At 41.4% G+C, this 288,358-nt stretch overlaps 1 protein-coding gene across 4 annotated transcripts; it reads left to right on the forward strand.

Annotated features, from left to right (window-relative positions):
• Nucleotides 1-1,662: 1,662 nt before the first annotated feature.
• Nucleotides 1,663-226,237, forward strand: LOC134340262 (CYFIP-related Rac1 interactor A). Of its 4 annotated transcripts, XM_063037297.1 has the most exons (13): nucleotides 1,663-1,823; nucleotides 63,467-63,549; nucleotides 136,177-136,231; nucleotides 203,211-203,289; nucleotides 207,376-207,497; nucleotides 207,975-208,080; nucleotides 209,103-209,239; nucleotides 209,333-209,410; nucleotides 209,503-209,619; nucleotides 212,842-212,921; nucleotides 215,687-215,813; nucleotides 219,523-219,593; nucleotides 224,481-226,237. In XM_063037297.1, exons 4-13 carry the CDS (start codon nucleotides 203,220-203,222, stop codon nucleotides 224,548-224,550), a joined length of 978 nt encoding a protein of 325 aa, XP_062893367.1. In that variant the 5' UTR covers nucleotides 1,663-1,823; nucleotides 63,467-63,549; nucleotides 136,177-136,231; nucleotides 203,211-203,219; the 3' UTR covers nucleotides 224,551-226,237. The 4 variants fall into 4 exon arrangements, with proteins under 4 accessions (XP_062893367.1, XP_062893356.1, XP_062893379.1 ...); XM_063037286.1 differs by lacking the exon at nucleotides 63,467-63,549; XM_063037309.1 differs by lacking the exons at nucleotides 1,663-1,823; nucleotides 63,467-63,549 and adding an exon at nucleotides 68,181-68,408.
• Nucleotides 226,238-288,358: the final 62,121 nt, after the last annotated feature.

The following is a 288,358-nucleotide window of genomic DNA, read 5'->3' on the forward strand; positions in this document are numbered from 1 at the left end:
TGGCTGATCACATCAATTTATATGATAAATTGATTATTGAAATTTGTAAAGATGATAGAAATAATGTTTGAATTTAAGATATAGAGAAAATTGTAGTTTTATGCTGCGGTCCAAATATCTCTGACTTGACAACCGTACTTTTTATGAATCTGTGGGTAGTAGCATTGACATTTGATTTTTTTCGTATGTGATAAATAAGGTAAGGGATCACAGCTCTCGAAAACAGATGAAAACTTAGTCTTATAGCATTCCAAACCTCCTAAGTTTATTCAATAAAAATAAACGTAGAGGTGATACGTAGAGATGGAAATGGGAGATCTACACAAAGTATTCTGCATTTTCACAAGCGATTTAAGCACATGTAAGAATTCCGAACATTCCGTGAAACAGCATTACAGATTCTTAGGCAGCAACTGAACTCCAGCATGCAAGGATTAATATTGGACTTGCAAGAAGGGACTGACAGAAATCTGCCACAATTTCCATATTTCTTTTACTCATCACAGTGACTAACTGTAAGAATAGTCATGAAAGCAAAACTAAAACGCAGGATATCAAACAGAACCAAGCCAAAATAGGATCAGTGCTCCAGTCTAGTCCAGGACATATATAGCAAAGCTGACCCAGATGTTATGCTCTAATCAGTTTCAGCATCAAGGTTGAAACCCGCAGAGGTGGGCTGAGCTGTTTACTAGAGAGATGATTAATGTTGCTACAGTACATTCCACATATGGGACATTTAGTAATTAAAGCTCTTCGCTGAGGAGTGGATGCGTGGAGTTAAGGTACAATTCAGACCTCTGGGTACTAGAATTACTCTGCAAAGAGATTGTTCAAAGTGTTTTGCTATAATTCGGAGTTTTTTTTTAACTTGAGGTTAGCATTCCACTTAACCATACTGATCTGAATTTCATGCACGTGGATCGTGTTTACTGTTGTAACCCTACTGCGATAATAAAGTTTACAAAGCAATTTCATTGTGAATAAAATTGTGTTTCTGCACTTTACACTTCGGTGGAAAATGTTTAATCTGTTGAAAACAAAACACGAGAAGCATAAAATAAAAATTTTAAATTTGCTGTAAATATTTCAGCAGGGCCTTCAGAAGCTACAGGGAGTGCAATTTAAATCTGTCATTTTATCAGAAATACTTAATTCGTTCGTCCTTTTATGATAGTTTCATAACAGCCAATTAAAGGTAGATTGAGAGCGACAAATACCGCAAACATAAATCACTCTTACGAAGTGTCAGTATCAATAAAACTTCGTGCATGCTGTTGCCACAAGATGGTGCTATCAAGGAGACAGCCTGCAGAACCAGCTACACTAAACAGGATCTTTGCTCTTTGCAAAATGAAAAACACTTCCACAAAATGTCAGTACTGTCTATTAACACGTTTACTTCTGACCTACATGATTGCAGTAGAACAGCCGATAACTAGGAAAGATGGGGGGGGGGTACTATTGATGCATCTATAATGACGTCTCATCCACCACCTCCCGGAGCAACGAAAGGCGAGGGGGTGTCGATCTTTAGCTGGCTCATGTGCTGCCAGCTGCCCGACAGCTCCCGCGACCGCGCGGACTGTCAATCACACGGCGCCTTGTCCAATGAGGATGCGCGCGAGGCGGATTCCCGGTGACGGGCTCGCGCACAGTTTCTGGTGTAGCGACTTGGGAGGGGTGCCGAGCTAGAGCGCTGCACCGTTAGCTACTAGCCCGAGGGAAACTAATGGATGGGGCCCGCGAATATCTAGCAAACTAGATGCACAAGGCTCCGCTGAATTCAACGGGAGACATCAGGGAGAAATAAACAGACGCGGGTAAGGATTTTTTCTCCTTGTCCACCCTTCTCCTCTGCTCCATCCCTGGATTGGGAACGAAAGTATAAGGCGTTGTGTGAGAAGAACGGGAGCAAGCCACTTTTTGAGCTGTGCTAGCTAGAAATTATTGCAGAAATTACTCCGGGGAAAGTACATTAAGCAGGCTTTTGTCATGCATACGAAGAGATGGCTTCGTGCCAGTTATCCAGTGTAGCTGCGTGGTATTATGTACCCCTTTCCCCACTCCTTTCCCAATCACTCCAGCCCTCAATTAAGTTTACATAAACACGCACAATATTAACTTCTACACATTTCTACCGGGTGTTAATCCAAGCAGTATGATTTAATTCTGGCACATCTATAGTCTGTAGGACATTGGCGATTCTGCAGATCTTGGCATAGGCAGAGAGGGATGGCAATGTATCCATCCCGTTTTGCCACAGTGGCATTTCTTGTTGATTGGAGATGAGCGGAACAGATCAAAGTTGGTCTCCAGCGTCGCTGTATTGTTACATGGATCCCGTAGTGACATTGCAATACAAAATGATTTGTAAATGGGCTAATGATGGCTCAAAGACTTGGGAAGACGCTGTCACTGATTTGCAGATGTGATGATTTAGAAGTTTGCACTGCCTCCAAATATTTGGCAGTGCTCTTCTCTCGTTGGAATCCCAATGATTACCAAATAATCTGGGGTGTAATTGAATGTGTGGGGCATGAACATTTATGATTTTTGGTTCTTTGGAGCAGTTGTTGTTGGGTTTTGGTCTGCCTTAGCCGTTGCACACAGAAATGTAATTGCAGTTACTAGGGGAGGGAAGGAGCTGGAGATGGGGGATTTCATAAAATGGTATTTGCATGTGGTTAATGGACTATTGCAGGTTTCAGTTTTATATTTCTACAGATAATATTACTGTAGTGTGTTATAAGTCATCCATTCTTATTGGAAGTTTAATTCGAGATTTAGTGTTTAGTGCATTAACAGATTTGCACTGACATTTATGTAGGTTTAATGGTAATCTGACATTGTGAAAGAATATTGCCTTTTTAAAAAAAATGTCAGTACTTTTTCAATAATTTAATTACTGCACGCGGAAGTTGTCTGTAATTTCTCATTGTAACTCTTGGATATCTGAACTATTTTGTGAACACTCAAATGCATCTTGGCCTATTGTTATTTGTCTTTATTCATTTAACCAGGTATACTCTATCTGGCTTTCACATGCATACTGCCAGTGCAAAGGACATTTGTAATCCAGCTACTACTCTTGAGTGTAACAAACCTGTCGCTTATTATCATTAACACAAGATTTTGTAGATGCTGGAAATCTAAAGTAACACACACAAAGTGCTGGAGGAACTCAGCAGGTTAGGCAGCATCTGTGGACAATAGTTTGGGCCGAGACCTTGCATCATTTGTGCCTCTAATCTATTTTTACTTTTTCCATTTTTTTATTGAGTGTCGGCCTTTAACACTTATGGAAATTCTGTCAAGTACCGTCTTTTCACAATTTTTTTTGACCTTGACGCACTCTCTAACTTCTCAGGGTGTGTGTCTAAGCTTCAGTCTCAGATGAGCAGAGACTTACAGTCATTGACATGAATGGTGCTGACCAAGATGCAGATAACATGATTATCACCAAGTCATGAAATGTGATTCAACTCTCCTTCTCCTTGTCAATTGTCAAATCTATAATTAGACTTGATTTTTGCAATGCACTTTTGACTGGCCTCCCATCTTACGCTCTGCTGTCTGCATCCTAATTAACATCAATTTCCTTTGACTCCTTAAACCTTTCACTACCTAATGTGTTTGCTCCTGGTTGAGCAATGGCATTTTTAAAAAAAGATTCCTTCTTTGTAATCTATTCCAGCAATGTAACCTGACTTGCTTACTTCCCCACTTTAAGATGTTTAACTCATTGACCAAGCTTTCAATTTTGTGTGCAGGTGTCAGATTTTCTTTGATACCCCTGTGATATGCTGTAGATTGTTTAACCACGATAATGAAACTTGTTATTGTGGTTTCTAGGTAAATCTTGGAAGCTGTGTTGGTTTAGCTGAAAATGTTTTTTCAATAGTAATAATGATTCATGGAGCTAAGTCATCACCTTTAGTCACTGGTGGGTTCATACAGTAACATCACTACTTGGGAAATTAGGTCCTATTAAATACATGAATATGGATTTTCATGTTTGAATTATCCTAGTGAAAATGTACATTATAATGCATCTTTTTGTCCTATTTTGCTTGTTAAAGTATTCAAGCAATTGAGTTGTTAGCATAATTCTTTGAAGTATAGTGTTCTAATATTTAAAGTTTAATTGAAATAATTTTATATTATTTTTACAAAACAATCAGTAATCTTTCAAGGTGTATTAGCTTTGCACTTGCTGCTTGATTGTGTTCACTGATGGTATGAAACTAAATTTTGTTTCCTTACTCTGAGAAGTAGGTACTATGCAAGCAATGGATATGAGTTTAATCTAGGTTAGATTGTTGAAATTTACAGTGTGAGCTAATTGTATGGTTCAAAGTTTATGTTAGTAGTTTTGGATTACATATTTGATTTCAGGAAATGTATTGAGGTGAATGGATTGAGCAATTTATGAAATTGTATGTTCTGAGGTAGGTGTGAATGTGTTAATGTTTTCTTTTCAGAAAAAAGTTGACCAGATTTTCTCAGTTCACATTTGGCACATTTCCCACTGATATTTGCCTTATTGTGGCTATTTATCTCAGCTGCATCATCGGTCAGTGAGCCAGAAGCTAATTTAAATATTCTGCTGTAACATTGGTTTCCAAGCTACGCTGCAGCAATACATTGCCATTATGTTCACGTGGTTAGTAGAAGCAATAACGTAGGTTAAGGAAATTACCAGCTGCACTTGGTACTTTTTAAAATTTTTCTGGAATTTATAGGTTTTAATGATGAAACAAAGCTGCATACTGTTCAACTCCTTTTACAGTACTGCATAATACTTTCTCCCAGTGAATGGCCATTCCTTCAAACCCCAACCTATGAATTTACTGTTTCTATCTTCCCAGATCAAACAAGGAAGTGAATAAAAGTAATTTATTTAAAACAAAAGTTGTGGAAAATCCTGGCGGCCTGGTTAGATGTGTAAGAAGAACAGTATTGGATATTTTTAACCCTTTAAACTAACTCCTTTAACATTGCTAGTTCACTGTCAAGGATATGTAGTTTACTGAGACTAAGATGGGATAAAGGATTTCAATCTGCACATTGCCCTGACCACTAAGTGTAAGCCTTGATGTTTATTCTTTGATATGCTGTTTATAAAACCTTAATATCTTGGGAAACATCATGTTTCACATAGTCTTTTATTAAATGAATCTACTAATCTGTTTTTTTTTAAGTTAAAGCTGTTGGCAGAGCATGCAATACTCTATCCAATATTTGTTCTAGACAATAAAGTAATGAACATGAAATATCCTGACCTCGAGAAATTGCTATTAGAAACCTGAAATGAAAATATTAAACACTATTAATGCAAAAAGTAGAAATAAAAATCAACATTTTCATGGCATTTTTCTAGTTTTCCCACTTGCAATGTAAGATAAACAATTAGCATTAATTTTTTTGTTTCTGGTCATTCTCCAGTCTTGGTCATTACTTTCTGTTTACTATATGGAAGTCAAATAACCAACATTTTATTTAAGCGTAGCAGTGTTCCTGCTGTCATTCCCTTATTGTTTGATATTGTGTTTAAGCATCTTCAGCATCTCGCTCAGGTTGCCTTTATTCCTAGGCAAGGGCAGTGACTTGACTGCGAAGGACATCACAGACAAACATAAACCTTTCTACATTTAAATTCCAGTCATGCGTCCTGCAGCGAATGTTGCTGAATAGGATCTTTCCCTCCATTTCTAAGGTGGTGGATTGCCAAGATTACTACTCTGGCTGGGTTCAATTAACTTGGCACAATCAGAGATTGCCTTTAGGATCGTCCAGGGATTTTTATGGTTTGGCTGAGCATTGCCTTAATCCTTTGAGTTGTCTGAAACAAACTATATGTTTTAGCCCTGTTGCTCATGCTAAATCCTTTCAGTGTTATCAACATAGCAGTTGCAACTTGTTCAAATATCACTGCATCTTCCACAATTGGGTAGTACTTGATGTGTGGCGCATTCTATTTTCAAAATTCATATTTTGGGATTTGAGCTTTGGAAATTTCAGTAGTTATTAACCATCCTTAATTACCATTGAAATGACAATGCAGCAGTCTTGTGGTCGTTATTATTAGGCCTGGTTATATTAAAATGCAACTTAATCTCTGAGCGTGATTGCTAACCTTGTCACGAGTGCCTGTTTAGAGAGCACATGGATCATCAGTGAACATTGGGTTCTAGGGGTGAGCCTGTTCAACCTGCACTGTCTTTGCAGCCGCCTCCATTCTGCTCTGACTGTTCAACATACCAGTCTGTGGGCTAGTCGGCGGTCCCTGAGAGACGCCCAATTCATTTAAAGGCGGTAGCTTGTGACATGGGTAGGGGAAGTGCTGGAGATGAGAAGCTACACTGTGGAGGCGGAAGATGCAAACATGGATGATCACCCATCCCATACTCTACATTTGACTCGTTCCTGGTTTCTGCTTTGGACACTTTTAACTTGCACTGGACACTTATAAATTGATTTTAACTGACATGAGGCTGTTGTACTTTACTATTTATTGTTATGCTTATTATTAAGTGTTGCGTTTGTTATGTTATGATTGCACTGTTCCTGGGAAACGCTGTCTCATTCTGCCCTGCAGAGCTGTTGTACGGTTAGAATGACAATAAAGTTTTTTGAATCTTTGAATCTTGAATCTAATCCTCCCAGTTGAACTGACAGGGTTTGGAATCAGAAATTGTGTTGACTTTGTTCCAAACTTCATGTTCTGCTTAAAGACTCAGGTCTCTATCAGCTCCAGTCCCAGGTGGAGGAAGTTGTATGCACAGTACCTGTCAGTTTATAGAGTAATTACAGTAATGTGTGTCTATCATAGAGAAGTACTGAGATACAGAACTGGCGGGCATGGGTCTGACGCTGTTTAATACTAGGGACAGTATGGGGGGGGGCATGGGTCTGTTGTTGTACAGTCAGGGACGTAATGCCGGTGAGGTCACATCTGCCAGGCCATGGTAGGGTACTGGTGGGCATGGTCTGTCATTGTATTATGCCAGCATGCAGTACTGGTAGTAGAGAGGAGAACTGGAAATGTCCTGAATACAGCAGCAAGTGGTAGCAATTGGTATGACCCCCAACGGTTGTCTCTTTTAATGACACTAGAAGTACCCATACGTATAGTTAAAACAAAGTGAGTGGCCCTCATTAGTAGCTGGGTTTGTTTAAAAAAAAAAGCTGTTCTCCATCGAACAAGAAGATCTCTTGTTGCAAGTAAAGAGTCCAAAGGAAGTTGTAATTGTGGTGGTGTACTTTATGATATAACCTTCTGCACATTTTGCTTTGGTTTTTCTTTGAAGTTAATGTTAGAAATCCCTGCGCTTGTGGTAATCATGCAAATTGCAGAAGAATTACACGGTAAGCCATTGCAGCCCTTCTTCAGGGACATTGTGGGTGTTGTGAAAAACTTCACTAAAATCACTTCTGGTCTACGGTTTCCATTATATCTGTGGGCCAAGAATTCAAATGAAGACTATATTGGCAGGATATATGTGCATTTATTACTATTGTAATGTACTTATACTTCCTGCTTAAATGCATTATTTTGACAAGTCGGTCAAGCAGAAACATTAACTCAATTTTTCTCTCCACAGGTACTGCCTGACCTGCTGTGTATTTCCAGAATTATTGATTTATACCTTTTGTTTCCAACACCTACTTTATTGTGCTTTGACACTCTGTTTTATGACACTTTTGTGCTATTATGCATTTTTCATTGTGTCTGTTTTTGTTTTGAGCATTGATGCCATTATCAGGTAATTGTGGGAAGCATAAGGATTAATTTAAAAGTAGATGCAGTGATAGCCCATTCCAAAAGAGCGATGAAGTAGATGCAGACAGTATCAGACATGTTCATTTTTCTTCAATATTCAAGTATTAAAACTGATTCTGTGCCAATGAACCTCACATATGCAGCAATCTATTGAAAACGTTTGGTGTGATTGCAGAAGGGAAGGGTTGTCTGTCCAGTTTCCCAGATTTAGAAAAAGTGATATCCTAAGTGAACTTTGCAGAACCTTTATCCCCACCTTCTTAATTACTGACTGTACCTGCATGTTAATTTTGCAGTGTGTTTGGGTCTTTCTGCACTGAGATGTGCTCTGGGTTCTCCATTTAAGTAATAGTCTGCTTTTCTGTTCTTCCTACAGTAGTCGAGGACTTCAAACTTCCTTATATTTGATTCCAGCTGCCAATGTTTATTCAACTGGCCTGTGTCCTTTTGTGGGCTCTTTGCCTGTCCCTCACAGCTTGTCAGGAAATTGGACTACAATGCGTGCATGACATTAAGGTAGTCTGTAGATGATGGAGGTCCCTGTGGTATCCCACTAGTTACAACTTGCCAAATTGAAAACGACCGTCTTATCCTGTTCCTCTGTCAGTTAGTTTGCCCTGTATCTGTGTTAATATGTTAACCTAAGACCATGAACTCAGCTTTTGTGTGGCACATCTTTAAATGCTTTCTGGAAATATCAAACACAGTGTGTCTACTGATTCCACTTTGCTTGTATTATGTAAAAGCTCTATTGTGTTTGTCCAAGATTGTTTCTCTTCTGTCAATCCATGCTGACTTTGTTTTATTTTGTTGTGACTGTCTAAATTCCCTGCTACTACTTTCTTTAATAATGAACTCCAGCAATTTCCCTCCTAGGATCAATAACCTATCATTTCCTGCTTTCTTTCTTCCTCCATAAAATCACAAATCAAATGTGAGTCTAATGTTAACAGTCTTTCTCAATTTATGATCGATGTGAAAAATTGTACTTCGAGACAAAATAGGAAAGCAATAATGTTGGAATCTTTAAGGAACCATTGGGCCAAATCACATTGACTAATGGTCAACAGTTCTGAAGGGAGCTGCAGTAATCAGATGTTCGTGATGCAGTACATTCTGGAATTCCACCTGTGGTTGCTCTGGTGATGGAGCAGTGACTTGCCAATGAGTGGACAGAATTCACTTTGCACCCGGCCCTCATCATGCCAGGCACAGCTGGCATATGAACAGCAACCTTGTCTGAACAAGAATTGCCAATGAATTGGACAGAGGGATTTTGCTCTGTTAACTCTGTCTTTAATTATTTTGGTACTGCTGTAATAGGGTAGAGGGTTGGAGATACCAAAGGAGGTATAAGGTGGTCCTTCCCACCTGCGCTAGTCTGCAGGTCACCCTTGGGCAAGGTGTAGCACCTGCTTAGTCCCCTGATCAGGATCATGTGAAGCCATGGGAACAAGTGGTGGATGTTCAGATGAGCAGCTTGTGTATATCACAAGTCCTGGTTATGTGACCACTGACACCAGATAGACAATCTCTGAGATCCATGGCCTCCTCTTGTGCCAAGATGAGGCCACCCTCAGAGTGGAGGAGCAATATTTTATTTTCTGTCTGGGCAGTCTCCAACCTGATGTCATGAATATCGATTCCTCCTTCTGGTAACAACATTTTTCTGTCCCCCTCCCCTCCTTCTATTCCACATTCTGGCCTTTTACATCTTCTCACCTGCCAATTTCTTCCCCCGGGTCCCCTCTTCCTTCCCTTTTCTCCTATGGTCCACTCTCCTCTCATATCAGATTCTTCCTTCTCCAGCCATTTACCTTTCCCACTGACCTCGCTTCACCTATCACCTTCTAGTTATCATCCTTCCCCTCCCCCACCCTTTTATTCTGTCATCTTCCCCCTTCCTTTTCAGTCCTGAAGAATGGTCTTGGCCCAAAATGTCATCTTTCTTTATTTCTGTAGATGCTGCCTGACATGCTGAGTTCTTCTAGCATTTTGTGTGTGTTGCTTTGGATTTCCTGCATCTGCAGAATTTGTCATGTTTGAGTATTGATAATGGCTGGAGTCACCCATCTTGTCAAGAACCTGCCCAGAAGAAGACAATGGCAAACCACTTCTGTAGAAAAATTAGCCAAGAATGATTATGGTCATGGAAAAACCATGAATGCTGACATCATACGACATGGCGCATAATGAATAAACAAACTGCTTTAATGCCTTACTTAATTTTTATTATTTTTAGAATGTGTATGTACCAAACTGAGTGGTTTTCAAGTATCTCTGATCAAAGAGCCTTAGACAGCCACAGATCTGTCAAAGGACATCAGTGTATTCCAGAGTGCCAGTTCTACCCTACCGGATGTTAGTTGGGTGTGAATGTCAGTTCTCTGGGCGATGGTACTGGAAACATTAAATGGGTGTGAGCAGTAACCACAGGCATCAATGCAGAATGTGGATTAGGTCCAAGGTGATGTAGCCCATAGATGAGAGCTGTGCATCAAAGATGGATGGATGAGCTGTGTTGAGAGTGAAGGCTGCCATATTATTTTATGCTAGGTATTACTTCTGTGGCATGACTATTACATTAGATCCAATTTTTATGTGGGTAGAGGAACATGTTATACAAACTGCAATGCAAGCATCTGTCTGGTTAATGTATTTCAGCATTCTTGGAATGAATAGTAGAATCACTTGGAAATCAAAAGGTGGTCAAAATTCAAGATATGTTTATTAACGAAGTACATATATGTCACCATATACAACCTAAAAATTCAATTTCTTGCAGGCATACTCAGTAAATCCGTAATAGAATAATAACAATAATCGAATCAATAAAAGACTGCACTTATGTGGGCATTCAGCCATGGTCCAGAGACAACAAACTGTGCAAATACAAAAAAAAACAATAAGTAAGCAATAAATATTGAGAACATGAGATGAGGAGTACTTTAAAGTGAGTCCATAGGTTATGGGAATGTTTCAGTGATGGGGCAAGTGAAATTATCCCCTTTAGTTCAAGAGCCTGAAAGTTGAGGGGTAGCAGCTGTTCCTTAACCTGGTGGTGCGTGTCCTGAGGCCCCTGTACCTTCCTGATGGTAGCACCAAAAAGAGAACACAACCTGGGTGGTGAGGGTCCTTGATTATGATTGCTTTTTTCCTGCGATAATGCTTTCTGTAGATGTGCTCAATGGTGGGGAGGGCTTTACCCTGTAATGGACTAGGCTGTATGCACTACTTTGTGTAGAATTTTCTGTTCCAAAGCATTGGTGTTTCCATACCAGGCTGTGATGCAGCTAGTCAGTACACTCTTCACTACACACCTGTAGGAGTTTGTCAAAGTTTTAGATGTCATACCAGATCTTCACAGACTCCTAAGCAGAGGCGCTGCCGTGTTTTGTTCATAATTACACATATGCTGGGCCCAGAACAGGTCCTCTGAAATGACACCTAGAAATTTAAAGTTGCTGACCCTCTCCACCTCTGATCCTCCAGTGAGGACTGGCTCAAGGACCTCTGGTTTCCTCCTCCTGTCAATAATCGGCTCCTTGGCCTCACTGACATTGAGTAAGAGGTTGTTCCAGTGGCACCACTCAGCCAGACTTCTAGACACAAGGCTGCAGATGCTAGAAACTGGAAGGACAACCAATCTGATGGAGGAAGTCAGCAGTTCAGCAGCATTAGGGGATGGGGTGGGGGAAGAATGCGGTGTGGAGTTGTCAATGTTACAAGACAAAAACCTGCATCAGGACTGGCCATGTTAGCCTTATTTGATTCACAGGTTTGTTAATGTGTTGGAGATGTTGTGGAGCCAGTATATTTTAGGAGTGGGCAGTGCAAGATGTTGTGTTTTTTGAATGAATTTTACTTCCCTGAAATGTTCACCTGACAGAATGTTAAATTGCATGAAAAGTTTAAAATCCATTTTTTATAACTGACTTGGATTTTTTTTTTACTTGTTTTGACTCTGATCGTAAGGTAGGAGTGCTTGGGAAAGTGGAATGAATGTCTTGAATTAACATTGGGTTATTAATAAGCTAAGGATGGAAGATAAGCATGGTTGGTTTTCAGGGGATGTGATGTATTTAGGTGAACAGCAATGAGTGACAAAAAATTATTTGAAGCAAATGAGTGGTTGTGGATGGCAGAGTACCTGATATTATAACATGATTTAAAAGCAAAATGCTGCAATGTGAAATAAAAGCACACACAACATCCAAGAGAGAAATAATTTTAAAAAATTTTGGTTCACGTAGAAATGATTCATAGAAACATGGCCATTAGAGACTTGGTTGCCACAAAGGCAGAAATGGTTGCTGGGATGAGGAGGGAGTTGCATTTCTCATCAGGGAATAGTATCACAGGTGCAGAAAGGGAGGTCATCACCGAGAAATTGTCTATTGATTAGGTGTGGGTGGAATTCAGAAACAGGAAGGGAGCAATCATTCTATTGACTCCCCAAAAGCAATAGGGACATTGACGCGCAGAAAAGTAGGCATTTTTTGGGAAGGTATAAAAATAACAGGGTTGTTATCATGGGTAACTTGAATTTCCCTAATATTGACATCCCCTTAGTGCAAGAGGATGGGATGGGGCATAATTTGTTAGGTATGTTCAGGAAGGGTTCCTGACCCAATATGTGGACAAGCCAACTAGAACAGAGGCCATACTGGATCAAGTACTCCAGCAATAAACGCTGGTCAGGTGGGCAAGCATTTCAGAGAGAGTGACCTTAGACGGGTATAGGGCAGATGGTGTGGGAAAGTATTTAATTTGGGGAGGGCTAATTATGATGCTGTTAAGCAGGAACTTGGGAGTGTAAATTGGGAAGAGATGTTCTCAGGGAAATGTACAGTGGAAATCTGGAGGTTGTTTAAGAAGGACTTCCATGGAGCTCTGGATGGGTTTGTCTCATTGAGGCAGGGGAAGGATCCACAATTTGTGTGAGAGAGAGAGAGAATTTATTTAAGAGGGAAAGGAAGAATATTTAATGGTCTAGGATCAGGCAGTGCTTTTAAGAATTATAAAGTAGCCAGGAAGGAGCTTTAAAAGGGTCTTAGCTAGAAGGGGACATGAGAAGGTCTTGTCGAGTGGAATTAGGGAAAGCCCCAAGGCATTCTGCTAGTATATGAAGAACAGGAGGATGACTGAGAGTTGAGGGTAGGACTGATCAGGGATAAAGGAGAATACATGAGCCTGGAGTCAGATGAGTTTGGGGAGGTCTTTAATGAATACTTTACATGATGTTATGTTAGTGAGGACAACGTAAAACAGACAGATATGCTAGAACATGTGAAGATTAAGAAAGAGGATGTGCTGGAACTTTTGAAAAAAAGCATTATGGTGGGTAAGTCCCTGAGGTCGGATGGGATATATCCCAGGTTACTACAAGAAGTGAGAGAAGAGATTGCTGTACCATTGGTTATGATCCTTGCATCCGTACTGACCGCAGGAGTAGTACCAGAAGATTGGGGATTTCAAGTGTTATTTCTTTGCTCAAGAATGGTAATTGGGATGATCTTGGGAATTATAGATCAGTAAGTCTTCCATCAGGGGTGGGAAAACTATTGGAGAGGATTCGTAGAGACAGGATTTATGAGCATTTGAAGAAATATTGACTGATATTAATTGTCATCATGGCTTTGCGAGGGGCTGCTTGTGCCTCATAAGCCTGATTGAATTCTTCAAGGAAATGATAAAATAAATTGAAGGCAGAGCAGTGGATGTGGTGTATATGGATTTCAGCAAGGGGTTTGATAAGGTTCCTCATGGTAGGCTCATTCAGAAAATCCAGGGAAACTTGGTTTTGTGGATTCGAAATTGGCTTGCAGAGGGTGGCATGATGGAGTATATTCTGCTTGTTGATCCATGACTAGTGGTGCTGAAATGTGCTTCTGCCCTTTGACCAGCCATTTGATGTAATTGTGTGAAAGTGTTCTACTTAGCTCAGAGATGTGGGCTGCATTTGCCAGAAAAAGATAATGGCTTATCCACTTCATTCTCTGTATACTTTTAGTGGCACAATAGGTTTTAATTGATGCTAAATAATATCTCAGAAAATTAATCTCTATAAATATCTCTTTTTTTTCATTATTGGAGATTTTAAGCAAAAATCCACTTTCGTAATTAATTTTGCTTTTTTTATCTGATTCTTTTAAAAAAAAAATCAGTCCCTTAATCCAGTTTATTTTCCCTTTTTAAACCTGCTTTCTGTACCTAACATGATGTTGAATTAAATATTCTGGTTAGCGCTTCCAAGTTCAAACTCTTATTAGTCATTGAAGTTTTGTTTGAAGTTGAATGGATTAAGACACTCCACAGTTCCTTCACACTGTTCTCACCTGTACTTCGTCATTAGATTGTCTGAAACTGACTGTGTTAATGTTGGAATGCCATGAAAAATCTCCAGGCAAACATATTAAATAGGAGGAGTGCAGTGGAAGGCTGGTAGATATCAAAGTACTAAGTGGGCAAAGAAGGCATCATTGAATGCTGGCCCTGAAGGATGATGAGGGAAGTTGGGATAGTCGGGGTATGGTGACATTGTGATTAATTGATTTTCAGTCAGGGGTTTGGACCAATGATTTTGAAGCATTAATTTGAATTGTATAATGGTAGCTGGTACATTTAAATTTGAGCAATTCAAATTAAATCTGCAATTAACAGTAAGTCTATTCTTTGTAATGCTGGTCCTGAAAATAGCGGGTTGTTATTCACTAATGACCTTCTGGGAAGGAAATCATCTTTACTCAGACTGAACTGTGTGTTACTCCAGACCTTTTATTCATTCTTAGTTATTTCCGTTGGTCTCCTCAATTCAGGGATGATTCAGAATGGAAGTTGATAGGCTTTTGCATGTGAAGGGACATGGTAGATGTGGTGATTGGTACTGGAAAATGACACTGAGTTAGAAGATCTCGATGAATGATGAAGCAGCTTTGAAGAGCCAGCTGATCAAGAGCATCTGAAATGCCTGTACAAATTGAGGAAGAAGGATCAAAGTTGAAATGTCAAGTTTACTGTTATGTGGACAAGTACTTATGCACACAGGTACAATGAAAAACTTACTTGTGGAAGCATCACGGGCACATAGCATCATATAAGCAGCATTCACAAGAAAAACATAAAGATAAACATAAACACAATTTTTACAAGAAATGACAATTAGAGCAAAGTCCATTTTAGTACATTGTGATCAAAGTGGTGACAGTTTTGCTGAACTACAGTGATTAGGGTTTTGTTGCTGTTTCACAAACTGAGTGGTTGAAGGGAGGTAGTTTTTCTTGAATCTAATGATGAGGGACTTCAGGCTTCCTCTCTGGTAGCTGCATTTCTATGAAGAATTTAGGGCTGGGTAGAGAAATAACAGATAGAGTTTAACCCAGGCAAATGTAAAGTAGTGCTTTTTCGGAGGTCAATTGCAATAGTAAAGTATACAGTAAATGGCAGAACTCTTAGCATTGATGCACAAAGGAATCACAGGATAGAAGTCCATAACTCACTGAAATTGGCAGCACAATTGGAGAGGGTGGGAAAGAAGACAATATGACATGTTTTCCTTCATGTCATATGGCAAATATGGCATATTTGGCAAATTATGTTGCAACTGTTTAAAACTTTGAAGCCACAGTTCAAATATTGTGTGCAGTTCTGGTCACAAGATCATGACAGGTCATCAGCAGATGCGTTTTCAATGTCTTTTCACTCAACCTTGGAACGTCTGGACAGTGAAGACGTATACATAAAGATGCTCTTCATTGACTACAGCTCTGAATTCAATACTATTATACATTCAAAACTTATAAGGTTCCAAGACCTTGAGTTCTATACCTCCTTCTGCAATTTTATCCTTAACTTTGACACTGGGAGACCATAATTAGAATGAGCCAACAACCTCATCTCCTCACTACACTTGCACCTCAGGGCTGTGTGCTTAGCCCTCTGCTCTACCTCTCTTTATTGATGACTGTGTGGCTAAACTTGGCTCCAAAGACATCTACAAAAATACCATTGCACCACTGTTAGCAGAATCACAGATGGTTTTGAGGAGGCACACAGAAGCAAGAAAGGTCAACTTTTTGAGTGGTGTCAGGACAACGACCTTGCACTCAAAGACTGCAAAACCAAGGAATGAATTGAGGACCTTAGGAAGGTGAACTAGCATCAGTCGTCATTGAAGGATGTGCAGTGGAGGGGAGAAGCAGCAGGAAGTTCCTGGGTATTGGCATCTCAGAGGATCTATCCTGGGCCCAGCAGACAGATGCAGCTGTGGCACATACAAAATGCAGGAGGAACTCAGCAGGCCAGGCAGCATCTTGGAAAAGAGTACAGTCGATGTTTCAGGCCGAAACCCTTTGGCAGGACTAGAGAAAAAAAAGCTAAGGATTAGATTTAAAAGGTGGAAAGAGGGGAGAGAAAAACGCAAGGTGATAGGCCACAAACACGAGGAATTCTGCAGATGCTGGAAATTCAAGCAACACACATCAAAGTTGCTGGTGAACACAGCAGGTCAGGCAGCATCTTTAGGAAGAGGTACAGTTGACATTTCAGGCTGAGACCCTTCGTCCTGACATGTCGACTGTACCTCTTCCTAGAGATGCTGCCTGGCCTGCTGCGTTCACCAGCAACTTTGATGTGATAGGCCACACTTAGGTTTGAGGAACAACACTTTATATTCCGTTTGGATAGCCTCCAACCTGATGGCATGAACATCGATTTCTCAAACTTCTGATAATGCCCCCCACTCCCCCCTTCACCATTTCCCATCCCCTGTTCCCCCTCTCACCTTGTCTGCTTGCCCGCCCGTCACGTCCCTCTGGTGCTCCTCCTTCCTTTTCTTTCTTCCATAGCCTTTTGTCTCTTTCACCAATCAACTTCCCGGTTCTTTACTTCATCCTTCTCCCTCCAGGTTTCACCTATCACCTTGTATTTCTCTCTCTCCTCTCCCCACCTTTTAAATATACTACTCATCTTTTTTTCCAGTCCTGATGAAGAGTCTAGGCCCGAAACGTCTACTGTTTACTCTTTTCCATAGATGCTGCCTTGGCCTGCTGAGGTTCTCCAGCAGTTTTGTATGTGTTGCTCAGATTTCCAGCATCTGCTGATTTTTCTTGTGTTTGAGATGCAGCTGTGAAGAAGACACACCAGTGTCACTACTTAGAAGCTTAAAGAGATTTGGCATGCCACTGAGGGATCTGACAAATTTCCACAGATGTACAGCAGGAAGGATTCTGACTGCTTGCCCATTTCCCAAGAACACAAGAGCCTACAGAGAGTGGTGCACTCAGCCAGTTCCATTAATGGTGCAGCTCTCTTCATGATGGAGGACATCTACAAGAGGCAATGTCTCAGGAAGGCATAAGACATTATTGAAGGCCCCCATCTTTCTGCCATCAGGTTCTTGGAACTGACCTGAAAATCCCTAACACAACTTCAGACTATACCTCCATTCCTCTCAGCTTGCACTAACGCTGATACATTTAGTTTAGTTTTTTTTTGTCATGTGCGTTATGTATATTTATGTTGATTTAAACTTGAATTTGCAATGTTTGTAATGTATTATGTTGCTGCAAAAATATAATTATCACAACATTTATACCCTGTATATGACAATGAACTTGAATTTGAAACTGGAAATACTAGACAAAAAAAGAACATTTTTATGAAAGGAAAACTTGTTGAAATGAATGTCAGACCTAGCCCAAACAGAGATTAATCTTAAAATGTCATACTGCAAGACTGCTTTGTAAGTTCCAGAAATTACGATGAACTTTTGGAATTACATTCCACTTCCTTCATGGAACATAGAACCATACAGCTCAGGAATAGCCCTTTCGGTCAATGATGTGCTAAACTAAAATGTTGTACATGTCCTCCAAGTTGCACAGCTATCTGACTTATAGTTTAGTTTGACTATTGTCCTTAATACAAAAAAGCTGATGATGTTGTCTCTTTATAACAAGAGAAGAGCATTATAATAAGCAGCAGTTACCTTGCACCTGAGTTGTAACAGGTATGAAAGACACTGGATCATAAAAAATTGAAAGCTGTATAGTCTACATTTAAACATTTCAACTGAATGAGCAATTTTAAGTTTGTACTGTGAAGGTAAAAATGGCCAATAAAAATGCTCTGATGAAGTGAATATGCTTTGGAAGTACAAGGCTGCATTCCAGTGTTGCCTGCTAAAGTTTAAATACTGGAAAAAGTGGACGTTTTCACCCCCTGTGTTTCTAGGCACAGTGTGCATCAAAGTGAGTAGTTTCAAGCATTTGAACCCTCTGTTACAGAACTCAGATTTGATGTGAGCTTTCTAGTAAACACTGGGATACGTTTTCCCCCCATGTTTTGGGCTAGGTTTAGTATGAAGGCATATTTAAAGAACTAGTTTGAAGCATGAATCTCTTTTATCAACAAGCTTGTATGCAATCCAACTGTTACTGACTGTCAGTTTCCTTTCTGATTTGGATTCATTGGTGATGATTCAGCAGTTGTCAACACATTTGTACTGTGCCTTTTTGGGGGAAAAGGATATGTTAAGTTTGAACCTGGGTCAGTTCCTTGACTGATTTCCTCTGTAATGTAGGTATTTGACTATATTCTGTGCTTTGGTGTTTCTTGTTTCACAGTATTTGGCCTGAACTGCCCCAGCCTGTTATGGGTATATTTGCTACTTCAATGTCTGATAACTGAAATAAGACTGTATGTACTCTTGATAGGTTTTTTAAAAAAAAAACTAAAGAGACATAGTGACTAGAATACAGATTTTGATCCCTGCTTCTGAGGACAAAGTATCATACACATTAGTTGTATGTATTAAGAATATTTGTTTTAAAATGAAAAACATTTCGACTTTGAAGGAAAGAACTGAAGATATATACCTTTTTAGTAGCTCCTTGCATTATCTCAAAAATAATGGGACAGAGCAGTTCAATTATGTGAAGTGGCTGTGTCTTTTCTCCCTGGAATGGAGGAGGTCAAGTGGTAATAAGATTGAGGTTTATAAAGTTTTGAGGACTTGAGATAGGGTAGACAGGAGGAAACTTTTCCCCATATCAGAGGTAGATAAAACCAGAGAACATAGGTTTAGGTCAATGTTCCCTCTAAGGTGTGTGAGTGCGCACGCATCTTTTGCTTCCAGTGCTCAAAGGAGTTTAAACTGCACACAAAAGGTTGTCGCCCTCTATCTTGTTGGCATATGTACAGTATGTTTCACGATCATACACAATCACATAACACACAAAAAAAAATGCTGGTGAACGCAGCAGGCCAGGCAGCATCTATAGGAAGAGGTACAGTCGACGTTACGGGCCGAGACCCTTCGTTAGAACTAACTGAAAGAAGAGATCTACTACCAAGTGCTGGTTGAAGAGGTTAGTACAGAAGAGTGCCCTCTGGTTGTTATGGACTAGTTGGGCTGAATGGCCTTTTTCTTTGCTGTGATTCTACAAATGATTGGTCTGAATATCAGGAATGGTGTTTCTAGATGGGATGAGATATGAAAGCACAACCTTCTGGTTTGAAGTGGGGAACAGTTATGAGCCAATTAGACTACAGCTGACTTCCAAAGGAAGTTGTTTGTTTCATTGTGTGGTGAGACATTACCTGTACTAAACAGAAGTATAATGCACTTTGTTTGTTGAAATCTGTAGTTAGTCTAAGTTATTTTTACAGGAAAAAAACATAATGACAAAAATTTAACTCCAGCTAGAATGTGATCAGCAACTCTCAGAGTTGAGAAAAAAAAATGTACTGTGATTTCAATTGTAAGTTCTCCATTCCTTGTAGTACCAAGGGGCAGATTTATTTTGAAAATTGCCCAAAATAGATGCCAATAGTGGAGCTGTGGTGTGTAATTGGTCAATTGCTCCTGTGGAATCTGAGAGCAGCATGCTCTGAAATTAAAATAGAAAATGCTTGAAATGAGCAGTAGGTTACAGCATCTGAAAGATGGGTGGAGTCCTTCATTGTGGTGCCTGTGCTATTAACAATTTGGTGTACTGTGGTGCTCAACAAGCAGATCTCGGTCAGAAAGGGCCTTGGCTTGTGCAGCTTTCTCTCTTTAAATACGTTGCTGTCTGCTAATTTTTTTTAAACAATACATTAGTCAGAGTTATTTACTTGGGTTTGTTCAAATGGAATAATCATTCATGATATTCAGAGTATTAATTCAATAATAATCATCTGATACATATTTGTGAATGTTTCTAATTGGGCAGCTTTCTCACTTCTGTGGGTTCTGAGGTGGCTGATGAGGTGACTGTAACCCACAGCCTATAGGGCAGGAGGTGCTCAACTGGTCCAGTGGGTGGGTAATCATGCACTCGTTTAGCTATATGTGGTCTCTGTTTGGTCATGTCACTGATTCTGAAGGTGCTTTCTACTTTCTCAGTTGCTCCTTCTGGGTGATCATGAGTCCCCCTCACCCCCCCCATAGAGTATTTGAGTGTACTTGAAAAGTTTTCTCCATGAGAGAGCAGTGTCCCTTTTTCAGAAGTCTCATGTGAAGCAAAAAGATGCCTTGGCCCACCCAACATAGCAGATTAAGCAACAAAAATGCAGGAGGAACTCAGCAGGTCAGGCAGCATCTTGGGAGGAAAATGGACAATTGACTTTCAGATTGATGCTCTTCATCAGGACTGGAGCAGGAGCTGCTGAGGGGAGCAATAAGAGAGAATCTGTCAAAACTGCAAAAGAAAAGAGGAAGAGGGCATACCTTGAAGAGGCTTTGCAGTAGAGTGGCATAGTTGCAACGTGAGAGACTGCAGATGCTGGAGTCTGGAGCAACGTTCAAGATGCTAAAGGAATTCAATGGTTCGGGCAGCATCTGTGGAGAGAAATGAACAATTGACATTTCAGGTTGAGACCTTTTGTTGCTCCAGAGTCAAGTATCAGCAGTCCCTATTGCTGGCTAAGTGTTGCTCAGGGTTTTAGGTTGAGAGAGAATATTGACAGTAGGAGATCGCCTTACCAGTTAGTTTGGAGGACTTTGTAGGAAGAATAATTGGTGGTACAATACTCGCCCAGACCTTTGACCTATCTGCTGTAAGTTTGGTCTCCTAAACATACAGCATCTCTGGGATCACTGCTGCTCTATAGACTGAATTTGGTGCTGAGTTTAACTAAGGAGTTAAACTCTGAGTTTAATCAAGGCTAACTAAGGAAAAACACGTGTTTTTCCTTAGTTAGCCTTGGCTTTGTAGGTACGTTGGAGATGATGGTGAACTGTTATCATGTGTGCTTGCAGAGAGATGCCTGTGGAGACGGAAATAAACACATCGTCCATTGATTTCCATGGTTGGGTAGTGGAGTCAGACTATACCTGGTGGCAGGAAGCTATCTTGGCTTCTGTGTTAAGGAGATTGCAGACACTAGGAACCTGAGCAAAAGTTTCTCGTGGGGTGGTGGAGAGGAATTGTGATGCTGACTGCTGCCCATATTCCATATCTCCAGTGAAGAGACCTACTGGCAGTGAGGGGTACTGAAGCATGGGATTGGATGAGAGGATGCAGGCTAGGCTGTGGATAAAAGTATGTATGAATATTCCTTGTCCGTGTGTTCTTGAGAATTGAGTGTGTGCTGTTGGATGGTGCATTTGTGCTCATTGTGTGTGTGTGTGTGTGTGTGTGTGTGTGTGTGTATATGCACGCGCACGCTATTAACACTGGACAACAAAGATTTTGCTTCCTGAATACCTTTAGGGGTATCTTATGAATTTCTGGCTACTGATCATGAAAACACCATGAAATTTCCCTATCATGCACCATTTTTAATAAACTTATGTTTATTATCTCAATTCATAATTCAAGTCAATTAAAATGTTGCCTACAATGTAATCTGGAAAGTTTCCTATCTTGTCCAGGCGTGCTTGGGCGGCGTGGCTGCTGCACGGCGGGGCAGGTTTTAGTAATAATTATTGGGTTCGGGACTGGAAGGATGGAATTTGCTATCACCAGGCAAAAAAATTTCTATGAAGGATCTTGATCTGAGACAGATGCTTCCCAAAATAACTGATGCCAAGATTAAGGAAAGCATTTTTGTTGGTCCAGAAATCAAACAGGTCATCAACGAGAGGCAACTTGAAGAATTTCTAGTGGGACCAGAGAAAACCACATGGAAGGCATTCAAGGAAACTGTTGAAATTTTGCTCGGCATCTACAGAGCACCAAACTATATGCAGCTGGTTGAAAACATGCTTCAAGCATATAAAACCATGAAATGCAACATGTCACTAAAGATTCATTTTCTGCATTCCCATTTAGACGTCTTCCCTGCAAATCTTGGTGCTGTTAATGACAAGCATGGTGAAAGGTTTCACCAGGACATTGCGGTCATGGAGAAAAGATACCAGGGCAACTGGAATCCATCACTGCTGGGAAATTATTGTGGGACACTTATGCAAGAAGCCTCAGACACTGAGTACAAATGAAAATCATTAACAAAATATTTTTAACTTAGTTAAACTACTGCAAAGCAGCAGCACCATTATGCAATTAAACACATTATATTCAATAAAAGTTAATTTGTTGTTTCTCCAAATTCCTCCGTGACACAAGTAGTCTGAAATTATATTTGCATTCATCTTCAAGCAGTCTATCATAAACAGAAAAAAAATTCTGAGGAAGTAACACTTTTGAAAAAAATTGTCCAGTGTAACATGGTCTCCAGGAGCCCCGAGCCCTCTTTCCATTTGAGCTAAAACATCACTTTATTAAATCCATGTGGCAGCTTTTTTTTTGCAGAGGCCCTCCTATGTTTAAAGAAGTCACACTCTGGTATCTTCCACATCAATCTGGGTATAATAAAGTAAGAAATCTGATGGTTTATGTATTTAAAATGAAATTAAAGGACACAGTGGAGAGTCCGCTTTTTTTAAATTTGTAAAGTGCAAACCTTTAAGTCTTCAGAATTTTCCAAAGTAGCACAAATTTTCTCATAATTAAGCAGTCTAAAGGTATGCGTCATCCTGGTCATACTTGACGCCTTCACCAGCATTTCAGTTTCTCTTCTGCGAGCAGACACAAATTGAGGACATGATGATCACAAGGGAAGGTTTTCCAAAGGCTTGCATAATTCCCCAATTGATCATAAATCATATCTTTCTAATAGCTGACAACCAGTGCAAAACTCGCGCTGCTGTCAAACTGAAACCTGGTTCCTTTTCCATAAATAAGCTGGCCAAATTCATCTAGCTCAGATTCACATGTTCAAACCTGGCTGTCAGTGAATTATTCAATGTGACGTATTTGAGCCACTGACTCATTTAAGGTGTACTCTACTTCTTTTAGGAATCTAGAACAATATGCTTTAAATATACAGGCTCTCTGGGTTACAGATGCCTGACTTATGGAGCCCCTAGATATGAACATTATTAAATTCAAAAGTCTGAAGTATGTACGTGCATTTTGCCCATTTTAGTAGGTAGAGGAGTGTACATAGTGTGCTTTATGTTGTTTTCTGCTCCTGTAGCCCAGCTGCTTCAATGTTCAACGTGTTGTGCATTCAGAGATGCTCTTCTGCACACCACTGTTACAATGTGTGGTTATTTGAGTTACTGTGGCTTTTCTCTCAGCTTGGACCAGTCTGGCCATTCTCCTCTGACCTCTCTCATTAATAAGGCATTTTTATCCACAAAACTGCTGCTCGCTGAATTTTTTTTTGTTTCTTGCACTATTCTGTCTAGACTCTAGAGATTGCATGTGTGAAAATCCCAGAAGATCAGTTTCTGAGATACTCAAAACACCATGTCTGGCACCAGCAATCATTCCACAGTCCAGGTCACTTAGATCTCATTTCATCCCGATTCTTGTGTCTGGTCCGAATAACAACACTGAATCTCTTGAATATTCATTAATGTGCAGGTGTACCTAATAAAGTGGCCACTGAGTGTACATTCACTCCTACAAACAGCAGAATTAGTTCTTCTTTCTCTCTTTCTACCTTTAGGAATTGTTCTTTCTTGTTCATCTTTTCTGATTTTGATGGCATTCATTGCAATACCGTGGAAGTATGATTACCACATTTTTGAGCGATTCGTGCATAGTTTCATTGTTTTCCGGTTTGCAGGGAAAGTGGATTTGCATAAGCAGTTAAGATGGAACCCATTTGTTATCTGTGGTTGGCCTGCGTTGATTTAAACCATCGTCGACGTGCTTTTACTTGCACAAAAATCAGCCAAATCAGTTGAATTTTTTTTTCAAATAAGGTAATCCACATTGTGGAAATAGCTTGTGAAACAGTGGTTTTAGTTGAACTTATCAATTAAAAGAATCATCAGAAATAGTTGTAGTGTATAACCTTCATAATATATATTACTAGTGACTGTTGCTCATTAATTTTCTTTATCCTTGGGTTGATCTCTAGCAAAAGTTGCAGGTACTCACCATCCCCGGTGTGGAACAAATTGCCCCTCAAGTTCTTTTTAAGTCTTTCCCCCTCACCCTCAGTCGATTTCCCCCCCCCCCGCCCCCAGTTTTGAACTCCCGTCTGCTTGGGAAAGACTGATACCATCCGATCTTATAAGCCTCTGTAAGAATGTCCTTAATTCTCCTCTGTTCCAAGGAATAAAGACCTAGCCTGGCTTTCCTCTGTCTAACTCACGCTCTCTAGTCTTGGCAATATCATCATAAATCTTTCCTACACTCTCTCCAATCTAGCTGTCTTTCCTATAACAGTGACCGAAACTGTATACAGTACTCCATGTGGCCCTGCTAACAACTGCAACATAATGCCCCAGCTACTACACTCAGTACGCTGACTGATAAAGGCCAGTGTGCTAAGCTTATTTTTCACCATTCTTTCTTTCTGTGGCCATCACTTTCAACAATCCCTTCGGGCCTTTGTTTCGTTACACAACGAAGTACCCTACCATTCATTGTATAAGACCTATGCTGGTTTGCCTTCCAGAATGCATCACCTAACACTTCCCTGTATTGAACAACATTTGTCACCAGTTCAAAGTTCAAAGTAAATTCACTCTGGAGAGAGTCGTCATACTCCAGAACACAAAATAATCTGCAGATGCTGGGGTCAAAGCAACACTCACAACACGCTGGAGGAACTCAGCAGGTCGGGCAGCATCCGTGGAAAAGATCGGTCGACGTTTCGGGCTGGGTCCTGACCAAGGGTTCTGGCCCGAAATGTCGACCGATCTTTTCCACGGATGCTGCCCGACCTGCTGAGTTCCTCCAGCGTGTTGTGAGTGTTGCTTGTCATACTCCAGGTCAGACAAGAGTTAACCCAGGTCAGGTTTCAGACCACAGTACCCAGGTAGATCCTTCGCATGATGGCGGTGGTGTGGAGGTAGAGAAGAAGAGGAAGGTCAAGTGGCCAGCAATGGCAGATGAGAAGGCTCGGCGTGTATTTGATGAGGATATCAGTATGATGTTGGAGGACACTCTCAGGGGAACATCAAAGAGGAAGTTGGAAGTGATGGGCGATATGATTTGCGATGTTGGAAAGTACAGGTTTGGTTTGGTTGAGTTGAAGAAAGCAAAGCCTACACAGCAACCAAGCAGGCGCCAGAAGGAGATTAGTAGGTTGAGGAGAGAGCTTAGATCGTTGAGACAGAGGTGGAAGGTAGCAAGTGAGGGTGACAAGCCAGGGCTTGCTGATCTCCGAGAGCATTTTCGAATAAAGTTAGCATCACTCCATCGTGCAGAGTCACAAAGTAAAAAGAGAAAGAAGAGAGAGAATGCAAGAAAGTCATTCTTTGAGAACCCTCACGAGTTCACAAAGAAACTGTTTGAACAAAGTAAGAGCGGGCAGCTTAACATCTCTCAACAAGAACTTGAGGATCACCTGGCAAGCACTTACTCTAACGAACAGCGGGAAGCTCCTTTGCTTGACATTTCAGGGCTTGTGAAGCCTACCAAGCCAGGAGTGAAGTTCGATCTGTCAGAACCCAAACTGGCAGAAGTCGAACGGTTCATCAGAAAGGCAAGGTCAGGCTCAGTGTCAGGACCTAATGGAGTGCCGTATAAGGTGTTCAAGAAGTGTGAAGAGCTGAGGAAATACTTGTGGAGATTGTTAAAGGTTGTGTGGAGACAAGGTGTTGATCCTTTGTCATGGAGTGAGGCTGAAGGAGTATACATCCCGAAGGAAGAGAATTCTACTACATTGAATCAGTTCTGACCAATTTCACTCCTGAATGTAGAGGGGAAGATTATGTTTGGCATTCTGGCAGAAAGAATATCTTCGTTTGTGATGGAGAATGGATTAGTAAATACATCTGTGCAGAAAGCAGGAACACCAGGCTTCCCAGGCTTCCATGAACATTCTAGTGTGATATGGCATACCATCCAGGAGTCAAAAAGGTTGAGAAGAAATCTGGCTGTAGTTTGGCTTGATCTGGCAAATGCGTATGGTTCTGTTCCCCATGTCCTGATTGAGTTTGCAATGGAATTCCTATGGATTCCTGCTAAGGTGAGGAACTTTGCTATACAGTACTACAGCGATTTCCAGATGAGGTTTTCCACTCAGCAGTTTACAACTAGGTGGCAGAGCTTGGATGTTGGAATCCCAATGGGATGTACGATTTCACCCATCCTTTTTGTGTTAGCCATGGAGGTCATTGTGAGGGCTGCAGAATCAGTGGGACCAGTTGTTGCACTTGATGGCGGAGGGGAGTTACCACCAATACGAGCGTTCATGGACGATATCACCCTTTTGGGTCCCAGCACGGAGACCGTCGAAAATGTACTATCTAGACTCGAGGAGCTAATGGATTGGGGAAGAATGAAGTTCAAGACCAAGAAGTCAAGGAGCCTTGTTCTTAGGAGAGGAAAGCTGGTTGACTTTCATTTCACCCTTTGTGGAGAGGAGATTCCATTCATTCAGGACCAACCAGTTAAGAGACTCGGGCGATGGTACACAGAGGAGCTGAGAGACACCAAGAGGGTTCAAGAGACAGGAGAACAGATCAATAGAGGTCTGATGTCTGTTGACAAGTGTGGCTTGCCTGGCAAGTTGAAGTTGTGGTGCTTGCAGTACGGACTGATGCCACGGATAATGTGGCCACGAACTGTCTATGAAGTGGCAATGGAACGGAAGATCAACAAGTATGTGAAGAAGTGGCTTGGAGTACCGAGCAGCTTCACCAATGTTGCAATCCACCGTAGCCAGACAAAGCTTACCATCCCAGTGTAATGCCTTGTTGAAGAGGTCAAGGTAGCCAAGGTAAGATCATTCTTGATGCTTCGAGACTCACAAGACCCTGTCTTCAAGAATACCCAGCCAGATGTGAGATCAGGCAGGAAGTGGTCAGCCCATGTAGCAGTTGATGAGGCAGAGTCTAGATTGAAGCACAAGGAGATGGTTGGGGCTATCCAGCTAGGCTACCAGGGACTTGGGTGGACAATTCACAAGTGATGGTCATCATCTACAGGTAAGGAGCGCCGTGAGCTTGTAACACAAGAAGTACGAGAGGTAGAAGAGGAGAAGAAGTTAGCTAAAACAGCTGGCCTGGCCAAACAAGGGACTTGGACCTGGTGGGAAAGTGTTGAACAACGACATCTATCTTGGAATGTTCTGTGGCAGATGGAACCGCTCCGCATTTCTTTTCCATGCAGAGCAGCGTACGATCTGCTCCCAACACCTGCCAACCTCAGCACCTGGTATGAAGGTAAGACAGACAGGTGTGGTGAGAAGGGAACACTTCAACATATTTTGAGTGCATGCAGAGTCAATCTTTCCAGCAGCATGTACACTTGGAGACATAACAACGTTCTCAATGTTGTGACAGAAGCGGTTGAGCAGAGAGTATTGCAACACAACTTATCTCATTCTCCATGCTGCACAGAACATTGCGTATCATTTGTGAAAGAAGGCTCCAAGTCAAGGGTGTACAGCACAGGCTCACGATCAAGCATACTTTCTTCAGCCAATGATTGGTGTGTCAAGGTCGACCTGGACGAGAAAGGCAGTTTCCGGAGCAAACAGGTTTCACCACATTGAGCGCAGATATAATTGTATGGTTTGACACCAGTAGAGAAGCGGTTATTGGTGAACTCGCAGTCCCCTAGGAAGACAACATCGATGAAGCCCATGAGCGCAAGTTAACCAAGTATGCAGAGTTGAGATGAGAGTGCAGAGACAGAGGGTGGAAGGTCTCATGCTATCCATTTGAAGTAGACTGCCGTGGGTTTATTGCATTCACTTTCCAGAAGTAGCTGCATGACCTTGGCTTCACTAGAAGAGAGATCAAGTCAACCAGCAGGGCTGTAGCTGAGGCAGCAGAGAAAGGATCAGCATGGGTGTGGACCAAGTATGTCCAGAGGGGCAGATAGTCGGACAGTGTATACATATCTTGCAAACCCTTCAGTAGTTGCATAGACACCTGAAGAGCAGACTATCTATTGGATGGAAGTGACTGATAGTGGCAGATGCCAAGTTTTTAAGGTCACCAGTGGGAGGTGGTGCTTTAGCACTGCTGGCCCACCACCTCGAGGGAGTCTTGATCATAAGCGGGCTGAAACTCCTGAAGACAGGTGGCAGATCAACTGATGATCCCACTGGTGATAGCACAAGACAGTTAACATCTTAGTCTAAGTGTATTTTTAACTCTGAAAGTACAAAGTCACCATGTAACTCTGATGCATTCTCTTGCAGGTACACGCAATAAATCCAATAATCATAATAGGATTACTGAAAGACCACCAGCAGGGTGGACAACCATTGTGCAAAAGACAACAAACTGTGCAAATACAAAAGAAAGAAAACTCTAATAATAGTAATAAATAAATAAGCAATAAATATTGAGAGCATAAGATGAAGAGTCCTTGAAAGAGAGTCCATGGGTTGTGGAAACCGTTCAGTGATGGGACGAGTGTAGTTATCCCCTTTGGTTCAAGATCCTGATGGTTGAGGGGTAATTACTGCTCTTGAAGCTGGTGGTGTGGCTCCTGTACCATCTTCCTGATGGCAGCAGTGAGAAGAGAACATGAGTGGTGAAGGTCCCTGATGATGGATGTTGCTTTCCTGTGATAGTGCTTAACTATCCATTTAACTGGCTGTCCCTGGAAGCCATGGGATCTAGCCTTCCAGATCAGCCAAACATCTAGTACCTGTCAAAGGTTTTGCTAAAGCTCAAATAGATACTGTCCTACCCTCATCTATAATCTTTTTAGTTACCTCTTCAAAAACACTTTAAAGGGTTCATCAAGCATGACTTCCCATGCACAAAGCCATGCTGACTCCTAATCAAACTCTATTTATTGAAATAACGGTGGATCTGCCCCTCATTAACTACCCCACTACTGATGTCAGGTTGTTCAGTCTCCAATTCCTTGGCTTGTCCTTTTTAAGCAACGGTACAACATTAACCATCTTCCATTCTTCAGGAAACTCACCAGTAATTAATGATGAAGCAAATGTTCCCACTAGGGCCTCTGCAGTTTCTCCTCTAGCTGCCCACAACGTCCAAAGATGAAATAGTCAAGCCCTGAGGATTTATCCATTTGAATGTGCGGTAAGGCTGCAAATACCTCCTCCCTGGTAATAATGAATGTTCTCCAAAACATCACTTGTTTTTCTTACCTCTTGAGAAACCATGATTTTCTCCACAGTCAATACTGAAAACAAATATTAAAAATCCCACCTGTCTACTGTGGCTCAAGAGATGGCTAGCCCTGGCCATCTCTAAGGGAACCTGATCTCTCCTAGCCACCCTTTTAATATAGCTATTTAATATAGCTCAGTATTTTCCTTAACCTTACATGCCAGATCTTTCTCACTCCCTCTTTGCCCTCTTGATTTCAAAGGCTTCAGAGGTTTCAAAGGTACACTTAATGTCAGAGAGATGTATAAAAACAGATGAGTGCCCCAAAGATTGAATGACAGTTAAATGTTAGAATGCCGAAGTCCCGCCCAGCTCCCTCCTCTCAAGCGCAAGCAGCAGCAAAGCAACGATTCCCCTTCCCCCACCAGCAAAAAAACATCGGCGCCCCACACCGGGCACTCAAGCGTGCAGCACAGCATCGATAAAGACACAGACTTGCAGTACCCTGAAGCCTACTCGTTCACCCGGTAATTCAACATACCACAGGCTCTCTTCCTAATAAGGGAAAAAGACGTTTCACAGTGAGATTGGAGACATAACAAACAACTCTTTGAATTACGATGTTAGAAGTCTGTTGTGTCGCTTTTTCTGAGCTCTGGGCCCAAAGCACCGACCTTGAGTCCGCCTGCCTCCAGAGCCACGAAATCCTGGAACCCTGAAGGCGTGCTAGTCTTCTTGGCTGCATCCTTGGTATATCGAATAGTGGCTAGTCGTGAGACCCTGAGAGTGGGTCCCATTCCCGCAAAGATCCAAAGTCAGCATGTAACTCCTGGTTAGGGTCTTCAGAAGAACCCTGAAAGGGAAAAATATAGAAATAGAGCTGTTTCTGAAGATGCCAGCAAAGGAGTCGCTGTTAGGTGCCATTGTCTCCTAAACTCCACCCCATATTCCCTCCTAAGAGTATTCTTAATCTTATAATCATCAAGGGACTCCCTCATCTCTGACTTCCTACACCCAATGCATGCTTCCTTTTCCTTGACCAGACCCTTAATGTCTCTCAAAAGGTCAATAGGTTCAGTAGGTACATTTAATGTCAGAGAAATGTATACAATATACATCCTGAAATTCTCTTCTCAGCTAAAGCTCTCTAAACCTGCCAGCTTTACCCTTCACCCTAATCAAAACATGTTCCTCCTAGACACTAGCTATCATACTGTTTCAAAACCTCCCACTTGCTTTCGTTCCTTTGGCTTCAAGCAGTCTCACTCAATTGACCTCTTCTAGATCCTGCTTAGTTCCACCAAAATTGACACTGATCCAGTTTCACGCTCTGACATCTGGACCTTCCTGCTCTTTTCCATCACCATCTTAAAACTAATAAAATTATGGTCACTAGAGCCAAAGACTGTTACCTTGGTTACCTGCCTTGCCTCAGTGAAGGTCCAGTATTGCACCTTTCCTAATAAGGCCCTCTGGATATTAAGTTGGGAAACTTTGCTAGACACATTTCACAAGTTTCACCCTGTCCAGGCCCTTAACACTCTGGGTAGCTTAGTCAATACTGGGGAAGTTGAAATCTATCACTTTTTCAATCCTATTATTCTTACAATTGAGCAATTTCTCTGCATTCCTGCTCCTCAATTTCCTACTCATTAATGGATATCTTTTAGGGTGACCCTCCCTCTCTTGTTTCTCTGTTCTACCCATATGGCCTCAATGGACAATTTCCTAATGATGTCATCTGTACTGCTGTTTTGTCCTCCTTTATTAAAATGGCATCTCCCTCTCCCCCATTGCTTACCAATACTAATACCATGCCTCTCACATCTGTATCCTGTAATATTGAAGTGCCAGTCCTGCCCTTCTCTCAGCCATGTTTCTGTTAGAGATATAACATCCCAGTTCTCAGAGGCAATCCAGGCTCTTGAGTTTGTCTGCTTTGCCTAGTAAACCAAATGCATTGAAATAAATGTAGTTTAACTAGATATCCCTTTCTGTGTCTGTGCTGTGCCTTTGTCTGTGCGGATTTCACTGGCACTGCTTTATCCCATTTACACCAGCTTCTCAGCTACAAATTCACCTTGGCCTATCTTTCTATTTCACTAGCATGTGGCACCGGGAGTAATCCCAATGACACTACCCCCAAGGTTCTACTTCATCTAACCTATCTGCCTAAATGCATTTTGCAGAACCTCGTCCCTCATTCTACTATGTCATCTGTAACAACAAGTGCGATGACCTTTATAGTTTATTTAAAGCACAAAGGTGATAGAATGGTGCACAGAATAGTAGTGCAAAAGGAAGCAGTGCAGAAAGAAATGCCAAAGTGACAACGATAGACAGAAATTACGGTTCAGGAAGGTGGCAGCACCACCAGGAATGAGACGTAAAAGAGATGATAGGTTCAGAAGTGTGTTAGCATTTGAGAAGTTGTTCGTAAGTCTGGTTGTCTGGACTTTCAATCTCCTGTAACTCTTCTGAGAAGGCAGAAGAGGGAAAGGAAATGTGTGGGCATCACAGTATGAAGGTATCGGAATGGATGGGGGTATAGATGCGAGTCGTCGCCAAAATATTCTTTTTTAGATGCTCTGCATTGAGGGAAAAGACCTTAAATCCTGTTTGTTTCTAAACACAGGAGCATAAGTAGTCCAATTTTTCCGTTTGGAGATCATGTTTCCAGATTCTGTCGGTTAAAGTGTTCGTGGGCTGTGAATGGCACATTTATTATGAATCCTCAATTGACTTGAACCGAGGAGGCAGCTGGAGACAACCGTGTGGGCGGTTCTGGAGCTACATGCAGGCCAGATGGGTAAGTACGGCAGATTCGCTTCCCTGAGTGACATTAGATGGTCCCAAAAACTTACTCATCTATTGGACTCATTACTGGGACAAGATGTCAAGCCCAAAATTAACCCACAGGGAACACCACCTTTTAATGTTAGATCATAGTTATAAGTTGCTCTTGGTTAAATAAGCACAACAGTTCTATCATCCAGAATTGTGGTTTACAAAACTTTAGAAGTTTCTACAGGGCTATCATTATGTGAACTTCCCAGAGAGCTCCATTTATTTAAGACTGCTGCAGCTTGCTTCTTTAAGTTGCAGTGATGGGTGCTGTGATGTGGTTATTTTTAAAGTTTATTTTGATCAAGATATTTATCACCGACCCAGCTGAATGGGTTCAAGAAATGAATAGTACAAGTATGTCTAGTATTATTGAATGTCTCTTGAAAAGACATTAGCAAAGCTTTTCAACTATTTTACAGAGAAGGAAGCACATCGAATTGCAAATAATAGCAGAAAATTCTTGAAAATCTCAGCAGATCAGGCAACATGTGTGGAGAGAGAAACTGTTAATGTTTCAGGTGAAAATCCCATCATCGTTCTGACCCACTGACATCTGAACCTCAGCGCTCCGCGCAGTAAGAACCAATCCTGACATTGTTATCAAACCTGTCAACAAGGGTGGTGCTGTTGCAGCCTGCCAAACTAAACCATGACTTTGCAGAAGCCAAAAACCTGCTCTGAGGCACTTTGTAATATCTCCATCACATCACTGAGTGTCAGCCATTTGCCTCCCACACAGACGCTGACCTCATTTCCTCAGGGGTTCTTCCATGGTGATGACCTACCTCTGCACAGCCCACTTCTACCTCCTGATGATCTACAAGCAGAATCGTCTGGGCAGACCCATTTTTTGACCTGCACTTGCCCATCTGAACTTGTCTTCCTATGGTTCAGATAAAGTGTTTTTTGACTGTTTCTGTTTCCCCAAATGTGGTCTGGTCTGCTGACATTTTCCAGCACTTTCTATGTTTAAAATTGGCTTTCAACTTTCTTATAGGTTTGTTTTGGATTTACACATGAAATTAGAGGCAGCTTTTTGTCTTTGACAGGGAATTCATTATGAGAAGGTTGTAGAACATGGATATATTGAAAATGTCATATTGCTGCAAGACATTTTGCTAAGGATTTATAACCTTTCACATTATTTATAGTTGATTTGGTTGAAAGAAGAAACCTATACATCCCTGTCTGATCACACTCAGGCTAGAAAGGAACAGAAAGTAAATAGGTATTGATCAGTTAAGTGAATGCACAAAGCCATATGCCAAGCATGTGAAGGAAAGATTTACCAAAGTATTTCCTAAATGGTGAGACACTGAGCCATGAAACTACAGAAAGATTGAGGAGACTGGTGATAGGTCACTAAAAATTGATCAACAGGTACAAAAGATGATTTAAAAAAGGCCATTCAAACAAATCTTTACCTGCAAAGTAGCTGGGATTAGGAATGGAAAAGCCACAGCTGTGCACAGCTCGAGTTAAGACTACTTAGAGTCTTGCCAAAACTTGTAAAGGAAGCCATGCAACTTTATCGGAGTCATATTCGGGCAGTTGGACAGATGGTGAGGACAACCAAAGATTTTTTTAAAACTCTGTTGATTGAAGGATTTGAGAAGCTACATGGAGGGAATCTTGGCATAAAACTGCAGAGGAAGGATGGGAACTGGGAGGGAGGTGTTTGGTAGATAACCTTAAAAACCAGACCTCGAGAGCTGGTATCAGAAAACACTTCTGCAGAAAATGGAAATGTGGAGTTAACTTCTGCAAACTGACTCACTGCCTCATTCCTCCCCCCACTCCCACCTTGACTGGTGAAATCTGCTATGACTTTGACCTAGTTGAGAACTGTCAGCCTGACATAGATTTTAATTGGCAAGGTTAGAGAGGGATAAAGAAACAAACCAGGTAGATGGTCTTAAAAATAGATTAGTCATGGTCTAATTTAGTTCTGTGATAGACACAGAGAACTGAAGCAAAGAAAAAAGTAAGCAAGTTGACTTATTAATTTAATTTCGTATGTATTTATACAATAACATTGAAGCTGCCTTGTGACCTAGTATGCCAGTCCAGCTCCTTCCTCCTACTCTCAGTCCTGTATGACCTAGACCGCTACCTAATCGTGGTAGTGTAGTGATTAAAGTAAAACCATTACATCTCCAGTGACCTAGGTTCAATTCTTTTGGCATCTGGAAGAAGTTTGTATGTTCTTGCCATGACTGCATGCATTTCCTTTGGGTGCTTTGATTTCTTCTCATTTTCAAGGATGAAAAGGTTAGTAGGTTAAATGGTCACATGGGCAGAGTGGGGTCGTAGGGCCTGTTACCGTTCTCTATCTCTGTATAATATAAATAAATTAATTAATATTCAGTGGTGTTCCCAGAGGAAGGTTCCTGCATTCCGATAGTCTCTCTCTCCGTCCGTGCTATCAGAGGATGGTGCCGGAGTCCTGGGCCTTGGGGAAGGTTTGATCAACACAGGTTGGGGATAGACTCTGCAGTTCACATCATGATGTGTTTCTGCTCGCGGCTTTCTTTGTTGTTATTTTGATCAGGGCAGCTTGCACATAATGAACGACACAGTGCTAGTTTGAACTATAACTGAGATAAACTGAATATGCCTGAACTCACGCAGTTTTGTGTCTTATATTCTGTATGCACCTGGACCATAGCCCTCCATAACACCCCCAATCCACGTATGTTTCCAAATTTCTCTCATATGTTGAAATGGAACCTGCATCCACCTCATCTGCTCGTTCCACATTCTCACCACCCTCTGAGTGGACATTTCACCTTTCGCCCTTAATCTATGACCTCTAATTCTGGTCCCAACCTCTGTGTGGGAAAAAGTCTACTTGCATTTACTTTATCTGTATTCCTCATAACATTGCATAGCTCTGTCAAATCTCCCCTCGTTCTTCTATGCTCTAGTTCACAAGTTCAACTCTTCTCTATAACTAAGGTCTTCCAGTCTTGGAAACATCCTGGTAAATTTTCTCTGCACTCTTTCAATTTTATTGATATCTCTCCTATAGGTAGGTGACCAAAAATGCTCATAATTCTGCAAATTCGGCCTCATCAATATCTTGTACAACTTCAACATAACATCCCAATTCCTGTACCTGTGATGTCACTTTGAAAGAATTATGGACCTGTATTCCCTGATCCCTCTGTTCTACCACACTCCTCAGTGCCCCTCTGTTCTACCACGCTCCTCGGTTGCCCCTCTGTTCTACCACGCTCCTCGGTTGCCCCTCTGTTCTACCACGCTCCTCGGTTGCCCCTCTGTTCTGCCGCACTCCTCGGTGCCCCTCTGTTCTGCCGCGCTCCTCGGTGCCCCTGTTCTGCCGCGCTCTTCGGTGCCCTGTTGTTCTACTGCGCTCCTCGGTGCCCTGTTGTTCTACCACGCTCCTCGGTGCCCCTCTGTTCTACCGCGATCCTCGGTGCCCCGTTGTTCTACCACGCTCCTCGGTGCCCCTCTGTTCTACCGCGATCCTCGGTGCCCTGTTGTTCTACCGCGCTCCTCGGTGCCCTGTTGTTCTACCGCGCTCCTCAGTGCCCCTCTGTTCTGCCGCGCTCCTCGGTGCCCCGTTGTTCTGCCGCGCTCCTCGGTGCCCCGTTGTTCTACCACGCTCCTCGGTGCCCTGTTGTTCTACCGCGCTCCTCGGTGCCCTGTTGTTCTACCGCGCTCCTCGGTGCCCCGTTGTTCTACCGCGCTCCTCGGTGCCCTGTTGTTCTGCCGCGCTCCTCGGTGCCCCGTTGTTCTGCCGCGCTCCTCGGTGCCCCTCTGTTCTGCCGCGCTCCTCGGTGCCCCTCTGTTCTGCCGCGCTCCTCGGTGCCCCTCTGTTCTGCCCCGCTGTTCTGCCGCGCTGCTCGGTGCCCTGCTGTTCTGCCGCGTTCCTCGGTGCCCCTCTGCTCTACCACATTCTTCAGTGCCCCTCTGTTCTACCACACTCCTCAGTGCCCCACTGCTCATCATGCAAGTCTCACCCTGCTTCGTCCTCCCAAAGTGCGACAGCTCTCACATGTCTGCATTAAATTTTATCTGCTATTTTTCCAGCTGGTTCAGATTCCACTGCAAGCTTTGATAGTCTTCCTCGACACAAAATAATCTGCAGATGCTGGGGTTAAAGCAACACTCACGACAAGCTGGAGGAACTCAGCAGGTTGGGCAGCATCCGTGGAAAAGATCAGTTGACATTTCGGGCTGGAACCCTTCGTCAGGGTTCCGGCCCGAAACGTCGACCGATCTTTTCCACGGATGCTGCCCTACCTGCTGAGTTCCTCCAGCTTGTTGTGAGTGATAGTCTTCCTCGCTGTCCACTGCACACCCAATTTTGGTGTCATCTGCAAATTTGGTGATCTAGTTTATCAGATTATCATCTAGAACATTGATGTAGATGACAAACAACATCAACGGACCCAGCACCAATCCCTGTGGCACTCCACCAGTCACAGGCCTCCAATCAGCGAGGAAACCATCTACTACCACTCTCTGGCTTCTACAAAGAGAATGTCTAATCCAATTTACTACCTCATCTTGAATGCCGAGCAATTGAACCTTCTTGACCAACCTCTCATGCTGGACCTTGACAAAGCCCTTGCTAAAATTAAAGTAGAGAACATCTTCTGCACTATTTTAATCTACTTTCCTGGTAACGTCCTCAAAACTATATAAGATTGGTTAGGCACAATTTACCACACACACAGCCATGTGGGCTAATCCTAATCAGTCCCTATCTATCCAAATAATTTTATATACAGTCCCTTAGAATATCTTCCAATAACTTTCCCACTACTAAGGTCAGGCTCACTGCCCTATAATTTCCCGGTTTATTCTTAGAGCCTTTCTTAAACAACGGAATAACATTAGCTATCCTCCAATCCTCTGACTCCTCACCCATAGCTAAAGATGTTTTAAATATCTGCTAGGGTCCCTGCAATTTCTGCACTGGTCTCCCATAGCATCTGAGGGAACAACTTGTCAGGCCCTAGGGATTTATGCACCCTGATTTGCCTCAAGCCAGTAAACACCTCCTCCTTTGTAATCTGTATAGGGTCCATGACTCACTGTTTCTTTGCCTCGCTTCCATAGACTCTGTTTCTGAATTCTGAATAAATTTGGTTACAAAAATCCATTTAAGATCTCCCCATCTCTTTCGGTTCCACCCACAGATTACCACTCTGATCCTCCAGAGGAACAGTTTTGTCCCTTGCTATCCTTTTGTTCTTAATGTAGAAGATCCTTCACCCATCTGCTCGAGCAGCCTCATGCCCTCTTTAGCCCTCCTGATTTCCTTCTCAAGTGCTGTCTTGCATTTACTATAATCAGGTACCTCAATTGTTCTTGCCTGCCTGTACCTGCTGTGCACCCGCTTCTTTTTCTTAACCAGGGCCTCAATAGCTCTTGAAAATCGAGGTTCCCTAAACCTAAACACGAGGAATTCTGCAGATGCTGGAAATTCAAGCAACACACATCAAAGTTGTTGGTGAACGCAGCAGGCCAGGCAGCATCTCTAGGAAGAGGTCTTGGCCCGAAACGTCGACTGTACCTCTTCCTAGAGATGCTGCCTGGCCTGCTGTGTTCGCCAACAACTTTGATGTGTGTTGTTCCCTAAACCTGTTGTCTTTTATTCTGACAGGAATATGCAAACTGTTTACTCTCAAGATTTCACTTTTGAAGCGTCCCACCCTCACTTAGCAATAACTCCTTTGTCTGAAAGCAACAGCCCAAGGACCATTTCAAGCTTTCTCCATAATTATCTTGAACTTAATGCGCGAGATGCATAGTGTTCCTGACACAAACTTCTGTCACCTGTCCTGTCTCATTACCTGGTAGGAGATATAGTATCACACACTCTCTCGATCTGGGACTTCTGTGTATGGATCAAAGAAACTTTTCTGAACACATTTGACAAATTCTTTCCCATACAGCCCTTTTACACACAGTATGGGATTCCCAGTCAATATGTGGAAAGTTAAAATCAACTGCTATCACAACCTTATGTTTTTTGCAACATCCTGCAAACTCTCTACAAATTTGCTCCTTTATATCCCGCAAGACTGTTGGATGGTCCATAATATAAACTCATTACTGTAATGCCATGCCTTCCTTATTCCTCAGTTCTATACATAAAGCCTCACTGGTTCTCCAGTCTGTCCTGACTAAGCAATGCCCTGACATTTTCCTTGACTAGTAATGCCACCAGTCCCACTCTGTCACGTCTAAAACAACAGGACCCTGTGATCTGCCAGGCCTGCTCCTCCTGCAACCAAGTCTCACTCATGGCTACAATATCATAATTCCATGTGCTGATCCATGCCCTAAGCTCATCAGTCTTTCCTACAATACTCCGTGTTTTGAAATATGCACAACTATTGGCTGTCTTTATGTGCTCATCTAATTCTGTATCCTGCTTGATCATCTGAGAGAATTTAGGCATCCAAGCTGCAACAAAAAAATACTGTTGTAACTTTGAATGTAAAAGTAATACATTCCCTTTGTCACTTAAAGTTTTGTTTGGGTTACAGTTTTCTGCAGCAAAGTACAATTTGTATTTCTGCTATGTTTGATTGCTATTTTTATTATAGCATTGATTGTAGGAGTGTATTATAGACCACCCAATGGGGAGCGAGAATTGGAGGAGCAAATTTGTAAGGAGATAGCAGATATTTGTAGTAAGCACAAGGTTGTGATTGTGGGAGATTTTAATTTTCCACACATTGACTGGGAAACCCATACTGTAAAAGGGCTGGATGGTTTGGAGTTTGTAAAATGTGTGCAAGATAGTTTTTTGCAGGAATACATAGAGGTACCGACTAGAGAAGGGGCAGTGTTGGATCTCCTGTTAGGGAATGAGATCGGTCAGGTGACGGAGGTAGGTGTTGGGGAGCACTTCGGGTCCAGTGATCACAATACCATTAGTTTCAGTACAATTATGGAGAAGGATAGGACTGGACCCAGGGTTGAGATTTTTGATTGGAGAAAGGCTAACTGTCAGGAGATGTGAAAGGATTTAGAAGGCCAATTTGTTTTATGGGAAGGATGTAATAGAGAAATGGAGGTCATTTAAAGGTGAAATTTTGAGGGTACAGGATTTTTATGTTCCAGTTAGGTTGAAAGGAAAGGTTAAAAGTTCGAGAGAGCCATGGTTTTCAAGGGATATTGGAAACTTGGTTCAGAAAAAGAGAGGGATCTACAATAAATATAGGCAGCTTGGAGTAAATGGGGTGCTTGAGGAATATAAAGAATGTAAAAAGAATCTTAAGAAAGAAATTGGAAAAGCTAAAAGAAGATATGAGGCTGCTTTGGCAAGTAACGTGAAAATAAATCCAAAGGGCTTCTACAGTTATATTAATAGCAAAAGGATAGTGAGGGATAAAATCGGTCCCTTGGAGAATCAGAGTGGATGGCTATGTGCGGAGCCAAAAGAGATGGGGGAGATTTTGAACAAATTCTTTTCTTCGGTATTCACTAAGGAGAAGGATATTGAATTGTGTAAGGTAAAGGAAACAAGAAAGGTAGTTATGGAAAGTATGATGATTAAAGAAGAGGAAGTACTGGTGCTTTTAAGGAATATAAAAGTGGATAAGTCTCCGGGTCCAGACAGGATATTCCCTAGGACCTTAAGGAAAGTTAGTGTGTAAATAACAGGGGCTCTGACCGAAATATTTCAAGTGTCATTAGAAACGGGGATGGTGCCGGAGGATTGGCGTATTGCTCATGTTGTTCCATTGTTTAAAAAGGGTTCTAAGAGTAAACCTAGCAATTATTGGCCTGTAAGTTTGACGTCAATGGTGGGTAAATTGATGGAAAGTATTCTTAGAGATGGTATATACAATTATCTGGATAGACAGAGTCTGATTAGGAACAGTCAGCATGGATTTGTGCAAGGAAGGTCATGTTTGACAAGTTTTATTGAATTTTTTGATGAGGTTACTAGGAAAGTTGACAAGGGTAAAGTGGTGGATGTTGTCTATATGGACTTCAGAAAGGCGTTTGACAAGGTCCCACACGGAAGGTTAGTTAGGAAGGTTCAATCGTTAGGCATTAATATCGAAGTACACCCTATCCTCGTTATATGCGAGGGATACGTTCCTCGAAGTTGACGCATGACGTGAAATCACATAATATGAATAATTATTTAAATGGAGAAAATTGGGATGCATTCCAGAGGGCTTCCTAAATATGTTTTATCTGTAATTTATTCACATTTTTATACCAATACAACACAAAAGCAGTACTACAAGACAACATTTATATTATATTTAATCAATTTAAGGTAATATTCAGTGTAATAAATCATAGAAAGTTAACATCCTCTGGTGTACAGTACTCACCCACAGTGGCAGGTGTGTTTGCTCCGGGAGATGAGTGGTTGTTGTGTCGGGCAGCTTTACACGGATAAGGTGGATGGTTGTGGTCGTCAGGATAATATCAAGCACAGCAAGGGGTGAAGGAAGCCTCACAGAACTCTTAGAACTGCTGGCAAAAGGTGTTGCTGATTTGCATAAAATGATGAGGGTTATTTGCTTGGCAGCATTTTGTTTTAAATTTTCTTGTAGGAAGAAGGGTTGACGGCAGGGAACGACTGAAATGCTGACTCCGTTTTAAACTTGGGTCCATGTCCATCGCCATTTGTGCCAAGTGTTCTGACTTCCACCATTCCCTCATCGTTGGTAAACTCCCAGGATTTGCAAAATCGTCTGTTGCTTGCAGCATCTGAGAGATAGTTTGCTGTAAAAAAAATACGTACGCCTTGAATGTGGATCTCACTGGTCGAGTGGTTGAATCAGCGATGTTGTGTTAGGCGGCAGGAAACGCACTGTTTGGATGAATGCTGTCCAAATGTTTAGGATGGGCTGGTGCATTGTCAAGCACCAAAAGAACTTTAAAGGCAAGATTCTGTTCCTGTCAGTAGCGTCCCAGAGCTGTGTTACCTTCAGCTGATGCCGCGCTGTTTATAATTTCCAACTTTTTTTCAAGTGTTAAAGCGGTTCTCTGCCGCTCGGCTGACGGCCCAAGATATGGCATCGGACGCTTAGGAGGCATAGTTAAATATTTCAAGCGCAAAATCACTGCACCGTAGGTAATACCAACAGAAGTTTAAGATCGCGCATCCACACCTTGCCAAAACCAATGCGAGAGTGGCGGGAGATTGTGAGGCGCACGCACCTGACTTGTAGTGGCGGAAAAGCGGTGCTTCTCATCCCAACAGTGAGACTGTGATGTACGCACATGTGACTTGTATTGGCGGGAAGGCAGTGCTCCTCACATAACTGTGAATTTTGGACGCATGTAATGAGACATTGGTAGAAATAGGTTCCTCGCATAACTGTGAATCCGCATAGTCGGAAGACGCATATAACGAGGATAGGGTGTAGTAAAATGGATTCAGCAGTGGCTATATGGGAAACGCCAGAGAGTAGTGGTGGATAACTGTGTGGCAGATTGGAGGATGGTGTGTAGCGGTGTGCCTCAGGGATCTGTACTGGGTCCAGTGTTGTTTGTCATATATATTAATGATCTGGATGATGGGGTGGTAAATTAGATGAGGAAGTATGCAGATGGTACTAAGATAGGTGGAGTTGTGGATAATGAAGTAGGTTTTCAAAGCTTGCAGAGAGATTTAGACCACTTAGAAGAATGGGCTGAAAAATGGCAGGTGGAGTTTAGTGCTGATGAATCTGAGGTGCTACATTTTGGTAGGACTAATCAAAATAGGGCATACATGGTAAATGATAGGGCATTGAAGAATGCAGTAGAACAGAGGGATCTAGGAATAATGGTGCATAGTTCCCTGAAGGTGGAATCTCATGTGGATAGGGTGGTGAAGAAAGCTTTTGGTATGCTGGCCTTTATAAATCAGAGCATTGAGTACAGGAGTTGGAATGTAATGTTGAAATTGTATTAGGCATTGGTGAGGTCAAATTTGGAGTATTGTGTACCATTCTGGTTACCGAATTGTAGGAAAGGTATCAATAAAATTGAGAGGGTACAGAGGAGATTTACTAAAATGTTGTCTGGGTTTCATCTCCTAAATTACAGAGAAAGATTGAACAAGTTAGGTGTTTATTCTTTGGAGCGTAGAAGGTTGAGGGGGGACTTGATAGAGGTATTTAAAATTATGAGGGGAATAGATAGAGTTGACATGGATAGACTTTTTCCATTGAGAGTGGGGGAGATTCAAACAAGAGGACATGAGAGTTAAAGGGCAAAAGTTTAGGGGTAACATGAGGGGGAACTTCTTTACTCAGAGAGTGGTAGCCGTGTGGAACAAGCTTCCAGCAGAAGTGGTTGAAGCAGGTTCGATGTTGTCATTTGAAGTTAAATTGGATAGATATATGGACAGGAAAGGAACGGAGGGTTATGGGCTGAGTGCAGGTCGGTGGGACTAGGTGAGAGTAAGAGTTCGGCACGGACTAGAAGGGCCGAGATGGCCTTTTTCCGCGCTGTAATTGTTATATGGTTATATTGATTGATGGATTGAATAATATGAGAGGGACTGATGGGTAATGGATGAATTTGGTAAGAATCTTTTTTATATTTTCTATCAGTTAAAGAAGTGCTAGCATTTAATATTTAACGATTGCTGAGGTGCAGAAAAAAAGCAAGCAGTTTTCTGAATGTTTAGTGTGTAGTACGTTTTTGAGACATTCAGTTGCAATTGTGATAAGGTATTCTAATGGAATTCTGTGAATCCAGTGATAAATATGTTATGTAATTACAGCCATTTTAATAAAAATGTGATGCAAGAATAAGTTGTATCTGCTGATTATTGGCAGATGGCTAGCTCTCCACTCAGCTTTGGAGCACCTAGATGACGGCAATGCATATGTCAGACTGCTGTTTATTCATTACAGCCAGCGGTGAATGCCATCAGCCTTTCAGTACTATTCAACAACCTTCAAAACCTGGATCTCTGTACCTGCCTTTGCAACTAGACCTTGGATTTCCTCATTGGGAGGTCATGGCCAGTGTGGATTGGAAATAAGATCTCCTTGCTGACAAACAATGCAGGCACACCTCATTGTTGTGTGCTTAGCCCACTGCTCTAATCTCCACATTTGTAACAGAGTGGCTAGGGACTGCTTACAGTTGAAACACCATCAATAAATTCACCATTGACACAACTGTTGTTGGTAAAATCTCAGATGGTGAAGAGGAGTCATACAGGAGTGACATAGATTGGCTCTTTGAGTGATGCCACAACAACCTTGCACTCATTGTCAGCAAGACCAAGGAATTGATTATGGACATCAGGAAGAGAAAGTCAGAGAACACACGCCGGTCCTCTTTGAGGGGGTCACTGGAGGAAAAGGGTGAACAGCTTCAAGTTCCTGAGTGTCAACATCTCAAAGGATCTTTCCTGAACATAATACATTGATGCAGTCATGATGAATGCACACTAGTAGCTATATTTTGTTAGGAGTTTGAGGAGATTTGGTATATCACCAAAGATATCAGCAAATTTCTACAGATGTATTATGGGAACATTGTGACTGGCTATATCCTGTGCATGACTGTAAGAGACTGCAGAGGGTTGTCATCTCAGCCAGCTCTTTCATGAGCTCAACTGCTCTCACCATCGAGGATATCTTCAAGAGGCAATGCCTCAAGAAGGTGGCTTCCATCATTAAGACCTGTCAACATCCAGGCATAGCCTGTACTCATTATGACCATCAGTGAGGAGGTACAGGAGCCTGAAGACCTACGACCATCAAAGTTTCAGGAACAACCTCTTCCCCCTGCTGTCGGGTTTCTGAATGTTCCATAAACACAACCTTGCTATTCCTCTTTTGCACATTTATTTGTGTATGTACTGATTTATTGTAACTTACAGTATTCTGTCTTTCACTGTACTGTTGACACAAAGCAACAAATTCCATGGCACATGTCAGTGATGATGCACCTGATTCAGTTCTGTTTGACTCTGAGTTCATCACTCCTGTCTTTGATGACTCTGCAGCATTCATGACAGTTAATTCGTCAGTGTTTCTTTTACCAGGTTCTTTGAGACTGCCTTTGCCTGATTCAAGTCTGCCTCCTTTAATTCCAGTCAGTCTTTCCATCACTTTTCTTAATCTGGACTGTTGGTCCTGGATTCCAAAGACTCCTAGTCCTGATGAAGGGTCTCAACCCAAATATTTGACTGTCTGTTTTCTTCCATAGGTGCTGCCTGACCCACTGAGCTCCTCCAGTATTTTGCTCCACGCTTTCAGTATCTGCATTCGGGTGCTTCCCAGAAAAGGGCCTCGGTTTCCTGGTCTACCTCTATGCATGCTGCCCTTCGGCATAACTACACACTAACTGGATCTCAGCTTCTCTTGCACTCTGGCTTGTTATTCAACCCTTTCAGTCTGCTGTGCTAATGAATTGCCCAATGTGTTAGAAATTATTCTATCTAAACATGAGATGGCTGAAGGCATCACCATCAGCCCTCCTGCTGTTCATTTTTCCTCTTTGCCATCTCAGGCTACAACAAAATATGACAGAACTATGTTCTGACCCATATTCTCATCATCGCAATGATGGCATTCTTCATTTCTGCACACTACCAATCTCTGATCTGTATCAGGTCATCTACTTTATCATCATCAATGACAATCATGACTGAACATCTGTGTGTTATTTTTAACTCCCATTCCCAAATTGTCCATTTTGACCAGATTTTTAATCTTCACACCCATTTTAGTAACATCTTTGATGCTGGTATCTCTTCAGGCCCTTTCGCCTCATAATTCTTTAATTGTGCATTTTATACCATCATTGTTATTATAGTCATGGTAGGAAGTTTGATTTCCTTGACTGAAATCTACAGTTTGTTTCATGTTGTGCTTTCATGAATTGTCTCAGTTTTCCTGCATTTGAGGGATGGATTAAATGTAGCAGAAGCAAAAGGCAGGTATATCTTTTAAGAGAATTCTAGATGAATTTATGAATGTGTAAGAAATTTGAATGATGTGGTTATGTGAATTTACATCAGGCTGTCTAGGCCTTTTTTTGTGGAGAATGGGTTAAACCTTCTCGTTGTAATTACTTTATACAGATTGTCATCTCTGTAGCCAATTAAATTGGAACAAACTGTCAAGAGAAGTAGAATTTGTCATGTTCCCCATTTTGATGCATTAAATGGGTACTTGCAATGCTCAATTTGGAAACCATCAACAAAATCACTACATTGATGAAGTTTATTTTAAAATGACTATGATTTGCACTTTTTTATTCTTTAAAATGCTGTCTATTCACCTTCCATAAGACAGCTGTATGTAGTTTGTAGCAGCAGATTCATTCCTGCTCTGAACACTAGGAAGTAAGTCAGAAGTTAGCAGAAAGGTAAGAGTGGAGATGGAGGGAAAGCTGTACCCTGTGCTGGGATTGGTGACCACCTCCTACCCGCTTTGCGATGGGCAGGAGATACCTGTGACTTTATGCTCCCCTGCTATTGAGGAACAGGATTGTGACTGGGCCAGTGATTGTAGCACCTTGCACAAAGTGCAATGCAGAAATGCTTCAATCTTTATCAGTGAGGCCTGAAGCAAAGATTGTAGCACAGAAAGACGACTGTGGCTGAAATACCAATGTCACCAAGCTGGGACTCTTGAGTTAACATGTAAGTGCTGATTTGCTGGGCTTGTTTCTCCTTGTTGAAATGTAGTGGGAGGTCTTGAGTTGGGAATTTTCTATCTAATTTTGGAATGGCATTAATATGCAAGATACATAAAGGCTAGATGTGCTCGGTTGTGCAATTGCTAGAACCATGTACTAGAATGACACTAGAAGAAGGTGTTCCATAGCTGAGGTGTCCAATTTCCTAATGGGCCGAACTTAGAGGTGGCATCAAGGGAATCATTAGATTGGGAGAAGTTGCACTTGGGCAGAATGGCCTTTAGTGGTGTGTAATTTTCACACAAGAATGGCGTCGTACTGTTGATCTTGTTTGAGATTTAATTTGATGCATCGTTTTCTTTGTTTGAATTCAAGAGTAAACTTACTTTCTGCAGTATTTGTTGGACCAGGGGTTCCCAACCTTGGTCCATGGACTCCTTGGTTAATGGTATGGCTCCATGGTATAAAAAAGATCGGGAACCCCTGTGTTAGGCCATTGGTTTAGGAATAGGACCAATTCTTTACTATATAGTACTGAAAATGCCAGCACTCCCAATGAACTCTGCAGTGATATCCAGTAGATGTACAAAATTAGTGGCCAGTATGCATTATTTTATATGATGGTTGGTTAATTGTTAAAGAATTTATCTTCAGCTTTTCAGTGATCCATCATTCAGGCTGATCTTCTAGTTTTTTCTATGGGAAGACACTAGAGTGATTTACACTATTGAATAAAGCAGAAGAAATGTTCGTTTTCTTTCTTTTTAAAAAGCAATTTCTACACAAATGGGCTCTTTACTACACAACAATAAAGTTCTAATGTAAAGTCATTCATTTGAAAGTTTTAACTTGGTTCCTCATTCCAAGGCTCTGCTTGACTTGCTGAGCGTCTCCAGTATTTTCTGTTTTTACATATTGTAATGTTTGCCTCACATTTGTCAGCTTTCAAATCAGTTGCTGCTTGGCTTTATGCTTTATAATATTTTGTTAAAGACAGAACCATTTTGTGTCCTCCTTTTGTCTCACCACATTTGACAGTACTCTTGTTAAATAAAAGTTTAAATCCCTGAGTTTTCCAAGCTCTTTCAGTGATTTGACCATAATAGTCTCTACTGACACTTGTTTCTAATACCTAAGCAGTGCTTCCATGTTAAGTCTGAAGTCTTTTGGCTAGTGATTCTGTCATGTCGACCTTCCAAAGAAGAACAGATAAATGTTGTACACAAATGGGCTGGAGGAACTCAGTAGGTTATACAGCATCTGTGGATGGAAATGAGTAGTTGATGTTTCAAGTTCAGATCCTTCATCAGAACTGGAAATAGGGGAGATAGTCACTCTAAATAGGTGAGAGGAGGAGATTGAGTAAGGGCTGATGGATGATAGATAGTTGCCTTGATCAGTATTTATCCTTATAATTGTTAACATTGCTGTTTGTGGGTGTTCACTGCACAAAACTGTCTGTCATGATTCTGATACTTGCACTTCAAACGTACTTCATTGGTAGTAAAGCACCTTAAGATGTTTGCAAGGGTATGAAATGCACCATATAAGATGCTGTTGAATTGAAAGGTACTGAAGTTAGAAGTCAGTAAAGATTAGGTCCTGATAGTAGCTTGTGCCCGGTTTTGACCTTTCCAACATCAGAAAGAGGAGGGTTCTGCATTAGGTAATACCACTAGTTACTCGAACACCAGGTATTGTAATATCACAGCATACTGCAGAATGAACTTGCATATAACGTGAACATTCTTGTTAAACTGAAAAGCCTATTAACTGCTTTACTGCTATACTTTGTAATTTTCCAGGGTGACAGCAGTACATTTTTATGGTGCCTTTACTGAGAGCGGAAACTTGTTGATTGGAATTCCAGCCTTTGTTTATTGAAGTTTAAAATACAATTAATACATTTTACTCTCTACCTTCACAAGCCTTCCACGACCTGCTGCAGTGAAGCATTCCCACTGCATGATGCAGCCACTACCATGCTTTACAGTAGGGATGGTGTGTTTTTGATGATGTGCAGTGTTTGGCTTACACCAAACATAACATTTAGTCTGATGGCCAAAACGTTCAATTTTGGTTTCATTAGACCGTAGAACCTTCTAGCTGACTTCAGAGTCTTCCACATGCCCTTTGGCAAACTCTAGCCAAAATTTCATGTGAGTTTTTTTTCAACATTGGCTTTTTCTTTGCCACTCTCCCATAAAGCTACGATTGGTGAAGCACCTGGACAACAGTTGTATGCGCAGACTCTCCCATCTCAGTTTCTGAAGCTTGTAATTCCTCCAGAGTTGTCATAGATCTCTTGGTGGCCTCCCTCACTTGTCCCCTTCTCGCATGGTCACTCAGTTTTTGAGGACAGCCTGCTCTAGGCAGAGATACAGCTGTGCTGTATTCTTTCCATTTCTTGATGATTGACTTAACTGTACTCCAAAGGATAATCAGTGACTTGGAAATTTTCTTGTATTCACCTCCTGACTTGTGCTTTTAAGTAACCTTTTCACAGAGATGCTTGGAGTGTTCTTTTATCTTCATGGTGTAGTTTTTTGCCAGGATTCTGACTCACCAGTTGGACCTTCCAGATACGGGGGAATTTTTACTACAATCAAATGAAACGCCTTGACTGCACAAGATGATAGCCATTTAATTATGTGACTTCTAAAACCACTTGGCTGCACCAGTGATGATTTGGTGTGTCATATTAAAGGGGTTGAATGCTTGTGCAATCAATTATTTTGTGCTTTGTATTTATAATCAATTTAGATCACTTTGTAGAGTTGTAGAGATCTGTATTCACCTTTGACACGAGTTTTTCTGTTGATCAGTATCAAAAAAAAACAATTATTGTAAAACAATAAAACATGAAAACTTCCAAGGTGGGTGAATACCTTTTATAAGCATTGTGGATAGGGAAAGGTTGTGAGCGAAATGGGTAGGTGATACTAGCTCAGATGGACACCTTAGTCATTGTAGATGAGTTGGGCTGAAGGACCTGTATGACTGCTATATAACGCTTTGACTCCATGATCTACTTTGTGGGGCAGTAGTCTGAAGCAGAACAGCACATCGCATAGTGAAAATGCATTTTGCTTTATATTTTCGAGGTTGGGTGTGTTTGGAAATTTAACCTGCTTCAGTGTATATAATAATTCCATGTTCTTTTAAGCTGTCATAAGGTAATGATGGGTTGTTTTATACCACTGACTGTAACTATCAATATTTTTGTGTAGTTCAGAGATGTGATCTGATTGTTGAATATGTGAGCTGTATAGCCCTGATAAACCTGATAAAATTGCAGAAACTTTGAAAAGAGAAGATAATTTCATTGAATTAAAAATGAATACACTTGACTCATTTTGCACACTAAGTGTAAGTAGCTGTTTTCAGCATTCATTATTTAAATACAGTGCATTGAGAAGCATGTTAAAATGGATGGTAGGAAAAAAGGTGATTTTATTTACTGTTTTTCTTTCTTGAGCAAGAGCCACAAATAAATTGTTTTGAAAGGACTTGATAAATTCTATCTCGTTTAAAATTGTGTATCTAAACAATTGCTGAGCTGATCTATCTGTACTGCCTGAGCCGCACAGCCGCCTGTGTACCTCAGTGAGAAAACTAGTTCTTTGCGTTAACCAAAGGCAGTGCTTAGCAACCACATCTTTTGTTGCAACTGTAAAGTGACAAAAGCTTTCTGAGGCTGATAATCATTGCCTTTAGACAAGTCTTTGTATTGTGAAATACTAATAAAGATAGTAAGCAGTAATATACAAAGTGTGAAACAAATGCTGCTGGGTTGCAGATTATGTAATGGCTGAGAAATTCAGGACCATTTTCAAGCCTGCACTTGTTTTCCGGTCATGATTAGTGGCTGTAACTGCCAAACCCTGGCGATTTAGTTTTTCTTGCGTTATTTTGGATCTTTTATAATACTCTTTCCAGGATGTTCTCAGTCCAGCTCTCTAGATTGCTCTACCATCTTTTAAACCCCACAATCATTAGTAGCTAACTCCAAACCTGTGTTCTGTTATGCTTGTGCACACCCCCCCCCCCCAACGTTTAACTTCGCTGCTGCTATTCCATGAAGTGTGTTGGGATGTTCATTTTGTTAAGAAAGCTATCATTGTCATTGTTCCTCTGTTACTTGGGAATTGGTCTGTAATTAAAACCCCTAAGCGTTGACTCGAATGCAGCAGCCTTGCATATGAAATATGTTGTGTCAAAATAAAATAACAGCACCTAATGCCCATTCCCTTCTGCACTTGAATACGTACACTATATGTTACTGAGTTTGCAACTTTTGATGCCTATTTGCATTAAACTGGAACACCTAATCTAAAATTTTAATTCCACTTCCCATTCCCATTCTGATATGTCTATCCATGACCTCCTCCACTGTTGTGATGAGGCCACATTTAGGTTGGAGGAACAACACCTTGTATTCCAACCTGATGGCATGAACAGCGATTTCTTGAACTTTTGGTAATGCCCCCCCCCCCCCCACCATACCTTCTCCTTCTGGATTTCCCATCCCCTTTTCCCCTCTCACCTTGTCTCCTTGCCTGCTCATCACCTCCCTCTGGTGCTCTTCTCCCCCTCCCTTTTCCTTTCTTCTATGGCCTTCTGCCTCTTTCACCAATTTACTACCCAGCTCTTTATTTCATCCCTCCCCCTCCAAGTTTCAGCTTGTATTTCTCTCTCCCCTCCCCCCCCAACCTTTTAAATCTACTCCTCTGCTTTTTCTCTCCAGTCCTGTTGAAGGGTTTCAGTCCGAAACGTCGACTGTACTCCTTTCTTAGATGCTGCCTGGCCTGCTGAGTTCCTCCAACATTTTGTGAGTGTTGCTTGAATTTCTAGCATCTGCAGATTTTCCCTTGTTCATGCTAAAATTGTTCCATTCAGTCTTTTATAAAGCCTTACAGTATATAAACAAACCCTTCCACTCAGCTGGCCCATGCCGACAGTGGTAGACCCATCTGCTCATGTTTAGCTGTAGCAGTCTATGTAATTATCTCGATGTCTTTTATATAGTGTGTAAATGTATAAATAAAATTAAATAAGTAGTGCAAAAAAATAGAAATAAAAAGGTAGTAGTAATGTCCCTTTGGAACAGAGATGAGGAGGAATTTATTTAACCAGAGGGTAGTGGATCTGTGGAATTCATTGCCGCAGATGGCTGTAGAGGTCTAGCCATTGGGTATATTTAAAGCAGAGGTTGATGGGTCCTTGATGAGTAAGGGCGTCGGAGGTATCAGGGCGAAGGCAGGAGAATGGGGTTTAGAGGGATAATAAGTGAGCTGTGTTGGAATGGTGGAGAAGACTAGATGGGCTGAATGGCCTAATTCTGCTCCTATGTCTTGTGGTTTCTCCCTTTACTTATGTTTCTGTCTATCCTGATGACAAAATTTAAATCTCATTGGCTACGCTATTATCCCCTGATTTCTCCTTGGGCTCTTCTGGATTAGTATCTGTTTTGATTTGGTATTTGCAAATATTTGTTGGTGTTTTGCAAGCTATGGCAAGGGTTCTGAGATTCTGATGTATTCCTCAGTTCTTGAATCACAAGCTCTCACTTGGAAAAGTAGCCAGAGTTAATAACTGCATCAATTGGCATTTGATTTCATAAGCTTCATGAGAAGGCGGCGATGGTAAATACATTTTTAGCGTTATGGAAGCAACTCAACAGGCACTCGAATCACCTTGGCATAGGAAGCTATGGATCTAATGCTGTAACTGGAGCTGGTACGGATGAGTATAATGGTTGGCATGAGAGTATTGAGCCTGTTTCTGTGCTGTACAACTCTGACTATTGCAAACACCTCTAAGTTTTGTATTACATGGGGTGGGGGGAGTATTCCTCTGCTTTGAGGATGCTGAGGATATTCCAGTTTTATTTGAAGATCTAGCCAAAACACATACTCCCCATCTCGTTTTGTTGTTTAGAATGTCAAGTCATGATTCCTAGGAGCATTTAGCCTTAAATGACCAACACTGTTATGTCTAAAACAAATTTGTTATTTGTTTAAACTAATATTTAGTATTTTGAGTAAATGATCAAGTCTGGCCATACTTGGGAACTTGTATAACAGGTTTGAAATGAGGAAGATCAGGGTTACACTTACTTTAGAGGAAAAGGATGGAAAATACTGAAAGTGCTCTGTTTAATAATGTTGGTTTATGGTGAGACTAAAGGAAGTTGTAAATAACTGCATCATAGGTGCACAGACTACTACAGCAAGCACCAATTGGCCCGACATGTCTGGACTGACTCTTCTTAATTCCACTCAATCCTTCATGCTTTTTCCCCGCCCGCATCCCCAGCATACTCTCTTTAAAAACAAATCAGAAAGGAATTTTATAAATACTTGCATTACAATTAAATTTGCTTCTTACACTTTTTTAGGCATAATATTTCTTTGGTAGGGAAATCTCCCCTAGCTGAATAACTAATGCTCCTTGCCCCAGATTATAAAACCTTTAGATACAGGAGCAGAATTAGGCGATTTAACCTGTCAAGTCTGCTCTATCATTGGCTCGTGGATTTTTCTTTTAAACCGTTTCTCCCGCCTTCTCCCCATAAACTCTTAAACCCTCTTCCAAGCAAGAACATATCAGTCTCTGCCTCCAGAGCCCTCTATACGACAAATTCTACTGATTCGCCACCCTCTCAGCGAAAAAGTTCCTTCTCATCTCAGCTTTATTTGGATGTCTGTTTCTTAGGCTGTTCCCTTGGATCCTAGATCCAAGATCTCCTAATAATAGAAAAATCTTTTCTACATCCACTCAATCCAGTATCACTAAGTTACAATAGCTTTCAGTGTTCACTAGGTTCCAGTGAGATTTTCACACCCCTACCCCACCATTCCTTTTTGACCTCCAGGCCCAGAGATATTAAATGCCTTTCATGTGTTAAGCCTTTCATTAATGGGATTATTCTTTTGAACCTCCTCTGGACCCTCTCCAGGGCCTTTCCCTCTCCAGGATCTTTCCTTGGACATGGGGCCAGAATTGCTCACAAATATTATCAATGTGGTTTGACCAACACCGTATAAAGCCTCAGCAATTTATCCTTACTTTTATCTTCTAGTCCTCTCAGGATTAATGCCAACATTGCATAAAAGTTGCTGGTGAACACAGAAGGCCAGGCAGCATCTATAGGAAGAGGTACAGTCGACGTTTCGGGCCGAGACCCTGAAACATTGACTGTACCTCTTCCTATAGATGCTGCTTGGCCTGCTGCGTTCACCGGCAATTTTTATGTGTGTTGCTTGAAATTCCAGCATCTGCAGATTTCCTCGTGTTTGCCAACATTGCATTTTGCCTTCTTTACTACTGACTCAATCTGCAAGTTAAACTTACTAGTAAGTCTCATAATGCATCATCTCTAAGAGTTCAACATCCTTTCTAAAATGTAGCATCCATAATCTCTCTCTGCCTGCCCCTTTTACCATTGTTCTATTTAGTACATGTTGCCTGTCCTCCATGATCTTAACAAAATATGTCGCGTTACACTTCTGCATATATGCTGTGTGCTTGTTCCATTTCATCACGGTGTCAATTTCCGAACACACCCTCATTTACTGCGTGTTTGAGATTGCACTTTCAAACCATGCCCACTCTATTAATATAGAAGAAAAATGAAGTTATCCCACTGCTGATTCCTGGGGGTTAACATGCTTCTTGTCTGGAACTAGTCACCACGACACTAGTTTGTTCAGTTTGTTTTTACTCTGTTACCCCTTTAATTGAATTGTCTCTAATCTTGTTATCAAACATGGGTGTTTTGTATTATTTTGTTCTGACAGAAATTGAGGAGGAAGTGGATGTGTTTGCATTGGGAGGTAACTAAGGGCAGAGGGAACAAATAACGGAATGCAGAAATACCTGTAGTTAACGCAAGTGATGCAGGTGGGATCACTGCATGTGTGTAAAGCAGTTCCCGATTTGTATTGTTTTATCTTCCCCCCAGCTATTTTCCCCTGTATTCATTCATCCCTGCCAAATGAATGTTCAGTCTGTTTGACTGTGAGGCTGTTGTCCATCACCTTTCCTCTCAAAACTTGGTGATATTGCTGCCAACTAATACTCTGTCACTGCTCCCTTAGCTGAGATTGGCTAAGTACTAATAGAGTGAAAAGTTGATCTTTTGCAGTTAACTCTGACTGCTTGATAAAAGCGGTTTGCCACGAATTGGATAGGCACTCATTTCCTCTCCGATAGCAAAAATCAATCTTGGTGATGTTAGACCTGGAATTTATCCGGTGTAGATTATCAATGAATGATGATAAATAATGTTCACAGTGTCACTTCTTGTCTGTGGTCTTGTCTTTAACTGCATGTTGATTTTCCATTTGGATTTATTTACTTTGGTGAGATGCGAGTTCTTTTGCTCTTGGACTCTTATACAATTGATTCAACTCAACTGGGAATCAGATTGAAGCTCTCCAAGTGTTCTGTCATGACATTTATGAAATTATATCTTAAAAAGCAGCTCGAACAATTTCCATTTATTACATTAGGCAACATTTGATGAAAGAACAGAGTATTGGCTCAGATGTGCAACTTTTAGCAGAATTGGAGGATGTTCCAGTTGAAAACACTTTAAAGGGAGCCAAACTAATGAACTTGTGGAAGTAAACACAAACTAAACCGAGTGTCCTGTCAAATGGTTCACTGATATGAAATACTCGCATCTTGAGTTTAATTTAAGCAGGGACCAATTCCAGGGATAGCTATGTGTTTAGGTTGTGCAAGGCAAGTTGCTTGCACTTTTGGTCAGCATTAATAAAGGAAAGGTAAATTGAAATGGAGAAAATAACCAATGTGTTGATTTAGTTTCCGGTCGATTTCCCCTCCTAACCCCTTCCCCGCCCCCACTTCACGCGCACAAAATTCTTCTCCGTCATTATGCAGTGCTTGAAGCTCTATCAAGCTGCACTGTTGGTCAGCATTAATAAAGAGGGGAAACTAAGATAAAATGAAAAATAGCTCAGGTATTTTGAGTTTAGTCTTGTTATTTTTCCTCTCCTTCCCTTCCCTCTTCCCCAAAATAAAGTTTCCCCCTTCACCTGTATTTGCCTCTCTGTCATTATGCACTACATAAATCTCTATGATAACCAGAAACCCTGATGAGGACAGGGAGTGTGCCATGGTAATGCTTGGCGCTGTTTTAGCCTGGACCATCAGTAGAGTTACTAGGACTTAATGTTTCAATCCCTGTGGTAAGTCAGCACTCTCGATGTTGGCAGTGGGCTTGGAGTGGTGTCAAGGAAGGTAGGTGCGTCATCAGGTGGGCACCCTCCTTCTTTGACGTTTTGTTGATAAGCCCACAATGTTTCCAGAGGGCTCAACAGTGCTACCTGGCGTCCCAGATACACCCCCCCCTCAGTTTCATACCCTCCTGTCTCCATCTTGCAGCCCAGTTGTTGTCTGTCCTTTCAATCCAAATCCAATTGCTGCTTTCTTCTGCTGCGTTTGACAAGGACTTGATTGCTTGTTGGAGGGAGTGACCCCTCACCCCCATCTTCTTCAGTAGACTGGTCGTAGATGTAGCAACAAATCCCCTGCATCCCACTTCTACAGGGAAAATCTTGGTCTTCCAGCTGTTCTGGGCAGCTTCAGTTGCCAGTTCAGAGTACTTGGTCTTTTTCCTCTTCTTCGACACCATCTTCCCATGGTACTGTCAATTCCACAACATATGCCAGCTTGGCTGTTGTGGACCACGGGACCATGTCTGGCCCGAGTGTTGTAGCCGCAATGTCTGGGGGAAACGCAAGCTTTTTTTCCAAGTCCACGTCCATTTTCCAATTCCAAGCAACCTGTAGAATGCTTACATCTTTTGATGTTGCATGGTGCTCTGGAGGTTGGCCTGCTGGTACAAGTCGTGTGATGTGGACATCTCCTGTCAATGTTTGTGGGAGAGCATTTGTGGTGATTCACCTCTGTTCCAAGATTGATGCCAGCTGTCTGAGAACTTGGTTATGCCACCAAGTGTACCGCCCCTGGGTGAGGCTCGTGATGCATCCTGTTAAAATGTGCCTTAGTGATGCAGGTGCTGAGTTCAGTTCCGACGCTGTCTGTGAGAAGTTTATACGTCCTTACAGTGAATGCATGGGTTTCCTCCGGTTGCTCCGCTTTCCTCCCACAGTCCAAGGACGTACCGGTTAGTAGGATAATCGGTCAGTGTAAATTGTCCTGGAATTCAGTTGACCATGGATGTTGTGTCCAAGCTGTTAAAGTCAATATGCAAGCCAGGCAATAGAATATGGAGAGCAAACCGTTGCCATGCAGCAGGCTGCCACTCTTCACGCAGCTGATGAATGCAAAGGAGCAGCAGAGATTGATACAGTTTGGCTCCAGCAGGAGTTGCCAGTCTGTGTGACCGTAACGTAGGACTGCCTTGGGGACTCCAGCTCTGTATCCTTCCGCGGGGTTTACTCCCGAAGCCTTCCCCGTGAGTGGCTATAGCCGCAAGACTGCAGAGGTTTGAAATCAGTTTTCCTTCTCCCAGGTGGGCTGCCCCATCTGCCCCAAGAACTGGTTTCAGGGTGCCAGTAACCTGCCTTTGCTTCTTTTCCTGTCAGTAGAAAAGGTTTTACCGGGTTTAGTAGTTAAGCCGCACATGAAGGCCTGGAGCTAGACTTGGTTGTCAGAGGCTGCTGGAGATGCACACCATTGGGAGTATTTAATGGCCTGCGATCAGGATCCGGTTTATATCACCGGCATATGTTGTGAAATTTGTTAACTTAGCGGCAGCTGTACAATGCAATACATGATAATACAGGAAAAGTAAATAAATAAATCATGCTGTAAGAATATACATATATATATGTATTTTAAATAAATTAAAAATAGTGCAAAAACAAATAATATTTTTAAAAATTAAGGTTGTGTTCAATGTCCATTTAGGAATTGGGAAAAGCTGTTCCTGAGTGGCTGAGGGTGTGCCTCCTTGCTGATGGTAACAGTGAGAAGAGAGTGTGTCCTGTATAATGGACGCCGCCTTTCTAAGGCACTGCTTCTTGAAGATGTCTTGGATACTATGGAGGCTAGAGGCTAGTACCCTAGAGGGAGCTGATTAATTTTACAGCTTTCTGTAGCTTCTTTCGACCTTGTGCAGTAGCCCCCCCCCCATACCAGACAGTGATGCAGCCTGTGAGAATGCTCCCCACGGTACATCTGTGTAAGTTTTTGAGTGTTTCATCTAGTGTCAAATAGGTGGGCTGCTTGGGTGGTGAGGCTTGGTGGATCGGACGGGCCTGTTTCACACTGTACCTCCAAATAAATAAATGTGATCAGGAGATTTTGGGCAGGGTCCTTATAAAACTGAGTAGTCCTGATGAAGGGTCTCGGCCTGAAACGTCGACTGTACGGTGCTGTGTTCCACCAGCATTTTGTGTGTGTTGATTGGTTGAAAATATCAGTCTAGTTCAAACGGCAGCCTGGTGTAAGTACTATATATGGTAGATTAATCAAAGCGGCATCAGTACCAATTGGTTGACGATCGTTCTAGGAAGTCGATCATTACCAACACCAGTGCAATTCCTATTGGCAAGAAAGGATTAGGGAAAACCAATTTCAATAGAGCTTGAAGGGAGGTAGACCTGGAAGGGAGTACACCTGGAGCATAAGCTTGCTGCCACTAGTGCACCTTTTTATTAGATAAGTACATACAGAGCCACATATCAATGCTGTTGATTTAAGCATTAGGACCTGCTAGATTATGTGAAGATTGAAGTAGAGTTACAGCAGGGCTGTCTATGTCACTCACACACTGATGGCTGCTGATGACTGCTGGGCTGACTGCCCCACCTCCGGTTGATGATAATCCTTTAGACAGACTGTTTGTTCAGCCCTGGTACACAGCAAACACTGTGGCTAATTTATTAGGTGCCTGCTGTATGTAGTCGTGGCCACAGTGTATGCTCATGGACTTCTGCTGTAGCCCATCCACTTCAAGGTTCGACAAGTTGTGTGTTCAGATGCTCTTCTGTACACCACTGTTGTAACACATGGTTATTTGAGTTACGTAAACACGGAATTCTGCAGATGCTGAAAGTTCAAGCAACACACAGGTTGGAGGAACAACACCTCATATTCCGTCTGGGTAGCCTCCAACCTGATGGCATGAACATTGACTTCTCAAACTTCTGCTAATGCCCCACCTCCCCCTCGTACCCCATCCATTATTTATTTTTATACACACATTCTTTCTCTCTCTCTCTCCTTTTTCTCCCTCTGTCCCTCTGACTATACCCCTTGCCCATCCTCTGGGTTCCCCCCCCCTTGTCTTTCTTCACGGACCTCCTGTCCCATGATCCTCTCGTATCCCCTTTTGCCTATCACCTGCCCAGCTCTTGGCTCCATCCCTCCCCCTCCTGTCTTCTCCTGTCATTTTGGATCTCCCCCTCCCCCTCCCACTTTCAAATCTCTTACTAACTCTTCCTTCAGTTAGTCCTGACGAAGGGTCTCGGCCCGAAATGCCGACTGTACCTCTTCCTAGAGATGCTGCCTGGCCTGCTGCGTTCACCAGCAACTTTGATGTGTGTTATTTGAGTTACTGTCACTTTTCTGTCAGCTTGAGCCAGTCTGCCCATTCTCTGGCCATTTTTGCTCACAGAACTGTTGCTCACTGGATGTTTTTTTTTGTTTTTTTTATACTATTTTCTGTAAATTCTAGAGACTGTTGTACATGAAAATTCCAGAGATCAGTAGTTTCTGAGATACTCAATCCATCCTGTCTGTCACCAACAATCATTCCATGGTTAAAGTCACTTAGATTACATTTTTTCCCCGAATGTGATGTTTGGTCTGAACAACAACTGAACCTCTTGACCAAGTCTGCATGCTTTTATGCATTGAGATGCTGCCATATAAATGGCTAATTGGATATTTGCATGAACAAGCTGATGTGCCTAATAAAATAAATGAGTGTAAACTTATTGGTCTTTTACTAACTAGGCCCAATGCTATGATATTATGGAAAAGAGTAAACGGTTGACGTTTCGAACCGAGACCCTTCATCAGGACTGGAACAAAGAGATTAGAAGTCAGAGAAAGAAAGTTGGGGAAGGAGAGGAAGAAGTACAAGGTGGTAGATGATAAGTGAAAACGGGAGAGGGGGAGGGGTGAAATAAAGAGCGAGGAAGTCAATTGGTGAGATCCAATGAGATCCCACCACTAAGCACATCTTTCCCTCACTTCCCCCTCCACTTTCTGCTTTCCTCAGGGATTGCTCCCTAGGTGACTCCCTCGTCCATTCATCCCATCCCACTGATCTCCACCCCCCCCACCCCAGGCACTTGTTCTTGCAAGCGGAACAAGTGCCATACCTGCCTCTACACCTCCTTCCTCGCTACCATTCCAGGCCCCAGACAGTCCTTCCAGGTGAGGTGATAGTTCACCTGTGTGTCTGTTAGGGTCATATACTGTATCTGGTGCTTCAAGTGTGACCTCCTATATATTGGTGAGACCTGACAGAGATTGGGAGACCGCTTCACTGAGTGCCTACGCTCCTTCTGTCAGGAAAAGCGGGATCTTCCAGTGGCCACCCATTTTAATTCCACTTCCCGTTCTTATTCCAACACGTCAGTCCATGGCCTCCTCTACTGTCGCGATGAGGCTACACTCAGGTTGGAGGAGCAACACCTTATATTCCGTCTGGGTAGCCTCCACCCTGATGGCATGAACATCAATTTCTCAAACTTCAGGTAATAGCCCCCCTCCACCCTTCCCCTTCACCATTCCTCATTCCCATTTCCCTCTTTCACCTTATCTCCTTACCTGCCCAACACCATGGCTTTCTGTCCTCTCCTATCCTTCTCCAGCTGTTTATCTCTTTCACCAATTGACTTCCCAGCTCTTTACTTGCCTTTCCCCCCTCTTGGTTTCACCATTCACCGACTACCTCGTACATCTTCCTCTCCTCCCCACCTTCTTATTCTGACTTCTCTTCCTTTCCAGTCTGGATGAAGGGTCTCGTCCCGAAACGCCGACTGTTTACTGTTTCCCGTAGATGCTGCCTGGCCTGTTGAGTTCCTCCAGCATTTTGTGTGTATTACTTTGATTTCCAGCATCTGCAGATTTTCGCTTGGCTGTGATAATAGATTACATTTATTTATTTAGTGATGCAGTGTGGAGTAGTCCTTTCTGGCCTTTTGAGTCATGCCGCTTAAGCAACGACTGATAACCCCAAATTAATGCTAACTTACATCACTGGACAATTTACAGTGACCAATTAACCTACCCGATATGTCTTTGGATGGTGGGGGGGAACCACGGAACACCCACGTGTCCCATGGGGAGGACATACAGAGACTCCTTACAGTTGGTGCTGGAATTGAACTCCAAGCTCTGGTGCTCCAACCTGAAGTAGTGTCACACTAACTGCTGCACCACTATGGCACCCCAATTGATCCTTCATGTTAGAGACACAAAGGACTGTTGGAAGCCTGGACAATGCACAAAATGGGAAAAGAATTCAGTGGCTCAGGTTGTGTCTATGGAAGGAAATAGACAGGCGATGTTGCAGGTCGAAACTCTTCATCTGGATGAATGAATGTGTCATGAAAGGATCCAGCTGAAGGGCCTCATTCATAGTTTTGATAGTCATAGTCATACTTTATTGATCCCGGGGGAAATTGGTTTTCGTTACAGTTGCACCATAAATAATTAAATAGTAATAAAACCATAAATAGTTAAATAGTAATATGTTAATTACGCCAGGAAATAAGTCCAGGACCAGCCTATTGATTGGCTCAGGGTGTCTGACCCTCCAAGGGAGGAGTTGTAAAGTTTGATGGCCACAGGTAGGAATGACCTCCTATGACGCTCTGTGTTGCATCTCAGTGGAATGAGTCTCTGGTTGAATGTACTCCTGTGCCCAACCAGTACATTATGCAGTGGATGGAAGACATTGTCCAAGATGGCATGCAACTTAGACAGCATCCTCTTTTCAGACACCACCATCAGAGAGTCCAGTTCCATCCCCACAACATCACTGGCCTTACGAATGAGTTTGTTGATTCTGTTGATGTCTGCCACCCTCAGCCTGCTGCCTCAGCACACAACAGCAAACATGATCGCACTGGCCACCACAGACTCGTAGAACATCCTCACCGTCGTCCGGCAGATGTTAAAGGACCTCAGTCTCAGGAAATAGAGATGGATCTGACCCTTCTTGTAGACAGCCTCAGTGTTCTTTGACCAGTCCAGTTTATTATCAATTCGTATCCCCAGGTATTTGTAATCCTTCACCATGTCCACACTGACCCCCTGGATGGAAACAGGGGTCGCCGGTACCTTTGCTCTCCTCAGGTCTACCACCAACTCCTTAGTCTTTTTCACATTAAACTGCAGATAATTCTGCTCACACCATGTGACAGTGTTTCCTACCATAGCCCTGTACTCAGCCTCATCTCCCTTGCTGATGCATCCAATTATGGCAGAGTCATCTGAAAACTTCTGAAGATGACAAGACTCTGTGCAGTAGTTGAAGTCCGAGGTGCAAATGATCGGTTGAGTTCCTCCAGCTTTTTATGCGTGAATATCTTGTGTTGTCTATTTTGATGTTCCATTGATGCTATGGGTTATGTGAAAGGATGGTATGCCATTTTGTTGAGATATAGCTGTAGATGGAAGGTGGGTCAAGAACCAAGAGACATAAATTAAGATGATTGATGGATCCAAAGTGATGAGAAATCAGCTTATTTTTACAAGTAGATAAGTCTTAAATATACCTCAGAGTTAGTATTGGTAATAGTTCAGTGGAAGAACTTAAAGAACTTAAATCTGAAAGGAAAGTTATTTGCAGAATTTTGTAGAGAGGCCGAGAGTATAGGAATGGGTAGATTTCTTTTGCGTAAAGACGGTATGGACTTTGACAGGCTGAACGCCCTCCTTTTGTTATCTAACCACCCAGAGAATTGCTGTGATGGTAGAGGCAGTAATAAGTGAAGCTGTAGATTTCTATTTTAAGATGGGCCAATTTCCACTGTGGTTAAAGTTAGTTTTTCTGTTGAATGTTAAATGTTCTCAGTAACCATTCTATCTAATGGCAAACATGTTATTTCCATTTAACGCAGGGGTTCCCAACCTTTCTAATGCCATGGACCCTTACCAGTAACCATGGGATCTGTGGACCTCAGTCTGAGAACCCCTGTTAGAGAGTTATTGGAGTTACTATGTACTCCCAAATAGCAGGGTGGCTATTTTATTAAACTGACTAAAATATTTGACACATTGGAAGAACAAAAAGATTACTTTGATTATAGAAGTAAGCTGAACTGAAGGCAAGTAAAAGGTGATCTGTGTAGCAGTGTGGTTCAATGCTCTCTTTATCATACCGGGTTTATCCTCATTTCTTTTGAGTGAACTCGCGAAAGTGTTCTGTACCTTCCTGACGTATTCTATTCAGTACTACCCGGGTTTGATGGCAGGATTTGCATTTGGCTCTTCACAATATTTGTGATTAATAACAAACACAAATGAAACATTTATAACATAGAAGTTTTGGCTTTGAGCTTCCGTTTCAATTATTTGCTGCAAGAGCAGAGACCATAGAAGCCCAAATGGCAAATGAAAGAACAGTAAATTGAAAGTAAAATGTACCACTTTCCTTCATGTTGTCTTTTTTGAAATGTGCGCAATGCACAGGGGAATTGAGATAATGAATTGAGATAAAATGTTCTGAATTAACTGGCAACTGGTGAGACATAAAAGGCCACACAAATGCTGTGGTTTGTTTAAAAAGTATTAACAATCTGTGACGATGTTAGCTTTGGTTATGCAAAGCTCAAGTATTTTGGCACACTTTATTCAAACACTGATCTATTATTTATTAACATCTGTGACTACACTACTAGAGTATTTCTGAAGATTGACTAATTTGATGTTAGTAAAGAATAGCGAGGCTGCTTTCTTCAATGGTGTGTGGGCTTCAGCAAGCTGACAGGACAAGACCTCTAAGAAGCTTGGGAGGTCCTTGGTTCAAGACTGACACGAGAGGGAGAGAGAGAGATGCAGAATGAACAGGCAGGGCACTGAGCCTATTAAAAGCAGGTGGTGGCCCTGATGAGAGTTGATGCCAAGAACCTGCACCCTCAACTGGTCACTTTTTGAATTTATGAATGGACAACTCGCGGATCAGCATTCCAGGATCCCTATAGACAAACAGTTTGTGGCTTGCGTGTGGAGAATCAGAAGGTTAAAAAAAATTACTAGAGGGATAAGAGGAACATTGGAAGAGTATGGAGAATAAACAGGAGGTATTAGACCACGTGGTTATTTAAAAAGAGGTGCCAGTCCATCATCCTCCCACTGCTTGTACTCAGCCCAGCTTTTGCATCAAACTGGATTGATTAAATCCTTGCAGCTTCACGTTTTGGGAAGGAGGTCTTGTGTTTCTGAAGTATTCGCGACAGCTTGGTAATTAGCAGATGGTTCCTTCATTTTGTTATTGAATGACATCTAAACTATTGAAGGTGCTTGTAATTTTTTTTAAATGTTTGAGGTGATGTTGCTAGTCACCTGTTATGTTTTGTAACTTTAAAACATTAAACTAATTCAAAGGAAGACAGGAGTTTGAAGGTCTAACTTTGAGTTTAATTGAGGCGCGCACAATGACATGGTAGCGTAATTATGTATGCAGTTTATGTATTTATGTTGTGGACAGACCCAGACTCTCACTCTCACACTCACGCTCACACTCACACTCACACTCACACTCTTATTTGTCTCAGCTGTTTGTCCTGCATCCTCCTGAGATTGGGTTTGAGGAGATCCAAGCATGAACACGAGGGATGACCCAGGAACAGCATAGCTGGTGAGTTGTTGATTGTGGAGTGTGTTATATTACGATATGCAAGGAGGAAATTGGAAAGCTCCTGGTTCAGTATTAGTGTAACGTGTTCTGCTGCCATTGCTTGCAGTACATTTTTTAGTCTCTGGACGAACTTTTCCACCAAGCCATTTGTATCTGGGTAGTATGATGAAAATATAATATGTATTATTCCATTCATTTTTAGGAATGTTTGAAACTGTCTCCCCCACCCACCCTCCAACAAACTGTGGTCCATTGTCATTCACTATGTGTTCTGGAACACTAGTCCTTGTAAATAGGCTTCTCAGCTCATCAGCAGTGTGCGAGGCTGTAGTGGAGTCAATTGGGAACACTTCTGGCCACTTTGTAGCTGCATCAGCTACTACCAAAAAATTTGTGCCCACGAATGGTCTGACAAGATCCGTGTGAATCCTCTGCCAGGGCAATGCAGGCCATTCCCAGGGATGGAGAGGCGCTGCTCTTGCCTCCCCAAACAGTGCATAACTAGCTGCTCGATCTGCTGATCTACCCAGGCCACCAGACAAAGCTTCAAGCTAATGCTTTCATTTTAACCAAGCCTAGATCACTAGCATGTGTTCCTCTAACACTTTTGCTTGAATGGTGCAAGAACTCTCAACCCCCACATAAGGCAATCTCTATTAAGGTCAAGTTCATCTCAGCGCAGGTAAAAATGGGGAAACTGGAGTTTCTTTTCACATTTCAGCCATTTTGGGTGGCCATGTAGACCTGAGACTGTTTTTTTTTTGGTTTCCCTTTAGATTATCTGTGCCGTAATTGGGAGACTTTAGATTTGTGTTATGAAGAATGTGTCAAGAGGAATGTCTTTTTTAGTAAATTTTTCCAGTACTTCCTTTTCCAATGGTAAAGTATATGACCTACTTTGTTGCATTTTCAGCAAGTTTCATCCCTAAACCTGCATTGGTCTGGTGTATGAGTCCCTGCCTCAACAGTAACACAGTTTGTTCAGCCAGGCCAGTTTCTGTTCAGATGTTGCTATTTTATGAACTCTCACTTTCATTCCTGACTGCAACTCAATTGCATTTGTCTATAATTTCCACTGAAGCAACAATTTCAACTGTTCTTTCAAATATAAGTTGTGCTTCAGTTAGGAGCAGTTTCTTGTAAGAGTCCACAAACGAAACAATTTCTTAGTGTATCATTAAGCCCATCACCAAAATGACAATGCTCAGATAATCTTTTCCATTTAGCCATGTATGCGAAATAGACTCTCCTTTTTGTTTCCGCTTATGAAACCTAGAACATACTGCAATCAGCATAGGCTTCGGTTCCAAATGTTCCTGCAGTACTTTGCCAATATCATACTTTGCAAAGCTCATTTCTGCTGGTTTGGTTGGAGCAGTCAAACTTCAAAGCAAACTGTGCCTTTAAACCTAATGCACTCAGCAAAATTGGTATTTGGTTTTCATTGCCCATCCTCGTTTTGTATTTCAACACATTAAACTAATTCAAAGGAAGACATGGGAGTCCGAAATGAGTGTCTAACTTCAAGTTTACTTTAACGAGGTTTGCACATATCATTTGGTAGTATGATGACATATGCAATTCACATTTATACATATAACCCGTAATGAATTATTTAAATGAACAAGGATATGTACACACACAAGATTACTCAAATATTACTTGCATTTTAAATACACAATATCACAAAGTACCATACTTGTATATTGGCAAGACAAGTGAGTGTATGAGAAATTTTGAAGGAGATTGTCCACCCTCCCTACTCAAGACGGATCTGTTGAAGTAGCCTTTGTGATCTCATAACAAGGAATGTGCATGACATCAGCTTAACTAATAGGGCTCACTATTGACTGGCACGAGCTCAGTTTGTTAACTCTGGGGGAATTCACAAACATTCAATACTTGAGTTGTTTTGGAAATCTGTCAGACAATGATGTTAGTGTCAGATACTGCATGACCTCTCCTTTTCATTACCATTTTAATTTATTTTGAAATTAAATTGTCATTTTGGTGTAAAAACTGAAAACTCTCCATTCTGCAAAGTTTGCCAACAGTGATAATTGCTGGCAGTTTTACTAAATGTTTGTTTAATTGAATATTCTACATCATGACAAACTAAAGATGACAAATGTGTTTACAAATCCATTGAGCTTGATGGAGCAGATGCATATGATTTTTAAGTTTATTTAGTTTGGTGTTAACAAAAGAGTGGTTGGAATCAAATATCACTTTTTTGCTTCAGCTAAATTAAATAGCCTAACTTTTTTTTTATTGTCATGTGGTTGCTTCTGATAAGATGCCGGGATTTAGTAGAGGGAATAGCTATTTTCTTCAGCTGTCCCTTTAACTGATTATTTGGAACATCTCAGCATTCTTCGTTACATCCATGATTGGTGTGTTTCATATTTATTTCCCACCTTAATAAATGCAGTAACATGGGAACCTTATAAATACTGAAAGCAGATGTGAGCAATGCAGTGTCAGCTGTTCCATTGCTACTGAGAAATACTTAGGAGTTTTCTGCTTTGGATGCTGAAGGGAAAATCTAAATGACACAAGCTTCTGTTTTGTTTTCTAGTTCCTCTTTATTCTAAGAACTTTTAGTTTTATTGCTGTTTATAGAAATAAGGAAGTAGAAGAAATAATAAACTGGTAAGATTTGAGATTATTCTCAAAACTGTAATTGTAGAATTTTTGCCTGTCAGCTAGATTTTTTAATGGCAACACGACAGCGAATTCCAGAAACAAGTTTTATATCATCGGCATATGTCATGAAATGTATTGTTTTGCAGCAGCAGAACATTGCAATCCATAATAAAAACTATCAATTACAGTAAGTATTTTGTATTAAAAATGAAAATTAAATGAAATAAGTAGCGAGAAAAGAGAAGAAACAGAATACAGAGGTGGTGCTTATGGGTTCATTGTCCATTCAGAAATCTGACGGCAGAGGGGAAGAAGATGTTCCTGAAACGTTGTGTGCCAACAGGCTTCTGTACCTCCTCCATGACAGTAGCACTGAAAAGAGGGCATGTCCTGGGTGATGTGAGTCCTTAATGATGGATGCCATTTTTGAAAGGCATCGCCTTTTGAAGGTGTCCTGGTTGCTGGGAAGGCTGGTGCTGATGATGGAGCTGGCAGAGTTTACAACTTTATGCAGCTTTTTCCTGACCTGCGCAGTGGCAATTCCATACCAGCCAGTGGTGTAACTGGTTAGAATGCTGTCCATGGTACGTCTGTAGAAATTTCAAAGATGGTGCCCCGTGTGGCGGCTGTGTTGCAAGCTGTATTCCAACTGTACAGTGTACTGTTAATTTCTGCGATTTCTTTCGCATTTCTTGTTCAAGTAGCTGATAGTCACATCGGATACGATAGACTGACTCTTCTGAACAACGGGAAGACGGCATCTACCCACTACGTGCCGCCTTTTCTACACTGGGATCCCCTGCTTGCGCGATCAATGGGGGGGCTCACCTACCACACCGCTGCTACCTCGGAAGTGGCGTTGGAGGTGAGGGAGAAGGGCCGGTGTCCTAGTGAGGTTGAGATGGCGTGCTAATCAGCCACTGCTCCCTAGCATACTCCTGGCTAACGTTCGGTCCCTGGACAGTAAGCTGGGCGAACTGAGAGCCAAAATCTCCTACCAGCAGGAAACAAAGGAATGTGCTTCGTGGAGACCTGGCTGATGGATGAGATGCTGGATCATGCCATTGAGCCCTCCGGGTTCTCCCTGTTCCAGGCAGACATGTCAGAAACCTCTCTGGGAAGAGTAAAGGAGGTGGGGTATGCTTCAGGGTCAAAGGTGCCTGGAGTGGCCCCTGGAACATGTATGCCCTCAATTCCTTTTGTTCCCCAGATCTGGAGCTCCTGGTGCTGCTGTGTAGACCTTTCTGGTTGCCTAGGAAGTTTGTGGCTGTTATTATCACAGCTGTATATTCTGCCGCAGGCTGATACTGACCTGGCTCTCAAGGAACTGTGCAAGACCATCAGCACCCTGGAAACTGCACACCCGGAGTCTGCCTTCATTGTTGCTGGTGACTTTAATAGAGCATTGCTGACTAAAGTCTCACCGAATTTTTATCAACACATCCAGGTGAGCACGCAGGGAGATAGCATACTTGACCACTGCTACTCTCCCTTTCGCAATGCTTACAAAGCGCTCCTTTGACCCCCATTGGGAAAATCGGATCACTCTTCGATTCTGCTTTTGCTGACGTACAGGCAGAAGCTGAAATAAGAGGCAGCCATAGTTAAAACCGTCCACTGTTGGTCCGACCAATCAACCTCCATGTTGCAGGACTGCTTTGATGATGTCTCACGGAAGGGGTCACGAGTTTCATCTGGAAGTGCATCGAGGATGTTGCCCCCCAGAAATCGGTTATGGACTTTACAAACCAGAAACCCTGGATCAGCAGTTCCATGCGAGCAGCACTTACTGTGTGACACGGAGCTCATGTTGCCAGTGACCAATAGGAGCTCAAGAAATGCAGCTGCGATCTGCGCAAAAGTCATCAAGGCAGCAAAACAACAATACAGGGATAAGATCCAGACACAACACAATCCAGCAACAACACATGCAGCTTAGGGCAAGGTCTGCACATCATCGCAGACTTCAAAGCCAAACGCAGTGGAGTTTCCAACATTGCTGCCTCTCTCCCAGACAAGCTAGCTCTTTTATGCTCGATTCGATGTTACCACCACTGAGCCCCTGAGAAGACTTACAGCTGATAGGACTTGCAGCTTGGTCAACTCTGAGGCCGAAGTATGCATGTCTTTCCAACGAGTGAGCAGTCGCAAGGCTGCTGGACGGAATGGCATCCCAGGGCGGGTACTGAGAGTGTGCGCGGCACAACTGACAGGTACGTTTACAGACATATATAATCTCTCCATCTCCCAGTGTAAAGTGCCCTCCTGCATCAGAACATACACCATTGTTCTTGTACCTATAAAGACCAAGGTAACAAGTCTGAATGACTGGTGTCCTGTCACACTCACCTCAAAAATAAGCAAATCCTTTGAGAGGCTGGTCAAGGACTACATCTGCAGCATGCTACCACCCACACTGGACCTCTACAATTCGCCTACTGACGCATCCGATCAACAGATAATGCAATAGCCACAGCTCTACATACCGTCCTTAGACATCTGGAGAAGAGGGATGCTTATGTAAAAATGCTGTTCTTGGACTGCACTTCATCTTATTCAACACCATAATTCCCTCCAGGCTCAACTAGAAGCTCAGAGTCTCTGTCTTCATCCTGCCTTGTGCAGCTGGATCCTGGACTTCCTGTCAGATTGCCAGCAGGTGGTAAGAGTGGGCTCCCTCACCCCTGCCCCTCTGACCCTCAACACAGGTGTCACTCAGGGCTGTGTCCTAAGCCCTCTCCTTTACTCTCTGTATACCCATGACTGTGTCGCCATCCACAGTTCCAATCTGCTAGTTAAATTTGCTGAAGGTACTACACAGATTGGCCTGATCTCAAATAATAATGAGGCAGCCTACAGAGAAGTCATCACCCTGACACAGTGGTGACAAGAAAACAACCTCTCCCTCAACATCGCAAAAACAAAGGAGCTGGTTGTGGACGACAGGAGGAATGGAGACAGGCTAATCCCCATTGACATCAATAGATCTGGGGTTGAGAGGGTGAACAGCTTCAAGTTCCTCAGCATTAAACATCACCAAGGATTTCACGTGGTCTGTACATGCTGGCTGTGTGGTGAAGCAGGTACAACAGTTCTGCTTTCACCTCAGACAGTTGAAGAAGTTTAGTGGGTGCCCCCAAATCCTACAAACTTTCTACAGTGGTACAATTGAGAGCATCCTGACTGGCTGCATCACTGCCAGGTATGGGAACTGTACTTCCCTCAATCCCAGGACTCTGCAGAGAGTGGTGCAGACAGCCCAGTGCATCTGTAGTTGTAAACTTCCCACTATTCAGGACACTTACAAAGACAGGTGTGTAAAAGGGGTCCGAAAGATCATTGGAGACCCAAGTCACCCCAACCACAAACTGTTCCAGCTGCTACCATCTGGGAAACAGTACCGCAGCATAAAAGCCAAGACCAACACGCTCCGGGACAGCTTCTTCCACTAGGCCATCAGACTGCGTAACTCATGCTGACACAACTGTATTTCTAAGTTATATTGACTACCCTGTTGTACGTACTATTTATTATAAGTTACTAAAATTGCACTTTTAGACAGAGATGTAACATAAAGATTTTTACTCCTCATGTATATATGAAGGATGTAAGTAATAAAGTCAATTCAATTTGCAGGTGTCTTTGGTGACATATCAATTCTCCATAAACTCCTAATGAAATGGAGCCCCTGTCATTCCTTCTTTGTATTTTGGGCCCAGGATAGATGCTCAGAGATTTTCACACCCAGGATCTTGAAACTGCTCACTCTTTCCACTTGTAATCCCTCAGTGAGGAATGGTGTGTGTTCCCTCAACTTCCCCTTTACTGAGGTCTGCAATCTGTTCCTTGGTCTTACTGACATTGAGTGCAAACTCCACATCTTTACTTATAGGACTTGCTACAATTACTCACTGAAACATGTTCCCTTTTTTCCTGAAGTGTTCATTGTAAGGGTAAAAAGCTATCTTTCCCACTCGTATTCAAGGACGAGAACCACAATCAGCGAGGCTACAGTTAATTCACGTCCTTCATTTATGTCTATATTGTGATAGAGGGCTCTGTCACTGGCCTTGAGCAGCACTGCGGTAATTTCACAGCCCCGAAGTAGCACGTGCAAACACATACTGGGTTTGACAGTTAAGTCTATTAATACAGGAATGTTTAAATTAGTTATGTTTGTTGTTTGCCTGCTCATTTGTTTGTGGTTTGGCAGTTCCAGATACGGCTCGGCAAAACCGAGGCATTGCTTCCAGGCCAGTATAATTTGTGAGAAAGTGCATGTGCACAGTGTGCAGACAGGGCATACCATGGACAAAATGGAGCTCAGTGTAGTCCTCAGGGTGTTATTGGATAGATCCTACTTGTAGGTTTTTGTAAATTAATTTGAAGAAAGAGTTACACACACAATCCAATCTTCCGTCCTTGGACTCACTTTACACCGCACGCTGTCGGAGCAGTGCTGCCAGGATAACCATGGACATGACCCAAACAGCCAACACACTTTTCGTCCCTCTTCCCTCCGGGAGAAGGCTCAGGAGCTTGAAGACTCATACGGCCAGATTTGGGAACAGCTTCTTTCCAACTGTGATAAGACTGCTGAACGGATCCTGACCCGGATCTGGGCTGTACCCTCCAAATATCCGGACCTGCCTCTCAGTTTTTTTGCACTACCTTACTTTCCCTTTTCTATTTTCTATGTATGATAGATAATTTTAATTATTAATATTTACTATCGATTTGTACTCCAGGGAGCGCGAAGCGCAGAGTCAAATATCGCTGTGATGATTGTACACTCTAGTTTCAATTGTTTGGCGACAATAAAGTATAAAGTAAATACCATTGATTTGCATAAATATCACATTGTGAGTATGTGAGAGAAAGATATACAAATGTTTGTATATTGTGATTTACTGATGTCACTTAAGATAGCAAAAAAAAAAATGCCAACTAAATTATATTACACAAGTGGATTTCTCCTGGGGTGTCGGTTTTTTTCAAAACAGAGGAGGGTGAAAAATTGGGAGCACTTAATAAAACACCTGATCTGCTATTGCAATGGAGCCAGTTTTTTTTTCCAAGAGACCTGGAGCCCCTCGCAATATAGAAACCAAGTATTGCTATTCTTAACTGATCAGGAATTATTTGGTGTATATTAAAATTTGCCAGCTATTTCATGGAGTAAAGTTTGCTTTGATTATTTTAGCTTTCTGCCTTAACTGCAAACTTGATAGATTCTTCTGTCCTTTACCAGTAATTCACAAAGATTCCAGGAAATTCTGTTACTGTTGTAAACATCACAAGATTTACACAGGACTTTCTACCTTTCCCTCTGGCCTTGTCCTTGTTCCCCTCTCCCTCTCTTCCACCAGCCCACCCACTTTTGTGTGATATTGCGTTCATGAACTCAGAATGGCAAATAAATACGAATCTTCTAATAAACATGAATTTTCATTTTAGTTGAACGTTTACTATTGTTTTGGGAAAGGCCTAGTTTTTGGCTCCTTTGCTGACCATTCGATTCAATACAGCATCAAGAAATTTGGTCATGCAGATATCTGATCCTGTTCTAAAGAACCTCTATGGATGCAAATGGCCCTTTTCTTTATTATTAATACAAATATTTTGCCTCAGTGAGGGAATTTGGTAAAATGCTTGTAATTCATTTTTTTTAGACGTAAAACAGTGAAGTAATGTTTCAGTTAACCAAGCAATTTAAAGGGAGCACGGGAAACCAGTCTTGGTGAGTTTCAAGGGAGTGTGGTAAACATCACCCAATGTTAGTCAAGTGGCAAACCATTGAGATAGCTGATGTGGCTCATTGCCCACATTGAGTCTGGCTCCCTTGTACTTTTGTCTTTGGAACATACTTGCTCGATTCTAGTGCAGCATGTGGAGCACGGCTGGAACACTGATGTCAGCTAAAGATTTCCACGTTCAGTTATACACATGCAAAAATACCAAAGCTGCTGCCAGTTTCAGGGTATAATAGTGGTGAACAAGCCGGAACATATCCTGCTGTAACTTTTCCAGAATCGTGGTTACACTAAATTGATGTGGCTTTTTGTAGATATTGATGTGTTCTTTTTAACCATAACTAAAATGTATTATTTGTTGATGTTTTACAGTTCCAGTACGGGAAGATTTTGTTCTCTGCTGCTTTACTCTTTAGCAATGTAGAATGGGCAAGGTGGGAGAAGGGTCACAGACTTCAGTTCTTCATTATCAATATCCACTCAGCCAGGCATGCCTGTTTCCCATTAAGTTGGTGATGACAAGAGCATGCATGCATTGTTGTGCTGAGATGAATTCATTGAGCTAGTTTCTACCTAAAAACATACAGAATATAATGCTGTACAACTTGGGTAGGATTTTTTGCAAGACGAATGCTACTTTTACTGAAATAGTTAAATTTCTTTCAACATAATTCCTTCATGGCAGAAATATGGTTTTGATTAGGTAGTTACCATGTTTTTACTGAACTGGGCAATTGAGAGTGATCATTGCATAGATTTTTGCTCCAAAGCAAATTAACTTTTGTTTTGAAAAAAACCTACACCTCAGGAGAAATCTATTTACATAACGTAATTTAGTTGGCTTTTTTTTTTGCTTATCTTAAGTAAACTACAATACATAGAATTGTAATACTTTTGTTTTCTGTTGAGGTTGAATAAAGTATTGCAAGGAATCCATGAAGATGCTTCTGAATTGTGTAGACAAGGTCAAACAGGTTTAGAGTTTAAATGGTTTATATGTGGGAGGCATATTAAAATGCACAATAATATAACAGCACATACCCATGAATGGCAGAGTGTACTAGCAAATAGCGGTATGCATGGTTGACATTATTCATTGTATAGAATATTATTAATAGAATATTTGATTAGAAAATCCATGGTTTTAATGTTAGATAAGAAAGATTTTAGCTGACAAATTTAAAAAAACAAAGTTTCTTCCATTTTCATCCTACACGTGCCCCATTGCATCTACACCCACACAGCTCATGTAGAGTATAGTTCCCTCTAGCAGGTTGTCATGGAAACTCACATTTCAGCAGGAAGTTGAAAAGGATTTCTTTTTTTAAGATGTATTCTTTTAGCTATTTTTGGACATAGGTGTTATAATGTGGGCGAATTGGGATGGACTGTGTGTGCATGCCTTAATTCAGCTTTTTGTAAAGGAAATGAGTAGTCGTTGTGGTCTTTGGCTGCTTCCCTATAACTTGGACCAAATAGGGTAAAGCTATTTTTGTTGCTTAAATTTTCCAAAGATTTGAGCAGCTGGTTCTTGTACCAGTGGTCAGAAGTGCTCAGAATTTTAGTTGGAGGATTCCTTAATATTTTTAATATCTTGATTGAAGCTCCCTTTGGAGTTGGACTCCTGGTCAGCATTAAGGCTATGTTCACCTGCATTCTCTAGGGCTTGACGAAGGGTCTCGGCCTGAAACGTCAACTGCACGTCAACCTAGAGATGCTGCCTGGCCTGCTGCGTTCACCAGCAACTTTTATGTGTGTTGTTTGTTCTCTAGGGCTTTGTCACTTCCATCTGGTGCTTGGACTTGACATTTGTAACATAGATAACATCATTTGGAAGAACTAGTGAAACTGCTTGATGAAGTTCAAGTTCAGAATCAGATTCGAGTTTCTTATCACTGCCTTATTTGACATGAAATCTGTTGCTTTGCCGCAGCAGTACTGTGCAATGCATAAAGTGCACTATAAATTAAAGTAAGAAATATACATTAAAGATTTTAACTTAAGTACTGCACAAGTAAGTGTTCAGCAGTCTGATGCTGAAGAAGAAGAAGCTAAAACACTACAAGCTCCTATACCACCTCTCTGATGGTAGTATTAAGTAGAGAGCATGTCCTGGCTGGTGGGGGGCAGGGGGTGGTTACTTAATGATGTTTGCCACCATTTTGAGGTATCCCCTTTTGAAGGTGTTCTCGATAGTAGGGAGGCTTGTGCCCATGATGAAGCTGGCTGAGTTAATAACTCTCTGCTAATAAAGAGAGTTAATAACTCTCTTTTCCCTATCCTGTGCAGTGGCCCCTCCATATCAGATGGTGATAAAACCAATTAGAATGCCCTGTACGTTACCATCAGATGTACTGTTGCCATGGGCATATGGACCCAAAGTATAAATGCCATGAAAATTAGCTTTTTACAGCAGCAGCATGGTACATTAGTAGATGAGGGCAAACATAGGTTAAGATAAACTGAAGTTAACTTAAATTTTGTATAAGTTACACCTGTGCAAAATAAATAATAACATAAACTTAACAACACTAATGCAGGATTTGAGAGAGAGGGGGGGAAAACAATACTCCAAGGTAGCGTTAAGGGGTTTTCCAGGTTAGTTGAAGAAATTGATGGCTGTGGGGAAGAAGCTGTTGTTGAGCTTTGAGTTGTGGTGCTTTGGGCTCCTGTACCCTCTGACCAATGGTAACATTGAGTAGAGAGCATTGCCTAAATGGTAGCGGTTCCAATGATGGATGTTGCTTACCTGAGCTCATGTAGAAATCCTTGCTGATAGAACTGGCTGAGTCAACTACTCTGTAGCTTTTTGCATTCTTGTGCATTGGAGTTTCCATACCAGCAGTCAAAATAAGACCAGAAGATATAGGAGCAGAATTAAGCTGTTTGGTCCATCGAGTGTGCTCTGCCATTTCATCATGGCTGATCTTGTTTCCCTCTCAGCTCCAATCTCTTGCCTTCTCCCCATATCCCTTCATGCCCTGACCAATCAAGAATCCATAAACCTCTGCCTTAAATATACATGAAGACTTGGCCTCCACAGCTGCTTGTAACAAAAAATGCCACCGCTTCACCACTCTCTGGCAAAAGAAATTCCGCCTCATCTCCATTCTAATAGGATGCCCCTCTTTTCTGAGACTGTGTACTTTGGTCTTAGACTGTCCCACCATAGGAATCATCCTCTCCACATCCATTCTATCAAAGCCTTTCACAATTGGATTGGCTTCAATGACGTTATCCTTCATTCATCTGAATTCCAGCACATACAGACTCAGAGCTATCGGACTCTCTTCAATGACAATCCATTTAATCCTGGAATCATTTTCGTGAACCTCCTTTGACCCCCTTTCAGTTTCAGCTCATACTTTCCAAGATAAGGGTGGGTCTCAAACCTGCTCACAATACTCCAAATGCGGCCTCGCCAGTGCTTTATAAAGTCTCAACATTACATCCTTGCTTTTATGTTCTAGTCCTTTGAAATGAATGCTAACATTGCATTTGCCTTCCTTACCGTGGACTAAACCTACAAATTAAACTTTAGAGAATCCTGCACAAGGAGTCCCAAGTCCCTTTGCATCTCAGGTTTTTGTATTTCTCTCCATTTAGAAAATAGTCAACCCTTTCATTTCTTCTACCAAAGTGCATGACCATGCACTTCCAGACTCTGTATTCCATCTGCCATTTCTTTGCCCATTCTCCTAATCTAAGTCCTTCTGTAGCCTCTCTACTACCTCAAAACTACCTACCTTTCCACCTATCTTCATATCGTCTGTAAACTTTGCAACAAAGCCATGAATTCCATCCAAATCATTAACATATAACATAAAAATAATCGGTACCAACACAGGCTCCTGAAGAACACCGCTAGTTACTGACAGCCAGTCAGAAAAGGCTCCTCTTTATTACCACTCTTTGCCTCCCGCCAATCAAACACTGCTTTATCCATGCTAGAATCTTTCCTGTCATACCGTGGACTTGTAGCTTGTTAAGCAGGCTCGTGTGGCACCTTGTCAAAGGCCTTCTGAAAATCCAAGTACACAACATCAACCGATTCTCCTTTGTCTATCGTGCTTGTTAATTCCTTAAAGAATTCCAACAGATTTATCCGGCAAGATTTTCCCTTGAGGAAACCATGCTGACCACTGCCTATTTTTTTCATGTGTCTCCAAGTATCCTGAGACTTCATCTTTAACAATCAACTACAACATCTTCCCAACCACTCAGGCGGACTAACTGGTCTATAATTTCCTTTCTTCTGTCTCTCTCCCTTCTTGAAAAGTGGAGTGACATTTGCAATTTTCCAGTCTTCCGGAACCATTCCAGAATCTAGTGATTCTTGAAAAATCATTACTAATGCCTCCACAATCTCTTCATCCACCTCTTTCAGAACTCTGGGGTGTACACCATCTGGTCCAGGTGACTTATTTACCTTCAGACCTTTCAGTTTCCCAGGAAAGTTCTCTAGTTATGGTAACTTCACACACTTCATGCCCCCTGACACTCTAGATCTTCCGCCACCCTGATGCAACATACTCACTCAGTTCATCCGTGATTTTATTGTCCCTCATTACTACCTCTCCAGCATTGTTTTCCAGCAGTCCAATATCCACTGTCACCTCTCTTTTACATTTTATGTATCTGAAGAAACTTTTGATATCCTCTTTAATTTTATTGGCTAGTGTACTCTCATATTCCATTTTTACTCTGCAGGGAATGCTTTTCTCTGCAAAAGTTCGCCAGAGTCTTCACTGACAAGCCATTTTTGGTCCCCTAATCTGAGGAAAGACATCCTTGCCATTGAGGGAGTACAAAGAAGGTTTACCAGATTGATTCCTGGGATGGCAGGACTTTCATATGAAGAAAGACTGGATGAACTGGGCTTGTACTCGTTGGAATTTAGAAGATTGAGGGGGGATCTGATTGAAATGTATAAGATCCTAAAGGGATTGGACAGGCTAGATGCAGGAAGATTGTTCCTGATGTTGGGGAAGTCCAGAACGAGGGACCACAGTTTGAGGATAGAGGGGAAGCCTTTTAGGACCGAGATTAGGAAAAACTTCTTCACACAGAGAGTGGTGAATCTGTGGAATTCTCTGCCACAGGAAACAGTTGAGGCCAGTTGATTGGCTATATTTAAGAGGGAGTTAGATATGGCCCTTGTGGCTACGGGGGTCAGGGGGTATGGAGGGAAGGCTGGGGCGGGGTTCTGAGTTGGAGGATCAGCCATGATCATAATAAATGGTGGTGCAGGCTCGAAGGGCCGAATGGCCTACTCCTGCACCTATTTTCTATGTTTCTATATCTCCTTAACTTTTTATGAAACTAGAGTCTTCATCGTGTGTGTGCTAGTCTCAGGATAGCACTTTGGTGACACTTAGGAACTACCTTTTGAACCAAAGACCCCTCATGCGTGTTTGCTTGACTTCACCTTTCAGAAGTCCATGATCAATTCCTTGGACTTCATCATGTTGAGTGCAAGACTGACATTATGAAATCAACCAATGAATGTATCTCACTCATGAGAAGGAAGTGCAGTGACCAAGGGGAAATATAAACCTCGTGGAGTAAATGGTGAAACTGATCTGGTCAAACTGTGCCTGGAGTCCTATACTGATGCAGCACAGAAAGTAGGCATTCAACCCAACATACCTGTGGCAGCATTTTAAAGAGCTGTGCATAATTTAGCAGATGTTCTTGACCACGTATCCAATTCCCTTTCAAAGTTATTGATGGTTCTGTTTTTATTATTGTTTCAGGTAATGCATTCCAGGTAATAGTAACTTGTTATGCAAATTTTATCTTAGCTATCTAAGTTTTGTCTCAGACTAATTTACAGCCTTCTCTATTTCTATATCCCCTCGAAAGTTGCTCTGTTAACTTATTTGAATCCTCTTTGTTTTGCTACCAGAACAAATTACTACATATTTCCAATTTTACGCTGGTCTTCAATCCCTGTCTTCCTGAAATCTTTTACAATCCTCCTAATGGGTGGAAGCCAAATCATTATATTTAAAGTAGAGATAGATGAATACTTTAATGACTGAGGGATTGGGGGTTATAAGGAACTGACACAAAAGAGGATTTGAGGAAAACATAGATTAACCATGCTCATACTGAATAGTGGTGCAGGCTCGAGGGTCCCGGTACTTGCTCCTGCTCCTGTTTTCTTGTGTGCTGCATTTCTAAGTTTCATTTTGGATATCAAAATCATATTAGACATGGAAATATGAAGGCAATGGAGGGACGTGGATGATACACAGGAGGAAGACATTTAGTATAAATTGATATCAAGATTAGCATAGCACCATATACTGAATAGCCTGTCCAGTGCTGTACTGAAGTTTGACCTATATATACCGTTATCGATATCGAGTAAGAATAGTAGTCCTGGCACCTACTCTTGGAAGATGGTACTGAGCACCTTGTTCCATCATGATACTGTTCACCACTACAAATCTGCAGATGCTGCAAATCCCAGCAACACACACAACCATTACACTGTTTTCAGTTCATTTGTGAGATTTTCCCTATACCACTGCTGCCCCTTATGAGTCATTATTTCAAAAATTAAGTTTAAGTTCAAGTTTATTGTCCTTCTACTGTGTACATGTACCTGTATACTGTCAAATGAAACAATGTTCCTCCAGGCCAAGATGTACAGCCAAGTCCATATCACTCACGCACAACATACAAATAAATTAACAAATAATAAGGTGCGTTTATGACATTTTTAAAAAGTAAATAGTTTTGCGCTACTGGCACTTCATACCTGATGAGACTTGGGTGGTGGCAGAAAGTTTAGTAGCTTTATGGCCTGGGGAAAGAAGCTGTTTCCCGTCCTAACAGTTCGTGCCCTAATGCTACGGTACCTCCTGCCTGATGGTAGGGGGTCAGAGAGATTGTTGGGTGGATGAGAGCAATCCTTCACAATGCTAAGGGCCTAATGTACCTGGTAATTATCTGGGATGAGTGAAAGAGGGACCCCAACAGTCCTTGCAATACTTTGTCGTGCCTTGCCATCTGATGCTTTGCAATTCGAGTGCTAGACAGTGATGCAGCTGGTCAAGGCACTCTTGATGGTGCACCTGTAAAAATTGATTAGAATTTCAGGGGGTGGGGTCTCTCTTGCCTCAATTTCCTCAGGAAGTGGAGACGCTGCTCTCTGCTCTGCTTTCCTAATTAAAGATGTGGAGTTGAGGGACCAGGTGTGATCATCCAAAATGTGCATTCTGAGAAACTTGATACTCCGAGCTCTCTCCAGAGAGAAACCCTTTATGTGTGGCGAGAAGCAGTCAGACTGCGTCTTCCTGAAGTCCGCAATCATCTCTTTAGTCTTGTCCACACTGAGACTGGAGTTGGGCTCACATCATTCTACCAGCAACACTACCTCCTCTCTGTACACTGTCGCATCGTCATTCTTGAGCCAACCACTGTTGTGTCATCAGCAAAGCTGATTCAGTTTGAACTGGATCGAGCAGTGCATTCGTGCGTCAGCAGTGTGAACAGCAGCAGGCTGAGCACATACCCCTGAGGAGTCCCGGTGCTCAGTGTAATGGAACTAGAGATGTTGCTGCCAACATGGACGAACCAGGGTCTTTCTGTCAAGTAGTGGCTTGTACCATTAAACAACATTATGAAATAAGAGCTCCTTTACACAGAGAATGACCTGCACGTTATTTGTGAACGTAAGGATCATGGAGTCTGTTGAAAGCAGTGAAGGGATTGAAAACGCCTGTCAGAGCAGAAACTAACTCAGTATTAGTCTTCTATAGTTGCCTCTTGATACCCTTGGGGAGAAAAAGCCAAGGTTCCCCTCCATTTTGCTGTTCTTATTGGGAAGTCCATCAGTAGAAGAATGGGAAATGCAGGAGGACTGCTGACTGTATAGTTCAAAATAAAAGATGATAAAGGGGGAAAAACGGGCTTCGCAAGTTTATACTGTTACTTGAAGCATTGGCAAACACTGTAATTTTTTTCTGAAGAACCTAATGTTTTCAGTATATTTGAGAGAAACAGTGGAGTTAAGTGTTAAATGTGTCTATTTGGAAAAAATGTCAAAGGATACTCTGATTGCTGAATGAGAGTTCCATACCACAAGAGTCCTGTGATCCACATCCCCTGCAAGCCCTGGGGCAAGGTACAAAGGTCAAACCCATGACTGGCGAGTACTCGGGTCAAGCCTGAAGGTCAAACCTTGCTCAAAGAGTCAATGCCCAGATAGCGGTGAAGTCCAGAAGGCAAAGCAGAAGGTCAAGGCTCGAAGGTCAAATCCATGATCAACGATCCCTGAGCCTCAGGCCTGAAGGTCAAACTGTGATCAAAGAGTTCTGATGTCAATGCCCAGAGGTCAGTGAAGTCCAGAAGACAAAGCTGAAGGTCGAAGTCGGCAAGTCTGATGGTAGATGCCCAAAGATCGAATCTGTGAATCTGGGCCCGATGTCTGAGAGTTTGGGCCAAATACTGGAGGCCCAGAGGCAGCCTACTCTGGGGGTAAGAGGGGGCGGGTGGGTTGGAGGGTGGGAAAGGGTCTTGTTTTCCTGTTTATAAACACAAGAAATTCTGCAGATGCTAGAAATCCAAAGCAATATACAAAAATGAAAAAAAAAGTGGATGTTTTGGGCCAAGACCCTTCTTCAGAACTGGAAAGGAAAGGGGAAGATATCAGAATAAAAAAGTGGGGGGAGGCAAGAAGGATAACTAGAAAGTGGTAGGTGAAGCCAGGTGGGTGGGAAAGGTAAAGGGCGGGAGATGAAGGAATCTGATGGGAGAGAAGAGTGGACCATAGGAGAAAGGGAAGGAGAAGGGTCACCAGAGGAAGGTGATAGGCAGGTGAGAAGCAGTAAGTGGCCAGAGTGGGGACTAGAGGAGGAGGGGAGGGTGAGGGAATTTTTTTTAATCTGAAAGAGAAATTGATATTCATGCCATCAGCTTAGAGGCTACCCAGATGGAATATGTGTTGGTCCTCCACTCTGAGAGTGGTCTCATCATGGCACAAGTGAAGACCATGGACTGACGTGTCAGAAAGAGAATCGAAATCGGAATTAAAATGTTGGGACATTGGGAAATTCTGCTTTTGGCGAAGAGAGCGGAGATGCTCGATGAAGTAGTTCCCCAATTTACAACGGAGGTTGCTTTGTGAGTCCCACCATAAATCAGTGCCACTTACAATTTTATATACAGGTCCACAATCCCTTTTCTGAAATCCTTGGGGCTAGATGCATTTTGGAATTCAGAATTTTTTGGGTTTCAAAAAATTGATAATTAACCTGTCTCAGTGTGGGTGGACTTTAGGACCCGGGGGAGCTCTGGACCTACGCACATCCTCCCGTATACTTTAAATCATCTCTGGATTACTTATACCTAATACAATGTAAATGCTATGTAAATAGTTGTTATACTGTATTGTTTAGGGAATAATGACAGGAAAAAAGGTCTGTACATGCTCAAACAACGAGTGCTGGAGAGAGAACTTGCGGGTTTTCCCGATTCGTGCTCTTTTGACATTGTCACAGCATTAGCAACTGCGTAAATGGCATCCTTTACATTGAACTCTTTCAGGAAGTCTTAGATTCCTACTCCTCTGTTGACTGCCTTAGCATGTTTAAAACCTGTTGGTGCTCTCTCATCAGCCGTTGTTAATGATTTTCTAGGAACGTAGCGCCAGTGCAAAGTTGTTTCATCAGCATTGTAAATTTGTTCAGGGCTAAGGTTTTCATCAGATATTATCTTGGCAAATTCATCAATGTAATTTTCAGCTGCTTCATGATCAGCAGAAGCTTTTTCACCGCAGATTTTCAGATATTTTACACCATGACGCTTATTAAATTTCTGCAGCCAACCCTCTGAATATTGACTCAATCAACACATGGTCAAGATCTTCATTTTTTGCCCTATGTTGTGTTTTTCTATTTTTCATGAGTTTATGGTCATCACTGTCACTGTAAAACTTCAGTAACTTGTCTTTCTGTTTCTTTAAATCATATACAGTGGTAGTTCTGGCACGATATTCTTCAGTAAGACATCACACAAACACACCATGATCAAGCTTCTGCAATAATTCCACTTTCTGCGTTATTGATAATGATAGATGCTTCCTTCTCTTTTTCTCATTGTTACCCATAGGGTAAAGGACAAAGGACAAAGGAGGAGGTCCTGAAGAGAGATTTCCAGGAGTTAGGAAGGAAGCTGAGGAGCAGGACCTCCGGGGTAGTAATCTCGGGATTGCTACCTGTGCCACGTGCTAGCGAGGGCAAGAGTCGTCGGATCAGGCAGATGAATGCCTGGCTGAGAGACTGGTGTAGGGGGCAGGGCTTCAGATTTTTGGATAATTGGGATCTCTTCTCGGGAAAGTATGACCTGTTCAAAAAGGACAGGTTACACCTGAACCCGAAAGGGTCCAATATCCTGGCAGGAAAGTTTAACAGAGCTGTTAGGGAGGGTTTAAACTAATTTGGCAGGGGGATGGGAACCGGAATGATAGAGCGGTGGAAGGGGAAAACAGAAATAAATCTAAGATAGTGAGCAGTAAAGATGTCAAAAAAGACAGGCAGGTGATGGGGCAAATGTGTAGCCATTGGGATGAGTTGCAGTGCAATAAAGTTGCAGTGAAATCAAAGCGAAAAGTATCAAATACTGGTCTTAAAGTGTTGTACTTAAATGCACGCAGCATAAGGAATAAGGTGGATGATCTTGTTGTACAGCTACAGATTGGCAGGTATGATATTGTGGCCACCACTGAGACCTGGCTAAAGGATGCATGTCTCTGGGAGCTGAACGTCCAAGGATACACGGTGTATCGGAAGGATAGGAAGGTAGGCAGAGGGGGAGGCGTGGCTTTATTGGTAAGAAATGATATTAAATCATTAGAAAGAGGTGATATAGGATCGGAAGGTGCAGAATCTTTATGGGTTGAGCTAAGGAATAGCAGGGGTAAAAAGACCCTGATGGCAGTTATTTATAGGCCTCCAAACAGCTGCAGGGATGTGGACTACAAATTACAACTGGAAATAGAAAAGGCTTGTCAGAAGGGCAGTGTTATGATAATTGTGGGGGATTTTAACATGCGAGTAGATTGGAAAAATCAGGTCGGCACTGGATCTCAAGAGAGAGAATTTGTAGAATGTCTGCGAGATGGCTTTTTAGAACAGCTTGTTGTTGAGCCCACTAGGGGATCGGCTGTACTGGATTGGGTATTGTGTAATGAACCGGAGGTGATTGGAGAGATTGAGGTGAAGGAACTCTTAGGAGGCGGTGATCATAACATGATTGAGTTCACTGTGAAATTAGAAAAAGAGAAGCCGAAATCCGATGTGTCGGTGTTTCAGTGGAGTAAAGGAAATTACAGTGGCATGAGAGAGGAACTGGCCAAAGTTGACTGGAAAGAGACACTGGCGGGAAAGACGGCAGAGCAGCAGTGGCTGGAGTTTATGCAAAAAATGAGGAATGTGCAAGACAGGTATATTCCAAAAAAGAAGAAATTTTCGAGTGGAAAAAGGATGCAACCGTGGTTGACAAGAGAAGTCAAAGCCAAAGTTAAAGCTAAGGAGAGGGCGTACAAGGAAGCAAAAATTAGTGGGAAGACAGAGGATTGGGAAGTTTTTAAAACCTTACAAAAGGAAACCAAGAAGGTCATTAAGAGAAAAAAGATTAACTATGAAAGGAAACTAGCAAATAATATCAAAGAGGATACTAAAAGCTTTTTCAAGTATATAAAGGGTAAAAGACAAGTGAGAGTAGATATAGGACCGATAGAAAATAATACTGGAGAAATTGTAATGGGAGATGAGGAGATGGCAGAGGAACTGAACAAGTATTTTGCATCAGTCTTCACTGAGAAAGACAGCAGGATACCGGACACTCAAGGGTGGCAGGGAAGAGAAGTGTGCGCAGTCACAATTACGACAGAGAAAGTACTCAGGACGCTGAATGGTCTAACGGTAGATAAATCTCCCAGACCAGATGGAATGCACCTGCGTGTTCTGAAGGAAGTAGCTGTGGAGATTGCGGAGGCATTAGTGATGATCTTTCAAAAGTCGATAGATTCTGGCATGGTTCCGGAAGACTGGAAGATTGCAAATGTCACTCCGCTATTTAAGAAGGGGGCAAGGAAGCAAAAAGGAAATTATAGACCTGTTAGCTTGACGTCGGTGGTTGGGAAGTTGTTGGAGTCAATTGTCAAGGATGAGGTTACAGAGTACCTGGAGGCATATGACAAGATAGGCAGAACTCAACATGGATTCCTTAAAGGAAAATCCTGCCTGACAAACCTATTACAATTTTTTGAGGGAATTACCAGTAGGCTAGACAAGGGAGATGCGGTGGATGTTGTATATTTGGATTTTCAGAAGGCCTTTGACAAGGTGCCACACATGAGGCTACTTAACAAGATAAGAGCCCATGGAATTACAGGAAAGTTACATACGTGGATAGAGCGTTGGCTGATTGGCAGGAAACAGAGAGTGGGAATAAAGGGATCCTATTCTGGTTGGCTGCCGGTTACCAGTGGTGTTCCACAGGGATCAGTGTTGGGGCCGCTTCTTTTTACATTGTACATCAACGATCTGGATTATGGAATAGATGGCTTTGTGGCTAAGTTTGCTGACGATACGAAGATAGGTGGAGAGGCCGGTAGTGCTGAGGAAACGGAGAGTCTGCAGAGAGACTTGGATAGATTGGAAGAATGGGCAGAGAAGTGGCAAATGAAGTACAATGTTGGAAAGTGTATGGTTATGCACTTTGGCAGAAAAAGTAAACAGGCAGACTATTATTTAAATGGGGAAAGAATTCAAAGTTCTGAGATGCAACAGGACTTGGGAGTCCTCGTACAGGATTCCCTTAAAGTTAACCTCTAGGTTGAGTCAGTAGTGAAGAAGGCGAATGCAATGTTGGCATTCATTTCTAGAGGAATAGAGTATAGGAGCAGGGATGTGATGTTGAGGCTCTATAAGGCGCTGGTGAGACCTCACTTAGAGTACTGTGGGCAGTTTTGGTCTCCTCATTTAAGAAAGGATGTGCTGACGTTGGAGAGGGTACAGAGAAGATTCACGAGAATGATTCCGGGAATGAGAGGGTTAACATATGAGGAACGTTTGTCCGCTCTTGGACTGTATTCCTTGGAGTTTAGAAGAATGAGGGGAGACCTCATAGAAACATTTCGAATGTTAAAAGGCATGGACAGAGTGGATGTGGCAAAGTTGTTTCCCATGATGAGGGAGTCTAGTATGAGAGGGCATGACTTCAGGATTGAAGGGCGCCCTTTCAGAACAGAAATGCGAAGAAATTTTTTTAGTCAGAGGGTGGTGAATCTATGGAATTTGTTGCCACGGGCAGCAGTGGAGGCCAAGTCATTGGGCGTATTTAAGGCAGAGATTGATACGTATCTGAGTAGCCAGGGCATCAAAGGTTATGGTGAGAAGGCGGGGCAGTGGGACTAAGTAGGATAAAATGGATCAGCTCATGATAAAATGGCAGAGCAGACTCGATGGGCTGAATGGCCTACTTCTGCTCCTTTGTCTTATGGTCTATCTGCAGCTCTTTTTGACATTTTCACAGTAAAATTAAACACAAAGTCAACAGTGAACACAAAATATCAGCGAACAGCAAATGTAGGTGTAACCAGTACGAGCGCTGAGCCACAACTGACGTCCGGCAGCCTCTGCTAGTGCTGCCACATCACACCTGAGTCACTTCAGCTGCTGGCGTGCCAAACAAGCCTTGTTACAACATGCTCCACCTTCCACAAAAAAAACTTTGGTTTTCAGAGCTTTTCGGATTTCAGAATTTTGGATAAGGGATTGTGGACCTGTACCCCTATCAGATCACCTATTGGTCTTCATTCGGGGTAAAACAAGCCCGGGCTATGCCCAGCATGCCACAGTAGCGTAGCAGTTAGTGTGACGCTATTGTAGCTCGGGGTGTCTGTGTCTGTAGTTCAGTTCCGACGTCATCTGTAAGGAGTCTGTACTTCCTCCCAGTCGAATGCATGGGTTTTCTTTGGGTCCTCTGGTTTTCTCCCACAATCTAAAGACTTGCCAGTTAGTACGTTAATTGGTCATTGTAAATTGTCTTGTGATTAGGCTAGGGCTAAATCCGTGGTAAATTGGGGGTTGTTTGTCAGTGCCAGAAGGGCCAATGCTGCGCTAAATCTTTAAATAAATAAATAAAATATTCAGTTTCTCACCATAACTAAAGCAATTCAGTTCAGGCAAGTGTCAATTTAGGAAGTGTCCTAGGACCAACCATCTTCAGCTACTTCATCAATGACCCTCCTTCTGTCATAAGGTCATTTGTGGGGATGTTCACAGATGACTGCACAATGTTCTGCAGTTATTCGTGACTCCTCAGGACCTGGATAATATCCAGGCTTGGGCTGACAAGTGGCAAGTAACATTTGAGCCACACAGGTGCCCGGCAATGATCATCTCCAACAAGACAGGTTCTAACCATTGTCCCTTGGCATTCAGTGGCATAACCATCACTGAATCCCCTACTATTAACATCCTGGGGTTACCACTGACAGGAAACGGAACTGGTCTAGCCATGTAAACACCTTGGCTACTAGAGCACCTCAAAGGCTAGGAATCCTGTGGTGTGTAGCTCACCTCCTGACTCCCCAAAAACCTGTCCACCATCTACAAGGCTCAGGTCAGGAGTGTAATGGAATACTCGCCACTCACCTGGATGAGTGCAGCTCCATCAACACTTAAGAAGCTTGATACCATCCAGTACAAGGCAATACCCCTTCCACAACTATCCAATCCCTTCCAATCCCTTCACCATTGACGAGCAGTTGCAGTAGTCTGTACTATCTGCAAGATGCACTGCAACAACACACTGAAGTCTCTAAGGCAGCACTTTCCAGACTCACGACCACTACCATCTAAAAGGACAAGAACAGCAGATATCTGGGAACACCACCACTTGGAAATCCCCCTCCAAGTTATCGCCGTTCCTTCATTGTCGCTGGATCACAATCATAGAATTCCCTCCCTACCGGCTCTATGGGTGTACCTGCACCTCAGGGACTGCAGCAGTTCAAGAAGACAGCTCATCACCACCTTATCAAGGGCAACTAGGGATGGGCAATAAATGCTGGCTTAGCTGGCGACACCCACATCCTGAAAATGAATAAATTTAAAAAAAAGACAGCATCCTGAAAAACCTCCTCTGACCCTAAATACAACCTTCCTACAGTGTGGCATCAGATTGGACACAATACTCCGAGTGCAACCTAGGTAGTGTTTTGTGAAGTAGCAACATAACATTCCAACCCTTGAATTCTGTACCTGAATCTGTGAAGGCCAGCCTGCTCTCTGCCACTGTCACCACCTTATCTACCTGTGTTGCCACTTTCAGGGAACTATGGAACCGAAGCACACGGTTCACCAACATCCCTTAATGCCCTACCATTTACTATGTATGTCCTACCCCTGTTTGACTTAAATTGCATTACATTGCAAATTCCATCTGCCTACACTGTGCCCAACTTTCTATCTGACCTATATACTTCAGTAGCCTTTGACAACCTTCCTCATTATCCACAATACCAACTTTTGTGTCACCCACAAACTCATTAATTATGTCCATTGTGATTTGCGAGTTCCAAGTTTCTTGGAGTGCACATCACGGATGATCTCACCTGGTCTCTCAACACCATCTCTTCCAGTCAAGTAAGCACAGTAGTGCCTCCGCTTCCTGAAGAGATTGAGGTGAGCGAGGCTCCCCGCCCCCATTCTAACCACATACAACCAGCGCACCATTGAGAGTTTAGTCATTGTCTGATATGGAAATTGCAAGACATCTGACCACAAGACCCTGCAGCGGATTGTGAGGACTGCTGAGGGGACACACCCCAACACCCTTCTCCCCACACCCAGCCCAATCGGGACATACATCAGAAGTGCTGTGTTCACAGAGCCCTCAGCATTGTCAGGGACCCCTCCTATCCATCCCAGAGTCTCTTTGACCACCTACCAGCAGGCAGAAGGTACCACAGTATAAGTACAAGGTAACAGCTTCTTCCCCCAGGCTGTGAGACTTCTGAACACCCTGCCAGCACCCAGTACACATTACTTATGACAGCACCAACAGAATTATACTGCTGTATATTTAGCTATATGTAGTATATACACTTGGTCAACTTGTACATCTGTACAATATTTTTTATCATCTGTTGATATTATTTTATTGCTGAATGTGATATATGTACTGTGTTTGCAGCTGGGTCCCAGAGGAACATTGTTTCGTTTAGCTGTATACAAGAGTATGGTTGAATGACAATAAACTTGAACTTAAAGTGTGAATTTGACATGTGTTACACTATCAAAGGTTTTTTGTTAAGAGATGCAGTTTTAGGTGGGAATAACAGATCCTGCTTTTGTAAAGGAAGAAAGGTGGATGAGCTCAGGGCATGGATCAACACCTGCACTTATGATATTGTAGCCATAACTGAGACTTGGTTGCAGGAGGGGTAGGGACTGGCAGCTCAGTGATTCGGAGTTCTGTTGTTTTAGGTGCGACAGAGCGGGAGGGATTAAAGGAGGAAAGGGTGGCATTACTAGCCTGGGAAAAAGTCATGGCAGTGCTCAGTCCGGATAGACTGAGAATTCATCTAGTGAGGTGATATAGGTGGAATTGTAAGAAAGGTATGTCCACGTTAATGGGGCTATTTTACAGACCACCCAACAGTCCGAGGGATTTAGAGCAACAAATTTGTAGAGAGATCGCAAACTGTTAGAAGAAGCATGAGGGTGTTGTAGTAGGTGATTTTAATTTTCCACATATTGACTGGGACTTGACTTTTATACTGTAAAAGGGCTGGATGGGAAAGATTTTATCAAAGGTATTCAGGAGAGTTTTTTTTAATCAGTACGTAAAAGACCCAAAGAGAGAGTGTGGTGCATGATCAGCTGTTAGGGAATGAGACAGGGCAGGTGGCAGAAGTTTGTATAGGTAAACATTCTCATCTAGTGATCACAATACCATTGGTTTTAAAGGAAATATGCAAAAATATAGCTCTGATCCACATGTTGAGATTCTAAGCTGGAGAAAGGCCAATTTTGATGGTATCAGAAAGGATCTGGAAAGGCTGTTTTCTGGCAAAGGTGTACTTGATAAGAGAGAGCCCTTCGAATGTAAAATTCTGAAAGTACAAAGCCTGTACGTGCTTGTCAGAATAAATGGTAAAGATAACAGATGTAGGGAACCTTGGTTTTCAAAAGATGTTGAGTCCCTGGCTAAGTAAAAAAGGAGGTTCATTGTAATTAGAAGCAGATGCTTACTGAGTATAAGAAGTGCAAGAGAACAGAGCAAAGAAATCAGGAGGACTGAAAGAAGGCATGAGGTTGCCCTAGCAGACAAGGTGAAGGAGAATCCTTAAGGATTCTACAGATGTGTTAAGAGCAAAAGGATTGCAAGGGATAAAATTAGTCCTCTGGAAGTTCAAAATGGTAATCCATGCATGGAGCCAAAGAGGATGGGGGAGATCTTGAATGTTTTTTTTTGCATCTGTGTTTACTCAGGAGACGGACACAGAGTCTATAGAAGTGAGGCAAAACAGTATCATCATCATCATGGATTACAAATTACAGAGGAGGAGGTGTTTGCTGTCTGGAGACAAATATGGGTAGATAAATCCCCTGGGCCTGACAAAGTGCTCCCTTGGACCCTGCAGGAGGCAAGTGCTGAAATTTCTAGGCCCCTAGCAGCGATGTTTAAATGATCCTTAGCACTGGAGTATTGGAGGATACCTAATGTTGTTCCACTGTTTAAGTTCCTCCCAGCGCCTCATTTGGTGCATCGGAGGCAACCTTGCCATTTCTTTAGCATTTTGCCTGTTTTACGAGACCGAGTTGCTCGCTCAACGCTCAAGCCAGTACGGGTGGAACTCGTTCAAGGAGCTGTCTGGATTTGAATCCGTGTCCTCTCGCCCCGAAGTCTGGGTGCAGATGCCACTATACCACCAGCACAGAAAGGCTTTTCAAATAAACCAGGAAATGTTAGGCCAGTGAGCCTGATATCAGTAGTGGGATAGTTATTGGGGGGTATTCTAAGTGAATAAATATGAGTATTTGGATAGTCAGCATGGTTTTGTGTATGGTAGGTCATGTCTAACCTATCTTATAGAGTTTTTTGAGGAAGTTACCAGGAAAGTTGATGAAGACAAGGCAGTGGATGTTTCTATGTGGACTTTAGTGAGGCATTTGACAAGATCCCACATGGGAGGCTGATCAAAAAGGTTCAGTCCCTTGGCATAAGATGTGGTAGTAATTTAGATTAGATTTTGGCTTTGTGGGAGAAGCCTGAGAGTGGTAATAGATGGTTGCCTCTCTGACTGGAGGCCTGTGACAACTCAAGTGGCGGAGAGATCAGTGCTGGGTCCCTTGTTTGTCATCTGTATTAATGCTCTGGATGATAATGTGCTTAACTGCATCAGCAAATTTGCACCAAGATTGGGGATGTAGTGGACAGCAAGGATGACTACCGTGGCTTGCAACAGGATCTGGACCAAATGGAAGACCATAAGACAAAGGAGCAGAAGTAGGCCATTCGGCCCATCGAGAATGGCTAAAAAATGGTAGTTGGAATTTAATGCAGTCAAATGCAAGGTGTTGCACTTCAGTAGGACCAACCAGGGTAGGTCTTACACAGTGAGGAGTGTGGTAGAACAAAGGGATCTGGGAATACAGGTCCAGAATTCAGTGTAAGTGATGTCACTGGTAGATAAGGTCGTAAAGAAAGCTTTTAGCACACTGGCCTTCATAAATCAATGTGTGAAGAAGTTTCCCTCATTCCCCTTAAACTTTTCATCTCTCTCCCTTAACCTATGACCTCTAGTTGTAGTCCCACCCAACCTCAGTGGAAAAAGCCTGCTTGCATTTACCCTATCTATACCCCTCATAATTTTGTATACCTCTATCAAATCTCTTCTTAGTTTTCTACATTCCAAGGAATGAAGTTCCAACTTATTCAATCTTTCCTTATAACCCATGTCCTCCAGACTTGGCAATACCCCTTTAAATTTTCTTTGCGCTCTTTCAACCTTATTTGCATCAATTCTGTAGGTAGGTGACCAAAACTGCACACAATACTCCAAATTAGTCCTCTCAAATGTCTGGTACAACTTCAGCATAACATCCAATCTCCTGTACTTAATACTTTGATTTATTAAGACCAATGTGCCAAAAGCTTTCATTACCATCCTTTCTATCTGTGGTGACACTTTCAACGAATTATGTACCTGCAATCCCAGATTCCTTTGTCCTACCACACTCCTCAGTGCCCTACCATTCACTATGTAAGACCTACCCTGATTGGTCCTACCCAAGTACGAAAGACCTATGCTGAGCAACTTTCTGGAGTACTCACTGAGATCTTTAATGTCTAGCTTTAGCAGGCTGAGGTAGTCAAATGCTTCAAGTAGGCTTCAGTAATACTGGTGCCAAAGAAGAAAGTGGTATCCTGCCTCAATGATTATCATCCAGTCGTACTTGCATCCACAGTGATGAAGTGTTTTGAGAGGTGGTGATGAAACATACCTGCTCATGCCTGAGAAGCGATTTGGATCCATTCCAATTTTCCAACCTGTGCAACAGGCCAGCAGCAAGTGCCATCTCATTGGCTCTACACTCAACCTTGGAACATCTGGACAGCAAAGGTGCATACATCAGGATACTCTTTATCGACTACGGCCTGGCATTCAATATCATTCCCCTCAAAACTAATCAATAAGCTTCAACAGCTTGACCTCAATACCTCCTTGTGCAGTTGGATGCTGGTTTTCCTCACTTGCAGATTCTAGTCAGTTTGGATTGGCAACATCTTCTCCATAATCTCGATTGGCACAGGTGCACTACAAGGCTGAGCGCTTAGTCCCCTGCTCCACTGGCTTTACACTTACGACTGTGTGGCTCCAATGGCATTTTCAAGTTTGCTGCTGACACCACTGTTGTTGGCCAAATCAAAAGTGGTGGCGAATCAAATATAGGAGGGAGATTGAAAATCTGGCTGAGTGGTGCCACAGCAACCTCTCTTACTCCATATCAGCAAGACCAAAGAGCTAGCTATTGACTTCAAGAGGAGGAAACCAGAGGTCCATGAGCCAGTCCTCAACAGAGGATCAGAGATGGAGGGGGCAGCAACTTTAAATTCCTCCAGATATCATCTCGGAGGACCTGCCCTGGGCCCACCATGTCAGTGCCATTACAAAGAAAACACAGCGGCATCTCTACTTAGGAGTTGGTGAAGATTCAGCATGACATCGAAAACTCTGACAAACTTCTATAGATGTGTGGTGGAGAATACTGTATATTGACTGGCTGCATCATGACCTGCTATAGAGACACCAATGCCCTTGAATGGAAAATCTGACAAAAAGCAGTAGATATGGAACAGTCCATGTTGGGTAAAACTGTTTCTTCCACTGAGTACGTCCACTCAAAGCGTTGTCACAGGAAAGCAGCATCCATCATCTGGGACCCCACCACCCAGGACGTGCTCTCTTCTCACTGCTGCCATCAGGAAGATGGTACAGGAGCCTTAGGACTCACACTTCCAGGTTCAGGAACAGTTATTACCCCTCAGCCATCAGGCTGTTGAACCAAAGGGGATAACTTCACTTGCCCCGTCATTGAAATGTTCCCACAACCTATGGGCTCACTTTCAAAGACTTTTTATCTCATGTTCTCGATACTTATTCTTATTTACTATTATAATTTTTCTTTCTTATTGTATTTGCATGCTGGTTGAACGGCCAAGTCGGTGCAATCTTTCATTGATTCTATTATGATTATTATTCTATTATGTATTTACTAAGTATGCCTGCCAGAAAATGAATCTCAGGGATGTATATAGTGACATGTATGTTCTTGGATAATAAATTTACTTTGAACTTTGCTCAGGACATTGAGATTGCAGTGCTACACCATTCAGTGTGAGACACCATACTGACAATTCAGTTACTAAGAACAATGTCTAAATTTAAAATAACGTCTTCGTTATGTAGAATGACATCAAAGTTGCAACTGAATTAAAAGCAAACAACTCTAAAATTGTGCCACGGTAACATGGGGTGACACTATTATAGCTCGGGGTGTCAGAGTTCAATTCCAGTGTCCTCTGTAAGGAGTCTCTGTACACCCTCCCTGTGGAGTGCTTGGGTTTTCTCCAGGTGCTCTGGTTTCCTCCCACCACCCAAAGATGTACCAGTTGGTAGGTTAATTGGTCATTGTAACTAGACCCATGATTAGGTTAGGGTTAAATTGGGGGTTGCTGGGCGGCGTGGCTGGAAGGGCTGAGGGGGTCTGTTCCACAATGTGTCTCAATAAATAAATGTTTCTTTTTATTTGAGTATTGCATATGCCTGTTATAAAATACAATGAGTAAATATAAAACAGCATCAGAAATTAAAGGGGAAATTTTTAAAAAAAAAGCAAAGAGCTCTGAAATCAAAGGAGGGCAGTTGCCCCATTTAAAACCAAATATTGCACATGCCTATGTTTTGCACTTGGAGGTTATCCATGATGCTGATGGACTATGGATGGGTGCAGGGGGACATTGTTCATTTGCATGACAGCCCTGGGGGAAAAAGCTGTTGTTCAGGCTGGATATCCATGCAGAGATTTTTCTCTATCTCCTGCTGGGTGGTAGGAGACAGAACAAGTGATTATTGTCGTGGCATGTGCCCCATCACGATGTTGTGAGCCCGACGTAGATATCGTGAGTTGTAGATGGTTTCCATATCTTGTAGTTCTGGACCAGTGATGGTCTGTGGGTCCTGATCACTCATGGAAGTACTTTGTAGTCAATCTTGTTGCAGCTAGTGTACCTTGCTGTCATAAAGTAGGTCAGTATGCACTCAATAGCACATTGGTAAAAATTTACCTGCAGCTTTTGGGGCAGATTTTCTCTCTTTTAAACTCCTAAGAGCGCATTGGCATTGCTGAGCCTTTACCTTGGTGGTTCAAGAGAGCTCCTCTGTAATGTTCATTCCCAAGAACTTAAAGCTGCAGACCCTGCACCGCTTGAGTAATGGAGCTTGTTCATACCTTTATTTCCTGAAGTCGACAGTCGTTTCCTGGGTTTTTTTATGTTGAGTGAAAGGTTATGGTTAGTGCACCACTGAGAAATTTCTGCACCTCATCTCTGTGTGCTGTTTCACCGTTATTTGTAATTAATCCAATCACTGTGATGTTGTCTGCAAATTTGATGATGGGGTTGGTGGCATAGGCAGGGGCAGGCACAGTCACAGTGAAAAGAGTGTGAAGGAGTGGGCCCAGTACACAATCCCTGTGGTGCACCAGTGTTCAGTGTCGGGGGTGGGGGGGGGGGTGTCTAGTCTGACTGTCTGGGTGTGATTGGTAAGAAAATCCAGAATCCAGTTGCTAATTGATGTTTAGAGTCCCAAGTTGTGTAGTTAATTGGTCAACTTGTTGGGGAGTATGGTGTTGCAGGCAGAACTATAGTCAATAAAAAAATATTCTGGCATTATGGTCCAGGTGTTCCAGTATGATGTGGAGAGGAATGGTATGGTGTCCTCAGATGATCTGTTTGCCTGGTACTGGTCCAGAGCATCAGGGATGGCGTTCTTATTGTGGGACATAACCAGTCTTTCCAGGCACTTGGCAGCTATGGGGTGAATCCAACTGGTCTGTAGTCATTCAGGCATGTTGCTGCTGACTGCTTCGTGATTGGGATTGGTTTGGGATTGAGGTTTCCTGCATTGCAATAGTGTTAGTACTTCAACAATATTATATCACTTGTAAACTCCTCCGAGGTATCCTGAGTTTGTGAAAGGTACTATATAAATGCAAGTCTTTTGGCTTCGTCTTTTAACATTATTTGCCCTCTGCCATCAGAGATTTGTGTGATTGACAGAAGTCAGGAAAACATGCTTAAAGGTTTTGACAAATTCTGTGCACAAACGAATCTTTTATTGTTTGTGGTTTTGTTTCTGAGGTAATGTAGTACCAACTGTTATTTTTCTAACCTCGTTTTTTTTTTGCTGCTAGATCCCTTTGAATATTAGCCATGCTTATAAAAGCCCAGGCATTGCTCTTATCTAAGGCAGACAGTAAACATGACTGTGTGTCTAAAATTTTAGCACCAGCTAGACTTGGCACATTGCAGTTGTTGAATGCTCTTCCCCTTGTGTGAGACAAACCAAATAATAGAAATGAGAATAAAATATTAAACAATCTAAATTGCTTTTAAATCTTGTATTTTGAATATATATGGAACATGCAAGGCAGAACTTGCTGTTCTAATCATACACATTGCATGAAAAAAATGGTACTTTGTGGAGACCAGCATTTGAATATGAACGCGCATGTCTATTAGAGCTACAAGTAAGTCACTGGGATAAGAGAGAGGGATAATTATTATTTTAAATGTTTTATTTTGCTTTGGGCTAAGTATCAGACTTGTGAATGGGAAATTTGTGGTAATTCCACCAAAAATGAATTGCTGATGCTGCACAGAAATTGAAATTTATGTACAGTACATTTGAAAAGATGTATTCATAAGTACACCATGTTGCGTCTTTCCAAGACCCAGGGACTAGCTCCATGAATTGCTCTGAATTGCGTTAAGTTAGCTGATGTTGGCAAATGATGGACCAGTAATGGTGGGCTGAAACTGGAGTTGCCCTTGATACTCGTCATGGTGACAGAACCTCCCAGCAATCAAGAGTCAGGCTGTCACACCACAACTATGTATTGAGCTAGCACAGTATGAACTGTATTCCATCAGTATTGCCTTCAGGACAAAATATGAAAGGTCAGCTTGTGAATTGTTGTTTTATTAACTTTAGGTGGCCATATGAAAATAAATTTCAAATTCTGATTCTGAAGTTTAAAAGAATGAAGCTTTTTTTTATTTTGGCAGTGAGGTGTGTGGGAGGAGTATAATGTGACTCCTTTGTTTCTGTATTTTGAGAAATAGACGAGAAAGTCTTTAGTTGTGAGAGTTACAGATAGCACATTGAGACAGGATGTGGTATTGGTATTTTAAGTTCAGGTGCATGTGTTACAACTTTTGTATTGATCTACCTAAAGCTTGCCCATTTCTTAAATTATGTTCACCATCCGTGTAATAACAAACCATACCAATTGGGTCAGCCAATTTAGTTGTTTTTTTCTTCTTTTGGTATTACTTGAAAATGTCAGTTAGTTAACTGCACCCCCCCCCCTCCCCCCACCCGTTAGTTAACTTGGAGCCAAATTCTAATTAGAGTTATTAAAACCCAAACAATAGTATTCCATCTTAGTTCTTTGGATGGATAGAGATTTGTCCAGTCTGCTTAAGTTAACCTTCTGATGATGGAGGCGTTATAACACTCCCTGTAACGCATAATATGTGCTTGGTGTGCTGTAGAAAGGGACAACAGGGGCAAAGGCAACTGAATGGAAAGTCATATTTACTGCATGCAAGTCCAAGAGCTCCTTGCAATTAATGGAAAGGAAGGAGAGTTGAGATTAAACACCAGCAGATAGGGACAACATTTGTCTAATATAAGACCATGTTGTCTGTTGGTAAGAAAAGCTTCCTGTCATTGTTCTTACTAATAGAGATTATGGGTTTGGTGGGTGCTGTTGGAGTAACCTAGGCTGGTAACTGCATAACTGTGTACTAGTGATGTATTGAATGGGTGCTTTTTCTGATGAGCTTGCAAGGCAGTTCGTAACTGATAGACCTCAAGTGAGTTTCACTTTATTGCTAACTTCCCTCCCCCCCCCCCCCAGCTATAAACCACCAGGCTTATTTGCCATCTGTGCTGTGACCCTCTATCCCAATTTATAACAGTTCTCTATGTAGGCAATGTGCTTGCTGAGCTGTGGAAAGGGAGGGCAGAGGCAGAGACAGCTAAATGGAAAGTCTTAATTAATGCAATAGAGTACAAGAGCTCCTTGCAGTTGATAGAAGGGAGGGGAAGTTGAGATGATACATCAGTAGATAGTGAAGAAGATTGTCTAAGAAACAGATCAGCTGGAAGGCTGGGCAGAGCAATGGCAAATGGAATTTAAACCCGACAGGTGTGAGGTGATTCATTTTGAGAAGGCAAAGAAAATTAGAATGTGCATAGTTAATGGTAGGCCTCAAGGAGTATTGATGAACAAAGAAAGCCTTAATGCACAAGCTCATAATTCCTTGAAATTGGCAGCATGGGCAGGTTAGATAATGGAGAAGGCGTAGGGGAAGGTTTCCTTCGTTGGTTGTGCCACTGAATGTATGATCAGGGACATTGTGTTACAACTTTATAAAACATTGGATCAATGTGATTACACAAGGAGATTCATCAAGATGTTGTCTGGACTGGAGCATTTCACTTATAAGGAGACACTGGATAGACTGGATTTATTTTCCCTGGAGTGGAGGAGGCTAGAGGAGTGACCTGAAATTAGTATACATTTATAAGGGTGATAGATAAGGTAGACAGAAACAAAAATCAAATTGTGGTTGTTGTCTAGAGTGCGCTGTCTGAAAAGGTGGCGGAATCTGAGTACTGCTACAATGTTTAAGAAACATCCAGCCTTGTACTTGAATCTCCAAGGCTATGTGGTTTAATGGAGTTAATGTCGAGTTAAACAGACAGCGTGGGCATGGTCGGCTGAAGGGTCTGCCTCTGTGCTCTGTCCCACATCTTTGAAGAGTAGTCAGGATTATACCGGATTCCAGGGGTTAATCCTGGAACCATTTGTGATTTGGCACATGGCAGCAGAAGAATAGTATTATAGCTTGCTATGCCTCTGGTGATCTTTGTCAGTGCTCTGTCAGCAAGACTATCTCTCTGAATTGAAACACAAGTACTTTATGAAAATTAATGCATTGGGATGCATCAGGATGAACAATTGTCTTGATGAATTGTATCTTTCCACTTTTTAACACTAAATATTGTTTATTGTGGGGATGTTCCTTTAAACAGTGTTGATGAATCCTGAAGTAATACTGCCTAATTGCCATAGACAATTTGTGCACTTTAGAGAGACGGATCAGTTTCAGGTTCTATAGAAGATTACTTCATACAAAAACAGGTTTTCTGTTTATAAATCTGGATTACTGTGACCTCCATTGTTAATTTCCCTCATAGACATGTTGGAGACTTCCCAAGTTATTTTCTATTTAACCTCGTTTTAAACTGTTTTCATGTGGTTTTTTTTTAGATTTTTTTTGTATAGGTTTCAGGAGGCATCGATATGAACACGAGGTCTGCTCTGTTAGTAGACAAAATTCACTAATCAGTTGAAAAGAATAATAAATGCCAGTGGTAAATGTACCTGGTCTAAATTGCCTCTGATTTGAAATCAAAAGTCACTTCATTACACCAAGCAAAGGTTTTGTTCTGCTTCAACAGCTAAGTGGCAAATACTAACAATTTTCATAATTCATAGTGGAAACAATGGCATCAGAAATGTGCCCCAGAGGATTATTACATTTGTGTTAGCAGCTTTTGTGATATTTATGGTCCAAAAGACATTCTAAGTCTCTACTCAATCTTAAATGACCTAGCCATTAGATGGCCTGGGATATCGCCCAAGAGAATTTCTGGTGATAGAACACCTTAATGGCATGGGCAGAATGCATTTTTTTTGCTAATTCTGCATAAACAATTGCCCCGTCATTAAAGAGAGAATTAGTGAGGTGAACCATGAAACTGTTGGATTGACATCAATGAATTTGAGGTGTTTTCCAGCCAACAGTCTTAATTGCACTGAGATAGGAAAGGTAATTGAAGAGGTGATTGAGGTGAATTCTTAGAACTGGAGTGAGATTGTAAAAAAGGGAAAGGAAATCTTTGCTAACTGTAGTCTGTATGATGTTGATATCAGAGTTAGAAGCCACAACTGATAGAACTTAGAGAACAGATGTTGCAACTTCAATATTAGGAAAAGATCAAGTGAGTGAAGTGCTTTGTGCTTCCCACCATAAGCTATACAGTAATATTTTCAACGGAACTGTCTTTATTATGCCAATCACAAACAAAAGAAAACCCGCAGGTGCTGGAAATCCAAACAACACGCACAAAATACTGGAGGAACTAACTCAGCAGGGTCAGCATCATGTATGGAAAAAAGGACGGTCAATGTTTTGGGCCAAGACACTTCAACAGGAGTCAGGTGTCTTGCTGAAGGGTCTTGGCCTGAAACGTTGACTGTATTTTTTTTCCATAGGTGCTGCCTGGCCTGCTGATCTCCTCCAGCATTTTGTGTCTGTTGCTTTAATATACCACGTATTTTTTGTGATTTTTATTGGGTGAGATTATGAACAGTAATTACCAAGTTGGAGAGGGGTGTTTTTGAGACTGGTGTCCTAGCCCTACAGCATGAGACAAGCCAAATTCATTTGAAATTTTAATTTTATAGTGACGGGGAATGAGAGTGGGGGAGTAAGTGAGGTGCATTAACCTGAGTGAAATTGTCATAGATCCTTAAAAGTTGAATTTGGGTTTGTTAGTTAACCTGGTAGCTTGTTTTAGATGCTTATTACCAGCAGCATAAACCATCAGCTGTAAACAGTGGCACTAGAACAAAAAAAATAGAATAGATCTGGTCTTTGTTGTTATCCAGTGGAGTAGTCTGGAGGGAATTGGTCATCTGTTAAACAGATGATATTGTCAACCTTCCTGGTAATGCTTCCGCTTAAAATATTCTTCAAAATTTAATGAGTTAAAATTTTAATAATTTGAATGCCAAGGATAATTTTTCATGCAAAAATAATGGGTATTGAGGCTTTAACTAAAACTAAGTGATGTATTAAGTATGATGAAGGATCTCTACTTCATTATATTCGCTGTAATAAAACAAGACAGCTTGGGAGTTGATACTTTAATACCCGTGGCAGTAATAGCTATTATATTGGAAAAGATGATTATTGCTGAAGACTACGTCTTGCAGATGCCAACTCATGAAATTCAAATTAACCTCAATGTTAAACATCTTAAGAGGTTTCTTGATAGATTACTTTTAAATGTGAAGCATTGTGGGTGGATTAGAATGGATTAATTACAATAAAATATATGACAAATATCAGAGCTACTGCTTTGACGTCATTAAATATGTAAATAAGTGCTCATCCACATTTTCTTTCCCGTGTGTTGTAGCCTTGGGTGTGGCATATAGACTAGACTTGGTGCAGAGGTGGTGAAAATTTTGTTTAGGATTGGAAACGATCTGAAGCAAATTTCTAAAACCAATAGTTTGAAAAGAAATACAGGGACAACTTGTACAAACATTAGTGGTCACAAGAATCAGCTCTAGTGTTACAAAGTAGTTTAGTTTAGCTTACTCAACAATAACATCTCTCACTATAATTATGACATTACGAGAAAAAGCCTTGCATCTAATATTAAAATACGTTTGTATGTACAAATATATTAGAGATGCTTGAAGACAAAGGACTTAGTTATTAGGATTGCAATTTAAGTGTAGTTTAAATATCAGCAAAGATATCAGTATATGGATTGTATCTATATTGTAATTTCTCTCTAATTCCAAACTGCTTTTTCTTATCCAAACTTTTGCACAATGAACTCATCAATAAAATTCAGAAGAAATTCCCTGATTGCCATTTTCCTTTCTTACAGAGGTTATAGTTACTTGACGTGGTGGATGGGGTTGATGTTGTCCTGGGCATTGTTGAACTGCATAAGTATTGTTAGTATTGCATTCATCCACACAACTGGAGTTTTTAACATCATGTTCCTGATGTGCCTTATTGGTGGAGATGTTATGGTTTCAAGAATCACTTGCCACTGGCTACACAGCTTGAGCCTCAGTATTTATGTGGCTGATTCATTTTAGCTTCTGGGAATGTGGTCATCAGTGGGGACTTGATAGTTGTAATGCCATTGACCGTCAAAGATAGGTGGTTGGTGGAGATGGCCAATGGTTGGCTCTATCCCTTATATAAATGTTATTTGTCACTTATCAGCCCATGTCCGAATTAATCTGGGTCTTGCTTCATGCAGATGTGTGCTGCTTCATGTGTGGAAGAGTTCAATATTGTGTGTTTGTGCGTTTCTGACCCAGTAGTGGAAGAAACATCATTGATGAAGCAGTTGAATATGGTTGGACCTAGGGTACTACACTTAATTGCTCCTGCCGTGATGTCCATGGGCTGAACATGGGTTGTAAATGTCTCAACATTGTGTTTAGCACTCATGCTAGCTGTGCTATCGTTGAAGATGAGAATGAGTGTTGACACCTCCTACTAGTAAGCAGCTTAATTGCTGCAGTCATTAATGACTAAATTGGCAAATCTGCAGAGATCCAATCTGGTCTTTTAAATTATGGAAGCCTTTAATAAACATAGAACAATACAGCACAAGAACAAGTCCTTAATCCCACAATATTGTGCCGAACCAAATGGCCAACCAAACTAAATCCCCTCTGCCTACACAGTGCCCATATCCTTTCATTTTCCTCACACTCATGTGCCTAGCTAAATGTCTCTTGTGTATCTGCCTCTCCAACCACTCAGGCTGCACATTGCAAGCAACCCCTGAGTGAGCAGGATGTGGAGATGTGCTTGCCCAGTATCACATAATGCCTCTCGTCAGAGAGGAAGGTTGAAATCCACCTGCAGACTGCAGATGGGACCTGGTATGCTAAGTTTGGAGAGCCTCTCTCGCAGTGACTTATTGTAATTATAACTTACCATGGAGGAACATTCTGAATATTTAAGGAGAAATCCATTCTAAGCAATCTTAAGCATTTTGCCAAATGTATTGGAGCCTGCAGTTGTACTTTTGCCCATGACGAGCACTCTGTGTTGAAATTTGCGTCCATCATGATTACTCTCAACCCAGTGTTCTACAAGGTTGCATCCTCAACTCTTGTACTCTACTCCCTGTACCCTCATGACTGTATGGCCAGATTCTGCTATAAATCCACCCACAAGTTTGTGGATAATGTTGGATAGTGGACCATATCTCAAATAACGATGAGTCAGAGTACAGGAAGGAGATGGAGAGCTCAGTAATACTTTATAATTGATACAAACAATTGATACTAGAGCGTACAATGATCACAACGATATTTGATTCTGCACTTCATGCTCCCTGGAGTACAAATCGATAGTAAATATTAAAAATTTAAATTATAAATAATAAATAGAAAATAGAAAAGGGGAAGTAAGGTAGTGCAAAAAAACCGAGAGGCAGGTCTGGATATTTGGAGGGTATGGCCCAGATCCGGGTCAGGATCCATTCAGCAGTCTTATCACAGTTGGAAAGAAGCTGTTCCCAAATCTGGCCGTACGAGTCTTTAACCACCTGAGCCTTCTTCCAGAGGGAAGAGGGACGAAAAGTGTGTTGGCTAGGTGGGTCGTGATTATACTGGCAGCGCTGCTCCGACAACGTGCAGTGTAAAGTGAGTCCAAGGATGGAAGATTGGTTTGTGTGATGTGCTGGGCTGTGTTCACAATCTTCTGCAGCTTCTTCCGGTCTTGAACAGGACAACTTCCATACCAGGTTGTGATGCACCCCAGAAGAATGCTTTTTACAGTGCATCTATATAAATTAGTGAGAGTTTTAGGAGACGCTGAGGAACTTAAAGCTTTTAACCTGTTCCACTTGCGCACCACCAATGTAAATGGGGTCGTGCGGTTCGCTACTCCTTCTGAAGTCAACAACCAATTCCTTCGTCTTGCTGACGTTGAGGGATAGGTTATTGTCTTCGCACCATGCCACCAGGTTCTTAATTTCCTCTCTGTACTCAAACTCATCATTACCCGAGATACGGCCTACAATTGTTTCATCAGCAAACTTATATATGGAGTTTGATGGAAACTTGGCTACACAATCATGGGTGTACAGTGAGTACAGCAGGGGGCTGAGTACACTGCCTTATTGTGCACCGGTGCTCAAAGTGATTGTAGAGGAGAGCTTGTCCCCACTTTTACAGCCTGGGTCCTGTCTGTGAGGATGTTGAAGATCCAGCTGCAGATCTGAGTGCTAAGGCCCAGGTTCCGGAGCTTAGGAATCAGTTTATTTGGAATGATGTTATTAAAGGCAGAGCTGTAGTCAATGAAAAGAAGCCTTGCATATGTGTCTTTATTCTCCAGGTGTCATAATATGGTGTCATAAAAACTGCCTTCCCCTCAATATCAGCAAAACAAAAGAGCTGGTCATTGATTTCAGGAAGGACTACAGGGAGGGTGCACATGCTCCTGTCTACATCAGTAGTGTTGAGGTTGAGAACTTCAAATTCCTAGGAATGAACATCGATTAAAATTGATAAAGGTCGATGAGGACATGCCAAATATCTTTGGCTTCTGGAGAAAGTAGGGGCATTATATAAACCTATATACAATAACAGAGAAGGATGGAGAGCAGCAGCCTCTTTTGTTAGATAGTGTGATGTTTGAGGTGAACAGGAATAGCATTTAAATATTCATAGGCATATTTATAAAACAAGTTTGAAAAGTTTTGTTTTGTTAAAGGCTTTAAAACAAGGTATTTTGCCATTTTTCATTAACAATAGTTTTAAGATTAATCTCTGATGATGGTGCACATGGTTGCTCTCACAAACAACAGAAAATCTGCATATCCAGTCCTGCTGAAGGGTATCGGCCTAAAACGTCGACTGTACTTTTTTCCATAGATGCTGCCCGGCCTGCTGAGATCCTCCAGCATTTTGTGTGTGTTGTTTGTTAGAGCCCGCTTTCATTTTGTATCTTGAGGACGTTCAGGTGTAAGCTCTGATCATTGTGCTGATGTGGTAAAACTAGCGTTGCACATCTGTTTCTAATCATGTCTCTTGTCTGATTGAACCAGTAAGATCTTGTACTGCTTTGTAGCTACAGTCATCTTATTATGAGGACCACATGTAAGTTAATCCTCAAGGAACATATTGCGCTTCACGCTGAGAATGCCTTACAGTGAATTAGACCATAATTTGTCCTGGCATCTGAAGGGTGAGGGAGCGTAGAGGAAGAAGAAAATGTTTAATTTTTTTTAGTGTGATATAAAGCTTACAAATTTTATTTGTGTGTATTAAATTGCATCAATAAATTCCTGTTAGATATTCATGGAACGTGTTTTGCACTTGGTTTTCCCATGAACATTTCCTTCAGGGAAAAATTCTGTTTGCAATGCTGTGCATGTATTCTTAGTCACAGACAGTCGGCGTTGTAGATTTCCAAGTCAGCAGACTTAAGTTTGTATTATCACTGTTCATGATAAGCTGATGATGCAAAAAATAGGTGAGTTATTACGTTCTCAAGGGATGAAGCACATACAGTGCCTTGTAAGAGTATTCTGCTTCCAACCCTTTGTTCACATAAATGAGTATTACAACCAGGGATTTTGATCAATCTAACTGAGATTTTATAATTTGTGAATCACATGCTCATTTTTTTTCACAGTAGAGCCCAAAAAATAGGAAAAATTGTAAGGCTTAAAAACTACAGAATTCAAGAAATGAAATGTCAGCAGTTCAAAAGTATTCATCCCCCTTTGCTGAGTACTTTGTTGTTATACAGCCAGTAGTCTTTCTGGATACAGCAAGTCTCTATTAACTTTGTACAATGTGAAGGAGCAAGAGTTGCCCATTCCTCCTTGCAAAATTGCTCAAGCTGTGTCAGGTTTGATGCAGAGCGGTGGTGGACAGCAGTCTTGAGGTCTTGGCAGGGATGTTCGATCAGGTTAAGGTCAGGACTCTGACTGAGCCATTGAAGGACATCAATTTTTTTCATTTGAAGCCACTCCATAGTTGCTCTGGCAGTGTGCTTTGGGCCATTGTCCTGCTGAAAAACAAAGTTCCTCTCCAGTTTAAGCTTTCTGGCAGAGGTTTAGCAGGTTTTTAATCCTGGATTTAGCAGCATTCATCTTCACGTCAATCCTGACCAGATTTCCAGTCCTTGCTGCTAAAAAAGCATCCCCAATGCATGATACTACCTCCACCATACTATGCAGTAGGAGTATTGTTACCTGGCTGATGCACAGTATTAGATTTACGCCACATGTACCACTTAGTGTTGACGCCAGAAATTTCCATTTTAGTCTCATCCAACCACATGACCTTCTTCCACGTCTTTACAGAATCTTTTAAGTGATGCTTTGCAAAGTCTTTACTATCAAGGACAACGTTCCCTCTAAGGTGTGCATGTGTGTGCATGCACACATATTTTGCTACTAGCGCACAAAGGAATTTAAACTGCACACAAAAGGTTGTCACCCTCTACCTTGTTGGATGTTAAGTATATTTCACGATTGTACACAATCACCTTTCCTTTTCCGGTTTCTGATGCAGACGGTGTTGACAACACAGAGTTTGCGATGATTTGTCTGAAAATTTTGGAACTAACTTATTTAAACTGATTTTATTGAAGAAATTATTCAGTGCACATGTTTGTTGTCATTGGACAAAAAAATTAGACAGTACAAGATTTTTGTGCGCACTGGTCACTACAAATTAGAGGGAACATTGGGCAGGCATATGCTTTTATTTTAGCCAGGGCTGCTTCCTTGCCACTCAACCATAAATACCCTTTATATGCAAGGCCTTGCAGATTGTGGAGCTGTGAACTTCTGTAGTTGCAGCCACTGACTTCTGTGGCTCACTCAGTAGTCTCTTGAGAGGTGGCATGACCTAGGCGGTGTGGCTACGGTTTAATACTTTATTCACTTTTTCCATGACAGACTCTACTGAGCTCAGAGTTGTGCTCAGTGCCTTTGAGATAATCTTGTACCCTTCCCCAGATTTGTGCTCCTCTATCATTTCCCTGATTTGTCTGGAATGCTCCTTGCCTTCATTTTGGTATGGTCTGTTGAAAATTTACCATACTGTTGGATCTTGCAGAGAAAGCGGGTATTTATTCAGGTGATCCTCCAATTTTCGACATCAACAAATTGGGTGAGTTAGTAAGGTAATATACGACATTGCACTTGAGGGAAGTTAGGAAAGTAATTACAAAGAGGATGAATGTATTTTCAACCTCACAATTTTGTTTTTTTTTTATTTTTAGTAAATTTTTGACAGGGTTTGGAACTTTTCTTTTGATTTGACGTTATGCACAATGTTTTGTAGATTAGCTCAAAAATCCTTCAATATATTTTTAATTTAGAAAATGAGACATTAAAATGTGAAAATAGTTGTGGAGGCTGAATGCTTTTTCAACTAACTGTGTTCGGGGATATAGCTAGGTTGAGTGAGTGGGCAAAAAGATGGCAGATAGAGTATGATGCTGGTAAAAAAAAAAGTGGTTACCTATTGTAAAGAGCATGGAAAAAGAACACAAGTGGTGTGCTGTTGTTTAATTTGGAAGGTTAATTGAATGTTGACCTCTGTTGCCAGAGTATGGAGTATAAAATTAGAGATGATTTGGTGTGACTTTACTAGATTCTGGGAAAGCTGCCCAGGTTTTGGTCTCTATATTTTCGGAAGAATATTTTGCATTGGAAGCAATGCAGAGAAAATCACCAGGTTGACTCCTGGAATGTAAGGATTGCCATAACATTCTTGATTGATTTGGTTGAGTCTATGCTCATTGAAGCTAAAAGTAGTGAGAAGTGGTCCCGTTAAAACGTGCAAAGAAGGGGAACTGACAGTGTGGATACTAAGAACTTGTTTCCCCTGCTGGGGTTAACTAGAACACAGGGTAGTAGAATAAAGAATCCTCCATATAACGCAACTGAGGACGAAGGCTTTCGCTGAAGGATGGTGTACTATCCCAGTGAGTTGTGGAGGGAGAATCAGATTTATTATCACCATCTTTTATGGTGTGAAAATTGTTGTTTTGTAGCAGCAGTAATTGAATAAATTCCAAGTGATGATTAGCAGACCACAAGCGAATCATGGGATATTGTAAGGAATGGAAAGAGAAGTTGAATTCATGAGTGGATCAACCTGGATTGTTCCTACGAGGGGTGATTGATAAGTTCATGGCCTAAGATAGAAGGAGTCAATTTTAGAAACACTAGCACATTTATTTTTCCTACATTTACACACTTAGTCCAGCAGTCGTGGAGCATACGGATCCCTTCTTTGTAGAAGTTGGCGTCTTGGACCTCCACAAAGTGGTCCACAGCAGGGGTGATTGATAAGTTTGTGGCCTAAGGTAGGAGGGGATGAGTTATACAGCTCTCATTACATGCCCTTGCAGTTCAACTCTGAGTGATTATGCAGAAAATTTGAAGTTAATAACTCATCTCCTTCTATCTTAGGCCACAAACTTATCAATCACCCCTGCTGTGGACCACTTTCTGGAGGTCCAAGACGCTGACTTCTACAAAGAAGGGATCTGTATGCTCCACGACTGCTGGACTAAGTGTGTAAATGTAGGAGGGGACTATGTTGGAAAGTAAATGTGCTATGTTTTCTAAAATTGACTTCTTCTACCTTAAGCCACAAACTTATCAATCACCCCTCGTAAATAGTGGACGAGGCTTGAGATGTCCGTGATTGATTCTTACACCTCTTTCTTGTGTTCTTGTTTGATCCTGGAGTGTATTATAATTGATATGGAATTGGTTTTACTCAAACTGGAGCTATAATCAATAATTTATACAAATGCCAATTCCATATTGTTTAATTCTACATTTTTGTATTCAAGTTTTATTTATAAGGTTGAGGATGTAATAAACCTCAACTATTCACTTGCTTAATAAACATTTTAAATGAGCACCAAGGGTGATGTCAATTGAAACCAAAGGTGCTAGTTCAATTAAAAGCTAAAAGCTTTGATCACATTGGTTTGAAACAGTTTATCTGCTCAATCTGATTTCTATAAAAACATCAGTTTGTGTCTACACTGAGAAATGTTGGAAATCTATTCTGACTAATTGTATTTTATATGCCTCAACCTAATTTGTGAAATTACCTATGTTTGATGTTTGTGTTGAATTATAGGATAAACAGAGTGTCATTAAAATATTGTACTGATTAAATGAAATTGTTCGAGGCCATGACTCCCAGTGAAATTTAAAGAAGTAGTTCATTGCACAATGTTAGAAAAGGAGCGAATTGCTGGCAGTACGTTGATGACAGCCATATACATTATATGACTCAGTGAAAGATGATGGGGCGCTCGGATGCAGCGGCCACTCCAGGTCCAATCAAAAGCGTATTTGTTCGTCTTGTATGTCTGCTTATGATCAGAAGTCTCTGCTGGATACGGGGAACATCAAGTACTGCAGGACTATCCTATCGGTGAGTTGCTTGATAGCGATAGAGCTGGACTTATTGCCTACCATTAAAGTGTTGTCACCTGGACTTGTTGCATACTATTCAACGGTGCACAGTGCGAGTGATTACCTTGGAAATTTTTATTGTGATCACAAATCCTTGTTGGACATTGGTAACGTAGAATACTGCAAGTGCAGTTCACTGATTCATTGGCGAGACTGACAGTGGGGGAGCTTGGTTGTGGCAAGGACTAGGCCTTTCTGCTGTTGTGTCACTTGTCACAGCCACCCAGGGGAGGAGATGCCGAGGCAGTGCGATAGGGAGCAGGGGCTTCAAGGTGCGCTGGAGTCCGTAGTGGATTGGGGGAAGACCCTTCCTGTTGGTGCTGCCCTCTGATGTTTGCTCGGTGGAGGAGAAAGCTGGACTATGGCAACTTACCATCAATCTGTAGTCAAGCCACTCAGGGCCTTGGACTACTTTTTTTTTCTTTGTGACTGTATTTCTAAAAATGTAAACTTACGTGCTATTTGTTCTATGTGCTGTGTGCTGTTGGTAATATGTTTTAGCACCTTGGCCCCAGAGTAACACTATATTTTGTTCAGCTATATTCATGTATGGTTGAATGATAATTAACTTGAACTTGAATGACTGCTGTAAAATGGCTGTACCATGAGATGTTTTGTATTCTCCTCCCCTCTTATAGCTGTTTTTAGTAGAGTCTTGTTTAAACCCGGATTTCAAAACCGGGTGTTTAAGGTGTAGAAATCAAATCCCTGATTTTTGCCCCCCTGCCAGAAATTAATTTTTAAAAAATAAAATCCTATATAGTGTTAATACATCTGGGTGTATGTAGTCCATAAAATCTATACCTGGAATTTCTAACCGATATAATTTTAATATACCAGGGACATTTAGAGAGGGTTGGAATTTTCTCCCTTTAAAATAGAAATAAAATCTAGTTAGTTTGTTTTAAAAATAAAAGGGAATTGTAGTTTGTTAATCAACTTCCAATCAACTTTTCACCAAACTCTTCATTTGCCAAGTTTGTGTCCTGACTTCCTCAAAGAAAGCTCTTGATTTCCTTAGTCATCTGGTTGACCTCAGTTTAGGGATTTTCTGGTTGTTTCAGATGAACATTTCGCTAAACTGGGAGTACTTGTTTTCCCATTTGATGCCTTCTTTGAAAACAATAATCTCAAATCATAGTAATATTATGAATATACTTTATATCAGATGCTGACCTTGTAAATCAAATCCAAGCTGAGAATATGTTTGACCTATTGCACATGGTGGATGACTTGGTGTAGGGTGTTAGGGTCAGTACAACATTCTTGATGTCACTGAAATTATTTTCTGATCAACGTATGTTTTAATGCATATTTATAATGTGCCTTAAATAACTCTGTCGTATAGTTGCACCAGTACATATTGTGGTTATACTGAGAGACTAGTATTTAAATAGCATCTTATTACACTTATTAAATTTCTTCTATTTTAAGCACTGTGATTGTTAAGTAGATGAGCTGTTTTGCAGATCATAAAAGGAACAATGTGGAAAAAGGACTGACTGGTTGAAAGGTTTCTAGTGACGGTTTGATGTTGACTGATTTGGGTAAGATTAAATTTGTTCTTCCGATAGCACATGAAATCTTTAACGAAGCGTTATGACGCTCTTGTCGCTTCTGAGTGAAATGCCACCCTGGATTACGTACTGAAATCCTGATTAAGTCTGATTCCACAGCCTTCTGGCTCAAACAATAGTAATGCGTAGGAGTACACTGAACAGTGCCTCATGTGAAGCAAGTGTGAGAGAGCACACAGCTGGAAATGCAACAAACCAGATGTGGCTCATTAAAAGCACTATGTTAACAGGCTGAGGGCTTGTTTATGCAAATGAAAATATTTAAAATGATAGTCCTTCAGACTGATTCGACCTAAGTAAGTTCAAATGTAGGTTACCGGTAACAAAAGTTCTTCTAAATATGTCAAAGAGCTGTATAAATTGCATATATTTGAGGAAGGTTTCTGAGCCTGTTTCAGTAATATTGTGCTGTTGGTGCATTGTGATGCATGATTAGGTCCAAGAGGACGGCTTCTCTGGACCAGCAAATGGAGCTCCTCGCTTTCCTTTTGTGGGAGTATTGTCCCGAATGTCAGATCAATTGCAAGGAGCTAAACTATAAACGCAGTTGCCTGTCCCTTTGACGATTTGTGTTTACGAGTAAGCTAATGCGACATAAAGCAAATAATACATTGAGATGACTGGAAAAGTAAAATTGGGTTATGATGCCTGGAGTCTGAGTCCAGCAGAGGAATAAGTGGACAAATGAAGTGATGAATTTTAGTCAAGAGGGAAAATGAAACGTATCTAAAGCTTCCCAAGCTTGAATCAAACAGAGCCCTCGGGGATTATAAAGAAGCCAATAAAGAGCTCAAGAAAGGATTTAGGAAAGCCAGGAGGGGCCATGAATAGTCCTTGGCCAGTAGTATTAAAGAGAACCCCAAGGCATTCTATACATACATCAAGAGCAAGAGGATAATGAGGAAGAAGTTAGGACCACTCGAGGATAAAGGTGCGGGTGGGGGGTGGGGTAGCATTTGCTTGGATATGAAAGATGTGTGTGAGGTCCCTAATGAGTACATCAGTATTTAGAAAGGAGAAGGATGTGGAGGATAGAGAGATCGCTGCTGAGTGTATTGATATGTCAGGGCATTTCAGGGGAAAGGAAGAGGTAGTGTTGGGTCCCTTAAAGAGCATTAAGGTGGATAAGTCCCCAGGGCCTGATGGTTCTTGAGAGAAGCAAAAGAAGAGATTGCTGGGGACTTGACCAATATTTTTGAGTCCTCTCCAGCAACAGGTGAGGTCCTGGAATATTGGAAAGTAGCTAATGTCATTCCATTATTCAAGAAGGGAACAAGAGATAATCCTGGTATCTATAAACCGGTGAGTCCCATCTCAGTGGTGGGGAAATTACAGGAGAGAATTCTTAGGTATAGAATTTATGAGCACTTAGAAAGCCATGGCCTAATTAGGGAGAACCAGCAAGGCTTTGTGTGAGCCAAGTCGTGACTTACTTACTGAATTTAGTTTTTTCGTGAGGTGATGAGGGTTATTGATGACCCTTGGTGGTGTTATGGATAGCAAGGAATACAATGGGATATTGATCAGTTACAGTTATGGGCAGAGAACTGCCAGATAGTTTAATCTGACCAAATGTGAAGTATTGCACTTTGGTAGTTCAAATGCAAAGAGACGGTACACTGTGAGAGCAAGATCCTTATTAGTGTTGGTGAACAGAGGGATCTTGGGGTCTCTGAAAGTGGCTACATAAGGTGATAGGGTGGTTAGGAAGGCATATGACATGCTTGTGTTTATTAGTCAAGGCTTTGAGCTCAGAAGTCAGGAAGTTATGTTGCAGTTTCATAAAACTCTGGTCACCCCATTGTAGGAAGAATGTCAAGGCTTTGGAGAGGGTGCAGAAGAGGTTTACCAGGATGTTGCTTGGATTAGAGGGCATGTGCTAATATGAGAGGTTGGACAAACTTGAGTTGTTTTCTCTGGAGCGGTGGCAGCTGAGTGCAGATATAAAGGTTTATAAGATTATCAGGGCAGTAGAGCAAAAAGATAACTTGTCCTTAAAGGTATTTCCCACAGACTGCAGATGAGTCCGAACGCCGTTAACAACAAAGTCAGCTTCCGACCCGAGCAACGTCATTTACCAAGATCTGGGGTGGTCAGGTCAGAATTTGAAGCAGTGATCGCATCATCGCGAAGCTCGAACGTATTCATGATTAGCATAGCTGCAGCATGAGCCCATTCCAGAGCCGAAGCGGCAAGAATGAAAGCAACTTGTGCTAAACATGAAGTTGAGATGAAAATGGAGAAAGCTCGCATAGACATGGAGAGAGCAGTTGTAGAGGCTGCATTATCTGTGCTCAAGGAAGAGTGTGAAGCTGAGGTTGCCTCATTAGAGGCAAAGGTGTATGAAGCAGCAGCTGACTTAGACAGTGGTGAGTCTACAACCAGAATCAGTAGTGCTTTGCGTCACAATAGCCAATGCAGCTTATTGAAGAAAATGTCCAAACACATTGTAGTTATGGAAAAGTGGTGCACCTGTTCTGTAAGGAGAAGCTGTCCACACCATGCATCTAAGCTGTCTTTCACATTGTCCAGGTATTAACAATCAAAGTCTACAGCAGTATATACCCACAACTCTCCCTTCTACAGTTTCATCACTGCAAAGACTTCAGTCAACAGATGCTACTGATGCCAAACCTATCTGCACAGACATGGACAGACTGAACTTTCATCCATCCCAACCAGTGAGAGAGCGACACCTTGCAGGGTGGGAGCCATCTGAAAACTGCAAGTCTTGCCATGAAACTAGCAGGCATGAACTTCAGATTCACCAGCAACTTTGATGTGTGTTGCTTGAAGTCTTGTTAGGAGTGAGTTTTTATTTGAGCCAGTTTAAAATATGAAGGTTTAAGCAGAGGGGCCATTGTGTAAGTGGGACAGTATTAACAGGTTTGGATGAGCACAGACGCAAACTCTAAGTTTCCAGGAAGTTTTTTTTCTGTTACTGCATAGTTAGTCTGCTGAAAATGGGCCCAGAGTTAGTGGCATGTTCCTTGTGTGAGATGTGGGAACTTTGGAAGACTTCCATTCTCCCTGATAATTACATCTACACAAAATGCACAGAGATTCAGCACCTTGGAGACCATGTTAAGGAAATGGAGCTGCAGCTCGATACCTTCGGCACATACAGGAAAATAAGGAGGTGGCTACGGGGAGGTAGTCACCCCTGAGTTGCAGGAATCAGGCACCTGGGTGACTGTCAGGGAAGGGAATAGGCAACCACTGCAGAGTTTCCCTATGGCTGTTACCCTCAATAAGTAACCCAATCACAAACAAGAGAAAATCTGCAGATGCTGGAAATCCAAGCGGTACACACAAAATGCTGGAGGAACTCAACGGGGCAGGCAGAATCTATGGAAAAGAGTACAGTCGATGTTTTGGGCCGAGAAAGCTTGCAGTGGGGATTGGTCCAGCTGGAAAAATGGGCTGAAAAATGGCAAATGGAATTGAGTGCAGACGAATGTGAAGTGTTGCAATTTGGGAGGACCAACCAGAATAGATCTTGCACACTGAGGAGTGTGGTAGAACAGAGGGATCTGAGAATATAGATCCATAATTCCTTGAAGCTGGTGTCACAAGTAGATAGGGTCATAAAGAAAACTTTTTCACATTGGACTTCATAAATCAATGTACTGAGTTCAGGAGTTTGGATGTTAAAGTTGTGTAAGACATTGGTGAGGCTTAATTTGGAGCATTATGTGCAACTTTGCTCACCTAGCTATAGGAGGGATGTAAGTAAATTGAAAGAGTGCAGAGAAAATTTACAAGGATGTTGCCAGGACTTGTGGACCTGAGTTATAGGGAAAGGTTGAACAGGTTAGGACTTTGTTCCCTAGAGTGTAGGAGAATGAGGGGAGATTTGATAGAGGTATACAAAATTATGAGGGGTATAGATAGGGTAAATGCAAGCAGGCTTTTTCCACTGAGGTTAGGTGAGACTAGAACAAGTGGTCATAGGTTAAGGATGAAAGGTGAAATGTTTAAGGGGACCATGGGGGGCATCTTCACTCAGAGGGTGGTGAGAGTATGGAACGAGCTGCCGGCGCTACTGTTGGATGTGGGGTCAATTTCAACATTTAAGAGAAATTTGGATAGCTACATGGATGAGAAGTGTCTGGAGGGCTGTGGTCTGTGTGCTGGTTGATGGACTTGCAGATTAATGTTTCGGTATGGACTAGAGGGCCAGTTTCTGGGCTGTAATATTCTATGACTCCATGGCAATGGATGAGACTTTTTTAAATTCTGCTTTCTTGCCTCAGAACTTTTCTGGATGGATAACTGAATGGGTTATAAACCAAAAGCAGTAGTTCCTGTTAAGCCTGGGAATCTCAAGTGTATTCTTTTTTTAAATGAGTGGTCTTATTAGGTGGTTTTCTGTTCGATGGATTGCAATGCTGATATGTTCCAGTTGCTGCCTCCCTTACACAAAGACTAGTCACTGGAAAGTTCGGGGTGGTGAGACCAGATTCACACCTGATCATTAATTTCTGTCGTATCTTTGGGAAAATAATCAACCAACAGCACCATCTTTCAATTCACTTTGAAAATGTGTGTGTTCATGAAAGGACATGATGAAAGTACAGTTACTGCAGCCTTCAGCATCTGAGAAACTCGATCTGCATCACTGATCTATTTTAAGGTAAAATGCTGCAGTTTTGAAATGTGTCACCTAGGTGACCTAAATAGCTACGTTAGAATTACTCTGCATGCAGCATTTTTTTTTACCGTTCAGTAATTTTCCTGAAATTGATAATGCTAAAACTACCAAAGGCTTCAGTTTCTAAATGTAGCTCTCTCCTTTTGTGGGCATTTGTGCTTTCCAATCTTCACTTTTATTAACGCAGTACACTTTCAGTGATAAATATAGCAAGATGTCTTTTAGACTTGTAATATCATTACTAAATAGGGAATTTGTTTCTAAGGATCAAATAATTATGCAGTTTTGTGTCTCTTTGTGGCATTTTGCCAAATAGTAACCAATAAGAGAAGGTTGTGCTTTCCAGAGCTTTTCAACAGGGATGAGTCATGTAAATGTCTCCAGAACATTTGAGACAGAAGTTTGCTTCCAATGAACTTGGAGCCCCAGATATACAGTACTATGCAAACATCTTAGGCACATATATACTCTATAAATTAAGCAGAAGTAAACTGTGACATCAAATTCGTTTTGCTGTGATGCGGCAGAAATAACTAATGGAATATTTGAAACCACAGTTGACATTGAAAGTGTGAGACCACCACATAGAATGCATCCATTGTTAGACTTGATGCTAAAAATTGCAAAGGCAGGGAATGGAAGACTGGCTTGAGAAGCGTGTCATCAGCAAAGACAAGAAACATATGCCACTTGGAAATTCAGAAGTGGTTTTTAATGGAAACGCCAATAAAACTGTTCAATATTGTACTAAATGGTTGCCTGGAAGCTCACTTGCATGCAGATATTGTTAAAAGGTGAACTGTCTAGAAAGATTATTTGGAAATCCTTAAAAAAATCCCAGAAATTGTTAAAAACCCATTTGGAGGCAATTGCAATTGCACTCCTGCAATTTCTGGCATTAATAGAAATTTTCTCAGTGGTTCCTCGCAGTTCTAAATTCAGGAACTCAGAACGTTTTGCTGAATGTATTATCCAATGGCCAAATGGTGCCCTGATAATGAGTTTACACTGGAGCAGAGGGACCTTGTACAAACTACACTCCCACCAAGAAGTCGACAGGGAAGTGACTTGACAGCAAAGTCTTCTATGTTGCCACTGAGTTCCTCTAATGGTCTGTTTACTGCTATGAAATTGCCAACACCATTGAGAGGCCACAATGATAAATCCAAATGTTATATTCAAAATGACAGGGTCTTTTAAGAGACTCCTGGATGGGTACATAGAGCTTAGAAAAATAGAGGGCTATGGGTGACTAGGTAATTTCTAAAGTAAGTACATGTTCAGCACAGCATTGTGGGCCGAAGGGCCACTATTGTGCTGTAGGTTTTTCTATGCTTCTATCCCCTTGCATCTTGAGGAAAGGATTCTCAGCATGAAAGTGATTCTGACCTTGACCTTTTAAGAGCAGTGCAGGCTCTTGTGTGAGCTAGTATTTGTGTTTGGAGGACATGGAAGTGACTGCTTTTGCAAGAGGTGCTCCAGAGGCATTACTTCTGCAAGAAGTACCATTTAGAAAGTGACTCCCTGTGAGCACGCTGTGGGGTGGGAGATGTTAAGGATTTTAGTCCCACCTCATTTGTATGTCTTCTGTTTTGAAGACACTTCTACCCTGATGCCAGTTAAATTTTGTTCATGCAGCATTTTGTTTAGGAGTTCAGGCCATTGATATTTTCAGAGGGAACAATTTAAGTAGGTCTGTTTCAAACTTGTACAACGCTCTGCCAGTGATTGTAGGAGAGATGTGTGTGACCCTTTAAATTAACTTAGTTTTTTTTGGCTCTTGTATGCTTCTGAAGCTGTAATGCTCATAACAGGTGTCTGAAGGCACTACAAAGACACCAGCAATGCTGTATCTGCAGATTCATCTAAGTTCACTGGAACAGAAAGTGAACCAGCATACATATTCTGTCTCAGGCTGGCATCTCCTCTAGCGAGGCCATGGTTGCACCCAGCCATTTACATTGGGTAGGCCTTGTCTTTCACCAGCCTTACACCAACCTCGCAAAACGCTATTCCAAGCTCTATCATAGGAAGAGGTTAATACGTGGACAGATGTAAATAAAAATTCAAGGATCTAGTCAAAGTCTCCTTAATGAAATGCGGTGGCCCCTGGGGATCTTTGCATGATTGCTCAATGTGCAAAGAAGCATTAATGGTGGTACTGAGAGCAAGAGTCATCCTCAATCCTGAAGACTTAGCTATATAAAAGACCATAGGCCTTATTTGGGTGCCGGAGACACTAGAAAAATGTGTACGTCCACAGGAAATTCTTGCACTAAGTAGGTGGTGTTTGTTCCCATTGAAACATGGTCAGGATTTTTAACTATTAATGCAGAATTCATTAATCCAATTCCTCAGTTCTGGGTATTACATTTCTAGGCTTGCTTTGTTGGGCCTGGTGATCAGGAAGCAGACTTCCTACCTTGAAGGGCACAATGAGGAAAGCTGAGGTGAGTGGAATGAAGCAGTGTGCACAGGCAGGACTCTATGTTACAATTCCGAAGGGCCAAATCAAGTCACTGGCAGATCTGAATGTGTCAGACTGTAAACACAAAGCCGTCTGGGATGAACGTTCCACATAAAAGTTCACCAGTGAGGATGGGATTGAGTTGTTACAAACTGTAATTGTGAACTTTTATTTATTGGTTGCTGATACTTACTATTTTTCTGTCATAATTTGTATTTTTCCATTTTGGTTGTTGGATTTCACTCTCAGGTGCATCATTAAAAACATGAAACCACCAGTTTGATCCAGAGTACAAATGGACATGAGAAAGTGGAGCAGGAATTGACTTCAGCAACCCCTTGTGTCTGCTTCACCATTCATTTAAAAACTGGCTGATCCAGTCATGGTTACAAACCCATTTTCCTGCCTGATCCCCACAACCCCCGAATGCAAAGTGTGAACACAGACCATAGAGCAGTAGAGCACAACGCAGTGTGATGTTGTGCTGACCTTTTAACCTACTCTGAGATCAATCTAACCCTCTCCTCCCACGTTACTCTCCATTTTTCTTTCATCCATGTGCCTATCTAAGAGTCTCTTAAATGTCTCTGTTGTATTTGTCTCTGTCACCACTCCTGGCAGTGCTTACCATTCTATTTTTTTTTAAAACTACCTCTGACATCCCCAATTCTTTCCTGCAATCACCTTAAAATTATAACCTCTCATACTAACCATTGTCACCTTGGGGATGAAGGGTGTTGCTTTTCGATTCTATACCACATATACAACTCCATCAAGTCACCTCTTATCCTCCATCACTCCAAAGAGAGGAAAAAAAATACCTAAGCTCACTTAACCTTTCCTCATGTTCTCTAATCCAGGCAGCATCTGGATAAGTCTGCTCTGCACTCTCTAAAGCTTCCACATTCTTCCTGTAATGAGGGGACCAATATTGACCACAATTTTGGTGTGGTCTAGGCCAGAGTTTTAAAGAGCTGCAACATCACCTCGCGGCTCTTGACCTCGATACAGACTAATGAAGGCCAACACACCAAATGGCTTCCTAATCACCTTATCAACTTGTCCAGCAACTTTGAGGAGCTATGGACTTGGACCCTAAGACCCCTCAGCTCCTCTACACCGCTAAGAATTTTATATTCTGCCATCACATTGGACATAACAAAATGCATCACTTCATAATTATCTGGATTGAACTCCACCTGCCACTTCTCAGTCAGCTCTGCATCCAATAATAGTTCAAAGTAAGTTTATTATCGAAGTACATATATGTCACCATTTACTATGCTGAGATTCATTTTCTTGTGGGCATTCACAGTAAATACAAAAATACAAATAAAATCAATGGGAAAACAGCACACAACAAGGCAGACAAAGAACCAATGTGCAAAAGGTGCAACCAAAACAAAAGAAAAAGAATACTACTAATAATAAATAACGAAGCAATAAATATCGAGAATGTGAGATGAAGAGTCTTTGAAAGACTCTTCGCTCACTTCCTGTAGTAAGCTGGGGTATATCCTGCCTGTCGCCAAGGACTTATCTATCCTAATTTTTTTTAAAGTACCAAAAATGCTTCTTTCTTAACCCGAATATGATCCAACGCGCTAGCCTGTCCTACGCTGAACTCTCTTTCATCAGGGTCCCTCTCACTGGTGAATACTGAAGCAAAATATTCATTAAGGATTTCCCCTACCTCCTCCAACTCCAGGTGCATTTTTCCTTTGTACCCCTGATTAGTCTTACTCTCTAGTTATCCCCTGCTCTTCATGTACATTTAAAAATCCTTGGGATTTTCCCTAAACCGATTCACAAGGCCTTCTCGAGTCCCCTTTCTCCTCTCCAAAGTCCCTTCTTAAGTTAGATGCATTACTGATCCCAGAAGAAATTACAGTGTCACAGTAGCCTTACAAGTGCACAGATATCCAAATATACAAATATTAGAAGATATAATATCTTCTGTCCTGCTTAAGCTCTTTCCTGGCTACGTTATAATTCTCAGTAGGCTTGTCTGATCTTTGCTTCCTAAACCTTAGGTATGCTTCCTCCTTCCTCATGACAAAATGTTCTACTTCACCTGTCAATTATAGTTTCTTCACCCTACCACCCTTTCCCTGCCTCAGAGGGACAAACAAATCCAGACCCCATGCAGGTGCTCCCTGAGCAACCTCCAAATTGTACGTTTCTCTGAAAACATCTGCTCCCAATTTCCACTCTCAAAGTTCTGCCTAATAGCATCATATTTAGCCCTCTCCTATTAAATACTGTCTGCTCCTATCCTTAGCCAAGGCTATGCTAAAGGTCAAGGAGTTGTGGTCACTGTCTCAGAAATACTCATCCACTGAGAAATCTGTCACCTGACCAGGTTCATTGCTTGGTACTAGATCCATTATGGCCTCTCCTCTCGTCAGCTTGTCCACATCTGGTCAGAAATCCTTCCTGGACTCACCTAACAAATTCTGTACCATCTAAATCTCTAGCACTAAGGAATTGACAATTGATAATGGAAGATCAGCCAGGATCTTATTGAATAGTAGAGCAGGTATTGCCTCCCATATTTATCCAATATTGCAACAACCCTGTTATTCTTGCACCGTGTTATTTGTGTAGCGGTGTCCAAGCTCCAAGAATATTACTCTAATACTTGACAGCATAGGCTGCATTCAGTGTTACTCCTCTAGATAAAACCAGTATGCAAAAAATTGTTATGTGTGCTCATTTTTGAAAAGGAAACACTTTCTCTGTAATTGGTGTGTAATATATAGGGAAAAACTGACAACTTGAGGTGTGTGTGCCTTTATTGTGCTCTGGAACTCCACTGACAATGTGTCCTGGTTTCAGTGCTGTTGTGACAACAGGACTGGAGGCTTTCAGTGGTTTTAATGATTACATGGGAAGTTTGCTCTGTGGTTAATCAGCGTTATTAATGGTAAGCAGTACTAATTTCAAAGGGTGATCGGATAAATATTTCTAAAGTAAGAAAAATTGCTGGTGTATGGAAAGAGCAGGCAAATGGAGCTGATCTTCAAAAAAAAAATTGATGAGCCACTCTGTTAATATCATGTGATGACTCTTTTACTGATCGACCTAGTGTTCATGCAGGTGACAAAGTGATCATTTTAGGCTTGGAAAGAGAGAGTCTAAGTCTCATCAAATTTAGTCAGGAAAGCATATTGGACCATTCAGCGGTATGAGAGCAGACTGCCTTGGTATACAGTTCACTTGCCATTCAGCTGCTCATTTCATCTTTCTTCAGTCTGTGTCCAAAGCAAGAAGCTTGCTTTCTTATACCATGCTTAAGAATCCTAACCTTGATATTAGTCAGCATAATACTCAGAACACTGATATTAGGCAGATGAATTTGTTTTTTATTATTCTAGTTACATTTATAACTTATCAGAGTTTGACAAAATTCACCTTACATGCTTACGAAGGCTCCTGAAAAGTGTGCTTTCCTCAATTGTTCTGTTGTAAACATGCAAGATATCTCAATAATTATCAAGACTGATTACTTTATCAATTGAAGTGCCATAACTTCTGGAACTAAACTAATTTTATTTTCTTTTTATCCCTAGCATGTAAATATTCCAACTTAAATTCTGCTGTGCAACATGCGTAAGAATCTGTAAATTAAAAGCAGAAGTAGGCAACGCCAGCTGAACTATTCAGTAAGATCCTGGCTGATCTTCTGTATAAATGCCACTTTCCCTGCACTTTGATTCCATTAATATCCAAAATTCTATTCATCTTTTTCTTGAATACATTTTTCACAGCCATTTAAGTGTAGACAATTTCTACAACTCATCATTTTCCAGTGTGGAGAATCTTATTGTTATATTAGTCTTGAATTGACGCCATCAAATTATCCCTCAATACTAATCAACAAACTCCAAAACCTGGGCTTCTGTATCTTCCACTGAAATTGGATCCTTGACTTCCTCATTGAGAGACCACAGTCAGTGCAGATCGGAAGTAATGTCTCCAGTGTGGAAAGTTTTGATTCCTTCTGGGCCCTCTAGCCCAGTGTAAACGTCAAGCCCCTCATCTATTCTAATGTAACCTCATAAAATGTACATTTCAATGAAATCACCTCTCATTCTTCTAAACTCTAGAATGTATGCCCAGTCTTCTAGCATGCAACTCTAATCTGGTTGAAATGTACTATACACCAATCAGTCGAATTCTGTTAAGTGGTGGCCAGTGCAAACAGTATCTTCATAGCCATCTCCTTTCAAATCTGCATGGGGTCCTGGGGGATTTACCATCTTTAACGTCCACTGATTTCTTCAATAGTAACTTTTATCAATTGAGTTGAGCTGCACTCCAACATGGTTCCACATATTTCCAGGAGGTTTCTGTGATTTCTGCTGAGAAATTCTCCATTTAATTTCTCCAAGAGGATGAGCAAGCTGTTCACAACTGAACACTGACAAATGGGAAAACTTCGTACAACCTTGCTTGACTTGCCAGGTTTGGACAGCCCTCTTGTTAGAAGATGTCTTCTCTGTAATACATGACTCCTATTAATAACATTACTGAAATGGCATTTCATCAGTAAGTAAAAGGAAGCTCAGAAGGGAGAAAAATTGTTTCCTCTATTGCATGATTATTTTCCTTTAGGTTCCTTTGCAAGTATTCTGTGCTTCCTCATTGTAAGGAGGAATAGTTTTGAAATTAATCATTTCATCATTGTCACTTTTAATTATTTTCATTTGTGTTTCAGTCCTTGTTTTCCTGGTTTTTCTTAAATCTTCACTAGAGATTGGCATGTTGCAAATATAATGTCTTGAAAGAATTTTATTCTCTATTAGTTTTCTTTTTTTTAATTTCTCTTTAGTTGATTTGGTATGCCTTGACTTCTGTTGCTGCATGCCAATAATTTTAGATTCTGTTTATATCAAATTACAATTCATTGGGTAGGACTTTTGGAGTTGATTCTAGACCAGGGACCTAGTCTCAGTGCACATTGGTGTTAAGGAAAGCTGCATCATTGCTTCTGATGAGGGGTCTTGAGCCAAAATACCAATCATCTACTTCCCTCCATTAATGCTGCCTGATCCACTGAGTTCATCTAGCATTTTGCGTCTTGCTCCAGATTTCTGGCAGTTGCACCCTCTTTTGTCTCCTCCTTGCTCCAATCCTCCTTTCGATTGTTCATCCCACAATTTTGCACCTCCCATCCCACAAGCTTTTCCACTGGATCCACAGAACAAGTGGGGAAACTACTGTAAGGTGTACTTTGATGATTAAATTTCCTTGTGCATCTTTGCAACCCTCTGGGGAGAGAAGTTTGAAGATCAGTACCTAAACTCAGTGCAACATTCAGAGTGTACCTGTGACCACTGCACTCTTAAGAGTCATGGACTACCTACAAGCACCTCAAACTAACTCGAGAGATGCCACCAATACTGTACCTGGAAAAATCCTCCAAGGGCATTGGTAGGATAAATAAACCAAATTCAGCAACCTCTCTTTAGTGAATAACCTAATTCATATTATTGAGTTGGGGACGGCTTCCACTCGAGCTCTGAGTGCTCTGGGGTGGACAAGACCAACATAAAACTCACCATTCCATTGTAGGTAGGGCAAGAAGACCCAAGCAGATGGTGTGGGAGACGGGGCACTCGATGTGTTTATAAAAAGACTTGAGGCCCTCTGAGTCACATAAGTCTGACGAGTCACAGGCTAGGAATATCGAAGTCATTTCTGGAGGCAGGTCACATTGTTTGTGTGCCTGAAACAAGTAATCTGAAACCTGTCATAGCAAGAGGTCACCATGAGAGCAGAAGAAATTCTCAAAGCCTTGGGAAAAAATGTAATATCCACACTAACTCCTGGGAATTCCCAGCCTGTGACCAGTCAGTCTTGTGTGACTCAGAGGGCCTCAAGTCTTTTTATAAACACATCAAAGCCTACTTAAAACAGGGCAATGAGTGCTCCATCTCCCACATCACCTACTTAGAAGTTCTTGCCCTACCTACAGTGGAATAGTGAGTTTATGTTGGCCTTATCCACCCCAGAGCAGTCAAAACTTGAGTGGAGCAGTTCTCATCTCAATAATGGGAATTATTGAGATAATTCTAATGTAATATGTTTTGGGAGCCTTTCCTTAAACAGTTAACTTTGCAGATTAGTTTTATCCCTTATTTCCTTTTGTTTCCATGATGTCTGTGCAGATAGTTAGCCAGTGCTTAGGGCTGCCTCTTTTGGCAGATTGACCTGCCAAACAATAGAAATCCAGACAATGCGCGTTGTATAAAACTTCTGCACAGATCATCCTTGATTATTCATAAATTAGCATGCACCTATTGTTACTTATACGACAGATCCATTGTTATATCAGCATTATGGGCGAAGCTCCTCTGCCATTCCTTTGGACTCGTCAGCTGTGAGGAGAGGGGTAGACTTCTGTGTGGGCAACAGTTTCCTCTCCACATTCTACTGCTCTGGCTTGCCGATCACGTAGACAGCCGGGACACAACGTGCAGTGTCGACCCTGTACAACGGAGGTCCTAGGATGGGCAGAGTTTGACTACACTGTTCTCCATGAATAATCTTATTATGAATTTATTTACATATGTGTTTAAGTATTCACCACCATCCCAATTGTTTGCAGAAGGTTGGAGAAATATCTAATGTTCTAAGTGGGAAACTCAATACTTGGGATATTGATGGATTGTGTGAAGCTTTCAACTCATTACAAAAGAAACCTCTGGGGAAACCTGGAATGCCGGCCATAAAATATTAAGTAAAATACCAGCTGCTAAAGCTATTTTGTATCAACTGTTGAGTTTTTATCTGCAGATTAAGGATAGCCAGTTTATAAGTCACTCCTTTGTCATTTCATGTCCTTGAGTACACTTTGTTCCTTTCAGTTATGAAAATATTCATCTCTTTGTTATTACTGCCCACATTTTGCATTTCTTCCATTTTGTGTTTAGTATTGGAAACTCTGGGCCGTAGTTCTTTAATTGATGGGGCATATTACATCTAAATTCCATTGTAAGTAGAACAAAAGGATGCATCTCTGGTTTCCTCTGAAGGATTGGAACAGATCAGGTTCTCTTGAAAACTTTGTTGCACTACTTTGCATCTTCACTGTGGAAGCCATTTGCAGAAGGTCAGAATTTCGAGTGTCAGGACAGAAGTGACTATAGCTGCTATTACTAAGGAGAAGGTGCTTGGGAAGCTGGAAGGTCTAAAGGTAGATAAATCACCTGGACCAGATGGACTGCACCCCAAAAGTTCTAAAAGAAGTAGCTGAAGAGATTATGCAGGAATTAATGATCTTTCAAGAATCACTAGATTCTGGAATGGTTCCTGAGGACTGGAAAGCTGTAAATACCACTCCACTCTTTAAGAAGGGAGGGAAGCAGAAGAAAGGAAATTATAGGTCAGCTAGCTTGACTTAAGTGGTTGGGAAGATATTGGACTCCATTATTAAGGATTAGATTTCAAGGTATTGGCGATGCATGATAAAATAGGCCAAAGTCAGCATGGTTTCCTTCAGGGGAAATCTTGCCTGACAAATCTGTTAGAATTCTTTGAGAATATGACAGGCAGGATATACAAAGGAGAGTCAGTGGATCTTGTTTACTTGGATTTTTATAGGACTTTTAACAAGGTGCTGCACATGACATTACTAAACAAGGTAAGAACTCATGGTATATTACAGGAAAGGTACTAGCATGGATAGAAGATTGGCTGATTGGTAGGAGGCAAAGAGTTGCAATAAAAGAGCCAATTCTGATTGGATGCCAATGACGAGTGGTGTTCCGCAGAGCGTCAGTATTGGGACCACTTCTTTTCATGTTATATTTCAATGATCTGGATGACAGAATTGATGGTTTTGTGGCTATATTTGCAGATGATACAAACATAGGTGGAGGGGTGGGTAGTGTTGAGAAACAGTGAGTCTGCAGTAGGACTTGGACAGATTGGGAGAATGGGCAAAAAAAGTGGCAGATGGAATATAGTGCAGGGCAATGCACTTTGGTAGATGGAATAAAGACATAGACAATTTACTACTTAGGGAGAAAATTCAAAAATCAGAAGTGCAAAGAGACTTGTGAATCCTTGTGCAGGATTCCCCAAAGGTTAACTTGCAGGTTGAGTCAGTGGTAAGGAAGGCAAATGCAATGTTAGCGTTCATTTTGAGAGGACTAGAATATGAAAGCAAGGAGACAACACTGAGGCTTCAGAAAGTATTGGTCTGGCCGCACTTGGAGTATTGTGAGCAGCTTTGGGCCCCTTACCTAAGAAAAGATGTAGTCATGAGAATGATTCTGGGAATGAAAGGGTTAATGTTTGAGGAATGTTTGCTGCCTCTGGGCTGGTACTTGCTGGAGTTTAGAAGAATGAGGGGGATCTCATCGAAACCTTAGAGTGGATGTGGAGAAGATGTTTCCTGTAGTGAGTGAGTCTAGGACCAGTCTCAGAACAGAGGGACGTCCATTTAGAACAGAAATGCGGGAGAATTTCTTGAGCCAGAGGGTGGTGAATCTGTGGAGTTCATTGCCACAGAAAGCTGGGGAAGCCAAGTCATTGGGTACATTTAAAGTGGAGATTGATAGATTTTTTAATTAGTCGGTGTCAAAGTTTATGGGGAGAAGGCAGAAGAATAGGGTTGTTGAGAAGGACAATAAATCAGTCATGATCAAATGGCAGAGCAGACTTGATGGGCCAAATGGCCTATTTCTACTTCTATGTCTTATTGTTTAGTCTTTACACATTGGAATGAGTGATTTCAACAAGGCATGCTGAGGTTCTACAGACAAACCATTAGATGATTACTATATAGTAAGGTTGCAAAAATGCAACTACTTCTCATTACTCACTCAATAAATTTTGTCTTGAATTTGCTGAAGGTTAATAGTGGAGAAAAAATACAGTTGAAAATAGAGCTTTTTTTGAGAAGACGTGAACTTTAACGTTGTTTACTTCTGTCAAAATGTACAGAGGCTAAAAAAAATACTATCCATCTCGATAATGTCATCTAAAAAGAGTTAATAAAAACAATTTATTTGGGGGTGGGGATACATGCTCTTGTAATAATAAATGATAAGGAGTATGAAGCAAACCAGGCAGCAGAAATGAGAGTTGACAATTCAAGTCAGCCTTTCAAAGACCAGATCAATGTGATGTTGTTTCACTGCAATGAACTAGAATATAGGTTCGAATACCTATATAGAATACATTATAGTGGGTCACATTCCTAATAAATGGACAATATCTCAGTTTTCTGTAACACAAAGCTGTGGGATTTGCAGATACATTTACAAAAGCTTACTTGATAAAAATAAATATGTGCCTATGTACTTCCTTTTCACAAGTTCTGAGAGAACAAATTTTAATCTATATCTCATATTTTTGAAGTAATGATTTGTGAATTTGGTAAGGGTGAACTTCTTGTATCCAAAAAGCAGTAATGCAGGGGCCGTCTGAGTGAAATAAACTAAGTGATGTGAAAAAACAGAAGAAGTGGGGAGCAACCAAAATGTGTAGGTTGAAGAACGGACAACTGGAGATTTGCTAATGGTGCTACCTTTGCTTGAGAAGGAGGTAGTCCATAGAATTAAAGGCTGGTGAGCCTCACATTAATAGTAGAGAAGCTTTAGAGAGGATTGTTAAGGGTAGATTGACTTGCATTTGGAAAAGCATTGTCAAATTCGGAACAGTCAGGTGTTGTCCCATGCAGGTTGCGTCTTACAAACTTGATTGAGTTTTTCGAGGAGATGATGAAACTGATTCATAAGGGTAGGGCAGTATATGTCTACTTGGACTTTCGTAAAGCTTTCAACAAGTTCCACATGGTAGTCTGATCCAGAAGGTTTATGATACATGGAATCCATGGTTACTGTGGTTTGGATTCAGAATTGGCTTGCGCATAGAAGACAGGATAGCGCTGGACATCTGTGACCAGTATTGTTTGTATTTTATAGATTAAGAGATGGGTTTGTTAGTCAATTTGCAGACAATGCAGAAATTGGTGGAGTTGCTGACTCTGTAGAAAGTTGTGAAATGATACAGCAGGATATAGATTAGCTATAGTTATGGGCAGAGAAATGACAGATAAAGTTTGACATGGACTCTTGACCTCACAATCTGCCTTGTTATAATCTTTCACCATATTGCCTACCTGTATTGCATTTTCACTGAAGCTGTAACACCTTATTCTGCATTGTTATTCTTTTACCTTATTCTACCTCAGTGCACTGTCTAACGACTTTACAAACAGTATGTAAGACATGCTTTTCTCTGTATCTTGGTGCATGTGATAATAAACCAATTCCAGTTCCTGTTTTGAAATACTATTCTCTGGCAACCAAGAGGACTGGTCTGTCTGTATTGTTTCATATTGTGCAAGGCAATTCCAGAAGGCAAGCAAAAAGTTAAGACAAATCATTAACATTTAAATTCATTAAAATTCCAACGGTCAGGCTAAGGTTCTACAGAGAATTTTCCCCTTTCGGCTAAATTCCCACTTCTGGAGTAGGTTGTGGTAGTTTTGTGAAGTATTTCCTTTGCTCAAATTTTCTATTGAATTCAATTGCATACCACTACCAAAATCTTCCACAAGCCATTGTAATTTGTTTTCAAACCATTAAAAATGTTCTTTAATACTTTGAGGCAGTAAGCTGCATCAGTTCTATTCAAGAAGCTGAAACAGATATATTGTCATAAACATTGTTTGTCAGTCTTGCCCATTACATGGCACTAACCTAATTTTAAGCAACACCCATCAAAGTTGCTGGTGAACGCAGCAGGCCAGGCAGCATCTCTAGGAAGAGGTACAGTCGACGTTTCAGGCCGAGACCCTTCGTCAGGACTAATTTTAAGCATATGACTTTAAAATTTATACAAAACCATGTACAGCAGGGGTGGCCAACCTTTTACATTCCATGTGTCACTTTTTTCACGCACTAGTTCAGATACGCCATACAACTCTTGTACCCATTCAATACTTGTAAAAAAAAATGTTAATATAGACATATTTAGCACTTCTACATGATAAATTGATTTAGTATAAAAACAAGATAAACATTACTTACCTTAATGAGACTATTAACAAATGTATTTTGTCTTTTGATTTCTTCCTTTTTCTTAATCACATATTCTTTCTGTAACTCAGACCCAAGCACTAGCTTCATTTTTCCTTCTATTTCAGTCTGATGTTGTGTTTTATAGTGCCTATTAAGATCACGTCTTCTATTTTGTGAGAATGTGCTTTCACAAACAATGCACAACGGTTTTCCTGACAGATCCACTAGAAATAAGAACTCATTTTCCCACTGTTCATTGAATTCATGCTTACTCTCACTTTCTGCTTTTCTTTTGCACTGTGATGGGTAACTGACCTCAGGATCAAACAAGTGTCAAACGTGTATTGAACAGTTATGGAATGCCTGCAGAACAAAAGTCCTTCTTTCCTAGTTTGACTCATTGAATATTCTTTTTAATTGAAAACAGATTAATGTGAAAGAAGATAACATTCGCCAAAAGATGTGCACGAAATAGTAAAATCGCTAAATAAAAAATTGCTGAGTTTTAGATTTATTCTCAGTAAAACCCATTTCTAGCTCTAAGCTACTTGAATTCCTGTTATAGATTTTTTTCTACAAATTGGGTTTTGGTTAATACTTCCTGCATGAGTAGGCTTACTTTTTTATTATCATCACTGGAGTGCAATACGCCGCTTCTAATCATCCAATGCACCACTTTTGGGACTTGTGCCATAGGTTGGCCATCTGATAATGTAGCATGCTGCAGATTTTTAGGACTATTGGATGTTATATCTATTAATATCACAACAGCTTAAATTCACTTCTTTTAGATGTTATATTCACAAGGTTCCTGTGAGTAGAAAGGCAGCACTGGAACTGGGTCTCTGGTAATTAGAGAGTGCTGGAGAGCACCAAAGCCAGCTGTTGGAACTTCTAAATCATCAGATTGTTGATTATTGTGCTTGTTATATTAGAGTAGAATAGTGATTTCCTCAGTAAATGAACAGATGTAATTTGCTTACTTGTGTCTTTTGCATCATGTAAATCTCTTTATTTGAAGGGACTCTTCAAAGGCTTATAGATGCATCCTGTTAGTACTTGAAACGCTTTGGATGTCATGCCACTAAACTTCTATCCCACGGAATTAGATCCTTGAAAAGACTTCTCATATGCTGAAATATGAACTCTTGGTCCTGCATTCTAGCTCAGCATGGCCCTTGTACTTTATTGCTTACCTGCACTCCAGTTTTTCTGTGAGGTTAACACTGCATTCTGGTTTCTTTTGACCTCTGCAACGTAATTATGTATGGCATCAAGCAACACACATCAAAGTTGCTGATGAACGCAGCAGGCCAGGCAGCATCTATAGGAAGAGGTATAGTCGACGTTTCTGGCCGAGACCCTTCGTCAGGACTAACTGAAGGAAGAGCTAGTAAGAGATTTGAGAGGGGGAGGGGGAGATCAGAAATGATAGGAGAAGACAGGAGGGGGAGGGATGGAGCCAAGAGCTGGACAGTTGATTGGCAAAAGGGATATGAGAGGATCATGGGACAGGAGGCCCAGGGAGAAAGAAAAGGGGGGGGGGAAGCCCAGAGAATGGCCACCACTCTGCAACCCCGTCTCCTTCACATTCCATCAGCTACTCCTGGGCCCTCGGAGGCTCCTTCTTCCTCTCACCCCAACCCTCCCCTCTCCACTGACACCACCAGCCTCCCGCCCCTCCCCCCTCTGATCCCACTTCTCATCTATGCCGGGTCTTTACCATCCCCTCCGATCTTCAACTGTCGGAGGCAGAATGCTCTGTCCTCAGTAAGGGCCTCACCTTTGTCCCCCTTCACCCACACCTCAGCAAGTTCCACGTTCAACATGACACGGAACTTTTCTTCCGCTGGCTCCATCTTCGAGCCTACTTCTTCAGCAAGTACTTTTCCACCCCCACCAATGACCCCTTCTCCCATCTTCAACCCTCCTGCTCTTCATGGACACCCCGCTCTGGATCTCTTTATTGCTAACTGCCGACGGGACATCAACCGTCTCGACTTCACTGCACCTTGTTCCCATTCCAATCTCACTCCTTCCGAACGCTCTGCGCTCCACTCCCTCCGCACTAATCCTAACCTTACTATAAAACCCGCCGATAAGAGGGGTGCTGTTGTAGTCTGGCGTACTGACCTCTACCTTGCTGAGGCACAGCGACAACTCACGAATACCTCCTCTTATTTACCCCTCGATCGTGACCCCACTAAGGAGCACCAGGCCATTGTCTCCCACACCATCACCGACTTTACCCACTCAGGGGATCTCCCATCCACTGCTACCAACCTTATAGTTCCCACACCCCACACTTCCCATTTCTCCCTCCTACCCAAGATCCACAAACCTGCCGATCCTGGTAGACCTATTGTCTCAGCTTGCTCCTGCCTCACCGAACTCGTTTCTGCATACTTCAACACGGTTTTATCCCCACTTGTTCAATCCCTTCCTACCTATGTTTGTGACACTTCTCATGCTCTGAAACTTTTTGATGATTTTAAGTTCCCTGGCCCCCACCGCTTTATTTTCACCATGGATGTCCAGTCCCTATATACTTCCATCCCCCATCAGGAAGGTCTCAAAGCTCTGCGCTGCTTTTAGAATTCCAGCCCTAACCAGTTCCCCTCTACCACCACTCTGCTCTGTCTAGCACTCTGGTCCTTACTCTTAATAATTTCTCCTTTGGCTCCTCCCACTTCCTCCAAACTAAAGGTGTAGCCATGGGTACCCGTATGGGTATCAGCTATACCTGCCTTTTTGTTGACTTTGTGGAACAATCTATGTTCCAAACCTATTCTGGTATCTGTCCCCCACTTTTCCTTCGCAACCTCGACGACTGCATTGGCGCTGCTTCCTGTACGCATGCTGAGCTTGTTGACTTCATTAACTTTGCCTCCAACTTTCAACCTTCCTTCAAGTTTACCCGGTCCACTTCCGACACCTCTCTCCCCTTTCTAGATCTTTCTGTCTCTATCTCTGGAGACAGCTTATCTACTGATGTCTACTATAAGCCTACTGACTCTCAGAGCTGTCTGGACTATTCCTCTTCTCACCCTGGCTCTTGCAAAAATGCCATCCCCTTCTCGCAATTCCTCCGTCTCCGCTGCATCTGCTCTCAGGATCAGCCTTTTCATTCCAGAATGAAGGAGATGTCCTCCTTTTTTTTTAAAGAAAGGGGCTTCCCTTCCTCCACCATCAACTCTGCTTTGAAATGCATCTCCCCCATTTCACGCACATCTGCTCTCACTCCATCCTCCTGCCACCCCACTAGGAATAGGGTTCCCCTGGTCCCCACCTACCACCCCACCAGCCTCCGGGTCCAACGTATAATTCTCCATAACTTCCGCCACCTCCAACGGGATCCCACCACTAAGCACATCTTTCCCTCCCCCTCCTCCCTGCTTTCCGCAGGGATCGCTCCCTACATGACTCTATTGTCCATTCGTCCCCACCGATCTCCCTCCTGGCACTTAACCTTGTAAACGGAACAAGTGCTACACATGCCCTTACACTTCCTCCCTTTCCACCATTCAGAGCCCCAGACAGTCCTTCCAGGTGAGGCGACACTTCACCTGTGAGTCGGCTGGGGTGATATACTGCATCCAGTGCTCCCGATGCGGCCTTCTATATATTGGTAAGACCCGACGCAGGCTGGGAGACCGTTTCACTGAACACCTACGCTCTGTCCGCCAGAGAAAGCAGGATCTCCTAGTGGCCACACATTTTAATTCCACATCCCATTCCCATTCTGATATTAAACGCAAACAACAGGAATTCTGCAGATGCTGGAAATTCAAGCAACACACATCAAAGTTGCTGGTGAACGCAGCAGGCCAAGCAGCATCTATAGGAAGAGGCGCAGTCGACGTTTCAGGCCGAGACCCTTCGTCAGGACTAACTGAAGGAAGAGTGAGTAAGGGATTTGAAAGCTGGAGGGGGAGGGGGAGATGCAAAATGATAGGAGAAGACAGGAGGGGGAGGGATAGAGCCGAGAGCTGGACAGGTGATAGGCAAAAGGGGATACGAGAGGATCATGGGACAGGAGGTCCGGGAAGAAAGACGGGGGGGGGGGGTGACCCAGAGGATGGGCAAGAGGTATATTCAGAGGGACAGAGGGAGAAAAAGGAGAGTGAGAGAAAGAATGTGTGCATAAAAATGAGTAACAGATGGGGTACGAGGGGGAGGTGGGGCCTAGCGGAAGTTAGAGAAGTCAATGTTCATACCATCAGGTTGGAGGCTACCCAGACGGAATATAAGGTGTTGTTCCTGAGTGTGGCTTTATCTTTACAGTAGAGGAGGCCGTGGATAGACATGTCAGAATGGGAATGGGATGTGGAATTAAAATGTGTGGCCACTGGGAGATCCTGCTTTCTCTGGTGGACAGAGCGTAGATGTTCAGCAAAGCGGTCTCCCAGTCTGCGTTGGGTCTCACCAATATATAAAAGGCCACATTGGGAGCACCGGACGCAGTATATCACCCCAGTCGACTCACAGGTGAAGTGATGCCTCACCTGGAAGGACTGTTTGGGGCCCTGAATGGTGGTAAGGGAGGAAGTGTAAGGGCATGTGTAGCACTTGTTCCGCTTACACGGATAAGTGCCAGGAGGGAGATCAGTGGGGAGGGATGGGGGGGACGAATGGACAAGGAAGTTGTGTAGGGAGCGATCCCTGCAGAATGCAGAGAGAGGGGGGGAGGGAAAGATGTGCTTAGTGGTGGGATCCCGTTGGAGGTGGCGGAAGTTACGGAGAATAATATGTTGGACCCGGAGGCTGGTGGGGTGGTAGGTGAGGACCAGGGGAACCCTATTCCTAGTGGGGTGGTGGGAGGATGGAGTGAGAGCAGATGTACGTGAAATGGGGGAGATGCGTTTAAGAGCAGAGTTGATAGTGGAGGAAGGGAAGCCCCTTTCTTTAAAAAATGAAGACATCTCCCTCGTCCTAGAATGAAAAGCCTCATCCTGAGAGCAGATGCGGCGGAGACGGAGGAATTGCGAGAAGGGGATGGCGGTTTTGCAAGAGACAGGGTGAGAAGAGGAATAGTCCAGATAGCTGTGAGAGTCAGTAGGCTTATAGTAGACATCAGTGGATAAGCTGTCTCCAGAGACAGAGACAGAAAGATCTAGAAAGGGGAGGGAGGTGTCGGAAATGGACCAGGTAAACTTGAGGGCAGGGTGAAAGTTGGAGGCAAAGTTAATAAAGTCAACGAGTTCTGCATGCGTGCAGGAAGCAGCGCCAATGCAGTCGTCGATTGATATGTCTATCGACGGCCTCCTCTACTGTCAAGATGAAGCCACACTCAGGTTGGAGGAACAACACCTTATATTCCGTCTGGGTAGCCTCCAACCTGATGGCATGAACATTGACTTCTCAAACTTCTGCTAATGCCCCACCTCCCCCTTGTACCCCATCCGTTATTTATTTATTTATTTATATACACACATTCTTTTTCTCTCTCTCCTTTTTCTCCCTCTATCCCTCTGACTATACCCCTTGCCCATCCTCTGGGCTTCCCCCTTTTCTTTCTCCCCGGGCCTCCCGTCCCAGGATCCTCTCATATCCCTTTTGCCAATCACCTGTCCAGCTCTTGGCGCCATCCCTCCCCCTCCTGTCTTCTCCTATCATTTCAGATCTCCTCCTACCCCTCCCACTTTCAAATCTCTTACTAGCTCTTCTTTCAGTTAGTCCTGATGAAGGGTCTAAGCCCAAAACATTGACTGTACCTTTTCCTAGAGATGCTGCCTGGCCTGCTGCGTTCACTAGCAACTTTTATGAGTGTTGCTTGAAATTCCAGCATCTGCAGATTTCCTCGTGTTTATGTATGGCATGTTCTGTCTAGATGGCATGCAAAACAAAAGCTTTTTCAGTTTATCATGGTGCATGTGACAATTATAAACCAAACGCACAATGGCAGTGTGGCCAGATTTGTTGGCATACGGTAGTTTGTTAGCAATTTCTTTTAATGGACAAACTTGATTTGCCCTTGAACATTTGCCAAGACTTCCACAGTTTTTAATGAATTGCTTTGAACTTGCATTGAGAGAAAACACCAGATCTTTGTGAGACAGTACATCTCAGGCATGGAAGGTACCTGAACGTTTAATAAGAATTATAATGTCATGGCAGTGTGTTTTTATATTAACATGAGAAACGCGGTTATTTTTCTTTTGATGATGAGTTGAATTGCATAGGTATTTGGATTAGTAAATAAAGGATACCGAAACTTTTGTTTCAACATTTTATGCTTAGAATGCACAGATAGAGCTCCCAGAGTGGACTGAAGAAAGTAGTTGTTTACCAAGTGAGTAAATTCCTGAACTTTATTCACTACATTTAGAACTAGTGCAGTTCAGGAGAAGGTGTGATAATGTTATTTTCTATTCTTTCCTTCGTGTATTCAATTGTTTCCCATTTTGAAAGACTTTATATAATTTGCCTCAATCACTTCCTGTGGTTGCAAGTTTTACATTGTAATCATTCCATGAATAAAATAAAATTCTTCTTATTCTTTTGGATCTATTGATAATTGTATTTAAGGTCATTTGTTTGGAATCCCTCCACAAGTGGAAATGGTCCTGTCAGATTTATCTTCCCCAACTCAATCTAAAGAAACCTCCATTCAGATGACCCAATTTTCTTTTCTTTGATAACAAACTGGAATATGTTCAAACTCTTCCGTCAGCTGCACCCCTCAGACTAAGTATACTTCTGGTATTTTTCCTTTGCATCTTCAAGTTATTTCTGCTCTATAACAGAAAATTAGAGATGGTTTATTATTGCTGTATACCATACTGGCATACAGTTAAAAGCTTGTCTTAGAAAACTGCTCCATAACCACCCAGCTGTAAATGTGGGTGTTGTATTCTTCCTTGCAGTTGAGTTATTCTCCCCAGTTTGCTTTCATCTACATATTTTGATATTGCAAATGTTAATGTGAACCACGAGTAATAATGGTCCCAGTACTAACTGAAACGGAACACCACATTTTGCCTTCCTTCAATCTGAATAACCTTATTACCATTTGAAGACAGGGTTATAGGAAGCAGAGGTCAGTGGTGATTGATAGCTCAGGAAATATATCATGCTTTGCAATATCTGCCATACAGATCAGGAAGGTGCCTGGGTGCGTTCATTAACTTTGTGGAACTCAGCTGCACCAGTGAAGTAGTTAATCGTGTGATCCCTGGCCTGTGCAGGAGATTAATTATGCAGTGATTGAATCTTACTTTCTACACATCCACTCCTCCTCGAAAGTGTGCGTGCAGTGTACAGACAGGACTGGGCTACTCTGTATTTAGAACCTGCTGGTGCTTATTGGGCTGAAGGCAGATGATATTTTTTTCTCGGGTAGTAGTCAGGCCATGTGTTTATCCTTGTAATTTTTTTTAAATTGATGATTAGCCACGAGTGCAATCAGCCCTTTGAGCTTCAGTGCTTTATGCAGGCTATGTAATGGAGATTTCCTCACAATCTTTAGGTGCTCACCACTTAGCACTGGTTTTGGGCATCCATTGATATTTTGATTAGCAAGGTATCGTAATTTGAAAGTGAATAGAAAAAGTAAAAAATCATTCATCATCAGTTTGGTATCCTGTGGTAGCACAGGTTTCCATAAGTTTACTTCAGAATTGTGTGCTTACTCACTTTATTTTTGGAAAAGTGGTACATGAACAAAACATTCAAGCAACAAACTTAAATGAGAATTTAAATAGATAGGAGTTGTTTGCATTATACTTTTATAAATGATTATTTGTCGTTCTGATGCAACTCTGATCACAGTTGTGAAATAGAGTGAGAAGGTGACTCGGTAAGAGTTCAACATGTTATATAGCAAAAAACAACCTATTGCCTTCAGATCCTTAAACATCCTTAAACGTGCATGTTGTACTCAATTTGGAACACATTGTGAGGATGGAATCCTTTAAATTATGTATTGCTCATAAAATGAGCGCTGATGCTTCAGTGTGTGGTTAGCTGCACATCAACTTCGACTGAAATAATGAATGAATTGCCCTTTGGGATGTGCCTGTAATTAGTCTGTTGAGCAGCCAATTCTTCAGGAAGATTTTGCCTTTTGATCTATGCATGGGTGTCATTGATTTTGGAACTATTTACCCTTAAGTCAAGTGCTATTTGCAAATCTTTTTTTAATACATCTATACTTCTTGATTATTGTGAATTGAACAGAATAGAATTTCCTGCATGATGTGTTTGCAAGACAACCGTGTATTAGGTACAATTACTGAAATTACAGCTGAAAATTTTTCCCAACAGCACCTCATCTAAGTAGTTAATAATTTGTCTTTTTTCTTGCAGATTTCAGCCAGACTTCTTGCTGTTTTTTGGAACTAGTTCACCTTCAATTTGAAAGGTAAAATTTCTTTTAAAGGTGATATTTGCCATCGCTTTGTACAATTACTTCTCTTACAGGATGAAAACCATTTATAAATTATACTGATGTTTCACTAATTATGAAGTAAATGATCATCTGGTTAAAGAAGTTCTGTGTCTAGGAGTTGAAATTTCATTTTTAAACTGCCGATCCTGATCACTAATCTGCAGCTCTAAATATTATGTGGAAATTTGTGACAAATATGACTATATGATATATATGTACAGTATCTGAAATACATCAGTTTTGCTCTTCAGAGCAAATGGCCAGAGAATGTATTTCAGTGAGTATTACAACAACATGTTTTGTTTGCTGCATGAATTTTATATTTTAAATTATTTGTGACCAAACTAAAGTTTGTAGCATTGTGGAATCCAGAATGAAGAATTGCTATGGAGAAAACTGATTATATAAAGAAGCATTAATTTTACTTTGTGACATAGCAGAAAATCATTTCCTTGCGTACCACAATAAATACAGTAAGTCAGGTGCAATAATAATCTTGTAGATTTTAACTAATTTATAGAAAGTAGCAGTGTAATATTATTCACATGTGCTGTACTAGCAAGGTGCTCAAACCTAGTTGCCTTCGAAAATGGAAGAGTGCCGCCTTTAGCTGCTGTGATTGGCTGCTTACACAGCATTAGTAGTAGGCCATTAGTCTAGTCATGGTGCTGCCATCAGATCTTCCAGTCTGTCTATGTTTATTGGTAACACGGCAGGCCAGCCAAAAAAAGCATAAAGCCAAATAGTTTAACATTATTTAAAATAGAAAAGTAATTGAAGAGTTTTTAAATAATGTGATGGTCCCATTTTAGACCTAATGGAACAACCTGGTGGCTTAATTTCCAAGTACGCAGTTCAGGTAAATAAACAGAAGCCAGCTCTGGATAACGAAAATAAAAATGCAAGATGCTGGAAGGTCAGACAGCATCTGTGGAAAGAGAAACAAACTTTGTTTTGCGGTTTGATGCCCCTTTTTATTTCAGATTTTCAGCATCTGCATGTTTTTTTTTTGTCCCCCTGGTTAGTTGTTGATCAGGTGATGTGCCATTAAAGCTGGGAAAAGGAGCAACTGAATTGTAAAGGTTGAAGTATTGTTGAAACAGGATATATGCTTCAAAAGGACAGCAATAATACCCATGCCCAAGACGAGTAGGGTAGCTGCCTTTTAGAATATTGACCAGTAGTGTACCATTATGAACTGTTTTGAGTGTTTGGTGGTGGCTAGGATTATTAGCTCCTGCCTGAGCAAGCACCTGGACCGCCTATAAGTCGCCTGTCACTGTAAGTGGTCTACAGTGAATGCAAATCTCACTGTCTATCGACTCTGCTTTGAGCACCTAGACAACTGCAGGATGTATGTCAACCTACTATTTATCATTTACAGCTCAGCCCCCTCAGTATTACTCAGTAACACCAATCTTGTAAACATGAACCTCTGTACCTCCCTCTGCAACTGGATCCTTGTCTCCCTTATTAGGAGACATAATCAGTGCATATCAGTGATAACATCTCCTCTTCACTGACCATCAACATGAATGCACCTCAAGGATGTGTGCTTGGCCCACTGCCCTCTCCTCTCCATACTCATGACAGAGTGGCTAGGAACACCATCCATAAATTTACAGATGAGAGCACCATTATTGGTTAAAATCTCAGATGGTGATGAGGCATGCAGCAGTGAGAACAACCAGCTCACAATCAATGTCAGCAGGACCAAGGAAATGATTATGGAAAAGGAAAGCAGGAGAGCGCACCCCAGTCTTCATCGAGGAGTCAGCAGAGGAGAATGTGAGCAGTTTCAAGTTCTTGGTTATTAACATCCTGGGTCTATTCTGGGTTCAACAATTAGCAGCAATTGTACTTCATTGAACTTTGGGGACATTTGGTATGTCACCAAAGACTTGCAAATTTCTATAGATGTGCACAGAGCACATTCTAAATGGTCGCATTACAGACTCTGTAGTCTGCCACAGAGGCTCCAATGTTCAGGATCTCAAGAGGCTACAGAGGATTGCAGACTCAGCCAGTTCCATCATGGGCACAAGCCTCCTCATCATGGAGGACATGTTCAAAAGGCTTCAGGGTATAGAATTCCTCACGAAGATCCTTCGCCATGCAGGATGTGTCCTTTTCTCATTACTATCATTGGGGAGAAGGTACTGGAGCCTGAAGACAGACAGAAAAAACAGCTTCTTCACCTCTGCCATCACATTACTCCTTTTGTTTTTGCATTATTTTTTTTGTATTTTTTTAGTAATTTTATGTTTTTGCAACTTACTTTTGCCACAAATTTTGTGTCATATAAGTGAGTGAAAATAAATCTGATTCTGATTTTGTGCTCCTCAAGAGTTCAGTCTGGTCATGACCAACCCCACTGTAAGAAACAAATGGTCTTGCGTTTGCAGGGTCCATCCGTCATTAATATATTTGTTTTTTTTACACAATATGCTAGTAACTGTTTCTGTTGTAAACAAAACTGGAACTTCTTCACCCTCTTTTCTCAGCCTGCCTCAAAATGGTGAATGGTAGAATGCATTGTAGACATTCCCTGTTTAAACATGTATGAGTTAGATCTGAACTTATTTCTGGTTAGTACCTGGGAAGCAAATAACAATAATGTGTCATTTTCTCATGCATGTGTGTGCATGCATTAATTAAGGTGAATGATGTAAGGGCATTAATTCTTCACTTCCATCAATACCCCAACTAGCAAACTCCAGCACCTCATATGCCTCTGAAATAGTTAACTACACTGCCTTTTACAAAGATCTTGTCCGATGTCCCAGTTCCTCAGAACTCCCGAGGATCTTACCATTCAGGCTGTGAGCCCTAGCCTCGTGAGTACTCTCAAAATGGATCACCTCACACTTTAGGGTTTAATCTCCATCTGCCTTTTCTCAGTCACTAGCATATCCATATCTTTCTAAAGTCTTCAATTACTCTGTATGCCTTCAACAGCACCACCAACCTGGTGTTCACTATCTTAACTATCTGAATATTACATTTCCTTTTCTGTGAAAACAGCACTTTAATCTTTTTAGTCTAAATTAGATGGCAACAAAGTTTACAATGCAAACTTGTTGTATCCAGGCAGCAAATTAGATTATTTCTAGGTAAACTAGAAATTGATGCCAATTATCAGGTCTGAGAGGATGAAAACATATTTGCACTGAATAAACTCACTTTAAAACTGAACAGGTAGTAAAAATGTCATTACTGTCTGCATATTTATTTACCTATCGCTAATCAGTACTATCATGCTCCATAATTTCCAATTGAAATAAATTGTATTGCATTTTATGTTAACTGTGTCTTGTGCAATAGGGATAAATGTATCCCTTGTTCCATTCTAATGGAATTGTCTAATATTGCTGCAACATGTATTACTAAATGATCTACACCTGATATTTATCAGTATTATTCAAAGGTCAAAGTAAATTTATTATCAAAGTATGTGTCACCATATACTTCCCTGAGATTCATTTCCTTGCAGGCATTCACTGTAAGTACAAAAGAAGCACATTAGAAGCAATGAAAAAATGCACACAACACAGATGGGTGAACAACCAATGTGCAAAAGATAACAAACTGTGCAAATATAAAAAAGGAACTAAAAGTAATAATAGTAATAAATAAGCAATAAATATTGAGACCATGAGCTTGTAGAGTCCTTAAAAGTGAGCCCATAAGTTGTCCATAGGTTGTGCAGTGTTGGGGTCGGTGAAGTTATCCACTCTGGTGCAAGAGCCTGATGGTTGAAGGGCACTAACTGTTCCTGAACCTGGTGGTGTGGGACCTGGGGCTCCTGTATTTCCCTCCTGATGGCAGCAGCGAGAAGAGAACACGACCTGGATAGTGGACGTCCTTGTTGATGCATGCTGCCTTCCTGTGAATGCATTCCTTGTAAATGTGCTCACTGGTGGGGGAACCCTACCTGTGATGCACCGGGCTGTATCCACTAATTTTTGTAGGCTTTTCCCTTCAAGGGCATTGGTGTTCCCACAATAGTCCGTGATGCAACTGGTCAGTATACTCTCCACCATGCCACTATAGAAATTTGTCAAAGTTTTAGGTGGCATGCAGAATCTGTGCAAACTTCTAAGGAAGTAGATGCACCTGTGCTGATGGTGATTGTGGAAGCGATGTTGCCAATCCAAACTGACCGGGGTCAGCAAATGAGGAAAACAATGATCCAGTTGCACAAGGAGATATTGAGGAGCTTATAGATTACCTTTGAGGGAATGATGGTGATGAATCCAGGATTGTAATCGATGAAGAGCATCTTGATGTTTGCATCTTCACTGTCCAAATGAATGGCACCTGCTGTTGACTTGTGATTGTAAACAAATTGGACAGTTCCAAGTTGCTTCTCAGACAGGAGTTGATGTGCTTCATCACCAACCTCAAAGAACTTCATCACCGTGGATGTAATTGCTACTGGATAATAGTCATTAAGGCAGGTTACCACGTATTTCTTGGCCACTGGTATAATTTACGCCAGTATCTCAGATTGCTGAAGCAAGAGGTTAAAAGTATCAGTGAATAGCACAGGTCTTCTGTACTCGGCCAGGTACCCTGTCAGGGTCATATGCTTTACATGTGTTCACCCTCCTAAAGGTATGCTCTCATGTCGGCCTCAGAGACTGAAATCACAGCGTCATTAGGGGCTGTGGGAGTTTGTGAAGATGCCTCCATGTCAGTCAAAGTGAGCATAAAAAGCATTGAGCTCACCTGGGAGCGAAGCCCTGATGTCACCTACTGAATGTTGCTTAGTTTTGATCTGCAGGAGGTGATAACATTGAAGCCCTGCCACAGCTGTTGAGCACCCTTCTGTGATTTGAGATTGGTCCAGAATTGCCAGTTCGTATATGAGATGGCTATCCAGAGGTTGTACCTCGTCCTCTTATACTTACTTGGTCGCCAGACCTGAATGCCACTGACCTGGCCTTCAGCAGACTGCGGATCTCATGGTTCATCTCGGGCTTCTGGTTGGGGAAGACTCTGAATGATATTGTGGCGACACATTCATCCGTGACTCTTTATAAAGTCCCTGACAACTGTGGCATATTCACTCAGATCCACTGATGAGTCCTTGAACCTGGTCAACTCTACTGATTAGAAGCAATGCCGTAGCCACTGCTCTGCCTCCTGCAACCACCTCTTTGTTGTTCTTACCTCTGGAGCCTTGCTCTTTAGCCTCTGCCTATATGCAGGTAGGGGGAGGACAGCCAGACGATCAGATTTCTCGAAACGCCGTCCAGTGATCAAACAGTAGGCATTCCTACTGTGGTTGAGTGTATTGGGACCCCTGATGCTACAGGTGATATTTTGATGATAATTGGGTAGTGATTTCTTCAAACAATCCTGATTGACTTCCCTGGCACTGATTTGAAAGGTTTCAGGGTACGCTGTTTCTTGTTTGCTAATCATTGCACTCAATGCATTGGCTCCTATGCATTGAGTGCTTATTTAATATCGGCCTTTGGCAGTATATAAACCATTGTCTGTATCACGGGGGTGAGCTCTCTTGATAAGTAGAATGGACGGCACTTAATCATTAGATATTTCAGGTGGGAAGAACAAGAATGTGATAAGACAAATACGTCTGAGCACCATGAAGAGTTTATTATCACAAGATCACAAGACAAAGGAGCAGAAGTAGGCCATTCGGCCCCTTGAGTCTGCTCCGCAGCTCCCCCATGAGCTAAACTATTCACCCATCTAGTTCCAATTTCCGGCTTTTTCCCCATATCCCTTGATACCCTGACTAATTAGATACCTGTCAATCTCCTCCTTAAACACCCTCAATGATCGGGCCTCCACAGCCATATGTGGCAACGAATTCCACAAATCCACGACCCTCTGGCTAAAAAAATTTCTCCTCATCTCTGTTTTAACAGGGTACCCTCTAATTCTAAGACTATGGCCTCTTGTCCTGGACTCACCCACCAAGTGAAACAACCTTTCCACATCTACTCTGTCCAACCCTTTCAACATTCGAAACATTTCTATGAGATCCCCTCTCATTCTTCTATACTCTAATGAATACAATCCAAGAGCCGACAGACGCTCCTCATATGTTAGCCCCTGCATTCCAGGAATCATCCTCGTAAATCTTCTCTGAACTCTCTCCAACATCAGTACATCCCTTCTGAGATAGGGGGCCCAAAACTGCACACAGTATTCCAAATGAGGTCTCACTAATGCCCCATAGAGCCTCATCAACATCTCCTTACTCTTATACACTATTCCTCTTGAAATGAATGCCAACATAGCATTTGCTTTCCTTACCGCCGATCCAACTTGGTGGTTAACCTTTAGGGTATCCTGCACGAGGACCCCCAAGTCCCTTTGCACTTCCGATTTTTGAATTTTCTCCCCATCTAAATAATAATCTGCCCGATTATTTCTTCTTCCGAAATGTACAATCATACATTTGTCAACGTTGTATCTCATCTGCCATTTCTTTGCCCACTCTCCTAAACTGACTAAGTCTCTCTGCAACCTTTCTGTTTCTTCAACACTTCCTGCTCCTCCACCTATCTTGGTGTCATCCGCAAACTTGGCCACAAAACCGTTTAATCCATAATCCAAATCATTGATATATAAAAAGAAGCGGCCCCAACACCGATCCGGGCGGAACACCACTCGTAACCGGCAACCAATCAGAATAGGATCCCTTTATTCCCACCCTTTGCTTTCTGCCTATCAGCCAATGCTCCACCCATTTCAATATCTTTCCTATAATTCCATGGGCTCTCATCTTATTAAGCAGCCTCATATGCGGCACCTTATCGAAGGCCTTTTGAAAATCCAAATACACAACATCCGCAGCCTCTCCCTTGTCAATCATATTCGAGATTACCTCAAAAAATTCCAGTAAGTTGGTAAGGCAGGATCTTCCCTTCATGAAACCATGCTGGCTTCGGCCTATCTTGTCATGCACCTCGAGGTATTTCATAACCTCGTCCTTGAGGATTGACTCCAATATCTTTCCAACCACCGATGTCAGACTAATAGGTCTGTAATTTTCTTTTTGCTGCCTCCTTCCTTTCTTAAATAGCGGAACTACATTTGCGACCTTCCAGTCCTCCGGAACCATGCCAGAGTCTATTGATTCCTGAAAGATCATTTCCAATGCTTCCACAATCTCCAAAGCCACCTCCTTCAGAACCCTTGGGTGCACCTCATCCAGGCCAGGAGACTTATCTATTCTTAGTCCACTTAGCTTCCCAAGCACTTTCTCTCTAGTTATCTTGACTGTACCTAATTCAATTCCCTGATACCTCTGGCTATCAGGTATATTGCTCATGTCTTCCACTGTGAAGACTGATGCAAAATACTCATTCAGTTCCTCCGCCATCTCTTTGTTATCCATTATAATTACTCCAGCATCATTTTCAATCAGTCCCATATCTACCCTTGTCACTCTTTTATGAGACACCTTTTGCCCTCTTTGAATGAGCACTTTGATTATTCCGGTGTGTCAAGAACCCCTTGCATCTGACCACCGTATCTGGCTTGTCCTGAGTGAGTCATATCTCTTTGAAACAGAGAACACAGCAGTCCCTCATTTCCCTCCAATACAGCAATTTTACGCTGAGGTATTATGTTGTAAACTGTAGCAAGCTAATGATATTATCAAAGTAATGCACAATATCCATTGTTATTAGGAATTGTGATACAAAATAAATGATTTATAGAAATAAAAGATCATAAGACTCTGCAGCAGAATTGGGCCATTTGCCCCATTGTATCTGCTCCATCATTCTATTGTGACTGAAAAGCTTTTGGTGTGAAATTTGTCTACTAAACTTTCACACACTGTAAAGGTATTCTGGCCTCAATGTGAAGCTTCGTGTCAGTCTGATTTTGGTATATTCCCTTCAAATAAGAACATACACTCAGTGACCTCTTTATTAGATACCTTCTGTACTTAAAATGTAGTCACTGAGTGCATGTTTGTAATCTTCTGCTGCTGTTGGGTTTGACTTGTGCAGTCAGAGATGCTCTTCTGCACACCACTGTTGTAACGCATGGCTTTTTTGAGTTACTGTCACCATCCTATTTGAATAGAAGCAAATGATCGAGTTGTGAAAACAGCTACACACCTTAATTTCATGTGTCAGGACCACACAGGAGCCAAGTGCAATGGTGGAAAGAGCATACCACCTCACAAATTACCCATTGCATCAGATACTCCATTTGTGGCAGTGCATGCAGGTCCCACTTTGGTCTCATCAATTAGCCTGGAGCAATAGAACCAGCTTAGAAAATAACATGCTGGATCTCAAAGGTCTGCTTTAATAATAATTAATAGCCACACAGGAGTTTGTAGCATACTAACAAGAATGCTCAAGCTAATGAGTCCTTTTTTTAAAATACATCTTCAGATTAACAAATTTACCAAATCATTCAATAAATATATTTCAGAATGCATCAGACTGCATAGTATATTACAGAAAAATATTGTTTTTTCTGGCACTATCATTGGAGGATTCAGTTTGTATCAGTTACTTGAAATGTTGGGCTTGCAAGTCAAAAGGAGAATATTCTATCATGTCTTGAATGTGTGCCTGATTTAAAATGCACAGTGGATTCTAATCCAGTAAATTCTTGTTTTAAGAGCCCAATGTGATGAGGCTTGATCGACAAATTGAGTACAGTTTTGAGATTTCATGACTGAAACATTGATTTTGTTAAGAATTTGCACAGACATATGTCAGCTGTTAGGACAGATGTATGGTATCAACAACTTTAAGCCAACGATTTTGTGCCAACCCTTCAAGCAAAGCTAAAAAATTCGGGAAGACCAAACGATGAAATAGTCTGTGGTGAGTGTAGTGTTATTGAATTGTACTCCACAGATACAGGCCCTTTGGCCACTGAGTTGTAACAATTATCGAGTATCTTTCTACACTAATCTTATGCTGACCCCATTTTATTTAATCCACATTTCAATCAGCCACTCTCTCCCTATAATTCTAAAGATTGAGTATAATACTAGGGGCAATCCTGGTGGCCAGTTGACCTATCTTTGGAATGTGTGAGGAATCCCCAGCAGCGACAGGGAGCACGTGCAAACTCTATGCAGACAGCATCATATCAGAGGATTGAACGCATGTCACTGGAGTTGCAAGGCAGCTGCACTGCTGACTGTGACACAAGTTCAATGGGGGTAGGTTAGAATGAACGAGCAGAGCGGAGAGAATTTAGCCAATTCATTCTGTCAATTTGCAATACTAAAAGCATTTTGTATCAGTATTGTAGTGGCTTGGACATGTTCCAATAATGAGCTTTATTTGCAGAGAGTGAGTGGAGTGAAAGGAAACATTCAATTTGAGAGCAACTCAGCTTGTTTGGAAGTTGTCTTGTGCCTGTTATTCATAATCTGTTGGGAGCTAACGTGGATTGAGTTCAATATATTGGCAACTTCACACTTAATTACTTGTATAAATGGGTATGAATTCATTAACATCAAATACATGAACATAAAAATGCATGCAGTACCTAAAAGTTTGAAGTAAATTTTATTATCTAAGTGTGTGTGTGTGTGTACATTGGCATCGGTGTTTCCATACCAGGCTATGATGCAGCAGCCAATACACTCTCCGCTGCACATCTATGCAAATTTGTCTGAGTTTTGGATGTCATGCCAAATCTCCACAAACTCCTAAGGAAGTGGAAGTGCTGCCGTGCTTTCTTCATAATTGTAATTATGTGCTGGGCCCAGGACAGGTCCTCCAAAATAATAATACCTCGGAATTTAAAGCTGCTAACCCTCGCGTCCTCTGATGAGGACTGGCTCATGGACCTCTGGTTTCCTCCTCCTGGTCAATAATCAGCTCCGTGGTCTTGTTGACATTGAGTTGTTATTCGTCTACTTTTACTTGAGATGAATTGCAAAAGCCTCAACCTCCATTTTGCAGCTGTCGTCGAAATACTGGTAAGGCATAAAAGTATGAGAGAATATTTGACATATGTCTGCTCTTGGTCATGTACTAAAGGAGGCTCACAGATGGCCCAAACCTAAAACATGACATCCTTAACCACATACCAATGAAAAATGTGTAAACGGGAAAGAGCAATCTAACTCAATATTTAAAAGAATTAACATTGAAACTTGATGCCACTGCAAGGGCTCAGTAAAGAAGGATTACAGCTACTGGCAGGGAACAATTCAGTGAGGAAGCCCCTCAATTATTGTAAAAGTGTAGTGTACCACCCAAGGGGGCCACATGAATAGCAACAGTCCTTTTAGTTTTAAAGAATGCAATAGAACAGTACTGACAGCATTGGCTATGAAAGAGATTGCATAGTTTAATGTTGTAAATTATTTTTATTAGGAATAAAGTTTATTTTGTTATTTTTAAAAAAACCTCAATGCTTAAAAGAATTAAAATCACAAAACCATAGGAGCCGAATTAGGCCATTCAACCCATCAGTTCTACTCTGGCATATGATCATGGCTGATTTATTTTTCCTCAACCCCATTATTCAGCTTTCCCCCCATAACTTTTGATGCACTTACTAATCAACAACCCATCACCCTCAGCTTTCAATATACCCAATACCTTGACCTCCACATTCATCCCTGGCAATGAATTCCTCAGATTCACCACCTTTGGGCTGAAAAAATTCCTCCTCATCTATGTTCTAAAGGGACATACTTCTATTCTGAAGCTGTGCCCTCTGGTCTGAAACTCTCCTACTATTGGAGACATCCGCTCCATGTCCACTCTATCCAGGCCTTTCAATAAGTAAGGTTGATTAGCTGTTGTCAAGGTTAGGCCTAAGGAGAGGGCTGAAAACAAGCAGCTACAATATTGTCCATTTGGTGCAGGTCATCTTAGGGTCTGTGTCACAAAAGTAGAAAGATATGATGAAGTTTTTCTTTCTAAATATAAATAGCCATTTTGGACAGGATAGAGAGAAAGACAAATTGCTTTTTTACAGCAGAAATTAATTTGTCTGCTGGCAGTTTGAAGAAATGAGTAAAGCTCCATTTATTCCTCCAATGGACATTCATAATACTGAGCTAAGATTATTATTTTGTGTCTCATTTATACCTACAGTGATAATTACCACTCAGCTAATAGTAAATTAGTATTTGAATGGCATGGTTTAAATTATCTGTCACCAGCCGGTGTTTACTTATTGTTAAAGTTTTTGCTGAATCATGTCTATTTTGGAGATGTATCCATTAAACTGAGCTGTGTAAGTTTTTGATCTGCAATATTATTTAGCAGTCAGCAATATAAATAATCCTATTTTATAGCACCTGCTTACGTTGCAAAATAAATACCCCAGTGACATTCACAGGCGAGGTATCAAACAAAAGATTTGACATTGAGCTGCAAGATAGTGGGCAGGAACACTAAAGGTATAGTCAAAGTGTTAAGTGATGCACAAGGAGAGAGAAATATTTGGAATCAATTCCCGACGAGGTTGGGGTTTCAACAACGAGTCATGACTTTCAGTGGTGGAGTGATACAATTCAAGGATAAGCCATTGGTCAGAATTTGAGGAATGTATCTCAGAGGAAACTCAGCTTGAAAAGGATTACAGAAGTGAGGAACTGTAGAATGTGAAAAGGCATAATGACAAGGGCAAGAACTTTTAATTTGAGCCTTATTTAACCAGTAACCATTGCAGGTCAGAAAGGACAAAGGTGTTAAGCAAGCAGCACCAGGTGCAGGTAGAAAAAGAAGCTAGGATTGCGGCAACAGTTTTGGATTACCTCAAATTTAGACTGATAGGGGCAAGAGATGTCTGTGAAGAGAGTACAGGAATTGGCAAGTCCTGTGGTAGCAAAGCATGGATGAGGGCCTCAGGTCCTTTGAGTTTGGTTTTGAATGAGCACACAACAAAAATGGAAGCTAGCCCCTGAAGCCGGTTCAGCCATTCAGTATGATCACGGCAAATTGACTCCTCTTCCATGCATGTTCCAAAAAAAGCACTCAACTCGATCTTTTAAGTATTAATCTTTCTCTATCTTAAATGCCTCCAACGGAGAGAATCCCAGAATTTTACTATGGTCTGAGAACAGATATTTCTACACACTGCTGTTTTAGGTGACTTGCACTTATTTTATAGTTATGTCCCTTAGGGTTTTATTTATATCGTTCTTCCAAATTCTAATGAATACTGACCCAAACTGTTTAGTCTCTCTTGATAGGATACCCATCTCATCTCATGAATTTGGACTGCATCCAATGATACTATATCCTTTATTAGCTAAGGGCAGCATAACAGTGTGCAGTATTCCAAGTGTGTCCTCACCATGGCCATTCTTGTACAACTATAAACCTCCCTATTCTTAAGCTCCAATCCTTTTGCAATAAAGGCCAAAGTGTCATTTACCTTCTTAACTATTTGTTTGTTCTGCCTGCTTGTTTTAAGATTCCTACACTGGAACACCTGGATCCTTTTGATCTTCATTCATTTGCAGTCTTTCTCCATTAAATGAATAGTTGACCTTTTAATTCCTTTTACTGAAGTACCAAACCTCACATTAAACTTCATTTATCAAATTTTTGACCGGTCACTCAAAATGACCCATTGTGGAATCACAATGTTCTCTTCAGAACATGCTTTTCCAGCTATTTGCAAACTTTGGATGTCTTGTATTTCGTTCCCTCCGCTAGAGTATTAATGGAATGGTTAACAATCGAGGGTTGAGTACTAATCAGCTTCAGCAGGAAGGATGTAACTACTCCACTAGCTGCATCCTTGCAGCCTGAGAACATCTCATTTATACCAACTCTGTTTTCCATTTGACAGCCAGTTTTCAATCCGTGCTAAGACACTTCCTTCAAAACTTTGGGCTCTTCATTTATGCTCTTATTTAAGAGAACTTCATTGCTTATTTATCCAGTTTCTGATGTACTGAAGCAGTACAGTATACTGGTGTAATGGGGGGGAGAAACTACTTACTCCAGAGCTACTGGCGGGTAAGTGAAATAAACCCAGTGGCCACGTTAGTATATATACCTGTGAACTTCATCAATGCAAATATCTAATCAGCCCACCATGTGGCAGCAACTCAATGCATAAAAGCATTTAGACACAGTCGGGAGGTTCAGTTTGGCGATAATGCACCTTATGTTGGTCTGCCAACCGCCATTAAACTATACAAGAAGAGGTTCAATTGTTCTGACCAAACATCGGAATGGAAAAGAAATATGATCTTAAGTAACTTTGACTGTTGGCGCGAGATGGGATGGTTTGAGTAGTTCAGAAACTGGTGATCTCCTGGGATGCTCTCTGGAATTTACAGAGAATGGTGTGAAAAACAAAAAAATAAGTAACATCCAGTGAGAGAGGCAGTTCTGTGGGCAAATTGCCTTGTTAATGAAAGAGTTCAGAAGAGAATAGCCAGACTGGTTCAAACTGACAGGAAGGCGAAGGTAACTCAAATAGCCACGCATTGCAACAGTAATGTTTGGAAGAGCAACTCTCAATGCACAGTGCGTTGAACCTTGAAGTGGCTGGGCTACACCAGAATAAGACTACACCATGCTCTACTCCTGTATGTAATAAGGTGTCCACTGAGTGTAGATGTGAGCTGGTTAGTAAAGCAGTGTGTAGAGTTTACTGATGTCCATTTAGCCACACTGTGTTGGTATCTGCTGCACGATTGTAAGGGATAGTCTGTTGCCTGGGACAATAGATACCTCTGGCATGCCATATACATAATTACAGACTGGTCCCTGATCTTATACCATATACAGCAGGCTGACTATGATACTTTTGCCACCTACTTACCCATTTGGGGATCATCACCATCACCTACAACTATTGTCTAAATATAATGGCTGAGTAAATACTCACATCCAAACCACCAGAAAGAGGTTTTGTTTTAAAAGCTTCTTCTTTGTTCCAGGCTTGTCTTCCTCCAAATGGAGGGGATTTGCACATTCTGCAGCCTGTGATGCCCCGTCATCACTTCTTCCAGAAGGGCTTCTGTTTTCCACACTTTTCTTAAGATAAATGGTAGATTACTCTGTGTTCTTGGTGTATGTTCACTTGTGGCTTGAAATTTCTGGAAATTGTTTGAGAGAAACTACTGTTAGGGTGAGAATTTTTTAAAGTATTTGTAACAAAGTAGATTGTACGTTTATTCTGTATAAACAGCACAAGTGTTTTCCTGTTGTACTAATGCTATAACTGCAGGCATTTATATTGCTGATAATGTGAGAAATCTTCATTATGTAGTGACAGAACATTTTGAAATAGAACATAACTGTTAGTCTTGTAGTGTTAATATTTGTTCTTGAATGACTGGATGCAACACTAGTTTCAATTTTTTTTTCAAAAAACCATTTCCTCTCAAGAAAGTAACTGAGAATCCTTTTGAAAATTCACTTTAGTTCGTCTATCATTGCAGTAATGAATGTGAGCTGCTTTACTGATGTATAGAATGTTGGAAGTATAAATTACACATATTAAATCCCACAGTAAGAAGAATAATTGAACTACAGTGCCTTGAGAAAGTATTCAGCTCCTAACCCTTTATTCATATCAATGAGCACTGCAAGCAGGGATTTTGATCAGTGTAACTCAGGAGTTTTTTGTGAATCACATGCTCCTTTTTCACAAGAGCCCAATAAACAGGGAAAATTGTAAAGTAGGAAAAACTAAGGATTCAAGAAGTGAAATCTCAGCAGTTCAGAAGTATTCATCCCTGCCCCCCCACCCCTTTGCTCAGTGTTTAGTCGAACCACCTCTCGTAGCTATTACAGCTTGTAGTCTTTTTAGATAAGTCTCTATTAGCTTTGCACAGCGTGATGGAGCAAGATTTGCCCATTCCTCCTTGCAAAATTGCTCAAGCTGTGCCATATATGTTGGAGTGGCAGTGGACAGCAATCTTGATAGTCTTGCCAGAGTTGTTCGACTTGGTTAAGGTCAAGACTCTGACTGGGCCACTGAAGAATATCAGTTTTCTTCATTTGAAGCCACTCCATGGTTGTTCTGGTGGTGTGCTTTGGGTAGTAGAAAGGCAGTCTTCCTCCTCAGTTTAAGCTTTCTGGCAAAAGTAAACAGGTTCTTATCCAGGATTTCTCTGTATTTAGCAGTATTCATCTTCCCATCAATCCTGACCAGTTTTCTAGGCCCTGCTGCTGAAAAGCATCACCAGCATACTTTTTAGTAGTGATGGTGTTTATTGGTGAATGTGTAGTATTAGATTTACATCATAAGTGCTGCTAATGAAAGAACATAGCCTTGCCTGTAAAGAGTTCGTAAAGTGTCACGAAGAAAGAGACTAAGGTGGAACTTTCTGGCCTCTTCACTAAGTGCTACGTGCAGTGTAAATCTTAAGTCCATGCATCATCCAGGGAACACCATCGCTCCTGTAAAGTGTGGTGTAGGTAGCATCGTGCTGTGGAGATGCTTTTCAGCTGGTCAGAATTGATAAGAAGATGAATGCTGCTAAATGCAGAGAGATCCTGGATTAAAAACCTGCTAGCCTCTGCCAGAAAGCTTAAACTGGGGAGGAGATTCGTCTTTCCGCAGGACAACGACCCAAAGCACACAGCTAGAGCAACCATGGAGTGGCTTCAAATGACCAAAATTGATGTCCTTGAGTGGCCCAGTCAGCATCCTGATATTAACCTGTTTGAACCTGAGCAAGACCTCAAGATTGCTGTCCACCGCCACTCACCAGCTAGCCCGGCACACCTTGAGCAATTTTGCAAGAAAGAATAGACAAACCTTGCCCCATTACATTGTGCAAAGCTAGTAGAGACTTATTTAAAAAGACCACTGGCCGTAGTAGCTATGAGAGGTGGTTCAATTCAGTACTGAGCAAAGAGGGATGAATGCTTTTGAACTACTTGCATTTCAGTTTTTGATTTTTAAAATTTTTTATGCTTTATATTTACCCATATTTTGGTCTCAACTGTGAAAAGAACGTGTGATTCACAAATTAAAATTCTCAGTTTAAGTTGATCAAAACCCCGGTTGTAATGCTCATTTATGTGAACAAAGAGTTGGGGGTTGAATACTTTTTCAAGACACTGTCTGAAAAGTTTTAGAGACATATCATAATTTTAAGTTAGATTTATGAGAGAAGATTTGAGTATTTATATTTGAACAATGATGAGAGAAGTTTAATGATGTGTTTATAGAACTTCAGAGTGTAATTGGGTGTTATTGTTGTGTGCCACACACCTTAACAAGACAGCATGGCTTCACAAATCTCAAGTAATGTAACAAAAAAAATGATAAGGAGACCATAAAAACACCAGAGCAGGAATTAGCTAAATATTTTAAAAGGAGATAAGAAAGGAAGTGCAGATTTGAGATCCGAATGAATAGCTCTAATTGAAGAGTCAGGTTCGTTGTGCTGAATGGAGCAATTGTTTGTTGTTTATTTTCTATGCTGCCACACTCATTTAAACAAAAATCTAAAAACTGTTTCCTGCAGTCTCCTTTTGCTCATCAACCCTTGTCATACTTTCTGCATTAAGGTGATATTTTCATTATTTTTTGTTGCTAATTACAAGATTATGCAGCCTCTCCAGAAGTCCAATGTCCTGGTTCTTAGGATCCACTTTGATAAAATGTCATTGGCTGAAAATGATTACAAAATAATTCTGCTAATAATAGGCAGCGCAATATCTGAGCATCATTGGAGCACACAGAGGCTTGCCAGTTAACCACAGCAGCTAAGGATTTCCAAGCTATGTCCAAGTAGCTCTGTACACAGTGTTATTTCTTGCCAATTTTATCCACATCAACGTTCCTGGATTCCCAATTGGCATATGAGAAAAGTTGTTGTTCTGTACTAACAAGAAGCCTTTGCTCAGATAGGGTTTTGTTTTATGTGGCAGTGTTTCACCTCAGTGTTTCCTCACACGAGGGCATTATGTAATTATTTCCAGCATGGATTTCAGGAATTTGGAGCTGAAGATCCTTTATTTCTTCTCAGTTTTGGAAAACTGAGGCCACTTCAGGGTTGTGTACGTCTACCCTACAGAATTGATCTCCGTATCTTTAGCTGATCATCTAGTGGTTAGTCTGAAACCTCAGTCAAACCATACCCTATTGGTAATCTGCACCCTCTATACTGCTGATGAAAACAGTTGCAACACGAAGTCAGACTGATGTTACTTTATCAATGGAACAATTCTGACATTAATTCAAAATCCTCTGTGTGTATGTGTGTAAAAAAAGAATTCTGAACGGATGCTTTTTGGTGTTTTCCGGTATGTAAAACTGCAAAAAGACAAGCATGTGTTATTTATATTCCATTAAAGGTAATTGATATAAATGTCATCAAGTAAAATTCTCACAATGTAAATTGACACTTCTTCTCTTAAAAGTCCCAAAGAAACATAACCATGATACTCAAATCTATACTGACCTCTGGTAGTCAAGTCTGGTACCACAGCCTGTCCAAGAAACATTTTGCGGAATAAATTAAAGTCAATTACTTCTATTACAGAGAATCTGTTGCAGCTAAAATTGGGCTTTTTTTTAGGTGCAGCAATGTTTAAATGTATTGTTTTCACTGAAATATTCAAATAAGTTATTTTCTATTTGCTTGAATGTTTTCCCTCCTATTTGTCCTTAAGTTCCTGATATCTTTATAACCACTGACCCAGTTCATTGAAGTGCACCGCGCAAAAAAGTTTCGCTCATTCTGTCACCACTATCGCTGTGACCAGTTGCTGGTAAGCAAGTGAATAATCATAACCGTATATCAGAAATTTCTATGTGATACCATTACTTCTGTCCCTAGTGCTGCAAGATTATATTCAAGCTTGTTCACTTATGCTACTCTTTAGAACACAAATTTTTACTGAAGCTTTTCCGAAAACCTTTTTAAGTTGAATCATATTATTTGAAGTATAACATTTGGCTTTAGCCTTAAACTTAATTTTCCGTAAAACCAGACTTTTTCTTGTAATCTAATATTTCTTTAAATCATTAATAGTGTAGCCACATTATATTACTTCTCAGCCTGCTAGATGTAATGATTAAGTTGATTATGTATGTAATTATTAAAATATTTAAATTTGTCAATGCTATTAAAGAGGGGACACGAAGTGGGACATTAATTTCATCAGCATTCCAGTCAGGAGTCAATTGTGATCGTTATCCTGAATTATATTAATTCCTTAAATTAATTTTGATGTTGGTGTTCAATGTATGATATTTAGTCAGAGCTGTTCAGCATTGAAATAGGTCCTCAGCCCACTACGTCGATGCAGACAATCTATACTAATCTTTTAAGTTTGCTATATCTTCAAGGTTGTCATATTTAAATTTGCTGGTGACGCTACTGTTGTAGGCCAAATCAAAGATGGTGACAAACCAGGAGGAAGATTGAAGTGGTGCCGCAACAGTAATCTTTCATTCAATATCAGCAAGACCAAGGAGATGAATATTGACTTTAGGAGGAGGAAACTGGAGATCTATGAGCCAGTCCTCACCAGGGGATCAGAGATGGAGGAGGTCAGCAACTTTAAGTTCCTCAGTGTTACCATTTCAGTGGACCTGTCCTGGACCCAGCACGTAAGTGCCATTACCAAGAAAGCACAGCAGCACCTCTACTTTCTTAGAAGTTTGCAAAGATTTGGCATGACATCTAACACTTTAACTGACTTCTGTAGATGTGTGGTAGAGAATATATTGGCTGGTTGCATCACAACCTTGTATGGAAACACCAAAGACCTTGAATGGAAAATTCTTCAAAAAGCAGTGAATATGACCCTGTCCATCTCGGGTAAAACCCACCATTGAACACATCAACATGAGCACTGTTGCAGGAAAGTAGCATCATCAGGGACCCCCACCACCTAGGCCATTCTGTCTTCTCACTGCTGTCATCAGGAAGGTAGTACAGGAGCCTCAGGACTCACACCGCCAGGTGTGGAAGCAGTTATTACCCCTCAACCATCAGGCTCTTGAACCAGAGGAGATAACTTCATTCACCCCATCACTGCACTGTTCCCACAACCTATGGACTCATTTTCAAGGATTCTTCATCTTGTGTTCTCGATATTTATTGTTTGTTTGTTTGTTGTTGTTCTTGTTGCAATTTATTTTTTCTCGGCTCAAGTTGGTGAAACCTGAGGTACGGGCATAGCCAAGCATGCTCATTTGTCAATTACTAGGAACTTTTGGACTATTCTAGTGGTGTTTAGTATTGTGGCATTTTTTTGAAGATTTACATAGATATTACTGTGTAGACCTTGTTGTTTAATGCTATTGTGTAGTGACTTTGGAATGAAACTGATTGCAGATATTACGGTCAGAACAACGTATACCCTCTTCATGTTCCAAAGTCTCTCAATTTCCTCTTTTAATGCAGTGTATTCTGGTGTTTTTCACTTATTGATTTCTGTAAGTTACGTTTTATTGTTATTATTACTTCATTTTGTATTTGCACAGTTTGTTGTCTTTTGGAGTTGGTTGCTTGTCCGTCCCATTGGGTGCAGTCTTTGAATGCCCACAAGAAAGTAAGCCACAGTGTTGTATATGGTGACATATCTATATTTGGCACATGACCAAGTGGTTAAGGCGTTCGTCTAGTGATTTGAAGGTCGCTAGTTTGAGCCTTGGCTGAGGCAGCGTATGCGTCCTTGAGCAAGGCACTTAACCACACATTGCTCTGCGGCGCCAAGCTGTATGGGTCCTAATGCCCTTCCCTTAGACAACATCAGTGGCGTGGAGAGGGGAGACTTGCTGCATGGGCAACTGCTGGTCTTCCATACAACCTTGCCCAGGCCTGCGCCCTGGAAACTTTCCAAGGCGCAAATCCATGGTCTCATAAGACTAACAGTTGCCTATTATACATATTTTGATAATAATTTTACTTTGAGGTTTAAACATCAGTAGCCTATATAAATTCCATATTCTTCTATGCCTTGCACTATACCTGTCCATATGCCTCTCAGATGGTTTTATTGTTACTGCCTGCACCAGCACTTCTAGCAGATCATTCCGGATACCAACTACTCTTTCTCTTGGGGGAGAAAAGAAGATTTCACACAGATCCCCTTTAAGCCGCCTCTGCCTCACCTTAAACCAGTGCCCTCTAGTTTTTAGACACTCCTACTTGTGTATCTTTCCTGCACCCTTTCTAACGTGGTCACCACTTTCCTATAGTGTGGCAACCAAAACTTCACACAATACCTCACGTGCAGCCTGGCTTTTACTTTGTGCAATTGTAACACAACGTCCCAGCTCCTATACGCAGTGCCTCAGCTAATGAAAATGTGCATGTCATCCATGTCCTCACCGCCCTGTCCTCCTGTGTTCCTATTTTCAGGGAACTACAGTATGTATTTGTATGCCAAGCTCTCTTTGCTCACTCCCCAAGGCCCTGCCATTCACTGTGCCCTGTTTAACTTAACAATTGTATCGTTGCCCTGTCGGGTGCTACACTTTATACCACTTGAACCTAAAGTCAATACTGTCTGTATTGATTTTCATGAAATAATCACAGAGTAATTCAGAATCATATAATCAGGGAAAATGCGTGGTTATTATCATTAACTGAAAGAGAAAACTGCAGTGCCGGGCAGGTTGTATTTCACCCTCTACTAGCACAGGCCTCTTTTTCATTGCCCGTAGCTGTGCTGCAGAAATATGAAGGATTCATGGTCTGGGCAAAACAGTGCATCTGCTGTGCGCTTCACAACTGCACTGAGTCAGTGGGATTTTTCCTTGAAGTTTAATACAGTCGATATTGCAGCTGTCATTGTGAAACAGGCTCCTTAGTTTTTGGAGGAAAGAGGGGAGTCAGTTGCAACTTGCTCCCAGAAAGTTGTGGCCTGTTTATTGTCTTGCTTTTATAAGTGCTTTAATCACTTTCTGCCTGGAAGGTTCAATGATACCATACCCACAATGCATTCAAAATATCAAATCATTGTCTATTTCTTTCCTCTTTGTTGGGTACAGAAATGAGTGTTCTGTATTTGACATAATTTTTGGACATAATTACAGCAGAGATAAATTATAAGCCTTACTGAGCCTGCTTTCCTTTTTGGAAGATGATGGCCTGCCAGCTACTTCATGACAATTTTCCCAGCCAATCCCATATCCTTTTATCTCCCTGGTGTCCAGAGTAGGATGAAGTAATGAGATAATAAAGCAAGATCAACAGTCACTTTCGCCAAAGTGTGCAAGTAAAACTCATCAATGTGACCTACATTCAGCCCACCCCAGAGAAGCCTATTTCCTCTTGGAAATACTGCACTATATTTAAAACTATTCCTGCACCTTTGTGCTGCGTCCTACTAATAAACAAACCGTGACTTCCTCTCAGATTCTGGTTATCTGTGTCACTATCGTCCCCCAAGCTTGATGCTATTTATAGTAACTAATTTCAATGTAGGATAAGAGGTGGGCAAATTAGCCCTTTAAACTTACTCTGTTGTTCAGTGAGGTTGCAGATATATGTGACCTAACTCCTTTTAACAATTCTTTGTCTTGTATGATTTAATATTTTTCAGTTATCAAAATGTTTTGTTTTAAAATTAGCGAGAACTCAGATTTGCGTAAGTGAGTATAACATTTTCATCAGCTTCTGTGTATGGGAGTCCTTCTCCATTTAGTTAGCACATGTTCATGTATTCTATAATCAAACTATCAGTTCCTGTTAATATCCTGAAAATATCATTCAAATCATCCATTAAATTTCAAGGTTTTTTTATTTCAAGAATATCGTTATTCATAATAAAGTATCCAAAATAACAGACGGTCAAAAACGTTTTAAGTGTGTGACAGTGGAAAAGCGTGTATGAAACCGGAGGAGATAGCAGATACTTACTTTACTTTGCTTCACTATTCACTACGGAAAAGGATCTTGGCAATTGTAGGGTTGACTTGCAGTGGACTGAAAACCCTGAGTATGTAAATATTAAGGAAGAGGATGTGCTGGAGCATTTGGAAAGCATCAAGTTGGATAAGTCACCATGACCAGACGGGATGTATCCCAGGTTACTGTGGGAAGTGAGGGAGGAGATTGCTGAGCCTCTGGTGATGATCTTTGCATCATCAACGAGGATGGGAGAGGTTCTGGAGGATTGGAGGGTTGCGGATGTTATTCAAGAATAGGAGTAGAGATAGCCCAGGAAATTATAGACCAGTGAGTCTTACTTCAGTGGTTGGTAAGTTGATGGAGAAGGTCCTGGGAGGCAGGATTTATGAACATTTGGAGAGGCATAATATGATTAGGAATAGTCAACGTGGCTTTGTCAAAGGCAAGTCGTGCCTTACGAGCCTGATTGAATTTTTTGAGGATGTGACTAAACGCATTGATAAAGGTAGAGCAGTAGATGTAGTGTATATGGATTTCAGCAAGGCATTTGATAAGGTACCCCATGTGAGGCTTATTGAGAAAGTAAGGAGGCATGGGATCCAAGGGGACATTGCTTTGTGGATCCAGAACTGGCTTGCTCACAGAAGGCGAACAGTGGTTGTAGACGGGTCATATCCTGCATGGAGGTCGGTGACTAGTGGTGTGCCTCAGGGATCTGTTCTGGGACCCCTACTCTTCATGATTTTTGTAAATGACCTGGATGAGGAAGTGGAGGGATGGGTTTGTAAATTTGCTGTTGACACAAAGGTTGGGGGTGTTGTGGATAATGTGGAGGGCTGTCAGAGGTTACAGCGGGGCATTGTTAGGATGCAAAACTGTGCTGAGAAGTGGCAGATGGAGTTCAACCCAGATAAGTGTGAAGGGGTATGGCAGAATATAGTATTAATGGTAAGACTCTTGGCTGTGTGGAGGATCAGAGGGATCTTAGGGTCGGAGTCAATAGGACACTCAAAGCTGCTGCGCAGGTTAAGAAGGCATACGGTGCATTAGCCTTCATCAACAGTGGGATTGAGTTTAAGAGCTGAGAGGTAATGTTACAGCTATATAGGACCCTGGTCAGGCCTCACTTGGAGTATTGTGCTTAGATCTGGTCAGCTCACTGCAGGAAGGACATGAAAACCTTAGAAAGGGTGCAGAGGAGATTTACGAGGATGTTGCCTGGATTGGGGAGCATGCCTTATGAGAATAGGTTGAGTGAACTCGGCCTTTCCACCTTGGGGGCAATGGAGGATGAAAGGTGACCTGATAGAGGTATAGAAAGATGATGAGAGGCATTGATCATGTGGATAGGCAGAGGCTTTTTCCCAGAGCTGAAACGGCTAACACGAGAAGGCACAGTTTTAAGGTGATGAGGAGATATCAGGGGTAAGTTTTTTACGCAGAGAGTGGTGAGTATGTGGAATGGGCTGCCAGCGACAGTGGTGGAGGCGGATACGATAGGGTCTTTTAGGAGACCCCTGGATAGGTACCTGGAGCTTAGAAAAATAGAGGGCTTTGGGTAACCTTAGGTAATTTCTATGTAAGTACATGTTCGGTACAACATTGTGGGCCGAAGGGCCTGTATTGTGCTGTAGGAGTTCTATGCTTCCTTTCTATACTCTGGTTACATTGCTGTTCATGGTGTTGCAAGTATGTTCTAACCAGGACGTTGTGTCACTGAGGTGTAACCTTTCCCTATATTGTAATCCAGTAAGATTTAAGTTTAGCTTTATTTGTCACACGTAGTACATATTGTGAATATGCTGTTTTGCATCAAGACAACACAATCTGAGGATCGTGCTGGGGACTGCCCTCAGGTCTCACTAAGCTTCCAGTGCCCATATAGTATACACACAGCTCACTAACCTTAACTATATTCCTTTGGAAGGTGGGAGGAAACTGGAGCACCTGGAGGAAACCCATGCAGTCACAGAGAGAACCCTAATCAGTGATCGCAGGTGCTGTAAAGCGCTAACCGCTGGGCTACCAGGCCGTACTCAGTGCCAAATATTCTGTTGTCATTTTGATTTTTTTCTGTACCTGACATTTTAATAATTAATGCCCATAAATTTCTCGAGCTCCTTGAACATCTGCTTGCGTTTTTTCGTTGTTTTAAATAGTACCCTCATTTATCATTTTGTGTCCCAAATGAGTGACCTCAAGTTCACCTACATTGAAATACCAACTTTTTTTATCCCCTTTCATTTAATTATTTTTGTTGAAAATAGGATTATGTTTGACTATGTCCAAGACCGGAAGAAGCTGCAGAAGATTGTGAACACAGCGCAGCGCTACCAGGATAATCAAGGACACGACCCACCCAGCCAGCACACTTTTTGTCCCTCTTCCCTCCGGGAGAAGGCTCAGGAGCTTGAAGACTAGTACGGCCAGATTTGGGAACAGCTTTCCAACTGTGATAAGATTGCTGACCCGGATCTGGGCCGTACCCTCCAAGTATCCAGACCTGCCTCTCGGTTTTTTTGCACTACCTTACTTTCCATTTTTCTATTTTCTATTTATGATTTATAATTTAAATTTTTAATATTTACTATCGATTTGTAATCCAGAGAGCGGGAAGCGCAGAATCAAATATCGCTGTGATGATTGTACGTTCTACTATCAGTTATTTGGCAACAATAAACTATAAAATATGTTTGCAGCTGTGTACTGTTCATTTTTGTTCCTTCTGCAAAGTTGGATACATTGCTTTCTACATCATAATCCAAATGCATTGAATTATTAAAGCTCCCCTAACCATATTCTGGCTAGATGAGTGACTGCTGACTGTCCCTAATCTCTGATTACCAGCACTCAGCTACTTTCGAGCCAAGTCATAAAAGCACGATAAACAGGTCCAGGCCATTTGGCAAGGTCATTGCTGATCTTTACCCCAACAGCATTTTTCTGCAGTGTCCACTTAATATGCAGAAATCAATCAGTCTGCCTTTTGATTAAACTCAATAACTGATGCTCCACAGGCCTCTTAAACTGGAGAATTCCAAGGAGCCATCTTGCTCTCCATGAAGAAATTTCTCCATTTATTATCAGACTAAGGTTTTTGCTTCTGGACTGTTTAACCAGGGAAACACTTACCCTACGTCCAACCTCCGTAGCTCTATCTGTAATAATTTTGTCGAGTTCATTGAGATCACCTCTCATTTTTTAAATTCTAGATAATATAGGTCTAGTTTGCTTAATGTCTTTTAATTCAGCAAATCTGATATCCTTACAACTGGTCTTATGAATTTTTGCTGCGCTCCCACTAAAGTGAATATTTCATTTTTTGGGGGACGAAAGGAGACCAAAACTTGTACATAATGTTCTGGATATGATCTCAACAAAGCTCTTTGCACAAAGATATCCTTGTTCCTATCTTCTGGTGATAAAGGTCAAAAAACTATTTGCCTTCCTAATCACTGCATCTTCCTGTTGACCTTCAGTGAATATGTATAGGGACACAGTTCCCTTCTGATCATCAGGACTATCACACCTCTTGCTATTCAACGAATATTTAGCTTTTCTGTTACGTGCATCAAAATAACTAACTTCACATTTTTCAAATTGTTACATCTGCCACCTTCTTGCCTACCCATTCTGCTTGACTGTATACCTGAAACCTCTACAATCTCCTCCCAGCTCGCATTCCTATCTAGTTTTATACCATCAGCAAACTGTGAAATATGGCACTTTGTCCTCTTGGCCAACTCATTAATATAGTTACGATAACCAGATACTATGATAACCATTTGTCACAACCTGCTAGCCTGAGAAGGATACATTAATTCCCATTCTTTACTTTTTTTTTGTCTAACAACCATCTCTCAATCCATGTTGACGCATAACCCTCAACTTTGTGCACTCTAACCTTGTTAACCAACCGGTGTGAGAGCTTGGTCAATAAAATATCGTTACGTCAGAGCTTCAACCTCAACTAACTGGATCTTATGAAGGGTCTTTTCAAATGCCTTCTTGGGCATTCCCAGACATTCCTGTCAGCTATTTAATTCACTTAGACGAATCAGTTAAATTAACCTCGACAAATTATGCTTGCTCCCTGTTAAGTAAAAATAATCTCCTTGATCAAAATCTCTCATACTTTTCTGAAAATTGTCAATTTAAAATATCTAAAATTCCATGGATTCTTTTTCTCTTATAAAAATCAGGCATAATTTTCCAACCTAAAGTTACAGTTCGCAAATCAAAGGAGCCCTGATTTTCAGCTTGGTCATCCCCAGTGTTCTTGCTACTTTCTTGGAGCACAGATCATCTGATTCAGAGCATTTTTTTTTTAATTCCATTTTATTTAGTTTTGCTGAGTGCTTATCACTGGAGTGTTGGGTACACATTATCTCTTTCACAGAGACCTGGATGTCTCAGGAGCAGGAATGGCTGTTGAGTGTGCCAGGCTTTAGATGTTTCAAAAAGAACAGAGAGGGAGGCAAAAGAGGTGGGGTTGTGGCATTGCTAATCAGGGATAGTGTCACTGAAAAGGAGGAAGTCCTGGAGAGATGGTCTGCTGAGTAGTGAGGGAGGAAGTCAGAAACAGGAAAGGAATAACTATTGGGTGTTTTTATAGACCCCCCCCCCCCCCAATAGTAACAGGGATATCAAGGAGCTGATAGGGAGGCAGATTCTGGAACGGTGCAATAATAATAGGGTTGTTGAGATGTGAGATTTTACTTTCCTAATATTGATTGACATCTCCTTAGTGCAAGGGGTTTAGATGGGATAGAGTTTGTTAGGTGTGTTCAGGAAGGTTTCCTGACACAATATGCAGATAAGCCAACTGGGAGAGAGGATGTACTTGATCTGGTATTGGGAAATGAACAGATCAGGTATCAGATCTGTTGGTGGGAGAGCATTTTGGGGGTAATGACAACAACTCTTTCTCATTCACCATAGCGCTGGAGAAGGATAGGAGCAGGCAATTTGGGAGAACATTTTATTGGGGTAGGGGGAAATATGATGCTATTAGGCAAGAACTTGGGAGCAAATGTTCTCAGGAAATGCACGGCAGAAATGTGCCAAATGTTCAGGAAATATTTGCATGAAGTTCTGCATAGGTATGTTCTGTTGAGGCAGGGAAAGGATGGTAGGGTTAATGAAGCATGGTGTACAAAGAACGTAGAAAATCTAATGTCACACACAAGATGCTGGTGGACCACAGCAGGCCAGGAAGAAGTACAGTCGACATTTCGGGTAAAGACCCTTTGTCAGGACGAACTGAAAAAACGAGATAGAGATTTGAAAGTGGGAGTGGGAGGGGGAGACCCAAAATGATGGAAGACAGGAGGGGGAGGGATGACGCTAAGAGCTGGGAAGTTGATCGGCAAAAGGGATACAAGCCTGGAGAAAGGGGAATATCATAGGATGGAAGGCCTTGGAAGAAAAAAAGGGGAAGGGGAGCACCAGAGGAAGATAGAGAACAGGCAAGGAGTTATTGTGAGAGGGAAAGACAAAGAAAAAAAAAATTTTCGGGATGGGGATAGAAGGGGAGGAGGGGCATTAAAGGAAGTTAGAGAAAATCTAGTGTAATGGCTCCTTTGTAATGTTTTACTGCTGATGTAACGCTTTCTCTGTAGCAGCAATGTTTGGATTATGGCTAGGCGATAACGGGATTTGGTATGCAAGGGTTAGCCAATGAGGAAATGTTGTTCTTTCTTGTGTGTCTGGGAGCCGGGTTTTCACGGTCTTTTGTTGAGGAGAGAGGAAGAGGGAAGATGCGTGTGGAGAAAGCTGGTAGAACACCGGACGGAGTGGACTGGGATCTGAGGGTCCGAAGGTCGGTGACGTTCAGAGGAGATCGATGGTGGAAGGATGACTACGGAGTGAGCTCCAACTGGGACTTTGATTTTGACTTGGGCCCTTTTTTTGTTTCGTTTATTTTCATTACCAACCCTATATTCAGATTAAGAGTCATAAAGTCTATTATTTAATTGCATATGGTGTACTGTCTGATATCTTGCGTTGTGGGTTTGTAACTGGGGGTACGTTACACAGCATCCACGCAAACGTGATTACCCAGTTTGGCTGGGCCAAAGGCTGATTCCCCTAGACGAACGCGAGCTGGGGGAGCCTGAGGGTTACACTAGTTAAGAAGAAGAGAAAAGCTTACGAAAGTTTCAAGAAACTAGGTAGTGTTAGAGCTCTAGAAAATTATGAAGTAGCTAGGAAGGAATTTAATAATAGAATTAGGAGAGCCAGAAGGGGCCATGAGAAGGACTTGATGAGCAGGATTAAGGAAAACCCCAAGGCATTCTTCAAGTATGTGAAAAGCAAGAGGATGAGCCGTGTGTGAATAGGACCAATCACGTGTGATAGTGGAAATGTGCGCATGGAGTCGGAGGAGGTAGCAGAGGTACTTAATGAATACTTTGCTTTAGTATTCACCAAGGGAAAAAGACCTTGGCAATTATGGGGATGACTTACAGCAGACTGAAATGCATATAGCTAATAAGAAAGAGGATGTGCTGGAGCTTTTGAAAAGCATTAAGTTAGATAAGTCACAGGGACCAGATGAGATGCCCCAGGCTACTGTGGAAAGCAAGGGAGGAGATTGCTGAGCCTCTTGTGATGATCTTTGCGTCATCAATAGGGACGGAAGAAGTACCAGAGGATTGGAAGGTTGCAAATGTTGTTCCCTTGTTCAAGAAAGGGGAGTAGAGATAACCCAGGAAACTATAGACCAGTGAGTCTGACTTCAGTGGTGGGCAAATTGTTGGAGAAGATCCTGAGAGGCAGGATTTATGAGCATTTGGAGAGACATAATCTGATTAGGGATAGTCAGCATGGCTTTGACAAGGGCAGGTCGTGCCTTACAAGCCTGTTTGAATTCTTTGTAGAAGTAACAAAACACATTGATGAAGGTAAAGCAGTGGATGTAATGTATATGGATTTCATTAAGGCATTTGATAAGGTTCACCATGCAAGGCTCCTTCAGAAAAGAAGGAGACATGGGATGCAAAGGGACCTTGCTTTGTGGATCCAGTAATGGCTTGCCCACAGAAGGCAAAGGGTGATTGTAGATAGTTTGAATTCTGCATGGAGGTCGGTGACCAGTGGTGTTCCGCAGGAATCTGTTCTGGGACCCCCTCCTCTTTGTCATTTTTATAAACGACCTGGATGGAGAAGTAGAAAGATGGGTTCATATGTTAGAAACATAGAAAACCTACAACACAATACAGGCCCTTTGGCCCACAGAGCTGTGCTGAACATGTCCTTACCTTACAACTACCTAGGCTTCCCCATAGCCCTCTATTTTTCTAAGCTTCATGTACCGATCCAGGAGTCTCTTAAAAGACCCTATCGTTTCTGCCTCCAGCACTGCTGCCGGCAGCCCATTCCACGCATTCACCACCCTCTGTGTAAATAAATAAATAAATTACCCCTGATATCTCCTTGGTACCTACTTCCAAGCACCTTAAAACTGTGCCCTCTCATGCTAGCCATTTCAGCCCTGGGAAAAGTCCTCTGACTATCCACGCAATCAATGTCTCTCATCATCTTATACACCTCTATCAGGTCACCTCTCATCTGCTGTTGCTCCAAGGAGAAAAGGCCGAGCTCACTCAACCTATTCTCATAAGGCATGCTCCCCAATCCAGGCAACATCCTTGTAAATCTCCTCTGCACCCTTTCAATGGTTTCCACGTCCTTCCTGTAGTGAGGCGACCAGAATTGAGCACACGTTTGCTGATGACACAAAGGTTGGTGGTGTTATGGATAGTGTGGAGGGTTGTCAGAGGTTACAGTGGGACATCGATAGGATGCAAAACTGGGCTGAGAAGTGGCAGATGGGCTTCAACCCAGATAAGTGTGAAGTAGTACGTTTTGCTAGGTCAAATTTGAAGACAGAATATAATATTAATGGAAAGACATATGGCAGTGTGGAAGATCTAAGAGATCTTGTAGTCTGTGTCTATAGGACATGCAAAGGGGCTGCGCAGGTTGGCAGTGTTGTTAAGAAGGCGTATGGTGTGTAACCATTCGTCAACCGTGGGATTGAGTTCAAGAGCCATGAGATAATTTTACAGCTATATGGGACATTGGTTCGACCCTACTTGGTGTGTTGTGTTCAATACTGGTCACCTCACTACAGGAAGGATGTAGATGCTATAGAGAGAGTGCAGAGGAGATTTACAAGGATGTTGCCTGGATTGGGGGGTGTACATGAGAATAGGTTGAGTGAACTTGGCCTTTTTTACCTTGGAGCGACGGAGGATGAGAGGTGACGTGATAGAGATGTATAAGATGTGCAATGTTGAGAACAGAATTATGACAATGGCAAAAAAGCAGAAGCTGAATGCAAAATGCAAGCTGCTGGAAGAGCTCAATAGTCAGACAACATCTGTGGAGGGAGAAAACCAGGTAACATTCCAGGCTGAGATCCTGCATCAGGACGGAATGCAATTGGAATGCACCTTGCAAGGAATGTACTGACCTTCTCACTGCAGAACTACTACTGTCATTGTAGAAGTGATATATGATTGCCTGATTTCAAAGTCTTCTGCTCAGTGAAAGTTTTGTTATAACAAATGACAGTGTGGCTCCCAATACTGGGTGCTTGAAGCCCTACTTGGTTATCCCTCGGGAGCTCCTTGAGAAAGGAGCTGCAAGATGATGTTGAGCAGTTTCTTGCGAGGGGCTTTAAAATGAACACAGCATACTATCTTTAACAGCAAGCAGCCAATAGAGTAGACTTGGTAGTGATCTCAAAGCAGGCCAGGAATTGGCCTCAAAGCAACAGTGGGGGAAAAAATAAATGAACATTTGAAGGTTCCACTCAGTCAAAGATTTTGTTAAATGCAGTGTGCTGCCTTTGTGACATGCTCACTAAACATTGGATTCGATATTGAATAGTCTTATTTATTCCTGTATAATTATTGTGAATTCATAATGGCACCAGGTCAAGAGTTTGCATCATTATTTTTTGTTTTTAACCTATAATTTGTTAATCATTTTTTCATAAAATTATTTTGTTAGTAACTACTCCCCCCCCCCCACACACCTCCTCTTCTGATCTGTGTTATTTTTAGGGAAAAAATTGCAGAGGTATTTACTTCTTGAGCCATACTCTGAACAAATTGCCATTTTACTTTTGACTCGACTGTTCAATCATTCTTGACATAATAGATTTGGAACTTCTATGCCTGCAGTTCCATAAATCTTTTATTTATCAAGCTGCCCAATTAGAAGAAAATGTTTGAGAAAATGTTTTGTTGTAACCCTCAGAATTCAGTCAATCAGTTTATTTTTATTAACACTTTGATCAAAGTGAAAATGAAACCCAATTAAATTCCCTTCATTAATTATTAGTATTGATGTGAACTTAACAGTATTAAAACCATGAGTTTACCACAGTACGGTTAAAAATAGTTTAGCATTTTTTATGAATGTCACTGTGCAACACTCTTTTTAAAATTTGGCAACGCCAATTTGTTTCATTTTTTCTACATCAGTATTGAAACCAAAGACAAGAAAGCTGAATCAAATGTGACGATGGAAGAGACTCCAATTCTGTTGGATGTGAAAGAAATTGTTGTAATATACACTCAGTGGCCACTTTATTCGGTACACCTTCTCATTAATGCAAATATCTAACCAGCCAATCATGTGGCAGCAACTGCAGAAAATCATGCACGCATGATCTTGAAGTTCATTTGCTGTTCCAACCAAACATTAAAACGGTGAAGAAATGTGATCAAACTAACTTTGACTTTGGAATGATTATTGGTGTCAGATGGGGTGGTTTGAGTATCTCAGAAACTGCTGATCTCCTGAGGTTTTCACGCACAATATTCTCTAGAGTGTACAGAGAATGGTACAAAAATATACATTGAGTGGCAGTTCTGTGGGCAAAAGACTGCTTGAAGAAAGGTGGAAGAGCTCAAGGCCTGGTTCCAGGCAAATAACCTCTTCCTCAATGCCAACAAGACAAAAGAGATGGTTATCAACTTCAGGAGAACTCACACCATTGACATTCCTCTTTATATTGGCATCCCAACAGTGGAAACTGTGGGCAATTTCAAACTCCTGGGAGTGCACAACCTCTCATGTCAGAGTTGAATCTTAGCCTGCCATTAAGCAGAGGATTTTGCTGTTATTTCTCTTTGATTGGGAGATCCAAATTTGGATCAGAGTAGCTGTTTCTGAAGTTTCATTTATGAAGGATTCCTTGCAATTTTTCTGAGGAACTGCATTACAGGAAAGCAGTATTGACATTGCAAAGGAAAGTGTGGTGAAAATAATAGCATAGCACAGCTGAAATTATGCCCTAGTGAGTTAGAGTAAATTATACAGAAAAAAAAATCCTCCCAATGTAGAGTGTGTATTCCCAGGAAAATACTAATGATCTCTTCAAATCCTTTTGAAAATCTGACAGCGAGGTAATTGCGATAATTCTACAACTATTTAATTTGTTAAAATATTCAGTATGTATTCTAATACTATTCCTGTCTTGGGTACTTAAAATTGGAAGTATTATAAAGTCAAAGTCAAGTTTATTGTCATATGCATGAGTGCATGTACTGTATGCACAGGGGTAATTAAAACCTTACTTGAAGCAGTATCACAGGCACATAATATCATTAAAAGCAGTATTCACAAGAAATACATTCACAAATAACATGTACACAATAAATACATTATAAAGAATCCATTATTGTTTAAAATGGATGTGTTAGTACAAGCATGAATTGCCTGTTGTTCAGGCTGACTTGGCAGCGCCATCAAAATGAAAAACTATTGCGTGGAAAGCACTGCTGTTGTAACAGTCCATAATAGCACCAGATATTGGAACATTTGCAATTAATTCACAAAAAGATGGAAAATAATATAAACAACAGGAATTCTGCAGATGCTGGAAATTCAAGCAACACACATCAAAGTTGCTGGTGAACGCAGCAGGCCAGGCAGCATCTCTAGGAAGAGGTACAGTCGACGTTTCAGGCCGAGACCCTTCGTCAGGAAAATAATATAAGTAGCATCAACTGACTGAGAGCTGTGTTTGAATTATAAGTGAACATTTTCCGTAAAAGATTTTGCAAATATAGCAAAATGATCAGTCCTTAATATGTGCATTACCTTTCAGTGAGCTTTTGCATTTCCCAATAAATCAGCTGCATTTAACACCTGAAGGATTTGAGCAATGTGTATAGGTTGTCTTTAATTTAACAATGTATCAGCCATAATCCAGTAGCTGAAAAATTGGAGCCTGCCATATTCTCTTTTATATTGATCAGTAAGAGGATGAATAAACACTGCCCGCAATATCTTATGGTGCTATAACTGAGCTGTGAAAATTAACCTTAATTCAAATGAAACACAGGTATATCAAGCAGAGATTGTTTTTGATCTGACGAGCCTATTGCTGCTATTCAGTTACATGATGCCTGATGTGTCTTGACTCAATGTACCTGCTTAATTCTGTAACTCTTAATACCATCTGTGAACCTCAATAATATTACATAACAAATAATCTCTCGATTATATTTTCAGTAGATCTAGTTTCAGCAGCTTTTGGGGCAGGGTGGTTGATGCAGTTAACGGGTGTTAGAGAGGGAAGCAATTTCAGATTTCCACTGAAGATGTTTGATGGAAATACTTTCGGTACATCCATGATGAAATCTTTCAGTCATAAACTTATCTGTTGAGTAGCACGTTAAGGGGATAAAACTGTAGTATATGCAATTTATGCATCATGATGTAACCCTTCAGCATCACTGTTGTCCTGGTAAATTGGTGCTGAACCCTCCTGAAGACTGATGTCTTCATACTGAAACATGGTTTGCAAAACAGAACACTGTACCCCAAATGGAGTTGAAACAGTGCTTTTTGTGCAGAGTAATATTAATTTTATTCCTTTGTATCTTCAGCTTCTTAAGACAGAGACCAACATTCCCTTAGATTTTTTTTTGTGTATCTGACCACAGGCTCTTTTGGTTTCTTTTAAGCTGATAAAAGCCTATTGTAAATGCAAGATTTGCAAGATTTGACTGACTTAAGCTGCTGACCACTTCTGTTTGCTGTTTCACTGTGGCCTTAGCAACATGACCCCACCTCCCAGTTCTTTTAGCATCACTTTGCTGTTTGACTGAATGTTAATATTAAGCTGTTCCTCTGTTATAACATGAAAACACTCATCACCCACCCAGTCTATACACCTCAGAAAGGGATGAAGATGGAGCATGGAACTGCAATGGCTTTTGAAGCTTTAGAATTCCTGTCATTAAATAATCTGGTACTGCTTAATGGGAATATCAGTGCTAAACATTATCTGATGCAGGTTTAGTTCTTAAACCTTACGTTAGTGTGAAGAACCATGGGATGATTATTTTCTTACTAGAGAATAATGCACAAGCAGCATTCAGTACTTGAGGAAATAAATTGATGCTGCTCTTTCTTATTGGCCTTCATTACTGACTGGTGCTACAATGACTCACCATAAAAATCTTGAGAAGGCCCATGGCTTATTCTGTAAAGGTATGTAAAGGGATGAGCTAACTGGTAGTCCCATAAGAGATCTGTTAAAGGTAATGAGGTTGGAAGTTTAATTTCAATAAGCACAGTTGTGACTTCGTTGCCTGTGCTATGGGTTGCCTCATTTGGGACTCAGAGCATAGATCTGATGTGCTAAATATTAATTGAAGAAACCAAAAAAAAATTGGATGTGAAGAATGGTGGTGCATAAATATGGAAGGATTAACTGCGAAGTATTTTTAAATTTCACCCCCCCCTCAAGTGGCATGTGGCAGCTATAATATTCAATAGATGGTGGTGTTTATTCAAATAGTGGTAATTTTTTTGTGGTCACAATATTATTGCTTCTTGTTAGAACTCTCCCCCTTGAGATGCTTTGTAAGTTCACACCTGTGAGTGAGTGCTACTATCAACAGTTGGCTTCCTTCAGATGGGACAGTAAACTGTAGTCATGGAGCAGAAGTTGGACGTCCAGCCCCTCATACCTGCCCCACCATTCAACAAAATCATGGCTGATCCGATCTTCAGCTCAGCTATGTTTTCACTGGAGAATAATACACAAATACTGGACTGTTACTCCAGGAACTCAATACTCAACGGCCTGTGGGAGTGCTGCAATGCTTCAAGAAGGGGCTCACTACCATTTCCCAAATAACAAATGACAACCTTGCTGCTGTTAATGCCAATGAATAAAGAAAATCTCCACATGATAAGATTAGAGGAAACCGCAGTTGACAATCATTTAATAAAATTTTCACCCTCTTTTCATACTAATACGGGCCGGGTGGGGGAGGCATTTTACGAAGTTTAGAAGTAGTCTTGTGCACAAGCAAAATGGAGCAGATTATAATTTCCCCTTTGGTGCTAAATAGGCAAAATCTGATTCAAAATTGTAAACAGTTTCCTGAAGCAGCTGGTTTATGTTTTTTTTTTGAGGGGTCAACAAGATGCAATGACCCATCAAGTAATCCTTGCCATTTATATTATGCCTTGGGAACTGTACCCAGACGTGACATAGGAGATTAGCTCTGCTTTACGTGACAGTTGTATTTGATTGTACTGTTTAAAACAAAACTGCTGGAGGAACTCACTGGGCCAGGCGCCTTCTGTGAAGTGAAAGGGGGCGATCGACATTCCACTAAGTAATTCAGGTTCTGCTTGCATTTTTGCTAGCATTTCCTGGAGATGTGAAAGTATGGATCATAAGTATTCCTTGTGACTGCCTCATCATGAACATGAGCTTGTCAGATGGCAGCTTCTTTGCTTATCTGGAGGAAAACCTTAGTTTCTTTTCCCCCTCTTTGGGAGAAACGTATCAGGTGCAAATGGTGCAGAACTTTGAAAGTTTTCTGGAAATAGTCACCACATTGAGTGGTGTTTGTGGAGATTCAGTGACCTTTAAACAGAACTAGGCAAACTGGAGATAAAACAAGTTGTCAGAAAGAAATGCAGAGAAGCAAGCTGCCTGTGATAGGATAAAAAGCAGGAGAAGTTAAAGACAGAAGGATTGTTCTACAGTAACAATGAGTGGTTGTGGGATGAATGAAAGATCAAGAGGTGCAAAATGAGGAGGGATAAAAAAACAAGATTATTGCTTTAAATTGCTGAACTTATCAGCAACTCCAGAAAGTGGAGTTGTTCCTCCAGCTTGCGTTGGCCTTCATTTATTAGCAAAGGGTTGAGAAGTCAGTGTCAGAATAGGGTTTGGAGAAAGGAAGTGGAATTAAAGTGACATTCCTCAGTATCCCTGATGGACTTCACTACTTGCTCACGTGAAATCCTAAATGTTACCTTTCAGTTTCCAAGTCTGCTTTCAAGAAAGCTGTGCACTGCGAATTAGTCGCAATTAATAAGATTTGGGTAGAAAGTGTACACTCAGTGATTGAAATTTTAAATTTTGCTCTGTGGTACAGTAATTTGTTGCTAATTTGGATTTGCAAGAGCAAGAAATGTCTTTCTCTTGGTACCTGCTCTTTTATTCCTGTTTTGGTACTGCCCAAAAATAATTTTTGAAAAAAGTCATACCATCATTAATTTCCCCGATGATCTACATTCTCATCTTCCTTTCCCTGTGTTCTACAATATATACAGTGCAGGCCTTCCTTTAATTGTGAAGCACTCATGAAGCATCTTCCTGTGTAAGGAGTCATTAAACCACATCCTTAAGTTTGAGATCCCTATAAAAGTTCATGCAGTAAGCGTTGATGTTGGAATAATGATTGAATCTGATTTTCCACGCACATTCTGCCTGCAAAGAGTTCGGTCTATTGCTTCATGTGTCAGGAAGTCAAGGACACACAAGTTTCCATCCTCTGTTTCAGCTAAAAGAGGTTACAACCAGCAGCGTGAAGTGGGAAACCAGTCTTCCTCTCTTCAGAATAGTGGATTGTTGTGGAACAGCTGAATGTTGAAAGGGGCTTTGTATGGATGACTTCCTGCAGATGGCACTGTTCGACAGAGTGTTTCAGCTGAATGACTTGATTGCATGTAATCTGACTGGAACAAGTAATTACAGTCGTGAACAAATGTCTGAAATGTGGGGCGGTCGCTGCTGCAGTGCGAGTCTACTGACTAGCCATTCTGGGTTGCAACAAAGCACCCCTGATCAATATCCCGTGTTTGTATCTTTATTTAGCTTTATGGCCTTTGCAGTATGACCTCCATTGGTACAATAAGGCTTTTGAAACCAAATTCATTCTTCAGCTATGAGCACATTGACTTCTGTTTAACATGGCTTGTCATTTTGGTAATTACATATTTTTTTAAGTCTAAATTTGGGATGTGGCATTATTTTACTTGAAAACCTGCTTCTGTTCAACATTGAAAGGTTTGGTCTACCTCAGGAAGTTTTTGCTGGTTGCAGAAGCAGCTGTTCACACTGCTTTCAAACTAAACGCAACAAGCTGGTTTAAGTTTGAAATCAAGTATTGGCGAGCACATTCCATGCTGACAGTTCAAACAGCTGTTGCAGTAACGGTATGAAAACTCTCTTCATTCTTAGGTGGGCTGATCAGGGAAGGACCCCTACAGTTTAAGACACTGTCCTAGTTACAGCATTTTTAAGTACAGAAGCTAATAGGAAAAGCTGATCCATTCGGTGAAAATCAGCAGCTTACATGAAATTTAATCAGAAAATGCTGGAAACAATCAGCTGATCGGGCAGCATTGGCAGAAAGAGAAACAGAGTCAACACTTGTGTTTTGTTGCAGAGAAGATCGGGGAGAGGGGATGGGGCAAAGGTGATGACTGATTAGCTAAGGCCAGGGTTGTAGTGGGGATGAATTGTAGAAGTCCTCCAGTCAATAGGTTAATGAGAACATTGTTATAAATAGCAGAACTGTGGGATTTACCAAGCAGGTCAGGCTGTGTTTCTGGAGAGAGAAAATCTGAGCCAGTATCATAGATGGTTGGGTTGACTTGCAGAGGAAATGACCAGCTCTGATGTAGATAGCGGTAATCGGGTGCCTGATATCAATTCAGCAGTGAGTCAGGAAGGCTGTATTGTATCCACATGGAAATGAGCTGCTGTCACTCAAGTAATGGGTTATGTTTTAAAAGTGTAGCAGGCCATAGAGTTTGGAGTGGGAGTAGGCTGGAGCATTGAAGTGGCAAGCAAGCCAAAACGTGGTGTTTGTCTTACAGGCATGCTTTGACTGCCAGTGATATTGTTTGTTTGCCTTGAGAACTGTAGAACTGCAGCGTGGTGTTGCAGATATCAGATCTGCTGCCTCAAATTCCAGTGACCTTGGTTAAATTCCAATTTCTGTTGACGGCTGTGTGGAGTTTGCACATTCTACCTGTGACTACATGGATTTCTACCAGGTGTTCCAGTTTCTGCCCACTCCCAAAGACATGAAGTTTCATAGGTTAACTGGCTACTGTAAATCAGCCCTAGCAAATGTGTGAAGAATGAATAGGTTGGAATGGGATTACTGCCAAAATTGGGTTTAGTTATATAGTTGTGAAGAAGGGCCTCGGCCAAAAACGTAAGCTGTTTATTCATTTCCATGGATGCTGCCTGACCTGCTGAGCTCCTCCAGCATTTTGTGTGTGTTGCTGTGGAGTTCCATCTTCTGCAGTTTCTTGTGTTTCCAGTTGGTAAGTTGATGTGCACCTTCTGCATCTTCTACCAAGGCCATCTGTGTGCTCCTGATTTACGGCCTAGAAGTTCTCAATACCATCCTGAATGCGGAATATAGTGTTTGATGGTGAGTGTAGGTAGAGTGAGCTGAAGGGCCCATTTTCATGCTGTGTCTCTATCACCTTGCAGGGGGGTGCCATACAGGAGAGTTGGTGGAGGGAGAAAGGGGCTGATAAGCTTCAAATACTGTTTTATATCTCGGGCTTTTCTTTTTATTTTATTTAAATTTTGGATTACAACTACACCAGGAGTATTTTTATTCAGTTATTATCATTTGGTGAAGTTGGATATTTTAAAAAGTCTTGCAAATGCATCCGCCTCTGATATAGAGTGGATTGTGGTTAATCGGGACACATGAGGATCAGTATATTTTGGCCCAGTTAAGCAGCTGCCCCAATTAGCTGAAGTTTAATGGAAGTAGTTAAAAAAAGGTATAAAATGACAAACAACAGGAATTCTGCAGATGCTGGAAATTCAAGCAACATACATCAAAGTTGCTGGTGAACGCAGCAGGCCAAGCAGCATCTATAGGAAGAGGCGCAGTCGACGTTTCAGGCCGAGACCCTTCGTCAGGACTAACTGAAGGAAGAGTGAGTAAGGGATTTGAAAGCTGGAGGGGGAGGGGGAGATCCAAAATGATAGGAGAAGACAGGAGGGGGAGGGATAGAGCCGAGAGCTGGACAGGTGATAGGCAGAAGGGGATACGAGAGGATCATGGGACAGGAGATCCGGGAAGAAAGACAATGGGGGGGGCGACCCAGAGGATGGGCAAGAGGTATATTCAGAGGGACAGAGGGAGAAAAAGGAGAGTGAGAGAAAGAATGTGTGCATAAAAATGAGTAACAGATGGGGTACGAGGGGGAGGTGGGGCCTTAGCGGAAGTTAGAGAAGTCAATGTTCATGCCATCAGGTTGGAGGCTACCCAGACGGAATATAAAGTGTTGTTCCTCCAACCGGAGTGTGGCTTCATCTTTACAGTAGAGGAGGCCGTGGATAGACATGTCAGAATGGGAATGGGATGTGGAATTAAAATGTGTGGCCACTGGGAGATCCTGCTTTCTCTGGCGGACAGAGCGTAGATGTTCAGCAAAGCGGTCTCCCAGTCTGCGTCGGGTCTCACCAATATATAAAAGGCCACATCGGGAGCACCAGACGCAGTATATCACCCCAGTCGACTCACAGGTGAAGTGATGCCTCACCTGGAAGGACTGTTTGGGGCCCTGTGAGTCGACTGGGGTGATATACTGCGTCCGGTGCTCCCGATGTGGCCTTTTATATATTGGTGAGACCCGACGCAGACTGGGAGACCGCTTTGCTGAACATCTACGCTCTGTCCGCCAGAGAAAGCAGGATCTCCCAGTGGCCACACATTTTAATTCCACGTCCCATTCCCATTCTGACATGTCTATCCACGGCCTCCTCCACTGTAAAGATGAAGCCACACTCAGGTTGGAGGAACAACACCTTATATTCCGTCTGGGTGGCCTCCAACCTGATGGCATGAACATCGACTTCTCTAACTTCCGCTAAGGCCCCACCTCCCCATCGTACCCCATCTGTTACTCATTTTTATGCACACATTCTTTCTCTCACTCTCCTTTTTCTCCCTCTGTCCCTCTGAATATACCTCTTGCCCATCCTCTGGGTCACCCCCCCCCCTTGTCTTTCTTCCCGGACCTCCTGTCCCATGATCCTCTCGTATCCCCTTTTGCCTATCACCTGTCCAGCTCTTGGCTCCATCCCTCCCCCTCCTGTCTTCTCCTATCAGTTTGCATCTCCCCCTCCCCCTCCAGCTTTCAAATCCCTTACTCACTCTTCCTTCAGTTAGTCCTGACGAAGGGTCTCGGCCTGAAACGTCGACTGCGCCTCTTCCTATAGATGCTGCTTGGCCTGCTGCGTTCACCAATAAAATGACAAACTACAGTTTAACTGAGTAACAAATTAAATATTTAAATGAAATACAGAACAAATAAGAGCACTACCAATACTACTACAGTATGATAAACCTGTGTATTGGTTCCTAATAGTTATCGATGAAGGAATTTATCCAGTGGACACTGCTGTGTTCTTTTAAATGGCGATAAATGAAGAAAATCAGCGCAGACACTTAGTGCAGATAATGGACTGCCTTCGTACAATGCTTTTGAGGATTGCATCCTCCAAATCTTCATGTTCATTGTAACTTTCAAGATGATTGTCAATACCTTCAAATTTTTCATAGTTAACTTGCTGAAGTAGTAAAATAATTTTATTTTCACTCCAGGCTGTTTCTGGTATCTCCGAGTGTGAAAGCTTGAAACCAGAGTGAGCAAAACGGTTCAGAATTGTCACCCTGCTTATTTCTTGTCAACTATCTGCGACAAATATCACTGCTATTTGAACACAAAGATACACAACTGACACTATTTAAAAACTCTTCGCTCTAAGTCGTGTCGAACAGCCACACAAGTGCACGAGACTGACGCTAGTTAGAAACTGTTTGGAAACAGTCTACTATCCCAATAAAGCAGCATAGTGTCCCAAATAAACAAAGGAAATCCTGGCTATTTTCTCGATTAATTTTGTTCTTTAAGAGTTGTGCCAAATAATCAGCTACCCCGATTATTTGAGGGCCCAATTAATCAGAATCAACTTAATAAATTGCAGATAAATAGATGAGGACTGTAGTACATGGGCAGCCAGTGATGTTCACCATCTCACTTGCTTTTCCTGTTCTAAGTTTCATTCGCATTTTACCCCAGTTGTTAGGGTTTTCCTGAGGCAGAGTGCATGACTGACAGAAAATATGTTTTCATCATAAGAGTTTTTAAAAAAAGTAGGATTTCATGGGTGTTTTTTTTATTATTGGTTATTCAGGAGGAAACAGTTCTAGTCTTGCATGTAAGCCTTTCATCTGGAGCATAGCCACTGGTGTAGTGAAAGAGGTTGCCAGCTCTGTGTAACCATATCTTAGCATGAGTTAGCATTTGCCATGGATAATCTAGAAGGCCTCTTTGTTTAATTATTGTGTGGTGTTTTGTTACTAAGGTGCTGAAATTGCTTCGCACATTAGAGGTAGCTCTGAAGCTGTGAAGTTGGAATACATTAATCCTCTAACTGAATTCCTGCACAACAATATGAAGCCTTTTTTCTTCACCTAATCCTACACTGTGGTCAGATATCCCCAAGCAAACTGACATCAGAATCCATTCCTTTTCTGGATCTAAATTGTTTAATTGCTAAAAGACAAAGCATGGGCATTAAATAATTTATGGAATTTTAAGTCTCTTTGATAATTTGGGGAATGAGAATATTGTATGTAAATTAAATATTTTTTTAATAAACCTGTGAATTCTGAACACTGCTGCAAAAAAAAGCATGTTTAATGCCACCAATGAGGTATACCTGGGTGGGTTGCTCCAGGCTGTTTGTTCAATCAATATAAACATTTTTTCTACTGTTATTTGCCCCTTTTTGATCTAACATTTGGTCTGGATGATACAGAAACTGCTTTGTTGAAATTGGAACTCTAAACTTTTCTGGTTAATGAAAGAATTCCAGCGCTGTCTTTCTGCATCCTGCAGGTTCTAAATTCCCTAACCTGTACACTCACCAGCAAAATAAGTGACCAGAATGCTAGAGGTACTAGACACCTGAAAACTAGGTGATGTTGGAAATGTGCAGCAGGTTATGCATGTGGTGAAGAAACAGAGTTGACATTACAGGTTGATGATGTACCTTCAGAATTCCTGCCTGGAGGCTTCCTACTAACCAATAGCGTGATAGAAAAATTGTATTTAATTGGGAGATGTTTAAAACCTATCAAGATTATTTCTTTGAACTACTGAATGTATTTCTTAATTAATTTATGTAAATTAGCCTAAATAATACTTTCAAATGAATGTAGAGTTCTGGAAATTTTACAATTTACATCTCTGAAGGAGGGCTAAAGCATTTAGGTGTTCTTCCATTTGGTGCCTCCTACATTGCTTAGGGTTGTTCTTTAATTAATGTCACATTCAGTGTGATAACCTGGGATCTGACCTTGGTGCTTTTGGAAACATTTCCCCATGATGAGTGACACACATCAAAGTTGCTGGTGAACGCAGCAGGCCAGGCAGCATCTCTAGGAAGAGGTGCAGTCGACGTTTCAGGCCGAGACCCTGAAGCGTCGACTGCACCTCTTCCTAGAGATGCTGCCTGGTTTGCTGCGTTCACCAGCAACTTTGATGTGTGTTGCTTGAATTTCCAGCATCTGCAGAATTCCTGTTGTTCCCATGATGAGTGAAACCTTTTAGGGGAGGTAGAGCAAAAAGAAGCAAGAGATGGGGTTTGTCGTAAGTACTGAACTGGTTTTCCTCTTGAGATAGTTGCCCCTCTTAAATGTATTGATGTATTTTCATAAAATCTCTCCGTATTGCCCCTCACTTTCGCAAGACTGATTGCTGCATTTGGATAAAACTTTTTTGAAAGTAGTGCAGTGAAGGTAAGAATCTCTTTTTTAAAAAACAAATCTGTACCTGCAATAAGACTCCTGGAGTCCTGTCATTTTCCACAGAAATCACAATTTTATTAACAGTGCAAAGATGAATAAGTGCCTGTTTCATCTGGACAGGTGGTGCAACAAATGTTGATGACTCATTGGCCTGCTGGAGAAATAGCTGTGCACCTTCGCAGAATTACAGCCTAATTACAAATGGAACAAATAATGTAGTCCATCGTCCATTTAGCAAAGTTTGAGTCCAGAGCAATATTTACACTGCAGAACAGGGTGATTACCTCTTCAGAGAATCCTTCACTCAGGAAGGTACTTGTGCAAATTGTAGACTTATCTAAACTGTGATTCTTGTGATGAATGTGTAAGTAAGAAAAAACTGCTGTAAAATGTTGGTTTTATTAACACAAGAAGAAACACACCAGGAAAATTAAGTGGAACAAGCTTTTTTTTTGTCTGCAGTTGTAGAACTCGACGTATGTAAAATTATCAAAGAAAATCAAAAGCCTGCAGATGCTGGAAAATGCTGGAAACTCTGTGGGTCAGGCTGCATCTGAAACATGCTGAGGTTCATAGTCTAGATAAGTCTACGATTTGTATAGAGTTAATGTTTCAGGTCAAAGACCGTTCATCAGAACTGAAAGAGAAAAAATAATAGCTTTAAATTCATGGACGGTAGAGGAGGGATAGATATGACAAGGGAATTCCTCCTGGATGTTGAAATTTCATTTAGGGAAAGTGCTGAAAGCCTGAATGTGCCTGTAGAGTCAGGGCACAACATAGTATCAATCTCAGGAGATGGAGACATTGCTGCATTGGCTGCGATGTATGTCTTTGCCCGGAAACCTGATGGTAAATGATTATGAGCATTACCGAGCAGCTAAGCAATTTTAGAGAGAGCAAGATACTGTGCCTCAAATTAGGGACCAAGACAGGGCAGGTGACCAAGGTGTGTTCCAGGGAACACTTTGGATCTGGTGATCATAATTCCATTAGTTTCAAGACAATGATAGGATGGGTTAAGTTGGAGGAAGGCAAGCGTTGATGGCAACAGTAAGGATCTGGCAGATGTGGATTAGGATAGATTGTTTTATGGCAAAGGGGTGCTTGGTGAGCGGGAGGCCTTCAGAAATGAAAGATTATTTTGTACATTCCCACTTGAATAGAAGACCAGGCTAACAGGTTGAGGGAACCTTGGATTCGGAGGCCCTGATTCAGAAGAAAGTGCATAGCGGATATAATCAGCAAGGAACAAATGAGGTGCTTGGGGAGCATAAGAAACGCAAATGTAAGAGAGCACTTAAGGGAAATGGGGGAGGGGGGCGGCTAAGAGAAGGCTTGAGGCTACTCTGTCCAAAAAGTTGAAAGGGAATCCCAAAGTTGTCTTCAGATATATGAAGAGCAAAAGGACAGCTAGGGACAAGATTGGCCACCTTGAAGATCAGCATAGCCACCAATTCAAGGAGCCGAAAGAGATGTGAGCGATCTTCAATTTTTTTTTTGCACTTGTATTTACAGAGGAGATGTACACAGAGTCTATAGAACTGAGAGAAAGCAGTAGTGGGGTCATGGACTGTATCTGGATTACAGAAAAGGAGGTGCTTGCTGTCATGAGGCAATTAGGGTGGGTAAGACCCAGGGCCTAACAAGGTGACCCCTCGCACTTCGTGGAATGCTGGTGCAGAAATTGCAGGAGTCCTGGCGAAGGTATTTAGACCATGAGACATAGGAGCAAATTTAAACCATTCAGCCCATCGACTCTGCTCTGCCATTTCATCATGGCTGATGGTATTTAAAATGTCCCTAACCATGGGCGGGGTGCTGGAGGACTGGAAGATAACTAATATTGTTCCTTTGTTCAAGAAAGGCTCTTAAGAATAAGCTGAGAATCTATAGGCTGGTGAGGCTGACGTGAGTGGTGGGTAAATTATTGGAAGGTATTTAACCAATCTAATAGAACTTTTTAAGGAGTTTCCCTTTGTCTCATCCATCCCTTTTCTACCCTTTCAAACAAACTTTCTTGTCTTTCTTTCCCAGTTCTGATGAAGGATTCTCAACCTGAAATGTTAATTCTGTTGTTAAATTCTTATACTGTTGTAACAGCTCCCCTGTTCCTTCCTCATGACTCCCATTTCTAATAGCCAGACTTCTGATGCCAACTACTGCTTACACAATGTGTAACTACACTGGTCTGAGTGGGCTAATGGTATGCTGCCTACTAACATCGTGGAGTGGTAACAGACTTTATTAAAACAGTTGTAGATGAGCGTGTCCCCACAAAATCATTCAGAGTCTTCCTCAATCAGAAGCCCTGGATGAACCATGAGATCAGAAATGTGCTGAAGGCCAGATCAGAAGCATCGAAGTCTTGTGACCAAAAAAGTTACAAGAGGTCCAACACGACCTTTAGAAAGCCATCTCTTGGGTGAAGTGGCAACTCTGGACCAAACTTAAATCAACGAAGGATCCTCAACAGTTGTGGCAGGGTTTCAATACTACCACCTCTTATAAAGTTAAATCAAATGACAAAGAAGATTGTAGGGCTTTACTTACAGATGAGCTCAATGCCTTCTATGCTTGCTTTGACTATCAAAACATGGAGGAACCATCAGAAATGCCCACATCCTCCAATGACCTATGATTTCAGTCTCTAAAGCCGATGTTCGAGCAGCCTTCAGAAGGGTGAACCCACGAAAAACATCTGGCCCAGATGGGGTACCTGACCAGGTGCTGATCAACTGCCTAGTGTGTTCACTGAGACCCTTAACCTATTACTTCAGCAGTGTGTGGTACCCACCTGCTTCAAGCAGGCTTCAATTATACCAGTGCTGAAGAAGAGCGTAGTGACTTGTTTCAATGTCTATTGTCCAGCAGCACTTGCGTACAGGGTGATGAAGTGTTTTGGAGAGGTTGATGATGAAACATATCAACTCCTGCCTGAGAAGCGACTTGGATCTGCTACAGTTTTCCTGCCAGAGCAACAGGTCCGCAACATGACCATCTCATTAGCTCTTTACTCAACCCTGGAAGGTCTGGACAACAGAGATGCTCTTTATTGACTGTGGTTCAACATTTATTACCATCATCCCCTCAAAGCTAATAAATAAGCTCCAAGACTTTGGCTTCAATACTTCTTTGTGCAATTGGATCCTAGATTTCCTCACTTGTAGACCCCAGTCAGTTCAGATTGACAACAACATCTACTCCACGATGCACGCAAAGCTGTTCTTGGTCCCTGCTTTACTCAATATACAGTGGTATGCAAAAGTTTGGGCACCCCTGGTCAAAATTTCTGTTACTGTGAATAGTTAAGTGAGTAAAAGATGAACTGATTTCCAAAAGGCACTAAGTTAAAGATGACACATTGCTTTAATATTTTAAGCAAGAAAGCTTTTTTTATTTCCATCTTTTACAGTTTCAAAATATCAAAAAAGAAAAAAGGCCCGAAGCAAAAGCTTGGGCACCCTGCATGTAACTTAGTAACACCTCCTTTGGCAAATATCACAGCTTGTAAACGCTCTCTGTAGCCATCTAAGAGTCTTTCAATTCTTGTTTGGGGGATTTTCACCCATTCTTCATTGCAAAAGGCTTCTAGTTCTGCGAGATTCTTGGGCCGTCTTGCATGCACTGCTCTTTTGAGGTCTATCCACAGATTCTCGATGATGTTTAGGTTGGGGGACTGTGAGGGCCATGGCAAAACCTTCAGCTTGTGCCTCTTGAGGTAGTCCATTGTGGATTTTGAGGTGTGTTTAGGTTCATTATCCTGTTGTAGAAGCCATCCCCTTTTCATCGTCGGCTTTTTTACAAATGGTGTGATGTTTGCTTCCAGAATTTGCTGGTATTTAATTGAATTCATTCTTCTCTCTACCAGTAAATGTTCCCCGTGCCACTGGCTGCTACACAAGCCCAAAGCATGATCAATCCACCCCAGTGCTTAGCAGTTGGAGAGGTATTCTTTTCATGAAATTCTGCACCCTTTTTTCTCCAAGCATACCTTTGCTCATTGCGGCCAAAAAGTTCTATTTTAACTTCATCATTCCACAGGTTTCCAAAATGCATCAGGCTTGTTCAGATGTTCCTTTGCAAACTCCTGGCGCTGAATTTTGGCCACTCTACACATAGGATTGTGTGGCAAAGTACTGCTGCAATGGCATTTTCAAGTTTTCTGATGACACCACTGTCATACGCCGAATAAAAATTGGTAACGAATCAGCATACAGGAGGGGGATTGTAAATCTGGCTGAATGGCGTCAGAACAACAACCTCTTGCTGAATGTCAGCAAGACCAAGGAGCTGATTATAGAATTCAGGAGAAGCAAACAGTCCTCATTAGAGGATTAGAGGTGGAAAGGGTTAGCAACTTTAAATTCCTCTGTGTTATCGTTTCAGGAGTCCTGTCCTGGCCAAGCACATAAGTGCAATTATAAAGAAAGCAGGGCAGTGCCTTTACTTCCTTAGGAGTTTACGGAGATTCAACATGATGTCTAAAACTTGACCATATTCTATGGATGTATAGTGGAGAGTATATTGACTGGTTGCATCACAGTCTGCTATAGAAACACCAATGCCCTTGGACAGAAAATCCTACAAAAAGTAGTGGATACAGCTCAGTCCATCATGGATAAAGCCCTCCCAACCATTGAGCACATCTACATGAAACACTGTCGCAGGAAAGCAGCATCCATCATCAGGGATCCCCCACCACTCAGGATACGCTCTCTTCTTATTGCTGCCACCAGGAAGAAAGTACAAGAGCCCCAGGACTCTCACTACCAGGTTCAGGAATGGTTACTACCCCTCAGCCATCAGGATCTTGAGCCAAAGGGGATAACTTCACTCACCCCATCACTGAACTGTTTCCACAACCTACGGACTCACTTTCAAGGACTCTTCATCTCATGATCTTGATATTTATTTTATTTATTATCATTATTTCTTCTTTTTGTACTTGCACAGTTTGTTCTCTTAGTTGAATGCCCTAGTTCGGCAATCTTCTATTGATTCTGTTATTCTACGGCTTTACTAAGTATGTCCAGAAGGAAGTAAATCTCAGGGTTGTATAGGGTGACTATATGTACTTTGATAATAAAAAAAATACTTTGAACTTGGAATATAATTGCATTGGAAGGTTCAGTTTAGTATTTGTTCCGTCTTCTATCAATCTGCTAATTGATGTGTTTGCAAGAATATAGCTGAATTTGTTTGAAATCACAGTCAAATGGTGTTTAAAAATGCCATGTAAGTTGAAGTATTTCTTCTTGCGTGCCCTCCCCAAGTTACAGGAGGGTTCCATTCATATGAACAGTTCACAAGTCAGAAATGCTGCTGTAAAGAGTTCCCAAGTGGCAGAGGATGTCTGCAAACTCACAGCAGCTGGCAAATCCATCCACCTGGCCTCCCAAACACATGTTCGTAGATGCAGACTGTTATACTGTAAATAAATTGGACGTTCTTAAACTGTGAAAAATCTGAAATGAGAATCCAAATTTGTGTAAAAGCTCCCAGTTAAAAATAGGTCTGCATTTGTGATAGGCAATATCAAAACACAAACTTATGCTAAATCTATTAAAATCCTAAGGCTCCTTGCTGACAAAACAGTTCATTTGGTGGACAGTGAGAGCAGTATTAGCAATCAGACTTACAGGGCTAAAATATAGACATTTGCTATAAATATAGACACTGCAGTCATAGTGGGAACGAGTAGTCCTTGTTAGAAATAGCCTACAGGTTTGTAGTGACACAGATTTGCTCAGATGTAGAAGGCGGCAGCATGTTTTCATTCCCATTTCCAAATGAAATACTTCCCATGTGGTACATTGTCAACAATTTCAATGTGCCAGAAGACTAAGTAAATCAGTTGCTTATTATTCAGATACAACAGATTTGATATTGGAGTTCCTTTACTAAGCAACCATAGTGAACACAGATCCTTATAAATGTACTTGTTGTCATGGGTGTGGAATTTAGATGATGCATTGTAATGGCCACCAAAATGATGTTAAGAAGTGCTTTAAGAAGTTAGAAAATAAAATCTTTGAGGAAAAGAATATTTGCAACAAAGAGATGTCTTCAAAGGGCTAAGTTTTTTGTTGTTTTCGTCTGATTCAAAATATACTTGAGCATGAATGATAATTGCTAAAGTCAGCCATCATTTTGAAACATACTGTACATAATATGGTAGGATGATACCAGTGCTACAAAATATTATCATTTACATTCTGATAGTCTAATGTGCTGATGCATATTCCAGCATGAAGCAAAACACTGAAAGGTATTTAAAGTCCAGTTTTATCTAGACACAGTCAACCATGATAAGTGGCACTCTTAATCTCATCTCAATCATTAGAAGCTGACAAACACGATATAGTGACATGGTTTAGCTCAATATGGTGAAGGTTAATTTTGTGTTCATTTTCTTGCCTCAAACTAAATCCTGCCTCCCCTTTGTACCAAAAAGCTTACATGGCATGTTTTTGACAAGGAAAAGAAGCAAGGGAATTCGTTATAAAATCCTGAGCAATATTAATCATTCAGTAAACAGCTCTAAAGCAATATAGTTAGCTTTTGGTGTTTTGGGATTTTGCTCTGTGCAAGTAAGTTTCCTTGTTTCTTGCTTTACAACTATGACTGCACTTAAAAGTATTTGATTGGCTGTATTGTACTCTGGGATGTTCTGATGTTATCAGAGGATGTACTGTTTTTAGATAGTTAGCATTTTCATATAAAATCTATTGCATCCAATTTGGTCTTTATCGATTAAGTATTGGGACTAAGTGCAAAGATATGGTTGCAGGAGTTCATCATTGCAGCCATTTGGTCACTTTCTTGTTTCTTATGATCATGTTTTTGGCTGTTTGGCTATCCTGGTGTTCAGATTCTTTGAAAATTAATCCATTATCTTCATTACCCATTTCAGCAAAATCTGGACAGCATCCAAGCTTAGACTGCAGATAATACTCACATCATTTATTTGTAAGAGTTGAAGATCAACTGCTTCCTCTGTATCGCTCCAAACCCCACCCCACCCCCGTCACGATGACCTCCAGAAGCCCAGACGTCGAGTCCCACTAATGAATGCCATCAGCCAAAAGCTTCATCTGACCAATACGAGGAGACTAGAGGCACTGCAACCTCCTGAGCACTAGCAGTATGATCGAAGCCTTTTCTCTGAATACCTCAACTTCTTCAACACCCAGGAAACTTACTGCATTCAGAAAAAGATAACTTGATCTTAAACAACCTCATCAAATCTCCTCTTTCCCTTCTTTCCTAAGTGGCGAAAGTACACTTCTTGTCTAACTTTATAACGGAAATCCTTCACCCCAGTAAGTAGCACACATCAAAGTTGCTGGTGAACGCAGCAGGCCAGGCAGCATTTACAGGAAGAGGTACAGTCGACATTTCAGGCCAAGACCCTTCGTCAGGACTCTACCTCTTCCTAGAGATGCTGCCTGGCCTGCTGCGTTCACCAGCAACTTTGATGTGTGTTGCTTGAATTTCCAGCATCTGCAGACTTCCTCGTGTTTACCCTAGTAAGTAGTTTTTTCCCCCAGGGAGTGGGGGGAGTATAAAAGTAATATAGAAATGAACATAGTAAAGAATACTCACTTAACTTGCCAGGGGAAAAGCATCCACTGAAGTATTTTCCTAAAGTCTGCACTCAAAATTTACTGCATTATTATTTCTACTTTGACCCAGGTCTTGTCAGATTCCTTGTAGACAATAATAGTTGCCTCCATGTAATTCTGCCATTCCAGCAATTAAAATTCATTCTGTCAGAACTGCTATTGTTAAACGGAAATCCTGGCCTTCTGTGCTATTTATGCGACAGAACGATTGCCTACACAATTAAGTTTCACTCTCTTGCAGAACTAAGCATCTGCTGGGGATAGAATCAATTGTCACTTTGATCTAAAAATGCGTGAAGTTGGCAAAAGTGGACAAAAAGTAGAGTTGTGACACTTTACTTAACAAATTCATGTGGCTAAGTGTAAACTGTGGCTACCCTTGACAGCTGCTTGCAGATCTTGCTGTTGCCATGTTATCGCTGAGTATTGAATAGCTCAACGGGTCTCAGCCACGGTACAGCAGCAGAAGAGGCTGTGTAGGGAGGCAAGAGAAAATGAAGAGATGGCACTGTCCGGTGGCTTGAGCACTACCCAGAGGATCAGCTGATTGACTCCTGCCAGAAATTGCCCGGACCTCTTGTGAAGTGTCACTGTTTGAAGTGATCTAAACAAAGGCTGTAGGACACGTCAAAGGAGTAGTGTATTTTGTTACATTGCAAAGTGAGTTTGGGACACACTGCGCTGGGCACTGACACACCAGTGCTGTCTCTTTAATTGCCTGGTACTCGAATCCTGCGCATTCATGCTCAGAGTCTTTCCTGAGAGCCAGCAGCAAAGATTGTAGGTTTTCCCAAAGAACTCTGACTTCTGTTGGCAGTGGAGAACAATATGTGTGTGACCTCAACACACGGCGTCATTAGCTGCACGACTGATGCTGGGTAATCACCAGATACTGTAAGAACCAGTTTCCCAGTATATTCAGTTTTACTCAGAAAGGATCACTATTCTGTGCTATACTGAGTAAAACTATTTTGGGTAAATATGATTTCATATGCTCATTTGCATTAATTTTCAGAGATGGTGCTGGTGATGCACAGCGATTACTTAGCGGCAAAATACAAAACAAAGAAACCTATTAAACACCTTATTAATTAATAATACTTCATTAATAACGTTCACTGCTAACAATGGAGAGATGTGGCTGGGCGAGCGGAGGTGGGAAGAGGAGGAGGCGGAGGCATGGTGGAGGCAAGCAGAGGTGAAGGCGAGGCAGAGGCAAGTGGAAGTGATGGCGAGGCAGGAGTGAGGAAATTCCTGATGTCTGACCAATTGAAGTGCCAGGCTGAATTGGAAAGGTCGGGTACGGACCAGATCATGGGCCAGCAGAGTCCAGGCTCCTGATCTGTCAGAGAGTGAGGAATGGCCTGATGTTTGGATGATTTAAACGCTTGGCCAGATTGAAAAGGTCAGGGTGACTGGGCCGGAAGCAAGGGACGGGCCGTTTCTGCCTGGTTCTGCTCACTGCTCCACAATGATTACTGAGCTCTGCGCTATAATGAGGCTGTGGCCCGCTACAGCTGCAGTGACGCCTGGCTTCGTGTCTTGTCAGGAAACTTCAGTTCTGAATGCTGTTTGCTTACTTTTATTGTTTGTAGGATTTTTTTTCTCTGCACAGTGGGACTTCAACTGTTTTTTTAATGGGTTCTGTCGGGGTTTCTTTGCCTTGTGGCTGTCTGTAAGGAGACGCATCTCAAGGATGTAAAACATATTCATACTTTGATAATAAATGTACCTTTATCATTGAACTTTTGATTTGCTGAATTAGCATTTTAATGCACAGTTTTGGTATAACTTCAGCAGAAGGGAAATCTCTTCAGTAATTCAGAAATTCGGCTGATGCACGTGGAGATGATCTTGGGAAGATGGTAACCTCTACTTAGTAATTGTGTCTGAGCACAACAATGGCAGTGAAGGAGACAAGAATGGCATCTTGTTGCCAATGGAAACCCTGTTACTATGCAACCTGGGTATCTATGTACTTGGTTTTGCTATCATTGTAATTTGCTCAGAAGATGATTGGCTGTTCTCATATTAAAATTTGTACCGAAGGAATGGGAATTATAAACCTGAACTCAGTGGAAAACATAAAATGGCTCTGTGCTACTTTATTTCATGAAAGGAGTTAGTAGAATTACTGTTTTTAAAAAAAATGAAACAACAAAGCAAATCCCTCCCTGTCTTTCCCCAGTAATAAAGCTTATTGTAGGTAATCCCCTCTGAACCTTCAGTCTGGGTATTCATTTTGTAGACAGACATTAATGGCCTCAATGGAAGCAAATTAGAGGAGTCATTAATCTTTTATTCCATTAGTACACATTTCAAGTTATTGTTGATGCATTTTTCTTTTTGAATACGAATTGTTACGGTTGTGTTTTAGCTTGTTTGCCTGGTTGATGGACTCAAACTGAAAACTACAGAAAATCTTGATGTTAGTTCATGTGAACTCATCAACAGTACCATTCCTTCCTGTGAATTAGAGTTCCGGGTTAAATTTCAATTCCAAAGGCTTCAAAATATGCTCTATACTGATACTTCATGCCATCTTTTGGATACAGCATCAGACCGTAGTCTTGTCTACACTCTGATGTTGTCTAAAGTATCCCGTACTCATATTTTTAAAAAAAACAGGAATTCTCCCCTTTCTCTAGGCTAATATTTTCCCCAAAACAAATACTGCAACATTACTTTATTGCCTAAGGATCTTGCCATGCATAGATAGCAGCCTTATTACTTCCTCAGGTGTCTGCGGAGATTCAACATGACATCAAAAATCTTGACAAACGTGTATAGTTGTGTCGTAGAAAGTGTATTGACTGGCTGCATTACAGCCTGATATGGAAACACCAATGCCTTTGACCAGAAAATTCTACAAAAGGTAGTGGATTTGGCGTAGTACATCATGAGTAAAGTTCTCCCAATCCTAAGACATAGGAGAAGAATTAGGCCATTTGGCCCATCAAGTCTGCTCCGCTATTTAAATCATGGCTGATCAGTATTTTTTGAGCACATCTACATGAAGCGTTGCCATAGAAAAACAGCATCCATCATCGAAGACGCTCACCACCCAGGCCATACTCTTTTTTTTTTGCTGCTGCCATCAGATGGAAGGTACTCAGGGCTCACACCACCAGGTTCACAGTTTGTTGTTCATTGATCCTGTTTACAGTTACTGTTCTATAGATCTGCTACATATGCCCTCAAGAAAAAGAATCTCAGGGTTGTATGTGGTATGTACTCTGATAAGTTTTACTTTGTCTTTGATTTCTTGATGTTAGAACTGTGGAAACATTGGAAAAGGACTTAATTGACTGTGAAGTATCATGAAATGACCTGAAATGGTTTTGGGTGCTGGATTAATAAACGGAAGTGCTCAGCATTTAGAGTGTTTTAAATGTTATACTTTATGGCACCAGCTTGCAGCTGGGTAAATTATTTTTCTCCCAGTTGTCAGTATCAGAATGTCATACAGAGAAGTTTAAGGTACACATCTACACCATTACTTTAAGAGCATTCTTTATTTTTATCATTTTTGGGTTACTGCTATTTTGATTCAATCCCTGGAAAACAACAGGCATGAAATAAAACAAGCTTCATAATTAGTCATCAGATTTGTGCATAGTAATATTCCACTGTAACCTACGTATCAAAAGCCAAGTTGATAGACTGAAACGCACTCGCACTCGTATATACACTCAGAAGTATATCATGTCTCTGGAAATGGACTCAACTAAACTGTCAGAAATGGAAGAGATCTTTTTGATCTTTACTTCCTCAAGGATTGGCACAGAGCAAGTTGAGGATAGAGAATCAATTACCATTCCAATTGTTAAATAGTTTCACTGCAACAGATACCACAACGATTCCTCCTCTGTGTGTTTTTGCAGATTGTGTTCACACTTACGACCATAAGATATAGGAGCAGAATTAGGCCATTTGGCCCATCAAAGCTGCTTTGCCATTTGATCGTGACTGATTCCCACCTCAGCCTCAATCTCCTGCCTTCTCCCCATAACCCCGCATGCCCTGACTAATCAAGGATCTATCAACCTCTGCCTTAAGTATACTCAATGACTTGGCCTCCATTCCCATCTGCGGCGATGAATTCCACAGATTCACCACCATCTGGCGAAAGAAATTCCTCCTCATCTCCGTTCTAAATGGGTGCCCCTCGTTCCCATGGGTGCTGCCTGGCCTGCTGAGCTCCTCCAGCACTCTGTGTGTGCAGCTGAATTTGAGAGCAGGAATCTTCATTAATTATCGTTGCCCAACGTGGCACTCTTCGGCCTTACAGTCACTTGTTAAAAAAATACTTTTTTTTCTTTTGTTTCACCTTTTGCTTTTTGATGTTATTAAACTGGAGTTAAAAGAAAATTTAAGACCTTATTTTATCCTTGCTTTCTTCATACATGTGTGTACACAAGCATTATTATGCTGCTTCAAGTTTTGACAAAGAACTGCAGGATCGAGTTTTAGGAGATTCAAAAGATTCTATGTACCTTATCATGCCATCAGTGTGTTACACTAATAGCTTAGTATATGGGTCTATTACTGCTATTTGAAGATGGTCCTTTGTTGCAAATGCATCATCATCATCACAGTGGCTTTAGTTGGCTGTCATTTTGATACAATTTTCAGGGTCATCTCAGTCCATTCAGTAGCCTTGGTTTCTGGAACAGCAAGACAATCTTTGCACAAAGTTGGCCATTATCCAAGTTCATGCTGCAAAATTCACTGTCTCTACCTTCTGCAGTACGGGCCTCTAAAGTGGAAGTTTCAGCTTGAACTTTGCAATATGCAACAGTTACTTCAATATAAGTTATTCATTTTAAGCACAAAGTCAGATCTCTTGGTGTGTCCTAGCCGCAAGTAAATGTGGAACTATAAGTTTTAACTTGCAACCAGATGTATAAATAGTTACAAAAGACATCGTGGAAGAGGAAATCTGTCTTAAAAGATACCTGAATTTTTATAGAAGCCTACAATTCAGTGATGGCATTTGTCTTTACTGCAGTTTCTTAAATCATGCTCCATATGTAATTTCTTTTCATTTTAAGTAATATTCAGGAATAATGGATCTGAAGTTTTAACCGAAGCGTGAACTGATTTAAGTGCTTGTGTCCAAATATCTCAAGTGATCATACAGTAGTTTTAAATGCAAATATCACATTTCACTGTATATTTTGATGCACATGTGATAAATAAATGAATCCGAATCTGACATATCACCAGAAGTAATTTCTGCCAAGTGCAAAGTGCCCAAAGGATTATATGTTATCTTAATTATCAAAAACAGAAGATCCTGGAAATACTCAGCATTTCAGGCAGCATCTGTGGGAAGACAAACAGAGTCAAACTTCTCAGATCAGAAATCCATAGTGAGAATTGAAAAGGAGACAAAAGAAGCTGGTTAAAACTGCAGAGAGATGAAAGGCAAAGTATGTCACTGATGGGGTAAAACCAGCATGACATGGTGATAAGTTTGTAAACAAGATCACCTGGTGAATGAGTGAGTGGAATAGTTAGAGGGTGTAACCATCGACAAAAGCGAAACAACACTTGTACTTCCAACTCTTCCTTTCCTACCATCCATGGACACAGTCTTTCTAGATGAAGCACCAATTTACTTCTACTCCTTTTGATTGAACAGATTGAATCTGGTAGCAAACTTTACGCTGGAGAAGCCAAATGCATTATCCTCCCGGTGTATCCCTGCAATCATGCCAAGTGTTACACCTGTCCCTACGCCTTCTCCCTCCACCATCACTCAGGGCTCCAAACAGTCCTGCCATGTGAGGCAGTTAATTGGGCTATCAGTTAATCAGGGCAGCCAACTATTAAAGAACAAAAACTAATTGGGAAAATCGTTTATTTGGGACAGGAGACTATTGCCAAACAGTTTCAGATGCATGCACTACATCATGCATAGAGTAAACAGTTTTTTAAATAGTGCCAGTTGTGTGGTTCCTTAAGTTTGTCATAGCTGGGGCAGGTAGTGATGATCAGTTCGCACTACCTATTAAATGCTCCCAATGGAGTGCATCTCAGACAGCTTCCGACAATCAGGTCTAGATCCTGGTCTATATCCAGGCTCTACCCACTCATGGGGAAGGCCTCATCAGTAAACCGGAAGGAATAATCCAGAGCTGCAGACCTACATTGAGTTCAGCCTTGGTTGGCAATTCCTATGACGCTGCTGGTGCCAGACTATATTTCTTTGAATTCATCAACTGTGGAGAGGGGGAGCCTGCTACATGAGTAACAGCTTGCTCCACATCTCATACTGCCAGGCTTGCGTACTGACTTTCATATAACAGCTAGGACGTAACATCCATAGTTGACCCCGACCAGTGGAGGGCCTCAGCTGGGTATGCTTGTGTTCAAAAGGTAGTGATTGTTGTCACTGATAGTTAGCAAGAAATAAGCAGTAAGGTAATTCAGAACTGTTTTGCTCGCTGTGGTTTTAAGTATTCAGGCTTGGAGATGCCAGAAACAGTCGGGAGTGAAGAAAGGACTTCACTACTTCAAGTTAGGGACTATTAAGAACTTGATCTTGAATGTTACAATAAAAATGAAGATTTGCAGGATGCAATTGTCAAAAGCATTGTATGAAGGTAGTCCATTATCTTCTCTAGGTGTCTGTGCTGATTCTGTTTGTAGTCAATCAAAAGAATGTGGCAGCGTACACTTGATAAATTCCTCTGTCGATAAATATTAGGAACTGATGCACAGTTTTATAGTTCTGTAGTAATACTTATAGTGTTCTAATTTCAAATATGAAAGTAAATTAATTATCAAAGTACACATATGTCACCATATACAACCCTGAAATTCATTTTCTTGCAGACATACTCAATAAATCCACAATAGAATCAATGAAAGACTACACCAGCTTGGGCGTTCAACCAGTATGCAAACTGTGCAAATACAAAAAGAAAGAAATGATAATAAATATCGAGAACATGAGATGAAGAGTCATTGAAAGTTAGTCCATAGGTTGTGGGAACATTTCAATGACGGGGTAAGAGAAGTTAATCCCCACTGGTTTAAGAGCCTGATGATTGAGGGGTCATAACTGATCCTGAATCTAGTGGTGTGAGTCTTGAGGTTCCTGTACCACCTTCCTGATGGCAGCAGCGAGAAGAGAGCATGTCCTGGATGGTGGGGGTTCCTGATGCTGGATGCTGCTTTCCTGTGATAATGCTTCGTGTAGATGTGCTCAATGCTGCTGTTTGCTGTTGTGTGCTGGGTAGCAGGCTGAGGGTAGCAGACACCAACAGAATCAACAAACTCATTCGTAAGGCCAGTGATGTTGTGGGGATGGAACTGGACTCTCTCACGGTGGTGTCTGAAAAGAGGATGCTGTACAAGTTGCATGCCATCTTAGACAATGTCTCCCATCCACTACATAATGGACTGGGTGGGCACAGGAGTACATTCAGCCAGAGACTCATTCCACCGAGATGCAACACCGAGCCTCATAGGAAGTCATTCCTGCCTGTGGCCATCAAACTTTACAACTCCTCCCTTGGAGGGTCAGACACCCTGAGCCAATAGGCTGGTCCTGGACTTATTTCCTGACATAATTTACATATTACTATTTAATTATTTATGGTTTTATTACTATTTAATTATTATGGTGCAACTGTAATGAAAACCAATTTCCCCTGGGATCAATAAAGTATGACTATGACTATGGAAGGCTTTACCTGTGATGGGCTACTTTTTATAGGGTTTTCCATTCAAGGGCATTGGCATTTCCATACCAGGCTGTGCTGCAGCCAGTCATTATACTTTCCACCACACATTTATAGAAATTTGTCAAAGTCTTCGATAACATGCCGAATATTTGCAAACTCCTAAGGAAGTAGAGATACTGCCGTGCTTTCTTCATAATTGCACTTATGTGCTGAGTCCAGCACAGGTCCTCTGAAATAATAACAACGAGGTATTTAAAGCTGCTGACCCTCTCCACCCCTGACTCTCCAATGAGGACTGGCGGATGGACCTCTGGTTTCCTCCTCCTGAAGTCAATAATCAGCTCCTTAGACTTGCTACTTAACTATTACCATGAAATTTTGACTAATTGGGGCAACCACTTAATTGGCCCAAAGTGTACCCAATTAACCAGAACTGTGTGTGTGTGTGTGTGTGTTTGTTAATGAAGGGCCTGGTAAATCGTTAGGGCTTAAATAGTAGGCATGAATTAAATTTAATTGGAGCAATGTAAAACAGAAATGGGCATTGACTTGCAAGTGGAATGGCATGAACAGTATAGCAAAATAGTGATGCACACAACCAGGGCATTGGCATTTCACTCAGTCTACATTCTTTGACTCTGAGTGGGCAGTGTTGACTGAGAAGAAATTATTCACGTCTTCCATTTACTGATGCTTCATCTTCATTACATGATCAATTAATGTAAAACAGAGTCGAACAGTTGAAATGGGTAGCTACCTATCTGTGGCTAACCCGTAATGTTATAACTGGAGTTGTGGATCCTTTGGTTTATACAGTTTGATCATCTCCTTCCATTCTTGACCAAAAAGAAAATAGTGTTTTCAAAAGAGCTGCTGATTTTTGGGCTTGGTTCACCTTGCTATTAGAGTTGAAACTCAAATGGGCAATTTGACATGATCGAACATCCCTCAACCAAACGTGTGAAGACTTCAAAGAGCATGTGTGGAAGGATATAACCTGCATTATATTTTAATAGTTGAGGACATCATTTTCTGAGAAGGCTGAGAATTTCAGAATCTGTAAATCGTGAACAATTCCCAGCTATCTGTGCTGAATGATATTTTTATTGCAGAGAATTAATCAACAGGATATCTGGATTCTTGGTCAGTTACATTCGCAATGAAGATTCTCTCATAGGAGAGCAGCTTGCATCATTAGGATATCATCATTTGCAAAAAACTTGCATTTTTTTTCTGGTGATAGTCTGCTGGGAATAGTTATCTTGTACATGCTTCTCCTTTACTGATGGGATCTATAGTATCTGTGCAGATTTCTGAAGTATTGAGTTCTTCACCACATGCAGAATTGATTTCTCAGCAGGACAGTCATCTACCTCATTTATAACTATATTTGTACTGAATGGAAGCCAAACAATGTGCATTGACCTGAAAATAACAGTTCGTTCTAAGGCGTGCGGTGAGAGTTGTATTAGCAAGTGGGTAAAATTTAGTAATCAATTAAAGATTTGGGAGACTTAAATTGGTTTACCTGTTTACTTTTAAAGTTTAGTTTCAACCTAATCTTACTGCCACAATACTGCTCCATTTTGATCTGATGAGCAGTTTTCAAGTGGTTGATGTTTCACTCCATTAAAGATAATGTGACAGACCATTCCTCACACAGTCTAAATACCTAGAGTCATAGAAAAGTACAACACAAAATAGGCCCTTCAGCCCACCTAGTTTGTGCCCAACTATATAAAATGCCTAGTCCCATTGATCTGCACTGGACCATAGCCATCCATACCCCTACTATCCATAAGACATAGGAACAGAGTTAGGCCGTTCAGTCCATTGAGTCTCCTCTGCCATTCCATCATAAGTGATCCCAGATTCCACTCAACCCCATATATCTGCCTTCTCACTATATCCTTTGATGTTTTGACGGATCAGGAAACAATCAACTTCCGCCTGGAATGCTCTGCCACAGACCATGGTGGAGGCCGAGTCCGTGCGTATATTTAGTCATAGTCATAATCATAGACTATGACTATCACTAAATATACGCACGGCCTAGGCCTCCACCGCGGTCTGTGGCAGAGCATTCCACAGATTTACGACTCTCTGGCTAAAAAAAAAAATCCTCCTTATCTCTGTTCTAAAGGGTCGCCCCCCAGTTTTGGTGCTGTGCTCTCTAGTTCTGGATACTGTACCTCCACCATAGGAAATATCTTCTCGACATCCACCTCATCTAGTCCTTTCAACATTCACTAGATTTCAGTGAGATCCCCACATATTCTTCTAAATTCCTATGAGTACAAGTCTCAAGCTGCCAAATGCTCCTCATATGTTAATCCCTTCATTCTCAGAATCATCCTTGTGAACCTCCTCTTCTCTCTCTTCAATGACAGCACATTCTTTCTGAGTTATGGGGCCCAAAACTGTTGACAATACTTCAAGTCCAGCCCGCCTGGTGTCTCATAAAGGCTTAGCATTATCTCTTTGCTTTTATATTCTATTCCCCTTGAAATAAATACCAACATTGCATTTGCCTTCTTTACCACAGACTCAACTTGTAAATTAACCTTCTGGGGGTCTTGGCATGAGGACTCCCAAGTCCCTCTGCACCTCTGATGTCTGAACCTTCTCCCCACTTAGATAATAGTCCACAGTATTGTTCCTTTTACCAAAATGTGGTATTGTACATTTCCCAATACTATATTCTAGCTGCCGGTTTTGTGCCAATTCTTCCAATTTGTCTTAAGTCCTGCTGCAATTGCATTGCTTCCTCAGTACTACCTACCCCAACACCTATCTTCATATCATCCACAAACTGGATCTTTGTCCACCCTGTTTGTGACCTCTTTGAAGAATTCCAACAGATTTGGCAGGCAAGATTTCCCTTTACAGAAACCTTGCTGAATTTGACTTATTTTATCATTAGTCTCCAAGTACCTCAAAACCTCATCGTTAATAATAGACTCCCAACACTTCCCCAGCCACTGTGGTTAGGCTAACCGTCTTATAATTTCCTTTCTTTTGCTTTCCTCCCTTCTTAAAGAGTGGAGTGACATTTGCCTGTAACATCCATGTAACTATCCAAACTTCTCTTAAATGTTGAAATTGAGTTCACATGCACCACTTCTGCTGGTGGCTCATTCCACACTCTGGCAACCCGCTTAGTGATGAAGTTTCCCCTCATGTTCCCCTTAAACTTTTCACCTTTCACCCTAACCCCTGACCTCTAGTTGTAGTCCCACCAAACCTCAGTGGAAAAAACCTGCTTGAATTTACCTTATCTATACCCCTCATAATTTTGTATACCTCTATCAAATCCCTTGATCTTCTACGTTCCAAGGAATACAGTCCTAACCTATTCAATCTTTCCTTATAACTCAGGTCCTCCAGTCCCAGCAGCATCCTTGTAAATTTTCTCTTTCAACCTTATTTGCATCTTTCTTGTAGGTAGGTGATCAAAACTGCACACAATACTTTAAAAAAATGCCTCAGTATACAAATTCAATATAATATCCCATTGCCTGTACTCAATACTTTGATTTATGAAGTCCAGAGTGCCAAAAGCTGTCTTTGCGACCCGATCTCTCTGTTCCACCACTTACACTGAATTATGGACCTGTATTGCGAGATCCCTTTGTTCTACCACAGCCCTCGGTGATCTTCTGTTCACTGTGTAATTTCCACCCTAACTGCTTGCTGAAGCCTCTTTTGGCCATCTATTCCACCTGCATATTCAACTTGAAAAGGTCCAAGAGTGCAGTTTATGGTTTCGTTTTTCCTTATTCTGCACCCATTAAATTAAGTAATTGTTTCAAACAAATGAGTTAACTGTAATGTAACAGAAATTTACCAGTAGATAGAATAATTTAACAGAGAGATGGAGTTTGTGTTTTGCCTTCATTCAGGATAACAGATTTTGTTACTTTTGTGAATCTCAAAATCTTCATAAAAATTACCTTTGAATTATGAAAATACTGTAATGGAAATGTTCCTCCTCCTTTCCTCTAAATCTTCATGCTTTCTGTCTATCCAGATTTTCCTACCAGTTTAAAATTATCCTCTCAAATGGTTTTGAAGGATTTAGTCATCACTGAGTGATGACGGGAAGAATGAGCAGTGGTTCTGCAAGTGATTGTAAAGCAATTCTACAGGCAGACAAGCGAATAATTAGCAATCTGATCCAAAATAAATAAAGCAAAACCTAGAAATGTAGTGTGATCAAAGTTGCTTTTGGAGCAGTGCTGAGGAAATGCTGCACTGACACATATCATGTTTCAATTGACACATTAAATGTTCACCTGTTCTCTCAGGTGAATGTAAAACATCTCATCGTAACTTTTCAAAGAATTGCCCTGATTACCTGAGTAATATTATCTTTCATTGCAGCCAGTTGTCCATCATTATCTCATCACCGTTTGTGGAAACTGCACCACTTCAAGCGACTCCGCATCAAGTATTTTATTAGCTGTAAGACACATTTGCTGCCCTAATGATCTAACCAGTGCTATATAAATGTCAGGATTTCTTTGAAATGGTGATCATAGTGTGGGCTTTTATTTGGACAGAATTTTGTTCCTGGATTATTCTTCATGTGCTCAGATTTCCCAAATTTTTGTCACTGGTATCAGCATGCAAGGACTTAAATTTGTAATCAATTACTTAGAATGCATTTGATAATTGCATTTACTTGAACTTTCTGTCAAGCATGGAGTACAAAATAAAATGTTCAGTAGAGTGCAGGGGTAAAGCTCTACTCTATCGACTAGAATCTTGCCAATTCTCGACCAGGATTAGGAAGTATATGAGGGACATGCCCATGTGAAGTCCCCAGCTGCTCCTTGCCTTAGTTATTGCCTTTTCCTTAAACTGGAACCCAGCAGTTCACTCTGCACTAGTAATAGGATGACCATGAAACAGCCCTTGAAGATGTTCGCACAGGGTTTGTGAGCTAATATCTTGCATAGTCTAGCTGTTCCTACGTTGACAGATCCTGATGTCTAGAAGAGCACCGTACTGCCTGTACCCAAGCAAGCAACTTCTGTTTGGTCAACCTCAAGGAATTGACTGGAAATCACAGTCAGTTTGATCTAGTCCAGCTACTGATCCTCGACTACTTTATTCTTATTTGCCTCATTTGTCCATCTAATCTGGTATGAAACAATTTCTCCTTTACACATTAACTCCAGTGGTACACTGAACCTTACATAATCTTGTACCAGTGCTCCATCATTTCTGATAGGTAAGCCAGGCTTGACACAGTGCAGCATGGATGGGGATGCTTCTTCATGATAGATGAAACCCTGTCTTTCAGAAAATCCTTTGAAAATCTTCTAAAAATAAGATGAGTTCTTCCCTCAGCAATACTAAGTGAAGTAGTAATTATTGGTTCATTTGACTTATTGTCTGAAGGATCCTAACAAATCATGTTTTCCTGCCTTGCCACAATGAATACATTTGTGATGTTTTCTCATGTTGCCTTAAAAAATTAGAACATGGTGACTTGTAAGACTTTCTGAGCTCCTTAAATACCAGAAATAGTCCTACTCCAGCTCCATTCATCTTCTTTAAATGTCTCTAAAATTGCTAATTGTCCTGAACTTCAGTTTTTGTTCATATCAAAGTAATTTGTTTATTGACCCTTGTACAAGTCCTCATACTCCACACAAGAAGACACTGCATCATATTTGTTGCAGACAGTAAATTTCTCTAACACATACACACACAATTGCTGGAGGAACTTAACAGGTCAGGCAGCATATATGGAGAGAAGTAAACAGTCAACGATTAGGCTGAGACCCTTCATGAAGCTGAAGCCACTTTGCCTCTATAGACTCTGTGTCCATCTCCTGACTAAATACAGATGCAAAAAATGCATTTAAGATCTCCTCCATCTGTTTTGGCTCCACGTATAGATTACCATTCTGATCTTCCAGTGGACCAATTCTCTCCTTTGCAATCCTTTTGCTCTTAATATAACTCTGGAATCCTTTTGGATTCTCCTTCCACCTTGTCTGCTAAGGGGCAACTTCATGCCTTCTTTTAGACTTCCTGATTTCATTCTTAAGAGTTCTCTTCCAATTCTTATACTCCATAAGCACCTCATTTGTTCCTATCTGCCTGTACCTGAAATGCACCCGTTTTTTTCTTAACCAGGGCCTCAATATCGCTTGAAAACCAAGGTTCCCTACGCTTGTTATCTTTACCTTTTATCCTGACAGGCACATACAAGCTTCGTACTTTCAAAATTTCACCTTTGAAGGCCTTCCACTTACCAAGTACTCCTTTGCCAGAAAACAGCCTCTCCCAATCCACACTGCCAGATCCTTTCTGATACCATAAAAAATTGGCCTTTTGCTAATTTAGAAGCTCAACCTGCAGACTAGAGCTATCCTTTTCCATATTTACTTTGAAACTAATGGCATTGTAATCACTAGATGCAAAGTATTCACCTACACAAACTTCTGTCAGCTGTCCTGTTTCATTCCCTAACAACAGATCATGTATTGCATATTGTTGTTGGGACTTCTATGTACTTATTAAGAAAACTTCCCTGGACACTACTGACAAACTCTATCCCATGTAGTTCTTTCACAGTATGGGAGTCCTAGTCAATATGTTTAAAGTTAAAATCACCTACTAAAACAACTTGCAACGGTCTGTGATCTCTCTACAGATCTGTTTCTCTAAACTCCTCGGACTGTTGGGTGATATGTAATATACCCCATTAATGTGTTCATACCTTTCTTATTACTCAGTTCCACCCATGATGCCTCACTAAATGAGTTCTCCAGTCTGTCCTGGCTGAACACTGCTGTGACATTTTCTTTAACTAGTAAAGCCACCCCTCCTCCATTAATCCCTCCTGCTCTGTCACGTCTAAATCCAAGGAACTCTGGAATATTGAACTGCCAGTTCTGCCTCTCCTGAAACCATTTCACTTATGGCTACAATATCATAATTCCAGATGTTAATCCATGTCATCTGAGCTCAGCTCAATTGAGTATAAGAGCAAAGAGGTCCTTCTGCAGCTGTACAGGGCCCTGGTGAGACCACACCTGGAGTACTGTGTGCAGTTTTGGTCTCCAAATTTGAGGAAGGACATTCTTGCTGTTGAGGGAGTGCAGCATAGGTTCACAAGGTTAATTCCCGGGATGGCGGGACTGTCATATGTCGAAAGATTGGAGCGACTGGGCTTGTATACTCTGGAATTTAGAAGGCTGAGAGGGGATCTTATTGAAACATCTAAGATTATTAAGGGATTGGACAAGCTGGAGGCAGGAAGCAGGTTCCTACTGATGGGTGAGTCCAAAACCAGAGGCCACAGTTTAAGAACTAGGGGTAGGCCATTTAGAACGGAGTTGAGGAAAAACTTTTTCACCCAGGGAGTGGTGGATATATGGAATGCTCTGCCCCAGAAGGCTTTGGAGGCCAAGTCTCTGGATGCTTTCAAGAAAGAGATGGATAGAGCCCTTAAAGATAGCGGAATCAAAGGTTATGGGGATAGGGCAGGAACTGGATACTGATTGTGGATGATCAGCCATGATCACAGTGAATGGCGGTGCTGGCTCGAAGGGCTGAATGGCCTACTCCTGCACCTATTGTCTATTGTCTATCGTCTCAGCCTCCCAAATGATCTGGAGTTCATCTAGTTCCAGCTCCAACTCCTTACCCCAGAGTGTTAGAAGCTGCAGCTGGATGCACTTCTCGCAGGTGCAGTTGTCAGGGACACTGGAGGTCTCCCTGCCTTGCCACATCATGTAAGAAGAGCATAATCTTTCCTGCTTGTACTTTACGTAGAGTTTTTTTTTGCCTTCTCTGACTGAAGCCTCAAAGAGCTAAAGCCTTAAAAACCCCACTCTAACACTGATCACTCCAATGATGATTGCTCTAACAATGGCCATTCCGCTTGCCCCTGCCTTACTTTACTTTGTTCTTGACAATCAATCCCAAACACTGATTGGCTCCTGCTCAAAGCGCCAAACTGCCCCAATTGGCTGCCTTTTCTACTCAATTGGCAAACCTGAGTGAACTATATATTCTCAGACTTCCAATTTCCAGTTGTACATTGCTCATAGCTCCAAACTGCTGCAAGTTGTTGCCTTTTCTACTTAATCGGTGAACTACATCTTCTCAGGCTTATGACCTCTGGGCACTGTTCAAAGATTTTGAGCTCAGCAATTTGCAGGACACTTCTGCAAACCTGTCTTTGAGTTCACATCTGCCATTTAATCTCTTGCATCTGGAGTAATCAATTGTTTCTTCCTTTGCTGTCAGTTGCATCATAAATGGAACTGCCATCTTATGTTTCAGGTTAAAAGGTAATAGTGGCAACTGATTCACAAACTAATTTCATGACACTAGGTAAGGTTTGCTGTCATTTACTTGATGTTTTTTTGTTTTGCTTTGACTAAATAATTATTTCTATTAAGCCACATTAAAGATGGAATCACATCCTGCTTTGTATTTTCTGATGGAGTTCTTAAGTTCTCAGCAAATTTTGTTTAAAAAGAACATTCCTGTTACAATTTGTATGTATAACAAAATACAAAATGATCACAATGAACTTAATATGCTCTAATTATTTTTATTGACTTTTGTTGTGGAAATGTGCTTTCAAATAGTAATTTTATCTATATTGTTCTCATGTTCAGATTGAATGCAGTTCTTGTTCATTGTCATACATTGTTTAATGTTTATTTGTATTATGTGTTCTATTTTAACCAGGTTGCTGGGATGGGTAATCTGCTTAAGGTCCTAACCAGGGAGATTGAAAATTATCCGCACTTCTTCCTGGATTTTGAAAGTAAGTTGTTCTGCTTGGCAGCACGACTCCAAACCTACATTTCAGCTTGACACAAAATGTGGTTTAGGAACAAAATACTTCTGGAAATTATTCACTTCTCTCAACAAAACAAAGTTGTTGGTATATTTCCCCTTCACATTCTCTCATTTTCACCGTAGTGCAGCTTTCTAGCTTTCTCTTCCCCTTTTCTCTCTTTCAAGAGCCAAATCAGGAATCTTCTAAAAGTTCTCACTTGCACAGAGTTTGATCAAGGCCAATATTTTTTCTTAACATAGAAGAAAAAACATAGAATAGTACAGCACAGTACAGGCCCTTCGGCCCACAATGTTGTGCCGACCCTCAAACCCTGCCTCCCATATAACCCCCCACCTTAAATTCCTCCATATACCTGTCTAGTAGTCTCTTAAACTTCACTAGTGTATCTGCCTCCACCACTGACTCAGGCAGTGCATTCCACACACTAACCACTCTCTGAGTAAAAAACCTTCCTCTAATATCCCCCTTGAACTTCCCACCCCTTACCTTAAAGCCATGTCCTCTTGTATTGAGCAGTGGTGCCCTGGGGAAGAGGCGCTTTGAAACTAAAAAGAAACTATTGCTCAGCTTTTTAATTGAACCATTCTGCAGACAATTGGGTGTGAAAGGAACTAAAATGATGTAAGTGTTGTAATATTGATCCTTCCCTAAATCTATTCTCCTATTTGGCGTTTGCTTCACAATGTAACTTGATGGTTCAACCAAGTATATTGATAGAATTTGTACTCAAAAATAGGAACTCAAAATGTAGAGTGTTGTGATGGTGTTATTCCAATTGGTGTGATTTGCAGGATAGTTCATTTAACTTAGTTTTATGAAACTGGCAGATTAAAAACTTTGACTCTGGATTCTTTACATTTAAACTTATTTCCTGAAAACAGTTCTCCTCATTGATGTGCTTTTTGCAACAGGTTATGGCTTTCATCCTATTTAGCTTGATGCATTCTTCAGTAATTCAGAACATTGACCCATTTAGCCATAATCTGTTTTCTTATTCAAAGATAAATATTATAATGTGTTATTGAAGTTTATTAATCTTAGAGATATTTCAATTAGCTGATAAGATTTATATAGTGAGTAATTTTGTATGCATTCAATGTCCCTTATGTTTAACTTGGAAAATGGTGTGTTAGTTTACATTAGATCAACATGTATATGAAGGTTGTTGAGTTAATCATGGCAACACTTAGTTCCTCTCATGTCTCTGAAATGACATTGTGCAAAACTTAATTTTTTAAAACTAGGAATGCTCTGCTTTCTGTAATTAATGTTGATTTCTGAACTATATATATATTTATCATAAACTAACAAGACATCTAATACCATTTCGAGCAGATGTATCCTAGAGTGAGGATTATCCTTTGCCTCAGTTACCTTCAGCATCTAAATTTGCATTATTCAGTAAATTAGCAGAATTCCCAGAATTTATCCATTTAAATAGAAGCAAACTTGGGACTTCCATGCTTGACTGTACATGCATAGAAGTCTCAGCCTCGGTCACTGAAGATGTTGACATGCTACTTTTCATTGCCCCAGTGTACACCCTTTGCTGAGCAGATCTCCATCTTGCTGAATTCTCCGGCATGTAAACTTTAAGATCTTGCACCAGATTTTATTTATTTCAGGATCTAGGACAGAGTAGGCCCTTCTGGCCCTTCAATATTATATTCTATATTTTCCTTTATTTTTTTTTACTTTAAATTTAATTTTATTAGATTTTTAATTCTCTTATGAAGTTAGATTAGATTATGAGGACACGCAGTCCTCCTTTATTGTCATTTAGTAATGCATGCATTAAGAAATGATACAATATTCCTCCGGTGTGATATCACAGAAACACAGGACAGATCAAGATTGAAAAACTAACAAAAACCACATAATTATAACATATAGTTACAACTGTGCAACAATACCATAACAGGCCCTGGGCACAGTAAAAAAAAAGTTCAAAGTCTCTCGAAAGTCCCACATCTCATGCAGACGGGAGAAGAAAGAAAACTCTCCCTGCCATGCCCGACCACAGTCCGACTCTGAGTCGTCCGAAAACTTCGAGCTCCAATCAGCCCTCCGACACCGAGTACCGAGCACCATTTCTGTCGAACGTTTCAATCCCAGCCTCGGTCGCCAGCAGCAAGCAAAGCCAGGGATTTTGGGGCCTTCCCTCCAGAGATTCTCGTTTGCACAGTAGCAGCGGCAGTGAACCAGGCATTTCAGAAATTTCTCCAGATGTTCCTCTGTGCCTTCTCACGTCTGTCTCCATCAAATCAGAATTGTGCATGGCATCCTACTTACAAATACGATATCATTTCACCGGAGAGCTGTACGTTCAAGATTAAAAATTGTTGGCTACTAAAACTGTTGAAGGAGTTTTAGAATGGAGCTTCTGCATTGCATCATTTGGGACCATGATAACACTCAAGAGCCTTCTTCCTGGACTGTGTATTACCAGAGACCAATAAGATGGGGGTTTATTTCTTGATTAAGTGGGTGAGGGAGGGTGTAGAAATGAAGCCAGTGGAGTCAGTCATGATTGCTGCAGTGTTGTATTTGTGGAGAAAGTCCATTTGTTGTTGTGCATCTGGTAAAACAGAGACTTCTATTATTCAGCAAATGAGCTAATAATATTGTTGAAGTTTACAGTCAGCAAGTTAAAGGGAAAATTACAAGCATGAACACAAAGTAGATTTTTTTTAAGTGGATAAAAATGCTGCCAAATTACAGGATTTAAGATATTGTTATATTTTTAGTCAGGGCAGACACCAAACATTGTAGAATTATTTCAGATGATACCCAATGTACTGTGTTTCCTGATTATTTTTCCCCATCAGTGTTTTTTGAGCTCTGCAATTGCTCCCTCTTTTGATTTGATAATTTAGAGAGGGGACATGGAGCATATAGCTCTGGAGGGAAGAGGAGGGAGTAGGAACACAGTTATGGACAGGAGAGATAGGGAGCCTGCAGTTCTGGCTGGCAGGAGCTCGTATCTCAGGAAGAGAAAGGACCTGCAACTAGGGAGACAATGGGGAAGGAGCCAATGTTTCGAGAGAGGAGGGGAGGAAGAGCAGAGCCTATGAAGTGAGAGTTGCTGTATTGCAAGTTGTGGCTCAGGAGACGGTGGAAGGGGAGGCTTGCTGCCTGGAGCTCAATATCTAGTATAGATTAGATGGGGAATGTGGAGATAAAAGCGAAGCTGAGGTAGCTGGGAATTTGACATTGGATCTTCAAATGATGCATCACAGATACCATGAGGTGGGGGATGAGAGTGGGTTTATGTTTTGAACATAAGAGAATAGTCGAGGTAATGGTGCTGGAGTTTGACTGGGAGTCATAGCAGGTGATCCTATGTGATCTTGAGAGGATTGTTGCAAACATTGTTAGGGGTATGCAGTTCACAAACCATAACTGTGGTGAGAGGGTGATTGAATTGCTGTGTGCAAATGTCTCAAAGGCTTCAGGTGGATTGAAAAGTACACAGTTGAATTAGATACCACTGATAGAGTGCAAAAAGTATCCTGCTGGAGCAATCCAAGTCATTGACCATTCCTTTTTCTCCTCTGCAGTCTCTTGTATCTCCACTTTTAACATGGTCACATTTTGATTTGTTGGTGTTATTTAACTGAGCAAATGTTTCAGTAGTCTAGACTTGGAAGATCAATTGGATTTGTTCTGAATCTTTTGAGGCATGCATCTCCACTCTTTCCAACTTTGCTAGTGTTGAATGATGATTATTAAGTTATTTTTTTACACGTTGGCACTGATCTACTTAAATATTTTGCATTATTTGCACCTCGTCGTTATCTGATGATGCAGATACCAGTTTACATTTATATTATCCAAATACAAACATAAGCTATGTTTAAATGAAGGTAAGCAGACCAGATGAGTCTTTTGCTGAATGCATTCTTTAGCATAATGGTACTAAATGCAAAAATAACTAAAGCATTTTTCCTGAAATGTTAATTAATTCTCAATATCTGCACTTTAGTCCAAAATTTAACATGTAACAAAACAAAGTTTATTTGATCATCTATCTTTGTCATTTTTACATAGATGCACAGCCGACAGATGGAGAGCGAGAGATTTGGAATCAAGTAAATGCAGTTCTGCAGGATTCTGAAAGCATTCTAACTGAGCTGCAGGCCTATAAAGGGGCTGGTCAAGAAATAAGAGATGTACGCCAGCAAAACTAATTTATAAAGTGGTGATTTAACCCAAAGGGTGAAAATACAAATTGTTATTTTTTTGATTTCTGCATCATCCTGCTATTGTTTAGGATGCTATTTCTGCAGAAGCCTATCTAAACAAACATGCTTTTATTTCAGAATTTTCAAAGTTACATGGCTTGTTTTAAAAATACACTTCATTGGATTAACTGAGCTATTTGCACCTGCCCTTTGGAGAAATGTGATTAAAATTGTTTGTGAGTAATGTGCATCTTGGGGAAAAGTTCACATTTTAAAGTAACTGTGGTCATTTCAATCACTTAAAGAGTAGTCTAATTTTTTATTATATATTTCAATTATTTTATGAATAAAATAAATGTTGATCACATCTTGAATTTAATTTGGAAGTTTAATGTAGATATTAAAAACAAAGGCATGTAAAGCTGGTATATTCCTGTGGTGCAGCATGTTTTTGTGTCTCCCCAGGCAATTCAAAACTCAGGTGATGATCAGCTTCAGGACAGAGCATGGAATTCAGTGTGTCCCCTGGTTGGGAGACTCAAGAGGTTCTATGAATTCTCCATAAGATTGGGTAAAGACAGATTTTTTTTTTGTCTCTACACCATTTAGGAGAGGGGAAATCTGCTTTGCTACTTTGTGTCTCTGACAGAGATGCCTTCAGTAATGGTGTTCTGTGGAGCATCCCAAGTAACACTGATGAAGGACTAGACTTTGTTCAGAAATCCCTCTTGGGGCCATACAACACCACATCCTGCTGGTCATTAAGTACCTGTTTGTACTGGATGGCAGCATTGACAAAGTATATTTGAGACAGGTTTTCCATACTGGGTTTGCAGGCCAGGCCCGGGGGTCACATATGCAAGCTGACAGTCAACTATCACAACTTTGGCTTCAGAAAATCTTGTTCCTGAAAGCAGGAAACATTCTAATAAACATCAAGTATTCCACACCTAAAATTTACATGTGCATATCATTTAATGCTGTTTTGGGAAGTTCAGACCAGCCACTCTGGTTAATTTGCAGCTTTCCCAAAGTTTGCCCAAAGTAGATGGAGCTCGTCAGCCTGGGAAGGCAGTCCATCTAAGGGAGGGAAACTCTGATTTCAAACCTCCGCTGCCTTGCGGCTATACCCACTCATGGGAGAGGCTTTAGGAGTAAACCCCGAGGACAAATCCAGGGCTGGAGTCCCTAAGGCAGTCCGATGTTGCCTTCAACCTCATTCTGCCAACTCATACAACGACACTGGTGCCAAGCTGTATCAGCCCTTGCCCTTCCCTTGGACAACATCGGTGTCGTGGAGAGGGGAGGCTTGCTGCATGGGCAACTGCCAGCCTTCCATACAATCTTGCCCAGGCCTGCACCCTGGAGAGGACACTCCAGCGTCGCCTCACCGCGACGGTCGCAAGACGTTCTAGGCGCAGATCCATGGTCTCGCGAGACTAATGGATGCCACCACCACCACTTTGCCCAAAGTAGAGATGCAAATAACCAGAATTCCTGAAGCTCATTTCACTATAATTAGACTTAGATTTAGTTTTCAGTTAGAATATACAAGCCTCCATTTCCTTATTTGTGTCTGTGTTCTCAATGCAGAAAAAGCATTACAAAGCCTTTTAGAGACTTTGACGTATCCACCCTACACACCAACTCAGCATCTGGAACGGGAGCAAGCTCTGGCCAAGCAGTTTGCAGAGATTCTGCATTTTACTCTCCGCTTTGATGAACTCAAGGTCAAAAAGCATTCAGCAACTCAAACTTGCAATTTTTTTTAACTACAATGCAGAAATAACATTGAAATATATCTTCCTTTTGTTCTATTCTAGATGAAAAATCCAGCCATCCAGAATGACTTTAGTTACTACCGACGGACAATAAATCGCAACAGAATTAACAATATGCATGTGAGTGCAAGTATTCCATAGCCAACTTATGATTAGTGAATTAACTTTATTTGGCTTTATGTAAAATAACTGTTCCTTTTTTGTTTACACAGTTAGATACTGAGAATGAAGTAAACAATGAAATGGCCAACAGAATGTCCTTATTTTACGCAGAAGCAACACCAATGCTTAAAACGCTAAGCGATGCGACAACCAAGTTTGTATCAGAGGTATATATGCCAAATTAATTACTGCACTATGTAACGATTCACTTAATCAGAGCTGAAACTGTACCTTTTGTAACTGAGGAATTGTATGACTTTTCAGCAAGTCACATAACATTATGTTTCAAGTGATAAAGTGTATTGTGTTACTAGCAAGTGGATGAGTGAAAGTCATTGCTTAAGCTTGCTTTTATGTAAAGAGAAGAACAGATGGAGAAATAGTAACCGTAATCCCAGAGAGAGAAATAAGTAGTGATACATTGGATAGATTATTTGCTGGTTGCTCTTACAAACTTTTGAGTAGCCAATAACAGATTCTTTAGAAGGTCACTCTCAGGGGAAATAGTCAGAGACTGACAGCAAATAAATTCTTCTACTCTCCACTTTGTACTCTTTAAACCTGCAGTGAAAAGGGGAATGGAAGGAAGTTTGGCCAAGATTTCCAATGGAGGATGATAGTGACACATTCATTACTATCGGGCAGTAAGTCAATTGCCAACTTCCTTCTTCCACACTTGCACAGTTATAGATCTGAGAGTTGCCCTCTGTTGCCTTGCTGTTGCATGGCTAAACTGTACTGATATGTCAGGCGACACTGATGGAGTGTAGCTAACTGATGAGCTGCCTATTAAGCATTGAAGAAAATATTTGGAGACAGACATTCCTGTGTTAAGTGCATTTTTAACAATGTGTGAAGTCTAAGTACAGCATTTTTGTAAGATACAAGTTTTCAGTACTAGAGTCAGAATTTATTTCCTAAAGATCTTAACAACTGAGGAAAAAATATAACTATTAAGAAATGCAATATTATTTAACATTTTCTATTTTCATCTCATGATTTTCTCAAATCTATCTACCTTTTCCTTTCCGTATTTAGGTTTTAGTAAGTTAGTCCCTGATTAAGACTTTTGGTCTGATTCATTGAGTAGAGGTGATATTTCATGTTTGATTCCACTGTGGAGGATGGCTTTCTGTTCTTGTTCTTTAATTAGTGCAAATCCCAACACAGACACCCACAAACTCTGTGGAGAAATGTAACTATTAAACTGAAGTGCCATTCATTTGCTGGGACTGCAAAATCTGGGCCATGAAACTTAGTTAAATATTGAAACCATTTAATGATGAAGTCTATTTAATTATTAATGTGCCATTTTCTCTCTCCCCGTATAAAAAGTGGATAAAATTATGCATGTAGGTAACTACTACTGCAATGGGCATTGCCATTAAATTTATATTATCAAGAAATTCCCCTTCTCAGGCATGCTTGTGCATTATAATTATTTCTCCATTAATCAGGGTGGGATCAATGTGATAAACCACTAAACTATTGCTTTGAACAAAACTGACTTAATGAAGTTAGCTACTGCTAACATCATTTGCTGTTTTTTTAAAAATAGAATAATACTTAAACTACTGGACAAAATTATTACCATTGATGGAGTTCTTTTTGTTGCAATCTCAATGCTGCAGTATTGGGAGAAATAGCATTCTGGAACTAGGAATCCTGACCTATTAACATAGGTGAAGAGCTGGCATTTATTGCTCTGTTTACAGATGGAGTCGTTCAAGCAGAGAAACACATTGGCCTTCATTAATCAGAAAATTGAGTACAGGAGATAGGATGTTATGTTGAAATTGTACAAGACATTGGTGAGCTTAACTTGGAGTATTGTGTGCAGTTTTGGTCACCTACCTACAGGAAAGATGTAAATAAGGTTGGAAGAGTCCAGAGAAAATTTACAAGGATGTTGCTGGGTCTGGATGACCTGAAAAATTGAATAGGTTAGGACTTTATTCCTTGGAGCATAGAAGATTGAGAAGAGATTTGATAGAGGTATACAAAATGCTATAGCAGGCTTTTTCCACTGAGGTGGGGTGTGACTTCAACCAGAGGTCATGGGTTAAGCTTGAAAAGTGAAAAGTTTAAGGGGAACATGAGGGGAAATTTCTTCACTTGCAGGATCATGAGAGTGTGGAATGAGCTGCCGGCATAAGTGGTGCATGCAAACTCGATTTCAATGTTTAAGAGAGGATTGGATAGATACATGGTTGGCAGAGGAATGGGGGGCTCTGGTCCCCGGTGCAGGTGGAAGAGCCTGTTTCTGTGCTATACTTTTATATGGCTATAAACAGGTCTGCCACGTCTGTGCTGACAATGAAGTACCCATCTATGCTAGTCCAATTTGCTAGGCAATTTGTTCTGTACTTTCTGAGCATTAATGATCCCAGTGTTTTTCTAGTTACTTAAATGTTGTGAATAGCAGCCTCCGCCTCCACCTCCCAATCAGGTAATGTGTTCCAGTTTCAAGCCATCCTCTGGATGAAAATATTCTATCTCAGATCTTTTCTAAAGCCCTTGCCTTTATCCTAAATCTGTGCTCTCTAGCTTCAGATTCTTGACCTTGTGAATGTAGTAATGAGCTGCTAACTTGACAGCTGTTGCTAGGGATGTCATGATTCACACAGAAAAATCAGTGTGGCTTGCCAATATCCTTTAGAAATCAACTCGCCCTCTATAGTTAATATGTGATTCCGTATCCTTAAGTACCTCTCTGAAATGGCCTAGAAGTCATCGCAACATTACAACTATTTAGGATGAGCCTTGTCAGCAATATCCACTGCCTGTGAATAAGTGAACTTCGATTAGACTACCTTGTGAATCAGAACTAGGGATTTCATTAAGTTTACTGTTTTGATTTGCTTGCATTTTACTTGTATGGAATTTTATCCACAATCAGTATCAGATTTGGTATAACATAACTGTAAACTTTATAAAGGAAACAGGGCTTCAAGTGATGTTTTGCATGGATAATTATTTGCATGTCTTTATTGGAAATAAGCAACAATAGATTAACAGGCAGAAAATTAAAACTGCTCTGAGTGCTGCCAAAATAGAGAGTTTTCTATTAAGTATACAACCTAATTTTGAATTTTGATATCAGCAATGAATTTTCATTTCAGTTCACTTATGTGCACCTGAATAGTGGACCAAAGTCAAAGCCGCAGATTTGTAGATTAATATAGATAATTAGAGAGCTGATGAATACTACATTCTGATCCATTTTGACGAGCATTTTGACTATTTTTATTCACACTACTTATAATTGTCCAGCTGGCATATTTTCCAGGTAGAACTGAACCCTGCAATGGTGAGCAATTAGTGCATTGTTGTACAACGCTCAGGATTGTGGGTGTGCTTTGAAATATAATTGCATTAATGTATTTCAGAACAAGACTCTGCCTATAGAAAATACAACTGACTGTTTAAGCACAATGGCAAGCATATGCAAAGTCATGCTTGAAACACCGTAAGTATGATCCACAAATCGTGAGTACTTTATATTCATGAATTATTATGCTATCTGTTCAGGATAGTCTAATCATTACATTTGAGATCCTATTACATTTATTGCCTGCGCCTGTCTCAATCAGAAAATCTATATAAATAGCAGTGAATTTATTGGAGTTGCTTTTTATATCTCCAAAAGTTGATTTTGTAGAGAGGAGCTGTTGCATAATGAGATTTGTTGGGTATCTTTCAAGACTGCACTGGTAATGTGTGGGATCTGTGACACTCTTCTGCATCCTGTGCCATATAAATAGTCTGCCATGGCAACAGCAATTATTTACTTATGTTTCCGGTTTAAAATATTGAGCTGATAGATATTTATCAGTAGATCTAGACAATAACTTAGTTTTAATTCATTAATGAGGCATGGGTGTGGTAAAATGGTATATATTTAATATCCCTTCTGATTGAAGGAAGCTGTCAGTCACTATCTTGAATGCCGCAATGCTTGTGTTGCAAGTACTCTGTGATTTAGGTAGAAGATTCTGGTGATTTAACCCAGTTCAATCAACGAGCTGAGTATATTTCCAATTTAGAAGACCAGAGAAATTTAAATGTGTAACACGGAAGTAATTTACTTGTCCAACCACAAACAAAAGAAAATCTGAGATGCTGGAAAGCCAAGCAACACACACAAAATGCTGGAGGAACTCAGTAGGTCAGGCAGCATCTATGGAAAAAGGGTATAGTTGACATTTCGGGCCAAGACCCTTCATCAGGACTCGAGAAAAAAAGATGAGTCAGATTTAGAAGGTGGCGGGAGGGGAAGAAGAAACACAAGGTGATAGATGAAACCGGGAAGGGGGCAGGATGTAGCCTCCAACCTGATGGCCGATTTCTTAAACTTCCGGTAATCCACCGCCACCACCCCAACCATTCCCCCTTCCCATTTCCTCTCACCTTATCCTTACTTGTCCATCACCTCCCTCTAGTGTTCCTCCCTGCTTTTTTTTCTTCCATGGCCTTCTGTCCTCTCCTATCATATTCCCCCTTGTCCAGCCCTGTATCTATTATCTATTTCACCAATCAACTTCCCAGCTCTTTACTTCTCCGGTTCCTGGTTTCACCTATCACCTTGTGTTTCTCCCTCCTGTTCCCCCCCCCACCCCACCCCCACCTTCTAACTCTGAATCCTCATCTTTTTTTCTCCAGTCTTGATGAAGGGTCTCGGCCTGAAATATTGCCTATACTCTTTGCCTGGCCTGGCCTGCTCAGTTCTTCCAGCATTTTGTGTGTGTTGCAGTAATTTACTTGTATTGACGATGATAGAGAAGTGCTAATGTTTATTATTCATTATTGTAAAGATAGTTTTCAATAGCAAAGTCAAAGTAAAAGTTATTAAAATACTTATGTTATCATATAATACCTGGAGTTTAATTTTCTTGCAGGCATTTACAAGAAAATATATGCAGTAGAATTTATGAAAAACTACATAAAAATGAGCAAACAACCATGTGCAAAGGCAAAATGTGCATAAAAGTAAATAGATAATTAAATAAAGCTGAGAACATGAGTTGTAGAGTCCTTGAAAGTGAACCTGTAGGTTATGAAATCAGTTCTGAGTTTGAGGAGAGTGAAGCCTGATGGTTGTAGGGTGATAACTGTTCCTGAATCTGGTGGTGTAGGACCTAAGGCTTCTGTACGTCCTGCTTGATTGTAGTAGTGAGAAGAGAGCATGGCTGGGATGGTGGGAGTTCTTGATGATAGATGTTGCTTTCTTTTGGCAGTGCTCCTTATAATTGTGCTCAATGGTGGGAAGGGCTTTTCCTGTGATGGACTGGGCTGTGTCCACTACTTTCTGTAGACTTTTTCATTCCTTGTTACTATACCAGGCTATGATGCAACCATTCAGGATACATTCCACTGTGCATCTGTAGAAGTCTGTCAAATTTTGGTAACATGGTGAACCTACGCAAATTTCTAAGCAAGTAATGGCACTGTTGTGCCTTCTTTGTAATGACAATTGCATGCTGGTCCTATGGCAGATCCTGTAATATATCACCAGGGAATTTAAAATTATTGATCCTCTTCACCTCCAATCCCCTAATAAGGACTGGTTTGTGGACATGTGCTTCTTTATCCTGTAGTAGATAATCAGCTCTTTGGTTGTGCTGACGTTGAATGAGAGGCTGTTGTTTCACCATTCAACCATTTCAATCTCCCTCCTATATATGCAGATTCATCACGAACTTCGATTTGGCCAAATACAATGTGGTTGTCAGCAAACTTAAATACAGCATTGGAGTTGTATTTAGACACACAATCATAGGGATAAAGTGAGTAGAGCAGGGGGCTAAGCCCACAGCCTTGGGATACACATGTGCTGATGGAGATTGTGGAGAAGATGTTGTTGCCAATCCATACAGACTGGGGTTTGCACGTGAGGAAATTGAGGATCTAGTTGCACAGGGAGGTGTCAAGGCCTAGGTCTTGAAACTTAGTGATGAGTTTCATGGGGATGATGGTGTTGAATGCTGAGCTGTAGTGAGTGAAGAGCATTTTAACATGCCATCTTCATAGTCCAGATTTAGTACCAGAGCTGAGTGAAGGGTCAATAAAATTTCATCCAAATTAGAGCAGATCCAGATTAATCTTCAGGCAGGAGTTGATAGGCTGCATGACTAACCTCTGAAAGCACTTTATCACAGTGGATGAAAGTGTTTCTGGGCAATGCAGGTTACCACATTCTTATTGAGCTTTATCTTTTTTCATCCTTTTAAACAGGGAGTACAAGAGCAGGTTCACCAATGATGAAACTCTGTTGTTCTGTATGAGAGTGATGGTGGGCGTCATCATCCTTTACGATCATGTACACCCTGTGGGAGCATTTGCAAAAACATCAAAAATTGACGTAAGTAAATTCATACTGGAGAAAGTAACTCTGACTTATTATACTAAATAACAACGAGAAGTAGCAATGTTATACAAGGTTAATGATTTTATTAGGTTTTGAAATAAAGGGTAATATTCTACATTGAATTTTACATAACACCTTTGCTGCCATCTAATTTATCAGCTCAGAAAATGCCTGTTTGCATAGTGTGAAGCTCTTTGTAACTGATTTTTTTTGGTTAGATCCTGCAAGCATTATCAAGTAAGCTTCAGTACTGCACTCTGTAGTCAGTCCATGGACTGTTCTAACATCTGACCTTGATTCTAAGCTGGCCATTTTCCCTCATGTTAAATTGAAGGCTTTTTGGAATTTATCTCACACCATGACATTGGGCTCGCATTCAATAGCATCAACTCAACTGATGGTGATATTCTTGTCCTCTATCGGTTATTCTAGCTATTTCAGATTGTCTTCTATGACATTCTGCTGCAGTGTGGTTGTTTTTTCTTCTCACGTGGCAGGCCTTATTAAAAGCAGGGCATAGAACTCCTGCGTCTTTGGGGGTTTGTTAACGTTGTCACCAAAGCAGTTGCTGTGGTCTTTGGGGTCGCCTAACTTCAGGTATTGGACACATTCTGGCCAGTTGCGTCCCAAGCAACTTGGAGTTGTACCCTCATGCACCCAGTCTGGAAAATATCTCACCAAATTTCTCCAAAGTTAAAATACCTTCATAAAGCAATTTCTCCTATATCCTTCAGTCTAAAGTGATGGTAGAGGAAGATGCATTAGGGACGTTTAAGAAACTTTTAAATAGGCACATAGATCGTAGAAAATTGGAGGGCTGTGTCGAAGGGAAGGGTTAGATTGATCTTAGAGTAGGTTATAAAGTCGGCACCATATCATGGACCAAAGGGCCGGCACTGTTCTGTAGTGTTCTATGTTCTACAGGGGGCTCTTAGGATGCATGTCCATAGAGTGGCAACACAGGTAGATAGGATGATAAAGATGTCATATGGCATGCTAGCCTTCAGTGCTCAGGGCATTAAGTATAAAGGGTGAGAAGTCATGGTGCAATTGTATAATACTTTAGTTAGGTCACACTTGGAGTATTTTGTGCAGTTGCCCCATTACAGGATGGATGTGGAAGCTTTAGCGAGGATGTTGAAGAGACGCCAGGACGTTGCCTAGTTGCTGCTTAAGTGTGAAGTGGTCCAAGGTTCACTCAAAGCTGCTGCACAGGTTAACAGTGTTGTTAAGACATATGGTGTGTTGGCCTTCATCAACTGGGATTGGGTTCAAGAGCTGTGAAGTAGTGTTACAGCTATACAAGACCTTAGTTAGACCCCACTTGGAATACTGCATCCATTTCTGGTCACCTCACTACAGGAAGGTTGTGGATACTATAGAAAAAATGCAGAGGAGATTTACAAGGGTGTTGCCTGGATTGGAGAGTGTGCCTTAAGAGAATAGATTGAGTGAACTTGGCATTTTCTCCTTGGATCGACAGAGGATGAGAGAGGTTACCTGATAGAGGTGTACAAGATGATGAGAGGCATTGATCGTGTGGATGGCCAGAGGCTTTTTCCCAGGGCTGAAGTGGCCAACACTAGGGGGCATGGTTTTAAGATGCATGAAATTAGGTGCAGAGGGGATGTCAGGGGTAAGTTTTTCCACACAGAGAGTGGGTGTGTGGAATGCACTACCAGCAAAGGTAGTAGAGGCAGATATGACTAAGTCTTTTAAGGGACTGTTGATAAGGGACTCCATGATAGGTACATGGAGCTTAGAAAAATAGAGGATTAGGCGGTAGGGTAATTCTAAGCAGTTTCTAGAATGGGTTACATGGTCGGCACAATGTTGTGGACCATTTTTTAACGTGCAAGGGGTAAGTTTAAAGGGAATCTATGGTCAAGTTTTTTTTAAGCACCAAGAGTGGTAAGTGCCTAGAACGGGTGGTGGTGGAGGTAGGTACACCAGCAATGTTTGAGAGGCATTTAGATAGACATATGAACAGGCAGGGAATGGAGGAGTATAGCAAGTACAAGCAGGTGAAACTATTTTTGATTGGCATGGTGTTTAGCACAAACATGCTGGACCAAAGGGTTTGTTCCTGTGCTATACTATTCTACATACATGTTCTATATCCAGCTTACTCATTGACTTTACAACCCTTCACGAGCTGTCTGGGGATTGAAACCAAAACAAGGAGAATCCAGGTTATGTGGACACACAAGACTACAGATGCTTGAATCAGGTTGCCAGGTTATGTAAGCTGAACGGAGTGCCCTTACTGTTTTCAATCGAGGCATGAGAGTGTTACTTTGAGGAGTTGGACAACATGGATGTATTTCTCATTGTGGCCTTTTATTTCATTTTGTGTTGCTTAATGCTTTGCGTTGAGCTTCATTGTGGTTTGCAAAATAAAAGATGAATCGAATTATAGAGTGTTTGAAGATGAGCCTAAAGTATGAAAAACACTTCTAACAATGCAGTAACCCAGTACCAATGCAATATGTTCTAGACCAGAGGTTCCCAATCTTTTTTGAAGTCATGGACCATAAAGCAAAGGGTTCATGGACGCCAGGGTGGGACCCCTGTTCTAAACTAAAGAGATGTGGCCTGCATGGGGCTGAAGAGGCTCAGCTAACAACTAGATGTTTTTTTTTCCAGCAGTGTGTGGCAGTGGGAAAGCTGCTGAGAAATCTGATCATCTGACCATATTTTTGTGCACTACTCAATATACCGCTATATAAAAAATGAGAGTAATGAAAATTGGGGTCTTCATGTACATCTGAATAGCCTATGCTGTCCCCAGGCCACTCATGAGGACTTCCAAGCTCTCTCCTTGTCTGCAAAACTTGCTTCAATGCAACCTGAATGCCCCCCTGAGGAGATTCAGATTGGAAACCAAGCTAAAGTAGGTCCACTGGTATTAATATTTAACTAGTTCTCTTTTGGGCTCCTGCCCTCCCCACCCCCAATGAATTCCCAAACTAGGCCCCCACCCATCATCTTAAATCAACTGACAACCGATCACTACCATGGGAAAGAGCACCGTTCCCCAGTCACTCCATTACCACAACCACCACAACACTAAACGTCAATTGCCCATTCACTCAACTCCCTGCTCCCATTGTGGACCTGACCAATCATGATCCTCCCAGACTTGACACCACACATATTTTACTTCATCCTTTATCATCTTGTGTTCTACTGAATTATATGTTGGTATGCCCTTGAACCAAATAGTTGACTGCCTGTGTCCCACCCATGTAATTCTGAACCAGTGACTTTCAGTCAGTTTCATCAAAAATGTCCCTAGGCTTTGAAATTCGTGCTATTACTTCAATTACATTGTTTGGGTCATGCAACATCCAGTATTACATGTACATAAAACACCATTTCATACATTTCTGATCCTTACATGCTGATCTGCTACTCAATTTTTGATTGATACACTTATAACAAAGTTTTCTTGCAGCTTTTCAAATTGTTAAATGAATATCTAGATCATTAATAGGGTATTGTGATTGCTATGAGTGAATTCTGAGATTTGTGTTATGATATTTCCATGGAATTTTAATAGAGTATCTTTGGCTTGAAACAAGTCTTTGAAGAGATTTTTGGCATAAATTCACCTGGAAAATTTAAAGCTTCAACAAACTTGCATTAAACTTAAAGCTTTTGAAAAACAATGGAACGCTCAACTGTTTCTGTTACATTTCAGATGAAAGGATGTATAAAAGTTTTGAAAGAACAGCCACCAAATAATGTTGAAGGCCTTCTGAATGCACTCAGGTAGGACCTACTTCTTCAGTCAAATGCATTTAGGGTCAGCCTTATTATATTCTGTATGTATTCCATATTTTGGCTTGCACATAATATTTCTCGCTGAAATGTGAGTGCAGTTTGCTTACCCTTTGGATGTCTTACAGTTCATTTCTTACATCTAGTCAGCTGTTTCGACCCCAAGGCACAAAATGAGCAAGTCACAATTTTTTTCCAATGTATGAAAAAAAATCTGTTGCATTAACATTGAGTGTCAAGTCCACTTACAAGCAAAATAATTGTTCAGTCCAAAATATCACTTGTAACAGAAATCTCTCATCATAGCTGGATGTTTTTATGAAGAAACATTTAAAATCAGTCACATTGATTTCTAGCTATTGTATTAGGACTGAAAATTGGAGTTACGATAAGCTGGAAACTCCATGTTTGGCAGAGGAGACTGAATGGCCTAATTCTGTCCTTATGTTTTATGGTCTATGTCTTATATTGAGTCTCTTAATATCTTCCCCATTCTTCACCACTCAAAGGCAGTTAGGTTCATTTTGAGGACTTACCATAGAACCATAGAAACTACAGTACAGAAACAGGCTCTTTGGCCCTTCTTGGCTGTGCCGAACCATTTTCTGCCTAGTCCCACTGACCTGCACACGGACCATATCCCTCCATACACCTCCCATCCATGTATCTGTCCAATTTATTCTTAAATGTTAAAAAAGAACCCGCATTCACCACCTCGTCTGGCAGCTCATTCCATACTCCCACCACTCTCTGTGTGAAGAAGCCCCCCCAATGTTCCCTTTAAACTTTTCCCCCCTCACCCTTGACCCATGTCCTCTGGTTTTTTTCTCCCCTTGCCTCAGTGGAAAAAGCCTGCTTGCATTCACTCTATCTATACCCATCATAATTTTATATACCTCTAACAAATCTCCCCTCATTCTTCTACGCTCCAGGGAATAAAGTCCTAACCTATTCAACCTTTCTCTGTAACTGAGTTTCTCAAGTCCCGGCAACATCCTTGTAAACCTTCTCTGCACTCTTTCAACCTTATTTATTTCCTTCCTGTAATTTGGTGACCAAAACTGAACACAATACTCCAGATTCGGCCTCACCAATGCCTTATACAACCTCATCATAACATTCCAGCTCTTATACTCAATACTTTGATTAATAAAGGCCAATGTACCAAAAGCTCTCTTTACGACCCTATCTACCTGTGACGACACTTTTAGGGAATTTTCTATCTGTATTCCCAGATCCCTCTGTTCCACTGCACTCCTCAGTGCCTTACCATTAACCCTGTATGTTCTACGTTGGTTTGTCCTTCCAACATGCAATACCTCACACTTGTCAGTATTAAACTCCATCTGCCATTTTTCAGCCCATTTTTCCAGCTGGTCCAAGTCCCTCTGCAGGCTCTGAAAACCTTCCTCACTGTCTACTACACCTCCAATCTTTGTATCATCAGCAAACTTGCTGATCCAATTTACCACATTATCATCCAGATCATTGATATATATAGGGTTTCCATGGTTAGCAACATAGGGACACATTGTGTTACCCACATTGGATATCTTGTTGGGGGAAATTTTAAGGACTCCCTTTCAATTTGAAATGCATGTCTCTGTTATAGAAACAATAAATATCTCCAGGTGCCTGGATATATTGATTCTTAAGAGGGTTAAAAGGTATGAGTTGGTAATTAATGTAAAATTAATAGCTCAAGCAAGCTTCTATATTATGGAGCCTTGTATGATGACAAAGGTTTCTGAGGCTCATTGAGGAAGCTGGTGGAGTAGTCAGATTGAAAGTTTATTAAGGGGGAGTTTGTTCCAGTTTGCATTGTGCATACTTCATACTGGTAGAAGAAGTTAAAATCCAGAGTCAATGGTACTTTTTCCCAGGGCAAGGATTACAGTTGAAATTCAGAATAAAATTCTCAACTGCCAATGTATCGATTTTTCTTTGTTTACTCTGCACTGGGCTTGACAAGCTGAGGTGTGAACTAATTAAGAGATTTTAAATGAAGTTGGTAAAATTAAGTCTTGTTGATTGAAAAGGCTAAGGAACAAATGCAGGTTTAGGTGTAGTCACAATCCAAAGGTGTGGCAAGAGCATTTTACAGATCCTCCTACTGTTTGTGTCCTTTACCCTGACCTCTGAGGTGCATCCCTGATTGCTGTTTAAGAAAATGACATTTCTTTGGTATTTCATCCATATGATATTAGTAGTAATCTTCTCTTCTTTGCACACTAGATTTAGAAGTTATATAAAGGGCTTCACATTCAGGATACCTCAGCTAGCTTTAAAGCTGAGATGCAACTGAGATAACCCTGTTGCATTAAGAAATGCTATGGATTATTTATTGGAACAGTACTTCTGCAGGAAAAAATATTGCAATAGCTACGCAGGAGCAACATTTGAAAATCTTCCAGTTATCCATTATGTCATCATTGCTTAAGCTTTAGTCCATTTTGTTCTGGAAGGAGTAGGGGCAAGTGCGTGGGTGAAAAAGTTTGTGGAGGTCAGAAATTCTGAGGCAGATTTTCGCTCAAGTTATAGACGAATTAGCTGCATGGTCCTTTACATGAGTGTCTTGCCACAGACAGATTGTAGAGAGAGAGTAGATGTTTCAGATTTAAAGTCAGATATATCAATACTACAGTAGAGTAAACAGAATTGCAGAGGCATGAGAGAGGAGCTGGCCAAAGTTGATTGGAAGGGGACACCATCAGGGATGAGAGCAGAAAAGCAATGGCTAGAGTTTCTGGGAGCAGGATAGATGTATCCCAAATTGAAGTATTCTGAAGGCAACCGTGGCTGAAAACGGAAGTCAGAGATGGCATGAAAGCAAACAAGAGCATATAATATCACAGAAAAATTAATGGGTAGTTAGAGGATTGGGAAGCTTATAAAAAGCAACAGAAGGCAACCAAAAAAACTGAGGGAAAGATGAAATATGAAGGTAAGCATGTCAATAATATCAAAGGGGATACCGTAAGTTTTTTTCAGATAATATAAAGAATAAAAGGGAGGCTAGAGTGGATATTGGACTGCTGGAAAATGACACTGGAGAGGTAGTAATGGAGGACAAAGAAATGGTGGACAAACTTAATATGTTGCATCTGGCTTCACTGGAAGACATGAGCAGTATGCCCCAAATTAGAGAGTGTCAGGGGGCAGAAGTGAGTGTAGTTGCTATTACTAAGGTGGTGGTGCTTGGGAAGCTGAAAGGTTTAAAAGGAGATAAGTCACCTGGACCAGATGGACTGCAGCTCAGGGTTCTGAAAGAGGTAGCTGAAAAGATCATGGAGGCATTATTAATGATCTTTCTAGAATCACTAAATTCTAGAGGTTGCTTAACAAGACAAGAACCCATGGTATTACAGGAAACATTCCAACATGGATAGAAGATTGTCTGACTGGCAGGAGGCAAAAATTGGGAATTAAAGGGGCATATTCTAGTTGGCTACTGGTGACTAGTGGTGTGCCGTAGGTTGGTATTGACAGCCTCTTTTCACCTGGTATTTCAACAATTTGGATGACAGAATTGATGGCCTTTTGGCCAAGTTTGCAGATGATGCTAAGATCAGTGAAGGGGCAGGTAGTGTTGAGGAAACAGTGGGTCTGCAGAAGGACTTGCACATATTGGGAGAATGGGAAAAGAGGTGGCAGAAGGAATAAAGATATGTTCAATAATTCATGAAACCTAAATGAATGTGCTTTGTAAAACAAAACTTAAGAGAAAGTGAGGCAATCTCACTCGCCCACATCCAGGTAAATTTGGCTGCCTGTTCCTTTGTTCAACCTCTGACAAACTGCAAGGAGGTGCAATCCATTCTAGTTTCAGACATTTTACACATCTCCAAACCACTTAATTTTGGGTGAGAATTGCCCGAACACATCAATAAAAATTTAGCTTAGACCAATTTTAGACCCTTGTGTCTTTACATCTGAAAATTATCAAGAACTAAACATTAGAGGGGTGTTAATAGATATTGTTCAAAATCAGTTCTCTTACATGTGGAAATACCTGCAATGACAAAGATTAATCTGAACAGACTGTGGCCAATTAAAGAAAAATCTGAGCTATAATTTTTCTGTTTTGTGCCACTATTTTATATTTGGAATCGGTACTGACAGAGAGGGGAAAGATGTATTTTACCCTGTCACCACTTATGTCCACCAATCAGAATCAGGTTTATTATCACTAAAATGTGATGTAAAATTTGTTAACTTAGCAGCAGTTCAATGCAACACAATCTAGCTGAGAGAAAAAAAAATAATAATAAATAAGCAAAGCAATTATGGTATACATTTATTGAATAGATTTTTTAAAATATGCAAAAACAGAAATACTGTATTTTTTTTTAAAGTAAGGTAGTGTCCAAAGATTTCATGTCTATTTAGGAATCATATGGCAGAGAGGAAGAATCTGTTCCTGAATTGCTGAGTGTGTGCCTTCAGGCTTCTGTACCTCCTACCTGATTGTAACAGTGAGAAAAGGGCATGCCCTGGGTGCTGGAGGTCCTTAATAATGGACACTGCTCCCTGAAGATGCCCTGGGTACTTTTGTAGGCTCCTATCCAAGATGGAGTTGACTAGATTTACAACCTTCTGCAGCTTCTTTTGGTCCTGTGCAGTAGCCCCTCCAGACCAGACAGTGATGCAGCCTGTCAGAACGCTCTCCACGATACAACTATAGAAGTTTGAGTGTATTTGTTAACATGCCAACTCTCTTCAAACTCCTAATAAAGTATAGCCACTGTCTTGCCTTCTTTATAACTACATTGATATAATAGAATCTTCACAAAATAACTACAAATCTTGCTATTCTAAACAGTCATTTTGTTTATCACAGTTGGTTGTTAAATGTTACAAAATATTAATGTTTCATAGGTACACCACAAGACACCTGAACGATGAGTCAGCATCTAAACAGATTCGAACAATGCTTCAGGTTCAGTAATTCCCTGGGCAAGAGGATCCCTGTCCTGACCTCAGAAGATGTACATGTTTACATAATTTAATACAAGTTGGTGTTAATACTTATTTGTCTTATTTACCATAACCATTCCCTCCTCATCATTTAACATATAAAGAAAGATCTTTATAATAAAACTGATGAATGGCTTTTTTTTTAATTTTTACATAGCATATGAAGCATACCTGCAGCCTTATAATTGATGTTGCGAAGTGCAGTTTGTTTTTGCCAGAATTGATGTACAATGTTGTATTTCTCCAGTAAGGGTTTCTCTGTATAAGCTATAAGACCTGGTACATCTGCAAATGTAATTGTAAATTTGCTCACATCTTTCGTGTCTTTGCATTCAGGGAAGCGATTCTTCCTGTGGGGGGGATGGGGAAGAACCCTCACAAATTAGCAGATTTTTTTTGAATTATCTTTTGCTTCCATTCAGCTATTTTAGGCAAGAATTGCTGAAATTTAATGATCATCCAGTGCAGCAATCTTCTTGGGCAGATGCATTGAGGCTTGGAGGAGGCGACTGTCTTTCAATGCCCTATAGTGTTGAATTTAAGAATCACTTGTTTATCTGAATTTTTTTTTGAATCTCAGAATTTTATGAAAGGCCATAATATTAAAATGCCATACCATTTTAACTGCACCACTTTTCTACTTGCCATCTGAAATCAGATCTTTAAATTAGAACAGGTTTTTTTCTTTTTTTAGACTGTAAAAGGAATTAATAAAATTGTAAGTTTGGTTTTGACTTAATGGGCATCATACATGTTAAATTGTGCATTTCCTGTTTTTGTGCACTTTCAGCTAACAGGAAGGGGAATGTAAAATACAGGTAACAGAAGATAAATTTGTGATCAGCAACAAGCAACCGTGGCACAAAGGTTATGTACTCACAGATAAATGTAATTCCAGTCATTGCCAAATATGAACTAGACACCCGTAAATACCACATGCTAGTAAACATGAGGCACTGATAAATCACCAGACCAATTTTTTCTTCAGGGTGTTATTACAAGTATTAAATTTTAATGATTGAAGGATCTTTTTTAAAAAAAATGAGGTCTACAATAAACAATATTTCCTGAAAAGCCACTAAGAAAGGTGGTGCAAAATATTGGCAAGAAAGAACAAATGATTTCTTAAAGTAAAATGATGGCCTTTAGAGCAAAGGTCTTTAATTCCTTCACTGGTACAAACCTATATTTCTATTTCAATGTATTTTTTTATACAAGCAATAAAATTTCACGTGTTGCATTCTGTGAATGAAGTACACATTAAAAAATGCAATTTACTAAGAACAGTAACAAAGTCTATCATACCTGTCCCACAAATTAAGAAATTCACAACAGTTGTTTCCATTAAAGGGCTTGACAAGATATGTCCTGTTGGAAGAAGCCAGGAATGGTCAGCATTTTGTGTAAAGATGCCAATTCTGATACATGTGTGCCAATGATTATTTATACCACAGGTTTACCATTGGTTATTCTTTTAAATTACGTATTTGGTTATTAGGATGGCAATGATAGTGGGGATTTCTTGGGCTACCTATTTTGTCACATAAGCTGGCTTTCACTTCCTTGGAGGTGGCAGATTATCACCATGAACTGATAAAAATACCATTGAGGGTTTGTACAAATACCCCACTGCATTTATTATTTTTTTTTGCTTATTATAGAACATCGGAGATTCTAATTCATTCCCCTTCTAAATATCTTTTTAAAACATTGGCTAAGTTCACAGATTTGATTCTTCTTGAGAAATTGAATTCTCAAACACCATTATTGTGAAGCATTGTGTATACATTTGAATCCTTTCCATTATAAGTGCGGTAACTTTCAAAGTATATATGGAGCTGGATTTAGTTGAGAAGCGAGACCCTTAAGATTTTTATTTCTTAAAACACAACTCTACTAGTAAATGACAAATCTATTAATGTTCACTTACCTCCATACCCATAAACACTTATTGTTGAGAAAACAAACAGTTTGCTTGAACAACATTGGTAGATCAGTGATTCCAGTCCTTACAGTTTGTTTGTCACCTCTGGAAGTGTCATGAATTATTGGTAAGACTCTTGTGCAAGTAAACTCTTATATAAAGAGCTGACAGCATTTAAAGATAACATGGCCAGCATCTGATTCAGTTTAACACTTCAAACTAGTTTAAGCCAAGTGAATCTGCTCCTGCAGTGTAAATGTCAAAAAGGCCAAGAATATTGTATGTTGTAGAAGTATATTGATGAAAGTTTTATTGTGATCCCTGATTCTAAGCAAGTCCCTTTTTAGATATGCACTCTTATTTGCAAGCTGGTATAGTCCCAATTCCAGTACTAACCAAGGATGATTGGTACAACTTTTAGTAATACAGGCGTACGTTAAGGTTGCAGAGTTAGAAATTCAGCATTTGTTGTGAGTTTGCGATCAGTGCATTATAGTGTTAAATTTGTTTGAGGATTTTTTTTGCAAAACCCTTTGTATATCTTAAATGCACTGAAAAATGAAAATGTGGCTTAAACACATTCCCTTAATGAATATTACTGTCACTTTAACATGTGTAAACATGGGCTATTAGGCTGAAGCTAGGCTTGTTGAATGGTGGCAAGAAACTTCAATTCCATTGTACTAAAACAGTGTTCATTCAATGTGAAATTTGCTATTTTATTCCACTACGATTTGTTGTTGCAGTTTAATAAGAGTAATAAAAGCTTTGATATTGTTTGTGACACAATGTATCTTGATCTGTATTTTGAAATCTAATTTAAAGCAGATTAAAAATAATGAAGGGTAATTTGGTCTGGCACTACTGTTCTTGCTTAAAGCAGTATTGTCCCAAGTACAACTTAAACAATGACTGTGTTCTTTAAGTCCATTGCTGGGCAGGAACTCTGATAATTCAGAATTTATCTAGCATTATAAAATACTGATTTGACTAACTGGATATAAAAAAAATCTTCCAATAGATTTTTTTTACTTTGACGATTATATATTCTAGCTGAAACCAGCTATTTGCTTTGTTTTGTACATTATGTATGTGTGAAGTGAAAATAAAACTATTTAGTGTATTTATATTCTAAATGAACTATGAAGTGGTTGGTGTTCTGTGTATCCCTGGTAAAATGTTATTTCTAGGTTTACAATTACGACTGCAATTTGACAGATTTTGAATTACTTGCTAATCCATCAGGAATATTTGAAAAGAACAATAACATTATGATGGAAAAAGATAGTACTTGCTATGAATATGGTTTAAGCAAAACTGCAATCCTGCATATGAATATAAATTCCTTACATTAATTTTACATTTATAAAAAGTGCATAATGATGACCGGATTGGGTAAACTCATCCTTCATCTGATCAACAGCAGGGTACCTACATCACCACCTCAATATAGGAAGCTGACAGATCTGTACTTGGCTTGCCAAAAGCAAGCACTAGCTTCCTTACCAAAGTAACTGGGCAGTCCAATAGTGGGTCAGGGAACTGCTTTAAGTTGACTGGGATGACACTCTGACCTGCTTCACCATAAGACATTGGAGTAGAATTAGGCCTGCATTGTGCTGTATGTTTTCTATGTTCTATGTTTCTGTGTTCTATCTGGCACACTGCTAGTGTCTTCCACAATGAAAACTGATGCAAAATACTTATTTAGTTCATCTACCATCTTCTTGTCCCCTGTTACTATTTCTCCAGCCTCATTTTCTAGCAGTCTCATCTCTTTTATTTTTTACTTGAAAAAGCTTTCACTATCCATTTCAATATTGTTTGTTAGCTTACTTTCATATTCATCCTTTCCCTCCTAATGGTTCTTTTAGTTGCTCTATAGGTTTTAAAAGCTTTCAGTCTTCTGTCTAACCACTAATTTTTGCGTCATCCTATGCCCTCTTGTTTGCTTCAGTGTTTGTGTGGCATAGCATAGAAATGCAGACATCCCACCTCTCCCGGAAGTTCCGGGAGTTTCCCGCATATTGATAGTGGCTCCCTGATGCCCAGAAATTATATACAATATCCGGGAAAGCGACCGAGCATCCTGATTGGTCTCTCTTCGTACTAAGAGTGGTCCCCATCCACCAGGCCGCGAGGAAACGATATGATTTGGCGATATGAGTCAGCTGCACCTTTCCTCATTCCCTGTCACGCACTGTTGAATTTGAACGCACGCGTCATCCATGTCAGCGCGGGAAGAAAATCAACTCCTCGAGCTTGTAAATGACGGCGGGCTGAAAAGTATGTTTGACATAATATCTCTGCCGGCATTCTAGATCAAAGTCAAGGCTAAATATCCTGAGATAGCCACGGAAGCACTGAAAATGTTGCTTTCATTTCTAACATATCTCTGCGAAGCAGAGTTTACTGCAATGAATGCAACGAAAACTAAATCGCAGAATAGACTAGGCACAAGGAACCCCCTTCGAGTATCACTGTCTCCTCGCTGGCACTGTCTTGTTGCAGGAAAACAAGCCCAGGGCTCCCACTGATTCAGCAATACTGATGTGTTGCAATGATTTTGTATGTTCATACGGGGAAAATATGTGCTGTGTGTTTAATATCCAAACGTTACTTAAAATGTTATGATGCTATTGACTTATAATTGACTTATCATTATATTCATGCGAGGAAAATATGCACTGTGTTTAATATTAAATTTGTTAGATAAACCCTTGTAGAAACAAAATTGAGTGCATTAGCCACCTATCAGTTTTCTCTGTGGGCAGGCTTTACAGTTGACCTCAAAAATAATGACAGTGTTGCTCACTGCTCTGTTTGCAACAGTGACTTTATATTTTAACTCACCGTGGGCAATAGAAAAGGACATGTTGAGGTGAGTTTAACAGGTGTCACTCGTTCATTAGCATAGCTAACATTATTTAAGCTAGCTGGCTGGCTGCTAAGGAGCTACGCTATTGATGTCGTATGTGCTGAGGCCAAACTCCCTGTAGACTTGCTTAAAGTGGTAATAGAATAAACATGATAATATAAGTACATATTTTAATGTCACATTTTCTGCATATACCCAACTTGGTTTACAAATTAGACAAAATCACTAAGCAAAGTATTACATATACCCTTGGGGGGGGGGGGCGGTGCTACCTCCCTGAAATGAGTTTTTGCAGGGTGGGATGTCTAGAAACGAGCCCCTTGTCTCAGTGAATCCACACTGCCCACCATCTCCCATTTACACTAATCCTATACTAATTCCATCCAAGGTTTCTGTCCTTTACACTTCACAATTCAGGAGCATGAGTGAATGCTTGCCACTTGCTTGGATGAATGAAGTTTGTACCATGCAGAACATTGCAACCACTTGGACAGGCGTCTGCTCTGCTGTTCTAAATATCCACTCCTGTCAATGAACCAGGGCTGAAGGTTGCATAGCAACAACTCCCAAAAGCTTTTACGACAGCAGCACCTTAATGGCAGGCACATGAAAACGTCAACTTCCCCCACCTGTTTACATGCCTAGTCTTGTACTCATAATGCCAATTATTCACCAAAGATGGATGAAAAACTTGGATTTACCTCCTAGCTTTGAGCATGGTGGGAGAACCCTATTACAGCAGTTCAAGAAAACCCACTGCTATCTTATGGAAAGCAGCATAAGTTTGACAATAATTGTTGGCCTTGATGCAATACCCAGATTTTGATGGATACTTTAAATCAATCTGTTCTGCAACATTATAGGTGTTCAGATTGCATGTTTGAGCATTGGATCTTTTTGTTTTTCTTTCACCAATTCCACTCCTAACAATGTTTTTCCTTTAGAGCAGAGGTTCCCAATCTGGGGTCCACAGACCCCTCGGTTAATGGTAGGGGCCCATGGAAACTCCTGTTTGAGGTTACTGTGCACAACCTGCTATGAAACAATAACCGGGACCCATGCTGCACAGGTGGTATATTAACATGGATAGAGGATTACTTAAATGACAGAAGAGAGAGTTGAGATTAAGTTTGATAGCAAGTGGTAACAAATGTGATGCAGGAAGGGCCTCAATTATTTGTAATTTCTGATTAGATGAAGGCACTAAGTGCATCAGCCCCTTCCTGCTTTTATTTCCTGTGTTACTCTGTCAGTATAACTAGGCATTGTTTTGATAGATCACCAGAAACATGTCTCCCTTTAACTTTGATTAATGTTTATAATGGTGCCACTGAAAAATGACAAGGTGCTGTTGCGGAAATGCAACTTAACATCCTGTGAATCAAATATATACATAATTTTGCACTGACAAAGTTATATTTTGGGGGCATAAAGAAGTTTGATGGTTGAACTACTGCACTCAGTCTCTGTAGAGAAACATCAAAAGATGATTAAGACAGCAAAAAGTATCAGCATTTTGAAAAGCCTTGCATGCTGCTCCCATTGTGTTTGTTAACAAGATAATCAAAACCTTGAATCTTGTTTGTAAAAGAATTGATTCTTTTCATTTACCTCCAGGTGTCACTTTTTAAATCTCACTTCCTGACTAATTAGATGTAATCACATTTAGCTAAATACTTCAGATGAGTTTTTGCAAAAACTTAACTAAAAATAAATTACTGTTGATGGCTGAATAATGAATTAAGCAGTAGCAGTTTCAAAGGTGATGATTCTAAATGAACAGTTTCTGCAGTATATCAGGTTTCACAGATTGCATTTCTGAACAACTTGACTATTTTGTGTAATGCATGTGATCTTTGATTTCATTCAGTTTTTGTCTTCAGTTATTAACATTATAAAGGATTGGAGTAGTGTGGCATTCATTTAATTCAGAGTTGGCATCCTTGCCAGTTCATTAAATCACTAGATTTTTGATAACTGCATTTGTTAAGATCTGGTTTAAGACTCAATGGGCATACTTACAAGTATTTGTGCAAATGGTAATTTTTTTTAAACAAATGCACATTGTGAAATGTAGTTTGTTATTAAACGATGATGCTTGAATGCTCATCATTGATTTTAGTGTTCATCAGAGAAAGGAAGAATTATGAGATGAGCTGACATCCCATTTGAAACACTATTTAAATGTGCAAAATCATATTCATTCATTGCCCCTTTCTGAGAAGCTATGTTTTTTTTCAAAAAAATATAGCTTTATTAACAATAAAATATTTACAGATTATTAATCAGTAATCAATAAACTGAAAATGAAAAGTGCTCACGTGTATTATTATGGCCACTGTCAATTGATTGGCCTAATGACTTAAGGCAAAAAAAGATCAATAGCCATTTTGTCATTTATTTTGGCAATTACATAGATGCATATGAACACAGTCCTTGTTTCACACTGACATTGCAGTATATTCAATAGCTGGAAGTTGAACAATAAATAATCAGATGGGAGGAGGTGAGAAAGCATCCATTGAAATTAAAATTCATTCAAAGTGCTAATATTGGAACTTTGACTACCAAACCTCCATTTCAGCTGACACTCTACCAAAAGATAGAAACCAATTCAACTTGTTCATAATGTCTTTTTTTTCCCCACTCTGCAAAAAAGTGAAACAAAATACAATGTATGTTCCAATTTGGTGTTGTAATCGGCACCAGCATTTTTATATTCTTTCATGCTAAAGGTCCTCAAAGAAACTGAATTTGTAAATGACATTCAAGCCAATTCTGTCATCTATGTTTATGCTCAAATGCTTCAACCCACTGTCCCCATGTTGCTAGTTGTACCTATCTACATGAATACCATTAATTTGCATTAGGTATGTAGCCTTCTGTGCCGAGGTGATTCAAATATTTCTCTTGATGCTTCTTTCTCCACCAACTCCTTAGGGAGCGTGTTTCATATGTGGAAAAATAATCCCTCACAGATCCCCAGTTTCGTATCTTTCTCTTTAAACCTATGCTTTGTCTTACAAGCTCCTGCCATGAGGGAAGAAAGATTCCTTCTCAGTCTATTCCCCCTAATTTTAACCCTATCTGTTCCTCTCATAGTTCTTGGGGAAAGCATACCCAACCTATCCAGTGATAGCAAATGCTTCAATCCAAACAACATCCTTACAAATCACCTCTGCACTGTCTCCAGCGTAATCACGTTCCTCCTATTGCACACAATTCTCCAGATGTGACCTAATAATTATTCTAAAAAGTTTACATGATATCTTAGCCCTTGTATCTTATACTGCAACCAATGAAGACAAGCACCCCATGTGCTTTCTTCACTATCTAGTCTGCCTGTGCTGAATTATGGACTTGAACAGAATGGAAACAGAACAAAAAAGCCTAGAAAAAGTAGTGGGTATGGCCCAGTCCATCACAGGAAAAGCCTTCCTCACCATTGAGCTCATCTACAAGGACACCATCCCCCCTCTCCCCCTCCCCCCCGTCCAGGCCATGCTGTCTTGCAGCTGAGGTGGTACAGGAGCCTTGGGTCCCACACCACCAGGTTCAGGAACAAGTATTACCCTTCAGCCATCAGACTCCTGAGCCAACTTCACTCATGTCAACAGTGAACTTATTCCATGGTTTATGGATTCACTTTCAAGGACTCTACAACTCTTGTTCTCAGTATTATGTATTTACTGATTATTTGTATTTGCACAGTTTGTCTTTTGGACATTGTGGTTTTTCATTGATGCTATGCATTTCTTTGTTCTGTGAATGTCTGCAAGAAAATTAATTAGTATATGATGATGTACTGAATTGAATTCAATTGACTTTATTTCTTACATCCTTCACATACACAAGTAAAAATCTTTGTTATGTCTCCATCTAAATGTGCCATGTGCAATCATAGTAATTTATAATAAATAGAACAGTCAATGTAATATAGTGTACACTTAAATCAGCGTGAATTCATCAGTCTGATGGCTTGGTGGAAGAAGCTGTTGTGGAGCCTGTTGGTCCTCATCTCTCCCAACCCCACATATACACCAATGTATATGTACATTGATAATAAATTTACTTTGAACTTTGTATCCTGAGGTCCCTCTGTTTATCAACAACCCCTAGTACTAACTGTACGTTGTACCTCTCCCATCTCACGTGGGTTAGGATGACACTCCATTTGCCATTACTTCACCTGGCTTTGCATTTCATTTATAGTGAATCATTCTGTGGCCCGAGACAATCTTTTCTCATTGTCTACAATGCTACCAAAATTTGTGCATCAAATTCATTGTAGGTAGTGGAGAGTTAATTTATATCAGTGTCCCCTTTATTGAAAGGCATTTGGCATGCTGGCCTTCAGAATTAGGTCGAACATTGAGTAAAGTAGTTTGAAAGTTATGGTGCAGTTATGTAGAGGCAGCATTTGGAGAATTGCTTACAGTTTTGGTCATCCTTTCAAAGTTCAATGTAAATTTTATTATCAAAGTACATGTCACTATACAGTACACAACCCTGAGATTCATTTTCCTGCAGGCCTACTCAAAATCTATAGAATAGTAACTGGAAAGATGCTATGAGATTAGAAAACACTTGGGGGCCTGAATTACTGAGAGAGGTTGTATGGATTATGGGATTATTCCCTGAGGTGACCTAATTGAGGGCCATAGAAAGTAAGAAATTAGATCGTCTTTTTCCTGGGAAGAGGTGCTATAAACAAGAGGCATAGGTTTAAAATCATAGGTGAGAGATTTAAAAGGAGCATCAGGAGCAGCTTCTTCACCAACAGGGTGCCTGTCTCAGCCAGAGTCATAGTGGTTGAGGCAGGCATGTTAGCAATGCTTAAAAATCATTCAGATAAGTACACAGATAGGAGCGGTTTAGAGGCTGTATTGACCAATCACAGACAGATAGTACTAGCTCTCTGGGCAACACAGATGTTGGAGTGAAGAGCCTCTAAGATGGTGTCTGTGACCACTCCTCAGGTCACATTCCCTTCACAACATTGATTCTCCAGTCCAAACACACACACACAAACAAGCCCCTTTTCAATCAGACTGCATTGCGCTACACTGCACATCTCTGTACGGTTGCAAGCTCTACTTTGATATTTCTAGGCTAAAGAAAGCTTTGCAGCTACACAGACGAGATGTCACACCCATCGAGAGAGACTGTTGGATACCAGCAGTCCCTCAGCACATGGCAGGGATGCTGCCAGCCAGGGTGAACCCCTCACCTCAGCACCGAGTGTCCACGCTGTTTACCCCAGCCCACCCAACACCATGCCTCACAGGCAGCCTCTCCACACTCAGCTGGGGGGCAACTCATTGCTATGGAAGTGTCGTCCTAGGACAAAGATTCACACCAAGTTCCTTTCACCACGGCTCTGTCACTCTTCTCTCCAGGAACAACCACCAACCCTTTAATGCCAGGTTCATTAGTTCTCCAATTCCATGCTAACCAAAGTACCAGGGTAAATGTGTTTTGAAATAACATTATCAGATGGTTTATTTTTACTTGAGGGATTGTGTAGCTCAGAGAGAGAAACCACCCCACTATATGTTACTGTTACATGGGTTTCCAAAATTTGCCATCTCCTTTTTATTTTCATTGTTTTTGCTCCCTTTTTTTTTTGCACGTTAGAGCTCATTTAAGAGATACTAGAATTTTTTCTGTGGTGCTCCATCTCCAGTTTGGACAGGCCACTGCTTTTTTCCCCCAAAATTAGCTACGCATCTTCCTCGATATGAATCAATTACCATGTGGCTACTCCTAAAAGCACCAACTTAATGGCATAAAGGCATTTGAGTGGTTGGACAGGCACAACGGCATTTCAAAGCTAAATGGTATTGCTCTGGGAGATGGGTGTTTCAGCAATTCCAATTGGTAAATTATTGTCATGGTTAATGAGTAAATGAAAATATTTGTTTTCCATGCCATTCATACAAGTCATTTCCTCACATCAGTCCATTGAGGCGGTACATAGGAAAGTCATTAACAGAATGCAGAATATAAATGTATACAGTATACAACCTGAAATCCTTACTCTTTGCAGACATCCACGAAAGAAAACCCTAAGAATAAATTGCAGAAAAACACCAAAACCCCCTCCCACTCACAAGCAACAGCAAAAGCATCAACCCTACCCCCTCCACCTCCCCCCACTTGCTCCACAATCAACCTTAGACCTATTGAATTAATGCTAGAACTTTCACACCTGACTGTGCCCAATTGTTAAAATTATTATACAACAGATGCAAACTGGAAAAATACAAAGCCTTTTTTACTGCAGAAGATTATAAAATTGATAACTAGAGAAATTGATTAATGCAGTTCAGCAGGCAATAGATCTCCGCTCAAGAAAGCTAACAAAATCTCTTGTCAATAGCAAATTAATAATGAGTGAATGGAGAGCTACCATAGCTAGGATAAGGGGAATGGCAATAACTTTGACAAGATGACACCTTAAAGTGGCAATATATTCCTGACAGCAATGACTTGTAATCCTTACCTTGCATAGAAAATGCAGAATCATCTCCACAAGCTAATGTAGGACAACAACATCCTTTATAGCACTATATATAAATATGGTACTGTGATGGATCATCAATAAGAATCCAGAAAGATGGATCAAGTTAAGAAATCTTCATCAGAAACTGAATTTGAACCACATGAGTTGCAAACACATCCTTTAGGGAATCATACAGCTCAATTTGCAGAGGCTAAATCCCAGAAGCAAATACAACAGAGCCAGTCTTGATATGTACTAACATTAATTATGTTAGGAATGTGGTAGAAAGATCTTCCCAAGTGATCAACTATGGGATGGAGAACACAGAGGTAAACTAATTCCACATCTGTCCACGTGGAAGAAGATTTATGAATTATTATTGACTAGACCATTAGTGCAAGTGTTACACATCCTGGGATATAGTGCAGGCCTCTTACACAGCTACGGTAATAAATTAAGTAATAAACAAGTTGTCGGGATGGACACTACAGTAAGGGAGACCAAGGGTTTGGTAGTGACAAAACAAAAATAACCAGAATAATGTTTAATGATTTCTCCCAGGTACTACTAAACCCAATCCTAAAGGAGCAGGTATGAAGCTAATAATGAAGGAAAGATTTGGGTATACTGCTCTAAATGAGATAAGAAGCAAATACCTCCTGCCCACAAGCGGGAAGCACTGATTCAAGAAGCTCACCAAGGATTCAGACACAACAACGGTGGCAGACAATCTACTCATGTGAAATTAGCCATGTTATACTGATGGCCTTACTTGTTGAGTGATTGTAAGCAATTCATTGCAAATTATAAAGAATGTCTGGTTCATAATAAAGGAGAAGTCACAAGACCACCTCCTATAAGACAAACAAAAACCAACTGCACCAACGTAGGTGTAGCAATTGATTATATAGGCCTTTTGCTGGCATCCCAAGGTAGCCCACCTTATCAGAATCCTAATTAGTATATTCTTGTGATAACATACAGGATATACATGGTTAGTCCCCACAAATCACAAACAAGGGAAAATCTGCAGATGCTGGAAAACCAAGTAACACATGCTAAATTTTGGAGGAACACAGCAGGCCAGGCAGAATCTATGGAAAAGAATCAACAGTCAAGATTTCAGGCCAACACTCATGAGCCTACCTGGTCTGCCAATTTCCTCCAGCATTTTGTGTGTGTTGCTTCATCCCCACAAATTCTTCTTGAGGCCACAATCACCACAGAACTCCAAAATTCAATATTCCCACATGCCTGCTGAGGGTCATCCTTCAGTGGTCAAAGCTTTCAAGTCATATTGAACAAACAGGTCTACACGTGGAGTAAAACACTTCATTCCATCTGCAATGGCATGGAGTGATGGAAAAGAGAGATTAAATGAGGCCTGGTAATACTGGTCTACTCTACAGGGAAAGTAGGCTTTGCTTCTCCCTGAAGTACAAATGACATAAATAAAATGGCAATTGTAAAAAATAGGAGTACACAAGAATTTTACACGCTATTTCTTAATGTACAATGTCCACCTAAATACAGCTCTGATCGCCAACTCAGGCCAACCATCACCTATACCGAATGCAACCCTCCTCAAGGAATTGAGAGAGTTTATGGGAATTCAAGAGAAAACAAAAGAACATGACAAGATACCTTAGAGATGACAAAAAGTGGACTACGTCCAAGAAAAAACTTCCATAAAATTCCAACCCTAATTTCCATCCTAAATTCTTTTCTTTTTTTTTTAAAAAGAGAAGATGGCAGCGTGACGCAGCTCGCAGCAGCCACTCCGGAATGATTATCTGTTATCTGTCAAGTAGGATGCTGTGCACAATCCTGATTTGATGGAGACAGACGTGAGAAGCACAGAGGAACAGCTGGTGAAACTTCAGAAATGCCTGTTTCGCTGCCGCTGCTACTGTGTGATCCAGAATCTCCAGAGGGGAAGGCCCCGAATCCTCGGCTTTGCCTGTTGCTTGGTGGCCAGGATCGAAGCGCTTGCAGAGATGGTGCTCGGTGTTGGAGGCTCGAAGTTTTCAGACGGACTCAGATTCGGCTGTGGACGGATGCTTCCAGGGTGCTGCATCAACAAGTTTGCGGCGCTGGAGGTTCATGGCAGGGAGAGTTTTTCTTCCTCCTACCATCTGCGTGAGATGATGGGGCTATCGGGACTTTGAGACTTTTTTTTTTACCGTGCCCGTGGTCTGCTCTTCATCAAATTACGGTATTGGTTTGCACTGTTGTATCTATATGTTATAATTATGTGGTTTTTGTCAGTTTTAGTCTTGGTCTGTCTTGTGTTTCTGTGATATCATACTGGAGGAACACCGTATCATTTCTTAATGCATGCATTACTAAATGACAATAAATGAGGACTGAGTGTCCTCATAATCTAATCTAAATAAAAACCTGCTTGTCCCGTTACCCAGTTTATCTATGATAGGACTGTGATAGTAGAGACCAGAAGAGGAAATAAGACTAAGTAAAATTGTCTCCAAAGAGAAGATCAAACCTGCCCCAGTAGGATTTATTCCCTCAGAGTGAGTGGAACCCTTATATTAGTATGGACATGGGTTCACCACAAAACCCCTACACCCCAATGGGAAAGGGCTGGTGTGAGATGTGTAGAAAAGATAAAACAAATGTTTAAATCTCAAAAACAATGTAAAAAAATCCTGTTCAGTTGAGGAAAGTTTCATAGATGACATTGCCCAGGGATAACATGTCCAGAATGTGTTGTTCATTTCAGAGTGAGACAGACTCAAACTCCAGGAAGAAACAGGAAGAGATACAGTCGAAGTTTCGGGCCGAGACCCGTCATCAGGACTAACTGAACGGAGAGATAGTAAGAGATTTGAACGTGGGAGGGGGAGATCCGAAATGATAGGAGAAGACAGGAAGGGGAGGGGTGGAGCTAAGAGCTGGAAAGTTGATTGGCAAAGGGGATACAAGGCTGGAGAAGGGAGATGATCATGGGATAGAAGGCCTAGGGAGAGAGAAAGGGGGAGGGGAGCACCAGAGGAAGATATAGTGAGAGGGACAGAGGGAGAAAAAAGAGAAAGAAAGGAGAGAAAAATAAATAAGGGATGGGGTAAGAAGGGGAGGAGGGACTTCTTTAACTTCCGTTCATGCCATCAGGTTGGAGGCTACCCAGATGAAATGCAAGGTGATGTTCCTCCAACCCAAGTGTGGCTTCATCTTGACAGCAGAGGAGGCTATGGAGGGACTTATCAGAATGGGAATGGGACGTGGAATTAAATTGTGTGGCCACTAGGAGATCAATGGCCACACATTTTAATTCCACGTCCCATTCCCACTCTGATATGTTCATCCATGGCCTCCTCTACCGTCAAGATGAAGCCACACTTGGGTTGGAGGAACAACACCTTATATTCGGTCTGGGTAGCCTCCAACCTGATGGCATGAACACTAACGAAAGTTAGAGAAGTCAATGCCCCTCCTCTCCTTCTTACCCCATCCCTTATTTATATATATTTTTTTATCTTTTCCCCCCCTTTTCTTTTTTTTCTCCCTTCGTTCCTCTCACTACATCTTCCTCTGGGTGCTCCCCTCTCCCTTTCTTTCTCCCTAGGCCTCCCATCCCATGATCCTCTCCCTTCTCCAGCCTTGTATCCCTTTTGCCAATCAACTGTCCAGCTCTTGGCTCCATCCCTCCCCCTCCTGTCTTCTATCATTTCAGATCTCCCCCTCCCCCTCTCAAACCTCTTACTATCTCTTTCAGTTAGTCCTGACGAAGGGTCTCGGCCTGAAACGTCGACTGTACCTCTTCCTATAGATGCTGCCTGGCCTGCTGCGTTCACCAGCATTTTGTGTATGTTGCTTGAATTTCCAGCATCGGCAGATTTCCTCGTGTTTGCGTCCAGGAAGAAATGTTGCTTTTGCTGTATTTTACTTTTAATATTTGTGTTTATGATAACATTGCCCAGTGCTGCCTTACTTAACATTTTCTTTTACGCTAACAAAGTCTCATTTACTGCAGAAATTGTTTTATCTGGCTCAGACACCCCTAAAACTTAATGACTCAGAGAGTATTAGATTAAAAGGATCAGAGAGCACTGATGATTCTAATTTAAATATCATTAAATGGCCCTTACCTCTTGGTCATGTGAACTAATACACTGGAATCCTTAATCCTTGCTTGTGGCAAAGTGGTTGTCCCTGTCCACGTAAACATTAATTCTGACAACATTGCAGATGAAATAAACATACAGTAGATACTTGGGAAAGGAAAGAAACACTTGCAGAAATGACTACTAACATCCAAACAAAACAGAGATTCCAGTCCAGATATTGAAGGTAAACTAACAGAGGAACCCCTTGATATGGATCCATCTACACTTGAAGAAAGATATAGACACTTATGCCATTGAATGATCTCACTCATGGGAACATGACATTGAAATCATTAGACTAGGCAGAAGGGATGGTTTACACCTGAACTGGAGTGGGACTAATATCCTAGTAGGAAGGTTTGTCATTGCTGCATGGTGGGATTTAAACTAGAGTCGCAAGGAGATGGGAACCAGAGTTCCAGAACAGTTAGCAGAGAAGTTGTGTAGGCAGATGTTGGTAAGACCTCAGACAAAGTTAAGAATCTAAAGGTTGAGCATGGTGCGACAGAATCAAAAAAGGTGAACACAGATTAACTTGCAGCACAGTTGCAGATTGGCAGATATGACGTTGAAGGCATCACAGAATCATGGCTGATAGATTATAACTGGGAGTTTAATGTCAGGGCATTAAATTGAAAAGACAGGCAGGAAGGCAGAGGGGGCAGCACTGCTCTGTTGGTAAAAAAATGAAATCAAATCAATAGGGAGAGGTGACATAGGGTCAGAAGGTGTTGAATCATTGTGGTTAGAGCTAAGGAATTGCAAATGTAAAAAGACTCTGATGGGAGTTGTAAACAGACCCCCAAACAGTCATAAAGAAGTTGCATACAGCAGGATAGAAAATGCATACCGAAAGGGCAATGTTACAATAGTCATGAGGGACTTCATTATGGAGGAAGATTGGGAAAATCAGGTTGGTGCTGGAAAACAGGTGGAGGAATTTCTAGAGTGCCTACCAGATGGGTTTTTAGAGCAGATCATGGTTGACCACACTAGAGGATCAGCTATTCTGGATTGGGTGTTGTGCAATGAACCAGGATTGATTAGAGAGCTTAAGGTAAAAGAACCCTTATGTACAAGTGATGACAATATGATCGAATTCACCCTGAAATTTGAGAAGGAGAAGCTAAAGTCAGATGTATCAGTATTACAGTGGAGTAAGCAGAACTACAGAGGGATGGGAGAAGAGTTGGCCAGAAATGATCGGAAAAGAACATTTGCAGGGATGACAGCCAAACAGCAATCGCTGGAATTTCTGGAAGCAATTTGGAAGGCATCCCAAAGTGGAAGAAGTATTCTAAAGGAAAGATGGCTAACAGGAGAAGTTAAAGCCAACATAAAAACCAAAGAAAGGGCATATAATAGAGCAAAGATAAGTGAGAAGTTAGAGGATTGGGAAGCTTTTAAAACCAACAGAAGGCAACTGAAAGAGTCATTAAGGTAAAGATGGAATACAAAATTAAGCTAGCCAATAGTATTAAAGAAGGTACCAAAAGTTTCTTCAGATTCATGAAGTGTAAAAGAGAGGCAAGAGTGGATATTGGACCGCTGGAAAATTATGCTGGAGAGGTAGCAATGGGGAACAACAAAATAGAGGACAAGCTGAATGAATATTTTGCATCAGTCTTCACTGTGGAAAACATCAGCAATATGGTGGAAGTTCCATGAGTCAGGGGGAATGAATTGTTTGAAGTTACCATAACTAGAGAGATGGTTTTTGGAACACTGAAAGGTCTGAAGGTAGATAAGTCACCTGGACCAGATGGTATCCACCTCAGGATTCTGAGAGAGGTGGCTGCAGAGATTGTGGCGGCATTAGTAATGATCTTTCAAGAATCACTTGATTCTGGAATGGTTCTGGAAGACTGGAAAATCGCAATGTCACTCCATTCTTCAAGATGGAGAAAAGCAGAAGAAAGGAAACTATAGGCTAGTTTGTCTGTTCTCAGTGGCTGGGAAGATGTTGGAGTTGATTATTAAGAATGAGTTCTCAGGGTAATTGGAGGCACATGATAGAATACGCTGTAGTCAGAATGGTTTCCTCAAGGGAATACCTTACCTGACAAATCTGTTGGAACTCTTTGAAGTAGTAACAAGCAGGATAGACAAAGGAGAATCAGTTAATGTTGTGTTCTTGGATTTTCAAAAGGCCTTTGACAAGGTGCCACACCTGAGGCTGCTTAACAAGCTACAAGCCCAAGGTATTAGTTGAAAGTTTCTAGCATGGATAAAGAAGTGGCTGATTGTCAGGAGGCAAAAAGTGGGAATAAAGGGAGCCTTTACTGACTGGCTGCTGGTGACCAGTGATTTTCCACAGGGGATTGTGTGAGGACTGATTCTTTTTATGTTATATTTCAGATATTTGGATGATAGAATTGATGACTTTATTGCAAAGTTTGCAGACGATATGAAGATAGGTGGAGGGCAAGTAGTTTGAGGAAGTAGAAGGACTTAGACAAATTAGGAGAATGGTCAAAAAATGGCAGATGGTATACAGTGTCAGGAAGTGTATGGTCATGCAATTTGGTATAAAAAATGAAAGGGTTGACTATTTTCTAAATGGAGAGGAAAATACAAAAAACAGACACAAACAGACTTGGGAGTCCTTGTGCAGGATCCCTTCCTTAAAGGTTAGTTTGCAGGTTGAGTCTGTGGTGAGGAAGGAAAAATGCAATGTTAACATTCATTTCAGGAGGACTAGAATATAAAAGCAAGGATGTAATGCTGAAACTTTATAAAGTACAGGTGAGGCCTCACTTAGGCCCTTTATCTTAAAAAAGATGTGCTGAAACTAGAGAGGGTTCAAAGAAGTTTCACTAAAATGTTTCTGAGATTGAATGGCTTGTCATATGAAGAGCATCTGATGTCTCTGTTCAGTATTCATTAGAATTCAGAAGAATGAGGGGTGACCTCATTGAAACCTATCGAATGGTGAAAGGCTTTGATAGAGTAGATGTGGAGAGGATGTTTCCTATGGTGGGAGAGTCTAAGACCAGAGGACACAGCCTCAGAATAGAGGGATGTCCTTTTAGAATGGAGAGGAGGAGGAATTTCTGTAGCCAGAGGGTGGACTGGCTGTTTTGTGTTCTAGGATTCCATTGGTTTAGATGTGATAGCACAGGAAGGATTAAAGGGGGAAGAGGAGGCATTACTAGTCAGGGAAAATGTCATGACAAGTGCTCAGTCAGGACAGAAGGAGGTGTACAGCAGATATAGGCAGACAAAAACAAATGAGGGAATTGAAGAATATAAAAAAATGCAAGAGAACAGTTATGAAGGGAATCAGGAGGGCTAAAAAAGGACATGAGTTTGCTCTAGCAGACAAAGGGAAAGAGAATCCTCTGAGAATGCATACAGAAAAGATACAAATAAGTTTGAAATAGCATAGAGAACATTTACAAGGATGTTGCCAGGACTTGAGTTATCCGGAAAGGTTGAACAGGTTCGGACTTTATTCCCTGGAGCGCAGGAGAATGAGGGGAGGTTTGATAGAGGATTCAGATTATAATATGGACTTTGATGCATTGTTGACGCATGTTTATGGTGGTATTCCTTTGCATTCAGGTAATTAATGAGGAAGGTGGTGGTACTACAAGTCAAGGAAAATATCACAGCAGTGCTCAGTCAGAGGTTACCTCAGAAAAGTTAATGAAGGCAAGGCAATGGATGTTGTCTGTATGGACTTCAGTAAGCCATTTGACTAGGACCACATCGGAGGTTGATCAAAAAAGTTCAGTTGCTCGGCATTCAAGATGAGGTAGTAAATTGGATGAGACATTGGCTTTGTGGGAGAAGCCAGAGAGTGGTAATAGATGGTTGCCTCTCTGAGAGGACCCCTGTACTAGTGGTGTGCTGAGGGACTGGAGCTGGGTCTGCTTTTGTCTGTCATTTGTACCAATGATCTGAATAATGATATGGTTAACGGGATCAGCAAATTTAAGGATGACACCAAGACTTGGGGTGTAGTGGACAGCAAGGTAGACTATCATGGTTTGCAGAGGGATCTGGAACAACTGGAAAAATGGCAGCTGGAACAAGAGTGAGGTGTTGCACCTTGGTAGAACCAAACAGCATAGGTCTTACACAGCGAACAGTAGGGCACTGAAGAGTGCAGTATGACAAATGGATCTGGGAATATAGGCCCATAATTCATTGCAAGTTGTGTAGATAGGGTCATAAAGAAAACTTTTGGCACATTGGCCTTCATAAATCAAAGTATTGAGTTCAGGAGTTGGGATGTTGTGTTGAGGTTGTACAAGACATTAATAATTTGGAGTATTGTGTGCAGTTTTAGTCATCTACTTACAGGAAAGATGTAAATAAGGTTGAAAGAGTACAGAGAAAATTTACAAGACTGTTGCCGGGTCTGGAGGACCTGAGTAACTGTATAAGGAAAGATTGAATAGATTAGGACTTTATTCCTTGGAACATTAAAAATATTAAGAGGAGATTTGATAGAAGTATACAAAATTTTCAGGGTTGTGGATAGGGTAAATGCAAGCAGGCTTTCTCCACTGAGACTGGGGGGACTACAGCCAGAGATCATGGGCTAAGGGTGAAAGGGGGAACTTCTTCACTTAGACAGCCATGAGAGTATAGAATGAGCTTCCTGCACAAGTTGTGCATGCAAGCTCAATTTCAACTTTTAAGGTATTTGGATGGTCGGGGTATGGAGGGCTATGGTCTCGCAGAAAATCCGCGGGAGTAGGCAGTTTAAATGGTTCGGCATCAACTAGATGGGCGGAAGAGCCTGTTCCTGCGTTGTACTTTTCTATCACTCTAAATGGGTGCTGCTGATACTGAGGAAGTGAAAATCATTCAAAACCCCCTCTACTGGGAAATACTCAATGAGTTATTTGAACATCAGAACAAAGAGAGCCTTTCTAGCTCTGGTAACCTACTGGAACTGATGGGGGAGTGCTGGTCCGTTTGGAAGAGCAGTCTTGGTAGAAGTGTTGATTTCGAAGCTGATGTCTGTAGGAAGAAGCTGGGTTACAAATCTTCACTTAGCAAGAAAGAAGTGGGATGGATATTCACTCCTTGGTGTTTTGTTAAGTTTGCTTTCTAAACACAGCAGCTACCACTTGTAAGATCACAAACAGTTGTAAGTAAACTTCCAAAAAATGCTTTGTTTAGTTTTTAGTCATAAATAGGAGTCAGTCTTCAGTTCTCAAAATGTAAATGACAAACAGTAATCAGTTTGAAGCTAAAACAATTAGACTATGAAACATTCTTTTCAATTAAGCTGTTTATAGCATAGATGCTCTGACTGTAGAAGTAAATGTAGCTCACCATACCTGGTTTATTACTACTGAGAGATATAGTAAAGACAATGGGTTGTTTAATTTGGCTTGTTTCAAAACAGACAAGCTGACTCTCAGTTACTTAATTCAAGGAAGTTTGCAGGCCAGATGGATAATCCTGTTATAAATTACTATGATTGCACATGACACATTTAGTTGGAGACGTAACAAAGATTTTTACTCCTTACGTATATGAAGGATATAAGAAATAAAGTCAATTAAATTCAATATCATTCAGCATATCAATGACTGATGTGTTTAACGTTAGCAGTTAAGGAACTGTACTCAAGGAAGTTAAGATTTGTTAAGATCAGCTAAAAATTTATCCTGAAGGAAATTATTGTTGCAAGGTTGCTCAGTCAGAAATATATACTTTAAAATACAAAATGTAAGCATTGAGGTATGAAAAAATACAAAATGTGCATTAAAAAGTAATAGTGTAAAATACAGATGTGCAAAACCATATACTTAGATACTCAAGGATGAGGGGTTGTACAGTCTTATAGCCACAAGGAGAAAGGGTCTCCTGTGGGGCTCAGTGGCACCCCTCGGTGGAATCAGTCTGTTACTGAAGGTTCTCCTCTGTTTCACAAGTATGTTGTGCGGGGGGGGGGGGGCAGGGGTGAGAATTGTCCATATTGCTTTACAGTGGTAATGGAAGATAGATGAGATTTCTGACTCCAAGATGCTCTTAGACCGTTTGTGTAAAAAATGGTATCTGAGGAAATATCACATATCAAGTCAAGTTGCTTTTTATTGTCATTTCGACCATAAACTGCTGGTACAGTACACAGTAAAAACGAAACAACGTTCCTCCAGGACCATGGTGCTACATGAAACAACACAAAACTACACTAGACTATGTAAAACAACACAAAAACTATACAGGACTACATAAAGTGCACAAAATTGTGCAGAGCAGTACAATAAATAATAAACAAGACAATAGGCACAGTAGAGGACAAATTACAATATAATAATAATGATGTAGATGTCAGTCTAGACTCTGAGTATTAAGGAGTCTGATGGCTTGGGGGAAGAAACTGTTGCACAGTCTGGTCATGAGAGCCCAAATGCTTTGGTACCTTTTGCCAGATGACAGGAGGGAGAAGAGTTTGTATGAGGGGTGCGTGGGGTCCTTCACAATGCTGTTAGCTTTACGGGTGCAGCATGTGGTGTAAATGTCTGTGATGGCGGGAAGAGAGACCCCGATGATCTTCTCAGCTGACCTCACTATCTGCTGCAGGGTCTTGAGATCCAAGAACGTGAAATTCCCAAACCAGGCAGTGAACTCACTCAAGTGGAAGAGAAGGGTATAAATATAGAGAGCAGTACAGATTAATCAGGAATGGGATAAGGAACATCAAGAGATATGGGAAAAACACGGGATGAACTAGAATTCACTCCTCTAGTTTCAGTTTCTGCAGTGGCCAACTTGTTCGAAAGCAACTCTTCGGTATGTCTTTTTAGTTCATAGGAATTGTACCTGTGTTTTGGAAATCCGTTATCCTTTGTGTTTTAGAAATTCTTTATGCTCGAAATGCTTTGTGTTTTCAAACTGGTTTATAGTTTGGAACTCTATGACAGAAATCATCTAATTTTTAAATGCATTTAAAGAATGCTGCTTGGATTTAAGCATATATCACTGAAAATAAATAAGCTATGTTTTAAACTACTTTGTTAGCTGGAAGCATCTTCTCCTTGGTGGGGTGAAGGGGCCCACTGAACAAATAGTTGGTATTAGCAGTTAAACTCACCGTGGAGAATCAATGGGAAGTGAACTAATCTTTGAAGATTGGATAGTTACAGTATAATCTCCCTTTAGTGAGAATACTTGTGCGTATTTATAACCAATAAGGCTTTAGGTATTTGAGTTTGGAACTTGCTGGTAGCAAACCCAATCCCAGTGCACAGCCCGATGGGAGGGAGGAATGAGAGAATGTCTGGAGGGGGAGTGATCTTTGTATATTTAATTGCTTTACCAAAGCTGTGTGAAATGTTGACAGTCCATGGAGGGAAACCGGTCTTCATGAGGTACTGAGCTGTGTCCATAATTCCCTGCAGTTTCTTGTGGTCTTGGGCAGAGCAGTTTCCCCCAGCAAGCCTTGACCTTCTAGGGTCCATAATTCTTTCAGAGAAAGCAGATTTAATCATGATTCCTTTTCCTCAAGTCCTAAAGTCCACATCATTAGCCACCTTTGACTCTCTCTAGTACACAGGGAAGCCCAGTGTGGCTTTCACAATGATTGTGGTATATATGCCTATTATTTGAAGCAAAACAAAGCTAATTTTATGTTTCTGAGCTGTTATTATTTGAAACAGGAGTTGATTTTTTTGTTCACCCTTGCATTTAATATGGATGAACTAAATCAACTGAAGTATCAACAGTTTACTAGCAAGCATTCTCCTGGAATGCAAATAATTCAATCAGGACATTTGATTGCATGCCTGATAGATGACAACCAAAGCTGTACACAAAGCTTCACAGCCACTTGCTTGAGTGTTTATTGATGCATTTCACAAACCTAATGTTACACCCTGTGTTGATGATAACTAGAATGTGAGACATTCTTACTTTCAGATCTATTTACACACAACTATCAATACTGTAATCTGGTACAGCACTAGTAATTTCATTCGCTTTACTTAACAAGCTATTTGTAGGTTATTATCAGTGCTGTGTATGGGAAACATTTTGCTTTCAACGAGGTATATTGCTTTCTTGTTTAGTCAGGCATTGGTTGACCTCACTGTATCTTTCCTTCTCCCATCCAACTTACATCAGTTCTAAATACAAGCAACAATCAGAAAAGACATTGGTCAACATTTTATTCAGTTTTTCAAAAATCCTGGGCTCTTAGTAGACTTAATCAATCTGGCCCTAAGTAATGGTGCTATTTTCTCGATAGCTGCTGCTGTCTTTTTGTTGTAGGGAATGATGCCATTCTTGTGAGGATTAAGTGATTATCTTGTTCCTACTCCTCTTTCAATTCAATGCTCTGTGTAATGGCACAGATTCAATCTATTGTAGTCTGCTTCCAGTTGAAACCACATGTTTCCTTTAGCTGGAATTTGAAAGCATGCTGTCTGAACAAGAGTCAAACACTGAACTGGTAAAGTAGCGACTAACAGCTGCAAAGAAACCACTAAGTAGAATCAAATACGGCATTGACCACACATTACAAATTATCTCAGATCATTCCGATTCTCTTCCAGAATTACGTGGAGCTGTAGATTGCTGATGGCTTGTTGTAAGACCAGACTTCATTCATTTAATTTTACATTTATAACAACAATATGCTGCCAAACAAGATTAGGAAATGATACAGCAAGCCATCAAGCTCCATCGGACATTAACTTTGACCACTTTCCAGCATCAGTTTATGGCTTGGCACTGTCGCCACCGTGCAGAACTTGAACAGAATCTTTGCAAATTAACAGCATTCACAAGATAAAGAAATTGAAATTACTTTACATTTCACTACTAAAGAATCATTGGTTCAAATTTCACTGTGCAGCAGAATGGGAACCTGAAGAATTTAGTCTGTTTAACAGATGTTGTTTTGAGCCCCAAGGTAAGTTGACTAAACTGTTTCATATGTCTTTTTTAAAAAAATTGATGCAATACAATCAGTGAGGAATTCTCTCCTAAGGCAATCTCCAGGTTTTTTTTACACAATCCACTCCGTATTCACTGAGAACACATGTTGATCTTTCTTTAAGGTGTTAATTGAAATTGAATCTTCTGCAAATATATTAGTTTTTTTTCCATATTTCCACTTTACTACGCAGTAATCTGGGCAGACTAATGGGAGATATTCCTATTAAATGAGCCTAAGTTTCATAAAGACAGCCAAATCAAGTCACCTAACATGATCATTTCCTATGTCTGAACTTCAATCTTAGTATGTTCGGCATGCGATAATGCCTCCTTCAGGATTTACCACCAAAGTGGAAATATAGATCAAAATTGTCCTTTCAACAAATCTTTCCTCAATAGTCATCTTGTAACCTGTCCCGACATTTTTATTTGGAATTTGATTTTTATGAAGTTGCAACCTGAAGACGTTAATATATAAAGGATTGATATCATTCTTTTGTGATGTATTGCCAATGCCATATTTGATTTGACTCAGAGGTTTCCCTGCATTTGCCAAATCCTATTCTAGCTAAAACTGAGTTTGTGAGTCAAGTTGTTTTGATGACGTCTTTATAAATTTATTGCATTCACCAGATCTAGATGGTAAAATCAATGACGCGAGACATTCTTGCATTAGAGATTGTGAATTATCAAATCTATTTGAATTGAAGATCATTCAACTCATCTTTTGTGCTACTTTGAAATAATCCTGAATTTTGTCCACTCCTTGCCTGACTCTGTAGAGTATTTATCCAAGTGCTTATCCAAATATAATTCGTCCTTGAATTCTCAGATATTGCAGTCCAGATCACAATTACCTGAATGGTTAATTATAGATAAAAATACATTTCACATTTCTCTCCCTTTTCTCTTCTTCATTCATATCCCCTGGCTGTTTTGCCAAGCACCTTGAATTTGTATTGCTTTATCACCTATCTTTTTAACAGTGAAGCAAGTTTCTCCTCATCTTAACAAAGCTTTTAATAATTTTGAACAATAGTTGAACTTCCTTTAACACTCCCTGGTACAAAGAGTAAAATCCCAACTTCTCTAACCTTTCAACATGACTCAGGTACCCCTAAACCTGTAATAAGTCTGGTAAAACTCCTCTGCACCTATTCATTCTCAAGGCCTTGATCTAGCAACATCATCCAGACCCTGAAATAAGTTTATAAATGTTAAGTTCAAAAGTAAAGAATTTATTGAAATATGCAAGTTTTGCTTCGTCCAATGCAACCTAACAATCCTTATGCACATTGGAAATATAGTCAAGTTTCCTTCAGCACCTATGTAAAACCACATTCATTTTAAAGATCTAATAAAACTTTATGTACACAGTTTTACTTAAAAGGGAGGGGACTGAAGTTATGACAAGTGTAAAGATGATCTATTTTTAAAATAACCTCTCCCATTATAACCTTAAGCTAAACTATTTCTTCTTCTCACTACAGTAATGCATCATATCTCTGCATCACAGAAAAATACTTATCTCCCCATTTAGTGTTAACCATTGTATCACAGTTGAATAAAAAGCAACACAGAAATTTCCAATCATGCAGTTGGAAAATTCTATCCAATCTTCATACAGTAAATATACTCAAAGTAACTATTGTTTGCATTTTACAGAGAAAAACACAATCAACAAGATAACACATAACATAACACACACAAAATGCTGGTGGAACGCAGCAGGCCAGGCAGCATCTATAGGAAGAAGTACAGCTGACGTTTCAGGCTGAGACCCTTCGTCAGGACTAACTGAAAGAAGAGATAGTAAAAGATTTGAGAGGGGGAGGGGAAGATCCGAAATGATAGGAGAAGACAGGAGGGGGAGGGATGAAGCTAAGAGCTGGGAAATTAACTGGCAGAAGGGATACAAGGCTGTAGAAGGACGAGGATCATGGGACGGGAGGCCTAGGGAGAAAGAAAGGGGGAGGGGAGAACCAGAGGAAGATGGAGAGCTGGCAAGAAGTTATTGTGAGAGGGACAGAGAGAGAAAAAGACAAAAAAATGGGGAAAAAATAATAAATAACGGATGGTGTAAGAGGAGGAAGGGCATTAACAGAAGTTAGAGAAGTCGATGTTCATGCCATCAGGTTGGAGGCTACCCAGACGGAATATAAGGTGTTGTTCCTCCAACCTGAGTGTGGCTTCATCTTTACAGTAGAGGAGGCCGTGGATAGACATGTCAGAATGGGAATGGGATGTGGAATTAAAATGTGTGGCCACTGGGAGATCCTGCTTTCTCTGGCGGACAGAGCGTAGGTGTTCAGCGAAACAGTCTCCCAGTCTGTGTCAGGTCTAACCAATATATAGAAGGCCACACCAGGAGCACTGGACACAGTATATCACATCAGCTGACTCACAGGTGAAGTGTCGCCTCACCTGGAAGGACTGTCTGGGGCCCTGAATGGTGGTGAGGGAGGAAGTGTAAGGGCATGTGTAGCACGTTCCGCTTACAAGGAAAAGTGCAGGGAGGAGGATTGGTGGGGAGGGATGGGGGGGTGACGAATGGACAAGGGAGTCGCGTAGGGAGCGATCCCTGCGGAAAGCGGGAGGAAGGGAAGATGTGCTTAGTGGTGGGATACCGTTGGAGGTGGCGGAAGTTACGGAGAATTATATGTTGGACCCGGAGGCTGGTGGGGTGGTAGGTGAGGACAAGGGGAACCCTATCCCTAGTGGGGTGGCGGGAGGATGGGAAGAGAGCAGATGCACGTGAAGTGGGGGAGATGTGTTTGAGAGCAGAGTTGATGGTGAGGAAGGGAAGCCCCTTTCTTTAAAAAAAGACATCTGCTTCATCCTGGAATGAAAAGCCTCATCCTGAGAGCAGATGCAGCAGAGACGGAGGAATTATGAGAAGGGGATGGCGTTTTTGCAAGAGACAGGGTGAGAAGAGGAATAGTCCAGCTAGCTGTGAGAGTCAGTAGGCTTATAGTAGACATCAGTGGATAAGCTGTCTCCGGAGATAGAGACAGAAAGATCAAGAAAGGGGAGGGTGGTGTCGGAAATGGACCAGGTAAATTAGAGGGCAGGGTGAAAGTTGGAGGCAGTTAATGAAGTCAACCAGCTCAGCATGTGTGCAAAGCAGCGCCAATGCAGTCGTCAATGTAGCGAAGGAAAAGTGAGGGATGGCTACCAGTATAGGCTTGGAACATGGACGATTCCAAAAAGCCAACAAAAAGCTGGGACCCATTACACCTTTAGTTTGGAGGAAGTGGGAGGAGCCAAAGGAGAAATTATTAAGAGTAAGGACCAATTCCGCTAGACGGAGCAGAGTGGTGGTAGAGGGGAACTGGTCAGGTCTGGAATCCAAAAAGAAGCGGAGAGCTTTGAGACCTTCCTAGTGAGGGATGGAGGTGTAGAGGGACTGGACATCCATGGTGAAAATAAGGCGGTGGGGGCCAGGGAACTTAAAATTATTTTAAAAATTCAGAGCTTGAGAAGTGTCACGAACATAGGTGGGAAGGGATTGAACAAGAGGGGATAAAACAGTGTCGAGGTATGCAGAAACGAGTTCGATGGGGCAGGAGCAAGCTAAGACAATGGGGGCTACCTGGATAGGCAGGTTTGTGGATCTTGGGTAGGAGGTAGAAAGGGGAAGTGCAGGGTGTGAGAACTATGAGGTTGGTAGCAGTGGATGGGAGATCCCCAGAGCTGATAAGGTTGGCGATGGTGTGGGAGATAATGGCCTGGTGCTCCTTAGTGGGGTCATGATCAAGGGGTAGATAAGAGGAGGTATCAGTGAGTTGTTGCTATGCCTCGGCAAGGTAGAATCTCTTACTATCTTTTCTTTCATTTAGTCCTGACGAAAGCTCTCAGGCCCGAAATGTCGACTGTACTTTTTCCTATAGATGCTGCCTAGCCTGCTGCGTTCACAATCATTTTGTGTGTGTGGCTTGAATTTTCAGCATCTGCAGATATCCTCGTGTTTGCGTTTTAAAGATGTTCACATGTTCACCCATTATGATTTGTGTACATAATCTCCAAGTACTTAATTTATTAAACTTCCCACGGCTATATTGACTATACTGTACCTCTTCCCACCCTATCTCCTGTAAAAATGCTATTTCCTTTTCTCAGTTCCGTGGTCTCTGCTGTAACTGTTCCGAGGATAAGGCTTCCTTTCCAGGACTTCAGAGATGTCCTCCTCCTTCAAAGAACGGGATTTCCCTTCCTCACCATTGATGCTGCTCTCACCCGCATCTCCTCCATTTCCTGAACAACTGCGCTCATCCTATCTTCCCACCACCTTAACAGTGGGAGAGTTCCTCTTGTCCTTGCCTATCATTGCATGAGCCTCCGCATCCAACACATCATTCTTTGCACCCTCAGTCATCTCCAAATGGAACCTACAACCAAACACATCTTTACCTCCCGCGCTCCCTCCACTTTCTGCAGGGATCACTGCATCTGTAATTCCCTCACTGATTCATCCCTTCCCACTCATCTCCCTCCCGCCATTTACTCCTGCAAGCAGCCAAAATTCGACACCTGCTCATTCACCTCCTCCCTTCAGGGCCCCAAACAGTCCTTACAGGTGAGGCAACACTTCACCTGTGAATCCGCTGGGGTCAGCTATTAAGACCATAAGACATATAGCGTACTTCTGCTCCTTCAGCCCATCGAGTCTACCCCGCCATTCAATCATGGGCTGATCCCATTCTTCCAGTCATCCCCACTCCCCTGCCTTCTCCCCAAATCCTTTGATGCCCTGGCTAATCAAGAACCTATCTACCTCTGCCCTAAATACGCTCAATGAGTTGGTCTCCACAGCCGCTTGTGGCAACAAATTACACAGATTTACCCACCCCTCTGACTAAAGTAATTTCTCTGCATCTCTGGTGCTCCTGGAGTGGCCTCTTCTACACCCATCGTAAATTAGGGGATTGCTTCATCAAGTACCTACACTCCACCTGCCAAAAGTGGAACTTCCTGATGGCCAAACATTTCAATTCCCATTCCAACTCTGGCTATGGCCGAATCCCATTCCCGTTTCTATGGCCTCCTCTTGTGGCAAGGTGAAGCTGCCTTCAGGGTAGCAGAGCAACACCTTTTACTATATTCTGTCTGGTTAGCCTCCAACTTGACGGCATGAATATCAATTTCTCCTTTCAGTGAAAAAAGTTTTTCCCTCACCCTCCCCCTTCTTCTTTTCCCCACTCTGCCCTCTTACCTCTTCTCACCTGACTATTGACTCACTCTGGTGCCCTTCCTCCTTCCCTTTCTCCTCTCCTTCCTCTCCAGCCTTCTACCTTTCCTACCCACCTGGTTTCCCCTATCACCTTCTAGCTTCTCTCCTTCCCCTCCCCCCATATTTTTATTTTGGTGCCTTCCCCTTCCTTTCCAGCCCAGAAGTAAGTGTCTTGGCCCGAAATGTTGGACTGTTCATTTATTTCCATGAATGCTGCCTGACCTGGTGAGTTCCTCCAGCAATTTTTGTGTGTTACTTAATTTATTTTTCTGTATAACTTATTTAACATTTTAATTTTTAAGCACCAAATTCTTCATAAAATGTGGTAATATGTGAAAAATTGTTAAAATACATAGCGTCCAAACAGAAAGAGAATATGCTGGTAATTAAATCCTCTTGTGAAAACAGATAGCAAAAATTTGCAAACACTCCACATGATTACTAGAGAATTGTTTAACATGGATAATTTTATAGATCAGCTGGTCTGAGTTATAGCCATGGTAGTGTGCTGCAAAAACCCTAGGTTAGGTTAGGAAGGAGACAAGCAGACAGGGTTGTTTCCTTTTTATCAGTATTCAAGGGCTTGGATATCATGTGAACGCCAAATCAGTCTCACTTGTGATATCATTTGTGGCTGATGAGCTGATGATTTTCTTCATAGCTATGCATGAGCAAGTGGATGAGACAGCTGATGGGGTTCCCAAGTTCATTGAAATGCATAAATTAGAGCCCAACTACCTAACCAATCCACGCAGGACCTAGCTGTGTGTGTCAGAAATCAAGTGAAAATGAGAAAGGTTATGCATCATCTGGCTCATGTCAAATGGGGCAGTCTCCTTATGAATTAATGTACTAATAGCTGTGATCCATAGCACCACTTTTTAAATACCGAGAAGGAAATGTACAAGGATTGTCTGTATTAAAATGCTGTGTTTGCATTAATTATTCTATTAAATGTATTCATGTCATTAAAAAGGAGCAACACTCTGTAGTATCTCAGTGATATACCATTACTGTAGAACGTAGATAAGGTAGATAGGGTAGGGCGTTTACAAGGCACAGGTTTAAGATGAGAAGGGAAAGATCGGGCAGCATGGTAGTGTGGTAGTTAGCACAATGGTAAGGGGTTTGTACATTCTCCCCGTGAACACGTTGGTTTCCTCTGGGTGCTCCGGTTTCCTCCCAGAGCAGTTGGTAGGTTAACTGGTCATTGTAAGTTGTCCTGTGAATAGGGGGATTGCTGGGCGGGGTGACTCGAACAGCCAGAAGGGCCTTTTCCGTGCTGTATCTCAACAAATAATAAATCACTTGAAAAGGGACCCAAGGAGAAATTTCTACACAGAGGGTGGTGGGAATGTGAAAGAAGCAGTAGAAGAGGCAGGTATAACTACTTGGTTCAAAAGACATGTAGGCAGATACATGGATAGGAAAAGTTTGTATATGGGCCAAATACAGGCAAATGGGACTAGTTCAGGTAGGAAACTTGGTCAGCTTAAATGAGGTAAGCTGAGGGGTCTGTTTCCATCCAGTATAACTCTAAGACCCTATGAGCTGACTCAAGCCAACAGGACCCAACTACATATGCCAGATACAATTTGGTTTTTAGTTATATCTGGGCAGACATCCAGTTTGAATCAGAGCCTGCAGAAGAGGTTTTGACATAGAGTCAGTACAGCTCGCTAGCAACGTACTGACTCTACGTGGCCTCAAGTCTGCCTGGCCTTGCAATATGATCTTTTTCAGTCCTCAGCTCCTCTTCTGTGCCTGTTCTTCACGACCTTCAATTCCAAAATCTTGAAAAAATTATCTACCTCCTCTTTGAGTAACTCTAGTAATCCAGTCTCTGCAACCATTTGGGCAAGAGTATTTCAAAAAGGAGAAATTCCTGTACAATTTAGTTTTAAATGACTGCACTCTTATCTTGTTACAATGTGTACCTTGTATCAAAAGGAATGCACAGTAACTCAGTAGGGGAGTTGCTGCTTCATAGCTCCGGCGGAATGAGCTTAACCAACAGATGACACCATTACCATCACCCTCCAACTGGCCCTAACCCACCTGGATAAAAAAGACACGTACGTTCGAATGCTGTTCATAGACTTCAGTTCAGCATTCAACACAATCATTCCTCAGCGCCTGACTGGAAAGCTGAGCCTACTGGGCCTGAACTTCTCCCTCTGCAACTGGATCCTAGACTTCCTGACTGGGAGACCTCAGTCAGTCCGGATTGGAAGCAGCATCTCTAACACCATCACACTGAGCACGGGGGACCCCAGGGCTGTGTGCTCAGTCCACTGCTGTTCACTCTGCTGACCCACGACTGTGCTGCATCACACAGCTCGAACCACATCATCAAGTTCGCCGATGACACGACCCTGGTGGGTCTCATCAGCAAGAACGATGAGTCAGCATACAGAGAGGAGGTGCAGCGGCTAACAGACTGGTGCAGAGCCAACAACCTGTCTCTGAATGTGAACAAAACAGAAGAGATGGTTGTTGACTTTCAGGAGGACAAGGAACGACCACTCTCCACTGAACATAGACAACTCCTCTGCAGAGATCGTTAAGAGCACTAGATTTCTTGGTGTTCACCTGGCGGAGAATCTCACCTGGTCCCTCAACACTAACTCCATAGCAAAGAAAGCCTAGCAGTGTCTCTACTTTCTGCGAAGGCTGAGAAAAGTCCATCTTCCACCCCCCCATCCTCACCACATTCTACAGAGGTTGTATTGAGAGCATCCTGAGCAGCTGCATCACTGCCTGATTTGGGAGTTACACCATCTCGGATCACAAGACCCTGCAGCGGATAGTGAGGTCAGCTGAGAAGATCATCAGGGGTCTCTCTTCCCGCCATTAGAGATATTTACACCACATGCTGCATCCGTAAAGCAAACAGCATTATGAAGGACCCCACGCACCCCTCAAACAAACTCTTCTCCCTCCTGCCATCTGGCAAAAGACACCAAAGCATTCGGGCTCTCATGACCAGACTATGTAACAGTTTCTTCCCCCAAGCCATCAGACTCCTCAATACCCAGAGTCTGGACTGATATTAACCTACTGCTCTCTACTGTGCCTATTGTTTATTATTTATTGTAATGCCTGCACTGTTTTGTGCACTTTATGCAGTCCTGGGTAGGTCTGTAGTCTACTGTAGTTTTGTGTTGTTTTACATAGTTCAGTGTAGTTTTTGTACTGTTCATGTAGCACCATGGTCCTGAAAAGCATCTCATTTTTACTGTGTACTGTACCAGCGTTTATGGTCGAAATGACAATAAAAAGTGACGACTTGATCTCCAGTTTGTGTGGGGTCTGCTCACTCTCCCTTTGGCCACATGGGCTTCCCTTGACCTTCCTTCTACATAACCAAAGATGCATGGTTGGTTGGTGAAATGGCCCTAGTGTGTAGGTGAGTGGTAGAATCTGGAGGAGGCGGTGGACCTGTTGGGATGGAGGGAAGAATGAAGAAAGGGGCAAGGTCCGCATAGATCTGATGGACCGAGGTGTCTGTTTCTATGCTACGTGACTATGAATCAAGGTTCCTTTGAGACAAACAACAAAGTGAACTGATGGAGCTTTTTGGAATTATACACAATAGAAAATACATATTTCCATTTGCAAACGACCCATGCTAGGAGTCACCAATTTAAAATAGTTATTAATTACCCCAACAGGGAATTCAGGAGGAACTTACTTATCCTGAGGTCAGTTAGAACTTGGAACTCATCACAATCAGCTGTAAATGAGGCAAATCAGATTCTTAAAATAAAACAAGGTAAATGTCTGAGGCAAAAAAAGGATAGAAAGCTATTTTGACTGAACGAGCTGAAAAGGATTGGAAGGAGTTTGTGTGGAGCACCGATAATGGCAGAGACCCATCAGGTTAGAAAGTCTGTTTATGTGCTGTGACTGCATTGTAACAGTAAAGAGCTCTGGTTTCTGTACAAAGTAGCATGAGAGGAACCAGAGGAGCCTGGGGAGGAAACTGGGAAGCAACTCAAGGAAGTTGACTACTGTGAAAATTACCAGCCACAAGGACATATCAGGAAGTGAAAACTGTAACACCAGCTGAGGTGTGAGAATGAGGAAACAACAGAAGTTAAAATAAGATAGCTTTGGCTTTAAGCTGCCGATGCAGACTGTTGGCTAGAAAGAAATGCAATCTACAAATCAGTGAACAGAAATGAGGCAAGGGTAATGGAAAATGACCAAACAAAAGTCTTTATTCTTGCCATGTGGTTGCAGGAATGGGGGTGGCCATTTTGCAAGACTGTCCTTAAAGCTGCAATTTTGTAAATTGTTTGGTGAACTATGAATTTGTTTGGTGATTCTTGCTCCAGAATAATCAGAGCAATTGAAATTGGACACACGGAGTTTCTGCTAATGTTCAGTCTGGGGTGACATGAAAGCTTGCAGGAATGAAGTGTCATCTCACCTGGAAGGACTACCGGGGCCTAGAATGGTGGTGGAGGAGGTGGTGTAGGGGCAGGTGTAGTATTTGTTCCACTTGCAAGGATAAGTACCAGGAGGGACATCAGTGGGGAAGGACAAATGGACCAGGGGGTCACATAAGGAGCTATCACTGTGGAAAGCAGAAAGTGCAGGGGAGGGGAAAGATGTGCTTGGTGGTGGGATCCCATAGGAAGCCTAACTCTAACCTTCATCGTAACCTCCACACAACACAACACAGTGACATGGGGAGATAAAGAGGAGTTAGGTAAAAGCAAAGTTACAGGAAACTGAGGATATCAAAATGCATCCTAATGCACAAAAGCCTATGATTGATTCTCAGAGACACTGTGCAGGATGAAATGATTAGTTAAGAGGAACAGGGATTTGCAGCAGGAGCTTCTGCTCTGCTGTCCAGCTTGAGGCCAAGGGAACCTGTGGTGAGTATTGAGGGGTAGAGGGATCTGTACCTCCACACTGCTCCAGAGGACCTAGATGACAACCATGATTGCTGTTTTCTTGCGAAGACTGATATTATCCATGAGATTGCCATGCCTGCCTGGCCAAAATGCAGGAGTTCACACTGAACAGGAGTCCACCTCCATGCACTCGTGAGGACAAAGTTACCTCTTTGAGGTCATGTGCATTTGATTGCAAGAACTTACAGGATGAGTTGTACCCCAGGCTGGGAGGGAAGGGAAGGGAAGGGAAGGTGATGCTGAAACTCTGGTGGAGATACTTTAATCTTTGCTGGCCACAGCTGAGGTGCTACACGATTGGAAAACTGCAAGAATGGTTCCTTTATTCAGGAAAGGCAGCAAAGACAAGCCAGTTAATTACAAACCAGCTAATTAAATGCCACTGGTAAGGAAACTACCGGAAAAATTCTAAGGGTCAGGATTAACCTACACTTGGAAAGGCAAAGAATGATTGGGGAAAGGCCAGGCAGATTTAGTGATAGGAGATTCAGTCTGACTAATTAATATTATCTGGGACCGAATGTAACCACTGATGGATCTGGTGAATGAGTTACTCAGAAATTAAATGCTGCAACAATCATTAATTACAGTACACCCAGCATTCTCTGCATGTTTTTCCATTGTCTGCTGTCAGTTCTGCAGCTACCTGGTTGGATGTCATGATGTCAGCAGCCTACCGGAGTGAACTTATTCACGAGGTTATCAGGTCAAAGGGAGATGCAGTATGGCTCACCAAATGCATGCTGACCATTAAGCACCCTTGTTTATACTAATCCTACACTGCGCTAATTTAAACGCCCCCCCCCCCAAAATCTTATCAACTCCGTCTTCTCTCCAGATTCTACCACTTACCCATGCACTAGGTGCAATTTACAGTAGCCAATTAACCCCCCCCACCCCCCCATTAACCACATCTTTGGGATGTTGGAGCAAATGGACATTGTCATAAGAAGAATATGCAATCTCCTCACAAACATGCACTGGAGTTCAGGATTGAACCCCATCTTTTTGCTTTCACATTGAATAACTTCTCCTTTACCCTTGCTCAATATTTTTTTAATGAAAAAGCTGTTTCCATAGACAATTGTCAGGTTTGCCTCTTCATGAGATTCTTGAAATATTTTCCTCCTTTGTTTCTTGGACTGATGCTGGTATCAATGCCTCTTCATGTCTGGATGTTTTAATTAACTTTATTGCTAATTTTCACTTCATTAATTTTCCTGTGTTGCATCTCCATTTCTTCCACATTTCCCCTCATTTTTAATCTCTCCCTATCCCAGTGTAGAGTGCTGTCCTGCCTCAAATTATCCACCATTGTCCCTGTACCAAAAAAGACCAAGATAACTTGCCTGAACCACTGGTGTCACCGCCCAAAACTCTGATCTGCTAATTAAATTTGCTACATTGATTGGCCAATCACTACATTGATTGCCCTAGTCTCAAACAGTAACGATTTGGCCTACAGGGAAGAAGTCATCTCTCTGACACAGTGGTGTCAGGAAAACAACCTCTCCCTCAATGTCGCAAAAACAAAGGAGCTGGTTGTGGATTATAAGAGGAATACAGACGGGCTAACCCCTATTGACATCAATGGATCTAGGGTTGAGAGGGTAAACAGCTTTAACTTCCTCGTCATCCACATCATTGAGGACCTCACGTTATCTGTCCACACCAGCTGTGTGGTGAAAAAGGCATAACAGCACCTCTTTCACCTCAGACAGTTGAAGTTCAGTATGGGCCCCCAAATCCTAAGAACTTTCTACAGGGGCACAATTGAGAGCATCCTGACTGGCTGCATCACTGCCTGGTATGGGAACTGTACCTCCCTCAATCGCAGCACTCCGCAGAGAGTGGTGCAGACAGCCCAGCGCATCTGTAGATGTGAACTTCTCATGATTCAGGACATTTACAAAGGCAGGTGTGTAAAAAGGGCCCAAAGGTTCATTGGTGACCCAAGTCACCCCAACCACAAACTGTTCCAGCCGCTACTATCTGGGAAACGGTACCATGGCATAAAAGCCAGGACCAACAGGCTCCCAGACAGCTTCTTCCAGCAGGCCATCAGACTGATACACTCAAATCAGCGTGAGTTAATTTCTATGTTACATTGACTGTTCTATTTATTATAAATTATGATTGCTTATGATAGAGACAAAGATTTTTACTCATGTGAAGGATGTAAGAAATAAAGTCAATTTAATTCAGCATTCTCCTTTATAATCCACTCCTTGATTAGAGTGCCTCCCAACCTGCTTCCTGAGACCACTCCATTCCATCCTCCCAAGTTTTCTGATTCCATTGTATCTGTTTTGATAGCATCACTACACATACTCCAGTTTATCCTCCTTTCTAGAAATCTCCATTGATTATGCATGACAGAACCCTCCATTGACTGACAGTCAAAGAGTTATTGAGATACACAGCTTGGACACAAACCTTTCAGCTCACAAACACTCACAACACGCTGGAGGAACTCAGCAGGTCGGGCAGCATCCGTGGAAACGATCAGTCAACGTTTCAGGCCGGAACCCTGAGTGTTCTCATCCCACTCAGTCTGCTACACCCATCAGCCACCCCTTAATAATAATACTATATTAATCTCATTTTGTGTTATCCCATTTTCTCATTAACTCAACTCCCTGTTCCCTCCTCCCATAATTTTACCACTTATATGCATACTAGGGATAATTTACCTAGGCCAGTTACCTTATCAACCCACAAATCTCTGGGATGTGGGAGGAAACCAGAACTCCCAGAAGCCCATGTGGTCTCAGGGAGAACTCCACAGAGACGACACGCAAGCCAGGATCAAAGTTGTGTCTTTGATGCTATGAGGCAGCAGTTCTGCTGGCTGTGACACTGTACTATTCAAGGGCCCACAGAACCGTTTACTTGGAGGAAATGGAGTGGAGGCAAAGCAGAAGTTGTTCAATGTGAGAATAAGTGGGCCTGGGTTCACCCCGACCACTGTTTCACTTCTTATGAATACGCTTTCACCAAATCGCCTCCTTTCCCAAACCAGTATAGGAATTCCCTTGTCCTGAAATCCACCACATTAGCCTTGATGTTTAACAGGTCATCCTTTGCAATTTGTGAAATCTCCAGTGTGATACCACCTTTGAATGCATCTTCCTGTCCCTTCTGGGATTCATTTGTTCATTTACAACCAATACACCATTCTCTTCCCATGCAAAGACAGAGTGAAACAAATATCCTTTTACCAAAGCAAAGTACTGTCAGTGCTGGAAATCTGCAACAAAATAGAAAATGCTAGGTTAAGCAATTCCTTGATCTGAAACATTAACTTTTTTTTTCCCCAGCACCTCTAGCTTTATCGCAGCAGCTCAAAATCAATTGCAATGAAAGCCTGGAGTCTAGGCTAGAAATTAGCTTTAGCTGATCAAATTCAAGGTTATGGTGACCAGAAAGGAAAATAGTGAGGAAGCTTAAAACACCTAGAATTGTTCAGTTTCATTAATCAAGCTTTCAATTATTGTGCTGCTTAATATCAATATCATGGGAATTCATTCTCTATCCAATGCCTGGACAAATAACAGAATATCATGGAAAAGGGAAGCCTAACATGGCAAATTCTTTGATAGATTCCAAGTTTCTGTGGTGTGCCATTCTACCTCATGGCAGATGCAATTTAATGTGGATAAATGTGAAGTTATCCACTTTGGTGGCAAAAATAGGAAAACAGATTATTATCTGAATGGTGGCTGATTAGGAAAAGGGGAGGTGCAACGAGACCTGGGTGTCATTATACACCAGTCATTGAAAGTGGGCACGCAGGTACAGCAGGCGGTGAAAAAGGCGAATGGCATGCTGGCATTTATAGCGAGAGGATTTGAGTACAGGAGCAGGGAGGTACTACTGCAGTTGTACAAGGCCTTGGTGAGACCACACCTGGAGTATTGTGTGCAGTTTTGGTCCCCTAATCTGAGGAAGACATCCTTGCCATAGAGGGAGTACAAAGAAGGTTCACCAGATTGATTCCTGGGATGGCAGGACTTTCATATGAAGAAAGACTGGATGAACTGGGCTTGTACTCGTTGGAATTTAGAAGATTGAGGGGGGATCTGATTGAAACATATAAAATCCTAAAGGGATTGGACAGGCTAGATGCAGGAAGATTGTTCCCGATGTTGGGGAAGTCCAGAACGAGGGGTCACAGTTTGAGGATAAAGGGGAAGCCTTTTAGGACCGAGATTAGGAAAAACTTCTTCACACAGAGTGGTGAATCTGTGGAATTCTCTGCCACAGGAAACAGTTGAGGCCAGTTCATTGGCTATATTTAAGAGGGAGTTAGATATTGCCCTTGTGGCTACGGGGGTCAGGGGGTATGGAGGGAAGGCTGGGGCGGTGTTCTGAGTTGGATGATCAGCCATGATCATAATAAATGGCGGTGCAGGCTCGAAGGGCCGAATGGCCTACTCCTGCACCTATTTTCTATGTTTCTATGTACAGCAGCTGACAGGAAAGCACTTCAGAGGGTCGTCTCTGGTGCATGGAAGATCATCGGGACACAGCTCCCAGCCCTGGAGGAAACCTACAGCTCTCGCTGCCTAAGGAAAGCTACAAGCATCTGTAAGGACAATACACATCCATGCAATCATCTGTTTGATCTTCTTCCATCTGGCAGACGTTGTAAGATCTTCTATGCACGCACTTCCAGACTGAAAAATAACCTTTCCCCCAAGAGCTATAATTGCTCTGAACCAATCGATCAAGCATCATCCATAAATTTGTTATATTGCTACTTTAATACTGGTTTTATGGCTGTCATGGATCTGAGTTGTACTTTTGTACTGCTGGACATTGCTTGTACTGGCTGGTTACTTGATTTTATTTATTGTTTATTTATTTTATTTGTCGTTTTATAACATTGAGTATGAGAGTTGCAAACTCATTTTTGCTGTATTGGTGCATGACAACTGTACTATGCAATGACAATAAAGATATTTCATTCATTCGTGAAGGTCAAGATCCACACACAGTTGCTGTCAGACCTGTGACTTCGGGTTCTACAAACCACAATCAAGATCTTTTGTCTAGGAGCATGCAAGTGTTCTTTCCGTATATAATAGTGTATTGAAAATGTGTATTTGATTAATTTTCCCAAGCTACAGACACCTAAATCTGTTCAGCAGCACAACTCAATTTTTTCCAGAGGTCTATCAAATTCATATCTCTAGGTATGGAGAGGAATTATAATTGGTAAATAATGGATGGTGTTGCCTGTTCCTGTTACAACTGCTCATGTTACAAGATACTTGGGTCTGCTGTTCCACACAAAAATGGACTGAATTATTTAATGTCTTTCTTTTTGCCTTCCTAAACCAAATTAGTAATTGGTTTATTATTGTCACAGTGTACTGAGATACTGGGCAAAACTTTGTTTTGCCTGCCATCCAGACAGATCATTCCGAACATATGTACAACAAGGTAAGATAATGGAAAACCAAGGGATGTCAAACACCTTCACTGTCCGCAAAAGGCAGGATCTTCCAGTGTCCACCCATTTTAATTCTACGTCCCATTCCCATTCTGATGTAGCAGTCCATGGCCTCCACTACTACGATGATGAGGCCACTCTCAGATTGGAGTAGCAACACCTCACATTCTGTCTGGGTAGCCTCCAACCTTACAGCATGAACATTAACTTCTGGTAATTTTTACTCTTCCCCATTCTCCCTTTTTTCCATTCCCCATTTTGGTCCCCTCTTATCCCTTCTCTTCATCTCACCTGTCCATCACCTCCCTCTGGAGTACCACCTTCTTCCCTTTCTCCTATGGTCCACTCTCCTCTCCTGTCAAATTCCTTCTTTTTCAGCCTTTTACCTTTTCCACCCATCACCTCTTAACTTCTCACTTCATCACCCTCCTCACCAACCCACCTTCCCACTAAGCTGACTTCAACTATTACATGCAAAATACACACAAAATGCTGGAGGAACTCAGCAGGACGGGCAGCATCTATGGAAAAGAGTAAACCGTTGACATTTCAGACGAAGACCCTTCATCTCTTCATCGTCCAGCGTTTTTTGTGTGTTGCTTGGATTTCCAACATCTGCAGATTTTCTCATGTTTAGCTATCACTTGCCAGCTTGCCCTCCTTCCCCTCGCCACACCTTCTTATTCGGCTACTTCTCGCTTTCCTTTCCAGCACTGATGAAGTGTGTCGGCCTGAACCATCAACTGTTTATGTTTCTCCACAGATGCTCTCTGACCCGCTGAGTTCTTCAATGCATTTTGAACGTGTTAACAAGGAATTTAACTTTACTGAGAGTGCACTGCAGCTAGTCAAGTTCTTTTTGTGCAGATGTCTTGGTTTACTTTTTTTTTAATGTATTCATTTCAAGAATTGCAAATATAATACAGCAGTGCGTAGCAAACATTGAGTTAAGTTAGAAACAAAGTATTAGAAGAAGCAATATTTGTTCCTTGTCTGAGGTCGAGTATTATTGAGGCAGCTATGAAGATGGCCTTTTGGAGATTGGTGAAAACCTTTTTGTTCCCAAAGCACTTTATCCACTTCGCTGTAATGCTGTGCTGGATTAATCACAGTGGTGAAAGTGGCCTACGAGGTGACTGCAGTCATTTTTATGTACACTATATCTGGTGAAATATGAAAAGAAGATAGATTCACTAATGAGCATTGCTGGCAAATTCTCAGCAGATTCCTAAAACAAGACCTGCACTGAATCACCTTTTGCAAATGATAATTGGACAGCACAATGTGCGTTTCCCATGGATTCGCTCCCGCAGACAAGCCATATGCCCGTTTCGAACATGTACTGTCAAACTAGATTCAGCAATGAGCACAGAGAGGATTAATGGACTATTACTCCATAACGTAAGGCACCAAATTCACAACAACATGGTCATTCCCTGCAGAGTACTGATAAGCTGGGCTTTGTAGTGGAACGACGACAGCTAAAAGCTTCCCCTGCGAGTATAAATTATAAATGTACATCATAAGTGCTGAGGAAAGGGATTCTTTGAGGTGAGGGATTCCTTGTATGATATACTGTCAGCAAAATTACTGTTGCCAATTTTCCCCAAACAAAAAATATAAACTGCATAAGCAGAGATTTTTCACCGATTCTCCAAGAAAGGATGTTTTGTACAGCAACCCTGTATAAGGAAGTGCAACAGTATATTAAATTCTCAGTGACTCATAAAGAAGTCTAACTGCTAAATGTGAATGTTGAAATTCAATTAAATCTCATTCCAAAAAAATGCTAATTGCTATATACTTTACTACCATTGGGGAAGAGGTAAAGGGTCCTGACGACCCACATTCAATGATTCAGGAATAACCTTATCCCCTCTGTCATCAGATTTCTGACTGGTCCGTCAACTCATGAATGATGCTGTCTTCTTTGCACTATATTTTTGTTATTTATAGTAATTTTACGTGTGTACTGTATCCTGCTGCAAAATGACAAACCATGTCATATAAATAATTGATAATAATTCTGATTCCCAATTTAGTGTTAAATTTGGCTAACTTAATCCCGCCCGTACCACCAAAGTTGACATTTGTTGTTTTCTCCTCTTTCCACAAGAAGCCGCTAACCTTTGTATCGTGTATTATGCATCACGCATCACTGAGCCCTTTCATAGATGGGATATTTGCATCTCATCTAGTATCAGTTTGTGACTTTGAAACATACTAGTTCAAAACTAGTCTGCAGGGAGATCATCCCACACACCACACTGGATGGAAGATAATGTCATGAGAAACAAGTTGCAAAGAGAAGTTGCAGAGAACTTGTCATATTCACAGTGTTTTTCAACATCTCAATAAAGGTTTGATTGGAAATGCCAGACCTGTCAAAAGCAGCAGCATGGTGCTGAAATGTTTTACATGGAGGGGTTAATGTGAACTTGAGTGTGAGGTCAGACGAAATGAGCTGTGACAGTAGCCGCGCTGTCCCAGCTGCACAGACACCAGGTCCATGGCCTCATTTGCTGGTGGAGCTTTATATCCTGGGAACTCTAACATCAGCTACCCCCACCCCTCCCCCATCTGCCACCTTCTGAGTTTGTACGCTTACCAAATGTTATACTCTTAGCAAACGGGCCAAAAGCTGTGCTGATAATTATAAACTTACTTTTCATTCCACAAGACTTTCTTCTTCCTGGACCATCCCTTGGGGGGGGGGGGCTTGCTCCCACCCCAGTTCTGAAGGGGCCGTTTGAGACTATTGAGGGACAGGAGGTGCTTGAGGCTACAGGTGGGCAGCTGCGTTACAGGTGAGGTGATGGGGGTCATTCCCACCATTTTAGCTGAGCTCCTGTGTGCAATTTGAGGTTCTCACTACCTTTCTGGATGCCACATCTCCTCTTGGAGCAGATATGGATGAAGGATCCACATAACTCAGCACATTTGTCACAATTGTTGTGCAAAGAGGCCCTGCGAACATTGTTGAATCACTTTTTCTGGTATCTTTTCCCCCTCCACAATGGAGTCATGACAGACCACCTCTTTTAAGATTCAGGCACACAAATTATTTGGCTCCATTACCAGAGCTGGGTGAGTGGAGTTGAAGTCTCAATGCCAAGGATACTGGTTTCAGGGAGGGTGCTGGCATTTGGTAACTTACTTTGCCATCGGTATTGAAGAATTTTTCAGTTACATTTTGGTGATTTCTCTCCAGTACTTTGAGGTGCTTACGGGAAGACAGAAATCACCACTACCTGGTATACTATAAGCTTTACTCCAAGTTTAAGATTTTGATCTGCACTCTTCTTCAGATGCTAAAATACTACGCTGAGACATTAGATGTGTGAACTTCATCTTTGATATCTACCCTCACTGAGAGAGATAGCCCTGAGATTTGTAGAGTGGTCTATGTTCTGCAGGGTTTCATATTGCAGATGGGATGAAAGGATGCTGGTTGTGTCCTCCAGTAGGGTTAAGCGAGAACCTTTGTTTTTAGTAGATGGCAACTGTACTTTCATTTGCTTTGATGAATGACTTGACGGTGACTTGAATCTTGGCCTCCAGTCGTACACTTGCAAGAGGTATATACCAGGAATATACTGCTGTTCAATAAGTAAGGTTGGAATAACTTTGTTACTGGAGTGGACATGTTGTAGGTTGAACAGTTTCTGGTTTGTCCTCTAGATCAATTCAACATCAGCAGGAAAGTGATTGGAGGTGATGTGCAGCACCACATAAGGACACTTTTGGGGCAACAATACTGTCTTTCTTAATCTCATTCTGCAGTGGGGCTGGGGCTCCATTTCATATTAGTGAGCATCAAAAAGAACTGCTCATTAGCAAAATGAGACACAACATGTTCTCTTACATGATGAGCCAAGTAATTTGTGTGCCTGAATCCTAAAAGAGGCAGTCTGTCATGACTCCATTGTGGGGGGGAGAAAATACCAGAAAAAGTGATTCAACAATGTTCGCAGGGCCTCTTTGCACAACAATTGTGACAAATGTGCTGAGTTATGTGGATCCTTCATCCATATCTGCTCCAAGAGGAGATGTGGCATCCAGAAAGGTAGTGAGAACCTCAAGTTGCACACAGGAGCTCAGCTAAAATGGTGGGAATGACCCCCATCACCTCACCTGTAACGCAGCTGCCCACCTGTAGCCTCAAGCACCTCCTGTCCCTCAATAGTCTCAAACGGCCCCTTCAGAACTGGGGTGGGAGCAAGCCCCCCCCCCCAAGGGATGGTCTAGGAAGAAGAAAGTCTTGTGGAATGAAAAGTAAGTTTATAATTATCATGCAGCATGATAATTATAAACTTTGCAACTTGTTTCTCATGTTGTATAATTATCATATAACATGCAGTCTAGGAACATGTTCTACTCCTTTTTACTTTTGGCACCATCAATTTTGCAAAATATTTTCTGAAACTTTACCAGTATTCATTAAAAATTAGCTTTATTTGCTTCATAAAATCAAACAGACAAATACTAAAGAAATGGCAAGGTTTCCTGCCTGATGTGCCACAAGGCACAGCAAGTAACAACAACAACATTTTGTGAAGTCCAGTATGATCTCCAGGATTTGACATTTGGAATGTCATATGGAAGTGAGGTAGAAAAGATCAAAGGAGTCTCTGATGTGTTCAATTGTTAGTACAACAAAGACTTACTTTGACTTTCCACAGTAAAAAATACATTCACATCCTTGTTTTCTTCATAATCAGTTCAGCTCCATCCATACGTCACCTGGAAGCTTAAGTCCAGGTAGATGTCCTTTTCTCATTAGTTAATTACATGAGTTGTTCCCAGACTGACACTAGGAATCTGGGAAACTGCCTCATACAGAGTCCCTTTAAATAATTTATTTGACTAGATATCTTTTAAGTAGCACATTTTCACTGTGTCTCTTCCCCTCAGGCTCTCAAGCTATGTTCATACTGACACCTCTCCATTAAATTTGCCAACCTGATCTAATACTAATCCCACACTGCACTCAGTCATCCTTTCCTCTATTACCAATGGCTTCCCTGACTATTGACCACTAATTGACTACGGATTCCACCGCTCTAATAATATTGATAACTAATCTCATCTCTTGACAACAACCCCCTGAAATCAACATCCATGACTACGGTCTCCTGCTGAAGATGAACCCAAACTCCAAAACCACCTCCCAATATGACCCTGCCTGTAACAACCAATCACATCCCAGATTACCATGGACTCAGAGTTGTAGAGAGATACAGCACAGAAACAAGCCCTTTGGCCCAGAGTCTATGCTAACCATTAATCACCCATTTACACTAATTTGTTCATCCTACTTTTTCATCGAATCCCACCAGATTCTACCACTCACCTACACTAGCAGCAATTTATGAAGTCTTGGAAACATTCAGCACAGAAAAGGGGCTCGCAGTCCATCACATTGATGTGAACAATTGGGCACCTCGCTTCATCAAATTCCATCTTCCCTCAATGTCCAGGCAATTCAAGTGTTTGTCCATACATGTTTAAATACTTAAATGTCGTTGGAAATCCATTTCCATCACTGATCCTTTTATATCAATGTACTTGAGGTGCTCATCATTCTCTGGGTGATAAAGATTCCTCTTAGCTATTCTCCTAAATCTATATCCTCTAGTTTTATAGTGTCAAATTAACTTACCTCCCTTCTTGTCTTTGGGGTGTATGAGGAAACCAAAACACCCAGAAGAAACCCATGTGTTAACTGCATACAGATGGGACCAGAAGTCAGAACTGAATCTAAATTTTTGCAGCTTTGAGGCAATATCTCTGTCAGCTGTGCCATCAATTGCAGCCCAATCACATCTAAAATGCTAACCTCTGCACTGATTACTGACTAATTGATTCTCCACTTACCAGCCCTGGTCCTGATCACTGATATCTGAATCCCAAACCTTCAGTCCACTCACTATACCTCGGCTTTCTAACAATCTCTCTCTTGAATTTACTCAATAACTGAGTCTTAATGCTCTCCTTTGGAAGAGACCCCCAAAGAATAACTGAATTCTTGGTGAAGATGTTTTTCTTCTTATCTCTGTGCTGAATAGCTGTTGTCTTATTTTGAAGCTGTGATTCCTGCTTGCAGACACCACAGCCCGGGAAACATAAATTCTGCAAACTTCTTGAGCTTTTATTCTGTTTTATTGAGATCCTTTCTCATCACTCTAAACTCTAGAGAGTGCAGGCCTGACCTGTGTAATATAAAACAGCTGAAGTTACAAATACGGTTAAGAGTTAAAGAAATGTGGGATTGTTTAAAGGCCATATTAGTGCATTGTCTTTCACAGTACTTTATATTATATACTTCTTGGACTCAAGTACATTATTTTGTTAATTGTGGAGCTGCTGATTGTGACCAATTATGATGTTTATCAAGGTTTAATAACATTCTGAAGAAGGGTGGGGACACAAAAGCCTACAGATACTGAAATCTGGAGCAACAAGCAAATGCTGGAGGGACTCATGGGTCAGGCAGCATCTGTGGAGGGAAATGGACAACCAATATTTTGTGTCCCCACAGCACTGGATCCTTTTAAAGAAGAATACTGGATTGTGTTGCTCTGTGAGTGTTGCCCAGATCTTATCCTAACAGATGAATTCAGGGTAAACTTAGGAAAATCTGTAAAGAGCAACAAGACACACAGCTAATTTCTGAGCACATTTTTTAAAGAAGCTAGCACATATTATAGTACAATTTACCAGATGTATCGGCTGATAAAGAGGCTGGTTAATGTGTTCTGCACTACTTCTGCTCATCCCATTCATTCACATACAAAACAATGTCCCTTATATAGAACAGCACAGTCTAGGCCCTTCAGCCCATGATGTTGTGCTTGCTTTTTAACCTACTCAAAGAGCATCACAACCCTTCCCTCCCACACAGCCCCCCATTTTTTGATTATCCATGCGTATACCTAAGATGTTCTAATTTATCACTAATCTATCTGCTTCTATCACCACCCCTGGCAACACATTCCATGCACCCACTGTTCTATGTGTTGAAAAACTTAACTCTGCCATCCTCCCTATACTTTCCTCCAGTCACCTTAAAATTATGCCCCCTTGTTTTAGCCATTACCACCCTGGGAAAAAGTCTCTGGTTGTCTACTCTATCTATGCCTCTTATCATCTTGTAGACCTCTGCCAAGTCACATCTCATCCTCCTTCACTCCAAAGTGAAAAGCCCTAGCTTGCTCAATCTATACTCTTAAAACATGCTCTGTAATCTAGGCAGCATCCTCGTAAATCTCCTCTGCACCCTCCCTAAATTTTCACACCCTTCCTATAATGAGGCAATTAGAATGGAGCACAATATTTGAAGTATGTTCTAAATGCACAGAGATTCTTCAATTTATAGCTTATTCAAGCTGTGCTTGGTGTTTAAGAGCTCTCTTCATATGCAGATATTTCAAGGCGTTCGCACATCGAGCACCACAAATGAAATATGAATGACTACTCCTATCCAAGAAGGACATAAGTTGGAGATATAAAGTGTCTCTGTGCTAATAGTGACATTGAAAAGTTAATTCATACTAGTCATGGGGATAGGGAAAAGAGTTTACGACAAGCTCGGGATACAAGTCAGTCACCTGTTGGCTAGATGCAGGAGCAACCCACTAACTGAAGGGTCAATAACCCAGCTGAGCTGAAGGCAGTGATACCTTGCCGAACGCACACTGCATCTTGATTGCTGATGCCTTTGTTACAAATGGCAAAGCTCTATTCTAGTCTCCCTGCTAGTCTGTCGTATTGTTCATTAGCAGACGGCTGTGCTGTTGACAGATGTATACAGTTCGCTGTCTGCAGATTTTCCTGCCACAGAAGTCTCTCAAACTTGAAACAACTTAATTCAAACACATTACGCTCAAATGCACTTTGAATGATGAAAGATATAGCCATAGAAAAAGGTCTCCAAAATTCCACTAAATATTTCAGAAATATGGAATAAAATATATAAAACAAAATATCACTGAAACTGGTATTGTGCACAAGAGTTAAAAGATACAATCTTGAATTACCTTGAAAGCTCTTTTCTTAATGGAGCTTGTCTGGGCATGTGGAAATTGAGGAATAAATCTGGAATAAAAGAATACTTGAAATGGCAGCTAAACAAATTTGCTCACAAAATGGCTAAAGAACAAATTAGCAAGAAGACAATGAAGGAGCCAAGCTCCGATATCTGTGATTCTTTATTTCACTTCCCCACCAAGCCCTACTGCCTTAGAGCACTGCAGAAATTGGCCTTAGCTTCCTGATTCTCCACTAAATAGACTAAATAATTACACTATCCCTCTGCATGCTCCATGTATCATTATATGTTCTATGAAAGGCTGATTCACATACAAATAACAATGTGATATTTGCTTTGTAATTACCTTATTTCTTTACACAAAAAGCATATTAATAAAAAGATTGTCATACATTTTATTGAAAAATCTTGTGCAAATTACAAAGTAGCCAGACTTGAATGATTTTAAAGCTCACCAACTTGAACAATATTTTTATGATCCAGTTAATAAGCTCACTTTTCATTATTTTTCACTTTTACTCCAAGGCGATATAACTCGACATTCCCATTTCACAGTGAAGTTTTTTTTTTGTTTTGTTCTTCATGTAAAATGATTGCTGGTTAATGCTGATTTTTAATTTATCTCCAATTTTGGCTGATATAACATTTTCATATAAAAAATAATTATCTTAAGACTCTCTGAAGTTTAAATTCATATCACTGATGATGCTTTTGAATTTGATCAATTTCTCAATCTTTCTTCCATTGATATTTCTGGGTATCAGTTGGTGTTCTTTCTGCATTGTCCTATTTAATTTTCCTTAATCTTGTGAGCTTTATGGTAAAGATCTGTGAAACTGCAAGATTTGACTCACTAATGTCTGTTTTCTGGTCTGACTATCTTCTCAGCTAGTCCCTTCTGATTGAAGATGGCTTGCTCTGCTTGAGTTTTCTAGATACTGAGGTAGATGATGAAGCCAGAGTGGGGCTCACAGATTACACAATCGGTGGGGCAGCAAGAGCTTGATGGGAAGGTATAATGGGAGAAAGTGTGCTTCATTTTCCTTGACTGTTTACCCGTTCTGGATGAGATTCAGCTTTCTTCTCAGTGTCTTCCTGGAGGCACCTGCATTTTGAGTGGAAAGCAGCTGGGGGTTCTCATTCATGAGTGAGGATGCTCAATTTTTTTAAAGAGGATGTTGAGAAAGTTCTATCCCAAAGATAATCCCTTGTCATGGTGGAGCTTGAAATAGTGTGCCCATTCCAGAAGTCTGGTGTGGGATATGCGAGCAACGTGACCTGCCCATTGAGCTGACTGAGTGTGCTCAGGACCTCTATGTTGGAGATATTTTCATGGGAAAGGATGCTGAAATTGTTATCTTTGACTTGTCAATGGGATTTTGAAGTCAGCATTGAGGAAACTCTCTAGTGCAATGAACTGGCTGTTATGGACAATACATGACCTGAAGCATATGGGAGGAGAGGGATCCGTACTACTAAGCAGACCACAAGCTCTTTTGCTAGGTCTGATGATCTGATTAATAACACTCTTTCCCTCTGTGCTGGCACATTTGAAGTGCTGGTGACTTTCATTATTGTTGCTCCCCTTTCCTGAGGTGACTTCTAAGAAATGGAAAGTGATTTATGTCTTATCATGGACCTTTATTGCCACATACAGCGTTATGTGTCAGAGATATGTTAATAGAGGACCTTTGTTTCATGGTTGCTCAGTGTAAAACACATACTTCCAGTCAACGAGTTGGCAATGGTTTGGAACTCAGCCTCCAAATGCAGATGAGTGCCAATGCCATCAGTATGCCATCAAAGGGGGATGCGAAATAGATATGATATAGAGTGAACAAATTCCCAACTCATTCTCTTGATCAGCACCCCTGCAGCAGAAACATTGTTGGAGGTGAGAAATGTGGTGAGAAAGAGTGAGAAAAGTGAATGAAGGATCACACAGCTTTGCCTGACTGTTTTCTGCTTTGACGTCCAGTCAGTGGTAGGCCTATTGGTTAGAAACAGCTTGCATGTGATTCTGTGGAATGGAGATGAAGGTCTCAGGGAAGATCAATTTGAGAAAGATTCTTCACAGTCTTTCTCTATAGAATTAAAGGTTTTCAAACTGACAGTGTAATGATCGGATCTACTCGTTGCATCTTTCCGGCAGTTGTCACAATGATTTTCCCTGTGTCCAGATGGCAGGGGAGGCCTCTGCAGTTACCGCAGATGAATTTGTCTTTGTTAGGTTGGTCATGACTATAATACCTGTGAAGTCCTCTGGAGAGATGAGGTTGTGAACAAGTGTTTTAAGTTTCCTTGCATGAAATTTTAGACCTTCAGCAGGGATACAGCCTGCTCTAGAGATCTTGCTATTTTTCAATTGAAGCTGTCATTTACATGTGACTCCAGACACTCCAGCACTGTTGATTCCTCACTGACCCAGCTCAGGAGGCAGACAAACACAGAAATAAATGCCACCCAGGTCAATGACAGCCACATAGCATTTGCCAATAAGTAAAAATCTTCGATCACTGTGTTGTTTGAGGATTGTGAAGGACATCATATTCAGTTCTGACCTTTCACCCTTGTCTTTCTGAGGATCTTGTGTACTGTAGTCATTCTGATCTATGCCCCCCCATCATTTCTCATTTCTCAGTCCCCTTTCTTTCAGTTTTCCAGAAGCCCAGATTTTAAAGTCTTCATTCGTTTATTTAAACTTGTTATTGCCAGTGCTTATGCCATTATGGGAAGGTGCAGAAACAGCATGGTTGCCACAGTGGGGGACTTCAAATTCGTCAGGATTGAGCGGATCTTCCTTAATAAAAAAGGTTTAGATGGGTGGGATTCCATCAGTGAATCCAAGAGGGATTCTTGAAGCAGTACATGCCGAGTCCATCGAGAGGAGAAGACATACCAATCTTGCGTTTGCGAAATGAGCCAGGCCAGGTGACAGACTTGATAGTGGGTGAACATTTTGGAAATAGTGACCACAAATGATTGTGGTTTAAAATAGTTAAGAGTAAGGCTAAAATCACATCTTGTGGAAAGGCACTAGATTGGGAGAGGGCGAATTATGACAATGTCTTACAAATGTATTTAATTTTTTTGAAGAGGTGACAAAGGAGCTGGATGGGGGTAAGATAGAAGGTGTTATCTACCTGCACCTCAGTAGGGTATTTGATAAGGTCTCTCATTGTAGTTGATTCAGAAGTTAAATTTGTGTGAAATCCCTGGTGAATTGCAAGTTTGGATTCAGAACTGGCTTGCCCATTGAAGGTTGGAAGGCTGTTATTCTGATTGGAGGGCTGTGACCATGGGGTGTTCTGCAAGGATTGATGCCAGGGACTTGTTGTTGGTTGTGATAAATATCAAAGATTTGGATGAAGATGTAAATGGGTGGAATAGCAAGTTTGTGGATGACAGCAAGGCAAAGATACAATTGAGAGAACAAGGTCTGGATGGCAACAGTCAATTGACCATGCTGCTGATGTAGGAAGACCAGAAAATCTGCGGAATCCAAGGGAACACACAAGAATTCTGCTGATTTCCTCCAACATTTTCTGTTTCGTGTTTCTGATGCAGTAGTCTTTTATGAGCATCTTAAATTTGCCAAAGGTCAAAAGATAATTGAGAAAAAATGTTTCAATCTGCAAAGGAATGATAAGACCGGTTAAATAATAAAAAATGATACTTGAAATTCTGAGATGAATAGGTGGAGGATGACTGGAAGTGAATGAAAATGAGACACAGTGTTAGATACAAGGGAGAGAGAGAAAAAGAAAAAAAAAAATCAGGCTGTGTGACATTGTCAGATCAGTGGTGCCCTCCAACACTGAGATCAGCTTGTTTAGTGGATGACAAGTATTATTTTGATTTCTGTACCGGGTTGTGTACAGTGTAAATTATTATTAATCAATACAGTGGGATTTAGATCAGTTACAGATGTGGCAGCAATGTGGCAGATGGGAGGTGTTGCATTTTGAGTGGTCAAATGACAGGAGAAAGTATACATTTAATGATAGTAGCTTTTGAAGCTTGGAGGGGTCTTGGGATCGAGGTTGATAGTTCACTGAGAGTGACTACACTATAGATAAAGATGGTAAAGGAAGTGCATGGCACTCTTAACTTTGTAGGTGGAAGTGTGAAGCATAAGAGTGAGGAAGTCATGCTGCAGCTATGTAAAACTGTTAATGAGACCACACTTGGAGTACTGTATGCAATTATAGTCAGCCCATTATAAAGGAGGATGTGGACACTCTGTAGATGTGGTTTACCAGCATGATGCCTGGATTAGAGGATATGAGATTGTTTATGATAAACTCTCAGTGGACCTCTGATGTGGAGGTTTTGTTGAACTTGTATTCCCCCAACCTTGAACACTGAATGATCAAATGTCATCCATTAAATTTGCCTAAGGTGTTCTCCGCCATAATCCTGACCACAATTTGTCAACTATAATCATGTGCTTGATGTACTACATGATGATGTCTCCAAACAAGAAACAGTCCAACCTGACGCATTTCAAATTATAGTTAGAGACTTCAACTAGGCCTGTTTGAAGAAAACTCTGCCCAATTACCATAATGTTGGCCTTTATTGCTAGAGGGATTGGTGCCCAATTACCATAACTCTGCCCCATGTTGGCCTTTATTGTTAGAGGGATTGAATTCAAGAGCAGGGAGGTCATGCTGCAACTATACAGGGTACTCGTGAGGTCGCACCTGGAGTACTGTGTGCAGTTCTGGTCTCCATACTTGAGGAAGGGTATACTTGCTTTGGAGGCAGTACACAGGAGGTTCACCAGGTTGATTCCAGAGATGAAGGGGTTAACCTATGAGGAGAAATTGAGTTGCCTGGGACTATACTCTCTGGAATTCAGAAGAATAAGAAGGGAACCTATAGAAACATATAGAATTTTGAAAGGGATAGATAAGATAGAGGTAGAAAAGTTGTTTCCATTGATAGATGAGACTAGAACTAGGGGACATTGCCTCAAGATTCAGGGTAGAAGATTTAGGATGGAGTTGAGGACAAACAGATCTAACATACAGAGAGGCTTTGAGGAAAGAGAAGCAGAATAAACGGTGTAAAGACAGTAAGGTAGAAGGGCTGAAATGTGTGTACCTCAATGCAAGAAGCATCAGGAACAAAGGTGATGAACTGAGAGCTTGGATACATACATGGAATTATGATGTAGTGGTCATTACAGAGACTTGGCTGGCACCAGGGCAGGAATGGATTCTCAATATTCCTGGATTTCAGTGCTTTAAAAGGGATAGAGAGGGCGGAAAAAGGGGAGGAGGGGTGGCATTATTGGTCAGGGATACTATTACAGCTACAGAAAGGGTGGGTAATGTAGCAGGATCTTCTTTTGAGTCAATATTGGTGGAAGTCAGGAACAGGAAGGGAGCAGTTACTCTATTGGGGGTATTCTATAGGCCCCCTAGTAGCAGCAGAGATACAGAGGAGCAGATTGGGAGGCAGATTTTGGAAAGGTGCAAAAATAACAGGGTTGTTATCATGGGTGACTTTAACTTTCCTAATATTGATTGGCACCTGATTAGTTCCAAGGGTTTAGATGGGGCAGAGTTTGTTAAGTGTGTCCAGGACGGTTTCCTGTCACAGTATGTGGACAGGCCGACCAGAGGGAATGCCATACTAGATCTAATACTTGGTACTGAACCGGGTCAGGTCACAGATCTCTTAGTGGGTGAGCATCTAGGGAACAGTGACTACCACTCCCTGGCCTTTAGCATTATCATGGAAAAGGATAGAATCAGAGAGGACAGGAAAATTCTTAATTGGGGAAGGGCAAATTATGAGGCGAAAGGCTTGAACTTGCGAGTGTGAATTGGGATGATGTTTTTGCAGGGAAATGTACTATGGACATGTGGTCGATGGTTAGAGATCTCTTGCGGGATGTTAGGGATAAGTTTGTCCCGGTGAGGAAGATAAAGAATGGTAGGGTGAAGGAACCATGGGTGACAAGTGAGGTGGAAAATCTAGTCAGGTGGAAGAAGGCAGCATACATGAGGTTTAGGAAGCAAGGATCAGATGGGTCTATTGAGGAATATAGGGAAGCAAGAAATGACCTTAAGAAGGGGCTGAGGAGACCAAGAAGAGGGCATGAGAAGGCCTTGGTAAGTAGGGTAAAGGAAAACCACAAGGCATTCTTCAATTATGTGAAGAACAAAAGGATGACAGGAGTGAAGGTAGGACCGATTAGAGATAAAGGTGGGAAGATGTGCCTGGAGGCTGTGGAAGTGAGCAAGGTCCTCAATAAATACTTCTCTTCGGTATTCACCAATGAGAGGGAATTTGATGATGGTGAGCACAATTTGAGTGAGGTTGATGTTCTGGAGCATGTTGATATTAAGGGAGAGGAGGTGTTGGAGTTGTTAAAATACATTAGGACAGATAAGTCCCCGGGACCTGACAGAATATTCCCCAGGCTGCTCCACGAGGCGAGAGAAGAGATTGTTGAGCCTCTGGCTAGGATCTTTATGTCCTCGTTGTCCACGAGAATGGTACAGGAGGATTGGAGGGAGGCGAATGTTGTCCCCTTGTTCAAAAAAGGTAGTAGGGACAGTCCGGGTAATTATAGACCAGTGAGCCTTACATCTGTGGTGGGAAAGCTGTTGGAAAAGATTCTTAGAGATAGGATCTATAGGCATTTAGAGAATCATGGTCTGATCAGGGACAGTCAGCATGGCTTTGTGAAGGGCAGATCGTGTCTAACAAGCCTGATAGAGTTCTTTGAGGAGGTGACCAGGCATATAGATGAGGGTAGTGTAGTGGATGTGATCTATATGGATTTTAGTAAGGCATTTGACAAGGTTCCACACGGTAGGCTTATTCAGAAAGTTAGAAGGCATGAGATCCAGGGAAGTTTGGCCAGGTGGATTCAGAATTGGCTTGCCTGCAGAAGGCAGAGGGTGGTGGTGGAGGGAGTACATACAGATTGGAGGATTGTGACTAGTGGTGTCCCACAAGGATCTGTTCTGGGACCTCTACTTTTCGTGATTTTTATTAACGACCTGGATGTGGGGGTAGAAGGGTGGGTTGGCAAGTTTGCAGACGACACAAAGGTTGGTGGTGTTGTAGATAGTGTAGAGGATTGTCAAAGATTGCAGAGAGACATTGATAGGATGCAGAAGTGGGCTGAGAAGTGACAGATGGAGTTCAACCCGGAGAAGTGTGAGGTGGTACACTTTGGAAGGACAAACTCCAAGGCAGAGTACAAAGTAAATGGCAGGATACTTGGTAGTGTGGAGGAGCAGAGGGATCTCGGTGTACATGTCCACAGATCCCTGAAAGTTGCCTCACAGGTGGATAGGGTAGTTAAGAAAGCTTATGGGGTGTTAGCTTTCATAAGTCGAGGGATAGAGTTTAAGAGTCGCGATGTAATGATGCAGCTCTATAAAAGCAACATACATCAAAGTTGCTGGTGAACGCAGCAGGCCAAGCAGCATCTATAGGAAGAGGCGCAGTCGATGTTTCAGGCTGAGACCCTTCGTCAGGACTAACTGAAGGAAGAGTGAGTAAGGGATTTGAAAGCTGGAGGGGGAGGGGGAGATGCAAAATGATAGGAGAAGACAGGAGGGGGAGGGATAGAGCCGAGAGCTGGACAGGTGATAGGCAGAAGGGGATACGAGAGGATCATGGGACAGGAGATCCGGGAAGAAAGACAATGGGGGGGGGCGACCCAGAGGATGGGCAAGAGGTATATTCAGAGGGACAGAGGGAGAAAAAGGAGAGTGAGAGAAAGAATGTGTGCATAAAAATGAGTAACATATGGGGTACGAGGGGGAGGTGGGGCCTAGCGGAAGTTAGAGAAGTCAATGTTCATGCCATCAAGTTGGAGGCTACCCAGACGGAATATAAGGTGTTGTTCCTCCAACCTGAGTGTGGCTTCATCTTTACAGTAGAGGAGGCCGTGGATAGACATGTCAGAATGGGAATGGGATGTGGAATTAAAATGTGTGGCCACTGGGAGATCCTGCTTTCTCTGGCGGACAGAGCGTAGATGTTCAGCAAAGCGGTCTCCCAGTCTGCGTCGGGTCTCACCAATATATAAAAGGCCACATCGGGAGCACCAGACGCAGTATATCACCCCAGTCGACTCACAGGTGAAGTGATGCCTCACCTGGAAGGACTGTTTGGGGCCCTGAATGGTGATAAGGGAGGAAGTGTAAGGGCATGTGTAGCACTTGTTCCGCTTACACGGATAAGTGCCAGGAGGGAGATCAGTGGGGAGGGATGGGGGGGACGAATGGACAAGGGAGTTGTGTAGGGAGCGATCCCTGCAGAATGCAGAGAGAGGGGGGGAGGGAAAGATGTGCTTAGTGGTGGGATCCTGTTGGAGGTGGCGGAAGTTACGGAGAATAATATGTTGGACCCGGAGGCTGGTGGGGTGGTAGGTGAGGACCAGGGGAACCCTATTCCTAGTGGGGTGGTGGGAGGATGGAGTGACAGCAGATGTACGTGAAATGGGGGAGATGCGTTTAAGAGCAGAGTTGATAGTGGAGGAAGGGAAGCCCCTTTCTTTAAAAAATGAAGACATCTCCCTCGTCCTAGAATGAAAAGCCTCATCCTGAGAGCAGATGCGGCGGAGACGGAGGAATTGCGAGAAGGGGATGGCGTTTTTGCAAGAGACAGGGTGAGAAGAGGAATAGTCCAGATAGCTGTGAGAGTCAGTAGGCTTATAGTAGACATCAGTGGATAAGCTGTCTCCAGAGACAGAGACAGAAAGATCTAGAAAGGGGAGGGAGGTTTCGGAAATGGACCAGGTAAACTTGAGGGCAGGGTGAAAGTTGGAGGCAAAGTTAATAAAGTCAACGAGTTCTACATGCGTGCAGGAAGCAGCGCCAATGCAGTCGTCGATGTAGCGAAGGAAAAGTGGGGGACAGATACCAGAATAGGAACGGAACATAGATTGTTCCACAAACCAAACAAAAAGGCAGGCATAGCTAGGACCCATACGGGTGCCCATAGCTACACCTTTAGTTTGGAGGAAATGGGAGGAGCAAAAGGAGAAATTATTAAGAGTAAGGACTAATTCCGCTAGACGGAGCAGAGTGGTGGTAGAGGGGAACTGATTAGGTCTGGAATCCAAAAAGAAGCGTAGAGCTTTGAGACCTTCCTGATGGGGGATGGAAGTATATAAGGACTGGACATCCATGGTGAAAATAAAGCGGTGGGGGGCTAGGGAACTTAAAATCATCGAAAAGTTTAAGAGCGTGCGAAGTGTCACGAACATAGGTTGGAAGGGATTGAACAAGGGGTGATAAAACAGTGTCGAGGTATGCAGAAACGAGTTCGGTGGGGCAGGAGCAAGCTGAGACAATAGGTCGGCCAGGACAGGCAGGTTTGTGGATCTTGGGAAGGAGGTAGAAACGGGAAGTGCGGGGTGTGGGAACTATAAGGTTGGTAGCAGTGGATGGGAGATCCCCTGAGTGGATAAAGTCGTTGATAGTGTGGGAGACAATGGCCTGGTGCTCCTTAGTGGGGTCACGATCGAGGGGTAAATAAGAGGAGGTATCCGCGAGTTGTTGCTGTGCCTCGGCAAGGTAGAGGTCAGTACGCCAGACTACAACAGCACCCCCCTTATCAGCGGGTTTAATAATGTTAGGATTAGTGCGGAGGGAGTGGAGAGCAGAGCGTTCCGAAGGAGTGAGGTTGGAATGGGGACAAGGTGCGGTGAAGTCGAGATGGTTGATGTCCCGTTGGCAGTTGGCAATAAAGAGATCCAGAGCAGGCAGAAGACCAGAGCAGGGTGTCCATGAAGAAGAGGAGGGTTGAAGACGGGAGAAGGGGTCATCGGTGGGGGTGGAAGAGTCCTTGCCGAAGAAGTAGGCTCGGAGACGGAGACGGCGGAAGAAAAGTTCCGCATCATGGCGAACACGGAACTCACTGAGGTGTGGGCGAAGGGGGACAAAGGTGAGGCCCTTACTGAGAACAGAGCGTTCTGCCTCCGACAGTTGAAGGTCGGAGGGGATGGTAAAGACCCGGCACGGATGAGAGCTGGGATCAGAGGGGGGAGGGGGGAGGCTGGTGGTGTCAGTGGAGAGGGGAGGGTTGGGGTGAGAGGAAGATGGAGCCTCTGAGGGCCCAGGAGTTGACGGTGGGATCTGAGGAAGACGGGGCTGCGGAGTGGTGGTGGGGGAAGGGGAGACGGGAGTCACAACAGCAGCACATAAAGACCCGGCCTGGAGTTCAAGGCTGGAGTCGCAGTTGGTGGTTGCGCAATCGCTGTGAAGGTGTCCATGGTCGTTGCTGGAATCCGGGTTTTGAATATGTCCTGAGGTGTTGGACCCGCTGAGATCAATGGCAGGAGCCGCAATTGAAAGTTCATGCCTGCTAGCGTCGGGGCCGGCAGGCTCTGGAGTCCGTAGATGTAAGATCTTGCGATCTTTGCCTAACATGACAAAGTCAAAAAAACGGCGATTGCGGGCGTGAATCCGACGGAGGATGAAATTACGGGTAGGACCATTACAGACGGCGAAGAAAGTGTCCCGAAGGTGTGGAAGCTCTATAAAACTCTGGTTAGGCCACACTTGGAGTACTGTGTCCAGTTCTGGTCACCTCACTATCGGAAGGATGTGGAAGCATTGGAAAGGGTACAGAGGAGATTTACCAGGATGCTGCCTGGTTTAGAAAGTATGCATTATGATCAGAGATTAAGGGAGCTAGGGCTTTACTCTTTGGAGAGAAGGAGGATGAGAGGAGACATGATAGAGGTGTACAAGATAATAAGAGGAATAGATAGAGTGGATAGCCAGCGCCTCTTCCCCAGGGCACCACTGCTCAATACAAGAGGACATGGCTTTAAGGTAAGGGGTGGGAGGTTCAAGGGGGATACTAGAGGAAGGTTTTTTACTCAGAGAGTGGTTGGTGCGTGGAATGCACGGACTGAGTCAGTGGTGGAGGCAGATACACTAGTGAAGTTTAAGAGACTACTAGACAGGTAAATGGAGGAATTTAAGGTGGGGGCTTATATGGGAGGCAGGGTTTGAGGGTCGGCACAACATTGTGGGCCGAAGGGCCTGTAATGTGCTGTACTATTCTATGTTCTATGTTCTATGTTCTAAACTGTTTTTCCCAGAGAGTGGTGAATCTGTGGAATTCTTTGCCCAGGGAAGCAGTTGAGGCTTCTTCACTAAATATATTTAAGGTACCGTTAGATAGATTTTTACATAGTAGGGGAATTGAAGATTATGGGGAAAAGGCAGGTAGATGGAGCTGAGTTTACGGATAGATCAGACATGATCTTATTGAATAGCGGGGCAGACTCGATGGGCCGGATGGCCTACTCCTGCTCCTATTTCTTATGTTCTTATGTTCTTATAACCTGTAGCAACAGAAGTACCAACTCAATAGATCATTGTTCTACTGAGATAAGGAATACTAACCTTTCCATACCCTGGCTACATTGAATTGATTGAACTGACTTTATCATTCACATACATGAGGAGTAAAAATCTTTACGTTACATCTCCATCTAAATGTGCAATGTGCAATTCATAGTAATTTGTAATAAATGGTATGTCCAACAAGACAGTCGATATAGCATTTTGGGATATCTGATTACTTGACTGTCCTCCTCCTACCTGTATATAGGCAGAGGCTAAAGAACAAAGCTCCAGAGATCAGGACAACAAAGAGAATATCATAGGAGGCAGAGTAGCGGCTACAGAATTGCTTCAAGTCAGTGGACTGGGCTGTGTTCAAATACACATCTGTGGATCTGAATGAAAGCACCATGGTTGTCACGGACTTTATTAAAGCAGTGGTAGATGAGTATGTCCGCACAAAATCATTCAGAGTCTTCCCAAGCCAGAAGCTCTGGATGAACCATGAGATTCACAATCCACTAAGGGCCAGATCAGAGGCATTCAAGTTTGGTGACCAAGAAAGTTACAAGAGGTCCAGATATGATCTCATGGGTGAAGTCGCAATGCGGGACTAAACTTAAATCAACAAAGGATACTTGACAGTTGCGGCAAGGCTGAATACTATCACGTCTTAGAAAGTTAAATCAAGTGACATGGGCAACAACAGGGCTTCACTTCCAGTTGAAATCAATGCCTTCTATGCTCGCTTTGACCATCAAAACATGGAGGAACCACCACAAGCTCCACCAGCCTCTGATGATTGTGAAATTTTAGTCTCTGAGGCTGACATGTGTGCTGCCTTTAGGAAGGTAAACCCGTGAAAAGCATCTGGCCCAAACGGGGTACCTGGCCAGGTACTAAAGACCTGTGCTGATCAGCCGACTGGAGTGTTCACTGAGATCTTTAACCTGTCACTTCGGCAGTCCGAGGCACCCATCTGCTTCAAGAAGGCTTCGAATATACCAGTGCCTCAGAAGAATATGGTAAGCTGCCCCAATGACTACCATTCAGTAGCACTTACATCCACAGTGCTGAAGTGTTTTGAGAGGTAGGTGATGAAACATATCAACTACTGCCGAGAAGTGACTTAGATCTGCTCCAGTTTGCCTTCTGGAGCAACAGGTCACCAGCAGATGCCATCTCATTTGGTCTTCACTCAATCCTGGAACACCTGGACAACAAAGATGCATACAACAGGACGTTCTTTATTGACTACAACTTGGCATTCAAAACCATCATCCCCTTAAAACAAATCGATTAGCTTTAAGACCTTGGCTTCAATATCTCCTGTGCAATTGGATCTGCGAGTCCCCAGTTTGGATTGGCAACTACTTCTCCTCCATGATCTCCAACTGCACAGGTGCACCACAAGGCTGTGTGCTTAGCCCTCTGCTCTACTCGCTCTACACTAAGGCTTCCCAACCTATAGTCCATGGACCCCTCAATTAATGGTAGGTATCATGGCATAGGAAAGATTGGAAACCCCTGCTTTATACTTCTGACTGTGTGGCTAAACACAACTCCAATACTAGATATAAGTTTGCTGATGACACCTCTGTCATAGACTAAATCAAAGGAGGTGACGAATCAGCATATAGGACGGAGATTGAAAAACTGGCTGAGTGGTGCCATAATGACAACCTCTTACTCAGTGTCAGCAAGACCAAGGAGATGATGGAGGAGGAGGAGACCAGAGGTCACTGAGCATGTCCTCATTGGAGGACCAGAGATGGAGAGGGTCATAATCTTTAAATTCCTGGGTGTAATTATTTCAGAGGACCCGTCCTGGGCCCAGCACTTAAGCGAAATTGCAAAGAAAGCATGGCAGTCCCTCTACTTCCTTAGGAGTTTGTGAAGATTTGGCATGACATCTAAATCTTTGACAAACTTCCATAGATGTATAGTGTTGTGTGTATTGGCTAGTTGCAACACAGCCTGATATGCACCAATGCCCTCAAATGACAAAAACCTATGGAGTGAAATGGACAGTCAGTTTTTTGGGCTGAAATAATCAGGATTGGTAAAAAAGAGCCGATATAAAAAGGTGGAGGGAAGGGGTGCAGCAAGAGTTGGCAAGTAATGGGTGGAACCAAGTGAGCAGATGAAATACGGATGAGGGCAGAAAGGATGTCTGAATCTAGGAGACGATAGGTGGAAATGACGAGGAGCTGATGGTGATGGAATCTGAAAGGGAGGGAGTTGGGGGGAGAGGAAATAGTGGGAAGTGTGTGAGGCTGATAAGGGAATGGAAAGGGGAAAGACATAGGCAAATGGGGGCCAGTTAAATCAGTAGAAGGAGAGAAAAAAGAATATAAATAAATCATGGAAAGTGGACAGAGGGGGAGAGGTTACTGGATATTTGAGAATTTGATCTTTATCCTCCAGGTTGCAGACCCCTTGCGAAATAGCTTCTGATTCTTGTTTTGTGAAAGGCACCAGATAAATGTGACTTTAGGATCCTAAGCTAATATTAACACAAGAACCCCTTTGATGCAGGGATCACTGGATAACTGGAGCAGAAATCATAGCTGGCATTTCTCCCCTCCTGTTCATGACTGTTGAGATTAATTATCCGGCTCCTCTCTACCCAATCCCGGCTGGGATCTGTCACTGACGGAATATTAACATAGCTCATTGCATTATCAGCCTATAGTCTCATCAGCACCAACTGAGCAGTGTATGCTTCAGAAGAACAAAAATCCCCAGTATGGGATTTTGCTTCATGTTCTGAAGCAATTTATCAGATCTCACTGAAAGCCTGTGTAACCACATCAAAGGTGATGATATAGTGGATCAAGTGGTGAAACACTGATGCAGGCCAACTTGCTGAGTAGCTCTCTTGATTGTTCTGGCAATGACCAGGTAAAAGGCATTAGCAGATTATTCCTGATTGCCTGTGGCATCCTCTGGATAATTCCTTTGAATGTAGCTTTTTCACTTCCCAGACAGTTTTCATTTCTGTTAATGCCCTAACAGCTACTGTGGAACGATAGGAAATTATCTGTATGACAGAATAATCTTTGCATGTCTCACAGTTCGTATATCAAAATTTGGCTGGGAACCAGTTCAATGGGAACTCAGCCCATGTGGAAACAAGTAACTCATACACTCCTTGAAGCTCCTCATTGATTTCAGAACCTCATCTGTTTTGTTTACAGATCAAAGAGTTCTTGACATTGAATGAACATGTCAAAAACATATTAAATTCAACATAGACCCTCAGGAAAAATGAAAAATGGTGAAGAAAGGGAAAAGGATGGATAAAACTTTACGCATTTATATGATGACAGTACTGTGGTAGACCTATAAATTGTTTAAGATAATCACAATTATTCGAGTTAATAATGGTATGTATTAAAGTTTCCCAGATATATCCACAGAAAAAAAACATTGTCCATTACCAGATCATTTAAACCACTTTTTATTTCTGGGCTGCAAGGGCAACATGAAGGGATTGGCTAGCAAATCAGCCTCTTGCATATTTTTAGCAGATTTTATTTTTATCTAAGATTTCCAGCATATGCTGATTTTTGCTTTTGTTGTTATATTTCTGGCTGTGTTGAGATAGTTGGCAGTATTGATCAAGGAACATAATATTGAAGTAGTTTCAGTGAGCTGGGTTTTAGCCATGTGCAGCAGTATAAAACTAACAAAAACTTCAATACAGTATTAGATGCAAAGGGAAGCCGTACAAGGTTGAGAGAAAAATTTGCAATCCTGAGGATAGGTTTGGAATTTCACATGAAAATAAAAGACCGAGAGATTCATTAAGAGACTGTAGCTGTACAAGTAGCATAAAAGTAGGCTGTGAACATTTCCACAAGAGCTTAAAAAGGAAAAGATTAATGAAGACCCTTATTGTCAGGAGTGGAAGAGTTTATAATGAAAAACAAATGAATGGCAGAGCAATTAAACAAATACTTGGATACTGTCTTTAGAGAAAAGAACATAAATTATTCCCAGACTGACTATGGAACCACGAGTTTAATGAAAAGGATGGAGAAATATCAGTGAAATCAGAGTGCTGGAGAAATCCATTAATAAAAGTCTATAAATCCCCAGGGCCTGATAATCTGCATCCGAGAGCACTAAAAGAGGAAGCCATTCAAATAATGGATGCATTGGTTGCCATCTTCCAGAATTCATTACATTACAGAAAGGTTAATTTGCAGTTTGAGTAGGTAGTAAGGAAGGCAAATGTAATGTTAGCATTAATTTCAGGATGAATAGAATATAAAAGCAAGACATTGGTCAGGCAACATTTAAAAAATCTTGAGCAGCTTTGGGCCCCATATCTAAGCAAGGATGTCCTGGCCAATGTTCTCTCTAATTTGCAATGATCAGTGTGTTCAGAAATCTCGTGCTGTGCAATTTTTTGCCCAGTGACGGCAATATGTACA

The sequence above is a fragment of the Mobula hypostoma genome, chromosome 2 (genome assembly GCF_963921235.1).
Source record: "Mobula hypostoma chromosome 2, sMobHyp1.1, whole genome shotgun sequence".
NCBI classification, from domain to species: domain Eukaryota; kingdom Metazoa; phylum Chordata; class Chondrichthyes; order Myliobatiformes; family Myliobatidae; genus Mobula; species Mobula hypostoma.

Excerpts from the sequence above, each read along its gene's own strand:
- LOC134340262 (XM_063037297.1), top strand. The coding sequence starts at position 203,220 with ATGGGTAATCTGCTTAAGGTCCTAACCAGGGAGATTGAAAATTATCCG. Across the intron at positions 207,498-207,974 it reads CTGGTCAAGAAATAAGAGAT|GCAATTCAAAACTCAGGTGA; the intron begins GTACGCCAGCAA and ends GTGTCTCCCCAG. Across the intron at positions 212,922-215,686 it reads AAAGTCATGCTTGAAACACC|GGAGTACAAGAGCAGGTTCA; the intron begins GTAAGTATGATC and ends CCTTTTAAACAG.